The sequence below is a fragment of the Martes martes genome, assembly GCF_963455335.1.
Source record: "Martes martes genome assembly, chromosome: 8".
NCBI lineage: Eukaryota > Metazoa > Chordata > Mammalia > Carnivora > Mustelidae > Martes > Martes martes.
Genome location: NC_137895.1, coordinates 131,038,276 through 131,282,068, shown reverse-complemented (window position 1 = coordinate 131,282,068; position 243,793 = coordinate 131,038,276). Strand labels below are relative to the sequence as shown.

Here is a 243,793-nt window from a genome sequence, read left to right as displayed (position 1 = left end):
CAAGTGTTTAACCCAGCTCTCAGAATCCGGGTGTCTAGAAAAACAGACTCAGAAACTTTGTCTTTCCGTAGTTCTTTCCGTCTCTGAGACATTTTAAGAATAAAAGTGAACATTGCATTTAAGCAGTTGGAAGCATGCCTGGTTTCTTATCAGCCTGTGGCAGCAGGGGCACTCCCTCAGAGCAAACCTGTTCTGGTCCTCCCACTACCCACAATTTACAGCCTACTGCATCACAGGCACGGTGTATGGGGTTGACACGCTTTTTGGAGACCTTAAAAACATTTTTTTTTTTTTTTGAGTCATGAGCAAACTTTTAACTCAAAATTGCAAAAGATACTGAAAAATCTAGATGCAGATACATCATTAAAATAATTTGAAAGCAATTTCTAGATCTTCTTACTTCCTTTGAGTTCTCAATTAGAGATGCCCCCCAAATCGCACAGCCAGCAGCATTTAAGTGACCTCTTTATAGTGAAATAAATCCCGAAGTAAAATGATAAATATTCCTTCTGACTCAGTTTCGCGGCGAAAACAGAAAAAAGAACACTGAAGTCCAGTGGGGATGAATGACCGTGTTTGGTGTGCTAACAGGTCCCCAATATGAGCATCTGCCCAGGGCCTCCCGGGGGCGGGGACTCCACCGGCTCGGCAAGGGCCTCGCACTCAGGGCTGTCCACGCTTTCCAGGCGGGAGACGCCGTCATCGGAGCCAAGGGAGCCAGGTTTCCGGGGGTCCTTCCTGGCCTTTGACCTGCTTTGGCGGAGCGCCAGTTCCGCGGGAGACCTGCTGGCCTGCAGGCCGCGCCGGGCCACGAAGATCCCCTCCTGCCGGGAGCAACTGCACCGAGGCTGTGGCCGGCCGCCCCGTTATCCTTCAAAGAGGAAGAACCCGCTCCCGCCGCCCCACCAGGATCGCGTCCCCGACCGGCTTGGGCACTGGACCCGGCAGCCCGGCTCCGGCCTCCACTTCCTCGGAGCGCGCCTTTCTCTGACGTCAGGTCCCGCCCCGGCCCCGCCCCGCGCCCGCCCTCCGCAGCTTGAGCGGCTTCGCCTGAGGCGGCCGTTGGGGAGGCGGCTGAGGCTGCTGAGGCGGCGGCGGTGACGGTGACGGGGGCTGCGGTGGCCGACCCTGCGGACGGCGGTCGGCTGTCTGTCTGTTCCGTCCCGGAGCGGCGGGCGATGGTGCGGCGGAGCGCGCGGACGCGGGCGGCGCGGCGGCGGGCATGAGGGAGGATGGAAGGGCAGGACGAGGTGTCGGTGCGGGAGCAGCACTTCCACAGCCAAGTGCGGGAGTCCACGGTGAGCCGGCCCGCACCCCGCCCCCCGCGTCCCCGCGTCCCCGCGCCCCCGCGTCCCCCGCGCCCGCCGCGGCCGAGCTGCCAGCCGCCCCCCGTGCCCGGCGCCACCGCCCTCCTGGCGCCCCGCGCCCCCGGCCCCGCCGCCCCCATCTCCCGGGCCCGGCCACGCCCCCCGCCCCCTCCCCCCTCCGCCCCGCGCCCCCCGCCTTCAGTGCCCGTTGTGCCCCAACCCCCCGCCCCGCGCCCGGTGCCCCCCCCCGCCCCGCGCCCCCCGCCCTCTGCGCCCGGTGCCGCCCCGCGATCCCCGCCCCCCGCCTTCCGTGCCCGGTGTCCCCTACCCCCCTGGCCCGCGCCCGGTTCCCCCCCTACCCCGCGTCCCCCCGCTCCCCTCCCCCCGCCCCGCGCCCCCTCGCGGAAGCTCAGGTGGGCGCAGTACCCGCGTGGGCCCCTGGGCGCTCTTCTCGTCGCGGGGGGCGGACGCCGGCCCGGCGGACCCGCGAGTGTGCGGTGCCCAGTGGCGGGCCCGGGAGCCGAGCGTGCGCAGCCCGCCCTCCGGCCCCGCTGGCGTTGGCTCAGGATCCTGCGGGTTGGGGGGCGCCCGGCGATGTGGGCCGCGCCCGCAGTGCTCGGGGGCCGCTCCCGGGAGCCGTCGCGCGGGGGGTGCCTGTTCCGACCAGCGCTCGGCCTCGGGCACCGGTGTGTGCGCCTTTCGTCCCGCAGCGCAGCGCGGTGTGCGCGTCTGTGTCCCCGTGGCCGCGCGGGGACCGTGTTACGTGCGTGCGTGCGTGTGTGTGCGCGTGTACTCGTCCCCTCTTCGGACCGACGGCTCCCGCGTTCGGCCCCGCGTTGGGCCCCGCGTTCAGCCGCAGCGCCGGGAGCCGGGGAAGAAGTTCTGCTGCGGAATCGCCGTCCTCGTGTGGCTCTCGGTCTCGGGGACTGAGAACCGCCTTGCCAGGCCCTGGCTTGGAGCGAAGCGCATTCCGCGAGCGACGGCCGTGCGACGGCGGCGCGGGGGCCCGGGCTTGGGGCCTGGGGCGCGCGTGTGCGCCCCTCGCGGGCCGGTGACGGGTTCCGAGCGCTCTGCCCCGGGCGCCGCCGCGGCTCCGTGCACCCCTTCGCAGGCTCAGCGCACCCCTTCGCAGGCTCAGCGCGTGCCGTGCTCTGGATTTCAGCCGCTGCAGGAAGCGCGTCCTCATACTTTTATTTTCTTACTTTGTTTTGCACAAAAAATTGTATATGCGCTTCCCTGATGATGAACGAATTGGGGTACCTTTTCCTATATCTATGGTCATTTGGGACGCTTTCGTGAAGCGTCTTCAAATCTTTCCCCATTTCAGATTAGTCCTGTAATCTCTTAAATACTGATTTGCAAGTTTTCTTTATGCTTTCCGAATATGGTAATTGCGTCAGGTATATGGTTTGGAGGTTTTTTTTTTTTTTCCATTTTGTGGATGCTTTAACACTCAACGACGTATCTTCTGATGAGAAATCCTTAATTTTCAGAGTTACTTTAACAGAAATTGTTTCATGGTCAGTCCTGGCTCTGTCCTGTTTAAGAACTCTTTGCCCGCTCCAAAATTGGGAGGACATTCTCTGTTTTCTCTAAATGCTTTACTGATTTGCTCTTCTCATTTCGATCTGCAGTTCATCTGGAATTTGTTTTTCGTGTATGTTTTGAGGTAGGAATCTTTATTTTTTCCCCCCACCTGGATGTCCAGTCCCTTTAGCACCATTTACGACCTTTGTCATGACTTAGGTAACTATAATTGTGGGGGTTAATTTTGTAATCCACGCTGTTCCATTGATCTGTTTGCTTTTTGCCTTACTTTTTGATTAATTACGGAGTCTGTCATTTGGATTGAGAAGGGGACTTGCGTTGTAGTAGCCACGAGCTTTATTACCTTTGCTACTCTGGAAACAGCCTAGTTTTGGTGCTCATTTCAAAGTGCCTTAGTTCTGCCACTTGTCACCCCAGCTTTCTCCGAACCAGCACCTCTAGGTGGTGAATGCATCCTCTGCAGAAGCTGTACAGATGCGAACAAGCCCACTGGGTTTCCGGTCTTTGGCATTTTTTTCTCAGATTATTCAGAGGGAATATAAATACTTGAGTTTTCTCTAAGACGTGCTGCCAATACTTTTATTTAGCGATTTTTTGGTTTTGCCCTGTAATGCTGTAAGTTTTACGCTTTTTTCTGATACAACATTCATAGCATGTGATTAACATTTTTAAGTGTACAGTTCATTGGCTTTAAGTGCATTCACATCTTGTGCAACCATCCCCACTGCCCATCTCTAGAACTTTGCTGTCCTTCCAAACTGAAACGGCCCTCATGAGTCATTGACTTACCATTCCTTTCTCCGTCCAGCTCTTGGCAACCACCTTTGCACTTTTGTCTCTGTGCATCTGGCTCATGCAGGTATCTCATGTAAGTGGAGTCACACAGTATTTGTCCTTTCGTGTCTGGCTTATTGCATAAGGCTTTCAAGTTGCATGCATCTTGTAGCACGTGTCAGAATTTTTTTCCTTTTTAACGTTAGATGACATTCACTCGTATTGACATAGGACGTTTTGTTTATCCATTCATTCATCACTGGACATTTGGGTTGTTTCCTGGCCTTTGTAAATAGTGCTGCTATGAACATGGGTGTACAAATACCTCTTCAAGACCTTGCTTTCAGTTCTTTTAGATATATGCATACCCAGAGGTGGAATTGGTGGGACCACATAAAAAAAATGCTATGTTTAATGTTTTGGGGAGCTGCCATGCTGTTTTCTGTAGTGGCTGTGCTTTTTCACAGTCCCACTGGTGGTGCTCCAGGATTCCAGTTTCTCCACCAACACATGTTGTTTTCTGTTGTTTTAAAATACAATAGTTATTCTAATGGGTGTGCAGAGGTATCTTATTGTGGCTTTTATTTGCATCTCCCTGATGATTAGTGCTGTTGAGCACTATTTTATGTGCTTCCTGGCCATTTACATTTGTATATCTTCTTTGGAGAAATATCTGTTGAGTCCTTTGCCTGTTTTGAATTGGGTGGTTTTGTTGTTGACTTTCAGGAGTTCTCTATATATTCTGGATATTAATCCCTTATTAAATGTCAGATTTGCAAATATTTTCTCCCATTCTGTGTGTTGCCTTTTTATTCTATTGATAATGTTCTTTGATGTACAAAAGTTGTTAATTTTGATGAGGTTCATTTTATGCATTTTTTTCTTATTTTGCCTGTGCTTTTAGTGTTATATTCAAGAGATCATCACCATGGGGCCCCTGGGTGGCTCAGTCGGTTAAGTGACTGCCTTTGGCTTGAGTCATGATCCCAGAGTTCTGGGATCGAGCCCTGCATCAGGCTCCCTGCTCGGCGGGGAGTCTGCTTCTCCCTCTCCCTCTGCCTGCTGCTCTGCCTACTTGTACTCTCCATCTGGCAAATAAATTAAAAAAAAAAAAAAAAAGAGATCATCACCAAATTCAGTTTCATGAAGATGTCTTGCTATGTTTTCTTAGAGCGTTAGAGTTTTAACTCTTACATTTTGGGTCTTTGATCCATTTTGGGTTAATTTTTGTGTATTCTGTGGTGTTTAACTTATAAATACTCATGTAATAATTCTGTTTTGTCTTAAGTATTATGAATATTTATGAATTCTCTGGTCAATTATTTCAGTGATTATGTAGCTAAAATCTGTTAACCAGGTGGTAATGATCTTTTTTCTTTCCTTCTTTTGCTGGTCGCTTTTTCCTTTTTCTTTTGAACTTCAGATTCACAGAATTGGATTAATTATAATCCTGGTTTCATACACAAATTTTTCATTGTTTCATGTGTGATCTGCTTTTGATTAACCTGTTTTTAAATAGTATGCACCCACGAACTATTACCCAGGATACCAAAACATTGACTCTAGCTTATTAAATACCCAGCAGGAGAAGTGAAATGTGGACTGTAATTTATATGTCCTTGTTCATTATCCCTGCCATAGCTGCGCAGGACCGCTTGTCTTTTGGTCCGTCTATTCTTTTTTTTTTTTTTTTTTAAAGTAGGCTCCACACCTAGCGGGCTTGAGCTCAGAACCCTGAGATCAAAGCCGGAGTTGAGATCAAGAGCTGGTTGCTTAACTGACTGAGCCACCCAGGCACCCCTGTACTCTATTCTTTGAGTGCATTTACTTAGATGGTATCTTCCAAGTGGTTTTCTTATGTTGATACTACTTTCACTGATACAGCTATTACTCTAAAATGGTCACAGATCAATACATAACAGTACCCCCCAAAATCCTCGTAATACCTTCACTAAATTAATAATAAATCACATTTATTGAGTGCTCACCAGGGATCTCATTTGAGTCCCATAACAAGCACATGAAGTAGGTATTTTGCAGCATGTAGCCAACGTGGCATAGTCAGCATGTGGTGGAACGAGAGTTTGAATCCGGGCAGGCTGATTTCACAGCCTGTACTATATTTATAGTCCTATAAAATTTAAACCTCCACTGTAACAGGGTTATGTGGGATCCAGCTAGGTTGGTTACATAAAATGCTTGTTGTAAGGCTAATGAAAGGACCAGGGAGAACCTATGAAACTAGCTGGCCAGGAATGTTGGGGTCTAGCTGCACAATTTAAATTCTTCCTTATTCTGGCTGTAGCATTGTTGGGAACAGTTCTGGGGTTCACTGGAACTTTTACAACAGTGGAGATTTTAGGATCCCTAATCTACATGGCTTCCTTTGGGCCAAATAGAGTGGGGATATAATGGAGATGCCAGGAATCATCCTCTCTACTTCTTCCGTAGGTGAGTTTACCTGCCTTTTTGTACCAGGGTCTTGCCTTCATCTCCATGGCTCTCTCCATGTGCTGCAGATAAAAACTTTAGCCCTTCCCTCTTGAGAATAGAGGTTGGGCAGAAGATGGGAGCCAATGATCAATCTTGTATCTAATTTTGAAATGCAGTGTCTGGAGGTCTGTAGTCTTTTCTGAGCTTTGTCACTGTTTTCCAGCCAAAGACCATAGGAATATACTTGTAGTTGGCCAAGTTAGGTTGATTGCATGTTGCAGTAAGGGAAAATGCGTACCACCGGGAACTGTGGGGTGTTTCAATAAGAAGACATTTGAAAGGAGCTTTTAAAAATAGGATTTGGGCTTGTGTTGGGTGATTTGGAAAGAATTTAAGGAGATGGGGCTGTGATCTGTATTGGATGCTGTTAGGAAGCAGAGATAATTCTATGATTGAGTATCTTAATCTGATATAGAAGGAAAGAAAATTGGGTGGGGTGAAGTTGAAACTAATTGGAAATGAAGCAAGTCATTCATATAAGCCATGGTGGGGAGATATTTGGTCATTTTTTTAAAAAAAGATTTTATTTATTTATTTGCACCCCTGAAGCGCTCCTGAAGCTGTTGATTTTCAAGAGGAGAATCATCAAGACCTAGCTGTGAGGGGCGCCTGGGTGGCTCAGTGGGTTGAGCCTCTGCCTTCGGTTTGGGTCGTGGTCTCGGGGTCCTGGGATCGAGCCCCACGTCGGGCTCTCTGCACGGTGGGGAGCCTGTTTCCTCCCTCTCTCTCTGCCTGCCTCTCTGCCTACTTGTGGTCTCTGTCTGTCAAATAAATAAATAAAATCTTAAGAAAAAAAAAAAAAAAGACCTAGCTGTGAGTGCCTCACTCTGTTTGTAGTGACAGGAAAAGCCTAGCTTGGTAGCAGCAGGCCAGCTTCCAGATGTCAGGGGCTGCTTTTCTCTTTCTCAGTGTGGTCCATAAAGTCTTGTACGGTATAGTATGGTATAGAATGGTGTAGTAGAGGCAAATACAATAGCTGACATATATTGATTTTATAACATAGGTGAGCAAAAAGGAATGGGATAGCGGTATAAAGGATGCTTTGTATTTGATTTTGCCAAACTGGGTTCAATGAACTTCCCCTGGTAGGTGGTACAGTAGCCCACAAAGATGTTCACGTGGTACTCTCTGGAACCCTGTATGTCATACATGGCAGAAGGGACTTTGCAGATGTGATTAAGTTAAGGGAGAGATTGTCCTAGATTATCTGGGTGAGTGCAGTGTAATCACAAGCGTCCCTATAAGAGGGAGGTGGGAGAGTCAGAGTCAGAGAAAGAGATGTGACAACGAGCAGGGGGTAGTGTGAAGCACCTTGAAGATAAGGAAAGTGAATAGCCTCCAGAAGCTGGAAAATTCAAGGGAACGGATTCTCCCTAGAGTCCATAGAAGGAATTAGTCTTGCTGACATCTTGGTTTTAGCCCAGTGATACCCATGTTAGGTCTGTGACCTTTAGAACCATGAGGTAGTAAATTTGTGTTAAGCACTGAGTTGCAGAATTGGTTGCAGCAGCCACTCAGAATCCTTCATCAGGAAGGAGGCTTTGACCTTCATTGTTCCCCTTGTGACTCTACCTCACTTCTCTCTAGTTTTGTACTTGGGGTTGAAGGAGACTGAGGAATTTCTAATTGCATGCAAAATTTTTTTCTTTCTTTTTATTCTTTCTGTCTTAAGTAATAGAAGTACATTTCCTGAGAGGTATAAACATTTCAAAGAATGCCATATCATTTCAGCACGATTTCTCGTGTTAGTTTTCCTTTTGTTTCCAAGCTAATTTATACAGTAGGATAGACTATATATTCTCTGAGAGCTCCATGCTTTTGTTTTATTCTGCACGGTATTTGTAGAAGGTAATTGTAGATATTTACTCATGATGATAAGGTTTTGAAGATTACATATAAATATAGTAGTATAGGTTAATTTTCTGAAAACCTTGGTGGTAAGATAATTCAAAGAACATAAAGCATTAAAAGAAAAAACACACGAGGCGATAAAGTTCAGAATTTATCTTTGAAACCCTTGTAAATGTTCTAATACTTGAGATGAAATGATTCAGAAAGGACACACAATAAAGACAATAAATTCTAATTTTACGTATCTCTTGTGTGTTAGAATTTTCAGAATCCCCTTCCCTAGAATTTCATTGGGATCCTTGTAATGCGTTTTGGATTGTTTTGAATAATATGCATTATGAGAAGTATTTCCTCTGTCTCTTTTTCCATCCAGGTGGCTTTCTGATTTTTGGCTCAGAGTTGTTGACTCCTGGGACCAGCTCCTGACTCTCATTCCACTGGCACAGAAGAACTTGTGTGCTGGAGGTGGGAGATGGTTTGGGTGCCTTTTCCCGGTCGCTGGGTGTAGAACCCTAGCTCTGTCTGTGATGACTCTGCGTCAGAGCACTTGTTCTCTTTTATGTTCCTGTTTTCCTTCTGTCCCCACGAATGGTAGTGGGGTACCTTCTGCAGCTCAGATTTGCCTTCCCAAGGTGACGTTGTAGAAACTATTTCTCTGTCGTCCCACTTTACTTGTCTTTGCGTTGCTGACCCATCTCCACCAGGAGTGACTTGAAATTCAGGGATGCCAGAATTTTTTGTTTTTTAAAAAGCTTTGTAGAATTAAATTTGCATGAACTTCAAATTGTGTGAGGGGAACTTGAAGTTGGAGAGGGAATATAATATCATTTTCTTTTCTTTGTTGATGTTTTTGTGGTAGGACTGGTGATAAAACTTGTGTTTCAGTTGTGTAGGCCGTGGATTCTCTAGATAGAATTGTTAAAGTATTCTGATATTTAATTATATCAGTTTTTCACATGCCTTCTTTGGGGCTTAGGCATCAGGAACATTCCACATACCTTTTACTAAATTAATTTTTTTTTTTTTTTTTTAGAGAGAAAGGGAGAGAGTGTGTGTGGGGGAAGGGCAGAGGCAGAGGGAGAGAAAGAATCTTAAGCAGGATGCCAGCACAGAGCCTGATACAGGACTCGATCTCATGACCCTGAGATCATGACCTGAGACAAGACCAAGAGTCAGACGCTTAACTGAGCCACTTAGGTGCCCCCCACATACTCTTTAATGTACATCTTTTGGCCTTACGAAGTCATTCATCTGACATTAATTTGAGCACCGTAACTAAATATGGAATTTGACAAAAAGTTGACCAACTAGGACTGCAAGCAGGGTTGTTTCACTAGCATACTAATTCATGATTCTGTAGTGATTCTTTGGGATTGATGTATGAGTTTGTTGATATTGCATATTGGAATATCAGATGTATTATTGAGGCCTATACTGTTGTTATTCATAGTATAATATTTTCCTTCAAAACCCCAAATTTTAACTATTTTATTGAGAGCCTGAGCTTTTCCTTATTACACAGCAGTGCTGAAAGCTGAACAAGGAGGTACGTTTGTTGGGTTTGGATTGGGGCAGTGTAGGTTCCAGTCATATCTTCACTATTTACTAGCTGTGTGACATTGGGAAAGTACCTTAGTCTCTTTGGAACCTTCATTTTCTTGTCTATGAAAATAAGGTAAGCACCTTATTATTTTTGGTGCAGTTGTAAATTGGACTGTTTTCTTAATCTCTTGTTGCTGTTTCATTATTAGTGTATAGAATAATGCAGTATTAGTTTTATGAGACTGACGTGCTGCCTACTGCACTAAGGAGGTAGGTGCAGTATTTATTTATTTATTTAAAATTAACATATAATGTATTATTAACCCCAGGGTTACAGGTCTGTGAATCGCCAGGTTTACACACTTCATAGCACTCACCATCGCACACACCCTCCCCAGTGTCCATAACCCAGCCACCCTCTCCCTACCCTCCTCCCCCCGGCAACCCTTAGTTTGTTTTGTGAGATTAAGAGTCTCTTATGGTTTGTCTCCCTCCCAATCCCATTTTGTTTCATTTATTCCTTTCCTATCCCCCAAACCCCCGACGTTGCCTCTCAACTTTCTCATATAAGGGAGATCATATGATAATTGTCTTTCTCTGATTGACTTATTTCGCTCAGCATAATACCCTCTAGTTCTATCCACATCATCGCAAATGGCAAGATTTCATTTCTTTTGATGGCTGCATAGTGTTCCATTGTATATATATACCACATCTTCTTTATCCATTCATCTGTCAGTGGACATCTAGGTTCCTTCCATAATTTGGCTATCGTGGACATGGCAGGTGCAGTAGAGTTTTAAAAGCGAATGTAAGAATATTGAACCCATGTGCAATCACTGAAATTATGCAATTTATATTTAGCAGTACATATATGTATATATATTTTGTTCTCACCAGAACAGTGGAAATGCTGCACAAAAACTCAACTGTTTTTTTAAAAATTTTATTGAGATGTGATTCACATATCATATAATTCACCCAATTCAGTGGCTTTTAGTATATTTAAGAGTTGTGTAGCCATCACCACAATCTAATCCTAGAATATTTTTATTTATCTCCAGGAGAAACCCTATGCACATTAGCAGTCATTCCCCATTTCCCCCGAATTCTCTTCCCTTCAGTCCTTGGCAACAGCTAATCTACTTTCTGTATGGATTTGCCCATTCTGGGTATTTCATATAAAGTGAATCACGCAATGTGTGTTTTTTTGGGGTGTCTAGCTTCATTCCGTTAGCATGATGTTTTCAGGATTCATCTGCATCGTAGCATGCATCAATACTTCATTCTTTTTTGTGGCCAAATAATATTTCATTGTATGGATGTGCCACATTATGTTTATTCATTCTTTAGTTGATGGACCTTTAGGTTTTTTCCCACTTTTTGGCTCTTATGAAAAATGCTGCTGTGAACATTGATGTACAAGTTTTTGCTGTGGATGTATGTTTTCATTTTTCTTGGATGGAATTGCTGCATTGTTTGATACCTCTGTGTTTAATATTTTGAGGAACTGTCAACTGTTTTCCAAAGTTGGAGCACCATTTCACACTTCTATCTACAAACATTTCAATTTTTCTGCATCCTCTTTAACACTTGTTATAAACTGCCATTTTAATTTTTTAAAAAATATTTTATTTATTTATTTGGCATAGAGAGGGAGAGAGCACAAGCAGGTGGGGTGGCAGGCAAAGGGAGAGGGAGGCAGAGGGAGAGGGAGAAGAAGTAGGCTCCTGCTGAGCAGAGAGCCCAACATGGGGCTTGACTCCAGGACCCTGGGATCATGCATGACCTGAGCCGAAGGCAGACACTTAAATGACTGAGCCACCCAGGCACCCCCCCCTTTTTTTTTTTAAGATTTCATTTATTTATTTGACAGAGAGACAGAGGGGGACTACAAGCAGGGGGAGTGGGAGAGGAAGAAGCAGGCTTCCCACCGAGCAGGGATCCCGGGACCCTGGGATAACAACCTGAGCCCAAGGCAGATGCTTAACAACTTAGCCACCCAGGCGAGCCCCCCTTGATTTTTAATTACAGTCATCCTAGTGAGTATGAAGTGTTATCTCATTGTGTAAGTGTGTGTTTTAAAGTTTTATTTAAGTAATCTCTACACCCCATGTGGGGCTCGAACTCACAACCCCAAGATCAAGAGTCGCTCTCTCTTCTGACTGAGACAACCACCCACCCCTCATTGTGGTCTTGATTTGCACTTCCCTAATGACTAAGGATGTTGAACATCTTCACATCTGTTTATCTGTGTATCTTCTTTGGCAGAATGTCTATTCAGCTTTGTCCTTTTTCAGATTGGGTACTTTTTTGTTCTTCTTACTGAGTTGTAAGAAATCCTCATATATTTTGGACATCATGCCCTTATCAAACATATGACTTGCATATATTTTCTTCTATTTTGTGGGTCATCTTTTCACTTTCTTGATTGCACAACAATAGTTTTTTAATCTTGTTCAAATACAATTCACCTATAAATTTTTTTAATCACTTTTGTATTTAAGTCATATTTTAGAAAGCCTTGCCAATCAAAGGTCATAAAGACTCTTGTCCTTTTTTCCAAAAATTTTACAATTTTAGCTGTCACATTTATATGTGTGATTCACTTTGAGTTAATTCTTGTGTATGGTAAAGAAAGGGGCATATCTATTTTGGTGAGCTGTCTCTTTAGATCTCTAGCTCACTTTTTAATTGGGTTGTTTTTTGAGTTTTAAGAGTTCCTTCTGTATTTTGGGTTCAACTTCTTTAACTGGCTATGTGTTTTGTACAAATTTCCACCAGCCTGTGGCTTGTCTTATCTTAACCAGTGTCTTTCACAGGGCAGAAGTTTTTAATTATAATCCTGTCCAATTTATTATTATTATTTTTTTATAAACTATGCTTTTCGAGTTGTATCTGAAGAGTCATTGTCAAACCCAGGATCACCGGCATTTCTTGCAGTTTCATGTTTTACATTTAAGACTGATCTATTTTGAGTTAGTTTTCATGAAAGTTATAGGGTCTGTGTCTAGATTAATTTTCTTTATATATATATTTTAAATAAATTCAGTTAGCAAACATATATAGTATATCATAATTTTAGATGTAATTTTCCATAGTTCATCAGTTATGTATAACACAGTGCTCATCACATCACATGCCTTCCTTAATGCCCGTCACCCAGTCACCCCATCCCCCCACTCACCTCCCCTCCTGCAACCCTCAGTTTGTTTCCTATAGTTAAGAGTCTCTCATAGTTTTTCTCCTTCTCTGATGACTTCTCATTCAGTTTTCCCTTCTTTCCCTGTGATCCTTGATGGTGTTTCTTATGTCCCGCATGTGAATGAAACCATATGACAATTGCCTTTCTCTGATTGATTTATTTCTCAGTATAATACCCTCCAGTTCCACCCATGTAGATGTAAATGTTAAGTATTCATCCTAATGGCTAATATTCCTTTGTATGTATATATATCTTATCTATCTATCTATCTATCTAATATCTTCTTTATCCCTTCATCTGTCAGTGGACATCTCCGTTCTTTCCATAGTTTGGCTATTATGGACATTGCTCCTATAAACACTGGGGTGCAGGTGCCCCTTCGGATCACTACGTTTGTATCTTTAGGGTAAATGCCCAGTAGTGCAATTGCTGGGTCGTAGGATAGCTCTATTTGCAGCTTTTTGAAGAGTCTCTACACTGTTTTCCAAAGTGGCTGTACCAGCTGGCATTTCCACCAACAGAGTAGGAGCGTTTCCCTTTCTCTGCATCCTTACCAACATTTGTTGTTTCCTGACTTGTTAATTTTAGCGATTCTGCTGGTGTGAGGTGGTATCTCATTGTGGTTTTGGTATGTATTTCCTGAGTGTATATGCCGAGTGATTTGGAGCATTTTTTCATGTGTCTGTTGGCCATTTGGATGTCTTCTTTGCAGAAATGTCTGTTCATGTCTTCTGCCCATTTCTTGATTGGATTATTTGTCTTTTGGCTGTTGAGTTTGATAAGTTCTTTATAGATTTTGGATACTAGTCTTTTATCTGATATGTCGTTTGCAAATATCTTCTCCCATTCTGTTGGTTTTTTGGTTTTGTCGACTCTTTCCTTTGCTGTGCAGAAGCCTTTTATCTTGATGAAGTCCCAATAGTTCATTTTTGCCTTTGTTTCCCTTGCCTTTGAAGACATGTCCAGCAAGAATTTGCTGCAGCCGAGGTTGAAGAGGTTGCTGCCTGTGTTCTCCTCCAGGATTTTGATGGATCCCTGTCTCACAGTTAGGTCTTTTATCCATTTGAGTCTATTTTTGTGTATGGTTTAAAGAAATGGTACAGTTTCATTCTTCTGCAGTGGCTGTGAAATTTCCTCAACACCATTTATTGAAGAGTCTTTGGATATTCTTTCCTACTTTGTCAAAGATTAGTTGACCATAGAGTTGAAGGTTCTTTTCTGGGTTCTTTATTCTGTTCCATTGATCTGTGTGTCTGTTTTTGTGCCAGTACCATACTGTCTTGATGATGACAGCTTTGTAATAGAGCTTGAAGTCTGGAATTGTGAAGCCACCAGGTTTTGTTTCTTTTTCAACATTCCTTTAGCTTTTCAGGTCTTTTCGGTTTCCATACAAATCTTAGGAATATTTGTTCCGGTTCTGTGAAAAAGGTTGATGGTATCTTGATAGGGATTGCATTGCTCTGGGTAGTGTAAACATTTTGACGATATTTGTTTTTCCAATCCATGAGCATGGAATGTTTTTTCATTTCTTTGTGTCTTCCTCAACTTCTTTCATGAGTGTTCTATAGTTTTCTGAATACAGATCCTTTGCCTCTTCAGTTAGGTTTTTTTCCTAGGTATCTTATGGTTTTTGGTGCAATTGTAAATGGGATAGACTTCTTAATTTCTCTTTCTTCTGTCTCATTGTTAGTGTATACAAATGGAACTAATTTCTGTGCCTTGATTTTATATCCTGCCAACTCTGCTTAATTCTTATATGAGTTCTAGCAAGTTGGAGTGGAGTCTTTTGGATTTTCCATGTAGAATATCATCTGCAAAGAGTGGGAGTTTGATTTCTTCTTTGCCTATTTGGATGCCTTTGATTTCTTTTGTTGTCTGGTTGCTGAGGGTAGGACTTCCAGTACTATGTTGAACAGCAGTGGTGAGAGTGGACATTCCTACCGTGTTACTGACTTAGAGGAAAAGCTCTCAGTTTTTCCCCACTGAGAATGATATTCGCTGTGGGTTTTTATGATGTTGATGTATGTTCCCTCTATCCCTACACTGAAGAGTTTTAATCAAGAAAGGATGCTGTACTTTGTCAAATGCTTTTTTTGCATTTTGCATACTCTCTTGAGAGTATCATATGGTTCTTGTCCTTTTTATTTATGTAGTCTATCACATTGATTGATTTGTGGATGTTGAACCACCCTTGCAGCCCAGGAATAAATCCCACTTGGTCATGGTGAATAATCCTTTTAATGTACTATTGGATCCTATTGGCTAGTATTTTGGTGAAAATATTTGCATCCATGTTCATCAGGGATATTGGTCTGTAATTCTCCTTTTTGGTGGGGTCTTTGTCTGGTTTTTGGATCAAGGTAATTGTGGCCTCATAGAAAGAGTTTGAAAGTTTTCATTCCATTTCTATTTTTGAAATAGCTTCAGAAGAATAGGTATTAATTCTTCTGTAAATTGTTTGGTAGAATTCCCCTGGGAAGCCATCTGGCCCTGGCCTTTTGTTTGTTGGGAGATTTTTGATCACTGCTTCAATTTCCTTGCTGGTTATGGATCTGTTCAGGTTTTCTATTTCTTCCTGGTTCAGTTTTGGTAGTTTACATGTATCTAGGAATGCATCCATTTCCTCCAGATCGCCTATTTTGTTGGCATATAGTTGCTCATAATATGTTCTTATAATTGTTTATATTTCTTCGGTGTTGGTTGTGATTTCTCGTCTTTCATTCATGATTTTATGTATTTGTGTCCTTTCTCTTTTCTTTCTGATAAGTCTGGCCAGGGGTTTATCAATCTTATTCATTCTTTAAAAGAACTAGCTCTAGTTTCATTGATCTGTTCTATTGTTCTTTTGGTTTCTAGTTCATTGATTTCTACTCGAATCTTTATTATTTCTCGCCTCCTGCTTGGTTTAGGCTTTATTTGCTGTTCTTTCTCCAGCTCCTTTAGGTGTAAGAGTCACTTGTGTGTTTGAGACTTTTCTAATTTTTTGAGAAAGGCTTGTATTGTTATGTACTTCCCTCTTAGGACTGCCTTGGCTGAATCCCAAAGTTTTTGAACAGTTGTGTTTTCATTTTCATTTGTTTCCATAAATTTTTAAAATTCTTTAATTTCCTGGTTGCCCCATTCATTGGTAGGATGCTCTTTAACCTCCATGTATTTCAGTTCTTTCCAAATTTCCTCTTGTGAATGAGTTCAAGTTTCATAACATTGTGATCTGAAAATATGCAGGGGATAATCCCAGTCTTTTTGTACTGGTTGAGACCTGATTTGTATCCCAGTACGTGATCTATTCTGGAGAAGGTTCCATGTGCACTTGAAAAGAATGTGTATTCTGTTGCTTTATGATGGAATGCTCTGTATATATCTGTGAAGTCCATTTGGTCTAGGGTGTCATTCAAAGCCCTTGTTTCCACGTTGGTCTTCTGCTCAGATGATCTGTGCATTGCTGTGAGTGGGCTGTTGAAGTGTCCCCTACTATTACTGTATTATTATCAGTGTGTTTCTTTAATTTGGTTATGAATTGGTTTATATCATTGGCTGCTCCCAAATTAGGCACATGAAAATATTTATAATCATTAGATCTTCTTGTTGGATAGACCCTTTATTATGATAATAATGTCCCTCTTCATTCCTTACTACAGTTTTGGTTTAAAATGTAATTTGTCTAATGTGAGGATTGCTACCCCAGCTTTCTTTTGAGGTCCATTGGCATGATGAATGGTTCTCCACCTCCTTACTTTCAATGTGGAGGTGTCTTTAGGTCTACAATGAGTCTCTTGTAGACAGCATATGGATGGGTCTTGCCCTTTTTTTTTTTTTTTTAAATCCATTCTGATGCCCTGTGTCTTTTGATTGGAGCATTTAGCCCATTTACATTCAGAGTCAGTATAGAAAGATGAATTTAGTGCCACTGTATTACCTGTAAAGTTTCTGTTTCTGTAGATTGTTTCTGTTTCTTTCTGATCTGTGTTACGTGTGGGCTCTCTCTTTGCGTACAGGATCCCCTTTAATATTTCTTGCAGGGCTGGTTTAGTGGTCCCAAATACTTTTAATTTCTGTTTGTACTGGAAACTCTTTATCTCTCCTTCCATTCTGAATGACAGCCTTGCTGAATAAAGTATTCTTGGCTGCATAGTTTTCTCATTTAGTACCCTGAATATATCATGTCAGCCCTTTCTGGCTTGCCAGATCTCTGTGGGTAGGTCTGCTGCCAGCCTAATGTTTCTACCCCTGTAGGTTAAGATCCCCTTGACTTGAGCTGCTTTCAGGATTTTTCTTTTTATCTCTGAAATTTGCAAGCTTCACTATTATGTTGGGATGTTTTTTTTTTTTATTGATTTTTGAGAGTGGTCCAGTCTACCTCGTGGACTTGAATGCCTGTTTCCTTCCCCAGATTAGAGAATTTCTCAGCTATGATTTGCTCAAATATACCTTCTGTCCCTTTCTCTCTTTTTTCTTCTTCAGGGACACCAATAATTCTAATATTGTTTCACTTTATGGTATTGCTGGCCTTCCCCCCCACTGATACTTGCTCTCTCACTCTCAAATAAATAAAATCTTTTTTTATTTTAAGATTTTATTTATTTATTTGACAGAGAGAGAGACACAGTGAGAGAGGGAACACAAGCATGGGGAGTGGGAGAGGGAAGAGCAGGCTTCCCACCAAGAAGGGAGCCTGATGTGGGGCTCAATCCCAGGACCCTGGGATCATGACCTGAGCCAAAGGCAGACGCTTAATGACTGAGCCACCCAGGCATCCCTAAATAAAATCTTAAAAAAACATATCAACCACAACCCAAGTGAAATACACATTAGAGAAATCTGAGGAGGTCGGAAACCAAAAAAGAAAAGAAAAAGAAAAAGTGGGGGAAAAGAATATAATCTCCCAGGTGGACAAAACAGGGTGATCTTCTTGGTCCTGGGGGTATTTGGTCTGTTAGAAAGCACTAACTCCCAAAGTTGTAAAGAAAGCATAGCTTATATCTGTACAAAAATAAAATTGAATACAGTGAAGGGAAGCCAAAAATGAAGACTATATCTATAAAATGCTAATGTAAAAGTGAAAGTTTAAAAAAGACTTAAAAACAGAGTTGATAAAAATCAGAAGCTAGTTGAAAAGGAAAAAAGAAAAAAGAAAAGGAAATTTTAAATGGAAAGAAAAGAATCATGAAAAACCCCACGAATTGAGAGTTTTGCAGTTCTGTGTGTTCAGTAAACTTGGTATTCGCCTGCTGTTCCTGCTGGTCTTCTGGGGGAGGGGCCTGCTGCACTGACTCTCAAGTGTCTTTGCTTGGGCGAAGTTTGTTTCGCACTACCCCTTGCCAGGGGACTTGAGCTCAGTGTAAGCTGCTTGGGGTTGTTCTATGTGACTTCAGTTCCCTGAAGGCTTTGTGCGCTACTTCAGAGGATGAAGATAAAAATGGCCCTACCCTGATCTCCAGCCCTGGAACTGAAAGACTGTGGCCCCTCTCTTCAGTAAACCCTCAGGGAGAAGCGATCTTCACTTTTGTGTGTGCCAAACTCTGCAGACTCCCGCAGTGCCCACCCACACCGCTGCTCCCCAGGGGAAGGGGAAGGCAGAAGGTCACTGTGTTTCTGCCCTTTGCAGGGCGTCTATACAGAGAGTGGTCTCCTGATTATACCAGGGTTCATGACAAACCAAGCTGAGAACCCATTCCTGGGCTCACTGGCTGTAGCTGATTTCCCTGCTCCAATGCTTGGGAACTCTGCCGGCTCAGGCACCCTGTTCTTTCTGTGACCTGTGACCTGAGACCACCCTGTCCCACCTAGGATTCTCCCCCACTTTGCCACCTGAGCACTTTTCAGGCAGGGGCATCTCTCACTGGAGAAGACTTCTAAAAGTTCAGATTTTGTGCTCCATAGCTATATCACTTTCCTGTAGCTGGCTTATGCTAAATAAGATGGAAATTAATGACAATTACTTAAATATTTGTTAAAAAACCAAGAGGAAGCATTATACTAAATGTGGAAACTGAAAAGCCTTTTCCATTATCAAGAGAAAAAAGATATGTTTGCTCCTATTAGCATTGGACATTATTTTCAGGATTCTGGGGAATTCAGAAGGCTAAGAAAATTAATATTGATTATAATTATTAGAAAAGAAGGTGATCTCTTTTAAATAGTGATATGATTGCATAACTAGAAAAACCACGAGATTCTGAAATTATGAGTGTGTTTGGTAAACTGACTAGAAACAATTTAACTATATCTAAGTGAAGAGCTTTTCTCTATACTAGCAATCACCAGCCACAAGTCAGAATAGTAAAAATACTTTATTCACATTAGCAACAAAAACTGTGAAACAGAACTAAACATGAAAGGAATAAAGACTATATGCAGAAAACCATAAAAATCTTATGAAGGGTATGCAACATGATCTGACAAATGAAAGGATAGTCCACATTTCTGGAGGGAAAGACAAGCAAATATCATGCAAATGTTAACTCTTCCAAAATTATCTATTTAATGCAGTTGCATTTAGAGTCAGAGTTTTATTTGGAATTGAATAAAAATGATCTTAAAATTTATATGGAAGATTGTTTAAAATTTTGCCTCCCCCCCCAAAAAAAAACCCCAAATCTGAGACCAGCCTAGGAAATTATGAAAAATGAAACTCCTAGAGAGAGGTTTGCCCAGAGAGCAATTAAGCTATCTAATCATTATTATTAAAAATTCATGTTGTTGTTATAGGAGTTGTCAAAGAGAACAAAGAAACATAACGGAGAGTAAGAACCATGTCCTAGCGTACTCGGGAATTCAGTCTACAGCAACAGCAGTTATTGACAGTGGGAAAAGATGGTTGATTTAATAAATTGTTTTGGCCTAATCACTCACCATTTAGGAACAAAATGTGAACTTGAGCTCCCATGTCATACATAAGAAATAAGTATAAGTTCCAGGGGTGCCTGGGTGGCTCAGTGGGTTAAAGCCTCTGCCTTCAGCTCAGGTCATGACCCCAGGGTCCCGGGATTGAGCAGGATCGAGCCAGCATCGGGCTCTCTGCTCGGCAGCAAGCCTGCTTCCCCCCCCCCCCCACTCTCTGCCTGCCTCTCTGCCTACTTGTGATCTCTCTCTGTCAAATAAATAAATAAAATCTTAAAAAAAAAAAAAGAAAGAAGTTCCAGGTGGATTAGAGACTTACATGTAAAAATAATTTTTTAGGAGAACTAGCCTATACTTCCGATTACACATGTTGTGGAATATTTTGGAGCCAGTAAGAATGGAAAGCTACACACCAGACTGTTCTTCCTGCTGGCTACCTGAGGAGATGATAAAGTTGTCAGAGAGGGAGAGTGTGTAATAAAAGTATGATTATAAGCCAGAAATAATAGAGAAAAATTAAAAGAAATTGCTATATAAAACCAATACATATATAATCTGACTAAAATTATTTAAGCTATGTAGATATACAAAGAAAGAGGTACTTGTTTCAGAGTAGTGGAGTTTTATATTTTTACCTTCTTCCTTATACTCCTTTGAATACATTCAAGTTTTTTAAAGATTTTATTTTTAGGTAATCTCTGTACCCAATGTGGGGCCTGAACTTACAACCCTGAGATCAAGAGTTGCATGGTCTACCCACTGAGCCAGCCAAGTGCCCCTGAATACATTGAAATTTTCATAAGGATTTTTATTTATATAATTGGGAAAAAATAATACTATTTTCAATATGAACAAAATAAAATGGATTCTAATAACCATGCTGGAAAGCAATATGATGGAGTATTTATACACTATGATTTAATAATCTTGTTCCTGGCAATTTATATTGCAGTTATTTCAAAACGGTGGCTTGTAGCATTAAAATTTTCGTTGTCTCATTATCTTAAACCATGAAAAACTAAAGAGAACCATTCATCTATTGTTAGAGAATTAGGTTTTGTTTTTTTTTTTTTTTTTTACTAATGATGATGTTAATAATATCAATAATGTAATAACAGCCACTAGAGAATTTAAGAACAGGAAACATCTGTTGGCCTACACCTTTGTGAATAAACTGGTAAAACAAGAAGTAAAGATTTAAATCCTTAGAGGGTTACCCAAGAGTATAGCAAAGAGTAATACTATAATAAATGCCAGAGGAGGAAGTGGAAGACAGGTAGTAGTGGTAATAGTCATTGTATTGGCATAAATCCTCAGTATCAGAAAGCTAGTAGGTAAATTCTGAACTTTTGTACTGGGTAGTCAGTATATATTGTTGGTAAACTGAAACATTTCCTAGTACTGTGGAAATGACTTAGAAAAACAACATTGCTTATGGAGGAAGGTTGAATGGGAGTCTTTTAAAAAATTATTTATTTTTGATAGAGTTTGTGTGAGCAGGGGGAGGGGCGGAGGGAGAGGGAGAGAGAATGTCAAGCAGACTCCCTGCTGAAGGTAGAGCCTGACGTGGGGCTCGATCTCACAACCCCAAGATCATGACCTGAGCCAAAACTGAAGAGTTAGCCACTTAAGCGACTGAGACACCCAGGCACCCCTGGGAGTCTTTCCTTGAGGTCCGAGTATCACATGCATGTGTATCTCTGACACAATGATGTTTAAGTCATTCCTTAGAGATTTAGCTACCATTCTTTCACTTGAAAATTTACATTATTTGAAAAAATTAACACCAAATAATACAATTTTTACATTATTTCGTTTTTCCACATTTAGTATACATTTTCTTTGACCAGTGGTTCTCAACTGGGTTCCTCCAGAAAACATGTAGCAATATAACAACTTGGGGGTTTGGATTATGTGTTGGCATCTAGTGGGTAGAAGACCAAGATAATACTAAACTCCTACAATGCGAGAGCCCCACAGCAGTAAGGAATTATATGGCCTAGAATGTTCAAAGTGCCAGGGTGGAAGAACTCTCTCTTAGACTAACTGCCATGAAATACATAAGATAAGCACAGAAATAATTACATATATGACACAATTTGAATAGCCTCTTATAAGTAATGCTTATTTTCTTTCTTTCTTTTTTAAAAGATTTTATTTATTTATCTGAGTGAAAGAGAGTTGGTGACAGGCATAGCAAGAGAGGGCACAAGTGTGGTGGAGAGGGAGTACTAGGCTCCCTGCTGATCAAGGAGACTGATGTGGGGCTTGATCCCAGGACCCTGAGATCATGACCTGAGCTGAAGGCAGAGTGCTTAATGGACTGAACCACCCAAGTGCCCTAGTAATGCTTATTTTCTATTGTAAGTTGCCATAGTAGGAAATGCTTATATTAATTTAATTGGTACATTGTAATAACTAAATTCCTTTCTCTTCAAAAAAAATTAGGAGGCACCTTAAGAGATTAAAGGATAGATCATTCCAAACTACTTAGTATTAAAATGGGAAAGAAAGTACTTTCTATTATGATCTCACACCTTGTGTGTGTTTTTTTTTTAAGGATTGAAATAATTTTTTACTCTGTCAACCAAAAACTTATTGAAATAAAAGTAAAAAGTTATTTAAAATAAAAGTAAAACAGAGTAAGTTAGAGAGAAGCCCTGCCATAACTCATTTGGATTAAATGCGTATCTCAGGAAGATCCCAAGGAGGTGTCAAATGATGAATCCAAGAGCGTTTCCCACAGGGAATAAAGTATTTTTAAAATAGTATTTTACATCATATACACCGTACACAAAAAATGATTTCCAAGTAAATCAAAGACCTAAAGGTAAGAGATAAAATCATAAAACATACAGGTGACTTCTGGTTTCCAGTCCAACTTGAAAAGAGCTTGGAAGTCGTCATTCCCAATGTCCAGTAGTGAGAAAAGCTGAGGAATTGGAAAATCAGCAGCTCTTCTCAGATTCGTCAGAGAATTGAGATCATAAGGCACATTGTTGCCTTGAAAACTGGAAAGAGAGGTGGATACCTGGAATCAGCTTGCCCAGAACAGAAGCCTATAGAGCAGGGGCCTGCTGAGTAGCTAGTACTGGTAGGAACACTTCATCTGTAATTCATTAATGGGTGGAGGCGTAGTGTAGACTAGCCAGAGAGTTTGACCCTCCAGAGGTCCAGGCTTCTTATGGGGTGCTCCCACACTTTTTGATGAGTTTTACTTCTAGGAGTTCTATTAGGTTCTCTGGTTAAAAAAGAAAAATATCCCCTAGTGCTTCTGGCAGGGGAGAGGGGAAGTAACCATTCTGAAAAATAACCAGAGCATTTTGTTCACCTTGACAAAAGGCCTTCTCTCAAGGGAAATTGTTTTTACCAGAACCACCCCTTTCTACCACATCAGTCAGGCTTCTGTATAATAACAGGGGATTACAGCTAAAACTGCAAAGCTCAGATTCTCTTTTTTTATTATTATTATCTTTTATTATGTTAGTCACCATACAGTAGGTCATTAATTTTGATGTAGTGTTCCACGATTCATTGTTTACATATCCCACCCAGAGCTCCATGGAGTATGTGCCCTCCTTAATACCCATCACTGGGCCAATCCCCACCCACCTCCCCTCTAAAATCTGCAGTTTGTTTCTCTGAGTCCACAGTCTCTCATGGTTCGTCTGCCCCTCTCAATCCCCCCTTCATTTTTCCCTTCCTTCTCCTCCCCTATGCTATTCCTTATGTTCCACAAATAAGTGAAACCATATGATAATGGACTTTATCTGCTTGACTTACTGCATTCAGCATAATCTCTTCTAGTCCCATCCATGTTGATGCAAAAGTTGGGTATTCATCCTTTCTGATGGCTGAGTAATACTCCATTGTATATATGGACACCATCTTTATCCATTCATCTGTTGAAGGGCATCTTGGCTCTTTCCACAGTTTGGCTGTTGTGCTGCTATGAACATTGGGGTGCATATGGCCCTACTCTTCACTACATCTGTATCTTTGGGGTAAATATCCTGTAGTGCAATTGCTAGGTCATAGGGTAGCTCTATTTTTAATTTTGTGAGGAATCTCCACACTGTTTTCCAAAGTGGCTGTACCAACCTGTATTCCCACCAACAGTGTAAGAGGGTTCCCCTTTCTCCACATCCTCTCCAACACTTGTTGTTTCCTGGCCTGTTAATTTTGGCCATTCTAACTGGTGTAAAGTAGTATCTCAGTGTGGTTTTGATTTGAATTTCGCTGATGTCTAATGATGATGAACACTTTTTCATGTGTCTGTTAGCCATTTGCATGTCTTCTTTGGAGAAGTGTCTGCTCATGTCTTCTGCCCATTTTTTTGACTTGATTATTTCTGTTTTTTGGGTGTTGAGTTTGAGAAGTTCCTTATAGATCTTGAATATCAGCCCTTTGTAGTGTCATTTTTTAAAAAAGATCTTATTTATTTATTTGACAGACAGAGATCGTAAGTAGGCAGAGAGACAGGCAGAGAGAGAGGGGGAAGCAGACTCCCCGCTGAGCAGAGAGCCCGATGTGGGGCTTGATCTCAGGACCCTGAGATCATGAGCTGAGCCGAAGGCAGAGGCTTAACCCGATGAGCCACCCAGGCACCCCTATAATGTCATTTGCAAATGACATTCTGTGGGTTGCCAGTTTGTTTTGTTGACTGTTTTCTTTGCTGTGCAGAAGCTTTTCATCTTGATGAAGTCCCCAAAGTTCATTTTCGCTTTTGTTTCCTTTGCCTTTGGAGACGTGTCTTGAAAGGTGTTGCTGTGGCCGATGTCGAAGGGGTACTGCCTCTGTCCTCCTCTAGGATTTTGATGGATTCCTGTCTCACATTGAGGTCTTTCATTCATTTTGAGTTTATCTTGGTGTATGGTGTAAGAGAATGGTCAAATTTCATTCTTCTGTATATAGTTGTCCAATTTTCCCAGCACCATTTATTGAAGAGACTGTCTTTACTGGCAGACACACAAACCAATGGAACAGAGTAGAGAGCCCAGATACGGACCCTCAACTCTTCGGTCAAATAATCTTTGACAAAGCAGGAAAGATATCCAATGGAAAAAAGACAGTCTCTTCAGACTGTCTTTAAGGGGGAAATCTCTACAGAAAACCAGACAGCAGGGGAGATAAAACCAAGCACACTGGAGGACATTCTAGCCTCTGACTCATACAGCTCCATCAAACAGTAAACAGCCTAGCTCACAGCCAGGTTAAACACAAACCTCACTCAAGTCCTGTTTACCCCAGTTCTTTTACCCTATCTATAATGTCTGACTTTTTTTTTAAAGATATTATTTATTTATTTGACAGAGAGAGAAAGTACAAGCATAGGGAGCGGCAGAGGGAGAGGGAGAAGCAGGCTCCCTGCAGAGCCAGGAGCCCGACGTGGGGCTCGATCCCAGGACCCTGGGATCATGACCTGAGCTGAAGGCAAATGCTTAAGTGACTGTGCCACCCAGGTGCCCCTATAATGTCTGACTTTTAGCAAAAAAATTTAAAAACAAACTAATAGGCAAAAAATACACTTGGAAGAGACAAAGCAAACATCAGAAGCAAATTTAGGTATGAGAGAGACTTGAGGATTATAAAGGCCAGATTTGAAATAGCTAATTAATATGCCCAGGGCAGTAATGGAAATAGTGCACAACATGCAAAAATGGATGGATTATGTAAGCAAAGAGATGGAAACTTTAAGAAAGAACCAAGGAATGGTAGAAATCAAATAAAGTGTAATAGAAACATAATCTGAGTAGGTCTGTATCTTTTAAAGAAATTGAATCAGCAATTGACCCTCCAAACAGTCCTAGATGGTTTCACTGGTGAATTCTACCAAATGTTTAAGGAAGACGCGATACCAGTTCTCTGTAATCTCTAACAGAAAATAGAAGCAGAGGGAATACTTCTAGCTTATTCTAGGAGGCTAGCATTACCTTAATACTAAAATTGGACAAAAGCATTGCAATAAAGGAAAACTACAGACCAGTATCTCTTGGGAGCATAAATGCACAGTTCTGCAAGAAAATATTAGCAAACTAAATCCAACAGCATATCAAAAGAATTATTATACACCATGACCAAGTGGGATTTATTCCAAGTATGCAAGGCTGGTTCTACATTCAAAAATCACTTAGTGTAAACCATCACATCAGGAGACTCAAGAAGAAATAGCATATTATGGTCCTATTAATATCCTATCCAGAGAGAGCATTTGACAAAATCCAACACCCATTTATGATAAAAGTTCTCAATAAACCAAGAATAGAGGGGAACTTCCTCAGCTTGATAAAGAACATCCACACAATATCTACAGTTAACATCATAATAATGAAGAAACCAAAAGCTCTCCGACTAAGATCAGAAAGAAGGGAAGGATGTCCTCTCTTACCATTGCTTTTTAACAATGCAGTGGAAATCCTAGCTGATGCAGTGAGAAAAAAAGGAACTGATAGGTGTACAAATTGGGAAGAGAAAAAGCAAACTGTGTTCATTCTTAGATGACATGATAGTCTAGGTAGAAAATCCCAGAAAGTCAATAATAATAAAACTCCTGGGACTAATAAGACATTAAGATATAGCGTTAATATACAAAAGTCTGTTGCTGTCCTGTATACCAAGATAAAAAATTGGAATTTGAAATTAAAAATATACCATTAACATTAGCACAAAAAAAAATTCTTGTATATAGAGCTAACAAAACATGTACATGACCTATATGAGGAAAACTGTACTCTGATTTAAAAAAATCAAAGAAGATCTGAATTAGTGGAGAGCTGTTCCTCTCCTGGAAGGAAGACTTAATATCGTTCAGATGTCAGTACTTAACTGGTTATTGTGTGGATAAACTTGGTAGGAAACAGTTGTAAAGCAGTTTCATTTTCTCCCACTGCTGCTTGCAAGGATCCTTTGCTGGATCTCTGTTCCTTTCCCTTGGTTCATCTCACAGCTTTATGGTCACTCTCACATACTGAAAAATCAAGTCCAGTCTAATTTAAACTTCTGTCTTTCATCCTATTCAAAGTATCTTCCCCTTGCCCTGATTGGGCCTGATGGAGGTTAAGGAACCAGCAGTGGGAAGGAGTGTAATTTACTCAGTTTATTTTAAAATTATTTATCTAGGCACTCAGGCAGATTCAAGAGATGTATAAGATATTTCCTGTTTGTAGTAGTACCTTTAATGTGCCTAAACTATATAGAATAAAAAGTTTAGGAGACAAATTTTATTTACATGAAACATTTAATGGCAGTCAGCGGTTGTGCTGAAATATTGTGAACTAGGAGTATTGTGGGGGTTCATAAAGGGGGGCTTTGTGGGTAGAATAGTTGTGCTTGGGATGTAGAACATAAAGGACAAAGAATGAGTGGCAGGTGGCTCTGATGCCAGCTTCTCTCAAATAAAGCTGTCTTTTCTTTACGTTCTGCCGGAGTCTGGGTCTCAGAAGGGATTTAGAGAACTTTTGGCTGGTGACGTACAATGTAAGAATATACAGAATCTCAAAAATCTCACTAATAAAGTGTAACGTAGATGACATTACAGAATTTGACACTTACTTTGATGATCTTGAAAAATAGACTATTTACTCCTTGTTAAAGTTCTCTGTGAGTTGTTTGCCGGGAAATACTGTTTTACCTTTATTGAAGCACAAACTGATGGACACAGGGCAATATATGATGATGGTGCTAATAACAGAGAGGTAGATATCAGCTTGTGTTTCAAAATCACGTTAATGGTTCTGGAGGTAGTGTTGCTGATTTTGTTTTCTTATCTCTTTGAAAGGTGGTTTGTTGCAGTTATAAACAAACAGTGAACATAAGCAAATGTATCTGGAAGGTAGGTTTTCAGCTGCTAGCAACAAAATACTCAATGTGTTTCTAATCAAATAAGGTTTTATTTTTCTTGTAGAAAGTCTAGAAGAATGATGCTATAGCATGTGTGAACCTTGAAAACATGCTAAGAGAAAAAAGCCAGACACAAAAAGGCACATGCTGTGTCTTCATTTTATATGAAATACCTGGAATAGGCAAATGGCAGAAAGCAGATTAGTAGCTGTGAGGGGCTGGGGTGGCAGGATGTGGATTTGTAGGGGTACGTAGCATTGAGTATGAGAAACCCATTTATTTACTAGAGCAATCTTATTACTTCTAAAAAATTCACATTTATTATGTATTATGTACATAATATATGTACATAATATGTACATATGTATTATGTATTTGGTTATTACTTTTTCTTTCATGGTGAGTGAAGACTCCCAACCAAAGTAGTGGTTGACATTTTCCCTTGCATATTCAGGGTTTTTTCTTTTTTTTGTTTTAGAGTTTTATTTATTTATTTGACAGAGAGAGCAAGAAAGCACAAGCAGGCAGAGCAGCAGAGGTAGAGGGAGAAGCAGGCTCCCCACTGAGCAGGGAGCCCGATGTGGGGCTCAATCCCAGGACCCTAGGATCAAGACCTGAGCTGAAGGCAGTCACTTAACCAACGGAGCCACCCAGGCGCCCCACATATTCAGTTTTAAAAAATTATTTTGGTATTGTGGTTTTGGTACATGAGGATTCTTTCTTCACTGTGGATTATACTGTTGTTCATAAAGTGTCCTATTTTGTCTTCACACCTTTAAAAAAAAATGATGGGTTCTTTGTTAGCATCTGCCTGGTTTGTCTGTTTATCCTTTTGTTTTCAATCTTTTTGAGTCACTTTTTAAAAATTTCATTTTTTAAAAAAGATATTTATCTATTTATTTGACAGGGAGAGAGAGAGAGAGACAGGGAGAGAGGGAACACAAGCCGAGGGAGTGGTAGAGGGAGAAGCAGGCTTCCCACTGAGCAGAGAGCCAGATGTGGGGCTCGATCCCAGGACCCTGAGCTGAAGGCAGATGCTTAAGGACTGAGCCACCCAGGCACCCCTCATTTCATTTTCTTTAAAAGATTTTATTTGAGAGAAAGAGGGAGAGTGAGAGCAAGAGAGAGAGCACAAATAAGAGGGAGGGGGAGAAGAAAGGGAGAAACAGGCTTCCTGCTGGGCAGGCAGCCCAATGCTGGACTCCATCCCGGGAGTCTAGGATCATGACCTGAGCTGAAGGCAGATGCCCAGGTGCCCAAGTTACTTTATTTTAGATATGTCTGTATCTGTGAGAGTTTTCTTTTAATAATTTGTCTTATTTACAATTTTGCTTTTAATGTTTCATCTTTAATCTGTTATGATTTTCACAGTATTGGTCTTTTCCTGTCTTTTACCACATAGTCTGGATTTTTCTTTGTTTTATTGTTGTTTTCCTGGCTCTTAGGATAACTTGAAGGATTTTAATTTTATTTTAATGGTTAGCTTGTAATGTTGAAGGATACTTAACATCTCTATTTTTTGATTTAGTGACCTTAAAATAAAGCAGTGTCTGTTGGCTTTCAGCTGTGGTATGAGATTTTTGGCTCAAATATAATTTCCTCATTTCTCTGCCAAGATTTTGTCAGAAATGTGTTCATGGTAGCAGTCCTTGAGCCTGTTTGCACCCATGACTCTTTTATGAAACTCCTTCCTCTGGTTACCCTAAAATAGTTGAAACCCATCAGCCTTGAATGAAAAGCTAGGTAGTACCATTTGATTATAATGCACCAGTTTGAATTTACGTTCATATCTTGTACCTGGAATTTAAGAATTTTAGCCTTTAACAATGTATTTTAAAAGTATTATTAGATTACTTGTGACTGGGTAATTCAACTCTCAAATGCCTAGCCTTTTTTTTAATTAAAAAAATTTTAATTGAAGTATAGTTAACATGCAATGTTATCTTAGTTTTCAGTATACAACGCATTGATTCAGCAATTCTATACATTACACAGTGCTCATCACAATAAATGCAGTCCCCATTTGTCACCATACAACATTATTACAGTATTATTGACTGTATTTCCCATGCTGTACTTTTCATCTCAGTGACTTACTTATTTTATAACTGGAAGTTTGTACCTCTTAATCCCCTTTATCTATTTACCCATCCTCCCACCCACTTTCCCTCTGGCAACCACCAGTTTATTTTCTGTCTTTAAGAGTCCATTTTGTTTGGTTGTTTGCTTTTCATTTTTTTTTTTTTTTTAGATTCCGCATGTAAGTGAAATCATATGGTATTTTGTCTTTCTTTGTCTGACTTAACTTCACTTAGCATACCGTTTAGGTCCATCTATGTTGTTGCAAATGGCGAGATATCATTCTTTTTTATGGCTGAGTAATATTCTAATATATATATGCATTAGATATATATGGATATGTGTTATATATTATATATATATTATTATATTATATATTTTATATATATATGAATAAGTCACATATTCTTTATCAATTCATCCTTTGGTGGACACTTGGATTGTCTCCATATCTTGGCTAATGTAAAAAATGCTGCAATACACATATAGTACATACATCTTTTCAAATTAATGTTTTTGTTTTCTTTGGGTAAATACCCAGTAGTGGAAATATTGGATCATATGGTATTTCTATTTTTAATTTTTTGAGGAACATCCATATTGTTTCACAAAGTGACTGCACCAATTTATATTCCCACTAACAGTGCACAGCGTTTCCCTTTCTCCACATCCTTACCAACATCTGTTATTTTTTGTTTTTGATACTAACCATCTGACTTGTGTGAGGTGGTATTTATTTGTTTGTTTGTTTTTGGTGTGAGGTGATTTTGATTTGCGTTTCCCTGATGTTGAGCATCTTTTCACATAGGCTCCATATATGTCTTTTTTGGAAAAATGTCTATTCAGGTCCTCTGTCCATTTTTAAATTGGATTGTTGTTTTTTTGGTGTTGAGTTGTGTAAGTTCTTTATATATTTTGGATATTAACCCCTTTTCAGATATATCTGGATACATATATATATATATATATATATATATATATATGTGTGTGTGTGTATGTATGTGTGTGTGTATATATATATATATACACACACATTTATGTATATCCATCTCACCTGCAACTATCTTCTTCCAGTCATTAAGTTGACTGTTTTGTGGATTGTTTTCCTTGCTGTGCAAAAGCTTTTTGTTTTGGTGCAGTCCCAATAGTTTATGTTTGCTTTTGTTGCTGTTGCCTCAGGAGGCATATCTGCAAGTATGTTGCTAAGGTTGATTTCCAAATGGTTACTGGCTCTGTTTTCTTCTGGAGTTTTAGGATTTCAGGTCTCATATTTAGGTCTTTGATCTATTTTGAATTTATTTTTGTGTATGTTGTACAAAAAGGGTCCAGTTTCATTCTCTTGCATGTAGCTGTCCAGTTTTCCCAGCACCATTTATTAAAAGACTGTCTTTCTCCATTGTATCTTCTTACCCCCTTTGTTATAGATTAATTAACCACATAGATATGGGTTTATTTCTGATCCTTCTCTCCTGTTCCATTGACCTGTGTGTCTTGTTTTTGTACCAGTACCATACTATTTTGATTACTTTAGCTTTGTAGTATTTTTAAGTCTGGGATTGTGATGCCTCCAGTTTTGTTCTTCTTTCTCAGGATTACTCTGGTTATTCAAGGTCTTTTGTGATTCCATGCAAATTTTAGGATTATTTGTTCTAGTTCTGGGGAAAATGCTATTGGTATTTTGGTAGGGATTGCAGTGCATCTGTAGATAGCTTTAGTATGGAGATTTTAATAATATTCTTCCAGTCCATGAGCATGTTTTATCTTTCTATCTGTTTGTGTCATCTTGATTTCATGAATGTCTTACAGTTTTCAAAATATGGGTCTTTCACCTCCCTGATAAGTTTGTTCCTAGATATTTTATTATTTTTGGTGCAATTGTAAATAGGATTGTTACTTTCATTTCTCTTTCTGCTACTTTGTTATCAGTGTATAGAAATGCAACAGTTTTCTGCATATTAATTTTGTATCCTGCAACTTCACCAAATTCAGTATCAGTTCTAATGGTTTTTTGGTGGAGTCTTTAGGGTTTTCTATATATTGTATCATGTCATCTGCAAACAGTAACAATTTTACTTCTTCATTAGCAGGTTTTTTGGTGGTGGTTGTTGTTTTGTTTTGTTTTTTAAATGTAGGCTCCATGCCTAGTGTAGAATCCAGTGCAGGGCTTGCACTCATGACCTCGAGATCAAGACCTGATCTAAGATCAAGAGTCGGACACTTAATCGAGTGAGCCACCCAGGCACTCCACTTCCTTAGCAATATATGCCTTTTATTTCTTTTTTCTTGCTTGATTGCTACAGCTAGGACTTCCAGTACTTTGTTGCATAAAGTGGTGAGAGTGAACATCCTTCCTTTGTTCCTGATCATAGAGGAAGTTTTCAGTTTTACATCATTGAGTATGATGTTAACTGTAGATTTTTCATATATGACCTTTATTGTGTTGAGGTATATTCCCTCTAAACTCACTTTGTTGAGTGTTTTTTTCATGGATGGATGTTGTCAGTTGCTTTTTCTGCATATATGAAATGATCATATTGTTTTTATTCTTCCCCTTGTTAGTATGGTATATCACATTGATTGGTTTGTGAATATTGAACCATGTTTGAATCCCTGGAATAAATCTTGCTTGATTGTGGTGACTGATTTTTTTTAATGTATTGTTGTGTTGGGTTTGCTAGTATTTTGTTGAGGAGTCTTTGCCTCTGTGTTCAGCAGATATATCTGCGGTGTTTTTGTCTGATTTTGATATCAGGGTAATGCTGGTCTTGTAGAATGAGTTTGGAAGCTTTTCTCCATCTTCTATCTTTTTGGAATAGTTTGAGGAGAATAGGTATTAACTGTTCTTTAAACGTTTGGTAGAATTCACCTGTGAGGCCATTAGGTACTGGACTTTTGTTTGTTGCTAGTTTTTCATTACCCGTTCAATTTTATTACTTGAAATTGGTCTGTTCAAATCTTCTGTTTCTTCCTGTTTCAGTTTTGGAAGAGTGTGTGTTTCTAGGATAGCCACTCTCGATTAGCATACTGACTAAAGCCATGTGGCCCCTGAATTTTCAGGACTGAAATTCATGTGGCTGAATTTTCTGCTCTCTGGTTTAGCTGGCACAGAGGATGTGCAACTGGTATTGTTTCTCCTTGTGAGGTTTGGGAACCTTGCTCTTCCTCCCTGACCAGGGGAGAAAGTTCATCCTTTTTAGATGAGAGCCTATTCCTCTCCCTTTTTCTCAGCTGTATCTTACTCACCGTTAGTGGTGAGGAGTTGTAATGAATTTCTCCTTTTTTTCTTTTTAAGATTTTATTCATTTATTAGAGATAGTGAGAGAGATAGAGAGAGAGAGAGCACAAGCAGGGGGAGCGGCAGAGAGAGAGGAAGAAGCAGACTCCCTGCAGAGCAGGGAGCCCAGTGCAGGGCTAGATGCCAGGACCCTGGGATCATGACCTGAGCCAAAGGCAGACCCTTAACCGACTAAGCCACCCAGGTGCCCGACTTTCTCCTTTTTGGTTAGGAATGTCCTTTTATTCCCACCAGATATAGGGACAATAAGAGGCATTATGGCAGTTTGCTTTTATTTCCCTCATCCCTGTGGGTTGCTGTCTGTTGAAGGTGCACTCATTTAGGGGAGGAGCATTGGCTCCTAGTCCCATCTTTGGAACTAGAAAAATAGTCTAACCCATTCTGTGAGTTTTGTTTCAATCTGTTATAGTTGTATTTTTATTTTCCTAATGGGTGGCTTTTATATTTAAATTAGTAATATTTATGTTTTTATAATTGTTAGCCTTACTTCCATTGTTTTTTTTTTTAATTAAAGATTGTATTTACTTATTTGACAGACAGAGATCACAAGTAGGCAGAGAGGCAGGCAAAGAGAGAGAGGGGGAAGCGGGCTCCCCGCTGAGCAGAGAGCCCGATGCGGGGCTCAATCCCAGGACCCTGGGACCACGACCTGAGCCGAAGGCAGAGGCTTTAACCCACTGAGCCACCCAGGTGCCCCCTTACTTCCATTCTTAAATGAATTACTTTCCATTAGTCTTTTCATTTTATACCATGCATTTTGGTTTCTTAATTGCCTTTTGTTCATTACCTCTCATGTCTTCTCATCTTCTGCTTCTGCATGAACTTTCTGGAATTTCTGACACTTTTGTTCTCTAACTTAAATACTAAGTTTAAAGATCTGTAAACATTCTTTAATCATAACTTTTTCTTCTTCCACATTCCTTGGTCTTCTGTTGCAGTTTTATTGGGAGCCTCAGTTGATAGACAACTCTACTTACCCATCACTCTGTACTTAGTTTCTTTTTTTCCCCCCTCACTCTACTTAGGATTTATGGCCATTCATTTCACTCACTTTTTTTTCTTTAAGATTTTATTTATGTTTTAGAGAGAGAGAGAGTGAGAGAGCACAAGCACAAGCGGGGTGGAGCAAGGGCAGAGGGAGAGGGAGAAGCAGACTCCTTTCTGAGCAGGGAGCCTGACACCAGGCTCGATCCCAGGGGATTACATCCTGAGCCAAAGGGAAATGCCCAATTGACTGAGCCACCCAGGTGCCCTTAACTTACTTCTGCTAATACCCTAATCCAGTGGTTTTCAGACTGTGGTCCAAGGATTTCTGGGGGTTGATGGTTAAAACCCTGGGAGCAGATTAGGTTACCTGTGAAGAGCTTGTGGATTGAGGATAGAGTTCTGGCTCAGCCCTGAAATCATAGGGAAGAATAATAGTGTGGTGTGTTTTGTTTTGTTTTTGTTTGTTTTAGAAGAATAATGTTTAAAGGGTATCAGGAAGAGGGAAGCTAGTGATCGAGACTGGGTGCATAATCAGAGGAGGAGGATGGTTGCTGATATAGGGGGGACTGCTCAGAGATCAGGTGAAACCGGGGGAGTGGAATTCAGCTGCTAGGTCTTGACGGATCACTGCGGGAGCACTTGGGTTGGGCAGCGGACCTGAAGGCAGATCTGTGATTGGAGGAGTGAGTGAGTGGTACCCTGCGCAAGTCTGCAAGTACAGGCTGTCCAGGGGAGGAGAGAAGAGGGTAGTTGTTGGAATCCTCAAACCTCTGCTTGTTTTATCTGCAGCTTCCCCGGCATCTAAGAGCCAGGATGTCATGTTGCAGAGCGGCAGGGGGCCTCTTGCCTGGCTCAGAGGCTCAGCTTGGGCACGCCTGGAGCTGGGACTTCCATTTCGTCTTGCTGTGGCTCTCATTTTCCTTTTATTCTCTACTCCATTTATGGTGTCATCCTCCTGTGAATTCTGTCTCCACTCTCCACATGTAACTCTATTCGAGGAACTTCCATCAGGAGGGAATATTTTTGTGCTTTTACCACCCATCTGCTTACCTACCTGCAGTGGAACTCAAATGTTCTGTCCTCTTCTGCTTTGGCTCCTCCTCCTTCTGACTAGGGATACATTTATCTCTAGCTCCTTACCTTGAATACATTGCTTTAGCACTTCTCCTTTTTCTTTCTTGCATTAGTAATTTTTCTTTCTACCTGATTATTATTGCAATTATGTGTGACTTTTCTCATCTTAAAAAAAAATCCCCTTCGTAGTTCCCCTCACATTTCTTTTGCTTTCCTTTCCTATAAAATTCCTGGAAAGAACTGTCGATGTACATTTTATTTTCAATTCTTCTTCTGTCTTAATTTACTTCAGTCAGGGTTTTATGTTCACTGCTTCAGAAAAACAGCTCTTGTCAAGGTCACTGATGACCTCCATGTTGCTAAATCCAGTTGTCAATTCTCAGCGCTCATCTTACTTGGCCTGTCAGCAGCATTTGACACGGCTGATAATTCCCTTTTCTTACATGAACTTTCTTCATTTGGCTTTCGGGACATCACAGTCTCTTGCTTGCCTCCTACCTGCTGACTGCTGCTTCTCAGTTAGCGCTTCCTGATTCCTTCTGTTAAGTTGACTTCTAAATATTTGAGAGGTTTGAGGCTTGGTTCTCAGACTTCTCTGGATGTAATCACTCCCTAGGATGGAAATCTTATCTGGTCTTAGGGCCTTAAATACCTATCTGATTACGTCCCCCCTGGTCCTCACCTTAGAAAAAAAGATCTAGCCAGGCTCTTTTCCTTGGATTGTACAGATTTTTATATCCACCAGTTTATCTGCCCTCTCTACCTCAGTGAATAAGAGGTATTTCATGTTCAGCGGTGTACCCTGTACTTTTTATCTCCCAAGCAAAATAACTACTCATAATCTTTCCTGCCTGAGAAAATGGCCACTTTCTCTTTCCAGTTTTATAGGCCAAGCCTTATCCCTGCAAACCCTGTCAGGTCTGTTTTCATACCCAGAACTTGATAATTTTTGATATTTCTGCTACACAGGGCCAAGTGACCTCTCTTCTGGATGATTGCAGTACCCTCCTGGCTGGTCTGTCTGCTGCAGTCTGTGTCCCTTCTAAGTTACTTTCCACATTGTACCTACAGTGAGCCTTTTGCCCTCTGTCAGATCCTGTCACCCGTCTGCTCAGAGTCCCACCGTGCATTCTTACCTCACTCAGCGTAAAAAGGAACTCTTCACTGTTTGTGAGAACTGACACATAGTTCAAACTCCTGTGAGACCTCGTCTCTTCTCCCCTCTCGCTGTTTGAACACACCAGAGCTTTTCCTGTCTCAGACCCTTGGTGTGACTGTTCTCTGTGCACTGAGTATCCTCCCTCCGGATTTCTGCATGTCTTTCTCTTTCTTCTCCCACAAGTCCTTCTTCAGATACCACCGTAGTAGTGAGGTGTGCCCCCTCCCCTGCTCGTACTTCCTGTTCCCTTAGTCGTGCACCGGTCGTCACCTGCCTCGTCGTCGCCTGCTTATTGATCCACGGTTTTCTTAGTGGAATGTAAACTCAGTGAGTACAAGAGCTTTGTTTTGTTCACTGTTGTGTGCTCAGTTCTGAAAAGAGTGCCTGGTGTACAGGAAGCTCATGACAAGTAATTGTTGAATGAATCGAATTTCAGGTAGCTTCTGTCATAAATATTAATTCCTTTGGTCCTTCGATCCCTCTGACTTTAACCCTGTAAGTCGCCGAGTTCCGGCCAGTTGCCCTCTTTCCAGTGTTCTTGCAGCCCTACTCAGACGTCACCATTCCCTTGTACACAGTCTCCCCTGACCCTTAACATCTTCCTAGAAGACCCCCTCTGTTCACATTTCTTCACCGGTGATTGGTTTCCTTTTTGATCCATTTTCCCTACTCCAAAGGATTTTGGGAGAAAGTAGGGATGGTGTTAATATTCTCTTATCCATCTGGAGTTCTTAATGGGCTCCCAGCAGCAGGCCAATTTGATGCTTTTGACTCTTGGCTCCTTTTTGTTTTTGTTTTTTAAGATTTTATTTACTTATTTGACACAGACAGTGAGAGAGTGAATACAACCAGGGGAAGTGGGAGAGGGAGAAGCAGGCTTCTGCTGAGCGGGGAGCCTGATGCGGGCTAGATCCCAGAACTCCGGGATCATGACCTGAGCTGAAGGCAGACACTTAATGACCAAGCCACCCAGGTGCCCTCTTGGCTCCTTTTTGGTCACTGTCCTTATTGTCAGTTGTCACTTTCCCACTCCACTTGCATTGGAAGAATTGTGATATCATGAGACTCATGGTCTTCCTCTTCATTGTCCGTTTGTCATTTTGTGGATGACATTGTATAGTGCCGGTTCACACCCAGATCCAAGGTCATTTTCAGTCATGTGGACAACAGTCCTCCTTCAGAAATCCATGCGTAGGGGTGCTCCCTAGACTACCATCACTTGGAATTTTTTCATTTGAGGGTATTTTTACTTTGATCCATAGCCCTAGTAAGACTATTTCTAGCACACTTGGTCTTGGACTGTAATGAGATCTATCCTTGACCCATCCTCTTTTGCCTGTCATCCCCATAAAATTAGATGGAATTTAATTTGAATTTAATATTAAAATTAAGTTTCTCATTCAACTGCTGTTTTTTTGATATGTGGTGTATTTATTGAATAATTATTCCCCCCTACATTGATTTGTGATGCCTCCTGTATGTAGAACTAACTTATATAATTTTTTGTATGATAGAATGTTTCATTTATCTGTCAAGTTTTGGTGCCATCACACTCTTTAATTGTTATTGAAGTTTTATAGTATGTTCGATATTTGGAAGGGATAGTAGCGTCTCATTGACTTTAGTTTTCAGAATTGTTGGTGTTGGTCTGGCTCTTTACACTTCCAAAATATCTAAAAATTTTTACTTTTTAATAGATCAAATCATTCTTGCCTATAAATACCAAAGGTGTATCTTCTATAATTTTAAAAAAGATATGCAACAAATGTAAGTGAATTGTTCATTTTATTTTTCAGATATGTTTCCTTCTTTTTGCCGTTCTCTACATTGTTTCCTATTTCATCATCAGAAGATACAAGAGAAAATCAGGCAAGTAGAAACACTGTAGTTAAAACTTAGATCATCATGCCAGGTGGTCTGTGATGTATGGGCTTCATACTGTGCCAGTATGGAGTGTATATATTCAGTATGGCCATGATTGAAGGACACAATAGCTTGGTACAGAGAGTAAACAGTAACCTTCAGGAATCTGACTGCTTGCAGGGTCATCATTCTCTTAGACCTGAACCCTTGTTTACCATTGTTCTAATGTCCAAGAGTCGTGTGGGGCTGCTCAGTATCTGGGAAGTTCTAGAGTTTATAAGGATATATGTGTTCTTGTGACTGGCTCTGAGTTTGAACAGCATACTTTCCATCCTTACTCTGACTACTAGACTATCTTTTCTTTCTCTAAAGTGATATAGAATTTAGAATCTCCATGATACCATTTAGTATCAATTGAGGATTCAATTTTATATTTTTCTTTTTATTATTTCATAAGTAATCTGTATACCAGAGGGACTACTAAATCTTTATTCCTTTTTTATTAAAAATTATTATTATTTTAAAAAGATTTTATTAATTTGAGAGAGAGAGAGAGAGAGAGAGAGACAGAAAGAACACAAGCAGGGGAAGAGGCAGAGGGAGAAATAGACTCCCCCTGAGCCAGGAGCCAAAAGCGGGGCTCAATCCCAGGACCTGGAGACCATGACCTGAGCTGAAGGCGAATGCCAACCATCTGAGCCACCCAGGCACCCTATTATTATTACTTTTGAAGATTTTATTTATTTTGAAGATTTATTATTTTTGAAGATTTTATTTTATTCTATTCACTGTATGACAGTGAATAAAATCTTCATATATGTGAGCATGTGCATGAGTGGGGGGAGGTGCAGAGGGAGAGGGACAAAGAGATTCTCTGCTGAGCAGGGAGCCTGGTGTGGGGCTTGATCCCAGGACCCTGGGATCATGACCTGAGCCGAAGGCAGGTGCTTGACTGACTGAATCACCCAGGCGTCCAATCCCTTCTTCTTTTTCTTTTTTTTTTTAAATGAACTTTGTGCTAATTAAGTCAGTTTTTTGTGCCATGGTTTTGTAAGGATCTGAACAATGGCCTTACTGCCTTCTGTTAAATCTCAGCTCTTTTCTAGAAATCACAGGATTTTCTGCCTGTGGTGCTGCGCTTGCAGTAGGTACCATGTGAATACTTAAGGATTCCATATAATAGGAACTCTTCATGTTATAATAATAAAAAACTTGTTGGACTTTTGAAAGCAATTAGGAAATAGTACTTGCTCTAGTGTTTTAGTTTGGCTCTATGATTACACTAAAATACTTTTTGGAATCTATAATCTTTCAAAAATTTGAAGACCTGCAGATTCAACACAGTATCTTAGCTGTTTTTACACATGTTTTGGCATCAGGTTTTAATGATTAGAGACACAGAAGCAGGGGGAGAAAGAGAATTAATGAATATAAATCCATCATTTTAGGGGAAATTAGGGTATGATGAGCAGGAAAATTGGAGATGAGAGGATTGAGATGGTTTTTAAATATTTATTTATTTTGAGAGTGTGTGAGCATGTATGGGGGGCAGAGACAGAAGGGGAGAGAGAGTCCCAAGCAGACTCCCCTGACCCTTTGGCTGAGCATAGAGCCTGACTCAGGCCTGCTCCATGACCCTGAGACCGTGACCCTAGTGGAAGTCAAGAGCTGGATACCCAACAGACTGAGCTACGGGGACAACCCATTAGATGATTTTTAAAGTAATGGCAGCAGGGAGGGGTGATGAATACCTTGGATTTAGTAGAATTTAGGGAGAAGAACTGAAATTCATATGGAGCTATTAAAACATTCTTAAGTAGTTGATGGTTCATTGGGGGTATGCACAACAGTATAAAAATTAATTGTGACTGTCCTTTTGGTTGTAAAGCTATTTTGGCAGCCTGTAATTAAGAATGGAGATTGGAGTCAGAGAATGGCTCAAATGCACCATCGACATGGAAGCAGGTAGACTCTCATAATTACAGAGACCTAGAGAGAGAGAGCCTTTGAGGACAACCCCAGTTAGGTATTGAGGAGAAGGAGGGGTCAGGGGGTGTTGTGCAATATTCTTGTAATTGGATCACACTTTCTTTAGCTGGTAATTTATGTGGGAGGACAAAGAAAAGGCTAGCAGCCACGAGAGAGAGGGAGGTGAGTGAGCATTGGAGCAGAGGGCATCTGCTACTTGTAAAAGACATAAAACTTGGTACTTTCCTTCTGTAGATTGAACAATAATTATGAAGTATTGAGGCAGTGGTATCTAAATGGTTTAGACTGGTCCAAGAGCGTCTTTCTTATTACCAGTAATAATGACAGACTCAAAAATTGTAGAAAAGTACATGAGTTTTAAGATTCCGACTAATGATTTTATAATAAAGATTTTTGTTGGATATTATCAATTAAAAATTTTCATTCATTAGCAATTATAATTTTACTTATATTGTATGACAGTAAACTTGATAGTGGTCCTAAGGTTTTACTAAGTTTTATTTTCTTGCGCAATAAATATTTGGAAAATCTCAGTTTACATATGTTAGTTTTGTTAATCAGGATTTTGGTTAATCACAACACTCTTCTCTACCTACATTCTGTCATATGAAATTTAATAGGATTTAAATTTGGATCCATGCTGAAATAAATACAGTGCTTTTTGAAAATCAGTTCTTTTCAGTAATTCTTTAAGTTTCTATTTTTGTTTATATTTTCTAATAAATTAATGAAACATTTTGTTGAAGAATAAAAAAACTAATACCGTAACCATTTTTACAGATGAACAAGAAGATGAGGATGCCATAGTCAACAGGATTTCGTATGTATTTTAAAATTCATTTTTTCTGTTTCTAATTTCGATGTCATAAATTCTTCAAATTTAATTTGTACCTTTGGGCATAAATGTGGGAAACAGTCACCTTTCTTATTGATATTAACCCTATCTTTAGAAACATATAAATATACGGTTGACTCTTAAACACCGTGAGAGTTAGGGACGCTGGCCCTGTGCAGTTGGAAATTGTGTATAATATTTAACTTCCCCAAAACTTAACTACTAATAGCCTACTATTGACTGGAAGTCTTACTGATAACATAAACAGTTGATTAACACATATTTTATATGTTATGTGTATTATATACTGCATTCCTACAATACAGTAGCTAGAGAAAAGAAAATCTTACTAAAATCATAAGGGAGAGAAAATACATTTACAGTACTGTAATTTTTTTAAAAAATGATTTTATTTATTTATTTGACAGAGAGAAACACAGCAGAAGAGGGAGCACAAACAGGGGGAGTGGGAAAGAGAGAAGCAGGCTTCCTCTTCTGCCAAACAGGGAGCCCAATGTGGGGTTTGATCCTAGGACCCTATAGTACTGTATTATATTTAGGGGTGCCTGGGTGGCTCAGTTGGTTAAGCGTCTGCTCTTGGCTCAGGTCATGATCCCTTGGTCCTGGGATGGAGTCCCACATCGGACTCCCTGCTCAGCTGGCAACCTGCTTTTCCCTCTGTTGCTCCCCCTGCTTGTTCATGCTCTCTCTCTTTCTGTCAAATAAGTAAAAATCTTTAATTAAAAAAAAAGTAGCTAGAGAAAAGAAGATCATAAGGGAGAGAAAGTCCGTTTACAGTACTACATATATTTTTAAAAAGATTTTACTTATTTGATAGAGATACAGCGAAAGAGGGAATACAAGCAGGGGGAGTGAGGGAGGGAGAAGCAGGCTTCCTGCCAAGCTGGGAGCCTGATGTGGGGCTCAAGCTGGGAGCCTGATGTGGGTCTTGATCCTAGGACCCTGGGATCATGACCTTAAGCCGAAGGCAGACACTTCCTGACGGAGCCACCCAGGTGCCTCTATAATACTCTATTATATTTAATTTAAAAAATTCACTTATAAGCGGACCTGTGCATTTCTAAGCCATATTGTTCAAGGATCAACTGTACATGGAAAAATGAGGATTGATTGTCTCCTGTTAAAATTTGCTTCTTTGAGGAGCTGAAAATTTTACCTTCAGAGGTTTTAGCCAGGAAGTGGGCTTCTGGTGGGAAAGTTGCTGGGCCATAAGAAAGAAAACTCTGGGTTGTTTAATGGTCTCCTGAGAAGACTGTGACAGTCTTGGAATAAGGAACAGACATCTGTTGTAGCAGCTGAGCATCTACCTGCTGTGAGCAGGTGGACGGTCTGATGATTCTTTAGGTTCCCTATAGCTCTTTTTCTGCTTATTTATGCTGATATATGATTGTTCTGCCCTTTAAATTTTTTGAGGTGTCAAACTGGATGGGAAGCAATAAGTTTCTTTTTATCAGATTTTGCTTGACTAAAATTTGAAATCACACAGATACAACTACATTGGAGAGATTCTTATGCCAGGATTCTTTTTTATCGATACTTTGAAATTTATTTGGCATAGTCCTGAATTTATAGAAAAGTTAGAAATACAACAAAAAAAGAGCCTTTCTGCCCCAGAACTGTTTGAGAATTTGCCAACCTGGTTCTCCATTTCCTCAGGATACTTTTGTATATAATGCCTACAAACAGTGTGTCCTCCTGTGTATCTACCATACAACCATCAAAATAATGAAATTGAGGCTGTACCACTCATGCCCCATTCAGATTTACCAGTTGTCCCAGTCATGTCCTTTGTTGCGAAAGGACCCCATTAAGAATCACAGGCTGCGGGATGCCTGGGTGGCTCAGTTGGGTAAGCGGCTGCCTTCGGCTCAGGTCACGACCCAGGGTCTTGGGATCGAGTCCCACATCGGGCTCCTTGCTCGGCAGGGAGCCTGCGTCTCCCTCTGCCTCTGCCTGCCTCTCTGTCTGCCTGTGCTCGCTCTCTCTGACAAATGAATAAATAAAATCTTAAAAAAAAAAAAAAGAATCACACGCTGCTTGTAGTTGTTGGGTCCCTTTCGTTGCCTTCAGACTGAAACCCTTCTTCAGTGTTTTCTTGACTTCCCTGTCCTTGATGCTTCTGAAGACTGCAGGCCGGTTGTTCGGATTTGTGTCTTCATGCTTGGTATCAGATTATTCATTTTGTGCCTGGGGTGGGGCGGAGGTGAGGAAAGGGAGAAAGGCTGCCTGCACTTAACGCACACATACACAAATACTCTCACGTACTCTTACTCAGCCGTAAAAAGGAATAAGGTACTACAACGTGCAGGAACCTCAGAAACATCATGCTAAGTGGAAGAAGCCAGACCCGAAAGGTCGTTGAGTGTGTGATTCCATTTATGAGAAATAAACTAGTAAAGGTAAATCCATCCATGTCATATTGATGGTTACCAGGGACCAAGGGGAGGGCAGAATGGGGAACAACTCCTTAGTGAATACAAGGTTTTATTTTGGGGTGATGAAATGTTCTGGAACTAGAAAGTGGTGGTGTTTGCACAACACTGTGACTACACTAAATACCACTAGATTGTTCACTTTGAAATGGTTAATTTTATGTTATGTGAATTTCACTTAAATAAAAAAAATACTTTCAACTGAGAAGTGACTTGAATAGGGCTGATTTGATTCATAACTGAACAGTGAATTTAAATGGACCTTGCTTTACTAGGTTTGGTCATTTAAATTATTTTAAATGCCCTGGGGAAAACATCTGTAACTTTATATTGTGAATTCTTCTTGCTTTGTGGATTTAAAACTTAGGCCTATTACTTTATTTAAATTTATAGGATTAGGGGTTATAGTTTTATTTCAGACCATGACATTTATGAAAATTCTTCAGTGATTTATCATTTTTCTCTGCCTAATTTCCTGGTCTAGATAATTCACTTACCTCAAAAAGCTTCAGCAAATCACACACTGAATAAAGGGCAGATATAATTCCTTCCCAGTGAAATCCTCTAGGGATGAAGTAAGTACCTGTGAGATGTGTGCCACTCTCCTCTCTGTTTGGTCTGCGCTCCACTCTTGGTGGTACATTTCCATACATGCATTTGTGGATCAGTCACTTACGAACAGACCAGAACACAGCACTTAGGCTTTACCCTGCAATGCATTCTGTGAAATGGTGGCTGTGCCTCGTTTCCTTCTGAGGAGGCTCAGGAGCCCTGACCTCCCCTTCTGCTTTCACCAGTTCTGCTGCCATCGCTGTTGCGGTGGGTCTGAGGGCTTTGGGTTCTCCTGGCGGGTGGTTCCTGCATCCCGTGGGTGGAGGCAGGCAGCTGGGGGAGCACTGACATTAAAGATGGGAGAGGGAGGAGGGGTGAGGGCACCTAGGAGAATCAGGACTAGTCTGTTCCCTTCCACCGCCTCCCAGTGACCCTTCCGGCTTTCACTGCTTTTTCCCCCCCTTGTGTGATAGAATGAGTGAGAATGGAAGAGGAAGGCAGATCTGGATTCAAACTCTGAACTCAAGATTAAGTTCAGGTCCGAAGAGATTGAGAAACAAACATTTGTTTTCTCTTTGTGTGAAGGAGAGCTGCCACTTACTCTGTCATGCTGTTGTGTGGATTAAGTTGCATCTGCAGAGTAATCCGGACTTGGTGCTGGGGCATTGTACGTGGGACTTCGGGGTTGCCTCTCTTCTCTCCACCATCTTTCCTTCCCTTGCCCCCTCCACCGAAGAGGAGGAAGCGGAGGAGAGTCCTGCTAACCGGGAGAAGAAAGGGAAAGGGCTTGACAGGTTCTTAAGTGCAGTGGTTGGCAGCACTCCGGGGTCTCCACAGCTGGCTCAGCACCCATGGCAAAATGGAAGGCCTGTTCCTCGGCCTCCTCACCTCCCGTTAGCCCTGCGCTTGCTTTCTCCTTTGCTCCTCTGTTCTGCTCTTCGCCTGTACCTGCTTGTGCCTCCAGATGAACTTTGCAACCAAAAACTACATTTTCTGCGAGCTACTGTTGGCTAGTTAGTTGATTTGAGAATGAAATCGGAATGCCTAACTGGTGAGACTTTTACGAGCCTTTGCAGGTGAGAGGAGGGTTTCCATTGCAGGAGGTGGTCCTAGCATGACGTATCAGAGCCCCGGGGGGGTGACCTGGTGTGGGCTCTCAGGGTCTGAGAGGAGGGAGGGAATTTTCCCTGCAGAGGGAAATCCCGGCGTGGAGTGTGAGCTTGGGGGTGATGAGGGGCACCCGCACGTGTTTAGGGGTGCTCTGTCACAGGGTGTCAGAGGTTGGGGAGGGCACCCATACAGGATGACAGAGCCCAAGTAGGCTGGTGTCCCTGGAGGGATGGCCTGGCATGGGTATCAGAAGTCAGTGGGGAGGGAGGTAGGGCAGTCCAGAATGGGGAGTCACCTAAGCAGGAGGGTGGCTCTGGATAGGGTAGGAGTGTCAGATCATTTCCAGGGGATTGGTCCATTGAAGGTGATGGGGGCCATTTGCAGTTACAGGAAGGGGAGAAAAATGAAGATGAACAGGGTTGTTGCATTGCGGTTGGACTTGCCAGTGGACGATCAGTGCGGCCTCATGGTTTTTGACACAAAGTTATCGCAGCAGATCTCGATGTAAAGGCGGGTGTAGGTAACTGTGTATATGTACCTGTATGCATAATGCGCACTTACAGTCCTTGCCCTGTCCGTTGGGAGCGTGACACCCCAGCGGCAGGGAGTATATTCAGCACCAGATCGGTATTTCTAAATACAATTTCCCACTAATAGGGACCCAGGCTCCTTGGGGGAGAAGCTGACTGCAGGGTAGGGGAGGGGAAGTTCCAGGCTCATTCTGTGCGTGTGGTACTGCCGGAGTGCAAGGAAGTGCCCCAAGAATGATGGGTACATGTCAAAAAGACCCAGAAGCCTCCGAGGGCTTTCACACCAATCAGGGACAATCTCAGTGTCCGGAGAATGATTGTAGTGGACCCTACACAGAATAAAATAGAACAATCTTGAGTCCAAACTGATAGGAATCCGTAGATGAATAATCTTTCTTGGCAAGGAACAGGCTATTTTCCCTAGTTTCAAACTTAGCTTCCCACAAAATACTTATTATTTAAAGGGGAAAAGAGTGATGTTAGAGTCAGAGAGCCCTGGCAGACACCATCCTGACCAGTGGTCATCGGAACGTGACCAGCAATGGGGCAGACAAGGTCTAGGCCACCTGGTAGCCTGCAGAGAGAAGTGTGAAGCATTGCTTCTGTGATGCTCCTGCCTTGTGGACGTGATGGACGAAGCTGGGCCAAAGCTGAGTTCCTGTTTCCCCGTCAGCCTGCCCCAGCTGCGGCCTTCTCCACCACAGGCAGTGCCCGCTCTGCCGTTCCAGTTCTCAGGCTAAAACTCAGATCGGCCTTGAGTCCTCTCTGCCCCCGCCCTCAGGCAGTCCTGTGGGTTCTGTCCTCAGAATCTGCTCCGTTTCAGAAGGTGACGTTTGTGAAACGGTGCTTTAATCCGAGGGGCACTTCAGTAGGTCTGTAAGCCATGGCCACTACTGCCCTATTTCGACTTGACTCAGGGCCTTACCTTAGGGACCCCTTGCCAGCGTTGACCTGCACTGCTCCGGCCTTCTGTGAGTAGCTGTCACCCTAGGTGCCCACGGGCAGTGCGAGAGGGTGACAGCATCTTGTCCGAACATCCTGAGCCCAGTCATGGTACCTGGAATACATACAGTAGGTTCTGGAAGTGTTTTGTTGAGAGTTGGCGTCGTTGTTATGGTGACCATACATTCAGGCTTTTCTGGATCGTTGATTTCAAATACTTTACCTATTTGTCCTCATAAGCTCAGTTTTTTGTCAGATTACAGGACCCAGTTTTTGATTTGGAAACTATGGTTGATCTTCTTGCTGGTTGTGTGGTGAGTGTCATGTGAGCTGAGAAGAGAGGGATTGACTACTGAGAGGAATGTGGAGAGTGGTGGTTCGCAGGGCAAATGACATAAAGGGGACCCTAGGGACAGAGCTGACTGTGCCCTGGAGCACAGAGCGATGAAACGCATTGAGGTTTGGTGTACAAGAAGACTGGGTACGTGGCACTGTATGTGGGAGTCTGTCGTGGCGAGAGGAGCCTTGCACCCATACTGGAACAGCTGTGCAGGACCTGGAATGGTGAGCTTGTGGGTTTGATCCTGTTTTTAGCATTGGAAGGCAGAAATGGTAGTGGTTGGGGTAAGTTCCTCACTTGACTTGCAAGGACAAAACCAGAGAAACGTGCTTCAGGCCACTGGCTGGTAGTTGCCAGAGTTGGCGGTGGACCGGGGTAGACATTGTTCCTAGTGCTTTTCCCAGGAAACGTGCCCACTCAGCTTCTAAGCCTTCTTCTGTGTCTGATTTGAGTTGTATTTTTGGTATGTATGATATGGTCTACATTTGAACTTTATCAATGATTTACTGAACAGAGAGGTTTCATGGTTGTTTTGGCTTTTAAGTAGGAAAACACTTCTTTTGGTTGCCACAAGATGGCATTGGTCTCAAAGTTACTCTAGTGGATGTTTATTTCCAGCGTTTAGTATGCATTTTTTCCTTATGTCTTCTTACATTTATTTTCACGTTGTTCCTATATTGACTTTAATGGAATGGATATTAAATTAAGGTTCCATCTATAATGTTGGTGAGGTTTTCTTTTCCTTTCCCTTTTAGTCTTAAAAAATTTTTTTTAAAAAAATCTTTAAAAAATTAGATAAAAAATTTTTGAACATTGCAGACATGTATAAGTGAGAGTGTGAAAGCCCACTCTCCTGTGGCATTGTTATATATTATGCTAGTTTTTTTTTTTTTGGTACCTCTGTTTTCCTGTGTATATAAATGCATTTTTTGGGGGGGTGTGTGTGTGTGTGTAAGCATGTATTCTATTTATTGTCCATGCTTTCTCAGTTTTTGTTTTTTTACTTAATTTATTTTTGACATCTTTCTGTATTAGTATTTATTAGCAGTATCTTATTTTTAAAAATGACAAGGCAGTGTTTTAAATAGTTTAATAGTAGAATATTTAATAGTTAGATACTGTTAGCTAGTCTAATTTATTTTACCTTTACCTCTTTTAAGAGGTAGCTGACCAATGGCTTTGCTGAGTTTTTTTCCTTGAAATAACCATTTTGAATTGGTTTTTCATATTGTTTTCACAAGTATTTTTTTTCACCTGAATCAGTTTTTGCATTGCTGTTAGGATGTATTTGCCAGTTGTTAATGAAATGCAATTGTGGAATAAATATTTAAATTTAAAAGAGGAGAGAAACTATGGCTTATTCTTTGTAAAATGTGCAAAGTACTTTGTCTTCTGTATGTGATTCTTCTAGGGCCTGCTCGTTCGAGTTACTGACCTTTTTCACAGAGTGAGGAGTTTTGGAGTATACCTAATTGAACTTGTAGTATCATACATATAACATTTGTCTCCCAACTATACGTATTTAATGAAAATCTTATGTAACTCTTTTGGATTAAAAGATTTAAGAGTTTTTGTCCTTTTTGAATTCCTACTGTATTCCTTGCTTTTTCCAGTTGCTGGTGACAATGATCTCTTCCAGGTTGTTCTTGAGCACGTTCACCCTGGCAGTTTCAGCTGGGGCTGTTCTGCTTTTACCCTTTTCAATAATCAGCAATGAAATCCTGCTTTCTTTTCCTCAAAACTACTACATTCAAGTGGCTAAATGGCTCCCTGATTCATGGTCAGTATATATTGCTTAATAATGAATGTTTTCATGTTTTTCTGCACTGTATTTTTAGATTTGCCTTTTCTTAATTTCCTTCATAATTTGCATCTTCCTCCATGAGTCCTTCATAAAATCAGAAAACCAGATTTTACTTACTATTCCTGTTCTTAGTTGTGACAGCCTTTTCTGTTTTACTTAATCAAGAACCAGTCTTTATACTTAATAATGATTTTGATAAGTAAGTTCTCATGTAAATATGTATCAAGAGAATTTTGGTTTATCTGGATATGTCAAAAGAACTCAACCTCCATTTAAGACCTAAAAACACTAGCCGTAGTTTTCTACTTCATTTATTTTCTCTTAGTTACTTTTTTCATTTAAGAATGTGTAATTGAAGGGGGAAAAAACTCTTTTGTTAAGTATGAACTTTAAAATTAATGTGGTTAAAAAAGTGACTTACTTGCTGTGGGCAACATGGTATATTGCTTGGAGGCCAAGTAGACCTGCATTCCAATCTTGACTCTACCATTTTCTAGAAATTTTTGATGAAGTAGGACATTTTAATTTTAATTTATAAAATATAAGATCTAATACATAGATCTTTTTTATATGTTTCATTTCCTCCCCCCTTTTATTCTTATTGAATTATGATTTCTTTATATGCGAAACATCAGCTTTTTATTAGATTTTTGTAAATATGTCCTGGTTATTTTTCTTTTTAACTTTATTTGCTTTCTTGATTGACAAAATTATTAACATTTGTATTTTGCCCAGTGTGCAGTCTTTTTTCTTCCTTTGGTTTTTCTAATTGTTCTGTGTTTAGAGGATCCTTTCCCTTCCTGAGATGTGACAAATAATCCCTTCCCCTCCCTCATTTTCTAAAGATGACTTTGTGCATAACTCTTTATCTGGAATTTATATAGATGGCTACCTTTTCTCTCACTCCTTTGTGTTTAAAGAAATGCTATGTTTGCTGTAGAATATTTGGAAAACAATATACAGTGAAGAAAATTAATGTTACCCAGAACCCTACAACTCACAGAGCTATTGGGAATACTGTGGCCTGTAGCCTTCAGTAAGGTGTATTCCTGTGGATACATAACCAGATGGAAACCTTCATGGACTCACTGATAATTTGTATTTTCCTAAATCAGCATATAAGGGGGAGGTTTCCATGCCATTAACTACTTTTCTGTGCAATTTACAGTAGTGCCTGAAGCTGTTATAAGCATGGATTGTTCCCGTTTTTTTTTAACTAAAAAAGCTACATCTTTACAAATAAATATTTGTCCTTAGGATAAATTTCTGCAGTTTACTTTCCAGGTAAGCACACTTCAAAAGTTTTGAGAAGATATTTCCTGATTCCAAAAAGCTGTGTGAATTCCACTAGTGGTTTCACTTTCAGGGGTGGGATGGGGGAGGGGCTCGTCTTCCCAGAATGCATCTTCATCAACTGTGGGCGGTACTTAAAACGTGCCAATTCAAGGGGTGCCTGGGTGGCACAGCCAGTTAAGTGTCCGAGTCTTGGTTTCTGCTCAGGTCATGGTTTCAGGGTCATGAGCTTGAGCATCGGGTTCCATGCTCGGTGCGATCTACTTGGATTCTCTCTCTCTGCCCCACCCCCAAACAAATCTTTAAAACAATCATTCCAATTCAAAAACGTGAAACATTTCTCCTTGTAAATGTACATTTCTTTAATTACTAGTATGGTAGACATTTACAACATTTACAAAACATACTCGGAGGTCATTCATAGTTTTTTTTTTTTTTTTTAAAGGTTTTATTCATTTATTTGACAGAGAGACACACAGCGAGAGGGGGAACAGAAACAGGGGGAAGTGGAGAGGGAGAAGCAGGCTCCCCGCTGAGCAGGGAGCCCGAAGCGGGGCTTGATCCCGGGAACCTGGAATCATGACCTGAGCCGAAGGCAAACACTTAATGTCTGAGCCGCCATAGTTACTTTTTTAGTAAACTGCCTGCCTGTGTTTCCTTTGCCCATTTTTACAGTGTTTTTTCCCCCTTTTTCTTTTTTTAAATTACATTTTTAATTCTTGTTTGTTAACATACAGTATGATATTAGTTTCAGGTGTACGATATAGTGATTCAGCACTCCGTACACCACCCCGTGCTCATCACGATAAGTGTACTTCTTCATCCCCATCACCTATCTCACTCATCCCCCAACCACTCCTTCCCTTCTGGTAACCACCAGTTTGTTCTCTATAGTTAAGAGTCTGTTTCCTGTGTTTCCTGGTTTGCCCCTCACCTCTTGTTCGCTTGTGCATTTGTTTTGTTTCTTAAATTCCACGTATGAGTGAAATCATAGGATCTTTGTCTTTCTCTGAGTGACTTATTTCTCCTAGCATTATATTCTCACTCCATCCATGTTGTTGCAGATGGCAAGATTTCATTCCTTTTTACACCTGCTTTTTTTTTTTTTTTAAGTAATCAGTTGTTTATCAGGTTAATTGCAGACACTTTCCTCCCGTATGTCCTTTAATACTGCTTAAACTGTTTATTGACATGAAAAATTTTAACATTTTAGTTTAATCATATATTTGAATTTGGCCTTTGTGGTTTCCATTGTGCTTGAAAGTAGAAACAAATGGAGTCATGATGCTCTGAAGACCAAGTGAATTCAGCAACATTAGAACTAATTATTAAATGAATAACTTAATAATGACTTAATTTTTTGCTTAGCAATTGAAAAAAACTCAAATAAGCAAACTGAAATTGATAGAAAAAATAAATCTTCTACTGAAAAGTCCGCTGTTACTATGAAAGGCAGGAAACAACCTGGAAAGTAAAGGCTATGAATGTTTTGGTGAGTTATTTTTAGATGACTTGTTATTTGTTATTAAAAATATGTGAATAATATATAATTTAGAAAACGTTTTTTACATGTGTTGTCTAAAATGTTTGAGGAGGACTGTTTGGCATGGTTCCGCTTGGCCCTACCTTTCTGTAAAGCTGTAGGTACTATGGCACAGATGTTTTGCAGGGTTGGGCTCCAGGTGTTTTTACCAGCAGTGCAGGTGATTTCAAGCTGGGCTAACCGGTATGACAGGTCAGCTGGCCTTTGTTTCCAGTTTCACTGAGTAGAAATTGCGTGCTATACTTAATGACCTTCACATACTCTAAATCAAGGTCATTTCTTTTATTCTATTTATGGACTGGAAGTAAGAGCTACTAACACATGACATGCCATATATTTGGAGGCCTTAACTCTGGAAGTAAATATATTTGTTTTATTGGTAGTCTTTCTCATGATGATGTAAAGTGTGCATGTAAGCTCGAATATTTTGTTTATAAATTAGGGCTTAGAGCAATGATTCCCACATAGTTGATTGCCTAATAAATGTGTTGAATGAAAATGTAATAAGCAATAATTTTGAACTCCAGTAAACCACATCCTCTGAAAGTCGGGGAACTAGAGGAAGAACCTTCTAGATGATGTCACTGCTTCTAAATGTACTCTTGGGAATAGGTTTCAGGAGGCCTGGGGTGCAAGCCTCGGAAATTTTCCTTGAGGGTTTTATGACCCCTGGCTTTGTTTCTGTTAAATCTTTGGTATGTCTGTATCCTTTGCTGCATGTAGTGAATTTCATGAATCTTTAAATTCATCTTTCTCTTCTAAATTCATAGCTTTCTTTAACCTTGTCAATGACATTCGAGGGAGTGATTATTAGTCCCTAAGATTGTCTTGGGTTGAAGATTTTTCAGCCTTAGACATGCTTGCTTCTTGGCTTTTAAAAAATCATTAATGGGCTCAAATTATGGTGATACTAAGACATGCCCTGAGTCATGTCCTGTTTTCTAGACACACTCTTCCTCACCTCCATTGTGGAGGAGCAGTCCAGGTTCCACTTGGTGGTCAGGACTCCCTTCCTTGCTGGTTGAGAGGCTGGAGGACCACAGAGTGCTGGGCAGCAGTCTGAGCTTCCAGGTCCGTGGAATCACTGTTGTGTCTCCTGGTGGATGTGTTCCTCCCTTTGGAGCTAGAACCTCTAGCCTAGCAGCACTAGTTTCTAAGGTTATAGGAATAGGAGGCAGAAGGTTTGCTAGGGGTCAGTAGGGATACTAGTCAGTGCTACCACTTGCATTTCTGCCCCTTGATTCCTGGGCCTGTGAACCCTGGCTATGGGAGAAATGCCACCATGTATTGAACACAGATTCAGGGTAAATACAACTTCTTGAGTACCTTTCTTCAGCCCTGCGAGGTATTACCTCCTAGCTAGTACCATAACTGAGTCTTCAAAAGGGCATTCTGTTGAACCAGCTGCTTCAGGACGGCGGGAAACATGCATGGCCAGTGAATTCCAAGGGCATGGGCCCATTGTTGTTCTGCTGTGAGGTATTTCCTAGATCAGAAGCACTCCTGTGATGATGGTGGACAAGGCATTCTGAAAGTCCGCAGATAGTAGTTTTGGCAGCAGCTCACCTTGCGTTCAAGGTGAATCTGTACCCAGAGTAAGTGGCTGTTCCAGTGAGGACAAAATGTTGCCCTCTGCATGATGGGAGTGGCCCATTTCACTGAACCCACCACCAGGTAGCTGGCTAATCTCCCCTGGGAGTGGTGCCATAGTGAGGTCTCAGTGTTGGTTTTTGCTGCGGGCAATTAGGCACGCAGTGGTAACCATAGCCAGATGAGTCCGATGAGTAGAGGTGCACATAGCTGAGCCCATGCCTAATCTCCACCCTGCCATCATGACCACTTTGTTTATGAGCTCATTGGACCAGGACAGGGGTGCTGGGGAAAGAGGCTGACTGGTGTCCTGTCCACTTGATTATTAAACTCCTCCTTTGCCAGTGTCCTCTTTTGACGAGCAGTCACATGGGACATGTATATCTTCACATTTTTTTCCCCATTCAGAGAGTTCTGTCTGTATACCTCTGCCCCAAATTCCCTTGCTACCAGTTTTCTAGTCATTTCTTCCTGACCATCTGGCACATCACTGTACACAATGCATGAATTTATAATCCCATGTCTGGCCATTTCTCCTCCCAAGCAAAGTGAACGGCCAGGAGCCTCGGGAGGATTTCCCTTCACTGCTGTCCTTCCGGGATGTTTCAGGGGGGCCCTAGTGCTGCGGTGTCCACTCTGGGTGCTGTTGTGCAGAACCATCTGTAAACCAGGCTGGAGTCTTCCCTCTGTCAGCTGACTGTAAGGAACTCCCTATGAGGCCCCAGGTGCAAGTTGGGGGAGAGAAGTAGTAGAGTAGGAGTGGGGACCATGGGCATTTGGGCCACTTGTTCATGTGACTTACTCGTACCTTCAGGGCCTGCTTGGGCTTGATCACGTCCGTACCACTTCTGTTGGATGGTGGAGTGCTGCTGCACATCCGGTGTTATGACTCGGTGGGTCAGATGACAAATACCCTGTTCACGATGGGCAGCTCCAGTCACGTGGTAACTTGGTGGCTCATGATGAAGTGTTCAGTCTCTTTGAAGGCCCAGTAACAGGGCAAGATCTGTTTCTTAAAAGAGACTGGTTATCTGTTATCTTCCTGTATGTCCCAGAGGGGCAGGGGCTGTAGTGCTGTAGGGCTTTGCTCTAAAGTCCTAAGGGCCTGTGCCGTGATCTGTCTCTAGTGCCTGCCAAAGGCTCCAACCAGCATCCCTGTCTGCCATGGACACTTAAGGCACCAGTGGATTTGTGGACCCGGTGGCCTGAGGAGGGGAGCAGCTTGCACAGCAGCCTATACTTGTCGCAGAACCTTCTTTTGTTCTGGACCCCACCGTACACTGGCAGCTCTGGGCGTCACTCGGTAAATGAGCTGGAGTAACACATCCAGAGGGGTCGGTGAGGAATATGTTACCTCCAAAATCCCAAGAAGCCCGTGGACAGTTGTTCCTCTCTTGGTTGTAGGAGGAGCCCGATTCAACAGCTCATCCTTCTCCTGAGAGCTCTCCATGTGCTCCACACCACTAGACCCCTAGAACTTTGACTGACGTAGAAGGCCCCTGAATTATTCTTGGATTGATTCTCCACCTCTGACATGAAAATGTCTTACCCATAAGCCTGGATACTTGCTACTTCTCACTCACTAGATCCGGTCAGCACAATGTCATCATTAGAATAGGCCCCTGTGACATTTTGGGGAAGGGAAGGGCCATCAGAATTCCTGCACATTAAATCGTGACACAGGTCTGAAGGGTGGGAGGGCCCTGAGGGAAAACAGTGAGGGCGCTTTGCTGGCCTTGCAGCTGCGAGTAAACTTGCGGTGGGTCTTAGGGACAGAGATGGAGACAGAGGCCAGGAGTCACACACCAGGTACCAGTGTGTTAATTTACTCAAGCATTGAAACCACATCTGGAACAGCAGCTGGAACAACAGCAACAGTGGGGGGTCACCATCGAGTGAGGCTTATGGTAATCAACTGTCATTGTCCTAAGGTCTGTTCTGGGGATGTGGGAGTCACCACTTTTGTGTCTTTCTAACCCTTGATGGTGGCACTAATCTCTGCATTTCTTTCGGGGATGTGGCATGACTTTTGGTTTACTATTTTCCTAGTTAGAGGCAATTCTGGAGGCTTCCACTTGGTGTTTCCCACTGTAGGAGCCCTTACTACACAGGTCAGGGCACCAGAGTGGGAATTCTGTCAGTAGGAATTCTGTCAGGAATTCTATTCCTTGTGCATTCCGGCACTGGGCATGTGACCATAGACCGGGTTTGCAGACCCACTGGGACATCTGTGAGACCTGAGCTAATATTCCATTGACCGGCTGACCTCCATAAGCCCTTCCTCTGACTGGTGGGCCACAGTGGTGTTTTGGGTCTCCTAGATTTAGTGTCAGGTCACAGCCAGTGTTTAGTAGTCTCTGGAAAGTCTGAGGGTTTCCTTTACCCCAGTGCAGTTATATCATCCACATTAGTCAGTCATTTAACATTTTGTAAAACTTAGCAGATTTTCTTGAGTTGTTATTTGTCTTCTTGGTTAAGCCTTTTGTGAATTTATGCCAAATTCTTTGAGGTCTCAGAATATGTCTGAAATTATCTTTATCATTGCTCCAGTACTTTCACACTGAAATTGTCCAGTAAAGATTCATCGTTCAGTGAATAAAAGTTATTTATTGTGTCATTAGCAATACCTTGGTTAAAAAAAGAACTTAATTTGAAAAGAAATAGAATGACTTACCTATAAAATTGTCAGTATGGATGGTTTTGATCGCTTGTGCCTTAGTGTAAATCACATGGATTAGGCCAATATGAGTGTTGATAATGCTTTAGTGTGTTTAAAAATATTTAGTTTGAATTAAATACAGTGTCTGGATTTTGGGCACATGAATTTAAGAGGTTACATGTTAACCAAATTACGGTAGATGGCCACTTCACTTCTGTGGGCCAGAATTGAGTAATGTAAATAAATAAAATATTACTCTTAGTTCTAAATCTGTATCATGTAACAAGATGTATCTCTGTCTACAGTGAGAAAATTATTAAAACAGCTTGAAAAATGTGATGTACAAAAGTGATATCAGAGCTGGAATGAGGCAAAATGGTAATCCTGTGATTATGGGCAGTTTTAGCCCAGTGTCTGTCAGCCAGACGCAGTTGAGCTGTGTCCCATTGCTCCTTAGTGTGGGTATGACATGGCCAGCAACTATAGTTATTCTAGGATGGTACAAAGAGAGCAGAGATGACAAATTCAAATGGTAACTAAAATTTGTATTGTCACTTTTATTGTTAAAATTGGAAAAGGGTGAAAAATGGACAGAAAAAAAAGAAAGCATCAATTTGTATTCACTTTCTTTGTATCTTGTTAAAAACTTAGAAAAATACGAAATCAGTGAGTTCCACAGGTTGAAAAACTGATACACAGGGGATTTTCTTCTCTGGGTGATAGACATGTCTTGGAATGAGATGGTGACTTGTGAATGCACTAAATGCATTGAATTATTCCCTTTCAGTGGTAATTTCACGTTATGTGAGATTAAAGTTAAAAACTAAACAGGAATAAATCTTTGGAGGGTAGGAGAATAATGGTGTTCAGTTGTACCCTTAAATGGTCAGGAAATCGTTCTTCAGTTCTTTAAGGTATCCCCCCACTGGGGGTCAATTTTTGCTAAGCTGTCAATACTTACTTATGAAACAGACAGAGACACCTATTTATAACATGATTGCCTAGTTGACATTTAGTTGTTAAGAGATAGCCACCATGATCTGTGTGGGCTTCTAAGTCCATGCAACATTTGGGTCATTTTCAAGGCTGCCTGGTTTTTGCTTTCTAACAAGCTTTCTGCTTCTTTGCGTGTATGCGCGTGGCTTAGCAACCATGGGTATGTGGGTGGCTCGAACCAGCTTCAGTTTCTACTGCCTGCCTCGGGTAAACCTGGAGTTTATGTGGAGTGCTTATCCCATCCAGATGGCTCTCTGACCTCTCAGAGCTTACAGTTAAATACCTTGCTACTCTTGTTTCCCCTAAACAGCATCGCAACCTCAGGCTAGAGAACTCTGTGTGCTTAGCATGGAGGCCACCTCTTTGACTTACTCTGCCTCAGGTCAGGCAAGTCCCTTCTCTAAGTGACAAGTTTCTGGCATGGGAAGTGAGAGCACAGCACAGACTCACACAGCTCTAACCAAACTTCAGTAATCTTCATGAATAAACCCTTCTTAGTTTGTTGTAGGTCTTCAGAGTCTTTAAAATAATATTATCCAGCTTTATAGCCTCGGGGCGGTGAGCCGAGTGGGGGCCCCGCCGCTCTGCCCCGTCAGAGCGGCGCGCCGCTGCACTGAGATTTGAGAGGCTTGGGCCTCGCACATGCACTTTGGGCACCTTTAGTCGCTGGCCCTTTATGCGCAGGTGCAGCCACGCGGGTTTCAGAGGTGCGCAAGCGCATTTGTGCTTGGCGTCATGGTTACGGTTGTTAGGTGCTCCAAGATTCCAAACCGTTGTGGGGTCGGTTTGGCTTATCTCTAGCACTGGTGCTGGTGTGTAGAAGCGGTGAAAAGCCCAGTGGAAGGTGAAGTGTTGGTGAAGCCTCTAGGCTTTGCAATGAAGAAGTTTTTTGGTTTCAGGACTGGGAAGGTTGGTTCATCCATGACCTTTCGCAGGGAAGTGATGAATGACTTGAGGGCCCCAGTTGTTAAGAAGGGAGAATTCAACGAGTCCCAGCGGGTGTATAACATCCGAATGAAAGATCTCAAAGAGATCCACAGAGTTGCCGTCATGAACAACATATTGAAAATGCAGCGGTTGCTACTGCTTGGGAAAGACGTGAATAAAAGAGACAAGAAAAAACGGTAATAGAGCTGTAAGGGCCTGCTTAGCCAGAGGGAGTCATTTTGTGAACTTAGATTGACCCTGCCCCTCCCAGAGGAACTTACTTGCAAAGCCCAGTTACAAGGGCGGGTCAGGCCAGGTGAAGACATCCAATCAGTGGGGTGTGCATATATCTACTAGGGTAAATTGAAATTCAGTTGGCCACTCATGTGTAACCTAGCAGTTTTCTCTGTGTGTTGCAGACCTATTGCAATCTCACTGGTCACCTGTGTATAGCCCGGCTAATCTACCTCTATAAAAGTTAGTCTGTTATTTTTAATGGACATCTTTTTATACGATAATGTTATAAAAAAAGATCTATTCCCATAATAGATCAACTTCTGGGCTACAAATTCTTTCGATAAAATCCAATATATAATTTATATCTGTGTCCACTTTGTATGTATGTTATTTACTGACTGGCTGTCGAAAGAAATTTTGAATTGGGAAGATGGTTCTGTTTGTGATTAGGAAGATATATTTCTGAAAATGTGTACTCTTCTTGTATTTATCGACATTCCATAAAGCAAATAAAATCATCATGGTTTAAAGAATTTTGGGTTGCACCTGCTCTCTTTTATCATTGTGATGACATTAAGAAAATTTTTGGAATCACTATAGTGTACACCTGAAAGTAATATAACACTGCATGTTAACTGGAATTAAAATAAAAACTTAAATTTTTATAAGCAGACAAATTTACCCTTCCAGATATCAAAATGTATCTTAAATTTCCACAATTTACACGGTTACTAATAGCTGAAAGGACAGATGAATGAATGGGGCAGAGTAGAAAATGCCAAACACCCAAATATGGTGACATTTCATATTAGTAGGAAAAGGTGAATCATTCGTAAGTGGTGGAGAAATATCTGTTATTTATTTTTTATAATAGTATTGAATACTAATATTGATTATTGGTAATTCTTGATTTTCATATGATCTATAAATCTAAATATCTAATAAAATGAAGAAAATAATTTCATTTTTATTTAATATAATGTATATAAAATCTATCATATATAAATATATGATATATTTATGTATAAGATATATAAAATATTTATTATTTAATATATAAAAATATATAAAATACATAATCTATAAAAATAAAACTGGTCCTGTCTATTTGAATCCTGAGCTTCCTTTGGCTTAAATTTCTTGAAAATCAGAATTACTTAAAAAGAATTCTTCATTATTTTAGCCCTCTTTTCCCATAATGCTTTCAAGAACTAAAATGTATTTAAATGCCAACCATGTGACTAGAACTGCAGTAGAACTGTTGTATGTATATACCATTATTTCAGTTAACGTAAGGCACATTGATTGTGTGATGCCCCACCATTTTATATACCAATAAGAAATCTTAAAAAATTCTGCCAATTATAGTTGTAAGACATTTTGAATTATAAATTGCATCCCAATGTCAGAGATACTAAAAGGTGACAAAATGAGCCTCCTAGAATCATTGATATATAGTATTCCTGTGAATATTTAAAACATATCTGAGAAGTAGGCATAATTGTATCACTTTACCTAATAGGAGAGTTGTCTTTGTACAGTAGTAGCAATAGTAATAGTTATAATAATAATATGTAACAAACTTTGCATAGATCCTCATTTAAGCATGGTGACGAGGTCTTGTGAGATAACTATTCTTTATTTTATTTTTATTAGTTTTTAGTAATCTCTATAGCCAACACGGGGCTTGAATGCATGACCCTTGAGATCAAGAGTTACATGACCTTCAAACTGAGCAGGGCAGGGGACACGAGATAACTATTTTCATGTCCATTTTGTTGAGGAGGAAATTGAGGATAAGGCTGAGTAATAACTATTAAGTGACAGAGTTAAGTAGGATTTAAACCCAGGTTGAGCTGAATCCTGAGGTCACGCTCTACCTAGTCAGATAGCCCGCTCTTTTACTAGCATGGTGACTAATCACTAATACATATTGTACTTTCGTCAAAAGAAAACTAAATCTTTGTTTTTGAGTCAAAGGAATAAGATGCTATTTAACGTTTACAATTACATGAATTAACTGCATGTTTTGAAGTAGTGCACTATAATTTCCTAAAACGTTCTTTCACTTTCCTAGGACTCCTCTCCATCTGGCCTGTACCATTGGCCATGCCGACATGGTGACTCTTCTTGTACAGAGGAAATGCCAGCTTAATCTCTGTGATAAAGAATGTAGGACTCCTCTAATGAAGGTGTGTGATAACAGCTGTGTCTGCCTGAGATGGGTTTGATTGAATTACGTAGAATGAAACTTTATTGCATTTAAATGTAACTAATTGGTGAAAACTGTGGCATGCTTGCTTTAAATTCCCAGAACTTACACTCTGTTTCTTGGGATACTACTGACAGGCTATACAATACCAGGAAGAGACATGTGTAACTATTCTCTTAGAACACGGTGCTAATCCACACCTTACAGATAACTTTGGCAATACTGCCCTCCACTATGCTGTTGCTGGTGACAACATGTCAATAGTAGAGAAGCTGATTTTATACCATGCAAATATTGAAGCAAGAAACAAGGTACGTCAACTTCATTGATAAAGTATTTGAAATTTTAAAACATACATGTAAATTTTTTTAGCGACAAAACATTTATTTACGTATTTATTTATATATGTAATAAATAATAAATACTGAATTCGATATATCAAGTCCTATCACCACGGAAACAACTCCAAAGCCAGGGCAGGGAGAACTAGAGATCGACGATGCGCACAGAAAGGGCAGAGTTCTGTTTCCCAGCCACTCTTCCACCCCAGAAGGAGAATCTTCCCATTAGTGCTTGGGAGTGGATGGTGGGCTCAGAGCCCACAAAGGATTGAGGGCCTGGAGGGGAGTGAGGTGATGATGGAGGCTGAGTGCTGTGCAGGGGCTTAGGAAATGGGTGCTGCTGGGAATGGGTGGGAGACCATGACCCAGTGGGGTAACTTGAGTGAGTGCAAGTGGGAGGAGAAAGCAGCAGGTTGCAGGCCCTGGCCACTCCAGGCCCCAAGGTTCTGAAGATGAGAGCAGGGGGATCGGGTCATGACATCCTACAGGGGCGTCTACTTGCGCTCATAGCCACTCTGCCTGCCATGTACCGCAATGGGGTCTCCCATTTCACAGAGTAGTTCCTGCTCAGCATTGTGTAGGTCCTCGGGGGGGTATAGCTGTGCATGGGGAGTAGTGGAGGACCGTGCTCACTATTCCACTTGTTATTTCTTTGACGTGCGTCACCTCCTACCACTGCCCTTAAGGAAGCACTGTTGGTTGACATAAATAGGGTCAATTTTTCATATGTAGAAGCTCGAGCATTCCCTGAATGAAAATATTTTGAAATAACTTAATTGTCTAAGATTTCCCTTTATTTTTATTTTTTAATTTTTTTTTCTTGAGCGTACTTTTTGGAAATACATTTTTGTAGGAACTGTAAAGAAAGAAAGCAGGAAGAAAGCACATATACAGACTTGTAAGAAGAGAAGCATGTTCTTCACATAGCAAGAATTTTTATGCCTCGGCTTCTAACCCAAGGAGCACTTCTGAGTAATTTTACATGGAATATGCTTTATTCTGCTCTAAGACCATGATCTTGTTATAGAGATAGAGAAGTGATCTATGTCTCTATGATTCAGTTGATATTAACACTAATCTTTGATACATTTTCATTCTTAAATGCAGCAATTATCTACAATTGCTTATAGTTACTAAGATTTAGTTGACCCAAGTGTTGGTTTTCTTCAAGTTTTGAAAGAGGCCGGCTCTGGCTAACAGTGCTGTAAACTGTCAAGTCAGTTATTCGAAGTTTTAAGATTTCACTTTAATGAAGTTTAAAAAAAAAAAAAGATTTTATGTATTTGAGAGAGAGCGTGAGAGACAACACACATGAGTAGGGAGGAAGGGCAGAGGGAGAGGGAAAAGTAGGGGAGCCTGATGCAGGGCTGGATCCCAGGACCCCGAGAGCACGGCCTGAGCCGAAGGCAGACGCTTAACTGGCCGATCCACCCAGATGCCCCAGAGCTGCTCTTTTAATTCAGAGTGCATCTCCTCAGTGACCCATTTGGAGCAAGAGTGCTTTATGTTGACATCTGGGATCCTGATACCATTGATAGAAGAGAATCAAGCATGTTGGTATAACCTGGAGAAAACCTTCACCTTTATTGGAAAGCTCTCGACACTGTATCCCTGAAACTCTAATTTCTCAAATGTTAATGTTTGCCATGAAAAGTATTGTCAAATGGGGATAAGCAAATTTAAACCGATTTCTTTTGTGCGAGAGATATAGTGCAGTTCTGTAATATTTCTCAAACATAGAGGATCATTGACTCTTTCTATTGAGGCACAATCCTCACCTTCCAGCAAAGTGTGTGTTCTTTGGGATATAATTTGAGAAACACTACTCCAGAGATAATCATTTAGGCTGTTAACTCAGTAAAAATACTTTAAACTTTTACAGCTATGTCTTAGAGTTTGGAGATATAGAGATAAAAAATAGTCCCTTCCCTCAGAAAGCTCTTGGTTTCGATGGGGTGCAATAAAATAATTGGAGTATACAGTGCTAAATGCTGTGATAGAAGCCGAGATTCTTGGAACCAGCCAATGTTTGAAGTAAGATTTGGAGAATGACTACAGTTAATCTGTTGAAGAGGTGGAAGAGGGCTCTTTAACTTAATTTGTTTTATTTTTTTCAAAAATATTTATTAAGTTGAGAGAGTGAGAGTGGGAGAGAGAGCATGAGCAGAGGTGTGGGGCAGAGGGAGAAGGAGAAGCTGACTCCCCACGGAGCAGGGAGCCTGACATGGGGCTGCATCCCAGGGCACTGGGCTCATGACCTGAGCTGAAGGCAGAAGCTCAGACTGAGCCACCCAGACCCCCTGAGGCGGGCTGTTGTAAAGAGAAGGAGCAGCTGGTGAAAGCAGGGGGGTGAGGGAGGGTCGGGGGGTGGGGAGGATGGGGGGATGGGGAGGATGGGGGGGTTAGAGTACTTATATATGTGTTTAAGTTTAGAGGATCCTTTATAGGTTTTAAAATTCAGTATGGAAATATGTAACTTTGTAAATTATAAATTGTAAATGATAAATTGTTTTTACACTTTTACAGTTGGAACTCACACCTTTTTTACTTGCTGTAAATGAAAACAAACACCAAATGGTGGAATTGTTAATTGGAAAAAAAGCAGATGTACATGTGGTTGATAAGTCGAAAAGGTACAGTAGTTGTCTTTTTTTAAACCTTATATTGTTCTAGGATGGTAACAGTTAAGTCAGACTAACTTAATAAGAAGAGGATTAATTTATAATTATATAGTGAAAAATGTCGACATGTCATCAGTTAGGCAGAAAGCAGTTATTCTGATGGGGCAATATGAAGAACAGTATACGGCAGAATTTATATTCCTTCATATCATTAACTGATGTGATTTGCAATCTTTTTTTTTCTGCCATATGATTTTATGTTAGCTAAATGGGTTTCATATTAGTTTTATTATAAAGTGTGGACTCCTTTTATTTTATGACACAATACTGAACTTCTTACCCTTTTATAGTATTTTTTGGAAACTTCTACTTCATATATATTTTCTTTAAAAGATGCATATTAAACATAAATAGGAGTTGTTTTATCTTTTGAATGACTCCTTGCTTTAAATTGCCTTTTTTTTTTTTTAAGAATACTGATGTTAGATGATCCCTAAGTGATTATTAATTAGTATTACCAGATAGTGTGGGCTTATCATCCTTTTTCGTGTTCAGTATATTTTTTGTTTTGTTTTGTTTTGTTTTCGTTGGTAAGGGTAGAAGGATGAAAGATAACTTTAATTGAATAGATTTTTCTTTTAGTGAGGACAAATCATAGGTTGGTGATAAAGAGAAAAGAGATGGACTTTAGATAGACACAAGACTAGGTTTAATTCCTTTCCTACTTGCTGGGTATGTGACTTTGGAAACATTACTTATCATCACCAGATACATTCTCTCATATGAAAAGGAGGATAATATATCCTTCAAGCGTTGTTGTGTGTAAATAATATCTTACATATATAGTATTTAATTTAGTGCCTAACACATGCTTATCTTAGTATCATTAACTGCAACTATGACTCTTGTTACTGTTAGTGTGAATACTGTTATTTTAAGCCTGCAAATAGCTTTTTTGTTTTTTTTTATTTTTTTATTTTTAAAGATTTTATTATTTTTTGAGAGAGAGAGAGCATGAGCAGGGGAAGGGGTTAGAGCAGGGAGCCATATGTGGGGCTCAGTTCCAGGACCCTAAGTTCATGACTGAGCTGAAGGCAGACGCTTAAATGACTGAGCCACCCAGGCACCCCTGCAAATTACTTTTTATACAGACCTGTCCTCTAGAAGGCATGGAGGTACACTGAATCAGCTTAAGGAAGAAATGGGGAATTCTTTTTTAAAAGAATTTAGCATAGTTTCTTGTTCATCAAGTGACTTTAAATTAGCAACTTCTACTCTCATACCCAGGGGGGACAAGAGGCTTCTTTTTTGTCCTTTAATTTTAGCCATGGAGGTAATTTACAAAGATAAACACTTGAACGTGTTAATGGTCAATTCTGGACCGACAGGCAAGATATTAATCTGGTAAAGTATATGAAATTTGCTGTTTAGATAACTCTGAGTTCCTAAGGGTGAAGTTATGTCTCTGTTATTTTAGAACAGCCCTCATGCTTGCTGCAACTCTTAAATCTCCAGATGTAGTCAGGCTTCTTCTTCAGCAAGGTGTTAATACCTCTTCTCAAGATGAATGTGGATGGATGGCAGAAGACTATGCTGATTTTTGTGGATTTTATGTGTAAGTGTGTACATTAAAATGTTAGTTATCACTAAACTGAAGTTTAAAATAGTTTAACTCTTAGTTCTTATGTAGTGGTTGAGAGTTCGTAGTTTGATTTGGGCAATGTTGGGATGGCAGTGAGTTAGCCCCCATCATTTGCCAGAAACCAAGACAAAGGCTAGACCAGTTAGCAATAACAATGGGTGCAGGATTCTTTATCTCAGGACTATTGAGACCTTTGTCTTTAGGGATCTTAACTGTATCTGTTTCATTCCAAGGATAACTCTTATGCATGGCGTACAAAGAACATTACATTTGTGTGTTTTTTTTTTTCCTTCCTGCCTCCATCCCTCCCTCCCTCTCTTCCTCTCTTCCTCTCTTCCTTTCTTTGTAGATTTTATTTATTTATTTCAGAGAGGGACAGGGTAGAGACAGAGGAAGAAGCAGATTCCCTGCTGAGCAGGGAGCCTGATGTGGGGCTCAACCCCAGTCCCCCAAGACTGTGACCTGAGCTGAATGCAGATGCTTAACCAAATGCCAAGTGAGCCACCTAGGTGCCCCAACATCCAACATCTTTTTTTTTTTTTTTTTTCCTAACTAGTTACTTGGGTCTTGAGATTTTCAGTTTAGTAGAAAACCCTATACTTTCCCTTGAGGGTTATCTCTTATACTTTCCCCCTTGAATTTTCCAGGAACCTAAGGAGTTCCCTAAGACCAAAGAGACCATCCTCTTTCGCAAGTCATTTGGAGGGAAAAAAGGACATTCTTGTCATTCCCTTGTTTCCTTTGATTCTGTTGCTGCAACATTGCTGTGTGTAGTACCTTGGTGACTCTGTTAAGCGACTGTCTTTGGCTCAGGTCATGATCCTGGAGTCCCAGGATCGAGTCCCCCAACTGGCTCCCTGCTCAGTAGGGAGTCTGCTTCTCCCTCTGACCCTCCCCGCTCTCATGTTTTCTCCCTCCCTCTCTCATTCTCTCACTCAAATAAATAAATAAATATCTTTAAAAAAAGAAAGAAAACTAAAGATTTTATTTTTTGAGAGCGAGAGTGAGAGCATGAGCAGGGGAAGGGGTTAGAGCAGGGAGCCAGACATGGGGCTCAATTCTAGGACCCCAAGATCATGACTGAGCTGAAGGCAGATGCTTAAATGACTGAGCCACCCAGGCACCCCTGCAAATAACTTTTTGTGCAGACCTGTCCTCTAGAAGGCAATGGTATTTTTCTGCAGTTTGGTTATGGTTATGATTGACCTTTGCTCCCAGGATGCCCTTGCTGATCCGCATTCCTCAGTCTTCGTGGTGACCCACGATGAGACTTCAAAGTTACAACATTTTTTAGTTTGCGACATATGCTTGTATGCTCAGCTGCTATTCCACGGCACCAGCACCCTGTTCTGGCCGCTGGGCCCCCTGGATTTAGCCACACACACCCTTCCCTTCGCACTCAAAAGCCTTACATGAAGCCCATATGTTAGCGCAGACCTTCATAATGAAGTACCGCTTGAGGATTTTGCTTTTCTATCCTGCTAGCAGATGGCAGTTGGGACCCTTCTAAGCTGTTAGAGAGGTTCAAGTAATGCTACAGGAAGAGCCTGGACTTTCCTTTCTCCTTTGTTTCTAGGCCTATATCTCAAGCCTGCTTTAAATCCTGAGGAGCGCCTTTTCTTATGGGCTGATGAAAGGTCTCATACAGCCCTTCCCAGAGTGGTGGGTGTCCCCTTTCCCGAGAGGCCATGTTTTGGGTCTAATATTTCATGAAATCCTCTTAACAACCTTGTGAAATAAGGCAGTAAGATGCCTGTTTTATAGAGGAAGACTTGGAGCCAGAGAGAAGTGGCTCGTCCAAGAGCAAATAGCTGTGGTTACAGAGTTAGGACCACTGAGTTCAAGACACGTTCCGTTATGGCAAGCTAATACTACTAATTGCTAAGTTACTACTTTATGACTGGTTCACCTTCCTTTGAAGTATATGGGGTAATTTAAGGTTTGATATTAGCTCTGATATTATTCGAAATACTCTTATGAATTGATATATTTGGTAAATGTTTTTCATATCAGTATTAAAATAGTAACATTGTTTATCACCCCTTTTTATATGTAGCAATCGCCAAATAATTGCCCAACATAGAGAAGAAAGATTTAAAAATTTTTCGCCAAATAACAATCCAGGTAAGACTTTTCAGAGTGAAGTACTTTTGGTGGTCACATAGATGAAGGCAGAGTAAGGAAGTTTTGATTATGAAAGAGCAGTGGGGGGAAAAAAAAAACCCCAATGTGTAAATTGCATAAGCTCACTTTCTTGCTTTCTTCCTTTCTTTCTCTTTCTCTCTCTCTCTCTCTCTCTCGATTTTATTTATTTATTTGACAGAGAGAGAGAGAGAGAGCACAGGCAGAGGGACAGGGAGAAGCAGGTTTCCCACTGAGCAGGGAGCCCAATGTTGGACTCAGTCCCAGGGTCCAGGGATCTTGACCTGAGCTGAAGGCAGATGCTTACCCAACTGAGCCACCCAGGGGCCTCTATTTTTTTTTTCTTTCTTAATTTCTTTCTTAATAGTCTAGTATTCAGAATTATTTAAGACTTTAAATACTGTCATGAACAATAGGAACAAATCCATGAGAGAGACCGGACTCCAGGAAACAAACTGAGGGTTATGGAAGGATGGAGTGGGGGAATGGGGGAACCGGGTGATGAGTATTAAGGAGGGCACGTGTCGTGATGAGCACTGGGTGTTATATGCAGCTAATTAATCATTGAACACTACATCAGAAACTTACGATGTAGTATGTGCTGGCTAACTGAACATAATTAAAAAAAAAAAAGGTACCTCAGTGTGAACAACAACGAAAAAGGAAGTTAATTGTAGGTAATTTAACATATGAGACATTATTGTCTGAAAAGAAATTCATTATTTTAGTCATGACCCCTAAAATCCCTTATATCTTTGTGTAAATAAGAGAGAGATTTTTAAGTTAGTATGTTTTATGTTTCCTTTATAAGCATATTAAAACAACTTGAACTTGTTATGAAAATGGATCTTTTAGTTTTTACAAGTGGATTACATTTAGTAAGTATTATTACATATTGATTTGTCTCATTAAAAAAGGAGCTATCCTCAAAACTGGGAACTCTATAATACCTTCCTGGTACCATAAACAAATGGCAAGCAATAAGAACTGGAAAACTTAGCTAGTATGCAGCAATACCAGTGAGACTGTTTTTTTTTTCTTTAAAGGTGACTGTCCGTGGTACAGAAATCAGAAAAGAAATGCCTTGAGAATCATAGGTGGTTTTATATATTGTTGTATCAATAAGATATCATTAACAACTTCATTTCTCATTAGTTAAAGAGAATGAGATATGTTGACTTTATTAGAACAATGTTTTCTTCTGTTCGTTGCATAATTGTCATGATACTGTAATTTTGTTAGAACACGACACTCTGTTGCCATTAGTAAAAAGATTATCATAATAAAAATTCAAATGGGGCAACTCTGAGGCTCAACAGATTATAACAAAAGCAGAAAAATGGTTCACAATAACAAAAATGCTACCACTGCTCCCTAGATGTGGCACCTAGTGCATTGTACAATCTGACATGTATGAAGGAACCTTTAACTTAGTAGACTTTTATCAAAGAAAATCTGTAGGTTGGTTTGGTTTTGCAATTTACTCATTTTCATTTGTTCACTTAGCAAATAACTATCAAGTGTCTTTTAGCCACTAAGTGTTACTCTGACATAGAATACAAACATTCAAAAAACACAATCCCTTCCCTCCGGGAGTTTGTTATTATCATTGTCATTCTTATTATTTACTCTGTTTTTACTACTCTATTTTTATTATTTACTCTACTTTATTCCGTGCTTACTATGTGCCAGAGTCCCCTAGTGCTTATAATTATCATTGTTATGTTTTTATTGGTACTTAATATGTAAGCCGATAGTGACAAGTTAGAGTTTTAGAAGAGTGGGTAGAATTTAAGGTAAGTATGCAGACCGAGTATTAAGTTTGCCAGGTAAAGAGGCAGAAGAACCATGTTTGGCAGGAGAAACGTCCATCAAGATGACATGTTTTGCACAGGGAACAGCAGTGCAGATGCTCAGATGTACGAGTGAACTTGGGAGCACTTACGAGCAGTTCAATTTTGCTGGTACAAAAAGTGTGCTATGGGAATGGTTGGAATGAGTGAATACTTAGCTAAGGCAAGCTAATGAAAGTTTTTCAGTACCATGGAAAGGTGTAGCTCTTAGGTTGTAGACTTTGGCAAATTTATCAGGTCGAATGCTTTTAGCTGCGAATAACAGGTGACTTATAATAGTGACTAAAACGGGGCCACCTGGGTGGCTTAGTCAGTTATGCATTGACTCTTAGTTTTAGCTCAGGTCACAGTCTCATGGGTCATGAGATCAAGCCCCACATCCCACTGGGCTCCGTGCTCAGCATGGAGTCTGCTTGACGATTCTCCTCCTCTGCCATTCCTCCCGTTCGTGTACTCTCTCTTGCATGCGTGCACTCTCTCTCAAATCAATAAATCTAAAGAAAGCAAACCAAACAAAACAGTGACTAAAACAGGAGGAACCAGAATAGTTTTGATGGTTCAGTGATGTCACCAGGATTCCAGTTGTCTCTTTTTAGCTTTGAGGTTGGCGGTATTTTATATTTCCTTTCCTGATTGGCTAATTAGCAACAGTTCGAGGCATATTCTCACATGACAATATTCAATGACTGGAAGGACTGTTTTTCTTTATATGTTCCTTTTTTTTTTTTTAAAGATTTTATTTATTTATTTGACACAGAAGACAGACAGAGAGGGAATACAAGCAGGGGGAAGCGGCAGAGGGAGAAGCAGGCCTCTTGCTGAGCAGGGAGCCTGACGTGGGGCTGGATCCCAGGACCCTCGAATCATGACCCAAGCTGAAGGCTGAGGCTTAACAACCGAGCCACCCAGCCACCCCTATATGTTTCTTTAAATAGGAAGAAAACTCAGAAGCTTGCAGTAAATTTACTGTAACATCTTATAAGCTAGGTTATATCACGTGCTTGTTCCTAAACCAGCCGCTGGTAAATCAGGTACTGTGATTAGCTTAGAATAATCATTTCTCCTTTTGAAGCTGGGGTAAGGCCACCTTCTTCGTCTTTGGGACAATAAATATCCAAATAAAGTTGTGGTTCTCCAGCAAGAATGAAGACTCTGGCATGGTTATTGGGGAGGGAGCCAGCAGTACTTGATGCAGGGATTCACTGGAGAATGTGAAGCAGAAGGGTAACAAGATTAGATTTGAATTAGGGCCTTCTGGTTGTGGCACAAAATAGGGATCACCAAGCTTTTTCTCTAAAGGGCCAGATAGTGAATATTTTAGGCCCTGTGGTTTCTCAACTACAACTACCATTATAGTGTGAAAGCAGCCATAGCAATACGTAGGTGAATAGCAAAAACCAACCATCTGGTCCTGTAAATAAAGTTTTATGGGAGCACAGTCACATGTGACTGGTCCGACTTGGCCTGTGGCCATAGTTTGGTCACCCCTCATGTGGAGGATAGATTGGGAAAAAACCATGTAAAGAGACTGGAAGATAAAGGACCCTTCTATTTCCTTAGTCTAGTATCAGTCCATTATGAAATGTTCACTCCTCTATACTGAAAAAGTCAGGAGGCCCAACTAATCAATTTACAATGTTGTTCTTTTTCTAGGCCTTATGTCTTTCTCATTTTTTTAATTTAAGACTTTTTATAAGATTTTATTTATTTGCGAGAGAGCACAAGTGGGGCCGAAGGGCAGAGGGAGAGGGAGAAGGAGACTCCCCATTGAGCAGGGAGCCTGATACGGGGCTTAATCCCAGGACTCTGAGACCATGACTTGAGGTGAAGGCAGATGCTTAACTGACTGAGTCACCCAGGTGCCCCCTTTCTCTTTTGTTTTGCTTAAAAAAATTTTATTCATTTAAGAAATAACAATATTAGTTGGTGGCTTTTTTTTCCTTCTGGAAGTCATCAGTTAAGAGCTCATGTTTGTGTAGGGCAGTGGCAGGGGAAATATAAAGCAGAGATAGAAAAGAGATATAGTTAATACAGTTTCATGATTATTAAATGTAGAAAGGGGAGAGAGGGGGATGCCTGGGTGGCTCAGCCATTTAGTGGCTGCCTTCAGCTCACGTCATGATCCCAGGGTCCTGGGATAAAGCCCCGCATTGGGCTCCCTGCTCCATGGGAAGCCTGCTTCTCCCTCTTCCACTCCTTCTGCTTGTGTTCCCTCTCTCACTGTGTCTCTCCCTGTCAAATAAAAAAATCTTTAAAAAAAGGGGTGCCTGGGTGGCTCAGTGGGTTAAGTATCTGCCTTCAGCTCAGGTCATAATCCCAGGGTCCTGGGATCGAGCCCCGCATTGGGCTCTCTGCTCAGCAGGGAGCCTGCTTCCCCCTCTCTCTCTGCCTTCCTCTCTGCCTACTTGTGATCTCTCTGTTAAAGAAAGAAAGAAAGAAAGAAGGAAAGAAATCTTTAAAAAAAAGAAGTGCACATTGTGAGGGGCGCGTGGGTGGCTCAGTGGGTTAAGCCTCTGCCTTGGGCTCGGGTCATGACCTCAGGATCCTGGGATTGAGCCGCGCATCCGGCTCTCTGCTCCGCAGGGAGCCTGCTTCCCCCTCTCTCTCTGCCTGCCTCTCTGCCTACTTGTGATCTCTCTCTGTCAAAGAGATAAATACAATCTTTCAAAAATAATGAACATTGTGGGCAGCAGGTCTGGGATCCTCCATTCTGACCTGTCAGGTGATGCAAATGTCAATGGTCCGTTGGTCATGTGCTCCATTGCCAGGGTGGAGACTTCCACGTAGAGACACCTGGAAAGGCCACTGGATACTTCAAGACACCACAGGATCAAGGAAAACATTATTTTCTTTTTGTTTGTAAGCATGTTTTCGGCTAGACGGGAGAAAGGAGATGCAGAAAGAGAGGTTATAGATGTAAGATACTAGTGCTAACTAAAAAGGAAAGAAGTGGTGGAGATAATCCCTAATAAAAAGGGTGTAAACGCAAAACAATCAAGACTATAGATCCACAAATAGGTCTTTTTTTAGGATTTCTTTTTTTCTTTATTTGTTTCAGGGAGCAAGATTGAGAGAGACAGAGAATGATCAGGGGGAGGGGCAAAGGCAGAGGGAGAGGTTCCTCAAACAGGCTCACTTCTGTGCCTGGAGCCTCCATGCAGGGTTCCGTCTGAAGACTCTGTCCTCGTGACCTGAGTCGAAATCAAGAGCCAGATGCTCAATCCGCCGTTCCATCCGGGTGCTCCCAGAAATTACTTTTTGAAGGGGCATAGCGAAGGGAACAAGGGAAAAGGGAAAGGCACGTTAGCTGAGAAGTCTTGGAGTTGAGAAGGAAACTCCAGAGAATTCACTTTAGATGGCTCGAGGGTATTTGCACTCGAACCACATATCCATCCTCCTCAGGGCTTTTGGACATCAAAGATACAGGTTACGTCGGTCTTCATTACTCAAGTGAGATACGGAAGCTATGGCTTTCTTTTTTTTTTAAGATAGGTAATTTTTTGATACGATAGCTGTTTCCAAAAACCCTTGAAAGACTGACATGATCTACCAAATCAAACTACTTTTGGAAACTATAGAAATACAGGATTGGTTCCCTAAATATTAAAATTTTTATTATCAGTAAGTGTGACACTAATTCTGAAATACATATTTTTTATTTTAATAAATAGAATTTTTTTAAAATTTTAATAAACTTATAATGTATTTTTATCCCTAGGAGGTACAGGTCTGTGAATCGCTACGTTTACACATTTCACAGCAGTCATCATAGCACATACCCTCCCCAATATCCATATCCCCCGTAGAATCTTTTTTTAAAAAGATTTTGGAGATTGTAATTTCTTTTAGGCTGTTTTTAGCATTCACTTGAGAGTGGGTGGCAGTATTATATTTAGAAGTTTGTGCCCAGCTAAGGATACTAGGTTGATGTCTAAAGATTGCTTATTGAAAACAAAGTTTCTTAACTTTATTTTTATAGCTTTAAATTCACAAGTATTGGTCCAATTATATTCAATGTAACTAGAAAATGCAGCTTCCCAAACCAAATATTAAAATATTTCCTATATTCTCTATGACTTTATTTTAGAGTTGTCTTTCCCAGCATTAATGGGAATCATTGAGAATTTAGTATATAGTATCATCTTCTCAACTATGTATGCATAGTCTATGTTCTTGTTTTATTATTTTTATTTTATTTTTTTAGAGAGCAAGAAAGTGGGGAGGGAGGGAGGTAAGGCAGAATGAGAGGGAGGGAGAGAACCCCAAGCAGCAGGCTTCACGCTTAGCACGGGGTCTGAAGTGGGGCTGGATCTCACGACCCTGAGATCATGACCTGAGATGAAATCAACAGCCAGACACTTACTTCACTGAGCCACCCAGATGCCCCTTATTATTATTATTATTATTATTATTATTATTATTTGAAGATTTTATTTATTTGAGAGAGATTGAGAGAAAAAGTGGGAGGAGGGGCAGAGGGAGAAGCAGACTCCCCACTGACCTGGGAGCCCGATGGAGGACTCCATCCCAGGATCCAGTCATGACCTGAGCTGAAAGCAGCCGCTTAACTGACTGAGCCACCCAGGTGCCCCCCTTCATTAATTTTGATGAATAGGTGGAATATTGGTTTTAAGGAGTACTACACCGTTTAAAAATAACATTCTCCTGATATACTCAGTCTACTGATTAACCATATCTAATGTGTGCTCTACTTAATGTACCAGTTAACTAAGGGCCTTTCATCAGTCATATGATCAGGTCGGTACTAATAAATTGTACAGTATTTTTTTCACCCCTGTAGTTTTATGTTCTTTCTTTACTTGTAGAATTAACACTATAGTTTCAAAAGATTTTCAATTATCTCCTAGAGTAGTGAACGCAGACAATAAATTCAAAGTTACTTACCTATACAAGTGACTTGTTCCTGTTACTTCCTCATGAGCTTGGTAGATCCAAGAAGCAGGACTTTTAAAACAAAGCACCCACAGGCTTCTGTAACATAGGAAGATATGGAACAGAAAAATTATAAAATAAATACATTCAACTTAAAACAGTTCATGTAGAATAATTCCCACTTGATGCCTTTTATAAAGTAACGAGCAAAATTGGTTGCTAGGGACCCAAGATTGTGTATTTACTCATTTAATATAGATTTATTCTGTACTGGCCCTGATAATTTTATATCCTCAATATTTCTAGAACCATTCTGTCGGTTCAGGTGTGCTTCATCTTTATTTTGCATCAGTGCCTTCTCATTCATCTCCCATCTTTTATTACAATGCCCCTCAGATTCATCCCTCTCCACAGCATTTAGAGTGATGTGTCTCGAATGCAAATATGACTGTGAACCATTGTTGAAAATATGTTTGTGTCCAGGTATCTTAAAATTACATATAAGGCTTTCATAATTTTGAGTTCTGCTAAGCTCTCTAACCCTTTCTACTGTCTGCCCTTTTCTCTGGCATCTGAACTGCTTTTGATGTCTTCCTCTTTGATTCCTGTATTTTAGACAGATATTTACCCTGTTGTGTGTTTCTCTCCCTTGTCTTACTGCGCCCTCTAACCCCTTTGACTCTGGCTGACCTCAGTGTTGCTGTCTCAGTTCAGGCATTATCTCTACAAAAACCATTCCTGACACCTTTTATCTACATGCTGCTTTAAACCTGGGTGCCTAGCACTTACTGGGAACTCAGTAAATAATTACTGAGTAGAATAAAGACTGTTTACACAGAGATGATTTAAGAGATTGTCCCATACAGGGCCCCTGGGGGGCTCAGTCGGTTGAGTGTCCAACTCTTGATTTTGGCTCAGGTCAAGCCCCAAGTGGGGTTCAGTGCTGGGCGTGGAGCCTGGTCAAAATTCTCTCTCCCTCTTCTCCTTCCCCCCGTCTCTCTCTTAAAAAAAGAGAAAGAGAGAGATTGTCCCATACAGTCTAGTAACAAAAGGAATATGTACACATAAAGAAGTAACTTACAGTTCGGGTGGTGAAGATGCACTAGAAAAATCTCTATGGTACTAACGTAGCCCCAAAGAAAGAGATCTATTTATCTAGGGAAGGGTAGCCTTAATCAAGGATGACTTTGTGTAGCAGTCTGTGTCCTAGAAGATGTGAAGAAATTTGTCAAGAAGTAGAGGAAAACATTTTAGGAATGTTTACATTCATCAGGGAAATACACCCATAGGAAGGTTGTACACTGATAAAGGCATAAAAAATACTAGTAATTTTGGAAACCATGAATAATGTTGTAGTTGAAGCTTAGGGTGACGTTTAAGAGGTACTGTAACAAGGTAAAGAATAGTCTGTTGTGATTTTATATCTTTCTGCTGCATTTTAAAAATTTGTTTCTGATTGTTTTGTTCATTGGTGTTAGGTGGGTGAATTTGTGAATGATTCTTTGAGATGTTTGTATGCCTTTAACCTAGTGACATTTAGTATTTCCCAAATGGTTTGTTGAAGTTTTTGATAATGAAAAGTATTTCTTAAAGTAAATATCCAGCTAAAGATTAAGTTTAATTTAAACTCTTAATTGATAAGATGTTGTTTTCTATTTTTATGAAGGTTATAGCTTTTATCTAACCAGTCTAATTTGTCTATTTTAATAAAATATATAGATTTTTCAGCAGAACTAGACTTAGAAATGACAACAGAAAAAGAGGAAGAAAGTCTTAATGAAAGTGAAAATAAACACCTGCAGGTATATACAAATTTAAACTTAAATTTCCAATTTTATATTGTTTTTCCTGCTTTAAGAATGTAACGTAGCTCAAATGAAATTATCTTCTGAACAAAATGTATTGAAGTTGATCGATTATAATTTAGTATTTAGTTTTTGTAAAATTTTACAAGTTACCATATTTAAAATATTGTTAGAATTTATAGTAGCTTGTAGTTAAACTTCATCCTTGGAATTGGACCAAAAAAATTCCTGAATATTGTTTGCTTCTTCCATTTTTGTAAGTTTTTACATGCTAAAAAGTTGACATCAAATACTGAACCATATGTTTAAGCAGTTGAAATTAAGTGCAGTATAACAATTATGACTATTGACTTAGATTCATGTAGAAGGAGTGGTTCTTAATGTGCAGTTCTCAGTGGTTCAAAACGTGCAGTTCTGTATTGTCAGTCACTAATGCCAAGATTAAAGATTTATTTTGTCTTGTGATCTCTGTGTAGTTGACTTCAGAGAGTAGGATCATAAAATGAACACAATTGCCTATTGTAGAATCAAACCTTCCAGGATGGGACCTTTGTATTTGGGTAATAAACAGGAACGTTTTCAGTTATTTCATTTCCATATAGGGAATCTGTAAATATTATTCGCATTTTTCTTATCCACTCTCAGTGGACGTTACAATAGCTGGATACAGGCAGATAATTTATAGTGATGTATAACACTATCATAGTATATAATTTGAATTAAAATTTAGGAATTTATTTTTCTTTCTGATTGATGTTTATTGATTTTGGCTCCTAATAATAAGTTTGTCTATTCTCTAGTTATTAATCTTTAAAAAAATTCTCAAATGCACTATTGGGGTCACTGTTTAAGGTATGGTAAGATAAAATGGTTTTAAGTTTATAACATTGAAAATCATCTAATTCATTTTTTGGTAGATGTGACATGTAATGAATTGTTTAGTTTAAAAAAACTGACAAAGTTAAGTTTATGGATTTGTGTTTTTCTTCTGTCTCAGGCTAGGGCAAGTTATTTTCGCTTCTTAGTTACAATCCAGTGACTTGGGAGCAGCTTAACATAGATTAAGACATTTAACAGTTAAATTTTAATTATTTTCTAATTTTTTCTTTGTCCATACTTGATTACTTAAGGATAAAGTTATTTTACAAACATGTATGCCAACAGAAAGGACATCTGAAAATGAAACACAGCAATTTAACTTTTATATCTGTCAAAAATGGCTCAAGAACCAGGAATGAATAAGGAATGTGATAGAGAGGATGATAGATTTTTATATTCAGAACATCCCTCTGTTCAAAAGTGTGAGGACATGTGGACCAAACAAGACAAATTAGAGTGGAAAAATAAGTTAAAACTCATCACCAGAGAGTTAAAGCAGAAGTTTGGTGAAATTTGTGGAAAAAAAAAAATTACTGCTTATCCTAAGGAAGATTCACTACATGGTCACTTTAAAGAAGGAGCAAACTTAATGGAAATACCTTCTAATTTGACAAATGATAGACTTGATTGTGAGAAAAAAGATGCATTTGCATCTTTGAACAGAAAGAGTCTAGACTTGAAAATGTCGTTCTTTCTCATTCATCCTCAGATCATAGTTGCCAGTCATCTTCTGATCTTTCCTTAAGTGAAAATAAATCAGACTCTGAAAATGATAACAAATCAGACTTTGAGCATATTTTTAACAAAAATGACAGTTTTGATAGTGACATAGAAAATAAAAAAGTAAGGAACCCAGGGGTTACGTTTGAAGGGAAAGAAGACCAGGAGTTTGACATGCAAATGGCAAAAAGTATAAACCAAACTAGTTATTTTAAAGATTTTATTTACTTGTCAGAGAGAGAGAGAGAGAGAGAGAGAGAGAGACAGCATGTGCACACAAGCAGGGGGAAGTCCTGGCAGAAGCAGCAGGCCTGAACTCTGTCCCAGGACTCTGGGATCATGACCTGAGCCCAAGGCAGATACTTAGCCAACAAGGTATCCACGTGTCCCAATTCCTCTCTTTTTATTGACACAGAAATGAAGCAGAATTTATAAAAATTGCAGTTACTTGTAATGATAAGCACAAAATATTTTTATCAATTAAAATTAGGACAAACTAAGAGTCAAATGATATAATTAATGAAAAAAGTTCTGGGATGCCTGGGTGGCTCAGTTGGTTAGGAGCCTGCCTTTGGCTTGGGTCATGATCCCAGGGTCCTGGGATGGGGTCCTGCATTGGGCTCCCTGCTCAGGAGGGAGCCTGCTTCTCCCATTGCTGGCACCTCCTCCTGCTTGTGCGCTCTCTCTCTCTGATGAATAAATAAATAAATAAAATCTTTAAACATGTATAATTAATGAAAAAAGTTCATTTTAATGAATAAACTAGTAACGATTATCCTTCTTATCAAACTTCCATTAAAGATTGAAGAAACGGAGAAGCACCAAAATGATGAAATGGCAGTATTAGAAAGCGTATATGCTTCTGCTGCTGCTGGACTAATGCATCAAAGAGGGAGTGGAAAAACTGATAACAACCTATGTCCTATTATGGAAAATGAAGAATCTGATGGGTAAGCCTATAGCAATGCTTAAATAGTAGGTAATTATTATTTTCCTATAAAACAAATTCTAGTTGGAGCTAACATTCATGATTAACAAATTTTATGTTTTTTAGTAAGGCTATTTCATCTTGGGTGCTAATCAGAAAAATTTAAATAATGAGATACCATTTTTTGCTATCATAGTGATACATATTTTATTAAAAAATTAACAACCAAAGTTAGCAAATGTGAAGAAAAGGGCATTCTTATACACTGTTGTTAAATAAAATTGGTAAAGCCCTTCCGAAGGGTGATTTAGCAGTGTGTTTCAAAAATTTTATATATTCTGACCTCTTATCCCAAGAACTTCATTGCTAGGACTAGATCCTATAGGAAAACATGACTTGTGTAAACACACACACACACACACACACACACATTCTAAGGACATTTATTATACATTTATATATATATATAAAATATGACATATGTTAAGGATATTTATTATAGCATTATTTTCATATAAAAAGTTGGAGATAGTCTAAGTATCTGTCAATAGGGAAGTAAACTTTCACCCCTGTAAAACAATGTAGTACGCGACTGTTTGAAAAAATGAGTTTAGGTCTACAAGGTACTGATTGTTTAACAAAGTATATTTAAAGTTTTTGGTTTGATGTCATGTTTTATGCAAATTTTAGAATACTTTTATTTACTTATTTATTTTTCTACCCCAGCATTTCTTTTTCTTTTTCTTTTTTTTTTAATTACGCTATGGTAGTCACCATACAGTACATCATTAGTTTTTGATGTAGTGTTCTGTGATTCGTTGTTTGTGTATAACACCCAGTGCTCCATGCAATACATGCCCTACTTAATACCCATCATTGGGCTCACTCAACTCCCCCACCCCATTCCCCTTTAAAACCCTCAGTTTGATTCCCAGAGTCCATAGTGTCTCATGGTTCATCTCCCCCTCTTATTTTCCCCCCTTCATTTTTCCCTTCCTTCTAATTCCTCCATGCTATTCCTTATGTTCCACAAATAAGTGAAACCATGTCGTAATTGTCTTTCTCTGCTTGACTTATTTCCCTCAGCATAATCTCCTTCAGTTCCATCACGTTGATGCAGATGTTGGTATTCATCCTTTTTGATGGCTGAGGAATATTCCATTGTATATATGGACCGTATCTTCTTTATCCATTCATCTGTTGAAGGTTACCTCTGCTCCTTCCACAGTTTGGCTATTGTAGACATTGCTGCTATGAACATTGGGATGCATATGGCCCTTCTTTTCACTACATCTGTATCTTTGGGGTAAATACCCAGTAATGCAATTGCTGGGTCTTAGGGTAGCTCTGTTTTTATATATATATATATATATATATATATATATATATACACATATATGTGTGTGTGTATATATGTATATATATATTTACATTATATATATTATATATATATTATATATATATATTTAGATTTTTATTTATTTATTTGACAGAGAGAGATCCCAAGTAGGCAGAGAGGCAGGCAGAGAGAGAGAGGAGGAAGCAGGCTCCCTGCCGAGCAGGGAGCCCGATGCAGGACTTGATCCCAGGACCCTGAGATCATGACCTGAGCCGAAGGCAGAGGACCAACCCACTGAGCCACCCAGGCGCCCTGTTTTTAACTTTTTGAGGAACCTCCACACTATTTTCCAAAGCAGCTGCACCAACTTGCATTCCCAACAGTGTAACAGGTTTCCTCTTTCTCACATTCTCTCCAACATTTGTTGTTTCCTGTCCTGTTAATTTTGGGCATTCTAACTGGTGTAAGTTGGTATCTCAATGTAGTTTTGATTTGAATTTCCCGATGGCTAATGATGATGAACATTTTTTCATGTGTCCGTTAGCCATTTGTATGTCTTCTTTGGAGAAGTGTCTGTTCATGTCTTCTGCCCACTTTTTAATATAATTTTTTTATTTTTTATTAACATATAATGTATTATTAGCCCCAGGGGTACAGGTCTGTGAATCACCAGGTTTACACACTTCATAGTACTCACTATAGCATATACCTTCCCCAATGTCCATAACCCAACCACCCTCTCCCTACCCCTCTCCCCCCAGCAACCATCACTTTGTTTTGTGAGATTAAGAGTCTCTTATGGTTTGTCTCGCTCCCGATCCCATCTTGTTTCATTTATTTCTTTCCTACCCCCCAAGTCCCCCATGTTGCCTCTCAACTTCCTCATATCAGGGAGATCATATGATTGTTGTCTTTCTCTGATTGACTTATTTCACTCAGCATAATACCCTCTAGTTCTATCCATGTCATCACAAATGGCAAGATTTCATTTCTTTTGATGGCTGCATACTATTCCATTATATATATATATATATATATATATATATATATATATACACACACACATATATATATGTATATGTATATATATGTATATATGTGTGTGTGTGTGTGTGTGTATACCCCGCATCATCTTTATCCATTCATCTGTTGATGGACATCGAGGTTCTTTCCATTGTTTGGCTATTGTGGACATTGCTGCTATAAACATTCAGGTGCCCATGCCCCTTCGGATCACTACATATGTATCTTTAGGGTAAATACCCCGTAGTGCGATTGCTGGGTCATAAGGTAGCTCTATTTTCCACTTTTTTGAGGAATCTCCATGCTGCTTTCCAGAGTGGTTGCACCAGCTTGCATTCCCACCAACAGTGTAGGAGGGTTCCCCTCTCTTCGCATCCTCGCCAGGATTTGTCATTTCCTGACTTGTTAATTTTAGCCATTCTGACTGGTGTGAGGTGGTATCTCATTGTGGTTTTGATCTGTATTTCCCTGATGCTGAGTGATGTGGAGCACTTTTTCATGTGTCTGTTGTTCTGCACATTTTTTGACTTGATTATTTGTTTTTTGGGTGTGAAGTTTGGGAAGTACTTTATAGATCTTGGATACCAGCCTCTTGGATATAAAGTACTTTATAGATCTTGGATACCAGCCTTTTATCTGTAGTGTCAGTTGCGAATATGTTCTCCCATTCCGTGGGTTGTCTCTTTGTTTTGTTGACTGTTTCCTTTGCTGTGCAGAAGCTTTTTATCTTGAGGAAATCCCAAAAGTTCATTTTCACTTTTGTTTCCCTTGCCTTTGGAGACATGTCTTGAAAGAAGTTGCTGTGGCTGATGTCGAAGAGGTTACTACCTATGTGCTGCTCTAGGATTTTGATGGATTCCTGTCTCACATTGAGGTCTTTCATCCATTTAGAATTTATCTTTGTGTATGGTGTAGGAGAATGGTCGAGTTTTGTGAAAAATGGAATACTTTTAAAATCTGCTGTGTTGCAAAAGGAAGTTACCTGCTATACTGGCACTCTTATTACCAACAAAATTGCTAGTCACTAGGTTTTGGTTTTGGTTCCTAATGCATGAGTGCTCAAATGTTGGACCCTCAAATTGATCTGAGTATTACCAAGAGATTTCATATAGCAACTTGTCCCATGTTCTATACAAACATTTGATTTGATCCCTGTGCTATAAACCAAGATGTTGCTAATGCGTTGAATCTTCTTCTTAAGGTACCATGCACGCGTGCTATTATCCTTCCTTTTTTACAAAAATTAATTTATTTTATTTTTAATTTTTTAATTTATTATTATTTTTTAAATAAACATATAATGTATTTTTATCCCCAGGAGTACATGTCTGTGAATTGCCAGATTTACACACTTCACCGCACTCACCATAGCACATACCCTCCCCAAGGTCCATAACCCCACCCCCCTCTCCCTCCCCCCACCCCAGCATATTATCCTTCCTTTTTAAAGAGAATCTATTTCTACATGCGCCTCACCAAAATTTTCAATAGTGACTTCATATTATAGAATTTATGAGAATTCAGTTTACAAAATAGGAATATTTTCTACATTCTAAACCCCTTGTACTTTCCTTACAGAATTTTAATATGACTAATGATTTTGGATAGTAGAAGATATCCTAGAGTTAGATGATTTTTATCAAGCATGAAATACTGCTGTTGGAACTTAGAGTTTTTCTGTGGTCTTTCTAAGCATGAGAAAAATGATAATCAGTTTATATAATATTATATATCTAGGAAATTTTTAAAGAGTCTTTTGCTTGTATAATTTCCTGAATTATTTAATGCTTTGGTTTGGCTTTTTAAAAAGATTTTATTTGTTTATATTAGAGAGAGAGTGGGGGGTGAGGTGCAGTGGTGGGGAGAGGGACAAGCGGGCTTGGCACTGAGAGTAGAGCCCTGTGCAGGGCTTGATCCCACAACCCTGAGATCATGGCCTGAGCCAAAACCAAGAGTCGAAGACTTAACTGGCTAAGCCACTCAGGCGTCCCCTTGGTCAGGCACATAAAAAAAAAAATTAGTGCTACATGTATTTAATTTAAAAAATTTCAAAATATTACAAAAATACTACATCATCTTTGTGTAAGGATTGAACTAAACAAGAAAATTGAGTCATCTGTGACTGTGGCTTCCACTTTGCTATGAAATCCTTAAAAGAACCACGTACACTCAGTGATCCTTACTTCCCTCCCATTCACTCTTGAATTCTTACTAGTAATTTTCACTCCCATTACTCCAAAATTGATTTTCAAAGGTTACCACTGATTTTCATTTTAATAAATCTAGACATAATTTCTTAGATCTCTCCTTTTTTAACCTATCAGCAATATTTGACCCATTGGAAAACTCTCTTCTCCAAAATTCTGTCTTCATGTAGCTTTCAGAATATCACTCACTCACCTGGTTTCCCCCTGCCTTTCTAGTCTGTACATCTCAGCCTGATTTGCTTCTTTCTCCTCATTCTCCTGATTCTCCTTCCAGGAATCAGTCCTTGATTTTCCTTGTCTTGACTTTTACTATCTTTTTTTTTTTTTTAATTTACTTATTTGTTAGAGAGAGAGCGAGCGAGCACAGGCAGACAGAGTGGCAGGCAGAGGCAGAGGGAGAAGCAGGCTCCCCGCGGAGCAAGGAGCCCGATGTGGGACTCGATCCCAGGACGCTGGGATCATGACCCAAGCCGAAGGCAGCTGCCCAACCAACTGAGCCACCCAGGCGTCCCATTGACTTTTACTATCTTGTATATTCTAATGATCCTCAAGTTTGTATCTCCAGCCCACATCTCTCTGTGGAATTCCAGACTTACATATAAAACCACCTATTTGATATTTTGGGGGATAGTTATTGGGTATTGCAAACTTAACATGCCCAAAATTGAACTACTGATATTCTTTCTTATACCTGCCTTTCTTATCTTTCCTAATTAAGTTAATGACAATTCTAGTTGCTCTGCCAAAAAACTTGGTATCATCTTTGACTCCTGTCTTTTTCTTTTTCATACATGCCCCATCTAATCTGTCAGCCAATCTTGTCAGGTCTTCCTTCAAAATATAATCAGAAGCCAAACACATCCTCCATGACCAAGCCACTGTCATCTGTTGTCTGTATCGGTGTAATAATTAACTAATTGGTCTTCTTGTTTGTTCGTTCTTTTGCCTTTTCTTTTCCCATTAATTCTAAACACAGTGGATCTTTTAAAACATAAGTCAGAGTATGTCTTCCTCTGCTCAAACCCCAGTTGCCTCCCATTTCGCTCAGAGTATGTGCCGAAGTTCTTTCTAACACCTACAAGGCCTTGTGTGATCTATTCATCTCAGGTCTCTCCCTATTGCTTACTACCTCTCCTTGATTTGAACTCCTATTTTCTGTCCTTTTCACTCTGCTGAGGTACACTGAATGTTTCACTTTTTTTTTTTTTTTTCTCACTATAAACACTTTGAGCTTACCTCTCTACTTCCTGTTGACTCTGTCTGGAGTGCTTTTCCCATCAATAATACTCTTATGGCTTGCTTGCTCCTTGCTCCTTCCTTTTTTTTTTTTAATTTAATTTTTGCTTAAAAATTAATTAAATTAATTTAATTAAATTAATTAAAATTTTCGGGGTGCCTGGGTGGCTCAGTGGGTTGAGTCTCTGCCTTCAGCTCAGGTCATGATGCGGGGGTCCTGGGATCAAGCCCTGCATCGGGCTCTCTGCTCGGTGGGGGGCCTGCTCCGCCGCCCCCCACCCCCGCCCCGCTGCCTGCCTCTCTGCCTACTTGTCATCTCTCTCTCTGTCAAATAAATAAATAAAATCTTAAAAAAAATTAAGGCCTTTCTCGGTTATCCCGATTTCTTGGTTATCCTATATTTTGGGAAATATCCTGATTTCTTGGTTATTCTATAGCACATCAAAATTTGATTTCTCTGCTTTAGTTTTTCTCCTCTACTACTGGCTATTTTGCCTGTGTAGTTTATTGTTTTTTGTGTTTACTTCACTCATGAATAGGATTTTTATCTGTTCATTGCCATGTTCTCAGTGCCTAGAAAATGTTCTAGCATATATAGTTCTATTCAATAAATGTTTATTGAGTGAATGGGGTTTAACCTGCATGTATTGTTTTTAACATAATGCTGATTCTCACTTAAACAAAAGGAAAGTTTGACATGGGTCCCTTCTGACAATTTAACTTGTCAGTTGTATGCATTTTTTTTTTAATTTTTTGGGGGCCCAATATTGTGGTTACTTGCTACTTATTCTTTTACTGGTATTTATGTTAGCTTTAATTATAGTAAAATGGATCAAAGGAATCACAAACTTCATTTATATTTTATTAGGGAAAATGAAATATGATTGTAAATTATTATAAGATTTTAACAATTCTTGCAAAAGGATTATGGGCCCTCAATATGTAAACTAAGAAGATGAAGCTGGAATTTATTGCCTACTAGTAAGAGAGAACTATGCTGGTCAGTCTTTTCTGACAGAGCCGTCTGCTATTCTTATATAGGGTTTTGGGAAGAGTAGAGTTTAAGGTTTGGGGGGCTTTCAGAGAATTAAGTGGTTTGTCATCATCTGAAACACCATGGTAATTTGGGTGAGACTGTTGGTTGGTTGGTTGGCACTCGAGGCATGTGTATTGGAGTGATTTTGTTCCATATTGGCTTTCTTTTAGAAAGGAGGAGCTGACATTGCCTGATTGGTGAGTGAGGCCAGTAGGCATTGATCAATTACACGCATTTAAAACTGCATATGGTGGCTTCTTGTTACTATGGCTTCCTATTCCTATTTGGGTTCCCCCCACCCTAAGTTTGAGGCGACTTTAACTAGATTTTTTCTATTTAAAAGTTGCTTCTATCAACTGTGTTCAAAATGAAAGCTATTTCATATTCTGTAATTATAGATTTATTTTTGAAATTTAGGTCGAGAGAGATTGTTCAATAATTGCTTTCAGGAAGATCCTTCTTTTTTGGATGTTAAATTTTAACTAGAATAGTTATCTGTTTAACAGTTTTAAAACAGTAATTGCTAGCTTTGTTTTTGTTTTCAGTGCTCTGAGGGGCTCATGTTCAATTCCTAAATTAATCATCTCTTGTGGGAAATTTAGTCTTTTTGTGAGTTTAGGTAGCTATATGCTAATAATATTCTCTTGCATGCATTTAGTCCATGAAAAAGTAATTATAATTTTGTATTAGTAAATCTAGCTTTTTATGTTAGGATTAAATAGTAAGGTAAAAGTATACAAAAGTTACCAAATCATTTTCTTTAAGAAAATTAAGAAGAAATTATTTGTGTGAGAGAGAGTATGAGCAGGAGGGAGGGACAAAGGGAGAGGGCGAAGCTCAGCGGGGAGCCTGATTTGGGGTTCGATCCCAGGACCTGGAGATCATGACCTGAGCTGAAGGCAGACCTTATCCGACTGAGCCATCCAGGCACCCTCAAATAATTTTATTTTCAAACAAAATTAATCAGATTATTGCTATTTTTGACATGTGAGTATTGTTGAATTTTGTCCAGATTTTTTGAGGTATAATTGACAGATAACTGTGTAGGTGTAAGGTATACCTGTATTACTTTAATACTCTTTTATATTGTCAAATGATAATAGTGTTAATAACTCTATCACCTCGCATAATTATCATTTCTTTTTTAGCAACTCTTTTAGTAACTTTCAAATATGTAACAGTATTATTAACTGTAATCACCATTCTGTACATTAGACCCTCAGATCTTACTAATCTTGTAATGGGAAGTTTGTACCCTTTAGCCAATATCTATCCATTTCCCTCAGCCTCCTACCCCTGGCAACCACAAGTCTATAAATGTGTTTTTTTCAAGATTCCGTGTGTAAGATTATAGAGTATTTGTCTTTTTGGATGACTTCCTTCACTTAGCTTAATTCCCTCAAGGTTCATTCATGCTGTCGCAGATGGCAGGGTTTCCCTCTTTTTTTTGTGGCTAAAAATATTCCATTGTAAATATATACCACATTTTTTTAATTAAATTTTTTATTTATTTTCAGCGTAACAGTATTCATTGTTTTTTCACCACACCCAGTGCTCCATGCAATCTGTGCCCTCCCTAATACCCACCACCTGGTTCCCCCAACCTCACACCCCCCTGCCCGTTTAAAACCCTCAGGTTGTTTTTCAGAGTCCATAGTCTCTCATGGTTCACCTCCCCTTCCAATTTCCCTCAACTCCCTTCTCCTATATATATATACACCACATTTTTAAATCCGTGGATCCCCTGATGGGCATGTAGGTTGTTTCCATGTCTTGGCTGTTGTAAATAATGCTGCAGTAAACATAGAGGCGCAGGTACTTCTTTGAGATACTGATTCATTTCTGTCAGAATGTTCCCAGAAATAGGATTACTGGATATTCTGATAGTTCTATTTTTAGTTTCTTGAGGAACCTCCACACTGTTTTGCATAGTGGCTGTACCAGTTTACAGTCCTGTGACAGTGTGTAAGGATTCCCTTTTCTGTACATCTTTGCCAGTGGTATCTCTTCCCTTTTTGTTGTAAGCCATTTTATTAGGTGTGAGGTGATCGATATATCATTATGGTTTTGATCTGCATTTCCCTGATGAATAGTGATGTCGAGCCCATTTTTTGGTCCTGTTGGCCATTTGAATATCTTCTGAGGAGAGCTGTCTATTAAGATGCCTTGCCCAGTTTTTAATTGTATTTGGTTTTTTGCTGTTGAATTTTATGAATTTCTTATATACTTTACATATTAACCTTTTTTCAGATAGTGTGGTTTGCACATATTTTCATCCATTCTGTAGGTTGCTTTTTCATTATGTTACTTGTTTCTGCTTTGTTTTTTAGATAAATTCAACTTAGTTAACATATATTGTATTACTAGTTTCAGGGGTAGACTTTAGTGATTCATCACCTGCATGTAACACCCAGTGCTCATCACAAGTGCCCTCCCTAATGCCCACCGCACAGTTAGACCATCTTCCCGTCACCTCCCCTCCAGCAACCCTGTTTGTTTCCTCTAGTTAAGAGTCCCTTATGGTTTGCTTCCATCTCTGTTTTTATCTTATTTTTTCCTTTCCTTCCCCTATATATTCAACGTAAATGGAACTAGAGTGTTGCTCGTTTCTTTTGCCGTGCAGAAACATTGCTTGTTCCACCGATTCTGCTTTTGTTGCTTGTACTTTTGATGTCACATCCAAAATCATTGCCAACATCAATGTCAGGGAGCTTTCCCCCGTTTTCTTGTAGGAGTTTTATGGTTTAAGGTTATATATTTAAGTCTTTAATCCAGTTTGGGTTAATTTTTGTGAGTGGTGTAAGTTAGGGGTCCGGTTTCATTCTCTGCATGTGAATATCCAGTTTTCTCAGGATCATTTATTGAAGAGATTATCTTTTCTTCCTTGAGTGTGCTCAGCTCCCTTATCAAATTTTAGTTGACTGTATCCATGGGTTTATTGTCCGGTTCTTGATTCTGTTTCTTTGCGTTTTGTGTTTTTTTTTGTTGTTGTTTTGTTTTTATGAATGGTCATCCTATTTTGATTATTGTACCTTTGTAACAGTTCGAAAACAGGAAGTGTGATGCTTCCAGCTTTGTTCTTTCCTGGACTGATTTGCTTATTTGGGGTGTTTTTTGTTCTATATAAATTTAAGTATTCTTTTTCCTATTTCTCTGAAAAATGTCACTGGAATTTTGACAGGGATTGCATTGAATCTACAGATGGCTTTGAGTCACGTGGATATTTAATGTTGATTTCTCTAATCCATGAATAATGAGATATCTTCCTATTTGTGTGTCTGATGTTTCTTTTATCAAAGTCTCATAGATTTTAGTGTACATATCTTTCACCTCCTTGGTTAAGTTTATTCCTAAGTATTTTGTTCTTTTTGATGCTTTTGTGAATGGTATTTTTAAATTTCTTTTTCAGATTTTTTTGGTTAATGTATAGAAATGTAACAGATTTGTATATGTGGATATTGTATCCTTCATCTTTGCTAGTTCTAACAGCTTTTTGGTGGTGTCTTCAGGATTTTCTATATGTAAGATCATATCCTCTGCAGACAAAGACAGTTTGATTTCTTCTTTTCTGATCTGGATGCCTTTCATTTCTTTATCTAGTCTGATGTTTAATACGAGTGGTAAGGTGGGCGCCTTTGTCTTATTCTTGAACTTAGAGGAAAAACTTTCAGTGTTTTGCCACTGAGTATGATGTTAGCTGTGGGTTTTTCATATGTGGTCTTAGTTATGTTCAGGTATGATACTTTGGTACCCACTTTTTTGAGAGTGTTTATCATGAAAAGATGTTGAATTTTGTCAAATGCTTTTTCTGCACATATTGAGATGATCATGTAATTTTTTTCCCATTCTGTTAATGTGTATCAAACTTACTGATTTGATTTGATTGATTTCTATAGGATAATTTTGCTCAATAAAGTATTCTTGGTTGGCAGTTCTTTTCTCTCAGCATTTTTTTTTTTAAACTTTTATTTATTTGACACAGAGAGAGGGGGAAGCAGGCTCCCTACTGAGCAGACAGCCTGATGTGGGGCTCAATCCCAGGACCCTGAGATCATGACCTGAGCTGAAGGCAGAGGCTCAGCCCATTGAGCCACTCAGGTGCCCTTCCAACTCTTTATTAAACTTCTCATTTTGTTCATCTAGTATTTTTCTCATTTTATTGAACTTTTTTTTGTTTTGTTTTGTTTTTTAAGATTTTGTTTGTTTATTTATTTATTTTAGAGAGAGCACGTGTGTGAGCCGGGCAAGTAGCAGAGGGGGAGCGACATGCAGACTCCACACTGAGCATAAGGCTGATGCTGGGCTGGATCTCGTGACCTTGCGATCATGAAACAAAATCAAAGGTCAGGTGCTTAACAGACTGAGCCACCCAGGCACCCCTGAATTGGCTTTTTGTGTTTTCTTGTAGCTCACTGAGTTTACTTAAAACTGCTATTTTGAATTCTTTTTTGGATAAACTACTGATCTTCATGTGTTTGAAATCAATTACTGGAAGATTATTGTGATCATTTTGTGGTATCATATTTCCTTGACTTTTTATATTCTTTGAAGTTTTACATTGCTGTCTTTGCATTTGAAGTAGCCTTTAATGACTACCTTTCCAGTGTATCCAAACCTGATTTTGTTTTGTTTTGTTTTGTTTTTGCTCTGGTGGTGTGCTGGAACTTTACTGTAGGAAATCTAGTTTTTCTAAAAAAGCTCTTTTTTCAATGGGTGATTATCTAAGTGTTTTCCAGGGGCTCCCAGATGTGGTTGAGGGGAAGGGGCTGGAGCCAGTCTATGGGCTATTGCTGGGTCCATAGCTGGGACTGTAGTGAGTGTGCCTGTTATCTGATGCATGGGTAGGCAAGAGTTTTCCTACGTCCCTTGGTTTATGGTGCTTGGTTCCACAGCTCCTACAAAGAGGTCCACAGCTGCTTTGTCACCACAAAGACATTGTATTGTAGTTGTATATTGATCAGTCTTTGAAGCAAGGGATGTGTATTTGCTTATATATGGTTGGACTTCATAACTGTTCTGTGAACTAATAAATGAATTGAAATGGGTAGCAGAATTTTACAAAAAATTGGGTTTTTTTTAATTCTTGACCAGTGAAATTATTAGAAAACATTGGCTTTTTAAATCTTTAAAAAAAATTTTTAAAAGATTTTTTTAAATTAAATTTAATTTTTTCCCAGTGCTCCAATATTCATTGTTGATGGACCACACCCAGTGCTCCATGCAATATGTGCCCTCCTTAATACCCACCACCAGGCTCAACCAACCCCCCACCCCCACCCCTCCAAAACCCTCAGTTTGTTTCTCAGAGTCCACCACTCTCGTGGTTTGTCTCCCCCTCCGATTTCCTCCAACTCACTTTTCCTCTCCATCTCCCAATGTGCTCCATGTTATTACTTGCTCCACAAGTAAGTGAAACCATATGATAATTGACTCTCTCTGCTTGACTTATTTCACTCAGCATAATCTCCTCCAGTCCCGTCCATGTTGATACAAAAGTTGGGTATTCACCCTTTCTGATGGAGGCATAATATTCCATTGTATATATGGACCATATCTTCTTTATCCATTCGTCTGTTGAAGGGCATCTTGGCTCTTTCCACAGTTTGGGGATTGTGGCCGTTGCTGCTATGAACATTGGGGTACAGATGGCCCTTCTTTTCACTACATCTGTATCTTTGGGGTAAATACCCAGTAGTGCAATTGCAGGGTCAGAGGGAAGCTCTATTTTTAATTTCTTGAGGAATCTCCACACTGTTCTCCAAAGTGGCTGCACCAACTTGCATTCCCACCAACAGTGTAAGAGAGTTCCCCTTTCTCCACATCTTCTCCAACACTTGTTGTTTACTGTCTTGTTGATTTTGGCCATTCTAACTGGTATAAGGTGGTATCTCAATGTGGTTTTGGTTTGAATCTCCCTGATGGCTACCGAAGATGAACATTTTTTCATGTGTCCATTAGCCATTTGTATGTCTTCTTTGGAGAAGTGTCTGTTCATGTCTCTGCCCATTTTTTGATGTGATTTTCTGTTTTGTGTGTGTTAAGTTTGAGGAGTTCTTTATAGATCTTGGATATCAGCCTTTTGTCTGTAGTGTCATTTGCGAATATCTTCTCCCATTCCATGGGTTGTCTCTTTGTTTTGTTGACTGTTTCCTTTGCTGTGCAGAAGCTTTTTATCTTGAGGAAGTCCCAAAAAGTTCATTTTCACTTTTGATTCCTTTGCCTTTGGAGACATGTCTTGAAAGAAGTTGCTGTGGCCGATGTCGAAGAGGTTACTGCCTATGTTCTCCTCTAGGATTTTGATAGATTCCTGCCTTACATTGAGGTCTTTTATCCATTTCGAGTTTATCTTTGTGTATGGTATAAGAGAATGGTTGAGTATTTATTTGAGAGAGAGGGATAGAGAGTAAGAAAGAGCATGAGAAGGGAGAAGACCACTGAGCCAAAGGAAGTGGCTTAACCAACTGAGCCACCCAGGCTCCCGAAAACATTAGCTTTTTAATGGATGTTTTAAATGGATTTTTAAAAAATAGTGCTCCTGCTTTGGATATAAAAGAAGTAAGGAAAGGGGATAAAGAAAAACAAACATCAAAAGAATCTGTGATTACATCAAGGTTTGAGAAAGCCCCTTCTCTAACTTCTCATCCTCTACAAATGAATGATGACAACACTTCAAGTGGAATGGATCAGGATGAAGGAAGGTAAAATCTACAAATTCTTTATTTCCTTCTGAAGGAATTTTAACAGTGATTACTTTTTATGGAAATGAAATGCTGTAGCGTAGGTACAAGTGAAGACAAGAAATACTCAAGTATATCAGACACACTGCTTGAAAGGTTAAGATGAGGACAAGTGACTTTGACAAGGAGCAGTTTCAACAGTCACCATGGAAGCTGGACTGTAATGAATAAGTATAAAGAACTCCTTAAAGAATTTTTACAGGGAAAGGTAATAGAGAAATGGATGATATGAAAAAGAATGTGGAGTTCAAAAGAATTTTCTTTATTTTTTAATTTTAAGATGGGAGCTTTTAGAATACCTTTGTATGCTCCCGGAAATGATCCAATGGAGATAGGCATGGCTATTTTCTTTAATTTTTTTCACATTTCCAAATGTTAGAAAGCTTATTGATTGTATTACATTCTTTTAAAGATGATATAGTAATTGTCCTTAGTACTCCTATTCATGTAGTTTTGTGTCAAGAAATTGTTTATTCAGAATTGGTTCCACCGTGGAGTATTCTCATATAATTGAATATGCAGATACTATCATTCATTCACTTAAAACTATATATATAATAGTAAATATACAAACCTTAGGCCATTCTGAATAGAACTAATCATTCCTTGATAATTTTTTTAGATTTTATTTATTTATTTGACAAACAGAGATCACAAGTAGGCAGAGAGGCAGGCAGAGAGAGAGACGAAGGGAAGCAGGCTCCCTGCTGAGCAGAGAGCCCGTTGTGGGGCTTGATCCCGGACCCTGGGGTCATGACCTGAGCTGAAGGCAGAGGCTTTAACCCACTGGGCCACCCAGGCGTCCCCATTCCTTGATAATTTCAGATATTCAGTGCCTTTGACAGTATCATGAATAGCTATGGTTTTATTAGGGACTTTGAATTATCTGGTTATATTTACTTAATATTTGTTTAGATTCTGGGGGAAGGGGAAAGATTTTATTTATAATTGAAAAAAAAACTATCAATCTATCATAGATTATTACTTTTGGTTTATAAAGTTCTAAATTACAAAGCTGAAGATTCCTGTACCAACAGTGTCATTGACACCTACATAGTATACTCAATAAGTGTCTGTTTGTGAATAAACAGTTGAATGAATAAATGAATGTGCATTGATCAACTTATTTAGAAGAAGCAAATCTTGAGTTGTTTGAAAGTAGATTTTCAATATTGCCTACATATGAAGTTTTTTATTTAAAAAATGGTTAAGATTCATGAATTATTATTTACAATTATAGCTAAAAATGAAATACGCATAGATTCATTTGCTATCAGATTACTTAAAAACACTTAAATATTACTTTCACCATATACTGTAAAACACGTGTTTTGAAGGCACATTTCCTGGATTTGAGTTCTGGGTCTACTCCTGACCACCTGTACCAGCTTTGGGAAGTTACTTTTTTCTGTGCCTCATTTTCTTCCTGTGTAAAATACCCAATATAATTACCTACGTTTATAAGATTGTTGTGAGGCTTAAAATACCCTTAAAACATGTGAAGTTTTCATAATAATGCATAGTATTTACACAGTAGATCCTCAAAACACTAATATCATGATTATCAAAAAAGGGTTTCTTTCATATAAGAACTTAACTTGCACTTTCCAAATAGTTTTTAGAACCAGTAAAAGCTTGTTTTTATTGAAAATGATGACAAAAAATGTGGTATGTTTCTTCATGTCAAATAATGCAAGTAACGTTATGATTTTCCTTTGCTTTTTGTCAGTTTGATCTAAATTTAATGCTTTGTTAACATGATTCATAATATAGTTTAGATATGATTTAGATATTCTTTGTATGTTAAGTATTTAATGTTTGCCTGAAAAGAATTGATTTTTTTTTAGATCTGCAAAGGAAACATCTAGTGACAAGGAAAAGGTAAATATATACATATAATTTTTTTCATTTATTTTTAAATTTTTATTTTATTACGTTATTTTGATAAATAATGTTTATCAGAAATATTATTCCATGATAAAAAATTACTTTAGGAAAGGCATAGTGAATAAAGAGAAAATCTGCCTTTGTTGTACAGACATATACGTTGAAAAAGTTGTTCAGAAACACTAGTTATTGATAAAGGTCATTTTGATAAAAATCAGTCCTTTCGAAAGTACCTTTTTTTTACTCTTGTAAAAAGATACGGGTATTTATCATCTCTCTACACTTAGTATATTTTATCAACATTTAGGGGACATTTTGAAGTAGTATTATTTATTTGTAGGTCAAAAAGCAAATTGATTCTATGGATGACTTTGATGACTTAACTCCGTCATCTGAAACAATTTCGGAGGGTTTCCGCATGCCTTGCTCTAATTATATGATTTGCATGTCGCTAATTGAACAACATGGCATGGATTGTAAAGGTAAGACCCTTGTGTAAATATGAAGCCTTTGTATGTACATTCCTATAGTAATATGTGCACTTCTTGTCTAGTGCTGTACCATACAACACTGATGTGTTATAGAGCTACTCATCTCAGAAATACGTTTTATATGAAAATAGAGAAATGTTGAATACTCTTAGCCAAAGAGCTGTAATTTCCACTATGTTTTTCGTCATAGGAATGGCACACCTGATGTGTGTTAACTCTCCTCTTCTGTGCCTTCACCCAAGGTCAGGTCAGGTTACCACTACATTTGTCCTAGAATACTGAAACGACCCAGGACTGTTTTCCCTGGCATTCCACTTCCCAGAATCTTGGTCTACACTGCAACCATAGTCACCATATATTTTTAAAAATTTATCTTTCATCACGTGACCCCCTTGCTTAAAGCTTAGTTATTACGTCTCATCGTTCTGGGGTGAAAAACCACAGTTCTCAGCTTCATCTTGGATTGTTTCATATTCTTCTGTCCGTGTCTCAGCCACTGTTTTAGATATTTTTTCTTATAATAGAGGTTTTTTCCCCTCAACAGCTTAAGTTAGGGCAACTGCACATTATGAAGTGTATAATTTGATAGTTTTGACATATGTATATGCATATGAAACCTTAACTGTAATTCAGGCAGGTAATAACCCTTAAGTCTCGTGTCTCTTTGTATTCCCTCATTATGAAACTGCCGAATGGTTTTTTAAAGTAGTTGCACCATTTCCAATTCCCACTAGCAATGTGTAAGAGTTCTGATTTCTCCCTATATATTCATGAACACTTAGTATTGTCAGTTTTTTAAGTCTTAGATGTTCCGATGGGTCTGTAGTATATGTATCATTATGGTTTTAATATACATTTCCCTAATAACTTATAATGTTGAGCATATCTTCGTGGGCTTATTTGCCATCTGTATATCTTCTTTGAACTGTCCAAATCCTTTGTCATTTTAAAAATTAGGTTTTCTTGGGGCACCTGGGTGGCTCAGTGGGTTAAAGCCTCTGCCTTCGGCTCAGGTCATGATACCAGGGTCCTGGGATCGAGCCCCGATATCGGGCTCTCTGCTCAGCGGGGAACCTGCTTCCTCCTCTCTCTCTGCCTGCCTCTCTGCCTACTTGTGATCTCTGTCTGTCAAACAAATAAATAAAACCTTTAAAAAAATTAGGTTTTCTTACCTGTTGAGTTTTGAGAATTCTTTGTATATTCTAGATATAGTTCCTTTATCACCTGTATTTTTTTTTTGCAAAGATTTTCTCCCAGTCTGTGACTTTTCATTCTCTCAGCAGTATCTTTTGAAGAGCAGTTTTTCTTTTTGATGAAGTCCAGTTTATACCTTTGTTCTTTTATAGATTTTTGCTTTTGGTGTTCCTATCTGAGAAATCTTTGCCTAGCACAAGGTCAGAGGTTTTCTCTCACGCTTTCTTTTAGAAGTTTTGCAGTTGAATAACAAAGTTTTATAGTTTTAGGTCTTACATTTAGATCTGTGATCCATGAGATCCAGTTTGTGTCCTTTTTTTTTTTTTTAAAGATTTTATTTGTTTATTTATTTATTTGACAGAGAGGGAGAGCGTGAGCAGGGGGAATGGCAGGCTGAGGGAGAGAGAGAAGCAGGCTCCCTGCTGAGCAGAGAGCTGGACACAGGACTCGGTCCCAGGACCCGAGATCATGACCTGAGCCAAAGGCAGCCACTTAACTGACTGAGCCATGCAGGCACTCCCATTTTGAGTTCTTTTTTATTTATGATACAGGGTATGGATCCAGGTTCATTCTTGAACTTGGTAAGTTTACTTATTAGTTTTAGTAGCTTTTTAAAAAATTCTGTCAGATTTTTCTACATAACCAAAGTTTATCAAACTTTTTTTAACTACTATTTTACTAATTTCTTCAGGTGAAGCCAAAGGTCATCAGTTTGAGACTTTTCTTCTTTTTTAGTATATACATTCAGTGCTATAAATGTTCATGTGAGTGCTGCTACTGCAGGATTCCAGAAATTATTAGGTGTTATATGTTCATTCCCATTCAGTTCAGAATATTTTCTAATTTCTTTTTTCCTTACTTCTTTGACCCAGGGGTTATTTAAAGATTTTATTTATTTGAGAGAGAGAGATAGAGAGTGAGAGAGAGAGAGCGAGAGCGAGCGAGTCTTAGAGCAGACTCCCCTCTAAGCAGGGAGCCCAGTGTGGGGCTTGATCCCAGGACCCTGAGATCATGACCTGAGCCGAAGGCAGACACTTAACCAACTGAGCCACCCAGGCGCTCTGACCCAGGGTTTATTTAGATGGGCGTTAATTAGTTTGCAAATATTTGAGTATTCTCCAGAGATATTTTTATTCTTGATTTCTAATTTGATTTCTTTGTGGTCACAAAACACACTCTTATGACTTCAGTTCTTTTGACTTACTCCTTTTATTAGAATTTATTTTATGACCCAGAATATAGTCTCTTTTGGTAAGTGTTCCACGGATGCTTGAGAAGAACGGTAGTGTTCAAGTCTACGATGTCCTTGCTGATTTTCTGCCTACTGAACTCTCAGACTATAATTGTGAATTTGCTTGTTTCTCTGAAGTTCTGTCAATTTTTACTTTATGTATTTTGAACCTATTAATAGATGCATAAACATTTAGGTTTATTATGCTTCCTTTAGTTGACCCTTTTATCATTATTAAATGAACTTATTTATTGCTGCTAATGTTTTTGCTTTGAAATCTATTTTGTCTGGTATTAATGTAACCGCTCAGGCTCAGCCTTCTTTTGTCAAGTGTTAGTGTGGTCTATCATATTTCTGGCCTCTTAACACATTTGTAGTTTTTACATTTAAAGTGCATTTTTTTTTATAGGTGGCAGATAGCTGGGTCTTCCTTTTTTATCCATTTTGACAGTCTGCCTTTTCATTGAGACTTTTAGACCATTTTCATTTACTGTGATTATTGATGTAGTTGATTTGAATCTGTCATCATGTTGTTTGACTTCAATTTGTCCTTTCCGATCTTCATTCCATTCTCTTCTTTTTCTGATTTCTTTTGGATTAAGCAAGTAATTTTTATGATTTAGTTTTATTTATGTGTTTATGTGTATGTATGTATTTCGCTTACTAGCTGTAACTCTTTAGTTTTGCTATTTTGGTGATTAGGGCCTAAAGTATATGACGTAAGCATCATAGTCCTCCATCTAGTAATGTTATAACACATCATATGTCATTTAAGAAAATTATAAAGGTTTACTTTCTTTTCTTCACTCCTAGCCAGATCCTTCTGGATCTGTGGGTTTATAGTTTTCATTAAGTTTAGAAAGGTTTTGGCCATTTTTTCTTTTCTTTTTTTGAAGATTTTATTCATTTATTTGAGAGAGAGAAGGAGAGAGAGAGAGAGAGAGAGAGTGCAAGCACAAGCCAGGGGGGAGGGGCAGAAGGAGAGGGAGAAGCAGATTCCCCTCTAATTGGGGAGTCCAACACTGGGCTTGATCCTAGGACCCTGAGATCGTGAGATCATGAGATCATGACCTGAGCTGAAGGCAGACGCCCACTGACGAATCCACTCAGGTGCCCCCCTCATTTTTTCTTCGAATATTTTTTTCTAGTTCCTTTCCTCTGCCTCTTTGGGAAATTGTATATTAGCTTCTCACAGTTTTCAGATGTCAAATTTCAGTCTTTTATTTTGAGCTGTCTCATATGTGTTTATTGGAAAATCCAGTGTGTTTTTCATGTGTGATATAATTTACATCTCTGTAAGTGCTATTTAGTTTTTAAAAAATAGCTTCTATGCCTCCACTTACCTTTTTATGCTTTCTTTGGAGTTCTAGCTAAGTTAGTGACAAACAGTTTGATCCTTTCCCGTCCTGCTCTTATGAATTGTTAGGTGAATCCAGAGTAGTGTTCAGCCTAGAGCTCATAATTCCCCACTGCTGAGGCACGACCTACTTACGCTATTCATTGTGCTGCGGGTTATGAGTTTTTCCAGCATGGCTAATGGGGATAGATACTGCCCCTGGTGCCGTGTGAGCACCAGGCAGGGTTTCCTCTGCTCTTTCCAGATGGATCTTTCCCCTGGTCACAGGAGATTTCCTTACGTGCATGCATTGGTTATTACTCTTCTGTTCCCCGTGGTTCGTTCATTCTTCTGCTTTCTCCTCGCCAGTGCTTTGACCGCTGATCTCATCTGTCTTGGTTTCACCGGACTCAGTTTCATCACCTCAACTCAGGGAGTCTGGTGGAGTCTATCTCAGTTTTTTCACCTGTGTCATGGCCTGGAAATTGTGCCAAGGCAGTGAGTTCCAGTATGTGTTAGGCTAACTTCTTGTGTTTTCAGGCATCATTGTCCTTCATTGCCTGAATTCCTTTTTCTTGAAAGTGATTTTAAAGTGTATTTTACCTGTTTTTGTTTGGCTTTTTTCAGGTAGGAAGGTAAATCAGTACGTGTTACTCCATCTTGGCCAGAAGCAGATTGCAATAGAACTTTGGCACATGCTGTAGACTGTCTTTAATGCTCTCCTTCCTCCTTTGCTCACGTGTTTCCTGCTCCTCCTTCATTTCTCAGAATAGTTATCTCTTTCTCAGGGAAATCTTCCCTTCCTACCGTAGATCAAGTTATGTTATGTGATCCTAGAACTCTTTTATTATAGGAACTCTCTGAATTCCTAATTGTTTTCTCCTTCCCTAGACTTTAAGCTAAATACAAGCCAGAGATCTGCAGAGCTTAGTGTAATATCTTTTGCTTTTTAAAAAATTTTATTTATTTGAGAGACAGAGTGCATAAGCGGGGGGAGGGGCAGGGGCAGGGAGAGAAGCAGACTCCCCACTGAGTAGGGAGCCCAGTGGAGAGTTTGATCCCAGGACCCTGAGATCATGACCTGAGCTGAAGGCAGATGCTTAACCAACTGAGACACCCAGGCATCCCAGTAATATATTTCATATTGAAATCCTTCAATATATATTTGTTTAATGTATGAATGAATGAATGTGAAAGCATACAGTCCTTTATATGCAAAAGTACTCATATATTTTATTCTTTTTCTTTTTTAATATTTAATTAATTTATTTGAGAGTGAGCATGACTAGGGGTGTGGGAAAGAACAGAGGGGTAGGGAGGAAGGGTGGAAAGAATCTCAAGCAGACTCCATGCTGAGTGGAGCCCGATGCAGGGCTCAATCCAACGACTCTGGGATTATGTCTGACCTGAGCTGAAACCAAGAGTTAGGTGCTTAACCAGCTGAGCCACCCAGGTGCCCTCTATATTTTATTTGTTTTTGTTTATTCTCTGATGTAGATCCTGTCAGTTTATTGAAAATCCAGGAGGCGGTTCTTTCATATGAAAGATTAATAGAACTTAAAAAATATCACTGTGGACAACTTAAAAGAGAAAATAAAAAAATGGAAAATAAGGCTAATGAACTACAAAAGGAGCTATTAGAAACAAAAGAAATGATATCGAAGTTAGAGCTTCAAAAAGTGGAATGGAAGCAAGAACTCTACCGTTTGAGGTATGATATCTTGGTTTTAAGGAAATACTTGAACTATTTACTTTTTTTTTTTTTTTTTTTTTTTAAGATAGGCTCCACGCCCAATATATGTGGGGCTTGAACTCACAGCCATGAGATCAAGAGTCACATGCTCTATCAGTTGAGCCAGCCAGGCACCCCTTGAATTATTTACTTTTATACTACAGATGTGTAGAAGTTTTAAAATTGCTAACTTACCTTCTGGGATTTTATAGGGAAGAAAACTTCTTTTGTATTGTGAAGTATGAGATTCTTCAAAATAATACAGCAAGTTCTTAACAGCTTTTAATAATTTAATGAATATTCCAAATATAATTTTAATGATCATATAGAAATCCACCATGTGGAAACCTCATTATTTAACAAATTGAATTTTGGGTTTTTTTACCCCCATTTTTCTATACTTTAATTAATGCTGTAAGCAATGTTTTTTTATATAAATCTGTTTATACATTTCTGGTTACTTGGAATAAATTCTTCAATGTACTATTGTTTACTTAAAGTATAAAAATTTTTAAAAAAGTTCTTTCATCCTATTTTTAAATTGGACCCATCAACAGGGTATAAAATGGCCATTTTTCTCGAGACAGAAAACATTTTTAAAATTAGTTTTTTTAAAACTAATTTTAGTGTGACTAAAAAGTAAAATGGAAAATGACTACTGCTATGTTTTTTCAGCATCTCTCTTATATGTTGATAAAATTAATTCAAAAGCCTATGCTGCAAGCACATATTACTCTTTATTGTTTACTTAATATAGATCCTGTGTTGTTATAAAAGGGGTTTTTAAATGATTTATTAAATGGATAGTAGGGGAAACAAATAATACATTATATGTTAATAAAAAAAAAAAACAACTGATAAGGGGTACCTGGATGGCTCAGTTGGTTACGTGTCTGCCTTTGGCTCAGGTCATGATCCCAGGGTGCTGGGATTGAGTCCCCCATTGGGTTTCTTGCTCAGCGGGGAGCCTGCTTTTCCTTCTCCCTCTGCCTGCTACTCCACCTTTTTGTGCTCTCTCTATCAAATAAATAAATAAAATCTTTAAAAACATGAAATGAATAATAATCAATAAGGTAAATTGAGAGTATTGCAGAAGAAGAAACATAAAAATTATAGGGCAACAAATATTCGACTCCCTAGCCTGGTCCTGGATCACAGTAATCTGCAGGTGTATGTTGTGTAAATGCATCTGCAGATACTGTCTTACACGGCTGTACCTGTGATGTTTCATAAAGTAGCAATTTACTTGTAGTGAATTATAACTTTTTTATAAACAGCAACTTCTCTTTTTTAAATAGTAACTAAATTATCTCTTCTAATGGAGGAGTAATTATGACTATGTGGAAAAAACAATAATTTTCCATTCTTTCTTGAATAATTTCAAAATTCCTTTCCCTACAATGTCTCCCACAGTTATTACTGACTAAAACTTAGTACTAAGCAGCACAATGCTTTTTCATTGCTTCTTTTCAACTATATATATCTTTTGGAAGAGATTGAAGTGAGAAATTAAAAACACGAGCCCTAGAAAGGAAAAAAAAATTGAGAATGTAGAAATTTCATTTGGATAAAAAAACAGCATATGTGGAAGCAGATCATAACATGAGCTTTTTATTGCTTACAAAACAAATTTTAAAATAAGCACATTTATTTGCAGATTTACTTTAAAACAAGAAAACAAGAACAGAGCAATTGCTGAAATGTTATATGAAAAGATTCGGGAGCAACTAACAAGAAAAGAAGAGCAGTATAAGAAAGAAGTTGAAATGAAACAAGAACTTGAACTTAATCTTAGAGCACTAGATATGGAACTGAGGACTGTAAGAAATAATTTCAATCAGGTAAGTCTTTGATAAAAATTTCATATTTCCATCACTATTATTTATAATACCCTTTGATTTAATGTATATTACTTAGGTATAAAGTAGATAAAAATTTAGTTTTATACTAATAGGAACTATGATATTTATAGCTAAGATCATTAATTTATTGGAATTCTTGGCTTCTCATATAAACGCTATGTCTATTTTCTGAATGAAGTGATGGAGGGTAAATTGAGATAAATATGCATGTTGGCTTTTTTTTTTAAGATTTTATTTATTTTTAGAGAGAGAGCATGAGTAGGGGAATGTGTAGAGGGGGAGGGAAAGGGAGGGATAAGAATCTCAAGCAACTCTGAGTGCAGAGCCTGACTCAGGGTTGATCTTAAAACCTTGAGATCATGACCTGAGCTGAAACCAAGACTAGGACACTTAACCAACTGAGCTACCCAGGCACCCCAGTTTTGGATTTTTTATATTAAAGTACAGGCTAAATCACCTTGAGACTATGATGGAATTAGTTAAATGCTTTGTGAAGAAATTTTATTTCACATACTGGATCTACCTGTATTTTTACTCTATGACAAATATAGCTGTCATTTAAATTAAAATTTGAGTTATTCGTGTAGGATAAAAATCCTTGTATTTAAAAAGGCTACTTCTTTTGAACTTTTTTTTTTAAGTTCTCTTAAGCTTTTGACTTTTTTTTTTAATGGTGTCATCCAAAATTCTAATGAAAATATGTCTTTAGGTTGTGGAAGAACGGTATGATACTGAGAAACAACTTTGTCGAAAACAGGATGTCAGAATATTACGAGATGGAATTCTAAACAATCACCTTTGCAAACAAAAAGAGATAGAAATGGATAACAAAATGAGTTCTGGGGTATTTTCTTTAGTTATTTTGAAGTACACGTGTGTATGTATTTGTATGTATATATATTTTATTTCCTGAAATTATTGTTTTTTCTCCGTGTGTGTGTGTACATATACATATATATATATTTCTCCATGTGTATATATATGTATACATATATATGTATATATATGTGTGTTTGTATATATATATATTTTCTCCATGTATATATGTATATATATTTTAAAAGCCAACACTCCAAGCATAGAGGATTTTTAAAGCATGCATATTTTGAAATTGAGATTCAATTAAGTGGGTTTACTTGACAGTTAGCTCCAGATTTCCCTAATGAACTGAATAAAAAGTACAGTATCTCAGTACTTCTTATACATACATACATAAGTATAAGTATATATTTATAAGTATATGTGTATATATACATACATATATACTTTTATACATTTATACATTTATGCAAGCTATACATGGTAGCTTTTTATACATTTTAGGTTGGCATAATTTTATTCTTATTTATATAAATTTGAATTTTTAGTCTGAAATCATGTATTCTTATGACCTTTTAATCTTTTGAAGGCCCTTACTTTTCATTAAATCATAATTTGGGACGACTGTAATGAGCTTTAGCAAAACTATATTTGATTTAATCTTCCCACTGCTATTTATAATTTTTTAAGCAATTTTACAAATAATTTGCTCATTTCAAAGCTCAATTACTATCATTTGGGCATAAGTTTGTCCAACACAAAGAGAATTGTATCTCTGTAATTTATTAATTGGGCATTGCATCTCCATTTTCAGATTAATGAGGGGTGGCAGGATTCTTGTGTAGCAGGAATGGAGGTCAGGGAGAGAGGTGAAAGCCAGTCATCTAGGGTCTTGAAGGCCATTAGAATGACTTCACTTATGTTCTGAGATAGTTATCTGTTAAAAGGATTTGAGCAGAGGATTGAACCTGTGAGGAACTCCGACATTAATTGAAGCCTCTAATAAAAAAGAGGGAAAACATTTCATACTGTAGAATTTACCAAAGTTAGTTCCACCTATATAGCCATTTCTTTCTGAGACTTCAGTAGATTGGGAAGCTTTGGGAAAATTCATCCACAAGGAATGGATAGTGGGGCTGAATTAATTATCTAAGTACCATAATACTGACTAGGCAGGATAACATCTTTTTGTGTCTTTAACCAAATTCATTAAACAGCCATAATGTGTACATGTTAGGAAAAGGAGATGAATTGACGTTTGTAGTGAAATTTTCCAAGTACATAGGTTAAAGTTATATATTGTTAACGTAATTTAATAGTAAGATGATTTATAAAACCAGTAACAGAAATGTCTTATTAGGTAGTTGTGAGAAAACTTCAAGAAGAACTGGCCGATACCCTAAAAAAACTATCTATGTCAGAGTCTTCACTGGACGTGACATCACGTTGTCGTATGAATTTAGAAGATGAGGTACAGGACTTAAAGAAAAAACTGGCTCAGAGTAGGAATCAGGTATGTATGAAATGTAACATGTCAAGTTAATCTGTAGTTGGTTAAATAATATGAAGTGTTTTAGGATGCTTATTTCCATGGACCACTTTCTTCTGTATTTTCGTTACAATTAATTTAGTACAATTTTAGTATCTTCACAATGTATTTATTTCTTAAACTTTGACTGTCATTCTGTTATTTGTGTTATACATTTTTTTCTTATAGTAGTTACCCTTGAAAGTTGAAACTTACACATCATTCCTCACAGAAATTGGGACTTTTTCCCTACTAAATAATTTTTTTTAAAGACTTATTTATTTATTTGTGGTCTGGTGGGGGGGTTGGAAAGGCAGAGGGAGACGGAGAGAATTTCAAGCAGACCCCTGCCCAGCAAGAGCCCCATGCTGGCTTGATTCCATGACCATAAGGTCATGACCTGAGCTAAAATCCTGAGTTGGCTGCTTAACCAACTGAGCCACCCAGGTGCGCTAAACAATGTTTTTTAATGATATCTCTGTTACCATGATGAGCTAAACCATGTAAAAGCAGAAGATAATGTTTAATAGAATGTTTCAGAAAATTATCTTATTTTTCATCTTTACTTTTTTGAATGGATACAGAATCTGTACTGATTTCAGGGTAACTTGTACAGAAAAGTGATTTCACAAACCAGTTGAACTTAGGCATTTCCTTCATTTTCTTTTCCTTTTCAATATATAATAAATGCACAGAAATATTTAAATCATGTATGCTATATACACCCAAAAGAGAGAATTAAGAAAATTATCTATGTCTTGCCATTGGATTTTTTTAAAGCTTTATTGAGATAGAATACACATTCCATACATTTCACATATTTAATATGTGTAGTTCAATGTTTCTGAGTATATTGATAGAGTTGTGCAACCATTATTGCCATCAACTAAAACATTTTAATAACCCTGAAAAGAAACCCGTAATCCTTGCCCCCAGGCGCAACCACCAGTCTACTTCCTGCTTCTATAGAGTTGCCCATTCTGAATATTTCATATATAGGGAATCACACAATGTGTGGTCCTTTGTGACTAGCTTCCTTCGCTTAATGTTTTTGGGGTTCATCTGTGTCATAGCATATATCAGTGCTCCATTCCTTATTATCAAACAGTACTCCATTGTGGGCTAAAACCCTTGTTCATTCATCATTTGATGCACCTTTGGGTTGTTTCCACTTTTTGGCCATTGATAATGCTGCTGTGAACGTTCATTTAGTTACTGTCTGGACATCTCATGTTATTTCCCTGCTATCACATTTTATCCTCTCAGTTAATTGGGTTGATTTCACCATCTCTCAGTCTTTTTTTTTAAATTAACATATAATGCATTATTTCTTTCAGGGGTACAGGTCTGTGATTCATCAGTCTTACACAACTCACAGCACTCAGCATAGCATATACCCTCCCCAATGTTCATCACCCAGGCACTCCATCCCTTGCACCTCCCTCCCCTCCAGCAACCCTGTTTGTTTCCTGAGATTAAGAGTTTGTCTCCCTCCCTGGTCCCATCTTGTTTCATTTTTTCCTTCCCTACTCCCCAAACCCCCCACATTGCCTCTCAACTTGCTCATATCAGAGAGCTCATATCATAATTGTCTTTCTCTGATTGACTTATTTCGCTCAGCATAATACCCTCCCTTTAGTTCCATCCACATCATTGCAAATGGCAAGATTTCATTTCTTTTGATGGCTGCATAGTATTCCATAGTGTATATATACCACATATTCTTTATCCATTCATCTGTTGATGGACATCTAGGTTCTTTCCATCATTTGGCTATTGTAGACATTGCTGTTATAAACCTTTGGATGCATGTGCCCCTTTGGATACCTACATTGGTATCTTTAGGGTAAATACTCAGTAGTGTGGTTGCTGGTCATAGGGTAGCTCTATTTTCAATTTCTTGAGGAACCTCCATGCTGTTTTCCAGAGTGGCTGCACCAGCTGACATTCCCACCATTCCCACCATTCCCACCAGTGTAGGGGGGTTCCCCTTTCTTCGCATCCTTGCCAACACCTGATGTTTCCTGACTTGTTAATTTTAGCCATTCTGACTAGTAGGAGATGGTATCTCAGTGTAGTTTTGATTTGTATGTCCTTGATGCCAAGTGATGTTGAGCACTTTTTCATCTGTCTGTTGGCCATTTGGGTGTCTTCTTTGCAGGAATGTCTGTTCATGTCCTCTGCCCGTTTCCTGATTGGATTATTTGTTCTTTGGGTGTTGAGTATGATAAGTTCTTTATAGGTTTTGGATACTAGCCCTTTATCTGATATGCCATTTGCAAATATCTTCTCCCATTCTGTCAGTTGTCTTTTGGTTGTGTTGACTGTTTCCTTTGCTGTGCAAAGAGCTTTTGCTCTTCATGAAGTCCCAATAGCTCATTTTTGCCCTTGCTCCCCTTGCTTTGGGGGATGTTTCTAGGAAGAAGTTGTTGTGGCTGAGGTCAAAGAGGTTGCCGTCTGTGTTCTCCTCAAGGATTTTGATGGATTCCTTTCTCACATTGAGGTCTTTCATCCATTTGGAGTCTATTTTTGTGTGTGGTATAAGAAGATGGTCCAGTTGCATTCTTCTGCTTGGGGTTGTTCAATTTTCCTGACACTATTTGTTGAAGAGACTGTCTTTTTTCCATTGGACATTCTTTCTTGCTTTGTCGAAGATTAGTTGACCATAGACTTGAGGGTCCATTTCTGGGCTCTCTATTCTGTTTCATTGATCTATGTGTCTGTTTTTGTGCCAGTACTACACTGTCTTGATGATGACAGCTTTGTCATAGAGCTTGAAGTCTGGAATTGTGATGCCTTCGGCATCAAGCCCTGCATTAGGCTCCCTGCTCAGCAGAGGGCCTACTTCTCCCTCTTCCTTTGCAGCTCCCCCTGCTTGTGTTCTCTCTGTCAAATAAACAAATAAAATGTTAAAAATACCCACAAAAACTTAATTATGTTGAGCATCTCATCTTTTTATGTGTGTTATTATCCATTTCTATATCTTCCTTAAAGACTGAATCAATTATTTTGCCCACTTCTTTATTGGATTGTCTTTTCAATATTGTAAGAGTTATTTGCATATTCTAAATACAGATCCCTTATCAGATATAAGATTTTCAAATCTTTTCTCTTATTCAGTAGCTTGACTTTTCACTTTATTGATGGTGACGTTTGAAGCAAAGACGTTTTTAATTTTGATGAAATATACTTAATCTTTTTTTGTCTTTTGGTGTCATATATAAGAAACTGTTGCCAAATCCAGTCACAAATGATACACCTATGTTTTTTTCTAAGTTTTTTTTTTATAGTTTTAGCTCTTAAGTTTTGAGTTAATTTTGTATATATGCTATGAGGTAGAGGGTTAATTTTATTACTTTGCATGCGGACATCCATTTGTCCTAGTACCATTTGTTAAAAAGACTATTCTTATTCCATTTAATTGTTTTATACCCTCGTTGTACGTCAGTTCACCATAATGTAGCAATTTCTTTTTAGATTGTCAATTCTAATACATTGATCTATATGTCTATCCTTATGTCACTGTCCAATCAAATTTTATGAGACATGTTCCCTAGTCGTCTTGCAAATTACCACTCACTTATGTAATAATAAAAAGTCACTGTAGGAGAACTTAACTTTACTCCTGTAGACATTTTTTGCTTCTTAAAAAGGAGACTTTTACCAACTTATGCCTTGCTGACTCCATGATCCAACGAGAAGTTAGGCTCAAAAAGCTAGAGTCCTGTTTCTTTTCTCCATTCATATCTTTAGTCTCTCACTCAGTGCCTCGCATATCCATTTTCATCAAATCTTGGTTGTGAGATCTGCTATCTACTATTTACTTCATTACGTTTTATGAACTTGTTATAAAGTGTAGACTCATCCATAAATTTCACCATGTAGGAAGGAAAAGATGAACTCTGGGCCTTCAGCTTTCCTGTTTTGAAATCTTGCTAATCCAGAATTGCAACTCACAAGTAGATACTCTTTTGACCTGGTTCTTGTGTATAACACTGGTATTGATCCTGTTCTTGGCACAGATCCTACATTCTCAGAAAACACAGGTGTCTTTATCTGTCTTCTTTTAGTTTAAATAGAACAATATGTACTTTAATAGCTCAATACGTAATAAATGGAATAAATATTTATTACATTATTTCCAGAATACAGCTATAAATTATCAGGTTTTATTTAAAGGAGTTATCAGAGACAAATAGTAGATAATCAGTTTAAATTCCAAAAAAAAATTCAAAGCCTGTTTGTATGATATAGGAAAGCTTTGTGGCACAACATAAAGATGAGATGGTCTTACTTACCTCCCCACATAAACAAGCTTCGAGTAAAATAAAGGAGAAGTTATATTCAATTTAAATAATGCCAAAGGATAGTACATTTCGTTTTCTACTGAAAAGATTAAAAATGATTCCATAATGTTCTCTTTATTTCCTCACTGATGAAAGCAGAATAAAGATTGAGTATTAGATTGGTTAAAAAATACTCAAATCTGCCTATTTCTTTTAGAATTTCAGTTAATGGAGATCAGGTAAAAGGTCAAATTTTGGTTATTAAACTATTTCTAGTTTTTCAGATATTATACTTCAAATCATATTGTCTCTCTGCTCGCGAGTTTTTCTTTTCCCCTAGCTTGTGGGGAAATTCTGGAAATTCTGGAAAGGTGTTCCTGCCAGTTGTAATAATTTGTAATTGAAGGGAATCTTATAAAAATATCTTAAGAGAAAGGAAGAAGGTGGCAGAGTAAGAGGAGCCTAGTTTCAACTAATCCCTGAAGACTAACAGAACAAAGTCCACTATTAGAGAGAAGAGGCCACATCAAAGAAGGTAGGAAGTACAGAGATGTGGTTTAGGAGAGAAACAGATCCTGGCGGCTGCAGAGGAGGGGAGTCATGGTCATGGAGAAGGGCAGGAGCAAGACACGGGTCTGCACAAAGAGAACGTTTCCCTGTAGCCACTGACTACACAGGAAAGTGAGAGGAGTATAATGTCATGAGTTCTTACAACTAAGGGGACTTAAAACCTGGAATTCTAAAAGTCACTGGGTTTGGCTGGGATAGAGCCTGTAGGGCACTGTGCTGCTCTTGGAGAGAAGGCAGGCAAACCACCTGGGAACATACAGCATGGAAACAGTGATCTGAACAGTGTCTGGGGCATACAGTAGGGAAATTACTCAGTCTTCTCAGAGCATTTCCCTGAGAGGCAGTGTTCACAGAGACCCCTCTCTAGGAACAAAGGAACCAGCTTGTACCATTTCCCTCCAGTGCCCCTCAGCACAAGCACAGAGCCATCTGTGGGACACAGTGCAGCTCTGACACTGGCTGCCTAATCTGCTTACACCGAGCACCATCCCCTTGCACTCCAGTGGAACTGCCCTGCTCAATCATTCTTGCCTCAGTTCCACCACAGCAGGCCTTTCCCCCAGAAAATCAGCACAAGCCCCTGCCCACACCACATCTGACCAGATTCGGGAGGGCCTCAGTTCCAGTGGAGGTGGTGACAGGTCTCATTTCACAAGCACACCAGAGCACACCTAGTTAAAAGTTGCTACCTTCAGGCCAGGTACTAAACACTGCCCACAGCAGTGAGGGAGAGCCTCTGCAGATGTCTGGCCTGAAGGACAGAGCAGCCAGAACACAACAGCAGAGTGCATGCAGCACACACTAGAGATACTCCCCTAAGCACGAGACCCTGGGCACTACATGACGTCTTTTTTCATAAGTCCATTACTTTCGGGAGCAGATGATGTAACTGGCTTTTTTAACACAGAGAAGCTGGTAGAGACTTAGATAAAATGAGAAAACAGAGGAATTTATCTCAAACAAAAGAACAGGATAAGGCCATGGGTCCAGAGATTGAAGTGAGACAGATGTAAATATCATGCCTGATGGAGGATTTAAAGCAGTGATCATAGGGATACTCACTGGACTTGAGAAAAGAACGGACAACATCAGTGAGACCCTTACAACAGAGATAAAAGAGCTAAAAAAGAATCAGAGATGAAGAGTGGAATAAATGAGATAAGAAACACACCTAATGCAATGAACAGCAGGCTGGAAAAAACAGAGGAACAAATTAACAACTTAGAAGTCAAAGTAATGGAAAGCAATGAAGCCAAAGAAGGGAGAGAAAGAAGAATTATGCAAAATGAGACCAGACCTAGGGAATTCAGTGACTCCATCAAATATAATAACATTCATGTTATAGGAGTCCCAGTAGAAGAAGAGAGGAAAAAAGGTGTAAGAAAAGTTGTTTCTAGAAATAATAGCAGAAAACTTCCCTAATCTAGGGAAGGCAAAAGACATCAAGATCCAGGAGACACAGAAAACTATCAAAATCAACAATAGTAGGCCAACACCAAGACCTATTGGAATTGAATTTGCAAAATATACTGATCAAGAAAACATCTTAAAAACAGGAAAGGAAGTCAGTAACTTCCAGGGGAAACCCCTTAAGGCTAGCAGGAACTTTTTCAGCAGAAACTTTGCAAGCCAGAAGGGAGTGGTATTATCTATTCAACGTGGTGAATGAGAAAAATCTGTAGCCAAGAATACTCTATCCAACAAGCCTATTACTCAGCATAGGAGAGATAGAGTTTCCCAGATTAAAAACTAAATGAGTTTGTGACTACTAAACTAGCCCCACAGGAAATATTAAAGGGGACCCTTTGAGTGGAAAGAAGAGACCAAATGTGACAGTATAAGGGCAGGAAGCACAAAAGTAGCAAAAATGAACATTTATATAAAAAATAAGTTAAGGAACTCAGGAAAAAAGGATATAAAATATAATACCTTACCTAAAGCATGAGGAGAAGAGAAAAGAAAGGGCTCAAACTTAAAGACCAGCAGCTTAATATAGACTGCTATATGCAGAAGAGGTTATATACAAATTATATATCAAAAACCACTAATAGTGGTGCCTGGGTGGCTTAGTTGGTTAAGCATCTGACTTGATCTCAGCTCAGGTCATAATCTCAGGGTTGTGAGATTGAGCCCTGCACTGCACTCTATTCCAGCCATGGAGTCTGCTTAAGATTCCTTTCCCTCTCCCCACTCCACTCATGCCATCTCTAAAAAGAAAACAAAACCACTGATAAACACTCAAAGAGGAGAAAGAAATCCAAATATATCACTAAAGAAAACCAGTAAAACATCGAAGACACAAAAAATGGTCAGAGAAAATCTCTAGAAACAACCACAAAGCAAGTAGTAAAATGAGAAATACATATCTATCAATAATTACTTTGGATATAAATGGGGTAAGTGCTCTAATCAAAAGACATAGGATGTCAGAGTGGATTAAAAAAAAAGAAGAAGAAGAAGGAAAAACAAGACCCATGTATAAGCCGCTTGCAAGAGTTTTCTTTTTGTCATAAGGACACCTGCAGATTGGAAGTCAGGGGATGGAAAAAACATGTATCTTGCAAGTGAATATCAAAAGAAAGCCAGAATAGTAATACTTATGTTGGACAAAATAGAGTCTGAAAGAACGACTATAGTAAGAGACAAGAGCACTATATCATAATAAAGAGGACAGTCTGACAGGAAGAAGAACTATCTATTGTAAATATTTATGCACCCAACATGGGATCACCCAAGTACATAAAACAATTAATGACTAAAATAAAAGGACTAATTGATAATAATACAATAATACTAGGGCCCTTTAATTTTATTATATATGTTTTAAATGAAATTCATTGCTTTTATTCCTAATTGCAAAAGTATCCATGAAGACAATGTACAATTTGGATATTTTAGGAAGGAATAGAAATAATCAATAGTTTATTCTTCTAATCCAAGAGCATGGAATGGTCTTCCATCTTCTTGTGTCTTCTTCAGTTTCTTTAATGAGTGTTCTGTAGTTCCTCGAGTACAGATCCTTTACCTCTTTGGTTAGGTTTATTCCCAGGTATCTTATTGTTCTTGGTGCTATAGTAAATGGAATCGATTCTCTAATTTCCCTTTCTGTATTTTCATTGCTAATGTATAAGAAAGCCACTGATTTCTGTACATTCACTTTGTATCCTGCCACGTTACTGAATTGCTGTATGAGTTCTAGTAGTTTGGGGGTGGAGTCTTTTGGGTTTTCCATATAAAGAATCATGTCATCTGTGAAGAGAGGGAGTTTGACTTTTTCCTTGCCAATTCGGATACCTTTTATTTCTCTTTGTTGTCTGATTGCTGTTGCTAGGACTTCTAATACTATGTTGAACAAGAGTGGTGAGAGTGGGCATCCTTGTCGTGTTCCTGATCTCAACGGGAAGGCTGCAAGCTTTTTCCCATTGAGGATGATATTTGCTGTGGGTCTTTCATAGATAGATTTTATGAAGAAGAATAAACATTGTTAAAATGTCTATACTGCCTAGAGCAGTCTATACTTTTAATGCCATTCCGATCAAAATTCCACCGGTATTTTTCAAAGAGCTGGAGCAAATAATCCTAAAATTTGTATGGAATCAGAAGAGACCCCGAATCGCTAAGGAAATGTTGAAAAACAAAAATAAAACTGGCGGCATCACGTTACCTGATTTCAAGCTTTACTACAAAGCTGTGATCACCAAGACAGCATGGTACTGGCATAAAAACAGACATATAGACCAGTGGAACAGAGTAGAGAGCCCAGATATGGACCCTCAAGTCTATGGTCAAATAATCTTTGACAAAACAGGAAAAAATATCCAGTGGAGAAAAGATAGTCTCTTCAATAAATGGTGCTGGGAAAACTGGACAGCTATATGTAGAAGAATGAAACTCGGCCATTCTCTTACACCGTACACAAAGATAAACTCGAAATGGATAAAAGACCTCAATGTAAGACAGGAACCCATCAGAATCCTAGAGGAGAACATAGGCAGTAACCTCTTTGATATCAGCCACAGCAACTTCTTTCAAGATATGTCTCCAAAGGTGAAGGAAACAAAAACAAAACTGAACTTTGGGGACTTCATCAAGATCAAAAGCTTCTGCACAGCAAAGGAAACAGTCAACAAAACAAAGAGGCAACCCGCGGAATGGGAGAAGATATTTGCAAATGACAGTACAGACAAAAGGTTGATATCCAGGATCTATAAAGAACTCCTCAAACTCAACACACACAAAACAGACAATCATATCAAAAAATGGGCAGAAGACATGAACAGACACTTCTCTAATGAAGACATACAAATGGCTATCAGACACATGAAAAAATGTTCATCATCACTAGCCATCAGGGAGATCCAAATTAAAACCACATTGAGATACCACCTTACACCAGTTAGAATGGCCAAAATTAGCAAGACAGGAAACAACATGTGTTGGAGAGGATGTGGAGAAAGGGGAACCCTGTTACACTGTTGGTGGGAATGCAAATTGGTGCAGCCACTTTGGAGAACAGTGTGGAGATTCCTCAAGAAATTAAAAATAGAGCTTCCCTCTGACCCTGCAATTGCACTACTGGGTATTTACCCCAAAGATACAGATGTAGTGAAAAGAAGGGCCATCTGTACCCCAATGTTTATAGCAGCAATGGCCACGGTCGCCAAACTGTGGAAAGAACCAAGATGCCCTTCAACGGATGAATGGATAACGAAGATGTGGTCCATATACACTATGGAGTATTATGCCTCCATTAGAAAGGATGAATACCCAACTTTTGTAGCAACATGGACGGGACTGGAAGAGATTATGCTGAGTGAAATAAGTCAAGCAGAGAGAGTCAAGTATCATATGGTTTCACTTATTTGTGGAGCATAACAAATAACATGGAGGAAAAGGGGAGATGGAGAGGAGAAGGGAGTTGAGGGAAATTGGAAGGGGAGGTGAACTATGAGAGACTATGGACTCTGAAAAACAACCTGAGGGTTTTGAAGGGGCGGGGGGTGGGAGGTTGGGGGAACCAGGTGGTGGATATTAAGGAGGGCACGGATTGCATGGAGCACTGGGTGTGGTGAAAAAACAATGAATAGAGTTACGCTGAAAAGAAATAAAAAATTAAAAAAAAATGTGTAAAAAAAGAAATAAAAAAGGAAGCAAGAAAAAAAATCAATAGCTAGGCACTTTAACACACCACTTATATCAGTGGACAGATCAGAAAGTCAACAAGGAAACAGTGGCTTTATATGATGCACTGGACTGGGTGGACTAAGGAGATATATTCAAAATATTCCATCCTTAAACAACAGAATACACATTCTGGAACATTCTGTAGAATAGATCACATATTAGGCCACAAAACAAGTCTTTCTTTTTAAATTTAATTTTATTTTTTTTCAGTGTTCCCAAATTCATTGTTTATGCACCACACCCAGTGCTCCATGTAATACATGCCCTCCATAATACCCACAAAACCGGTCTTAATAAATACAAGAAGATTGAAGTCATACCATGCACCTTTTCTGATCATAATACTATTAAATTAGAAGTCAGCCACAGGAAACAATGTGAAAGACCACAAATACATGTTGGTTAAGTAACATTCTACTAAACAATGAATGGAGCAACAAGGAAATAAAAGAATAAATTTTAAAAAAATACATGGAAGCAAATGAAAATGAAAACACAATTGCCCAAACTTTTGAGATACAGTAAATATGGTTCTAAGAGGGAAGTATATAGCAATACAGGCCTACCTCAAGAAATCAGAAAAATCTACAACAACCTTACCTTCACCTAAAGAAGCTAGAAAAAGAACAACAAATGAAGCCTAAAGTCAGCAGAAGGAAGGAGATAATAAAAATTAGAGCAGTAGTAGTAGTAGGTGGCTCAGTTGGTTAAGCAGCAGACTCTTGATTTCAGCTCAGGTCATGATCTCAGAGTCCTGAGATTGAGCCCTGCTTCTGGCTCTGTGCTCAGTGGGGAGTCTACTTGAGGGTTCTCTCACTCCCTCTCCATTTGATCCTCTCCCCACTTTCTCTCTCTCTCAAATAAATTTTTTTTAAAAATTAGAGCAGAAGTAAACACTATAGAAACTTAAAAAAGACAAAAATAGGAGAGATCAATGAAACCAGGAGCTGGTTTTTTAAAAAAAATTAATAAAACCAATAAGGCTTTAGCCAGAGTTATCAGAAAGAAGAGAAGAAGGACCCAAATAATATCACAGATGAGAGAGGAGAAATAACAACCAACACCACAGAAATGCAGACAATTATGAAAGAATATTATAAACAACTATATGCCAACAATTTGGACAATGTAGAAGAAATGGATAAATTCCTAGAAACATATAAATGACCAGCACTGAAACAAGAATAGAAAATTTGAACAGACTGAAAACCAGTGAAGAAATTGAATCATTAATCAAAAAACTATGAACAAACACAAGTCCGGGACCAGAGGCAAATTCTACCGAGCATTTAAAGGAAGAGTTAGTACCCATTCTCAAACTATTCCAAAAAACAGAAAAGGAAGGAAAAACTCCAAATTCATTCTATGAGGCCAGTATTACGCTGATACCAAAATGAGACAAAGACACCACAAAAAGAACTCTAAGCCAGTATCTTTGGTGAGCATGGATGCAAAAATCCTCAACAAAATACTCGCAAACTGAATCCAACAGTACATTAAAAAAAATCATCACCATGATCAAATGGGATTTATTCCTAGGTTATGGGGGTGTTTTAATATCAGCAAATCAATCATTGTGATACACCAAATTAATAAAAGGAGAAGAATCATCTGATCATTTCAAAAGATGTAGAAAAACATTTGAGGGGCACCTGGGTGGCTCAGTGGGTTAAATCCTCTGCCTTTGGCTCAGGTCATGATTCCGGTGTCCTGGGATCTAGCCCCGCATTGGGCTCCGTGCTGTGCTCAGAGGGGAGCCTGCTTCCCCCTCTCTCTCTCTGCCTGCCTCTCTGCCTACTTGTGATCTCTGTCCGTCAAATAAATAAATAAAATGTTTTAAAAAAAGCATTTGACAAAGTGCAACATCCATTCATGATAAAAATCCTCAACAAAGTAGGTTTAGAAGGAACATACTTCAACATAATAAAGGTCATATATAAAAAATGCACAGGTAATGACATTCTAAATGGGGGAAAACAAAGAAAAACTTCTTAGATCTTGCTTCTAGTTATGGGCTTCTTCTCATTAGCACTGTTTGTCATTATTAAATTAATCTTAGGGGCACCTGGGTGGCTCAGATGGTTTGTCTGCCTTTAGCTCAGGTCATGATCTCCAGGCCCTGGGATTGAGTCCCATGTTAGGCTCCCAGCTCAGCAGGGAGTCTGCTTCTCCCTCTCCCTCTGCCTCTCCCCCTGCTTGTGCTCTGTCTCTCCGTATCTCTCCCAAATGAATAAATTTTAAAAAATTTAAAACAATTAATCTTAACATTTACTACTTCCCACTTTAATGGAGACCAATTTCTACTATATAAATTATGTATTTTATTAACTCTTTTGGTCATCCATTTTTCTGTTTGTTTTTTCTTAACAAACTCCCCAAAGTTTAGTGGCTTAAATAAATAACATTTATTTTGTTCACAAATCTACTGTTAGGAAAAGTGTGGCCAGGACAGCTTGTTCTCTTCCCCTAGCTTCAGGTGGGGCAGCTGAAAGTCTTGGGGCTGGAACTGTTTGAAGATTTGTTCACTCACATCTGGTGGTGTTGATGCTGGCTGTTGCCTAGGGCTATAGTTGGGGCAGGCAGCCAAAACACTTACACTGGCACACTAGCCTCTTTGTGGCCTGAACTTTCTTACAAGATGGGGGGCTCAATTCCAAGGAAGCTGCCTGAGCTGCAGAGCAAGGCAGAAGCTCTGTTGTCTTTTGTAATCTAGCCTTGGAATACACAGAGCATCACATTCACCATATTCTGTTAGGAGAAAGTCACGAAGGTAGGCCCATGGTCTTTTTTTTTAATGGAATGAATATTTAAAAACCTATGGACACATTTAAAAAGCAGCATGATTTACCCACTGGCCACAATTTTTTTGTATTCCTCCCACATGAAAAATACACTCACCTTCCCCCCATACCTCCCACAAATCTCAGTTCTCCTGGCATTGGGTTTAAGCTTGAGTCCAAGATCTTACCATCTTAATCAGGTACAGCAGGGATAAGGTACCTGAAGTATAGTCCCTTGAGTGCAAGTCCTCTCCATCTGAGCACTTGGGAATTAAGGAAGGCAGTTCTCTACCACTCCAAATGGAACACTCTGGTAACCTGCTCAGGACTCTCCCATTGAAAGAAAATGGGAGGCACACTAGTCCACAGCAGTTTTGAAACACACCCTGAAGCATGCTGTCAGTTCTTCAGTTAGGACTTAGTCCTAACCATGGGAATGCTTCTCCATGGCTGTTTGCTTTACTCTTGGAGCTCTTGGTTCTGTCCTTTTCATAAGGAATGACCTGTGTTTGTAGCTTCTTTCTCAGCTTGCTTCCTCCTGGTGGGACTTCTAAGACTCAAAGGCCTATTTTTAGTTTGTACTATCTTGGTCTCTTTTAGTCCAAGCTCGCAAACAGTGTTTTTGCTACTGTAATTATCTTAGTTTTTTGAATTTTCCGTGAATATGATTGGATTTCATGCCATTAGAAAAGCCATTCTCCCGGGTCTTTTTGAGATAAGCTTTTCACCTCAGGTTTCCTGTGCAGCTCTCATTTGACAATGCGTTTCAAATTCTCCTACTCTTAAGATCCTTAAAGAAATTTGAGGCACACCTTAAATCCTTCTCAAGTCTTAATAAAGGGTTTATAGTTTTGGCTTCATCCATAGGCCATGTCTTCCTGGATTTGCTTTTAACCCAGAAACCATCTCTTTCTTTTAGCGTTATTTGACAATACAGCATGTGGAGAGGCTGTAAATGAGGAACAGATAGATGAACCCAGTAAGTCCTGGTTCCTTCATATTGAATAGTCTTTCTTTAGCTTATCTCTCCTATCAGTTTTACTTTCAAGTGGTTTGTGGCACGAGTTCCTTTCCCTCTAGTGTCGTTTTCTTCCCTTGTCTAGAAGCCTTTGCTGTAAGCCTCTTCAGGGGCCATCAGGTTTCCACTAACAGTCTCTTGGAAGCCCTTTTGGTTTTCATTCTTACTCTTCTCCACTTCGCACTCTTACTCTTCTTTCAGGTTCCACCCACCTCCTGGTTCGAAGAAGGTTTAGTTTTAGTTTTTTGGTTTTTTTTTTTTAATGGCAGCACCCCATTTTAATATCAGTATCTGTGCCAGTTATTTATTGCTGTATAATAAACCATCTCAAAACCTAGTGGCTCAAAACAGCATTTATCTTGTTCACAAATCTTTGGACAAGGCTGAGGAAGGCCAACTCATTTCTTCTTCATTTGGCCTCACCTGGGGTGACTGGAAGCTGGGAACTAGAATCATCTAAAACCTTGTTCCTGCACATGTTTGGCTGTTGAGGCTGGCTTTTGGCTAGGTTGTTAGCTAGGGCAGTCTCAGCTGGAATATTTGCATGAAGACTCACTAGGTAGCCTGGGCTTTCCCACAACAGCTGGATTCTAAGGGTGAGGTTTCCTAGAAGAAGAAAGTCAGATGGAAGCTATATCACATTTTCTAACCTAGCCTTAAGAATCACACAGCAGGGGCGCCTGGGTGGTTCAGTGGGTTAAAGCCTCTGCCTTCGGCTCAGTCATGATCCCAGGGTCCTGGGATCGAGCTCCGCATCGGGCTCTCTGCTCAACAGGGAGCCTGCTTCCTCCTCTCTCTCTGCCTGCCTCTCTGCCTACTTGTGATCTCTGTCTGTCAAATGAATAAATAAAATCTTTAAAAAAAAAAAAAAAAGAATCACACAGCAGTTCTGCCATATTCTGTTCACTAGGAACCAGTTACTAAGGCTAGCGCACATTAGGGGGAGGGATTGTCATGGGAGAAGTGTCAATTTATAAAACCACCACATCCACTCACCTTGTCTTTCCAATCATATCTAAAGGAAAGGAGGTCTTCCCAACTGGAAGAAAGTTTTTTGGTTGAAACTGAAACTCCAGCAAGTTTTTTGGCTGTTTTCATTGCTTAGTATATTCTCTTATTTTGTGGGAAGTAACAAAGGACTATAACACTGTCGAGTTAAGGAATTTTTTTTTTTTTTGTCGAAAAATATATGGATCATCTCACTAAATTTTTTTCCCCACTAATTTTTTTTTACTGAGAGATGTGCTTTCTTAACCTTGTGAATCATTTCTCCTCAGAATGCAATTCAAATTAGCATAAAACATTTGTAATTCAGAAAAAGGCTGATGGCATTAGAATCAGTATTTATAGATTCATTAATTAGAGTCTTATTTTCAAAGTCTTATTTTGGTAAGCATTTATTGGCTCAGACCTACATAAGTCTATATGGTATTCCTAAAACTTCTTTAAAAATTATGGAGTACGAGGGCACCTGGGTGGCTCAGTTAAGTGCCTTTGGCTTGGGTCGTGATCCTGGGATGCTGGCATTGAGCCCCCTGCTAGGCTTCCTGATCAGTGGGGAGTCTGTTTCTCCCTCTCCCTGCTCTTGTGCTCTCGCCGCTCTCTTGCTCTCTCTCCCTCTCAAATAAATAAATAAAATCCTTAAAAAAATTATGGAGTGTTAACGTGAGGGAAGGGTTCAGACACTTTCTATTAAGACGTGACTTACAGTTATTTTATGGAGGAAAAATCTGAAACAATCATAGAAAAATAAAAATATAAGAATCAAATACAAATGTGTGGCAAAGAGGATGACAGCAGAGATTGATTTTAGCAACTCCTAGTGGTTTTAATTTTGTTCTTGATTTTCTGAGTTATTTGAGGTTCCACATTCCAAGACTGTACAATATAGATAACATTTTGTTGAAAATGAACTTATTTTAAAATTTGAGCACCTGGCTGGAGCAGCAGTAACATATGTGACTCTTGATCTTGGGGTTGTGAGTTCAAGCCCCACGTTTGGTGCAGAGATTTAAAATCTTTAAAAAAATATTTGGCGCCTTAGTTTTGCATTAGACTCGTTTCACTCTACATCTAAACTGTATTATTTTATTAATGCAGGTTGATGATCTTACAGCAAAACTGGAAACTATGTCTTCAAAAAACCAGGTTCTTACTCAGAAATTATCATCTATGAAAGAAATACAGATGAAATGTGAAAACCTAGAGAAGAATAAAAAGAAGTTGGAACAACAAGTAGTAAACCTCAGAAGTTGGGTGGAAGTCAACGTGGTAGAATACAGTAAAATAGAACGATATAAACAGGAGCTTGAAGAAAGGACAAGATTGACCCTAGCAGAAAAATTAAAAGAAGTCAATCTCTTTTTAGAGGTTAATTTATTTGTCTATAAAATGCTTTAATTCATTTCACTGCAAATTACATTTTAGTTATATCCAGTGTAGAGTTTTCCTCTACTTCCTTTATAGCAATTTGGTAAATTAATGGAAGCATTTGTTCCTTCCCTTTCAAAATTTCAGTTTTCATCATTATTCACACTAAATTGATCTTTCAGAATGATTCACAGTAGAAAGTTATTTTATTTTTTAAGACCAGTTAGTATAAAATAAGGCTATTGAGAGGAAAAGAAAAAATTGTGCTTTAAAAATTTTTACCATGGAGTACCTGGGTGGCTCATTCGGTTGCTTGTTTGGGCTCCATTCTGGGCATGTCTACATAAAAGAAATGGTACCATGTTTGGATTATTCTTTTTTTTATATTAAGTATCTAATTTATTTATTTGGAAAGCACGAGTGGGGGATGGACAGGTAGAGAGAAAATTCCAGGCATACTTCATGCTGAGTACGACACGGGGCTTTATCCCAGGACCCTGATATCACTATCTGAGCAGAAACCAAGAGTCAGGCACTCAGATGACTGAGTCAGCCGGGCACCCCATGTACCTCAATTATTCTTAAGTTGTATTGTTCACTTTTTAAAAATTTAAATGATTTTATTATTCTTTGAGTTATCAGATTGCATGAGTTCTCATGTAAGAATGAACATTATTCACATTTAATTCAGCTTCACATTAATGATAAATATTTTACATTTCAGCTTTTTTTTCACTTTAAAAATTGCTCTCTGAATCATTGACACAAAACTAAAAGAAAGAAATCTACTGTAATAACCCAGATTGTAACAATTTTAAAACTATGCTTTTAATTTGCTTTAGACACAAGTAGCATTTCAAGAAAGCTTAGCACAATTAAGAGAAAATAATAATGCTTCAGTAAGAAGTCAAATGGAACTCAGAATTAAAGAGCTGGAATTTGAATTATCCAAAATGAAAACTTGTCAAGATGTTACTAAAACAGAATTGGACAGATACAAGCACCTCTACCTAGAAGAAGTAAAACATCGAATGTCATCGACAAATGAACTGAACAAGTAAGTTAAAACAATCATGGAAAGTAGAGTTAGCTTATGAATTTGCCTCTAAACCATAATTTTTTTGGAGCCACGTTCATGAGAACAGTAGTAAGTGAAAGCCAACTAGATACTATAATTTTGAAAAATGATGTTTGTAAATGAACTTACTGTTGAAATGTTAGTCCAAGACAGTTTGCATTTCTCTCATTTTTGGTTTTAAATGATTTTTTTTTTCCCTTGAGTATTTTCAGTTAATCTGATCTTCTAGTCTTTAAACTAATTGTCTGAAGGTTTATAATTTAGACAGCATATTATTATAAAATTGTCAGAATTACCCTAAATGGAAATGAGTTTATTAATATTTATTTATTAATGTTAGTTTATTTTTGGAAGAGTGCATCTTTAACCCAAAAGGTCCAGACGGAAAGGGCAGATTCCACCTCCAGTACCCTGGTATCTGTGTTATAACCTAATTGCCTCTGGAGCTGTTTCAGTTCTTTCTGATCACAACTCTGCCATCTACTTCTCCCCTAGCAGTTGTTCGTCTAAATTATTCCTCAGTGCCAAATGCCCAATTTCTCTGAGGTAATGTGTGAAGTGTGCAAGAGTGGTGAAAGCCAATGCTTGAAAAATGTCTTTGAGGGATGTTTTTTTATTTTTATTTTCCTTTAGAGATTTTACATATTTATTTGACAGAGAGAGCAAGTGAGCACAAGCAGAGGGGAGCAGCAGGCAGAGGGTGAGGGAGAAGCAGGCTTCCCGCTGAGCAGGGAGCCCAGTGTGGGGCTCAATTCCAGGACTCTGGGGTCCTGACCTGAGCTGAAGGCAGATGGTTAACTGACTGAGCCACCCAGACCCCCCAGGATGGTTTATTTTTGCAGCTCTAAACTGGTTTACTAAATATAAGTATGTGTCATGGCATCCCCAAGAATCTTTGAAGTACAACCATTCCAGAAGGCAGCGGGTATTACCTGTTAAGCCATGGACATCACTGATAGCCATTTCTCTCCCTCCTTAATTTGAATTACTTGTTAGTTAGGAACCCTAGAAATATATGTACTTCTTGAGAACAGTTTTAAACCTATAATTATACATAGTAGGTCTGCTCTGTCACATTTACCATGTTAAAACACTATTTAATGGCACATTCTGTTTACTATTATGGAAACTTAAAGAAATGCAAGTAACGTAGGACTGATTGGGGAGAGATGAAATACTAAGCACTGTGTTTTGTAATCTGAACAGGACTAGTGAGAGGCTGGCAGAGACCAGTACCAAACTTCTGGTGGAGAAGCAGCAGAAGCAACCTTTGCTTGACACTATTAATATGAGGCCAGCCCTAGATCTGCCTTATGGTAGAAATGTTAATCATAACAGTTCACTATTCAATAGAAATGTTGCTCTAAGAGAAGACGTGGTGATTCATACCTCAAACTCACGGCGTTCAAGTAATGACATCGGGCCTTTCTTGACCAAGGTTAGTTATATTATCTTTCCTTTTTTTCCTTGGGTTTCAGATTTCTGATATAATTTTGTTTTTAATTTGGTAAAATTCTGAGTTGTTTAGCTAACCAATACATACTAAGTAAAAGTCATAATTATTTGTGCTAATAAAGAAATGAGACAGGGGCACCTGGGTGGCTCAGTGGGTTAAAGCCTCTGCCTTCAGCTCAGGTCATGATCCCAGAGTCCTGGGATCGAGCCCCACATCAGGCTCTCTGCTCAGCGGGGAGCCTGCTTCCTCCTTTCTCTCTGCCTGCCTCTCTGCTTACTTGTGATCTCCCTCTCTCTCAAATAAATAAATAAAATCTTAAAAAAAAAAAAAGAAAAAGAAATGAGGCAAAAATTTTGACTTTTTTTCTTAGTTCCTGGAGCTCTTACTTTCAAGAGATACCTATTAGTACCTTTATTTGATAAATATAACAAAACTGACATATTTTATTATTTTTTCAAGATTTTATTTATTTTAGAGAGAGAGTGTACAAGAGGGGGAAAGAGTGTGAGACTCTGAAGCAGACTTCCTGCTGAGTGTGGAACCCTACATGGGGCCCAGTCTCACACCCCTAAGATCAGAACCTGAGCCGAAAACAAGAGTCAGACACTTGACTGAGTTACCCAGGTACCCCAAAATGGACACATTTTAAATTTCTTGAAAACCAACATCTAAATTCAATTTTAGAAAGTAAATATTATTGCTCACTAATGAAATCTATACTTAGATGTTTTGACTAATTTCCTGTTTGGCAATGGTTCATAACAATTGATATTACCCATTTTTCCCACCCCTATGTATAAATGAACAACAAGAATCCAAACACTTAATCACATATGGATATTTATTACTTAAAAGAATCCATGATAAGTCCTTTTTATGATTTAAATAAACTTGTAATGCTAAAGAGATTAATTTTTCTTTTTAAGTTGTAATTGTTGTCATTTTCTCACCTGAGAGTACATCCTTAATTGTTATCTTACTTGGAGCATTTTTTAAAACTTATAACACTTCTATTTCAATTTTTACAAAATGTCTTGCTGAGCAATTGTAGAGCATTTTCTAAATCGCTAAATCAAGCAAATACAGGATTCTTTTTTTTTAGAGAGAGAGAGAGAGAGAGAGGGTGAGAGAGAGTGTGTGCAAGCCGGCGGTGGGGGGTGAGGTGCAGAGGGTAAGCAGGCTCCATACTCAGTACAGAGCCTGATGCAGGGCTCAGTCTCAACAATTCTGAGATCATGACCTGAACCAAAGTCAAGATCAGATCCTTAACTGACTGAGCCACCCAGGTGCCCCACAATTGGAATTTTTCAAATGAAGTTCACGTATATCTACCGTGCCATCACTTGAATGATTGATGACTAAGATGGTCTTTAAGTAGCAGCTGGTTTCCATTGTGTATCATTGTTATTAAAATATCCATTTCAATCAATGTACATAGGTTTATGGTTTTGAAAGTATATTCATGGTTTTACTAAGGTAGACAAAGGTAGCATAGGCTCATGATAAATGAGGCCTCAATCTTGTTCTTTTATTTGGTTTCCTTATTGTCTTGCTCTCTTCCCTTCTAATTTGAGGACTTTCTTTAGTGTTATGCTTGGTTGCCTTTCTTTTTCTTTTTTGTATATTATAGATTTTTGTGATCACAATGAAGTTCATATATAACATCCCATGCATATAGAAGTCTATTTTAAGTTGATGGTTACTTAAGTTTAAACACATTTTAAAAACACCACATTTTTCCACCCACCTTGTTTTATGTATTTGATGTCTTAGTTTACATCTTTTTATTTTGTGTATCCCTGAACTAATTACTGTAGATATAATTGTTGTTACTACTTTTGTCTTTTAACATTCATACTGGCTTTATAAAAGTGCTTGATCTATTACTTTTATTGTATGTTTGCTTTTACCAATAAAACTCTTTCTTTCATAATTTTCTTATTTCTAGTTATGGCCTTTTCTTTCTTTCTTCTTTCTTTCTTTCTATCTATTTTGGAGAGCAAGCGAGAGAGAACACAGATGGGAGGGGAGGGCCACAGAGAGAGGGAGAAGCAGACTCCCTGAGCATGGGGCCTGGTGTGGGGCTTGATCCTAGGAGGTCCCTTAATTAACCTGTCCTCATTTAAAAAATTCATTTATCTTTTTGTTTTTTGTCTTGGATGATTTCTGCTACCCTGTCGATCACTGATCTGTTCGTCTGCAGCTTTTAATCTGCTGTTGAGTCCCTCTCGTGTATTTCTCATTTTAGTTATTGTATTTTTCAGCTCTGATTCGTTCTTCTTTATATTTTCTCTTTGTTGAAGTTCTCACTGAATCCATGCATTCTTCTCCCAAGTTTGCTGAGTGTTTTTATGACCAGTACTTTGAACTCTTTATCAGATAGATCACTTATCTCTGTTTCATTTAGTTATTGTTCTGAAGTGTCGTATTGTTCTTTCATTTGGAACATATTCCTCTATCTCCTCATTTTGTCTGACTTCCTGAGTTTATTTCTGCAATTGTTCTTTTCAACTTTTTCCCTCTTTAAGGTATGTTGCTTTGAACAATGAATGTTAGGTATCAAGTCAAGGAAGAAGAAACCCTTTCTAAGTATTGTCTGATCATTTTTCTTGTTGGAACTGTGGTGGAGTAGGTGGCAGATGACATTGCTCTTCTTTTTCTGAGTTGAGGACACAGGAGTCAGGCAGTTGGAGATAAGCCTAGTGACTTTAATACATACTAGCAAATTGGAGGATGTGGCTTAGGTATGTAGCCACAGCAAACTTCCTAATGCTTTATTCCAAATTAGGCACTTCCACACACAGTTGTAAATGGAAGGAAGAGGTGTTTGATGCCCAACCCACAAAGATGAAAGCAGACCTCAATTCATGTTACTATGGCAGGCATAGCTTTTCAAAGAAGAGATCTGGAAGCACATAGGCACTGCTGAGTGCCTTCTCCCAAATTCACCCACTAGGTAAATCTCCTTTCCTGTCACGAAGATGGTAGAGAAATGTTCTCACATGGAAATGAAGATTTACCTGTAATTTCTGAGTGAATTTAATTTATAATTAAAGTTAATCGTGTCTTTTGTACATATGAACTAATGGAGAGGCTAGATGGCAAAGAGAAATCTGTTCAGTGTTTTAAATTTTGCTATAAATAACTCACAACATAGGTAACTCATTTGTTGATTGATTTTGATAAACCAAGTTTTATTTGAAGGAAATGAATAATTCTTTCAAGGAAGAATTTCCTCAGGGTCAGGTTCTTTGGTTCAACTAACGATTTTCTCCTTCAAGTTCCCTGTCCCTTCAAGTTAAAAAAAAAAATTGTGCTTATAAATTGAGTATATTGACTGTTACTAATAGGAGTTAAGATAACTTCTCTTCCTTTATTTTTGTTCATGACTATAAAAATTTATAGTTTAGTTAGAAAGCTGTTTTCTGCCTAATGCCTTAACTTTATTGAGCCACATGACAAAGTTTTATGTATTCATTTCCTCTGAGTTCTAGTTAAAAATGCATGTATTTTTCCTGAATATGAGGAAGTAACTGGCATAAAACTCTAGGCTCAGTAAGACCTAAAACACATTCCTGGCCTGCAACTAGGTGATTTTTTGACCTCAGGCAAACTACAATCTCTCAGAGGCCTTTTTGTCTCTTATGTAAAATTAGGGACTTTGACTAAGTTAGTGACTTTTATACCTCTGGGGAAATATTTTTTTTCCAAAGAATAGAAATTAACTTTTTTTTTAAAATTAAACTGTATTATATAAGACAGAGACAAGTAGAGCTGTTTAGCTAAAAGAGAGATGAGACTACACCTGTAGACTTCCTTGTCCCTCAATCCTGCTGTGTCCCAGTGGAACCTTAGATTTCTATGAGCCATAGTTTGAAAACTAACAGTTATGAGAAAATCCTTCTAGTTAATAATTCTTTGAATTAAAATTTGCTGATACCTTGCACATTGCTTTTCTGTGTATAATTTTCTTACCCTCCTAATTTTTTGATAAATGGAAAAGTATAAATAAAATTGCAAATGCGTTCTCCTTATTAGTGGACGTCAAGCTATTTCTACCATCTAAACACAGTTCTCACCTGGAAATAAAGGTCACAGAAATAAATATTTAGGAAAAGTTTTGGGAAGATAGTAACATTACATTGGTAATTCCTTAAGTCATGTCATATAAAAAAGTGTTTTATATTTTACATAGTATTTATTAATGGTATTATAAAATTGCTTCAACAAAAGTTTCTCCCATCAAGTGGTATTGAGTTATTAGTTTTATAAGGCTGCCTAGTAATGTTGTCAGATTATTAATTTTATAAGGCCTGAATATAATGTTATTGTCAAAAAGTGTTATGATCCCTCAAAAAATTAAAAATAGAAATGCAGTACCATGTGCCATTCAGTAATTACACTACTGGGTATTTATCCAAAGAAAATGAAAACACTAATTTGAAAAGTTATATGCACCCCTATGTTTTTTGAAACATTGTTTACAATAACCAAAGTATGGAAGCAACCTCAGTGTCCATCAATAGATGAATAGATAAAGAAGATGTGTGATACATATACAATGAAATATTTATTCAGCTATAAAAAAGAATGGGATCTTGCCATTTGTGACAACATTGATAGACCTAGTATTATGCTAAGTGAAATAACGCAGAGAAAGGCATATACCATATGATTTCACTTCTGCATGGAATCTAAAAAACTAAACTACTAATAGCCTACTGGTGACTGGAAGGCTTACTGATAACATAAATAGTTCATTAACACAGGTTTTGTACATTACATGTATTACATACTATATTCTCACAATAAAGCTAGAGAAAAAAATGTTAATGAGAAAAACACAAGAGAAAATACACTAAAGTACGGTATCAAAAAAAGTGCATGTGTAAGTAGAGTAGACCTGCATCATTCAAACCCACGTTGGTCAAGGGTCAGCTGTATATTACAAATATTCCCATCTAGAATTTTCTTACTTAGACCTTTCTCATGAAAGGTATCCTCTCACTGAATGCTCAAAATGGGGTCTAATGTAGGGTACTGAGGGTTGCCTGGGTGGCTTAGTTAGGTAAGTGACTGCCTTCAGCTTAGCTCATGATTCCTGGGTCCTGGGATAGAGCCCCACTTCAGGCTGTCTGCTAAGTGGGGAGTCTGCTACTTCCTCCGTCTCTGCCTCTTCCCCCACCCATGCTCTCTATTTCTCATTCTGTCTCAAATAAATAAGTCAATAAAATTGCTGGTATAAACGTTGGGGTTCAGGTGCCCCTTTGGATCAATATATTTATATCTTTGGGGTAAATCCATAGTAGTGCAATTGCCGGGTCGTTGGGTAGCTCTATTTTCAGCTCTTTGAGGAACCACCCTACTGTTTTCCAGAGTGGCTGCACCAGCTTACATTCCCACCAACAGTGTAAGAGGGTTCTGCTTTCTCTGCATGCCTGACAACATCTGTTGTTTCCTGACTGGTTCATTCTAGCCATTCTGACAGGTGTGAGGTGATATCTCATTGTGCTTTTGTATTTATTTCCCTGATGCCAAGTGATGTTGAGCATTTTTTTCACGTCTGTTGCCCATTTGTGTGTCTTTTTTGGAGAAATGTCTGTTCATTTCTTCTACCCATTTCTTGACTGGATTGTTTGTTCTTTGGGCGTTGAGTTTGATAAGTTCTTTATAGATTTTGGATACTAGCCCCTTATCTGATATGTCAATTGCAAATACCATTTTCCATTCTGTAGGTCATCTTTCAGTGTTGTCAGTTGCTTTCGTTGCTATGCAAAACCTCTTTATCTTGATGAAGTCTTTATTTCCCTTGCCTTTGGAGACGTGTCTAGCAAGAAGTTGTTTTGGCCAAAGTCAGAGAGAATACAACCTGTGTTCTGTTCTAGGATTTTGATGGGTTCCTGTCTCACATGTAGGTCTTATATCCATTTTGAATTTTATTTTTGTGTGCGGTGTAAGAAGATGGTCCAGTTTAATTCTTCTTGCTTGTGGCTGTCCAGTTTTCCCAACACCATTTATTGGAATGACTATCTTTTGTTCCATTGGACATTCTTTCCTGCTTTGTCCCAGATTAGTTGACCATAGCGTTGAGGGTCCATTTCTGGGCTCTCTATTCTGTTCCATGGATCTCTGTGTGTGTTTTTGTGCCAATACCATACTGTCTTGATGATGAGAGCTTTGTCATAGAGCTTGAAGTCCAGAATTGTGATGCCACCAGCTTTGGTTTTCTTTTTCAACATTCCTTTGGCTATTTGAGGTCTTTCCTGGTTCCATACAAATCTTAGGATTATTTGTACCAGCTCTGAAAAAATGTTGATGGTATTTTGATAGGGATTGTGTTGAATGTATAGATTGCTCTGGGAAGCATAGACATTTTAACTGTATTTGTTCTTCCAATCCATGAGCATGGAAGGTTTTTCCATTTATTTGGGTCTTCCTCAGTTTCTCTCATAAGTGTTCTATAGTTTTCAGAGTGCTGATCCCTTGCCTCTTTGGTTGGGTTTATTCCTAGGTATCTTAATGGTTTTTGATGCAATTGTAAATGGGTTTGACTCCTTAATTTCTCTTTCTTCTATCTCATTGTTGGTGTATACAGATGCAACTGATTTCTGTGCATTGGTTTTATATCCTGCCACTTTGCTGAATTCCTGTAGGACTTCTAACAATTTTAGGGTGGAGTCTTTTGGGTTTTCCACGTAGAGTATCACATCATCTGCAAAGAGTGAGAGTTTGACTTCTTGCTAATTTAGATGCCTTTATATCTTTTTGTTGTCTGATTGCTGAGGCTAGGACTTCTAGTACTATGTTGAGCAACAGTGGTGGGAGTAGCTATCCCTGCCGTGTTCCTGACCCAGGGGGTAAAGCTTTCAGTTTTTCCCCATTGAAAATGATACTCACTGTGGGCTTTTATGATATTGAGGTATGTTCCCTCTATCCCTCCACCATGGAGAGTGTTAATCAAGAAGGGATGTTGTACTTTGTCAGATGGTTTTTCTGCATCTATTGAGAGTATCATATGGTTCTTGTCCTTTCTTTTATTAACGTATTGTGTCACACTGATTGATTTGCAGATGTTAAACCTCCCTTGCAGACCAGGAATAAATCCCACGTGGTCATGGTGAATAATCCTTTTAATGTACTGTTGGATCCTGTTGGCTAGTGTCTTGGTGAGAATTTTTGCATCTGTAGTCATCAGCAGTATTGTCTGTAATTCTCCTTTTGTGGAGTCTTTGTCTGGTTTTGGGATCAAGGTAATGCTGGCCTCATAGAGAGAGTTTGGAAGTTTTCCGTCCATTTTTATTTTTGGAGACAGCTTCAGAAGAATAGATGTTAATTCCTTTTTTCAATGTTTGGTCGAACTCTCCAGGGAAGCCATCTGGCCCTGGAGTTTTCTTTGTTGGGAGATTTTTGATGACTGCTTCAGTTTCCTTGCTGGTTATGGGTCTGTTCAAGTTTTTCTGTTACCATTTCTTCCAGGTTGCCTAATTTGTTGGCAAATAGCTGTTCATTATACATTCTTAAAATTGTTTGTGTTTCCTTGGTGTTGGTTGTGATCTCTCTTCTTTCATTCATGATTTTATTAATTTGGATCCTTTCTCTTTTCTTTTTGCAAAGTCTGGCCGGGGGTTTATCGATCCTATTCCTTCTTTCAAAGAGCCAGCTCCTAGTTTTGTTGCTGTGTTCTACTGTACTTTCGGTTTCTATTTCATTGATTTCTGCTCTGGTCATTATTAATTCTCTTCTCCTGCTGGATTTAGGCTTTCTTTGCTGTTGTTTCTCCAGGTCCTTTAGGGGGAAGGTTAGGTGGTGTATTTAGGACCTTTCTTGTTTCTTGAGAAAGGCTTGTATTGCTCTATACTTCCCTCTTCGGGACTGCCTTGGCTGCATCCCAAAGATTTTGAAGGGTTGTGTTTTCATTTTCCTTTGTTTCCATGAATTCTTTTACTTGCTTGTTAATTTCCTGGTTGGCCCATTCATTCTTTAGTCGGATGCTCTTTAGCCTCCGTGTATTTGAGTTCTTCCCAAATTTCCTCTTGTGATCGAGTTCAAGTTTGAAGGGACTGTGGTCTGGAAATACGGAGGGAATGATCCCAAACTTTTGGTACCGGTTGAGACCTGCTTTGTGACCCAGTATGTGATCTCTTCTGGAGAAAGTTCCATGTGCCCTGGAGAAGAATATGTATTCTGCGGCTTTGGGATAGAGTGCTCTGAATACATCTGTGAAGTCCATCTGGTCCAGTGTGTCATTCAAAGCCCTTGTGTCCTTGTTGATCTTCTGCTTAGATGACCTGTCCATTGCAGTGAGTGAAGTGTAAAAGTCCCCTACTATTTATTGTATCATGCTCGATGTGTTTCATTAATTTTGTTATTAGTTGGCTTATGTAATTGGCTGCTCCCATGTTAGAGGCATAAACCTTGACAATTGTTAGATCTTCTTTTTGGAGAGACCCTTTAATTATGACAGTGTCTTTCCAAATCTCTTACGACGGCCTTTGGCTCAAAATCTAATTTGTCTGATAGAAGGATTGCCACCCTGGTTTTCTTTTGATGTCCATTAGCATGGTAAATGGTTTTTCCACCCCCTCACTTTCAATCTGGAGGTGTCCTTGGGTCTAAAACGAGTCTCTTGCAGATAGCATATTGATGGGTCTTGCTTTTTTATCCAATGATACCCTATGTCTTTTGCTTGGGGAATGTGGCCCATTGCCTTTCAGGGTAACTATCGAAAGATATGAATCGAGTGCCATTGTATTACCTGTAATGTCATTGTTTCTGTATATTGTCTCGGTTCCTTTCTAGTCTATCTCACTTTGGGGCTCTCTCTTTGCTTAAAGGATCCCCTTTAGTATTTCTTGCAGGGCTGGTTTGGTGGTCACAATTTTTTTAGTTTCTGTTTGTCCTGGAAATTCTTTATCTCCCCTTCTATTTTGAATGACAGCCTTGCTGAATAAAGTATTCCTGGCTGCATATTGTTCTGGTTTAGCACCCTGACTGTACCATGCCAGTCCTTTCTGGCATGTCCTGAGCTGCTTTCTGGATTTTTCTCTTTGTCTCTGAAATTTGCAAGCTTCACTACTATATGTCGAGGTGTTGGCCTATTCTTATTGATGTTGAAGGGGGTTCTCTCTGCCTCTTGGATTTGAATGCCTTTTTCCTTCCCCGGATTACAGAGGTTCTCTGCTATAATTTCTCAGATATACCTTCTGCCACACCTCCTTTCCTCCTCTTCTGGGATTCCAGTTATTCTAATATTGTTTTGCTTTATGGTATCACTTATGTCTTGAATTCTCCCCTCGTGATCCAATAATTGTTTATCTCTCTTTTTTCTCAACTTCTTTATTCTCCATCATTTTGTCTTCTATGTCACTACTTCTCCTTTCTGTGTCATTTAGTCTAGCAGTTAGAGCCTCCAATTTCTAAAATTTGAAATAGTTAATATTTATTAGTTAATTACAGCTCAGTAAGTCTGTAAAAGATAAGTAGTGTTTTATTTCACCATTACCCATTATGTACGTGATGAATTTTTTAAAATTTCTATTCAATTAGCTGATACATGATATATCAGTTTCAGATATAGTGTTCAGTTAACCATCAGTTGTATATAATACCCAGTGCTCTACACATCACGTGCCCTCCTTCATGCCCATCACCCAATTACCCCACCCCATCCCACCTCCTCTTCAGCAAACATCTGTTTTTTTCCTATAGTTAAGAGTCTCTCGTGATTTGTCTCCCTCTTTGATTTCTTCTATTTAATGTTCCCTCCCTTCCCTTATGATTCTATACACTGTTTCTTACGTTCCCCATATGTATGAAACAATATGATAATTGTCTTTCTATGATTGACTTATTTATCTCAGTATAGTGCCCTCTGTTTCCATCCACATCAGTGTAAATGGTAAGAGTTCATCCTTTTTGATGGCTTCATAATATTCTATTGTATTTATATATACACCACATCTTCTTTATCCATTCATCTGTTGATGGACATTTGGGGTCTTTCCACAGTTTGGCTATTGTGGAGATTGCTTCTATAAACATTGGTGTCCAGGTGCCCCTTCAGATCAGTATGTTTGCATCTTTGGGGTAAATACCTTGCAGTAGAATTCCTAGGTCATATTTTTAACTTCTTGAGGAACCTCCAAACTGTTTCCGGAGGTAGAGCCTCCATTTTTTTTTTATTGCATCTCCTTAATAACCTTTTGATTTCAACTTGGTAATATTTTTGTTCTTTTATTTCTGCGGAAAGGGATTCTCCAGTGTCTTTTGTGCTTTGTTCAAGCCCAGCTAGTATTTTCATAGTTGTTATTCCAAACTCTAATTCTGCCATCTTACTTATATCCATACTGATTAGGTCCCTGCCAGTCAGTAGTACCTCCTGTTCTCTTATTTCAGGTGAGTTTTTCCATCTAGTCATTCTGTCTAGAGAAGAATAGAAAATGAGAGAACAAAATACTAAAATAACAAAAACAACCCCAGAGAAATATAATCTTAAACCGATGAGAAGAGACCAGAAACCAAAATAAATAAATAAATAAAAGAAAAATTTAAAAAGAGAGAGAATATAATCGGACAGGTGTTGAGAACAGAGCAATACACTAGATTCTGGGTATATTTTGGTCTGTTTGCTGGAGGGAACTACATCCCAAAATTGTAAAGAAAGAAGAAAATAACGTTAAACACTATGAAAGGATAGAATGTAACTATAAAAATTGAAATTAAAAAAGTTTAAAAAACCTGAGATGATAAAATGAGAAATTGGTTGAAATGGAAAAAGAAAAAGAAAATTAAACTTGAAAGGTTAAGGAGCCATGAGTCCTATATAGTATTTTCCCCCAGCACTAGAGTTTTTCAGTTCTCTGTGATTGGTTAAACTTGATTCTAGGGGGAAGTTGCTGCTGATTTTCTGGAGGAGGGGCCTGTTGAGCTTGAGCTGATTCTCAGAGGTATTTGCCCTGGTGGTATTGCACTGCCCTTGCGAGGGGGCCAGGCTAAGTAAGGGCTTCCAGATCCCTCTTTGTGGCTTTTGCAGTGCTTGAGAGGATTAGAATGAAAATGTGAGCCTCCCAGTGTCCAGCCCAGAGCTGAAAGCGGGCACCCTCCACTCTTCAGTGTGCCCTCACAGCAAAGCTGTCAATCACTCTTGTCTCCCTGGTTTCTGTATGCACTCTGTATACGCCCAGCCTTTGAGCATTTTTATTTCAGCCATGCAACCCCCTTTGGAGTTTCCAAACTTTGCAGTCTCCTGTGGCATGCATTCATGCCGCTCCTCCAGGGGGAGGGAGGGAGGTTTTGCCCTGGATTTTCTGTGTGTTGGGCCCCTGCTCTAAGAGCCGTTACCCAATGGGATGGGGTTTGTGGTTAATGGCAACACTGAGCTGAAAGCCCCCTCCTCTGCTCTTTGATTGCAGCTGGCTTCCCTGCTGAAACACCTGGGAACTCTCCCATACTCAGGCACCCCATTCTTTCTGTGACCTCGGGGATCCTGAGATCTGGCAGTTCTACCTAGGATTCCGACCTACTTCTCCACCTGAGTGCTTTTCAAGCAGGGATGTCCCTCACCAGATTGGACTTATAAAAGTTCCAGTTTGCACGCCACTGCTATATCACTTTCTGATAAGCGGTTTATGCCCCCCACCCCACCAAGAGTTTATCTTCCCATATATCATCTTGGATTCATTTCTCCACGCCACACCTCCTACCTTGCAGAACGTGGTCACTTTTCTATTTGTAGAATTATAACAGTTCTTTTCTTAGATCTCAGGTTGAGTTCACAGGTGTTCAGAATGATTTGAAACCTCTAGCTGAATTCCAGGGACTGGACAAAACTATGGTCCCCTATGGCTCTGCCATATTCCTCTTCTTCCAGAAATTTTGTATATTTAATAGACCAATATTAATTGTACTTTTTATCAGATTTATCTAAATAGCATTACATGTATTTCTTCTGTTACCTAAGATTAAAATAAGTAGGGATTTATTTTATTTATGTGATTATCTTTCTATTTAAGCAATCCCTAACTTACTTTTATTCCTAATAGTGGTTTTATATGAAATTTTTTAAATTAATTTCTTTTCAGTGTAACAGAATTCATTGTCTATGCACCACACCCAGTGCTCCATGCAATTTGTGCCCTCCATAATACCCACCACCTGGGTCCCCCAACCTCCCACCCCCCGCCCCTTCAAAACCATCAGATTGTTTTTCAGAGTCTGTAGTCTCTCATGGTTCATCTCCACTTCCAATTTCCCTCAACTCCCTTCTTCTCTTGAGAGTCAATTATCATATGGTTTCACTTATTTGTGGAGCATAACAACATGGAGGACATAATAGTGTTATTTTAAGTTCACACTTCATAAGCTATATATGATTCCTACAATAATGTCTCTTGTTTAACTTGAACATTATAAATAATATTTTACTTATTTCAGATGCAGCAGGAGTTGGAAAAAAATATAGCTAGAGAAGTAGAGGAAGGTATGTTGCCAAATTTCTGAATTAAGATGGTCATTGATTTCTGAAATAGACTATGAATGGTAAATGGCATTGCTTTCCATTGTTTGGATAATAGGTAGTATGTTAAAATTTTTAATATATATCTAATAAAATGTAAAATATAAACATAATGAGAAATATACTTATTCCTCATTTAGTCATTGTGTTTCAGACTTTAAAAAAGAAAATCTCCAAATGCCTATTTATCTGTTATTTCAAGCTGTAATCTTCCTTCACTTCTGCCATCCCTTTGGAACTGTCAACCTGAATATGTGGGCTTTCTCAAATCCTTGTTTCTGCTAATGATATGCCCCCCCCCAAAAAAAACAGTCTTGTCTTAGGTAATACTTAGTTAAGCAATTATAGTTCAAATAGCTGTCACTTGACAGGTGACATTTAAATCTTCAGTCATTGATTTTCTCATTGATTTACCTTTTGCCCTTGGGTAAAATTCCAAGCTCCGTACATGGAATAAAAACACCCAAATCAGTTTGGTTCTAGCCAGATTTTTCAAACTTTCTCTATCACTAACATTTACCCTACTCTGCTGCTTTGCTCTCGCACCTCTTCAGCGTCGACTACTTGCAATTCCACAAGTGTTGTTCCTCACTCTCTGTGTATGTTCTTTGTATATGCGTCTTCCCTCTACCTGGCACACTTCTTCCCTGTCCTTCAGGTATCAACTTACATATACCCTCCACCAAAAAGCAGACAATATTGATAGAAAACTAGCATTTTCCTTCTGTGTTCTTATGTTCAACTCTGAAAGTTGCCTGTTTGATTTTTCAGTCTGTCGTATATGATTGTTCATGGGTGGGCTCTGTTATCATCTTGTAATGAGGAAAACAGAAGCTCTGATATTTATCCACAATAGCAATTACCTCAGTGGGCAACCATGAGCAAAATGCATTTAAAAGTAATCTTGTATTTTATATTGTAGTTGTATTAGATATTTTTCGTTCTTCATAACACTCATAAGGCTTCAACTTTGTTTTTTTACTAACTTTTAGTTAAGAATGAAGTATTGTAGATAAAGACTAATTTTTTTTCCTTTTCAGCTGCTGCTGAATTTGAATCACACTCATCTGTTGGGGCCACCTCTTTAGAATCTACTTTTGAAAGACATTCAAATTAGGATGATGTACTGAAATCATACAGAGATTACTCACAGTTTCTGAAGAAAAAGTATAGCATCTGAAAGATAAATAGTAAAAATTTATTTACTGGATGTTTATACAACATTTTAATTGTTTCCTATTAAATGGATGATATGTAAAAATCTTTATTAAAGGAATATATTTTTGGATCATGTGTGTAATGAACGTTTATATAATATTTTAAGCTATGTTTCTTGGCAGCTAATTAACTTTTAAGCAGATTTTTTATGTGGAAATCAGCATTATGGGTTTTACATGCTCCAGGCTGCCCAAATACCAGCTTTCTAAACAGCACCCAACCAACCAAGTTTTCATGAACACTTCAGTTATGTTAATTGATAACTTTTTGGTATTTCCCAATTTTTATTACTACATATGAACCTAGAGATTTAGACAGACATTATTTTGATATATTGCTGCTAAGTTTATTGTCAATGTTTGCATGTATTCTAATTTTTATAGTGCCATAAAACCTATGTATGATTTTAGTTTTAAATACTGATTCTGGGGCGCCTGGGTGGCGCAGTGGGTTGGGCCCCTGCCTTCAGCTCAGATCATGGTTTCATGATCCTGGGATCGAGTCCCACATCAGGGTCTCTGCTCAGCGGGGAGCCTGCTTCCATCTCTCTCTCCATCTACCTCTCTGCCTACTTGTGATCTCTCTCTCTCTGTCAAATAGATAAATAAAATCTTTTCAAAAAATAAAATAAATGGATAAATAAATAAATAGTGATTCATAGCTCTTCCCTCATGGTGAAATAAGATTTGCCTAAGGCTTTTCACCTTTTCTGTTTATTTTTTATTTACTTTTTGAGAACAGTCTTAACATTAGAAGAAAAAAAAGAACTTTTACCCCAGAACCATTTGCAAGACAATTGTTAAATTATGCCTGATTCTCATAGCATTTATATCCTACAAGTCAGTACATTCCACATAACTACGGTACAACCTTGACAATCAGACAATTAATTCTAATACAGTTGACCTTTAAATAATGCAGGGGTTAAGGGCACTGACCCTTTGCAGTCAAAAATATGTGAATAACTTTTGACTCCCCAAGAGTACTGTTGACCAGAAAACTTACTTGTACAAAAACAGTTAATTAACCTGTGTACTATATTTTTACGATAAAGTAAGCTAGAGAGAAGAAAATGTTATTAAAATCATAAGGAAGAGGGGGCACCTGAGTGGCTCTGTGGGTTAAAGCCTCTGCCTTTGACTCAGGTGATGATTCCAGGGTCCTGGGATCGAGCCCCACATTGGGCTCTCTGCTCAGCAAGGAGCCCGCTTCCTCCTCTCTCTCTCTGCCTGCCTCTCTGCCTACTTGTGATCTCTCTCTCGCTCTCTGTCAAATAAATAAGTAAATAAATAAAAATCTTTTAAAAAATCATAAGGGGGGTGCCTGGGTGGCTCAGTGGGTTAAACCTCTGCCTTCAGCTTAGGTCATGATCTCAGGGTCCTGGGATCGAGCCCCACATCGGGCTCTCTGCTCAGTGGGGAGCCTGCTTCTCCCTCTCTCTCTGCCTGCCTCTCTGCCTACTTGTGATCTATCAAATAGATAAATAAAATCTTTAAAAAAAATCATAAGGAAGAGAAAATACACTTGTAGTACTGTCATGCATTTATTGAAAAAATCTTCATATAACTGCACCCATTCAAACCATGTCAACTATACATTCTTTTTATTTTTTTAAGATTTCATTTATTTATTTGACAGAGAGACAGTGAGAGCACAAGTAGGCAGAGTGGCAGGCAGAGAGAGATGGAGAAGCAAGCTCCTTGCTGAAAACAGACACTGATACAGAACACCATCCCAGGACCCTGGGATCATGACGTGAGCCCAAGGCAGCTGCTTAACCGACTGAGCCACCTAAGCACACTATACGTTCTATCATTTAATCATTTAGTCCTCATGCTCTTTTTAAGTTTTGTCACTTGTCTGTAATATCCTTTACAGCAAGAAAGTTCCTGTTCAGAGCCATGTATTTAATTCAGATGTTGCGTCTCTTAGTCTCTTTCAGTTTTGAACAGTTCCTTAGTCAGTCTTTCCCGGATTTTCATGACTTTTAATCTTTTGAATAGTTAATTCCAGTAATGTAGAATGTCTTTCAGTGCAGGTTTTTCTTATGTTTCCTTATGATAAAATTCAGATCAGGGATGCCTGGGTGGTTCAGGTCAATATCCCAGGGTTCTGGGATTGAATCTCGCATTGGGCTCCGAGCTCATTGGAGAGCCTGTTCTCCCTCTGCCTGCTGCTCCCCCTGCTTGTGTTTTCTCTCTCCTAATACTGAGTTTTCCCAAACACAATTTTAATTGATTAACTCTCAATGTTTACAAAATTTCCTATAAAGGTCTTGTGGATATTTTTTAGATTTATTCCCAGTTATTTGATACTTTTGATCCTACTATAAATATTATTTTAAAAAATCAATTTCATTTCCTGTTGCTAGGTTATAGAAATAAAATTATTTTGCATATGGAGCTTAGATTCACCTATCTTGCTAAACTATTTTATTATATTGTTTCTCCCAGTTCTGGAGGCTGGGAAGTCCAAATTCCAGGCACTGACAGATTCAGTGTCCAGTGAGGGCCTGCTTCCTGGTTCATAGAGGGTGGTCTTCCTCCTGTTTCTTCGTACTACACAGGGCCATGGGAGCTCTCTCAGGACTCCTTTGTGAGGGCACTAATCCCATTCATGAGGGTTCAACCTTCATGAGTAATCACTTCCCAAAGTCTCCATCTCCAAATAGAATTACATTGAACACTAGGATTTAACATACTAATTTGGGAGCCGGGGGGACAGAAATGTTCAGTCTATAGCAAGGCTGTTCCTTGTTCTTTGCCAGGTAGACCTCTCCACTGTGGCTTTTTACTTCACGAGGCCAATAAGAATTTCCCTGCAGAGAGGTCTCAGTCGTCTTTTAAGGATTTCACCTGCTTCAATCAGGCTTACATAGAATAATCTCTTTTTGATTAACTCGAAATGAACAATTAATTATACCTGCAAGGGTCCTTTACAGTTGCCATGTTCTAATGACTAGAGTCAAGTCACAGATCTTGGCTACACTTAAGGGAAAAGGATTATAAAAGGTGAGAACACCAAAGAGCATTTATTATAGGGTCACCTAGGGTCTTTATTTTACAATTATATTAACAGATCTCTTATACTACTAGTTTTCTAAGTTTTATCATGGATGAATGTTGAATGAATGAATGTTTATTTTGCATATATTGAGATAATTTTTTTAATTTGTCAGTGTGGTGAATTACATTATGTGCTCATGTTAAGCCAATCTTGCATTTCTCAGGTAAACTGAATTAAGTTGTGATTTCATTCATTTGTTTCATACATTGCTACTATTGATATGCTAATATCATAGTGAGGATTTTCTTCTGTCTATGGATAATGTTAATACAAGGGATATTGAATACGTTTAACTCAATTTACTTGGCTTCAAACTTATGTGTATTGTTGCTTTGTGTTTTCTGTCTTGTATCTTTAAAAAATAATCGACATTTTTATAACTTTCATATCATGCTCTCAATATGCATTTAAATTGAACTATATATTTAACTTTTTTCCTCTCTTCTTACATCTCAGAATTTCTATTTGGGATTATTTTTCTTTTGTTTGTTTATGTACACACTTTAAAATTTTCATGAGTGAGAACTGCCAGGTAATAAACCTCTATTTTAAATGTCTTTATTGGGCACCTGGATGGCTCAGTGGATTAAATGTCTGGCTTTGGCTCAGGTCATGATCCCAGGGTCCTGGGATCAAACCCCACTTCAGGCTCACTGCTCAGCCTGGAGTCTTCTTTCACTCTGTCTACCCCTACCCACCACTTGTGTTCCCTCTTTCTCTCCTCTTCTCTGACTCTCTTACAAATGAATAAAAAATTTTTAAAAGTAAGTAAATGTCTTTATTTCCTATTACTCTTGATATACATTTTCACTGCACAGAGAGTCCTAGGTGAATAGTTATTTTCATTGATCATACAGAAAATGTCATTCCACTGTCCTTTGTCTTTCATAAATGCTCTTTAGAAATCAGGTGACTACCTGTTTCTCCCTTGAATATAATCTGTTCCCCACTCTGCTCCTTTTCCCCACAATTTTTGGTTACTTTAAAGATTTTAGTCATGGGGGGGGGACACCTTTTTTGTTTGTGTTTGTTTACTGCAGGTATACTCGTATGTGTCTAGATTTGGATGTCTTATTATTTATCTTAATAATGTTCCATAATTAGATTGCATTTACAACAGCTCCAAAAACCACGATATACCTAGGAATAAACCTAACCAAAGAGGCAAAGGATCTGTACTCCAGAAACTACAGAACACTTATGAAAGAAATTGAGGAGATGAAATCACATCCCATACTCATGGATTGGAAGAATAAACATCCTTAAAATGTCTATGCTGCCCAGAGCACAATTTACACTTTCGATACAATCCCTATCAAAATACCATAGACATTTTTCCCAGAGCTAACACAAATAATTCTAAAACCTGTGTGGAACCAGAAAAGACCCCAAATAACCAAAGGAATGTTGAAAAAGAAAACCGAAACTGAGGCATCACAATGCCTGACTTCAAGCTATATTACAAAGCCATAGTCATCAAGACAGTATCGTATTGGCACAAAAACAGACACACAGATCAATGGAACAGAATAGAGAGCCCAGAAATGGACTCTACATTCCACTAATCTTCGACAAAGCAAGAAAGAACATCCAATGGAAAAAAGGTAGTTTCTTCAATAAATGTTGCTTGGAAAACTCTACAACCACATGCAGAAGAATGAAACTAGACCACTATCTTACACCATACACAAAGATAAAATGGATGAAAGACCTCAACATGAGAGGAAGCCATCAAAATCCTAGAGGAGAACATAGGCAGTAACCTCTTTGACACTGGCCACAACTTCTTTCAAGATGCCTCCTTAAAGGTAGAGGAAACAGAAGCAAAATGAACTTTTGGGACTTCCATCAATCTAAGTTTTTACACAGCAAAGGAAACAGTCAACAAAACTAAGAGGCGATCCACAGACTAGGAGAAGATATTTGCAAATGACATTTTGGATAAAGGGCTGATATCCTAGATCTATAAAGAACTTCTCAAATTCAACACCCAAAAAACAAACAATCCAGTCAAGAAATGGGCAGAAGACATGAACAGACACGTCTGCAAAGAAGACATCCACATGGCTAACAGACACATGAAAAAATATTCAACTTCACTAGCCATCAGGGAAATTCAAATCAAAACCACAATGAGATGCCACCTTACACCGGTTAGAATGGCCAGAATTAACAATATAGGAAACAAGTGTTGGTGAGGCTGTGGAGAAAGGGGTATCCTCTTGTGCTGTTGGTGGAAATGCAAGCTGGTACAGCCACTCTGGAAAACAGTGTGGAGTTTCCTCAAGACGTTAAAAGTAGAGCTACCCTATGACCCAGAAATTGCACTATTAGGTCTTTACCCCAAAGATAAGGATGTAGTAAAAAGAAGGAGCACAGCACCCCGATGTTCATAGCTGCAATGTCCATAAGAGCCAAACAGTGGAAGGAACCGAGATGCCCTTCAAGAGATGAATGGATAAAGATGATGTGGTTTATATATACAATGGAATATTACTCAGCCATCAGAAAGGATGAATACCCACCATTGCATTGACATGGATGGAGCTGGAGGGGATTGTGCTAAGTGAAATCAGTCAGGCAGAGAAAGACAATTACCATATGGTTTCACTCATATGTGGAACATAAAGAATAGAGTTGAGGTCCACAGGGAATGGAGGGAAAATGGAATGGGATGAAATCAGAGAGGGAGACAAACCATGAGAGACTCTGGACTCCAGGAAACAAACAAGGGAGTAACTGGGTGTTGGGTATTAAGGCGGGCACGTGTTGGGATGAGCACTGGGTGTTATATGCAACTACTAAATCATTGACCACTACAACAAAAACTTATGATGTACTATATCCTGTCTAACTACATAATAAATTTCACTTGGCTTCTATGATTTGGTATCTCAAAACATATTCAGGCTTTCTTATCTAAACTTCATATCTCTTAACCTCTTTTTCTTGTTTCCATGGTTGTTTTTTGGTCTCTCTCCTTATATTTTCAATTATTTCTTCTCTTTTCCTAGTTAATTGTCACCTCTGCCATATCCAGTCTGCTGTCTGACCTAGCCATAGGAATTTAAATTGGGGTAATTGCATTTTTAAATACATTTTCTTTGGGTCTTTAAAAAATGTATTAAAATAATTAGTTTTTCATTATTTGAGAATATGGTTTTTTTTATTCATTAACTGAGGGTTTTCTTTTTTTTTAAGATTTTATATATTTATTTGACAGAGAGAGACACAGTGAGAGAGGGAACACAAGCAGGGGGAGTGGGAGAAGGAGAAGCGGGCTTCCCACAGAGTGAGGAGCCCGATGCGGGACTTGATCCCAGGACCCTGGGATCATGACCTGAGCTGAAGGCAGATGCTCAATGACTGAGCCACCCAGGCGCCCGAGGATCTGCTTTTAAAAAGAAATAAAGGTTAAGGCTAGGGACCACTAATCAGACAATGGGAATGACTACATTTTTGTTCTTTTTAAAAAAATGTTTAGCTGTAAAATGTACAATGTGAAAGCCAGACAGACACCCCACTAAAAAGGAGAACTACAGGCCAGTGTCTCTGATGAACATGACTAGCAAATCAAATTGAATAATACATTAAAAGAAGTATTCACCGTGATCGAGTGGGTTTTATTCCTATGTTGCAGGAGTGGTTCAATATTCACAAATCAATGTGATACACCACATTAATAAAAGGATAAGAACCATATGATCCTCTAAATGGAGGCAGAAAAAACACTTGAGAAAATACAGCATCTGTTCTTTTTTTTTTTTTTTTAAAGATTTTATTTATTTGACAGAGAGAGAACACAAGTAGGCAGAGAGGCAGGCAGAGAGAAAGAGAGGAGGAAGCAGGCTCCCTGCCTAGCAGAGAGCCCGATGCGGGACTCGATCCCAGGACCCTGAAATCATGACCTCATGATTTCATGAAATCATGAGCAGAAGGCAGAGGCTTAACCCACTGAGCCACCCAGGCGTCCCTACAGCATCTGTTCTTGATAAAAACCCACAATGAAGTAGAGATAGATGGAACCTACCACAATGTCATAAAAGTTGTATAAGAAAAACCCACAGGTAATATCATCCTGAACTGGGAAAAACTGAGAGCTTTCCCCCTATGGTCAGGAACAAGATGGATATCCACTCTCACCATTACTATTACTGTTACTATTTAACATAGTACTGGCAGTCTTAGCCTCAGCAATCAGACAACAAAAAGAAATAAAATGCATCCAAATTGTCAAGGAAGAAATCAAGCTTTCACTCTTTGCAGATGACATGATACTCTATGTAGAAAACCTGAAAGGCTGCACCAAAAACATTGTTAGAACTAACACATGAATTCAGCAAAGTCATAGGACATAAAATCAATATACATAAATCTGTTGTATTTCTATACACCAATAATGAAGCAGCAGAAAAAGAAATCAAGGAACTGATACCACTTGCAATTGCATAAAATGTAATTAGATACTTAGGAATGAACCTAAACAAAGAGGTAAAAGGTCTGTATTCAGAAAACTACAGAACACTTATGAAAGAAATTGAAGAAGACAAAAAGAATTGGAAAAACATTCCATGCTCGTGGATTGGAACAAATGTTGTTAAAATATCTATGCTACTAAAGCAACCTACACATTTAACCCAATTCCTATCAAAATACCACCGGTGTTTTTCACAGAACTAGAACAAACAATCCTAAAATGCATATGAAACCACAAAAGACCTTGAGTAGCCAAAGCACTCCTGAACAAGGAAAAGCAAAGCTGGAGGCATTGTGATCCTAGATATCAAGCTATATTACAGAACTGTAGTCATCAAGACCGTATCCTACTGGCACAAAAACAGATATGTAGATAATTGGAACAGAAGAGAAAACCCGGAAATGAATCCACAACTACGTGGTCAACTAAGCTTTAATAATGCAGGAAAGAATATCCAATGGATATTCAACAAATGGTTTGGAAAAACTGGATAACATAATGCAGAAGAATGAAACTGGAGCACTTTCGTACACCGTACATAAGAGTTAATTCAAAATGGTTGAAGGACTGAAATGTGAAATAGGAAACCATCAAACTCCTGGAGGAGAACATAGGCAGGAACCTCTTCGATCTTGACAAGAGCAGCTTCTTACTAGACGCATCACCAGAGGCAAGGTAAACAAAACCAAAAATGAACTATTGGGACTTCATCAAGATAAGAAGCTTGTGCACAGTGAAGGAAACAACAAAAGTAAAAGGCAGTCTATGGAATGGGAGAAGATATTTGCAAATGGCATATCTGATAAAGGGTTAGTATCCAGAATCTATAAGGAACTTACCAAAGTCAACACCCAGAAAACAAATAATCCAGTTAAGAAATGGGAGGAAGATATGAATAGACACCTTTACAAAGAAGACATCCGGATGGCTAACAGACACATGAAAAGATATTCAACATCATTCATCATCAGGGAAATGCAAATCAAAACCACAATGAGATACCACCTCATGCCTGCCAGAATGGCTAAAATTAACAATGGACAAAATAACAGGTGTTGGCAAGGATGTGGAGAAAGAGGAACCCCCTTGCACTTTTGGTGGGAATGAAAACTGGTGCAGCTACTCTGGAAACCAGTATGGAGTTTCCTCAGAAAGTTAAAAATAGAACTACCCTATGATCCAGCAATTGTACTACTTGTTATTTACCCAAAGATACAAAACTACAGATTCAAAGAGGTATAGTTCCCCTGATGTTTATAGCAGCTTTATCAACAATAGGCAAACTATGGAAAGAGCCCAAATGTCCATCGACTGATGAATGGATAAAGAAGATGTAGTATATATGTACAATGGAATATTACTCAGCCATTAAAAAGAATAAAATCTTACCTTTTGCACGGATGTGGATGGAACTAGAGTGTATTATGCTCAGCAAAATAAGTCAGTCAGAAAAAGACAAATACCAGATCATTTCACTCATATGTGGAATTTAGGAAACAAAACAGATGAACATATGGGAGGGGAAAGAAGAGAGGGAACCAAACCATAAGAGACTCTTTTTTTTTTTTTTTTAAGATTTTATTTCTTTCTTTGGGAGAGAGAGACAGAACATGAGCAGGGGGGAGAAGGGAGAGGGACAAGGAGAAGCAGGCTCCCCCCTGGGCAGGGAGCCCAATGTGGGGCTCCATCCCAGGACCCTGAGATCATGATTGGAGCTGAAGGCAGTTGCTTAAACGACAGCCACCCAGGTGCACCTCGAACCATAAGAGACTCTTAACTATAAAGAACAAACACAGTGGTGATGGAGGGAGGTGCGTAGGGGATGGGCTAGATGGATGGTGGGTATTAAAGAGAGCACTTGTTGTGATGAGCACTGGGTGTTTTATGTAAGTGATAAATCACCGAATTCTACTCCTGAAATCAATATTGCACTGCATGTTAACTAACTAGAATTCAAAAAAAAAAAAAAAAACCTCTAAAAAAAAGTGTGCAGTGTGACGGGTTGATATATGTATACATTGTGAAAGGATTCTCAAAATCTAGTTAGTTAATGCATTCTGCCCCCCACATATTTATTTATTTATTTAGTGAGAACAGTGGTTTTAGTTTCTTAGCAAATTTCAATTATACAACACAGAATTATCAACTATAGTCACCATGTTACACATTAGATCTTCAAACCATATTCATGCTATAACTAAAAGCTTATGTCCTTCTCTCAACCTCTACACATTTTCCCCACTCTCTAGCCTCTGAAACCACCATTCTGCTCTGTTTATATGAGTTCAACTTAAAAAAAAAAAACTTTTGTAGATTCCACATATACATGGTAACATGCAGTATTTATCTTTCTCTTGCTTGCTTTATTTAGCATAATGCCTTCTGAGTCCGTTCGTGTTCTTGCAAATGGTAGGATTTCCTTACTTCAAAGGCTAATTTACATATATAAATGTGTGTGTGTATATATACACACACATATATATGTGTATATATATGTGTATATATATATATACATATATATGTGTATATATATACACACACACACATATATATATTTTTTATTTTTATTTTTATTTTTATTTTTTTTTTTACTTTATCCACTCATCCATCAATGAAAACTGGCTTTTCCTGTACCTTGGCTGTTGTGAACACTGCTGGGAGCATAGGAGGATAGATATCTTTTTGAGATAATTTCATTTTCTTTGGATACATATACCAGATGTGGGATTCATGGATCCTATGGTAGTTCTATTTTTAACTTCTTGAGGAACTTCCGTACGGTTTTCAGTGGTACCTGTACCAGTTTACATTCTCACCAAGAGTATATTAGGGTTCCTTTCCTCCACATTCTCAGCAGCATTTGGTACTTCTTGGGTGTTTTTTTTTTTTTTTTTCATTTGGTACTAGACATTCTAAGAAGTATAAAGTTATTTCTCACTATAGTTTTGATTTCGTTGCTCTGGTGATAAGTGATGTTGAACACATTTTCATGGATGTGTTTTTATGTCTTGGAAAAATGTTCAGGTCTTTTGACCATATTTCAATTAGGTTATCTAGCTATCTATTGAATTGCATGAGTTCCTTGTATATTTTAGATATTAATGACTTATTGATTATGGTTTGGAAATATGTTTTCCCCATTTCATAGGTTGCCTTTAAAAAAAAATGTAATCACCCAGTGCTCATCACAAGGGCCCTCTTAAATTCCCATCACTGATTTCACCCATCTCCCCACCCACCTCCCATCTGGAAACCATCAGTTTCTTTACTCTAGTTAAGAGTCTGTTTCTTGGTTTGTCTGTCTCTCTTTTTTCCCCTCTTTGTTCATTTGTTTTATTTCTTAAGTCCAAATATGAGTAAAATCATATGGTATTTGTCTTTCTCTGACTGACTTATTTCACTTAGCTTTATGCTCTAGTTTTTTTGGTTTTGTTTTGTTTTACATATGATGTATTATTTGCTTCAGGGGTACAGGTCTGTGAATCATCAGTCTTACGTGATTCACAGCACTCACCATAGCACATGCCCTCCCCAATGTCCATAACCAAGCTACCCTATCCCTCCCCTCCATCCACCAGCAACCCTCAGTTTGTTTCCTGAGACTAAGAGTCTCTTATGGTTTGTCTCCCTCCCAATCCCATCTTGTTTTCTTTTTTTCCCTTCCACCATGACCCCCTGCCCTGCCTCTCAAATTCCTCATATCAGATAGATCATATAATAATTGTCTTTCTCTGGTGGGCTAATTTTGCTTAACATAATACTCTCTAGTTCCATCTGCATCATCATAAATGGCAGGATTTTGGGCTTTTGATGGTTGCATAATATTCCAGTGTATATACCTCATCTTCTTTATCCATTCATCTGTTGATGGACATCTAGTCTCTTCCTGTAGTTTGGCTATTTTGGATATTGCTGCTATAAACATTTGGGTGCATGTGCCCCTTCAGATCACTGCACTTATACCTTTAGGGTAAATACCCAGTAGTGTGATTGCTGGGTCATAGGATAGCTCTATTTTCAACTTTTTGAGGAACCTCCCTGCTGTTTTCCAGAGTGGTTGCACCAGCTCGCATTCCCACCAACAGTGTAGGAGGGTTCTCCTTTCTCCACATCCTCGCCGACAGCTGTCATTTCTTGACTCATTAATTTTAGCCATTCTGACTGGTGTGAGGTGGTATCTCATTGTGGTTTTGATTTGTATTTCCCTGATGCTGAGCGATTAAAAAAAAAGAATTGATAAGATAAGTTGGTTGAAAAAAAAAAAAAGAGGAAAGAATGTGAGCAGGCTGGAGACGGAAACAAAGCCATGCACAGGATTTAAGGTATATTTTGATCTGTTAGAAGAAACTGTATCCCAGAAGAAAGAAAAGCCTATATGTATACAAAAAGTAAGGTTAAATACAATGAAGGGATAGACTATAACAATGAAAATTTAAAAAAATTTTTTTAAAGGTATTGATAAGTTAAAATAGTTTTAAAAGTTTAAAATAGGAAAGAGGAAAAATTTTAAAAACCGAATAAGAAAAAAATAAAATTAAAAATATTTAACTTTGAAAGACTAAAGAATCATGGGGGGAAAGCCATGAATTCTACGTGTTGCATTCCTTAGCTCTGGAGTTCTGCAGTTCTCACTGATCTGTTAATGTGGCCTCGGCTGGATGTTCTTGCTGATCTTCTGGGGGAGGGGCCTGTGTGATTCTCAAATGTCTTTGCCCGAGGCGGAATTGCACTGCCTTTGCCAGGGGCCAGGCTGAGTAATCTGCACAGTTTTGTTCTCGGGAGATTTTGTTCCCTGAATGCTTTCTGTAGAGCTTTGGAGGACGGGAATAATGATGCCGGTCTCCCAATCTCTGGCTGGAGGAGCCAAGAGCTCAGGGCCCCACTCCTCAGTGCGCCCTGAGAGAAAAGCGTCAATCTCTCCCGTCTCCCTGGTCTCTGGCCACACTCCAAGTTCACCCAGCCTGTGTCTGAGTGTTTCTATCTCTGGTGCAGGGCCCTGTTTGGAGTCTCCAAGCCCAGCAGATTCCTGCCATCCTGTTCCTCCCCGAAGAGGAAGGTGAATCTCCCCGGATCAGCCACTTGTGTGGTCCCTGCTCTTTGAGATCACGGTTGAAGGTAACCCCGAGCTGAGAGCCCCTCCTCGGCTCCATCTCTGCTGCCATCTTCCCTGCTCTGAAACCTGGGAGCTCTGCCACACTCAGACACCCCTGGTCTTTCTGTAACCACACTGTTCCCGCGAGGGCTCTAACCCCTGCTTAGCCTCTGCAGTGAGGTCCTTCAGTTGAGCCAACATCTAAAAGTTCTGATTTTGTGCTCTGTTGCTCCATGGCTTGCTGGGAGCCAGCCCCTTCCCCCACAGTCTATCTTCCTGTATATCGCCTCGGATTCACTTCTCTATACATCCTACCTTCCAGAAAGTGGTTGCTCTTCTGTTCCTAGAATTGTTGCTCTTCTCTTCGATCTCCTGTTGAGTTTGTAGGTGTTCAGAATGGTTTGATAACTATCTAGCTGAACTCCTGGGACCCGATGATAATTAGGTCTCCTCCTCCTCTGCCATCTTGCTCCTTCTCCCTCTATACACCCTTATACTCTCTAGTTTTAACCATGTTTGTTCTTTTTTTATGGCTGAAAAATATTCCATTGTATATATACCACATGTTCTTTATCCATTTTTCTCTCAATGGTCACTTGGGTTGCTTCCATATCTTGGCTGTTGTTAAGTAATTCTGCAGTAAATATAGGGGTGCATGGATCCCTTTGAATTAGTGTTTTTGTAATCTTTGGTTAGGAACTCAGTAGTGCAAAACCAAAAACAAGAACAACCCCCACCCCCCCCCCAAAAAAACCCCAGTAGCGCAATTACTAGATTGTCGGGTATTTCTATTTTTAACTTTTTTAGGAACTTCCATAGTGTTTTCCACAGTGGCTGTACCAGTTTGCATTCCCACCACCAACATTGCAAGAGTTCCTTTTTTTCCCACATCCTCACCACTCCTGATATCTGGTGTTTTTTTATTTTAGCCATTCTGACACGTATGAGGTGATATCTTATTGTAGTTTTGATTTGCATATGATAATGATATATGATAATGAGCATCTTTTCAAATGTGTGTGTTGACCATCTGTAAGTCTTCTTTGGAAAAATGTCTGTGCCTTCTGCACATTTTAAAATTGGATTATTCATTTTGTGTGTGTTCAGCTTTGTAAGTTCTTTATAGATTTTGGATTCTAACCCTTTATTAGGTATGTCAACCCTTTATCAGGTGTGTTATTTGTAAATTTCTCCTATTCCATAGTTTGCCATTTAGTTTTGTTGATTGTTTCTGTCACTGCACAGATGCTTTTTATTTTGATGTAGTCCCCATAGTTTATTTTTGCTTTTGTTTCCCTTGCTTCAGGGACCTATCTAGAAAAAAACGTTGCTATAGCCAATGCCAGAAGAATTATTGTCTTTGCTCTTTTCTATGATTTTTGTGGGTTTGGGCCTCACATTTAGGTCTTTAATCCATTTTGAATTTGAATTTATTTTTGTGTATTTTGAAAGAAAGTAGTCTAATTTCATTCTTTTGCATGTTGCTGTCAGTTTTCCCAACACCATTTGTTGAAAGGACCTTTCCCCATTGGATATTCTTTCCTGATTTGTGAGAGATAATTTAATTGCCCATACAATTGTGGGTTTATTTCTGTGTTTTCTACTCTGTTCAGCTGATCTCTGTGTTTAATTTTGTGCCAGTACCATACTGTTTGGATTACTACAGCTTTGTAATATAACTTGCATTTCAGAATTGTGATGCCTCCAGATTTGCTTTTCTTTTTCAAGATTGCTTTAGCTCTTTGAGGTCTTTTGTGATCCCATACGAATTTTAAACCTGTTTGTTCTGGTTCTGTGAAAAATACTATTGTTTTTTTTTTATAGGATTGTGTTAAATGTGTAGATTGTCTTGGGTATCAAAGTCCTTTTAACAATATTTGTTCTTCCAATCCATGAGCATGGAATGTATTTCCATTTCTTTGTGTCTTCTTCAGTTTCTTCCATCAGTTTTTTATAGTTTTCAGAGTACAGAACTTTCATCTCTTTGGTTTATTTCTAGGTATCTTATTATTTTCATTGCAGTTGTAAATGGGATTGTTTTTTTAATTTCTCTTTCTGTTGCTTCATATTTGGTGTATAGAAATACAACAGATTTTTGTGCATTAATTCTGTATCCTGCAACTTTACTGAATTTGTTTATCAGTGCTAGCAGTTTTGTGGGGAGTCTTTTTGGTTTTCTATATATAGTATCATGTCATCTCCAAATAGTGAATGTTTTACTTCTCCCTTACCAATTTGGATACCTTTTATATGTTTCTGTTGTCTGATTGCTGTAGATAGAACTTCCATGAATATGTGGAATAAAGGTGGTGAGTGGACATCCTTGTCTTGTTTCATAGCTTGCCTTTTGCTTTTGTTGTGGTTTTCTCTGCTGTATAGAGCTCTTTCTTTTTTAATTTTTTAGAAAAGATTTTATTTTTAAGTAATCTCTACGCCCAAAATGGGGCTCAAATCTACAACCCCAAGATCAAGAGTTGCATGCTCTACTGACCAAGCCAGCAAGGCACCCTTGCACAGAGTTTTTTAGTGTGACGCCGTCCCATATGTATATTTTTCATTTGTTGCCTTTGCTTCTGGTATCCAAAAAAAAAAAAAAAAGGTCATTGCTAAGACATTAAAGAGCTTACCTCTAATATTTTCTTCCAAGAATTTTGTTGTTTCAGGTCTTACCTTCAAGTCCTCAATACTTTTTGAGTTGATTTTTGTGAATGATGAAATGAGTCTAGTTTCATTCTTTTGCATATGGATATCCAGTTTTCCCAGTATCATTTATTGAAGAGACATTTTTCCCTATTGTATATTCTTGATGTTTTGTCAAAAGTTAGTTGACTCTAAGTGTATGGGTTTATTTCTGGGATCTCTTTTCTGTTCCATTTAAATGCCTGTTTTTATGACAATACTGCACTGTGTGATTACTATAGCTCTATTACTACACATAGTTTAAAATCAGAAAGTATGATGTCTCCAGCTTTGTTCTTTCTCAAGATTGCTTTGGCTATTCACAATCTTTTCACCTCCTTAGTTAAATATATTTCTAAGTATTTTATTGTGCTGGATGTTATTGTAAGTGGGATTTTTAATTTCCTTTTCAGATCATTTGTTGTTATTGTATAGAAACACTACTGATATCAGTATGTTGATATTGTATCCTGCAACTTTCCTGAATTTGTTAGTTACATCTAACAGTTTTTTTGGTGGAATGTTTAGGATTTTCTATATATAAAATCATGTCATCTGCAAATAGACAGAACTTACTTTTTCCTTTCTGATTCAGAAAACTTTTTGTTTTGTTTTGTTTTTTCTTGCCTGATTGCACTGAGTCAGTGTGGTGAGAGTGGGGATCCTTGTCTTGTTGTTGATCTTAGAGGAAAAGCTGTCAAGCTTTCCTCATTGAGTATGATATATGGGTGCTTATTCCATATGGCTTTTATTATTATGTTGAGGTATGTTTCTTTATCTAATTTGTTGAGGGTATTTATCAGGAATGGATGTTGAATTCTGTCAATTGCTTTTTATGCATCTACTGAGATTATCATGTGATTTTTATCTTTTATTCTATTAAAGATGTTATTTATTACCCATTCTTATTATTATTAGGTTTTTTTATTGATTTGTGTGTATTAAACCATCCCTGTATCACAAGGATGAGTCCTGCCTGATCATAGTGTATGGTACTTTTATTGCGATTTGAATTTGGTTTGCTAATATTTAGTGAGAATTTTTCATCTATGTTCAGAGAGGATATTGGTCTGTGGTTTTTTGGTTTCGTTGTTTTGTTTTTCCTTGTAGTGTTCTTATCTGGCTTTGGTATCAGGACAATGCTGGCCATGTAAAATGAATTTGGGAGTATTCCTTCCTCTTCAATTTTTTGGACGAGTTTGATAAGGATTGTTGTTAATGCTTCTTTAATCTTTAGTAGAATTCAACGAATATAATTATCTGGTCCTGGTCTTCTTGTCATTGAGAGGTTTTTGATTAATGATTCAATGTCTTTACTCATTATTGGTCTGTTAATATTTTCTGTTTCTTCATGATTCAGTCTTTATAGGTTATATGTTTCTACAAATTTATATATTTCTTTTTGGTTTCCAATTATTGCCATATAATGGTTCACAGTAATCTTTTATGATATTTGTATAGTTGTGGTGTCAGTTATGTCTCCTTTTTCATTTCTGATTTTATTTAATTGTTTTTTTCTGGTTGAGCAGAGTTAACACAATGTTCCATTAGTTTCAGGTGTACAATATAGTCATTCAATTTCTCTATACGTTATGCTATACTCACCACAAATGTAGCTACCATGGTTTTTTTTTAAACCACTTAAAAAAGAAAAGATTATTTATTTATTTGAGAGAGAGAGAGAGCACAAGCCAGGAGGGAGGGGCAGAGGGAGAGAGGGAAGGAAACTCCCTGCTGAGTAAGGGAGCCCAGTGCAGGTCTCAATCCCAGGACATTGAGATCATGATCTGAGGCGAAGACAGATGCTTAACTGATCGAGTCACCTTGGTGCCCCTGTAACTTCCATGTTTCACTATACAATACTATTACAATAACATTGACTATAGTCCCTATGTTGTGGCTTTTATTTCCATGACTGATTTGTTCCATAGCTAGAAGTCTATATCTTCCACTCCCCTTCATACGTTTTCGCCCATCCCTTCACTCCTACTCCCCTGGCAGCCATCAGGTTATCCTCTGTATTTATAGGTCTGATTCTGCATTTGGTCTGTTTATTCATTTGAGTTTATTAGATTCCACATTTGTCTTTCTCAGTATGACTTAATTCACTGTGCATAATACCATCCAGGTCCATCCATTTTGTTGCATATGGCAGGATCTCAGCCTTTTTAAGGCTGCATAAAATTCCATTTTCTGTCTTCCTCCCTCCCTTCCTTCCTTCCTCTCTTCTTTCCTCTCTCCCTCCCTCCCTCTCTTTCTTTCTTCCTTTTTTCTTTCATTCTACTTTTCTTGTCTTGTCTTGTCTTTTTTCTTCCTTCCTTCCTTCCTATTATGTTGTGTTAGTCACCATACAGTACATCATTAGTTTTTGATGTAGTGTTCCTTGATTCATTGTTTGTGTATAACACCCAGTGTCCTCCTTAATACCCATCACCATCCCCCCACCCCCCTCTCCTCTAAAACCCTCAGTTTGTTCCATTTACTACTTCTTCCTTATCCATTTGTTTATTGATAGAAATTTAGGATGCTTTCATATCTTGGCTATTGTCAATAGTGCTGCAATAAATGTAGGGATGTATATGTCTTTTCAAAATTAGCATTTTCGTTTTCTTGGGTAAATTGTAGAGGAATTATTGGGTCATATGGTATTTTTATTTTTAATTTTTGGTGGAACCTCCATATTGTTTTCCACGGTGTCTGTACCAATGTGCACTCTCACCAACACTACCCAAGAATTCCTTTTTCTTCACATCCTTTCCAACACTTGTTATTTCTTGTGTTTTTGATTGTCGCAATTCTGACAAGTATAAAATGATATGTCATTGTCATTTTGATTTGCATTTCCCTGATGATGGGTGATGTTGAGCATCTTTTCATGGTCTTTGGTCATCTGTATGTCTTCTTTGAAAAAGTCCTTTTCAGGTGTTTTACCCATTTTTTAAACTGGAATTTTTTTTAAGTGTTGAGTCATGGAAGTTCTTTATGTATTTTAGATATTAACCCTTTATTGGATATGTCTCTTGGAAATATCTTCCCTTATTCTGTTAGTTGTTTTCTTGTTTTGTTTATGGTTTACTTTGCTGTGCAAAAGCTCTTTATTTTGACGAAGTCCCAATAGTTTATTTTTGCTTTTGTTTCCCTTGCCCTAGGGGACATATCTAAAACAGATCTTAAAAAATGTTGATATGACTGATATCAGAGAAATTACTGCCTGTGTTCTTTTCTAGGATTTTTATGGTTTCAGGTCTCATATCTAGGACTTTAAGTCATTCTGAGTTTATTTTTGTGTATGGTTTTAGAAAGTGGTCCATTTTTATTCTTTTATATAGCTCTCCTGTTTCCCTATATCGTTTATTAAAGAGGCTGTCTTTTCCCCATTTTGTAGTCTTGCCTCCTTTGTCATAGATTAAGTGACTAATGAGTATAGGTCTATTTCAGAGTTCTCTTCTGTTCCACTGATCTGTGTGTCTATTTTTGTGACAGTACCATAATGTTTTGATTATGGAAATCTGGAATGGTGATATCTCCAGCTTTGTTTTTCTTTCTCAAGATTGCTATGTCTATTTGAGGTATTTTGAGACCAAGAAAAAAAGAGAAAGGACCCAAATAAACAAAAACAGAAATGGAAGAAGAGAAGTAACAATAGATACCACAGAAATAGAAAGTATTATAAGAGAATACTGTGAAAAATTATATGCCAACAAATTGGACAACGTAGAAGAAATGGATAAAATCCTAGGAACATATAATCTTCCAAAACTGAATGAGGAGGAAATAGAAAATCATTTCTGATTTTATTTATTTGAGTCTTCTTCTCTTTCAGTCTTAGTGTAGCCAAAGTTTTGTTTAGTTTTTTATTTTTATTTTTATTTATTTGACAGAGAGAGGTCATAAGCAGGCAGAGAGGCAGGCAGAGAGCTGGGCGGGGGGAGCAGGCTCCTTGCTGAGCAGAGAGCCCGATGCAGGGCTCGATCCCAGGACCCTGGGCTCATGATCTGAGTAGAAGGCAGAGGCTTAACCCACTGAGACACCCAGGCACCCCTGGTTTAGTTTTGTTAATCTTCTCTATTATTTTTCTGGTCTCTGTTTTATTATTTTTGCTCTGGTATTTATTATTGCCCATTTTACCCCAAAATTTATTCATTTGTTGATTTTCTGTCTGGGTGGTTTATCTACTATGGAAAATAGGGTATTAAAGTCTTCCAATCTTATGGTTTTGTCTGTTTCTCTCTTCAGACTTTTTTTTAAAGATTTATTTATTTTAGAGAGGGAGCATGGGGTGGGGGCAACGGCAGAGGGGACAGGGTGTCTTTTTTTTTTTTAATAAACATATAATGTATTATTAGCCCCAGGGGTACAGGTCTGTGAATCTCCAGGTTTACACACTTCACAGCACTCACCATAGCACGTACCCTTCCCAATGTCCATAACCCCATCACCCTCTCCCTACCCCTCTCCCCCCAACCCCCCTCAGTTTGTTTTGTGACATTAAGAGTCTCTTATGGTTTGTCTCCCTCCAGATCCCATCTTGTTTCATTTATTCTTTTCCTACTCCCCAAACCCCTTATGTTGCGACTCCACTTCTTCATATCAGGGAGATCATATGATAATTGTCTTTCTCCCATTGATTTATTTCGCTAAGTATAATACCCTCTAGTTCCATGCACGTCATCGCAAATGGCAAGATTTCATTTCTTTTGATGGCTGCATGGTATTCCATTGTGTATATATACCACATCTTCTTTATCCATTCATCTGTTGATGGACATCTAGGTTCTTTCCATCATTTGGGTATTGTGGATATTGCTGCTATAAACATTTGGGTGCATGTGTCCCTTCTGATCACTACGTTTTATCATGTGGGTAAATACCCAGTAGTGCAATTGCTGGGTTGTAAGGTAGTTCTATTTTCAACTTTTTTAGGAACCTCCATACTGTTTTCCAGAGTGGTTGCAACAGCTTGCATTCCCACCAACAGTGTAGGAGGGTTCCCCTTTCTCCGCATCCTCACCAGCATCTGTCATTTCCTGACTTGCTAATTTTAGCCATTCTGACTGGTGCGAGGTGGTATCTCATTGTGGTTTTGATTTGTATTTTCCTGATGTTGAGTGATGTGGAGCACTTTTTCATGTGTCTGTTGGCCATCTGTATGTCTTCTTTGCAGAAATGTATGTTCATGTCCTCTGCCCATTTCTTGATTGGATTATTTGTTCTTTGGGTGTTGAGTTTGCTAAGCTCTTTATAGATTTTGAATACTAGCCCTTTATCTGATATGTCCTTTGCAAATAATTTCTCCCATTCTGTAAGTTGTCTTTTGGTTTTGTTTACTCTTTCCTTTGCTGTGCAAAAGCTTTTGATATTGATGAAGTCCCAATAGTTCATTTTTGCCTTTGCTTCCCTTGCCTTTGGTGATGTTCCTAGGAACAAGTTGCTGTGGCTGAGGTTGAAGACGTCAATGCCTGTGTTCTCCTCAAGGATTTTGATGTATTCCTTTCTCACATTGAGGTCCGTCATCCATTTCGAGTCTATTTTCGTGTGTGGTGTAAAGAAGTGTTACAGTTTCATTTTTCTGCATGTGGCTGTCCAATTTTCCCAACACCGTTTGTTGAAGAGGCTGTCTTTTTTCCATGGGACATTCTTTCCTGCTTTGTCGAAGATTAGTTGACCATAGAATTGAGGGTCTTTTTCTGGACCCTCTATTCTGTTCCATTGATCTATGTGTCTGTTTTTGTGCCAGTACCATACTGTCTTGATGATGACAGCTTTGTAATAGAGCTTGAAGTCTGGAATTGTGATGTCACCAACTTTGGCTTTCTTTTTCAATATTCCTTTGGCTCTTTGAGGTCTTTTCTAGTTCCATATAAATTTTAGGATTATTTGTTCCATTTCTTTAAAAAAATGGATGGGATTTTGATGGGGATTGTATTAAATGTGTAGATTACTTTAGCATAGACATTTCACAATATTTATTCTTCCAATCCATGAGTATGAAATATTTTTCCATTTTTTTGTGTCTTCCTCAATTTCTTTCATGCCTACTTTATAGTTTTCTGAGTATAGATTCTTCGTCTCTTTGGTTAGGTTTATCCCTAGGTATCTTATGGTTTGGGGTTTAATTGTAAGTGTGATTGACTCCTTAATTTCTCTTTCTTCTGTCTTGTTGTTGGTGTAAAGAAGTGCAACTGATTTCTGTGCATTGATTTTATATCCTGACACTTTCCTGAATTCCTATACAAGTTCTCGCAGATTTGGAGTGGAGTCTTTTGGGTTTTCCACATATAGTATCATATCATCTGCCAAGAGTGATAGTTTGACTTCTTTGCCGATTTGGATGCCTTTAATTTCTTTCTGTTATCTGATTGCTGAGGCTAGGACTTCTAGTACTATGTTGAATAGCAGTGGTGATAATGGACATCCCTGCCATGTTCCTGACCTTAGCGGAAACGCTCTCACTTTTTCTCCTTTGAGAATGATATTTGCTGTGGGTTTTTCATAGATGTCTTTAATGATACTGTAGTATGTACCATCTACCCCTACACTTTGAAAAGTTGTGATCAGGAAGGGATGCTGTGCTTTGTCAAATGCTTTTTCAGCATCTATTGAGAGTATCATATGGTTCTTGTTCTTTCTTTTATTAATGTATTGTATCACATTGATTGATTTGTGGATATTGAACCACCCTTGCAGCCCTGGAATAAATCGCACTTGATCGTGGTGAATAATCCTTTTAATGTACTGTTGGATCCTTTTGGCTAGTATTTTGGTGAGAATTTTTGCATCTATGTTCTTCAAGGACTTGGGTCCGTAATTCTCTTTTTTGATGGGTTCCTTGTCTGGTTTTGGGATCAAGGTGATGCTGGCCTCATAAAATGAGTGTGGAAGTTTTCCTTCCATTTCTATTTTTTGGAACAGTTTCCGGAGAATAGGAATTAATTCTTCTTTAAATGTTTGGTAGAATTCCCCTGGGAAGCCATTTGGCCCTGGGCTTTTCTTTGTTTGGAGATTTTTGATGGCTGTTTCAATCTCCTTACTGGTTATGGGTCTGTTCAGGTTTTCTATTTCTTCCTGTTTTATTTTTGTTTTTCAACATTTCCTTAGCAATTCGGGGTCTCTTCTGATTCCATACAAATTTTAGGATTATTTGCTCCAGCTCTTTGAAAAATACCAGTGGAATTTTGATTGTAATGGCATTAAAAGTATAGATTGCTCTAGGCAGTATAGACATTTTGACAATGTTTATTCTTCCGATCCAAGACATGGAGTGGTCTTCCATCTTTTTGTGTCTTCTTCAATTTCTTTCATGAGTGTTCTGTAGTTCCTTGAGTACAGATCTTTTACCTCTTTGGTTAGGTTTATTCCCAGGTATCTTATGGTTCTTGGTGCTATACTAAATGGAATTGATTCTCTAATTTCCCTTTCTGTATTTTCATTGTTAGTGTATAAGAAAGCCAATGATTTCTGTACATTGACTTTGTATCCTGCCACGTTACCGAATTGCTCTATGAGTTCTAGTAGTTTGGGGGTGGAGTCTTTTGTGTTTTCCATATAAAGAATCATGGTTCAGTTGTGGTTGTTTATATGTCTCTAGGAATGCATCCACTTCTTCCAGATTGTCAAATATGTGGGCATAGAGTTGCTCATAATATGTTCTTTTTTTTAAATTTTTTTATTTTAATAAACATATAATGTATTTTTATCCCCAGGGGTACAGGTCTGTGAATTGCCAGGTTTACACATTTCACAGCACTCTCATAATATGTTCTTTTTTTTTTTTATTTTAATAAACATATAATGTATTTTTATCCCCAGGGGTACAGGTCTGTGAATCGTCTGGTTTACACATTTCACAGCACTCATCATAGCACATACCCTCCCCAATGTCCATTTCCCCACCACCCTCTCCCATCCCCCTTCCCCCCCGCAACCCTCAGTCTGTTTCTTGAGATTGAGTCTTTTATGGTTTGTCTCCCTCCCAATCCCATCTTTTCATTTTTTCTTTTCCTACCTCCCCCCAAACCCCCCCACCTTGCATCTCCACTTCCTCATATCAAAGAGATCATATGATAGTTATATTTCTCCGATTGACTTATTTCGCTAAGCATGATACCCTCTAGTTCCATCCACGTCGTCGCAAATGGCAAGATTTCATGTCTTTTGATGGCTGCATAGTATTCCATTGTGTATATATACCACATCTTCTTTATCCATTCATCTGTTGATGGACATCTAGGCGCTTTCCACAGTTTGGCTATTGTGGACATTGCTGCTATAAACATTCGGGTGCACGTGCCCCTTCGGAGCACCACGTTTGTATCTTTAGGATATATACCCAGGAGTGCAATTGCTGGGTCGTAGGGTAGCTCTATTTTCAGTTTTTTGAGGAACCTCCACACTGTTTTCCAGAGTGGTTGCACCAGCTTGCATTCCCACCAACAGTGTAGGAGGGTTCCCCTCTCTCCGCATCCTCGCCAGCATCTGTCATTTCTTGACTTGTTAATTTTAGCCATTCTGACTGGTGTGAGGTGGTATCTCATTGTGGTTTTGATTTGTATTTCCCTGATGCCGAGTGATGTGGAGCATTTTTTCATGTGTCTGTTGGCCATCTGGATGTCTTCCTTGCAGAAATGTCTGTTCATGTCTTCTGCCCATTTCTTGACTGGATTATTTGTTCTTTGGGTATTGAGTTTGATAAGCTCTTTATAGATTCTGGATACGAGCCCTTTATCTGATATGTCGTTTGCAAATATCTTCTCCCATTCTGTCAGTTGTCTTTTGGTTTTGTTAACTGTTTCCTTTGCTGTGCAAAAGCTTTTGATCTTGATGAAATCCCAATAGTTCATTTTTGCCCTTGCTTCTGTCGCCTTTGGCGATGTTCCTAGGAAGAAGTTGCTGCGGTGGAGGTCAAAGAGGTTGCTGCCTGCATTCTCCTCAAGGATTTTGATAGATTCCTTTCGCACATTGAGGTCCTTCATCCACTTTGAGTCTATTTTCGTGTGTGGTGTAAGGAAATAGTCCAATTTCATTTTTCTGCATGTGGCTGTCCAATTTTCCCAGCACCATTTGTTGAAGAGGCTGTCTTTTTTCCATTGGATATTCTTTCCTGCTTTGTCGAAGATTAGTTGACCATAGAGTTGAGGGTCTATTTCTGGGCTCTCTATTCTGTTCCATTGGTCTATATGTCTGTTTTTGTGCCAGTACCATACTGTCTTGATGATGACAGCTTTGTAATAGAGCTTGAAGTCTGGCATAATATGTTCTTATAATTGTTTGTATTTCTTTGCTGTTGGTTGTGATCTCTCCTCTTTCATTCATTATTTTATTTATTTGGGTCCTTTCTATTTTCTTTTTGATAAGTCTGTCCAGGGGTTTATCAATCTTATTTATTCTTTCATAGAACCAGCTCCTAGTTTCGTTGATTTGTTCTATTGTTTTTTAGTTTCTATTTCATTGATTTCTGCTCTGATCTTTATGATTTCTCTTCTCCTGCTGGGTTTAGGTTTTCTTTGTTGTTCTAACTCCAGCTCCTTTAGGTGTAGGGTTAGGTTGTGTATCTGAGACCTTTCTTGTTTCTTGAGAAAGGCTGTATCACTATATATTTTCCTCTCAGGACTGCCTTTGCTGTGTCCCACAGATTTTGAACTGTTGTATTTTCATTATCATTTGTTTCCTCGAATTTTTCAATTCTTCTTTATTTCCTTGTTGACTCATTCATTCTTTAGAAGGATACTGTTTAGTCTCCATGTATTTGCGTTCTTTCCAAATTTCCTCTTGTGATTGAATTTTAGCTTAAGAGCATTGTGGTATGAAAATGTGCAGGGAATGATCCCAATCTTTTGATCCTGGTTGAGACCTGATTTATGAACCAGGATGTGATCCATTCTGGAGAATGTTCCATGTGCACTAGAGAAGAATGTGTATTCTGTTGCTTTGGGATGGAATGTTCTGAATATAGCTGGTCCAGTGTGTCATTTAAGGCCTTGATTTCCTTGTTGATCTTTTGCTTAGATGATCTGTCCATTTCAGTGAGGGGGTGGGTGTAAAAATTTCCTATTATTATTGTATTATTGTCATTGTGTTTCTTTGATTTTATTATTAATTGGTTTACATAGTTGGCTGCTCCCATGTTAAGGGCATAGGTATTTAAAATTGTTAGATCTTCTTGTTGGACAGACCCTTTGAGCATAATATAGTGTCCTTCCTCATCTCTTATTATCAGTTTTGGCTTACAATCTAATTGATCTGATATAAGGATTGCCACCCCAGCTTTGTTTTGATGTCCATTAGTATGGTAAGTTGTTTTCCACCCAGGACAGGGAGTCTTAAGCAGACTCTGCATTGTGTGCAGAACGTGATGCAGGGCTCCATCTCATGACCCTGATCATGACCTAAGCCAAATCCCAAATCTGGATGCTCTACCAACTCTGCCAGCCAGGCGCCCCTCTCTTCAGATGTAGTAGTATTTGCTTAATATATTTCGGTGCTCTCGTGTTGGATGCATATATGTATTTATGATTGTTGTATCTTCTTGATCAGTTCACTCTTGCATCATTCTATAATAGCCTTCTTTGTCTTTTGTTACTATTTTTGGCTTAAATTCTCTTTTGTCTAATGTAAGTAAAGCTGCTCCTGTTCTCTTTTGGTTTCCACTTGCATGGAATATCTTTTTCCATCCATTCAATTTTAGCCTATGTGTATTAAAACTGAGGTGAGTCTTTTGTAGGAAGCATATATGTGGGTCTTATATATTTTATCTGTTCACCCACTCTGTGTTTTTTTCCTGGGAGAAATCAGTGCATTTTCATTTACAGTAATTATTGATAGGTAAAGATTTACTTATGCCATCTCATTGTTTCCTAGCTGTTTTATAGTTCCCTTATACCTTTCTTCCTCTTTGACTGCCTTCTGTTCTGAATTGATGATTTTCTGTAGTGGTATGCTTTGATTCTCTTCCATGTATCATTTGTGAATCTATTGTAGGTTTCTGCTTTTTGGTTACCATGAGGTTTACATGAAACATCTTATATGTATAGCGGTCTATTTCATACTGATAACAATTAAACTTGAATCACATGAAAACTCTACCCTTTTACTCCCTTTTATATGTTTATATTATAAATATAAATACATATAAATATACAATATATTTTATATTATATACTATATATGTTATATAGTATATATATATTATATTATATACTACCTTTTTATATTGTTGATGTCACAGTTTACTTCTGTTTGTATTGTGTATCCATTAATAAATCATTGTAGCTGTAGTTTTTTATTTTATTTTACTTTATTTCAGTGTTCCAAAATTCATTGTCTATGCACCATACCCAGTGCTCCAGGCGATAAGTAGCTGTAGTTATTTTTAAAAACTTTTGTCCTTTAACTGTTAAACTAGAGTTAAATGGTTAACATACCAGTGTTGTGTATTTTCATGTGTTTTCATGTTTCTAATTATCATCCTTTCACTTCAGTTTCAAGTATTCCTTTCAGCATTTCTTGGAATGCAGTTCTAGTGGTAGTGAGCTCCATCACCTTCCTTTTTTGGGGGAAAGTCTTCATTTTGCCTTCCTTTCTGAAGGCAACTTTGCCAGGTTAAATATTCTTCGTTGGCAGTTTCTTTCTCACAGGATTTTGAATATACCATTCCATTCTCTCCTGGCCTGCAAGGTCCCTGCTCAGAAATCTGCTGTAGCCTTATGGGGCTTACCTTGTATGAGAGAGTTTTTTTCTTTTGTTGCTTTTGAAATTCTTTCTTTGTCTTTGATTTAGTGAGTTACATTATAATGCATCTTGTAGAAGATTATTTTGGGTTGAAATTTTGTGGTGACATATTACCTTCATTAACTTGGATCTCCAAATCTCTCCCCCAAGTTTGGGAAGTTCTCAGCCATTATTTCTTTATTTCTTTCTTTTTTTTTTTTAAAGATTTTATTTATTTATTTGACAGAAAGAGAGATCACAAGCAGACAGAGAGGTAGGCAGAGAGAGAGAGTGGGGAGCAGGCTTCCCGCTGAGCAGAGAGCCCGATGCGGGGCTCGATCCCAGGACCCTGAGACCATGACCTGAGCCGAAGGCAGAGGCTTTAACCCACTGAGCCACCCAGGTGCCCCTCAGCCATTATTTCTTTAACTAACCTCTTTATCACATTTTTCTCTCCTCCTTCTGGGACTCCAGTGATCCTTACATTGTTTTTTGTTTTGTTTTGTTTTGTTTTGATGGTGCCCCATAATTTTCATAAGTTTTCTTTATTCTTTTTCATTCTTTTTCCTTCTTGCTCCCCTATTTGGATAATTTCAGTTAATCTCTCTTTTATGTCACTGATTCCTTATTCTGCTTTGTCGAGTCTGATATTGAAGCTCTCTATTGAACTATTCAGTTACTGTATTCTTCAGGTCCAAAATTTCTGTTTGCTGTTTTTATTTTTTATTTTTTTAAAGATTTTTATTTGTTTATTTGACAGACAGATCACAAGTAGGGAGAGAGGCAGGCAGAGAGAGAGAGATTGGAGGAGGCAGGCTCCCTGCTGAACAGAGAGCCCAATGCAGGGCTTGATCCCAGGACCCTGGGATCATGACCTGAGCCGAAGGCAGAGGCTTTAACCACTGATCCACCCAGGCACCCCTGTTTGGTGTTTTTAAAAAATGTTTTCTCTTGGTTGAACTTTTCATTTTTCTCTTGTATTGTCTTCCTGATTTTGTTAAGTTGTTTATATGTGTTTTTTTTTTTAAATAGTTTCCTGAACATCTTTAGAACAACTGTTTTGCACTATTTGTTGAGCAATTCTTGAATTTCCATTTCTTTGGGGCCAGTTCCTGGAGGTTTACTCTATTCCTTTGGTGAGTCATCTTTCCCTAATTCTTTGTGATTCCAATAGCCTTTTGTAGGTCTGTGCATTTGAAGTAGTCACCTGAACTTTATGGCCTGACTTGGGTAATATAAGACTTTGACCTCAAAGTGGGGGCATGCTGGGCACCAAGTGTGGGGTGTGAGTGGCATGGTTCTCTTTGGCTAAGGCCACTAGGGTCCACAGCATTGACAACATTGTTGTCCTTGATAAGCATTCAAGGGGTCCATAGTGGCTTCAATGGCAGTTGGGGTCCTCAGTGACACTTCCAGGTACAATGGCTAGGGCCCAGGCATGTAGTGATGGTGGCCAGAGCTCGTGGTGGCATACTTGGCTGCAGAGTCCAGCTGCAGGTGCCTGTGTCGTGTCATGTGTCAGTTGGGCACATCATGCAGTGGTGGGGTCATGGAAGGCAGCAAAGGACAGGCCCAGCTACAGGCTCACTGGCATGCACTACTGTGGCTGTTGGGTATTGCCATGGGTTCACAGTAGTGTAAACTGTTGGCAGGATTCAAACCTGGGATGTGTGGGTGCACAGCTGGTGGGGCTAATGACAGAATACAGGGCCTAATCCAGGCCCACAAGCAATTACAGAATCCCTGGCTGTTGGTGTGCTCCCCTATGTCGCCACAGTCTTACTCCAAGGCCTACACACTTCACCAGAGGCCAGTGACAATTTTCAGGCTTACCAGGCTTGCAGCGTGCAAGTGCACAGCTAGATGGGTAGCCCCAAGTGCACCCATGGGGGTGGGGTCAGCGTTGGGGGTTTAGACTGGCATCTTACACCTGGGGAAAAACAGAGGCTTGAGCTGGCTGCTGGTGCAGTTCCCAGGCTCTTTTTGCAGCCAGAGAGGGGAATTAGAGGGAAGAGACTCAGACAACGGGTGTCAGCAAATGCCAATACCTGAAAGCTGGTGAAAACTGCAGGTTTTCACCTTAGTGAAATTTAGTGAAACTTACTTCCATGGAGGCTTAGTTGGCGATTGATTTCTTCACTGGCAAAACCTGCTGGGCTTCACTGCAGGGGTCCTGCTACATGGCTGCTATTAGTAGCTATTTTGTTTCCTTTTGTTCCTAACCATCTCTGCATATCTCACTTTTGTTGGTCTCTGGGTAGGGTAATCCTGAATTGGGGCCTTTGTGCAGTATCCCGAAAGCCTGGAGAAGCTGGTCCCTCACTCTGCTTTTCCTTTTCTGGTAAGTGGAACTCCTTCTGGCTGGGGACTCTTGGCACTGAGCAGTGCCAGCTTGAGGGGTGAGATGATGTAGGCAAAATGAAACGTTCTTCTTTTCTAGTGCAATTATTCTCAAGTTTTTTTGTTTCACTGTGTTGCTAAGGTTTCTTAAGAGGACTCCTGAGCTCTTCCAGAGCCGTTTTTGTTCATGGAGAGCTTTCTGATTATTGATCTTTGTGAAGGGATGGAGGTGTCCCTACATCGTTGTTTTGGTGATGTCACTCCCACCTTTCCCAGATTTTTAAATGCACTCCAAAATTTGTGAATCATTGTCCAAGATAGTAAAAGAGGGAGAAGTCAAGTACCATGTTTTATTGATCCCGGGTCAGCACAGTTCCTTATATTGACAGTCATTAAAAATTCATATTATTTACTTATCATCACTGTTACCCTTAGAATTAATTTGGGAAATAAAAGATATAACATTTTTATTATTTTCTTTACCAAGCTCTAGAAGGCCGTACCACCGTCTGGGGAGTCATCAGTGCCATCGCTGTCAACCAAAGTCAGCTACTCTCATCACCAGACCATCTCAGAAGAGCAGGAAAGGCCCCTGCAGAGCATCTATTTGACTCATGTTGACCCAATAAGAGTACAGTACAAGACTCACAGCATGGAAATGTCTGCTGGAGATCCCACTAAAGTGGAGACCTTGGCAAACACCATTGGAAGAAATAAGCAACAGGGGACTCCTGCTCTGAAGGTTGGTCAGTGAAAGGCAGCAGTGGCCACACTGAATCTTCAGGGGGAATAGTAGGCCTCATTAAGCTACACTATGTAGAGAGCCTTCCATAGTTGCACTATTTAGACAGTGTAAACAGCATAAACACTAAGAGGTTGAATCTGTCCATTCCAGCAAGCCTGGAGGCTTGTAAAAGAGTCCCAAGAATTTATCAGGGGAGCTAGGGTTAACAATTTTGGATTTGGAGGGAATCAATGTTCATGTTGTCATTAGACGTTTGAAGCAGTAATCCCAGAATCTTAGGAGGCTAAATGAACCATTTCTACAGGCTGCCGGTTCCAGGAAGTCCCTACAGCTCCCAATGGAAGACATGGCTTATTATCTGGGGCAAAGAATTTGGATGCATCCTTAATTGGCCGTACTTTTATGAAGGTTTGAAAACAACTCCAATAGGTTATCTAAAATATTGGTTTGATCAAAAGAATCTTAAGACTTATTTAAAAAGTCTTCAGTTGTAGCACAAAAGTAAAAGGGGAAAGTGCCAAGATCTGAGGTAACAAAGAAATAGAAAAAAAATCAAATATATGGATATATAGTAGAAGATGAAATTGTAAACTAGGTCATACAGGGTGCTTTGTAGACTATCTTTAAAAATGTGTGTTTAAAGTATGATAGGACGTCACTGAAAGATTTTTTTTTTAAGATTTTATTTATTTATTTGAAAGAGAGAGAGAGAGAGTGAGAGCACAAGCAGAGAGGTGAGGGAGAAGCAGGGAGCCAGTGGTGGGGCTCCATCCCAGGACCCTGGGATCATGACCTGAGCCAAAGGCAGATGCTTAATTGACTGAGCCACCCAGTTGCCTGTCATTGAAAGATTTTAAGCAATAAAGTAACCTTATCTGAATTGATATTTTCAAACTTCGCCTTATGGAATATAAGGAGGCCAGAATGTAAATTGAAAGACCCTTTAGAAGACAATTGGAATTTTCCAGGGAAGGTATGTTGATAGCTGAGTCAACTAGTCAGGGCTAGATTGGACTGGGAGGCCCAGGAAACTCCTAGGTTTTGGCTTGAATAGCTGAGTATGTAATGGTATCATTTGCTGAGATGGTGACGAATAGAAAGGAACATATTGAAATGAGAAAGGGAGAGAGAAAGGGAATGTTCCATTAGGGACATAGGAATTTTGAAATGCTCGATAGACAGCCAGTTGGGGGTGTGGAGTAGACAGTTTGGTCCATGAGACTGGAACTTGGATGAAAGTCTGACCCGGAAATATAAGTCAGTGTCTGTATATGGTCTTCCAAGCTATGTAACTAGATGAAGTCACTTGCAGAGAGTTTGTATAGGGAAGAGGACCAGAAGTGAGCCCTGAAGCCCTGAAGCCCTGAAGCCCTGAAACATTCATTGTTTCAGCAGTGGGGAAGCCAGCCAAGGAGCCAGGGAGAAATTGTCCAAAAGGGAGGAGGAAACCAGGACTATGTGGTGACAGAAAGACAGTGGGGTCAATATTAAATACAGCTGAGGGCAAGAAAGTCCCCATTGAATCTGGTAACCAAGAGGGCAAAAGCAGTTTCCGTGGCTTGGTGCGGAAAGCTGAGGAGGGACAGGGAGATGAGGAAGAAGAGACAGTACGGTTGGAGGCAGGCCCGTGCCGCTCTCCTCTCCTTCAGGACCCTTGCAGAAGAGGGAGGGCTGGTTTACCCATACAGTGGAGGGAAGGGAATTTCAAATTATTACCTCAACTGCTTTTCTTACTAGGTGATGGGGAGATGACTCACTTTTTTTTTAAATCCATACATTGATAAACATTGGATGGGGCTGTGTATGTGTGTATACGGCATGTTGTTCATCATGCTGAGTTTGATTCAGTATGATTAAATTTTTTTTAAAGATTTATTTATTTATTTATTTGACAGAGATCACAAGTAGGCAGAGAGGCAGGCAGAGAGAGAAGGAGAGGAGAAAGCAGGCTCCCCACTGAGCAGAGAGCCTGACTCGGGGCTTGATCCCAGGTCCCTGGGATCATGACCTGAGCCAAAGGCAGAGGCTTTAACCCACTGAGCCACCCAGGCACCCCTGATCAAATATTCTTTTAACTTTAAAATGTATCTTTATAGACTTCACCATGACAGTAAACATCTGTTTAGTGCCTGCTGAGATTTCTTCTCGTTCAGCTACTGTTCTAAATTGAAAATGATCATAGCCCCATCTTGTGGACTTGTTTAGCTAGTGAAAGTAAAACTGTGTCTTGTCCTCTGTTCTCTAGGACTCTCTGGAAGACAGTCAAGGCTTTTGTGAGCTTACTGGCTATCTGGTAAATGAAGACAAATCCAAACATTTGGTCACTTTGCTTTATTTTTGTTTTGCTTATAATTTCAGAGATTCTATGTTAAACCCCATACCTTTATGGGAGAAATAGAGGCTCCTGGGCTAGCGGTGATACAACTGTGAGATCCAGACTCATTCCAATGTCAGGAGGCTGTAGCAGTTTCTAGGAAGTGTCAGAATTCTAATCATCCCTTGGCTTCTGGAGGTGAAAGCAGGAAGTGTGGCCCTTCCACGACACAGAGGCAGTTAGGGAATTTTCTCATTGTGTAAATAATTGAAACTTTTATAGAAAAATTTTGGAGATTAAAATTAGAAAATAAAATCATTCACCATCCAATCACTTGAAGACACTTGTTGTTACCATTTTTGTATATTCTGTTTTGGAGCGTAGGATTTTGATGCTTATTTTTAAAGCCATTGAGATCATTATACAGAGAGAGCTTTGTGTTTGGTTAAGGTTTGAGGGCTTTGAGGTTATGTAGGAAGTTACAGATAATCTATCCATTTCTGTTTGTGAATCAGGAACACAATGATATTCAGACTGGTTTCTCTAGAGCCTGGATTCATATCCTTAGGAGTTTGCAGTGGCCTATTTTGTGCAGTGAGATTGTAATAATTTTTTTCTTTCTAACTTTTCATGGCCCCTGGCAAACACTTAAAGTCTTAGGCAACGTGAGATTTTGACTTTGGTGAGTCACTGTGATTTATGGCCACTCTGACCATAGGGAAGTGATTGTTTTAAATGTTGGTCTTGAACTAATGGTGGGTGGTCATGGTGCCTAGCAGAGGCTGGCTTTAGAATTTGAATTACAACAGTTTATTTTGAATGACACTGGTATTTAATAGCTTTACAGGGTCTCACTGCCTGCAGACAGGGGGCCATCAGGACCTCAGTAACAAGTGCATCTGAGGCAAGGATTCACTCAAAGGGACAAGAGCATCTTGATTGGGGATAATTATTTGTGCTTTTACAATTTGATTTTCAACCAGGTCTGCAGGCCAAGAATTTAATGCAGCTAATTCATGTGTGTGAGCTTGATAACTAGCTTGCAAGTAAAGGGCTTGTGCAGGCGTGGGTTGGCTGCTCTCTTTCTATGCTTTTTTTTTTTAATTGTATTTGCTAAGATTTTATTTATTTGACAGAGGGAGAGCACAAGCAGGTGGAGCAGCAGGCAGAGGGGAAGGGAGGGGGAGAAGCTGGCTCTCAGCTGAGCAGGGACTCAATCCCAGGACCCCGGGATCCTGACCTGAGCCAAAGGCAAATGCATAACCGACTTACTCACACGTGCACCCCTTTTAATTCTGTTTGAACTGAATTCAGAGCCAAGGGAGGAATCTATGGAGGGACTAAGCCATGGATATGCATGGTTTATAAAAGCCTTTAAGATTCATTCCCCACTTTGACGTCCAGAGCCTGTAACATCTCAAACCCTAGGATGTGGGGTCTCCAGTAGAAATGACACAGGGATTTGTCCCACAAGGCCTCTAGAGGCGCACTTCACCAAAAGCCCCTTTATTTCAGGAACTTGCTGAAACTGGTTCTCCTGCTGAAATAGTTCTGGGGATGAACATTCCCTGGGAAGCTGGATTCACAGACCTAAGATGTTCCACAGCAAGGGGCAGTCTCTATTGTGGCTCTGGACCAAAAACACCGGTTCCTGGGAGAGGGTGCAGGCCCTGTCACCATGTGGGAGCCCACACCGACGCAGAAAGATGGCCCTCAAGGGGAAGTGGAAACTGAACGGGAAGAGCTGCTTCTTAGGGTCTGATGCCAACTGCTTCCCTTGCCAGTTTAAAGGGAAAAAGAGAGAGGGGCGGGGGAATATCTCAAATGACAATCCCTGAGAAAAGAAATGAGTGACTCCCAGCCCCTACCACATCCTCGTCCCACAAAAGTGGTAAATCTCATAGTATCAAATTTAACCTCTTTTGAGATATTCTCCCAAGGGTTTTAAAAATTGAGATATAAAAGGACTCGTTTACAAAAACCAGGCTCTGAACTATAGAGAGCGGTTACCAGAGATGGTTACCAGAGGGGAGACGGGTGGGGGGATGGGTGAAATAGGTGAAGGGGATTAAGAGTGCACTTATAAAATAAAAAAAAAGAAAGAAAAGAAAGAGTGCACTTATCATGAGCACTGAGTAATGTATAGAAGTGTTGAATCACTATCTTATACACCTGCAACAAATTTAACACTATGTTAAGTACCCTGGAATTAAAATTTAAAAAAATAAAATGATTGAAATTAAAAATGACTGAGCCACCCAGGCACCCTGATTAAAAATGAATGAATGAATGAATGAATGAATAAATAAATATATAAATAAAATTCTTGGTTTAAAAATGTACATATCAGTAATTTTTAGTATATTAACTATCACTATTGCCAGTTTACCATTAACTAAAACCAGTAACAAATTCCAAAATATTTCCATCACACCAAAAAGAAACCCCACATCTATTAGCAGTCAGTCACATTTCTCTCCACCCCACCATCTGGTAATCACTAATCTACTTTTTATCTCTACAGATTTGCCGATTCTGGATAGTTCATATAAATGGAATCACACATTGTGTAGCCTTTGTGACTGACTTCTTTCACTTCAGCATAATGTTTTCAAGGCTCATCCATATCGTGGCATGTAGCAACTCCCATTAGTTTTTAGCAGAATAATTTTTCATTGCATAGATGAGCCACATTTGTTTATCCATTCATCAGTTGATGGCATTGGATTGTTTACATTTATTTTTAGACATTTATTTATTTATTTGAGAAAGAGAGAGACAGCAGTGGGGAGGGGCAGAGGGCGAGGGGGAAGGAGAGAAGCAGACTCCCTGCTGAGCGCTTAGCCTAGCCGACCTCAGGGTAGTGAGCCTGAGACCAGGACCTTAGCTGAAAGCAAGAGTTGGGTACTCAGCTGAGCCACCCAGGCACACCTGGATTGTTTGCATTTTTTTTTTTTTTGGCTGTTATGCATAATGTTATGAACATTCTTTTTTTTTTCTCCAAAGATTTCATTTATTTATTTGAGAGAGAGAGAACGAATGAGAGAGAGAGAGAGAGCATGAGAGGAAAGAGGTCAGTGGAGAAGCAGACTCCCCACTGAGCAGTGAGCCCGATGTGGGACTCAATCCTGGGGTTCCAGGATCATGACCTGAGCCGAATGCAGTTGCCCAACAAACTGAGCTACCCAGGTGCCCTGCTATGGACATTCTTGTGCAATCCTAATTGGTTTTGGGGGTCATAATCATGGGCCCCAGACAAGCAACATAGGTTGACTAGTAAAGTTGAAAGAAATATTTTTCAGATACTTTTGAGTTTCTGTTATGACTTTTGACAACACTAAGTGCTGAGATTTGGAGCATAATTATGTTTGGGTTAACTATTCTAAGATTTGGGAATTATTTTATTTTTGTTAATGTGTAGGTGTGAAAAACAATTGCTGTGTAATTTTATAAGCTTTAGATCCTTCATAGTGAGGCTGCTGAGCTGTGTGGCAAGCAAACAGACACAAAATCTGAGGTCCTGAACTGCAGCCACTCTAGAGAAAGACAGTCCAGGCTGCAGCTGCTTAAAGAATGAAGACATGGAAAATTCATTTAACTGAAATTGAGCAAATGAGCAGTTGAAGAGAATGATTATTTAGACTTTAAACTGAAATTGGGGACTTTAATTTCTTGGATTCGTAATGCACAGGGACAGCAGAATTTTTCCACACTTTAGCCCTTTGGGACTTCAACTAAAAGATTTTGAATTTTAATTTTAAAAAATTTTTATCTTTTAATTATATCAATGCAAAATTAACAATGGGAGGGGTTTCTTATTGAATTTAGGAGTATCACGGTATATTGATATATGATTTTTGGAAGATTTTAATTTAATTTGGAAGATTTGATTTCATTTTAATGTTTTAGTGTTGTTATTTAACCTCATTGCACAAACTCTGAGATGCTATGTTGGGCGATATAGCTGGGCAAAATTTGGAATAGGAAATAGAACAAAAGTGAATGTTCATCTTTAAATTCGGAATGGCCACTGAGATCATTCAATTAATATACCATTCTGTCCCATTTCAGAGCCTAGAGCAAAATCTAATTCTATTAGCAGTAAGAAAGGTCCTAGAAAGTCCCAGAGAGATCCACAAATGAGTATGGAAGGGCCATTATTTTCTTATAACAAATATTTTCTTCACTAATAAATGCATATTAGTTCTATGCTAATAATGCCTCATGGACTGATTTTCAGAAGACATCTAAAAAAAAAATCAGAGACCTACATTTAGAACAAAATTTTTAAAAAACACAGCAAAGTTAACTCTTCTATTCAAAGGTAAAGAAAAAATACAAGGAATGATGATTGTATTATCACTTACTCTTCCATCTGGGAGATGGAAAATTTCTTTGCTGTAGACTTTTTAAGCAGTTAGATGACAGAGACGTTCAAATGTGAAAAAAAAAAAATAGTTCTGGATTTTCCTCTCTTAGCTCAATCACTGCTACTTCCAGTGCCAGGAGTGTACAAATGGTGATTGCACTTTGGCCTTTCAGTTTTTTCTCCTTGGGCCAGAGTGGAAGATAAATTTGGCTGTTCTTCCAAGTGTGGACCTTGAGCCCTTTCCTGCCAGCATGGGAAAGAGGCTGGAAACCAGCTGTGCCCTTTCTGCCCCTGACCTGTCAGCACGGTGGGTTTTCCAGAATTTTCCCACTTGCTGCTACTTTGCATACTCTTCTCTGGAAAGGGAGTCACTTTTCCATTCCTGGCATTATATCTTAATTTGGTGCAAGGTTGTGGTATAAGATTGGACCTTTTGTTTGTTTGTTTGTTTCATCATGAAAGACCTGTTCCTTACTGTTTTTATTTTTTAAGTTCATGTCATTCACTTTCAAGAGTGATTTCAAAAGGGATTTCAAGAAGGGCGCCTGGGTGGCTCAGCTGGTTAAGCATCTGACTCTTGATTTCGGCTCAGGTGAACATCGCATGGGTTGTGATCTCATGAGTTGTGGAATGGGGCCCCATGTCAGGCTCCACGCTCAGTGGGAAGTCTGCTTGAGATTCTCTCTCTCCTTCCCTCTCCTTCTGCCCCTCCTCCTGCTTGCATGCACGCTCTCTCTCTCTCTCTCTCTATTTATTATTAAATAAATAAATCTTTAAAGAAAGAGAGAGATTTCAAAAATTTGTGCGTATATGGCCATTTTATCCTGTCTTTAGAACATTTAAAAATGTTTCAGTGTCTCCTTTAAAAAAAGTCTGGCATATTTGTTTAGTTAATGTACGGACACCATGCAAGGTTCTGAAGCAAAATGTCATATACATTAAAATCCATCTCTGGAATTTTGAAGTTAGAGAAAAATTCTGCAAAATATCCCATCTAGCCATCTAATTCTAGTAGTGTTCTGAAGCTCACCTACTTTTTTTTTTCTTTTTCAAAGATGATTAAATATGATTAAATATGATTAAATATTACACAGTCAGAATTTCACATTCTACCTGGCATATGGTGAGTGTTCAACAAATGTTGACTTTAATGTTACTACTCAGCCACTTGTGATCATCACACAACGATTTTACCCTATGCTTACGTAATACCTTTTTACTCTCCTTCTCTCTTCCCTCCCTGGCTCTTTCATTCTTCACTTTTTTTCTTTTCTTCTTGCTCTGGTCAGCTCCACAATCATCCTCTAAGTCTGCTGCTATTTCTATTCTCATTGTTCCTATCAATAACTCCCATCAGGCAAATAGTGCAAATTTGTGTGTTTACTTTAAAAAAACGATTCTATTTATTTATTTGAGAGAGAGAAAGAGAGCACAGGAGTGGTGGGAGTTGGGCCGAGGGAGAGGGAGAAGCAGGCAGGCTCCTGGTTGAGCAGGGAGCCCAACGTGGGGCTAGATCCTAGGACCCTGAGATCATGACCTGAGCTAAAGGCAGATGCTTAACTAACTGAGCCACACAGGCTCTCCTGTATATTTACTTTCTAGTCCTATGAAGTACAAATGCGTTTCTTCTTTTTTTTTTTTTTTAAGATTTTATTTATTTATTTATTCATTCATTCATTTATTTGACTGAGAGAGACAGCAAGAGCAGGAACACAAGCAGGCGAAGTGGGAGAGGGAGAAGCAGGCTTCCCAAAGAGCAGGGAGCCCGAAGAGGGGCTCCATCCTGGGACCCTGGATCCATGACCTGAGCCAAAGGCAGATGCTTAATGACTGAGCCACCTAGGCACCCACAAACATGTTTTTTATTGAGGTATATTATTAAATTTAAACATAAACTATTTAAATTACTGTATCAACTTATACTAGGAGGTCCTATATGTTAGTATAAATGCAGACCACGCAAATATTATTGCTTATGGGGATATCCCTTTAGTCTTCATGGACAGATGTGAAGTACCAGAATGCCTTTACTATGCAGAAGGCCTGCTTCTGCTTGGCACCATTTTGTATTCAAAGTAAGGATGCTTGTTAGTTAGCTCATGGCATTTTCCTTTAGTCTATAAGATGTGGGGCATTTGGGATGACATTTTAGCTCATGCTCATCTTTTTTTTTTTTTTTTTTAATTTTAATAAACATATAATGTATTTTTATCCCCAGGGGTACAGGTCTGTGAATCGTCTGGTTTACACATTTCACAGCACTCATCATAGCCCATACCCTCCCCAATGTCCATTTCCCCACCACCCTCTCCCCTCCCCCTTCCCCCCCGCAACCCTCAGTCTGTTTCTTGAGATTGAGTCTTTTATGGTTTGTCTCCCTCCCAATCCCATCTTTTCATTTTTTCTTTTCCTACCTCCCCCCAAACCCCCCCCACCTTGCATCTCCCCTTCCTCATATCAATGAGATCATATGATAGTTATATTTCTCCGATTGACTTATTTCACTAAGCATGATACCCTCTAGTTCCATCCACGTCGTCGCAAATGGCAAGATTTCATGTCTTTTGATGGCTGCATAGTATTCCATTGTGTATATATACCACATCTTCTTTATCCATTCATCTGTTGATGGACATCTAGGCGCTTTCCACGCTCATGGATTGGAAGAACAAATATTGTGAAAATGTCTATTCTACCTAAAGCAATCTACACATTTAATGCAATCCCTATCAAAATCCCATCCATTTTTTTTAAAGAAATAGAACAAATAATCCTAAAATTTATATGGAACCAGAAAAGACCTCGAATAGCCAAAGGAATATTGAAAAAGAAAGCCAAAGTCGGTGGCATCACAATTCCAGACTTCAAGCTCTATTACAAAGCTGTCATCATCAAGACAGTATGGTACTGGCACAAAAACAGACATATAGATCAATGGAACAGAATAGAGAGCCCAGAAATAGACCCTCAACTGTATGGTCAACTAATCTTCGACAAAGCAGGAAAGAATATCCAATGGAAAAAAGACAGCCTCTTCAACAAATGGTGCTGGGAAAATTGGACAGCCACATGCAGAAAAATGAAATTGGACTATTTCCTTACACCACACACGAAAATAGACTCAAAGTGGATGAAGGACCTCAATGTGCGAAAGGAATCTATCAAAATCCTTGAGGACAATGCAGGCAGCAACCTCTTTGACCTCAACCGCAGCAACTTCTTCCTAGGAACATCGCCAAAGGCAACAGAAGCAAGGGCAAAAATGAACTATTGGGATTTCATCAAGATCAAAAGCTTTTGCACAGCAAAGGAAACAGTGAACAAAACCAAAAGACAACTGACAGAATGGGAGAAGATATTTGCAAACGACATATCAGATAAAGGGCTCGTATCCAAAATCTATAAAGAGCTTATCAAACTCAATACCCAAAGAACAAATAATCCAGTCAAGAAATGGGCAGAGGACATGAACAGACATTTCTGCAAGGAAGACATCCAGATGGCCAACAGACACATGAAAAAATGCTCCACATCACTCAGCATCAGGGAAATACAAATCAAAACCACAATGAGATACCACCTCACACCAGTCAGAATGGCTAAAATTAACAAGTCAAGAAATGACAGATGCTGGCGAGGATGCGGAGAGAGGGGAACCCTCCTACACTGTTGGTGGGAATGCAAACTGGTGCAACCACTCTGGAAAACAGTGTGGAGGTTCCTCAAAAAACTGAAAATAGAGCTACCCTACGACCCAGCAATTGCACTACTGGGTATATATCCTAAAGATACAAACGTGGTGCTCCGAAGGGGCACGTGCACCCGAATGTTTATAGCAGCAATGTCCACAATAGCCAAACTGTGGAAAGCTCATGCTCATCTTATTTCTTTGGTCAATCCAGACATTTCTGGGAAGAAGGGTTTTAACACTTCTTATGGCATTATGTTTTCTGGAAGTCAACCAATACTTTCATGGACTCTTAAAAAATCCAGTCATATGTTGTTTCCAGTGCTTGGAATCATCTCTCGAAGACATTTGCTGATTACCATGTTAATGCCTAAAAAATGTTTTAGAGCTCTTTTCCATGAATGCTTTACCTTAGCATTCAGAATTAAGATCTATCTCTGATTCAAAAATCAAAGTATAATCACACATGAATTATTACACACATGTTAACTTCTCGTGCTCCATGCAATCTTTTAAAAAAAGGTAAAATGCTTTAAATAGAGGTTTATATTCCAGGTCATTTTAACAACACAGATAACCACAAAAAAAGAAAGTACAAGGCTCTCACAGTTACACCATTCTGAGATAACCTATGTTGAAATAGCTTTTCAGTTTTCTTTCCCTATACCCAGGGTGAAGAGAGCTATATTGGCCAGGGTTTGTCCTGGGGAGAGCGCTGTCTGGGTCTGGAAGGAACATCCTGATGTTTTGGTCAGCAAAGGCCACAAAAGAAAAGCTCAGATAAAAAGCCCAGTTTCCTGAATGTCCCTCTAAGGACAGACATTTGAGTGGCTTTGGGGTCATCTTGTGCTTTGAGTTGTGATGAGTGGAGAACGCAGGTTGAGGATCAGGGCTGGGCTCAAGCTGAACCCCTCTATATAAAAGAGGGGAGAGGATTTTGAGTTTTATTTTTGGGGGGGCAAGTTGATAAGCTAGAGGGAGGAAAAGGGGATCAAGAGAGAGGTGGATAGGACACAAGGGACAGGGAGATAAGAATAACTCCTGCGGTTGGCAGGGTCGGTTAGGGTCCCCTAATAATGGGTCCGTGATCAAAGGAGCGAGACTGATAAAAAGCAAAGGTCAAGCAAAGCTTTATTTCATGCCAAGCATCGAGAATCAAACTGACTGGTCAGGGCTGTCTCTCTCAAGAGGCTATGACGACAAGGACGAGGATGAGGACGACAACGACGACGACGACCCCAACGATGACAACGACTTCAATGATGCTCCCCAACGACGCTGCTCCCCACGACTACCCTGATGAATACGCTACCCCAGCCTCACAGACTAACTTTTATAGAGGTGGTTGAGCCTGGCTTGTACACAGGTGGCCAATGAGATTGCAACACACAGGGAAAACTGCACAGTCATGCTCCATCGGCAACACGGGTGGCCAATTGAATTCCAATTCACCGTAGTAAATATATGCGCGCCCCACTGATTGGATGTCTCCATCCGGCCTGGCCCGCCCTTGTATCTGGGCTTTGCAAGTAAGTTCCTCTGGCTAACCAGGCCCTCACAGGTCAAAGAAGAACATCTTAACTTGTTTAATATGGAATATGTGAGATATGTAAGCCTCTTCCGGGAGGGTTCAAAAATGTCAGGAAATTCTTCAACACTTGCTTATGTCAGGAGTGATAGATTCTGACCCTTCAGACACAGAAGTTCTTGCTACTGGACTGCACTATTTGAAAGGCCCTGCTTCCAGTTTATTGAGGGAAGCCCAAGTTAACTAGCATAAAAACATTCACTAATGGGCTGACCACATAGTGGCACTCAGTCAGTGCTAAATCATCTTTCCCCATTTCTTCCTCCTAAATTATAGTATATTGTATTCAGTATATTGTATGTTGTGTATAGTATATTGTGCATATAAAATATAGAGTATATTGTATATAGTATATTGTATATTGTGTTTTTTAATCTAAAGTGAAGAAGCAGAATTGGTCTCTGGCCACTGTTTTATTTGTCACCCTTTCATCAATGTTGACTGATGTGGTAAGCTTGAATGGCAAGAGCCCAAACAGACTGCGTATTACTGCAGAGTGAATTTCAAATCTTGCAAAAGAGGTGGGATTTCATGACAGTGTTGAAATAGATACTGGAGAACAGCTCAGAACATCTGCAAAGTCATTGACAAATGAGGATCTGGCCGCACTGGGACAGTCAACCATAGGAGAGACACTCAGCAAGAATGATGCCCCATGCCGGGGCAGAGTGTGAGTTTACTATCGAAGGATTAGGGGAGGCCCTTGGGGAAGTGGGTGAAGATGATAATGGAACAAAACGTGACCCGGTTTATACATTCATTGTGAAACTCAGTGCCACCAAAGATGTCATTGATCTACTCAGGGTTCACTTTGTTCCTTCTAAGAATTGGTGCACGGATATGATTTTAACCTGCATTATGTGAAATGTTGGACAAACTTGTTTTGGACTTGGTTAGTTTGGTTTTTCAAGATAAAGCTTAAGTTGAATCGTAGTTTTGATCTAGTTACCATAATGATTCTAGTTTATGATAGAAAATCTAAAACAGAAACATAGATAACTCTTTAATAAACTCCTATGTACCTGTTACCAAGTTTGAACAATTGTTAACTCCTGGTCAATTTTTTTTAAAAAAGGCTTTTATTGAATAAAAACAAAAATATATAGATATAGAAGAGTGCAACGTCACTCAAAGCACAGCTTGTAAATTCTCTCAAACTTAAAACTCAAGTCCGCAAGGAGATCGAAGATACAAGGTCACCAGGCCCCGGGAGTCTCCCTTCCACCCACTACTCCTCCCCCAAGTAGTGACCATCCTGACTTTTAACACCATAGACCAGCTGTGCACAGCCTGTCTTCTCCAAAATAGGTAAATAAAATAAAATAACAATAATCCCATAATCACATTTTTAAAATTAGCCATAACAGCTGAACGTCAACAGATCTCCTGAATGTGTACACTTCTCTGTCTCCTAAGTTCAAAATTTTGCAGGGTGTTCGAATCACCATCTAAATAAAAAGGTTTCTTAACTTCTTTTAATCTGCACGTTCCCTCTCTCTCCCTCTGTCTGCCCCCTTCCCCTTCCCACCACCTCATCCTTCTCTTCTCTCTCTCATGATAATTTCTGCTGTTGTTGCAGAGACTGGACATTTGTTGTGCAGAATTCCTCACGGGCTGATTTTCATCACCGCTATGGTGATGTGTATAACGTCTTTATTTGTCTCATGTATATTCTGTAAATTGGTGGTTAGGTCCAGAATTTCGATCAGATTCAGGTTTGATATTTTGGTGAGAATGCCTCACAGATGGAGTGAGACCCTTCGAAGCCCATCTTTCTGGTTGGCTCTTGTGAGCCATAGTCATCGCTCAGATCCATCAAAGTCCTCATGGATTTGGAACACGAAGGTGTGCGGTCATGGCTTCTTTGTGTCTTAGACTCAATACTTCTAGAAACTTCCCTCACCATCCCTATCTGACTACCTCAAGGGACAGTTTATATAAGGAATACAGGATAAATACTCAGTGATTTCCCTTTATTCATAGTTAAATAAAAGTGAGTAGCTTCCCTAGAATCCTCAAGAAGTGGCTACTGATTTTTTTTCTTTTTCTTTTTCTTTTTTTTCCATTTTAAGTAATCTCTTGTCATGCTTTAGTACATTTTTACTAGGACAGTTTGATCTCACGTTTAAGTGGCCTCAAGTGGAATGGACCTACCCCGCCACACTCTCCCCCAAGTTATCAGATAATGCAGCACCTAATGCTGTTTATGTAATAAGGCATCTGAATGGGGAGACAGTGCCTCTGATATTAAATGTGAGAACTCACCATCCCTCTCTGTGAAGACAACAGGAGCAAAATCCATGCAGGAGTCTTTTTGTTTAAGAAAGAGACATCAGACTGTACCTCTTACTAAGGCAGACCTTAGACCCAAAGCGCCCCTTGCTCGAGAGACTTGTTAAGGTGGCCCGGTGGCTTGCCACACACGGCTCAGTGTGAGCAAGGGACCACAGAAGGGAAGAATTCCAGAGCTGTTAGCAGCTCTGTCGAATCTCTGTCTTTTCAGTAAGAAATTATGTCAGAGTGTACACAGCGTGTCATGCAAAATGTATTCAGGTAGCGAAACTCGATTCAAAATAAGTCTGGGAAAAGTCTAGCTGACTGCCGTGCGACAAGCTCAGGCCCCAAGTGTGAGTCTAGGCTGAGAACAAATTGGCCCATCTGGCACGTCCCCCACCCCCGCCCCCAACCTGGGCATCCCCTTCAGCTTCTGGTTGGCAGGGGTGTTCGGGTTAGTGGGCTTTTTCCTTAGCAAGAGTTTCCCCAGGGGGAACTGGCTTTGGGGAACTCGTGCAGCTGGAGGGCTGTGAAGCGATGTTTCTGAAGTCATCATCAATCTGCCCCTTTGGATCCCAAAGGCAGGTTTCCCTTCCTGCCCTGCAAAGAGAGAGACGATGAGGGCGTGTTGGTCGAAGAGAGTTCATTTTAAAGAATGCTATGATTTCCTGGGCGCCAACAGTATGCTTTTATCTTATTTAATGTACTTGTTCCCCAAACACCATGATGGTGTGCACTCTGATCCCCTTTTTGTAGATAAAGAAAATGAGGCTTAGAGAGGTCTAGTGCTTGTTTAGATTAGGTGGCTGGTCAGAACCTAGCAGAGCTTCTCATCTAGGTCTCGAGGACTTCTGGGCCCAAGTGGGCACTGATCCCCCTGCTCCCAGCCCACTGCTGGGCATTCTGGAGCACCTGTGCCCTGCTAGCCCCCCATGAAGCATCGGGGACCCTCTTGGAGGATTAGCTCCTCGACCCTGCAGGCTTCCTCTTGACCCGCTGCTGCCCCTGGCCCCATGCTGCGGGATCCATTCTCCTCTGCCTTAATACCGTAGCTTCCTCTTGGCCTCTTGATTCTCTCTAGAGTTTCTTTACAAGGCACAGGCAGGGGGAACCTTTGGAATGCAAGTCAGATCACTGCCCAAGGGCCCAACTCACCGGGCAAAATAAAAAATCCTTACGTGATGCCAGGTGGATCTCACCTTCTAGGATCTCTTTCCGGGTCTGTCTCCGCCGCGCCCCTCCCCAAGCTCCTGGCTGCTCTCTGAGGATGCCAGGCGCGGGCCTGCTGTTCCGCAGGGCCGCTGAAGGGGCCGGTGTCTTCCAGGCTGCAGGGAGGCCTTCTCAGACCCCTGACTAAAATTGCAGCACCTCTTGCTCCACCCCCCCCCCCGCAGCGTTCTCTAGTCCCCTCCCCCAGTTTTGTTTTGCCCAAAGCACTAGTACCTTCTTCCCCATCCATAATTTGCATTTTTTTTAGTTTTTAAAATTTTTTTAAATTTTATTTATTTATTTGACAGACAGAGATCACAAGTAGGCAGAAAGGCAGGCAGAGAGAGAGGAGGAAGCGGGCTCCGCGCTGAGCAGAGTGCCCAATGCGGGGCTCGATCCCAGGATTCTGGGATCATGACCTGAGCTGAAGGCAGAGGCTTAACCCACTGAGTCACCCAGGCGCCCCCATAATTTGCATTTTTATTTTGTTTTTCTGTTATAATTTATAATTATAATTTAAATTATAATTTATAAGTATAAATTATAGTTATAGTTATAATTAAATATATAATTATATATTAATGTTATTAATTATATATTAATATATTAATTAAATATAGTTACAGTTATAATTTAAAGCCCTGGGGGCCGGAATTTGGTCTGTTTCGTTCCCTGCTTTGTCTCAGTGTCTAGAATAGTGCCTCAGAGCACACGAAGGGTGGTTGGTAAGACTCCTCTCAGAGCTGCAGACGCAGGCTTCCGGTTGTTTGCTGCCTCTGTGCCTTGGAGACGGGCCTAACCCACAGGCGGCCACCTGGGGATCCCCGTCTCTGGTCACTTCGGGGTGACTGTGGTCAGGACCGGATATCTGCATTATCTCTTCCTACCAGGAGGTGGCAGTGTGCTCACTCGGCCGAGGCTATCTGCACTTAGGCTTCCCTGATTCACCCTGCCGGCCTCTGGTGTGGTACCAAGTGACGTAGGGGAGCTAAGGTCCCCGCACCTAGCCCAGGACTGCCCCTGCTGCGACGGAGAGAGAGAAGTCTCTGTCACTCTAGCCCTGGATGACTTGTCAAAAGTCCAAAGGAAAAGCCGTATTCTCTCTCTCTTTTATCCCCCCTGCTGTAGTCCACAAATTGGTAAGAAGGCTTCACCGCAGACTCTGATATGTGGCTGAATTTACATTGAGATCACCTGTAAGAAATCCTTGGCGGGTACTTTCATTTACCTTAGGCTGTTTCTTCCTTGTGATTATTTGAATATCTCCTCCTCCCTCCAATTCCCGGACACCTCTATGCCCGTTGCTTCCCGAGCTAAAGGGAGTAACTTTTTCTCACGTGGCAGACAATTTTGAGAAATCGAAATTTCCTTTTGGACTTTTAATTTTTCAATTTCTATTTTTAAAAAACATTCAAAAGTAAGAACGCAGTTCATGTGCCTTTTAAAAGGAATAAATGTTAAAATTTTAAAAAATGTTTGGCACTGGGACACATTTAATAATCATGCAAAAAGTATTAAAGATAAAATAGCAGGAAAATTCTAGAAACATTTATTGGGCAGTTCCTGTGTCAGCACTATGGTAGGTTTGGGAAAATGAAAAAAAATCAATAAGATGAGGTTACCACTTTCAAGGAACTTAATACCTAATGAGAGTCAAAGACAGTTGCACAACAAATTATAATACCAAACAGAATAAAATAAATGCTAAACAATAAGGTAAAGATACACATGGAGTATACCATGTCACCAAGGTAGACAATATTCTGGGTCATAGAAACTCTGCACTCAAATTGAAAAAATAACCTTAAATATGTCACAGCAAACTGATAATTGAATCTCAAAAGACTTTACATCACTTAAGAAATTTGGTATGAATACAGTGGCAAAATTAAAACCAGAAAAATTAGGACCCAAATATATATGATTTAATAAAGCTTTATGAACACATATTCATAAAAAATAATGAAATGATATCAGCAAAGTTACTAAGGAATGTAAATTCAGGAGGAAGTAATTTTGCTCAGCTAAATCAGGGAGGACTTCATGGAAGAGGTGATTTTTTTAAAAAAAAAGTCATGCCTTAAAAGACAAGGAGGACTTTGATAGGCTAAAAAAGGGAAAGAAGTGTATCCCAAATTAAGACACTGGCATATGAGAAGCACAAGAATGTGATCATGTCATGATCCTGTGTGGCCGGGGCATAGGGCTGTGTTCAGGTAGATGGTGTGGGTCTGGGAATGTCCAACTCCATTTTTATAGGTCAGGACAAAGCACAAGGCCTGCCTCATGGCAGAGACTTAATAATCACTTATTGAGGGAAGGCAGGCAGATTGGCAGAAAGAAGAGAATGAAGAAAGAATGAAGGAAGAAGAAAAAACAAAGGAAACAAAGAAGGCCAGCTTGGGGAAGGTGTGGTAAGTAGATGCCCAACGTGGCTGATGAGTGCCAAAAGGAAGCAAATCATGAAGTGAGACAGAAGTGGCCCCTTTTCTGCTTTTCAGCCTGCTGCTGCCCATTTTTATTGGAACAATAAAAAGAAAATGAGAGGGGTGCCTGGGTGGCTCAGTTGGTTAAGTGGCTGCCTTTGGCTCAGGTCATGATCCCAGCGTCCTAGGAGGCATCCTAGGATCGAGCCCCATGCCGGGCTCTCTGCTCAGCGGAGAGTCTGCTTTTCCCTTTGCCTGCTGCTCCCCCTGCTGGTGCTCTCTCTCTTGCTTCTCTCAAGTGAATAAATAAAAAAAACTCTTAAAAAAAAAAAAGAAAAGAAAATATTATCCCTTCTTCCCCTACCTGCTGACCATCTGAAAATAGCAATTTTTTTTTTTTATTTGTCAGAGAGAGAGAGGAGCGAGAGTGAGCACAAGTAGACAGAGTGGCAGGCAGAGGCAGAGGGAGAAGCAGGCTCCCTGCCGAGCAAGGAGCCCGATGTGGGACTCGATCCCAGGATGCTGGGATCATGACCTGAGCCGAAGGCAGCTGCTTAACCAACTGAGCCACACAGGCGTCCCAATAGCAATTATTTTTAAAAAAATCTTGAAAGTAACTACACCCACAATCCTCCCCTTGAGTGCTGTAAAGCGTTCAGATTTCACCGCGTGTTCCGTTCTTCCTCTATCTCATGGGCTTTGTCGAATTTTTACATTAATTGTTGTATCATTCGTGTAATTTATATATTTTTAAAATTTAGGATACATCTCCTTTGCTTAATACAGCTTCATTGACATATTATTCCACCTCACATGGTTTTAAATGTGCATTTTAAATGGTTTTTAGTATATTCCCTGAGTTGTGCCACTGTCACTGCAATCAATTTTAGAAAATTTCACTGCTCCACAAGAAACCCTGGATGTATTAGTGGTCACTCCCTTGTCCCCCTGGCTCCCCCAGGTCCAGGTGACCACTGCTCTACTTTCTGTCTCTCTCTATTTGCCTATTCTGGGCATTTCATGCAAATGGAGTCATATGCTATGTGGCCTTTCGTGCTCGGTTTCTTTTACTTGGAATAAATGTGTATGCCTCATCCACATTGGAGCTTGGGATGGGTCCTTCATGCCTGTTTATTGTTGAGTGATATTTCATTGCATGGACAGACCGCATTTTATCGTCCATTCATCAGTTGATGGACATTTGGGGTCATCACACTTTTTGGCTGATATGAATAATGCCTTTCTGAATATTTGTGCACCCATTTTTTTTGTGTTGTCCTTCCTCTTGGGTAGTACCTTGCAGAGTAGTTTCTGGGTCACACAGGAGCTCTGTTTCACCTGTTTTCCAAAGCAGCTGCACCATTTTCGTCCCTCCCAGCAGCGGAGGAAGGGCCCACTCTCTCCCTATCTTTGCCAACATGTTATTTATCTATTTTTTTTAAGATTTTATTTATTTATTTGAGACAGAAAGACTGTGGGGGGGAGAGAGAGAGAGCAAGAGAGAGAGAGCACAAGCAGGGCAGAAGAAGAGGGAGAAACAGATTCTTAGATGAACAGGGAGCCTGATGCAGGGCTAGATCCCAGAACCCCAGGATCATGACTGGTGCCAAAGGCAGACACGTAACCCACGGAGCCACCTAGGCGTCCCGTGTTATTTATCTTTTGATTCCAGTCATCCCAGCAGTGTGAAATTGTACTTCCCTGTAGTTTTGATTTGTGTTTTCCTGATGGCTACTGATGTCAAGTATCTTTTTATGTGTTTTTGGCCATCTGTTTACCTTCTTTGGAGAAACGTCTGTTCAGTCTGTTCATTTTTCATTATGGTTATCTTTTTTCATTAGGGTTATCTTTTTTTGGTAATTGAGTAATTTGGTAATTGAGTCCTAAGAGTTCTTGATGTGTGCTGGATAGAAGTCCCCTAATAGATGTAGGATTTGCAACTATTTTCTCCCATTTTCTGGGTTATCCTAGTGCTTTCTTGATGGTGTTCCTTGAAGCACAAAAGTTTTTAATTTTGACAAAGGCTAGTTTACTTTTTTCTTTGGTGTAATACCTTAGAAATCCCTGTTTAACACAAGGTCATGAAGACTGACAGCTATGTTTCCTCTTGAGAGTCTTATTGTTCTAGCTCTTATATCTAGGCCTATCATTCAGTTTGACTTAATTTTGGGTACAGTTTAAGGAAGGAGTATGATTTCATTTGTGCATATGTTTGTATGTGTGAATGACCAGTTGTCCAAGCACTATTTGTTAAAAAGACTGTGTCTTCCCCATGGAATTGTGTTGGCACTTTTTTTGGAAAACGAGTTGACCGTAGATCTAGGAGTTTATTTCTGGGCTCTCGATTCTATTCCATTGATCTCTATATCTGTCCTTATTCCAGTACTGCACTGTAACTTTCTGGTTCATTTCGAAATTGGGTAGTGTAAGTGTGAGTCTTCCAAGTCTGCTCTGCTTTTTCAAAATTGTTTTGGCTATTTTGAGTTCCTTCTGTTTCCATATTAAAATTGTTTTGTTACTTTCTGTAAAAAAGAAATAAAAGGCATTTGGAGATGGCACTGAATGTATACATGAATTTGGGCAGTATTGCCGTCTGAATGATCTTGTCTTCCAATCCATGAACATGGAATGTCTTTCCACTTATGTAAGTTGTCTTTAATTTCTTTCAATGATATTTTGTAGTTTTTAGAGTGTAAGTTTTTTAACTTCTTTTGTTAGATTCATTCCTAAATATTTTATTCTTTCCAGCTATCGTAAATAGAAATTGTTTTTAATAGATTTTATATTTAGAGTAGTTTTAGGTTCACAGAAAAGTTGAGCAGAAAGTAGAGAGGGTCCTAATAATTTCACACTCCTCCACATGCACAGCCGCCCCCACGAACAACATTTTACATCAGAATGGTATATTTGTTATGATCTATGAACCTACATCAACACACCATAATTATCCAAAGTCCAGTTTATATTAGGATTCACTCTTGTACATAGGGTAGGTTTGTACAGATGTTCAATGACATGTATTTCTTATTATAGTATCATGCAGAGTATTTTCACTGCCTCCCAAATCCTCTGTGTTCTGCTTACGCGTTCCCCCATGCCCCAGCCACAACTCCTGGCAAGCACAGGTATTTTTACTGTCTTCACAGTTTTTCCTTTTCCAGAATGTCATAGAATTGGGATCATACAGTACGCAGCTCTTATAGATTAGCTTCTTCCATTTGGTAATATGCATTTAAATTTCCTCTCTGTCTTTTCAGGGCTTGATAATTTACTTCTTTTTACTGCTAAAAATTATTCTATTTTGTGGATATATTACAGTTTATTTATTCATTCAGCAACTGAAGGACTTCATGATTTCTTCCAAGTTTTAGAAATTACGAATAAAGATGGTATAAATATCCATGTGAAGGTTTTTGTGCGGACATAAGTTTTCAACTCCTCTAGATAAATACCAAGAAGTGCAATTGCTGGATTTTATGGTTAAAGTATGTTTAATTTTGTAAGAAATCATCTGTCTTCCAAAGCATCTGTACCATTTTGCATTCCTACCAGCAATGAATGATAGTTACTGTTGTTCTGTATCTTTGTCAACATCTTGTGTTGTCAGTGTTCTCAGTTTTGGCTCTTCTAATAAGTATGTAGTAGTATCTCATTGTTATTGTAATTTGCAATTTCGTGATGACATATGGTGTTGAACTCTTTTCATATACTTTATCATGTCTTTTGCAGATATTTTTGTCCCAGTCTGTGGATTGTCTTTTTATTCTCTTGACAGTGTCTTTCTTAGAGAAGAGGTTTTTAATTTTGATGGGGTCCGTCTTATGAATGATTTCTTTCATGGACTAGGTCTTTGCTGTTGTAACTAAAGAGTCATCACCATACTGAAGGCCATCCAGATTTTTTCCCAGTGTTATAATTGTGCCTTTTACATTTAGGACTATGATCCATTTGAGTTAATTTTTGTGAAAGGTGTAAGGATGTGACACAGATCTAGATTCTTTTTTCTTTTTTTTTTTTGCATTGAATGTCCAATTGTTTCAGCATCATTTGTTGAAAAAACTACCCTTACTCCATTGTATTGCCTTTACTCCTTTGTCAAAGAACAGTTGACTATAGTTATGTGGGTCTATTTCTGTGTTCTCTTTTCTGTTCCATTGATCTATTTTTCTATTCTTTCACTGTCTTGATTATTGTAGCTTTATGGTAAGTCTTGAACTCAGGTAGTGGCAGTCTTCCAACTTTTTTCTCCTTCAATATTGTGGCTATTCTGAATCTTTTGCCTGTCCATATAAAGTTTAGAATAAGTTCATCAATATCCACAACATAACTCACTGAGATTTTGACTGAGATGGCACTGACTTCATAAATCAAGTTGGGAAAAATAGACATCTTGACAATGTTGAGCTTTCTTGTTCATGAACATAGAATATCTCTCCATTTATTTATTCTTTGACATCTTTAATCAGAGTTTTCTAGTTTTTCTTATATAGATTTTGTATGTATTGTTAGATTTATATCTAATTAATTTCATTTTTAGGATACTAATGTAAATGGTATTATTTTTATTTTCAAATTCCATTTGCTTGTTGTTGATATACAGGAAAGCAACTGACTTTTATATATTAATCTTGTGCCTTATAACCTTGCTATAATTATTTATTAGTTTCAGAAGTTTTTTGGTTATTGATTCTTCTGTATTTTCTACAAAATAAAGTTTTGTCATGTCATCTACCAACAAAGTTTTGTTTCCTCCTGCTGAACCTGCATATTATTTTATTTTTCTTTTTTATCTTATTACATTACCTTGGACTTCCAGTATGATGTTGGAAAGGAGTGGTAAGGGACATCTTTTCTTTGTTTCTGATGGAGTTACTTTTTTAAGTTTCATTTTTTTCGGATTGTTCATTGCAAATGTAGAGAAATAAAATTGATTTCTGCATCTTAATCTTGCACCCTGACTATTCCATTTTTTATGCAGCCATTTTAATGGTTGCACACAAGTCCATCAAACAATATTCCATAATTTCCTTAATCTTCTCCAGCTGTTAGGTTTATATGTTGTTTACAAGTTCTTCATGATTATAAATGGACTCCTGCTGGAAATATCTTCATGCATTCAACTCTTTTCTTTGCAATGATTTCTTTTTTTTTTTTTTTTAAGATTTTATTTATTTATTTGACAGAGAGAGATCACAAATAGGCAGAGAGAGAGAGGTGAGGAAGCAGGCTCCTCGCCGAGCAGAGAGCCCGATGTGAGGCTCGATCCCAGGACCTTGAGATCATGACCTGAGCTGAAGGCAGAGGCTTAACCCACTGAGCCACCCAGGTGCCCCTGCAATGATTTCTTTAGACTCAATTTTACAGATATGGGTCAAAGGGAATGAATATTTTGTGTGGGTCAATATTTTTACTGAAAAAAATTGTCTTTTAATGGAGTGTATAAAGCCTGGAGCTGATGCATACATGTACTCCTTACCTACAGCTTCTTGATCATCCCATGATAACTTATCCAGTCTACCACAGAAAAGTTGCTTTGCGATGTAAGCAAAATGGACTCAAGTTAGAAAGAATGGATGGCAGTTAGGCATGCTGTCTTGTGTTGAGTCACTGACTCTTCAACTTCTGCCAGTGATTCTCTTATGAACGTGCACAAGGGTAGTTACTGGGTAAGGAAGGTGGCCGTAACACAGTGGGAATCACCGTTGCTACCACAATAGCTAGAAGCACGTCCTACTGATGGTAGGTTGTATCATTCTGCTTAGGCAAAGAAAATCATCATCATCATCATCATCACCATCACCACAATAGGTGCCATTTGTCCCATGCTCACTGTGTGCAGGACACTGTGTCATGGTCTTAATATCACCTTTAGTTCTCACAACTCTATGAGGTAGATGGTATTAATATATCTATTTTATAGATGAATTAGCTGAATCTTTAAGAGATTAAATAACTCTTCAAGCCCTCCCCAGGAATAAGTATTGAAGCTAAGAGTTGAATGCAGGTTTGTTTGGCCAGGGTCCATGCACTAAAGCGTTCCATTCTATTGCCTCATCATTACACATATGAGGAACGAACACCCTGCAGTTTGCTGAGATAATAGTTTTGTTTTTTGTGTGTGTTTTTTTAAAGATTTTATTTATTTATTTGACAGAGAGAGAGATCACAAGTAAGCAGAGAGGCAGGCAGAGAGAGAGGAAGGGAAGCAGGCTCCCTGCTGAGCAGATAGCCCGATTCGGGGCTCGATCCCAGGACCCTGGGATCATGACCTGAGCCGAAGGCAGAGGCTTTAACCCACTGAGCCACCCAGGCACCCCTGCTGAGATAATAGTTTTAAAGAAACACCACCATGGTAAATTATTTACTTCAGCTGAAAAATGGTTATAGAGAAATCATGGCCCTTTAATAAGATGTTTTCTTCCCAGATAAATAGCTTTGGACCAGGAGGTAAAATAATTCATCATCCAAGTAAGTTTTAAGGAGATTGGCCAGGTCTGGCCAGTGGCCCCCTCTGGCCACTTGAGTTGGCCTTTCTGTGCATGGGGCCTCCACATGTTTGCCACAAACATACCCCTGAACCTTTGTCTTGGTCATGTTATCTCTCTGCACAGATGTGGAAATGCCAATTTCTGGTAAGCTTCTGAACTTCCTTCTTTGGATTTAAGATGTGGACATAAGAAGACTGTGCAGAAAGTTCACGCAAGTAACACTGGAAATAATGTTTCTAAAAATGGGGTTCTGGAAAATTTAGTATTACAACCGTCACTGTGATGGCCAGAAGAAAGACACAGACCCTTAGTGGTGGAGGTACCAGCCATGAATTATAAATACAAAAAGCTGAAGAGAACCACCAAGATTGGCTTCCAAGGAAGGAAACGATTTCCATGTTGTTTCAATGTGTCAAATAAACAGAGACCTTTCAAAATGGCACATGCCGTTATAGAGAAGTGGGCCTAGCCATGACCTTGAGGAAATGGAGGAACCAGATTCTGCTCTCAGAGTGATTTCACAGCTTTACTTTCTCAGGCACAGGAAGAAGTTACTGATGTCCTTTTAGCTACCAGCCTTACCTAGGCACTGTGGGAGGATACAAAAGTAATCAGACATAGACTTAATGTCACATTGTACTCTTACGGAACTTTGGATCCATCTGGGAAGATGCATAAGCATATACAAAGAGTAATTCAGTTACTTAGAGTGGTGTAGTTGGTATGCTCAGATTTCAGAGGAGGGATGCTCCTGCAACACGAAAGGAATAGAGGCTTCTTCATGGATAAGGAGCAGCACTGCTTGGGGAGAAACAGAGGTGGCACTGGGTGCCACTGGACCCGACTCTAGGGCCAGTTGTGCTGCGCGAACCATTTAAACCTCTAGCCTTCAGTTTCTTCACCTACAATGTAGGGAGGATGGCCTCCCTAAGGTTTGTTTTCTTCCTCAACTTCTATAAAGTAAGATTCACTTAAAAGTAGCTTCTGTTTATTGAGCACTTCCTGGATCCAGCCCATATATTCTTCAACGATGGAATAACCAAACGATGTAGCTCCAATTATTATCACCATTTTATGAAGGAGGAAATTGAAGCTCTAGGGAGGCAGCACAGACATAAAGGGGCGGTGAGCAGCAACACCACTGTGGTGGGCTCAGGGACAGAAAGCAGACCTTGCTGGCTGGAGCAAAAGGTTTGCACACTGATCTGGGTCAATACGCATCTAGCTCACCTTCCAGTTCCTCAAAGGAAACCTGTCTACTGTCTCCATACCTTACACCAGAAACATCAGAAATTTAGTTTCCTATACAAGGGGAAAAGCCTACCTCCACTGGTGAATGATGCATGAATTACTTAAAGGAAGATCATTCATTAGGGTAGTCCCCCGTTATCTGTGCAGGATACTTTCTAAGACCCCAGGAGATGCCTGAAACCAAGGATAATACCAAAGCTCCCATTCATGTGTTCTTTTGTATACATACACACCTGTAATAAAGCTCAATTTATAAATTAGTCAAGGTGAGCTATTAACAATAACTGATAATAAAATAGAGTAATTATAAGAATATCCTGAAATGAAAGTTAGGTGATCATAGTCTCTCTCTTTCAAAATATCTTATCGTCTTACACTCACCCTTCTCAGCATGAAGTGAGCTGATAAAATGCCTATGTGATGAGAGGAAGTGAGGTGAAGAGTGTAGTGTCAGGCTACTAGTGACCTTCCCATCATCCCTCAGGAGAAGGATCATCTGCTTCCGACCAAAGTTGACCATGGAGAACTGAAACAGCAGAAAGGGAAACCGTGAATGGGGGGAACTCCCTACTATACTGATGAACTTCTTCAATTTTCAGAATGACAGCAAACTATCTCCCCCAAAAGGTTGGAAGCATCTTTCATTCAGAGATGGAGTTAAGATGAAGTATCACTTGACGTCAGCTGTTAGATGCTGGTCTTATGAGAACCTTCTGGTCACTCAGAGAAACCCTCCCAATTAAATAGAAAAACCACTTTGCTGGGTTACGGCCAAGCTGTAATGGGGAGCAGAGCTGCTGAGGCTTGAATCTGGTTGTGGAATTGAGCCCAGGGTGGGGTAGGGATGCTGTGGGTGCTCTGCTGCCTCCAAACTTCCTAGCATGAGACCCTTGGTGTGTGAGACACAACCTCTTCTGTCCTGTGGTGGGAAGTACAGATGTGTTTCTCTTAGCCCAACTATGAGATGGTCATTTCTTTTTAAAAAGTCTATTTTGATCACAGCAATACATGCACATAATTAAAAAGCCAACTCGTATTCAAACATTGAAACCTCTGAATTTATTTTCTGCTTTTTCCTTATTGATTCATACATTTTAGACATTATGCATTGTTCTGACTTCGAGTTGTGATGGTTGGGGATTTGAGTCATTTTTCTATTCCCTTCTATTCTCCACATAGTTATATCACAATTTTTGTTTAAATCAACATGCTGATTTTTTTCAAAAATTTAAATAAGTTAAAGCTGATCTCTGGATAGCTGAGTAATTCCCTCTGATTATGTCAAGTTAAGTCATTCAATATCTGTTCATTTTGACCTACGAAAATGGCAATTTCGTATGAGTCAAGCTAACCTTTTATGTAATTTTTGTTTTTCTTGGAGTTAATAATTGACTCAGTTAAAAAAAATTGCATGTGTTTCTTTGCCTCCTTGGTTAAGTCTTACAGTACACTTGAGCAACTCTATAAAATGCTTCTCAAAAACAGTTTCTACCTGGTCAATCCTCTCAAATAGTCAATCCTTTCAAATATTCCGATCCTCTGTACACATCCATCCTGGAGCCCTCCAAAGCTCTTTGGGAATTCCCTGCCTTATTTCCTGGACTGGATTCCTTATCTCCTGAATGCCACCGTCTTCCTCTTTCTTGGCGTAGTCTCTCATCACCGTAGAGCACGTACTGGGGTAATGTTTTATCTCGGACTGCCATAATAAAATGCCATAGACTGGGTGGCTTAAACAACAAACATTCATTTCTCATAATTCTGGAAGTTGGAAATCCCAGATCAAGGTGCTAGCAGATTTGGTTCTCGGCGAGGGCCCTCTTCTTGATTGTCTATGGCCGCCTTCTTACTGTGTCCTCACATAGGAGTTAGGGAGAGAGACAGAGAAAAAGCACAGGAGAGAGGGCACTCTGGTCTTACACTAATCCCATTCTGGACACTCCATCCTCAGGATCTCATCTAAACCTAATCACCTCCCAAAGGTCTCACCTCTAAGTACTAGCACCCTGGGGAGTTACGGCTTCAAAGATGCATTTTGGATGTTGGACACAAACGTCCAATTCATAATAGCTAGCTACTTTAAAAAGGGTAAATTTTGAGCTTTTACATGTCTGAAAAGGTCTTCATATTTAATTCACAGTTCTGCTGAGTTTAGAATTCTATATTGAAAAGTTTTTGTTTGTTTGTTTGTTTGTTTGTTTGTTTTTTCCTCAGAAGTTTGAAGGCGTTGCTTAGAATCTAACTTCCAGAGTTTGGCTGTTAAAAAATCTGATGCCATTCAGATTTCTGGTTTGCATATAACTTTTTTTTTTTTCCTCTCTCTGAAACCTTTTAAAGATCTTTTCTATGTTCCTTGGGTCCAGTTTTCATGTGACTGTTGGTAGCTTGGAAAAAGTGATGGGCCTCTTTAGGTCAACACAGATATCTGAAACTCTCAAGGCAGATTGTGAAGGAAGATGCAGAGAACTGAGCAAGTTAGAGGGGTCTGTTTCTCTGTCAGACCTGTCCCTCAGCAGCACCAGGAGACTAATTTAGCAGGGTGACAGGGGATAACCTCCAGGGAGCACCAATACTATTGACATGCGTAGAGGGGGATGTGGGCCAGAGTTGGTGGTAGGAGATGCTGTCACAGAATTAGAGTCTCCAATAACACTAGGGAAAAAGGATACAGGAGCAGAGGCCAAGTGCAGCACCTAACTGTCAGAAGCAGGTGAGTCTATTTGCTTTAACGGGTAGAAAGTTCAAGAAGGTAGCCAGGGAGTCCTGAATTAAAGATCTATGGAGACAGTAAGAGAAATTGGTGTTCCCAGGGGAAAGGGAGAGGGGTAGCCAGCAAAGGTATTGATTTATATGCATAATATACAATATGTAATATAGGATTATAATATATGATATATATAAATAAATATATATAAACATATACACACATTGTAAGTACATATACAATTTATACAAACACCCACACATGATTATCACCATTACTCACCTAATGGAGTTTTATTTATGTTGAGAAGAAATAAGAGAATTCAATTTTAGCCAGAAAGATTTCAGAACTGCAAAGATTTATTCTTCTTTATCTTTTCTTGATAAAATAGTGGACAGTAAACAATAATAGATGCCGTTTAAGCACATAAATATGTATGTACAATATTTTATAAATTAATTCATGCGAGATTTGCTTTTTGTAGGTGAAGGGGAGGAAATTTAGCTGGAGAACAACAAAAGGAACTTGTGTTTTATCTATGGTATTGTTATTTTATTTTACTTTTTTTTTTTATAAAAAAGAAAGATTGAAATATCAACAATTTAACCGTAGTCAGTTCTGGGTAAATAAGCTTAAGGATGTCTATTAAATGATCATTTTGGTTTTTCTGGTGTTTTCTGGATTTCTCAAAGTTACAAATACGGAGTGTTTAAAAGAAACAAAAGAGACCAAGGTATTAATTCTGGAAAACAAGTGATGGCTCTGTGATCGAGAGGAACCATGAGGACAACCAGGAAAATCATCCGCTATGGACTGAATGGAGTCTTACCAAAATTCACGTGTTGAAACCTAATCCCCAGGGTGATGGTTTCTAGATGTGGGCCCCTGGGAGGTGGTTAAGTTATGCGCATGAAACTCTCCTAAGTGAGATTAGTGCCCTTAAGAAAGAGACCTCAGAGAGTTCCCCTGTCCCTTCTGCCATGTGAGGACAAAGAGAAGAGGGCCATTTATGAGCAAGTGATTCTCCTTCCAAATCTGCTCGTGCCTTGATCTTGGATTTGCCAGCCTCCATAACTGGGAGGAATAAGTCTCTGTTGTTGTAAACCCAGTTTCCGGTATTCTGTTACAGCAATCTGAAGAGACTAAGATAGCACCCCAGGAGTATTTATTTTCTACCAACTCTTTCCATGTACATGGAGCAGAAGCTGTGGAAAACAGCTCTGATGAAGACTTTTGTACACATGAGGACAGAAGTGGTGGTGGAGGGGATAACGATATTTGTCTCCTTGGCCTTTCCAGATGGATGGAAATTTATCTCTTTTGTGTTTTACTCTTTCACATTTCACTTGACAAGCATTAAAACACACACACACACACACACACACACACAACTCTGTTAATGTAATTCACTTTTCTGAAATTTGTTTCTATTTTCCAGAATTTTACCAAAAGGAGCACAGTGATCCAGGTTAAGTGTACTTACGAAATGAGATTCAAAAGAAATATGAAGATGTTTTTCTTACCCCCTCAAGGACCCTTCCCTTTGTAATGTGGAGTCACTGGCATTTTTCAAAGGACAGGGATGGTGCTAGGGGGTACAAGTGACACTGCAGTGTGGGAGGGATGCCAAGAGCACCCGTCAGGTCGCAGCTCTGTTTTAGGACCTTGAGCAAGTCACTTAGCCTCTGGGTTTAGTTTGCTCATATGTAAAATAGTAGATAACAATAACTTGATCGCTGAATTGTTGTGAAAAATAGTGTCAAGTGAGATCATACTTGGGCAAGTATTTTGGAAATGACAGAATTACCCAAATGACAAGTAATTTTAGCTCATCCCACCCTATTGCAACTTCCTTGGGAATCAACATTCAACCAGCAAGAGTTTCAGGGGAAGAGATCCTCTGTTTAATTTGATTTTCTGCCCTTTTTGAAAGTTTAGTTTAAAAGTCCTTATGGAGAGTGGCTCAGTGTGTTAAAGCCTCTGCCTTCAGCTCAGGTCGTGATCCCGGGTCCTGGAATCAAGCCCCGCATCGGGCTCTCTGCTCTGCAGGGAGCCTGCTTCCTCCTCTCTCTCTGCCTGCCTCTCTGCCTACTTGTGATCTCTGTCAAATAATTAAATAAAATCTTAAAAAAAAAATAGAAATCCATTAAAAAAAAAAAGTCCTTATGGAGAGCCACCTGGGTGGCTGAGTTGGTTGAATGTCCCATTCTTGATTTAGGCTCAGGTCATGGATCTCAGGGTGGTAAGATCAAGCTCTGTGCTCAGCATGGGGTCTGCTTGACTTTCTCTCTTGCTCTTTCTCTCTGAAATAAACACATATTTTTTTTATAATGTTCTTATTGATGTACCCTTTCTTATAGACTTTTCTAAGCTTCTTATTGTCTCTTACTTGCTTCATCAGTGTCTACTGTTTTAAACAACCTTCCTTCTGAGTTAAGGTGGTGTCTGCCTGTTTCTCTTCTATAATGTTACTAATTAAAAAGCAGCTTATGTGGAGATCTTTGAGACCATATCAATACCCTGGTCCTATCAGACCTTCACGCGCTACCTTCAGCATTTAGTGTTAGTGCACTTCTGATTTCCTCATCCCTGCTCCATTCATTGGTTGGCACTCTAAGGTAAGGAAGAGCTTTCCCTTTTCCCCATTAACTTCTTTGTTCATTTATTCATATTATCAATATGAACAAATGGGGTGTATATAATGGGTCATATATTACTATCGTTCCTTACTTTGATGTTCAAATTGTCCCCACTTTGGCCAGTGGCAGTGTTTTAAGGATACCCAGGATGGCTTTAGGCAGATATGGTAAAACATCACACACAAAAATGACTGTCATACAGGAAGATATTTTTTATATGCACAGATGCCTAGAAACAAGAGGCATAGCATGCTACACAGGTTCACATGGGGAAGCACCAGGGTCAGTCAGGAGGCAGAGGAAGTGAGGGGAATATGTGGGGCCTTTATTGTAGTTTCCATAGGATAGAATGGGTGAAGAAGGGTAGGCAGGCTTAAGATTGGCTAGTTTGAATAATTTCAGCAGGTCCTGGGGCAAAGAGGCTGTCCCTAGTTATTTAATACTTGGTCCTGTGGTAATTAGGACAGGGGAAGAATGATCTCCAGTCTGGCAGCCCAATAGAGGAAGAGGTTAGGGTCTGGGCTCCGGAATGCTTGGTTTGCATGCGAAAAGATGAGTCAAGGACTATCTTTAGGGATTAACTAACCCCCCCAGAGGGACAGTCCCTCCAGGGTCAGAAAGGCCCCGATGTCAAATCATCAAATATAGAAACTAGGAAATAGGGTTACTATAGGAAGCCCCAAACTAGTTCCTATATCCTTTTAATATATTGGCATCATTCTTTGAGTTTTCCTTACTTCCTGGTGCAAGGAGTTTGCCCTGGTTTATATCTAATGATTCCTTTTGTCTGGCATAGGAAATCGGAATTATTTTAATTTTCAAAAGATTTCAAAACCAAATAAATCAAATAAAATTAAACTCACACCTCTTAGGCACCTTAAGGATTTCTGAATTCTGGACCAAGAGCATTGATATCATCTGGGAGTTTGGTAGAAATGCAGAATCTCATGCCCACCACCAGACCTGTGGAATCAGAATACACATCTTTTTTTTTTTAATAAAGATTTTTCTTTATTTTTTTGACAGACAGAGATCACAAGTAGGCAGAGAGGCAGGCAGAGAGAGAGGAGGAAGCAGGCTCCCCACCATGATGCTGGGCTTGATCCCAGGACCCTGAGATCATGACCTGAGCCAAAGGCAGAGGCTTTAACCCACTGAGCCACCCAGGCACCACCAGAATCCACATCTGAACATGATCTTAGGTGATATCGAGTTACATTAAAGTTTGAGAAACCCAGTTCTAATAGACCAACCTGGTGCTGCTGATGTGAAAGGGGAATGAATGTGGCTTGAGTATATACAAGGTGCTTGAGTGTTTTGTTTTCTTGAAATAAATTTCTATGGAACCAAATAAAATCTTGTTCATGAAGGCATGTGGGGTTAGGATGACATATAATTACTACAGGAGAAAAATGTATCTTTTTCTGAAAATGCCTCAATGTTCTGTGAATGTAAGTGGTTCTGGAAAATACAACAGAGTATTTAGCTAGTGTGTGTGAGTTTAGTCATTAGTGTTGATATGCTGGTACAGAAATGACTTTAGGTTTCCAAGCATTTTTAGGGTTGTTGGGAAGGAAGAATTTCCTCTACTCTGCAAGGTTCTTTTAGCTGGACTAAGAATCAAATTGATATGAGACAGATTAACAGGAGAAAATCAGATTTAATAGTGAACGTACAGAGGATCAACACAGACGTGGAAATTCTAAGGACAGTGAGGCAACGTGTTTATATGAGCTGAGGAGAGGGGTAGGGTCTGAGAATACAAAGGGGAGATGGACCATTAGCAAGAAGGTGAGAGGAGATGTTTGGCAAACAAAGCTTGCCTTCCTATGTAGATAAGTTTCTTAGGCAAAGAGGAATCTCTGCTAATAGCTCTCTTCCTGGTGGTACCAGCAGGCAGTTGAGGAGGAGGTAAAGAGCTTTTCCTGAATCTGATAGGTCTTGATTGCTTTTAATTCAAAATAATGTTCAGGTCAAAGTGGCCCTTCTTGGGGCTGCCTGCCCTTGGGCTCTATAGCACCAAGATTGGATTTGGGAATGGGCAAAAGGGAAGTACAAAGGAGGTTCTCAGACGAGCTTCCTCTAGCCTTGGATGTCTCTGATCTGCCTTACCATTTTGGCCTTCATGATGGCGTTCTTTTCCTTGCATGTTCGAACATATGACAGCCATTTCTGTGATTAGGGGTGCAAATCTTACCTTCCATGTTTCCAAGATGGTTTCCCTAGAAGCTTAGTCTGGCACCTTCTCCTAAAACATTGATACCCACCCGCAAGGAGGCTCCAGCAAAATCCCTGTCAAGATGCTGAGAGCTGCAGTTACTGATTGGCCAGTGTAGGTGCCACTCCACGGGTGCCCTCAGAAAGGGTAACCAGATGGCACTCCTCCCAGGACGAGCATCAGAGTTTCACTGCTTACACCTCTCTGCCTATCCAGGTGGGGAGGGCTATTCACAGTGAAGCCAAACTGGGCAGGGAGGGGATTGTGAATGATGTGGTAATGTGAGGAAGGACTTAAACTATATACATGTTAGGGACAGATTTATTCCTGTGAACTAGAGCTGGAAACCTTGCAGCATTCATGCCTGGGACACCGAAGTGCAGTAAGTGTGTGAGAACCAATGATGTCTGCAAATTCTGTAGGATGACTAGAAACCCAAGGAGGAGTGGGGTGAGATGCAGAACATCTGGTGTGTGTGTGTGTGTGTGTGTGTGTGTGTGCACGCACGCACGTGCACGCTGGGGAGGGGGGAGGTTGTTCTAGTATCAGTGATAGAGAGAAATTCAGAATAAAAACTTGTAGACTTAAGAGGACCTTAGAGATCCAGTCCCCACATTTTACAGATGAGGAAACTGAGGCCCATAGATTTTTTAAAATTTAAATTCGATTAGCCAAGATATAGTACATCATTAGTTTTAGATGTAGAGTTCAATAACTTGTTAGGTGCATATAACACCTAGTGCTCATAATATCACATGTCCTCCTTAAATGCCCATTCCCCAGTTGCCCCATCCCCCCACCCACATCCCCTCAGCAACCCTCAGTTTGTTTCCTATAGTTAAGAGTCTCTCATGATTTGTCTCCCTCTCTGATTTTTTCCCGGTTTCCCTCCCTTCCCCTATGATCCTCTACATTGTTTCTTGTATTCCACATACAGTAAAACCATATGACAATTGTCTTTCTCTGATTGACTTATTTCACTCAGCATATATACCCTCTAGTTCCATCCACATTGTCGCAAATGGCAAGATTTTGGGGGGTTTTTGATGGCTGCATAGTATTCCATTATATATCAATGTCTATATATTTATATCTGTATCTATATACCACATCTTCTTTATCCATTCCTCTGTTGATGAACATCTGGGCCCTTTCCCTAGTTTGGCTATTGTGGACATTCCTGCTATAAACCCTGGGGTACAGGTGGCACTTCACGCTGCTACACTTGAATCATAGGGGTAAATACCTGGTAGAGCAATTTCTGGGTTGTGGGGTAGTTCTATTTTTAACTTCTTGAGAAACCTCCATACTGTTCTCCAGAGTGGGTAAACCAGTCTGCATTCCCACCAACAGCGTAAGAGGATTCCCCCAGAGTCCCACAGATTTTAAACAAAATATCCGCAGGGACACAGCCAGTTCCTGGAGAGCAGATCTTTTTACTCAAGGACACTGAGACCTAGTCACGTGACTTCTCTGTTCTTAGCTCTCCCTCGGCATATTCCCTTTTTCTTCTGGTAAGAAGAACTTGAGTAGGCAGCCTTCTTGACAAAAAGAAAAAGAACTATTCAATGCAACACAATAATCAAGTTTCCAAAACTCCCTTTTCCTCACAGGTGGAGTTTTAGAACTAGCTTACTCTTATGACTTCTTCAACTATTTACATTTCATTTCTCCTAGTAAGAAACCTGTGGTTTCAGATATCATGTGATGGACATTAACGATGAATTTCTTTTAGTTGTATGTCAGTTTTGGTGTCTACCAGCTGTCTTCCTCCTACTGAGTCTGGTACCAAATGTTGAGGCAAGCTGGACATTTCCCTTTTCTAACAAGCAATGGCTTAAGTTCAGAATCAGTCATCTAGTAGATTCGCCATAAGCTTGGCATCTTAGCAACCATATAGAGCCTGTGTTTTGAGTTCTGTGTAGATGCGAACAGTCAGGAGAGGAATTTTGGTCAAAGATAAAAAGACCCTCTTTCTGAGTAAAATGATATCTTCAGGCACTGAGTTTCTGGTTCTCTAATGAAAGGATGAGGAAATATGATAAACAGAAAAGACTCCATAGCCGTGCAGGAAATTAGAGAAAATTCCACCTGTGTATTAGTAACTCAGTTTCCTTTCTTGAGAAACAGCAGTGTCCTTGGGAAATTTTATCAGAATCCTGTCATCCAAAGGAACGATGACTGAGTGACAGAAGGGCATTGAGTCATACAACAAATGCCTATTAACACTTACTCTGTACCAGGCATGGTCCTAATAGTGAATGAAGGAGACGAAAACTGCTTCCCTTATTGAACTTGCGTTCTAGTCGGGGAGAGAAACGGATGAAAGAGTGTCAGAGGAGGCCTCACTGAACAAAATCAGAACTTATGGGAGTGACCCCGGGGCTATCTGGAGGAGGAATGTTCCAGCAAGCAAAGGCTCTCAGGCGGGAACGGGGGCAGCATTGAGTGTGGACAGAAGAGTGGGTGAAGGGAAGAGGGAGGGAGAGCCAGGGGGTAGGTGTTCGGGATTCATGAAGACAGAAAGAAGGGGGGCCTTCTCCCTAAAGTCTGCATCACGGTGCAGGTGTGGACGTAGAAATCAGAAATGCCTGAACCTTCAGGATGCTTCCGGCAGCCTCCCCAAATTTAATGGACATTTCCTTGTACCCAAGGATGACCGGCCCTACTCAGGACAGGGTGCGGGAATAAAAGTAGGATGGTACAAAGGACTGAGTATTTTGATCCCCCCAAATTCATTGTTAAAATCCTCATCCCCAATGCAGTGATATTGAGATGTGGGGCCTTTGTGAGGTGACTGGGTCAGGAGCAGGGAGCCCTCATGAATGGGACCCGCACTCTCGTGAAAGAGACCCCAGAGAGCTCTTTCCCTGGTCTACCACGTGAGGACGCGGAGAGAAGACGGCATCTGTGATCCAGGAAGCCCGTTCTCCCCGGGCACTGAGCCTGCCCGTGCTCCGGTCTCGAACTTCCTAGCTTCCAGGACTGTGAGAAAGAAATGTGCATGGTTTAGACCAGCTGGATTACGGTCCTCTTGTTACAGCAGCCCAAACAGACTAAGACAGATTGCATTCCTCGGGCCACGGCCCGGCCACATGTCTGAAGGCCTGAGGCGGTGGCCGCGGACGCAGGAAACCCCTTCACTGTTCCTAGCTCGCGTCAACAGACAGACGTGTCTAAAGTCAAATCGTCGTGGCTCTTAATCCAGAGCTTTATGATGAATGAGGCCATCAGGCCAAGACAGTGGGTGTGCTCATCAGGCAGCCTGGTCCTTGGGGAGCCTTGTGAGTGATTAACTCTTGGAACCTTCTCGTTTGTCTTCACTGAGATCTCTTTTAACAATCAGGTCACCCAACCCGGGTAGAATGTGTATGAGTCAGAAAGGCCCTGTGTCTCTCACCACCAACGAAGTACACCAGCTCTGCAAAAACATCTTCAAAATGTTTCAGGCGACAGACGTTCCATCTCACCAACTCCAAGGTTCCGGTTTGCCCCCCACCCTCCCCGCTGGGGGCTGCCGGCCCCCCTTCCTGCTCTCTGCCTTCGCCTGCTGCCCTCAAAGACCCCTGCAGCGGGGGCGGGGCTGGTTTCTGCCGGTGTGTGACTTCCCACTGCCACCCAGGAGAAAAGAAACAGGGCCTGGGAGACAGTTTGCACCATATCCACTGAATCTGTTCTCACCCGTGGACTTTCCACGAAACCTCTGCTTATTTTTCTTTTAGTTTCCCTGTCCTCAGGCAAGTACCGCTTTCATGACTAAGGCCCATTAGCCTGGGTTACTGCTCACCGTAATGTGTCTTGGTGGAACACGGAACAAAACAAAGATTCCTTTCATGCTCTCCTCCCCCATTCTTCCTCTGCTAGCTGCTTCCCTCTTCCCTTGGCTCTGAGTGAGAAGAGGCTAAGAGAGACGCTTGGAAGGTTCTTCCGGATTCATTCACCTGGTGATCAGAAATGGAAACTTCTGGGCGAACCAGTGTAATCGTGATAGGTCCTGAAACTATCTGAATCCCCAGGGACCCCTGCCTCCCTGGGGAGCGGTAAGAGGCCGGGTCAGATTGGAGCAAGGAGTCTGTCACCTGAGCTAAAGGGGGAACGGAAGCCAGAGGGAGGCAAGCCAGCTTAAAGTTTTGGGGGTGTACGCAGACACATCCATTGCGAGAATCTTGTCTCATTGGTCACATCCGGGGGTTGGTCCTGGGAACTGGAGTATTTGGGCTTGAGTGTTGGCTGAAGAATATCACTGTCCCACTCCTTGAGGGGATTCGACCAAGTGTGTAGGGTTGGTGATTAAAGGACATGAGGCAGGAGAGATGCAGACACCAGCCTGGGGAGCACAGGGTCTGGTGCTATAGATCCGGGCTCCTTAGCTATGTGGGGAGGTGATTTGGTCCCTGGGGACATCTGGCAATGTCTGGAGACATTTTTCATTGTCACATGTGGGAGGGGGTTGCCATCAGCTTTGAATAAGTAGAGATGCTCTCGAACATCCTAAAATGGGCAGGACAGTAAGTTCACCACCAGGAGAGTGCTCAGCCCCTCTAGGGACTAATTCAAGGTTGAGAGGACCCTGACTATTGCTAGCAGAGGTGAAAATGCTTCCTCCTGCATTTTTTCCTTAACTCTCACATTACTGTCACACTCAACACTCTGATACCACCCGGTGTTTTTTTTTTTTTTTTCCCCCACTCCAAGCAATTCTGTAACACGAGTTGAGTGTCCCACAGTTTAAATCAGTTCTGACACTATCCACCCAGACACAGGGTAAGACCCCACAGGGTGAGGGCTCAGTCCTACAGGACTCTCCTGTCTGCCCACTTCAGAGACCCATCACAGATCCAGGGGGTCCCCTGTGCGGCTGACTGACTGGCTATGGGTTGGAGGTTCCCACACACCCTTCCTGGAGTTTGGTGAATTTGCTAGAATGGCTCAAAGAACTCAGGGAAGCGGTTTACTGACATTCACCTGTTTATGATGAAAGGATATGGTTAAGGATACAGATGAAAGTCCAGACAGAAGAGATGCATAGGGTAAGGTGTGTGGGAAAGGGTGAGAGCTTCCATGTCCTGGCCAGACACATTGTTCTTCCAGCTTCCAGAAGCTCTCTGAACCCTGTACTTTGGGGATTTTATGGAGGCTTCATCACCTAGGCATGATTGATGATGAGCTCCATTTCCAGCCCCTCTCCCCTTTCTGGAAAATGGGAGGGGGTGTGGGGCCAAAAGTTCTAAGCTTCCAAACATGGTTTGGATTTTCTGGTGAGCAGCTCCCATCCAGGGGCCCATCAAGAGTCACCTCATTAGAACAAAAGGCACCGCTACCACCCAGGGAATCACAAGGGATTTAGAAGTCCTATATCAGGGTGCCTGGGTGGCTCAGTGGGTTAAGCCGCTGCCTTTGGCTCGGGTCATGATCTCAGAGTCCTGGGATCGAGTCCCGCGTCGGGCTCTCTGCTCATCAGGGATCCTGCTTCCCTCTCACTCTCTCTGCCTGCCTTTTTGCCTACTTGTGATCTCTTTCTATCAAATAAATAAATAAAATCTTTTAAAAAAATTAAAAAAAAATTCCTATGTCAGGAATCGGGGTCAAAGACCAAATAGTAGAACTAAAAATGCTCTGGGTGTTCTTATCACTTAGGACATTACTAGGGTTTTAGGAATCCTGTGCTAGGACCCGGTGCGGGGGCCGGGGGATAGCAAAGTCCAATATACACATATATTTTATATTATTTCACAAGAGGGTATACAAGCCATGTCATAAATATTGCACACAAGCCTTACACCTGTAGGTCACAAGACCCTTGGCTTCGAGAAAACCTGAAAGTCAAAGACTTTCATCTCTTCTCACAACCCTGGGTTCTACCTTCAAGAGATCAAGATTCGCGGATAGCATTACTGCCCAGTACACTGTTTCTTGGTGATACCCCACCCCATAACTGCTCAGGGTGACTCTGAGTTCTCAGGAAATGTAGGGGCTGCAGACCATAGCTCTGATCTGGACCGCTTCTCCTGCCATCTTCCTGATACAGCAGCCTGGAGAGAACAATGCTCTGGGGGTCAAGAGCAAGTTCATTGCTTCTCTGGCCTGGACTTGTCCACCTGGAACATGAGATGGTCCCACAGGTGACCTCTAAGCTCCTGTTAACTCTGATTCTGTGACCAGTTATGGTTCCTGGGGAGCCCAGAGGCTTAATGCAAGCATTATCTTGGAATCAGAAGGGTGGTATGCCTCCCTCTGTTTCTTTCACTTTAAAATGGGATGACCCTGGACTATGACCATCAGTGTAGAAAGACATATTTACATTTTTTAAAAAATATAATATTTTTTTTAAAAAAAGATTTCATTTATTTCTTTGACAGACAGAGATTACAAGTAGGCAGAGAAACAGGCAGAGAGAGAGGAAGGGAAGCAGGCTCCCTGCTGAGCAGAGAGCCCAATGTGGGGCTCGATCCCAGGACCCTGGGATCATGACCTGAGCCAAAGGCAGAGGCTTTAACCCACTGAGCCACCCAGGCGCCCCTATTTACATCTTCTTAACTCTAAATATTTTCTTAACTCCTAACAGTCAGAGGGAGGGGCATGCTCTGTCCTGGGGATCAAAGAATAGCCAGCCCCCCACAGCTGGCCACACTCTGAGCCACGTTCTCCCACCACCTCTCCTTCTCCATGGCCTTCCTGACTTTCCTCTCACCTCTCACTTGGAGTGCGGGAAGGGTGGGGGGGGGGGGCATCAGGACTAGGGCAGCCAGATGAAACAGGGTCTGATGAAATTGGAAATTCAAATAAAGAGCATATCGTTTTTTCAGTTATAAGTATGTCCCAAATCCTGTGTGGTTCAGTATAAGTATATCCCCACCATTACAGAGTTATCTGCTAAGCTTGACAGCTGCCGTGGGGAGGGGAATGGAAAGGAGTGAATGGGGAAGTGAGCACCGTGCTGGGACTGTCCCCGGGCAGCGTGGAACTCCGCCGCAGGCTGCCCAGTGGTCTTTCCCTCTCTAGTAGAGGTGGTGGGAGACAGAGGACTGGCTTCCCTAAAGGCCTGCTGCTGGAAGGAAAGACAGTTTAGGTGAGCGGGGGACTCTAGGGGGTTCCCCTGGGGCCCAGTGGGGAACATCGTACATCTGGACCTCGCTCAAAGCTGGTTGCTGTGAAGAACCCAGGCCTGACACCCGGGGTGCATTGAGAGAGTCCCTGCAGCTGCTGGGACCCTCTGAGCGAAGGGCTGTGCCCAAAGTTTATTTTTAAATCCCCAGAATGCTGCAGCTGTGACCTGACCGAATGGATGGGTGGATCGCACAGCCCTCTGCTTGGAGCCTATGGGATCGAACCCCTGCAACGTGGACTGGCACAGGGACACCATGTTGGTGGTGCCCAGTGTAAGGACCTATTTAGCCAGAGCGACTCCATCTTGGTTAAAAAGCCATTTTGTTGTTTGTGCAGTAAAACTTAAACTGACCCTGCCCGCCCCCCCGCCCCCCCGAGGAACTTACTTAGAAGCAAGTCTGGGAAACCAGTAAAATATGGTCGGCTAGTTCCTAATAACAGAGCCCAGAATACAAGGCCAGGTCGGCCAGTTCCTGATAACAGAGCCCAGAATACAAGGACGAGTCAGACCAGGTGGAGACATCCAATCAGTAGAAGTACACATACTGTCTCCCTAACCACCAAAAAATGTAAACCCCGCCTTTTGGGTGCCAAATTTGAGCGCTAGTTCTGACCAGAATGATAGGTTAGTTCAAACAGCTACTATAGAGTAAATTGTAATTCAATTGGCCACCTGCATGGGGCCTAACATGACTATGCAACTTTCTATGTATGTTACAATCTCATTGGCCACTTGTGTGGCCAGACTTTTACTCTATGAAAGTTAGCCTGTGAGACTGGGGGTGTCGCTCTCTTCAGAGGTGGCCCTGGCCGGTCAGTCTGACTTCTAAGGCTTGGCATAGAATAAAGCTTTGCATAACTTTCACTTTGTCTCAGTCTCATTCCCCTGGCCAATCATTCTGACTTCTAATGCTTGACATAAAATAAAGCTTTAAATAACTTTCACCTTGTCTCAGTCTCTTCATTTGATAATGGACCTAACACCCAGACCATTAAATTTCAATAGTTCTGCCCCAGTTATTAGGAAAACCCAGCCATTCCCCCACCAGGCGGAAGGAAGAGAAGGAACTAGATATTTACTGATTAGCTAATGGCCAAGCAACATGTGTAGTTGCTGACACATATTTCATACAAGCCTTGCAACACCTCTAATAGGTGTGTATTCTAATACTCAGGTTACAAACGCAGAAAGCACAGCTCTGAGAGGCAAGGTAGCTTGCTTCCTCTCACACCGCTGTTTGAATCTACTGTCTGTCTTAAATCACGGCTGAGCATTAACAAGAAGGTGCTAAGGATGAAGGGAAAGAAGCAAGAGACTTCGGTCCAATCTGCTCTGGAAACCTGATGAAAAGGACAGGGGGACAGGGGACAGTTGGTTTTGGCCTGGCTTAAAAATGGCTCTGCCCGGGGGCACCTGGGTGGCTCAGTGGGTTAAGCCTCTGCTTTAGGCTCAGGTCATGGTCCCAGGGTCCTGGGATGGAGCCCTGCATCAGGCTCTCTGCTCAGTGGGGAGCCTGCTTCCCCCTACCCACCTGCCTTTCTGCCTACTTGTGATCTCTCTGTCTGTGTCAAATAAATAAAATCTTAAAAAAAAAAAAAAAAAAAAAAAAAAAGAATGGCTCTGCCCAGAGGTTCAGAGTAGACCAGGTGATTTCTGGGGTCCGTTCCAACCCTGTGAATTTACCAAAGAGCCTTATTTTTTTTTAGAAAAGAATTTTCAATAATAAACACTTTGGATGGTCAAGCACACTTTTTTTTTTCCTCTTTGAACAGCGTATCAGTCAAATTTTAAGCAGGCACACTGCCAGGAAGAAATTCATCCATATAAGCTGGAAGTTGGTCCTTTGGATAGTTGGCCCTATGTTTGCCAGATCCCATGACTGCCATTGGGTTGCCTCGGTTTTGGCTGTCCTTGGATGGGAGGTCTGCCTCCTTCTCTTTGGATGTTGGTTCCAAGAGCCATTTGGCCTTAGGGCCTTGTCACCACCAAGTGTCATCACCTGCACTCCAGGAGTCTGGGGAGGTAGATGTGGGTGGTGGGGGCTGGGCGGCAAGCTGGCGCTCACGCCCTCTGCATCTGAGCATCCTGGGACCCATCCTTGCGCATCTGCAGCCCCATTTAAGGACCCGTGGCACACAGACCCCTCATCGCAGTGAACACAGTCCACTCAGCTCCTGGGGAACCCCTACTCTGTCTGTGTCTTAAGGGCACAGTGTCCGGAGCAGCCACAGAACAAGGAAGGAGACCGACTCCAACAGGTTCTCCCACACAGGGATGGATGGAGGAAATATCACAGATCTTATTTCAGATACTAGTTCTGAAGGGTTACAGATGGGGAGGCAAGGCGGAAAGATCCATAAGAAGGCTGCATTAAAACCCACCAGAAAACGCAAATCAAGTTGCAAAAACTGAGTTGCGTATGGTTTTCAGGAGTATCTTCCGGGAATTTTAGAGTTTAGAGGAACTTTCAGAGTCACCTAGCGGAAGGGCATTTATTGCATAAAGTGATGCCTAAATATTGGCAATGTAACTGTGAAGTATCAAAAATGTATCCCGAGTAAGCTCTGTATTTCCTCCGGTTTTAGAGTTCTAGTAGATTTGAATGGGATTTCTCCTCAAGAACTGGTTATGTATTATGAGCCAGAATTCCCTGTTCTATTTTTTTCTACGCATTTTACCTGTTTGCTCTTATGATGCCGTGTTTTAAAAAATGATACTGGCTTTTGTAGCTTGAGTCCCGCCTTTATTCGTTTCTACAGGTCTCCCCCATTAGATGGGAGAATTTTCTCTTTCCTTTCCTTGACTGCCATCTAGAGGGCAGACCCGGTAACTACACGCATCGGGCTTTCTACGATCGGTAGGAGACAAAGGAGGGATGCGATGCAAGGGAAGTTAAGTCGCCAATTCATCCTTCCTCGCTTTACTTTCTAAAGAATGCTCATCCATATCTGTGTCCTCCCACATATTTCGACCCTGAGGCTGAAACATCGAAGCGGTCCTTCTACACTCTCCTTTGGCTTCCCTCACGTTCGCGGAGGGGCGCAGCTGGTAGTTTTCAATAAACCATCTGTGGGCAGCCCCCTGCGCGGGAACTTTATTGAATTCATTAACTGAAATAAAATAAAGCCATTCAGCTCCCTGGGAAGCAGCCTGGCCTCAGGGCCCCACGCTGTAGTAGTTGGAGTGGCTTCAGCAGCTGGCCTCCCCGGGGCTCTCCCGTGAAGGACGAGGAGGCTGTCCCCAGAGGATCCAGGACACTCGTAGCTGCAGGGGACCAGGGAGATGGTCTAGTAAGGGACTCTCCGCCTGGGAAACGGATTTACTGTGGCCAACGTTGCCTAAAATTGCAACCAGTTGGGGGCTGATCTTTCCAAGTCCGGGGGGGCGGGGGGAAGTAAGTTGCTGAGTAAGCATTTCTCAAGTCAAAGTTTCCTTTCATGTAATTTTCCTAAACCGTTGTATCTCCTGCCCTCTCTCACTAAATGGACAGCAAATGACTGTAGAGTAAGTCTCTGGGGACAGATGAGCTGGGATCAGCTGCTGCTCCTTCCCCTCCTCCAACGACCATGTCTGAGAAAACATACACAGTCGATAAGTCTAATAAGACTATAGAATTGAGGCTTCTCCTTTCTTTCTTTCTCTCTTTCTTTTTTCTATCTGCTGAAAATCCACTTTTTAAAAATTTCTTATGCTAACGCTAAATTTCTCAGAAATGCATGACATTCTGAGACGTTCCTACCATGATGGGAGGAGATGTGCCCAGCCTCGGAGCCGTTCCTAGAAGAGCTGGACCAGGAGGGCTCTGCTCCCGTCACTCTCCGCCCAGCATTCTCCTTCCTTCGGCGCCTGTGCTGCGTCTGAGACCCAAGGCCTGCTCTTCTCCGTGAAAGGGCATCCACAGAAACAGTTTCCTTTGGTTGGGAGATACCGCTTCTGGAAGGCCCATGCCAAGTCGTGGGTGGTGCAGCTGCCGTCCAAGCACTCGGCCCCCCCCATTCTGGGGTTAGCGGGGTAGAGGCTTCTCACACAGAGCCTGCCCCCTGAAAGGGGTTTGGAGCACCAGAGCTGCTTGGGCAGATGGGTGTGGTGGACACAAGGAATTGGGATGTCCAGGGCTCAGGTCCCGGGGAGGATGGCGAAGTGCCTACCTGCGGGAGAGGTGGTTTCTGAGCGGGAAGGCAGAGACTAGCTTGTTCCTCACTGAGGACCTCTGACCTCTGCATTGCTGAATGCAGTGCCCAGCACTGAGTCTCCAGCTTATGAACCTCAGTGGCATTTTTGGCCCCGTGGCTGCCTCCCTCCCCCTTCCTGTGCTAACTTCACCACTTCCAGTCCCCCCCCCAGTTCCCCTGACCAGGAGGGGGTTCCCTGCTTCCCGTCCCAGTGACCTGGGCCTCTTGCCTGCCTTATACTCACTGACCCTCACTCCCTGGGGGCTCATCTTGTCCCTTGTCTTTAGAGGCCACCAAACATGACAACGTTCAGATGTCTTTCTGCAGCCGCAGCCCCAGCCTCTCTCCCGAACGGCGCATATGTACCGTGGTCCTTGAGCAACACGGTTTGAATGTGTTTGAAGGGCTCCCCTTACACGTGGATTGTTTTCCCCCAGTCCAGTGCTGGGCTGTAAATGTGTTTTCTCTGCCTTACGATTTTCTTCATAACAGGTTCTTTCCTCTGCCTTACTTTATTGTAAGAATACAGTTGTAGAATACACATAGCATACAAAATATGTGTTTTTAAAAAAGATTTTATTTATTTATTTAAGAGAGAGAGAACACAGAGAGGGAGAGAGAGAAGCAAATTCCCCACTGAGCAGGGAGCCCAATGCGGGACTTGATCTCAGGGCCCTGGGATCATGACCTGAGCCGTAGGAAGATGCTTAACTGACGGAGACACCCAGGTGCCCCAACATACAACATACGTATTCATCAGCTGTTTATGTTGTCTGGAAGGCTTCTGGTCAATAGTGGGCTGTTATTCTGTTTGGGGGCAGTCAAAAGTTATATGTGAATTTTTGGCTGCCAGTGGGGATGGGTGTCCCTATCCCCCATGCTGTTCAAGGGTCAACTGTACATCCAAATCCTAGCTGAGAGCTTCGTTTGAATGTCTCCAAATTTCCCCCAGTTCTGCTCTATCTGCGGCTTTCCCCCGGCCTAGGCACCTCTCTTTGTCCAGTTTCTTGGGCGGAAAATCCTTGACTCCTCTTTTTCTTACCTCTCATGTCAAATCCATCAGGAAACCCTGCAGGCTCTGCCTTCACACTATGCTCAGAATGAGACACGACTCCCCCCCTTTCTGCCGCTCCCACAGCTACAGCAGCCCCCGCAAGGCCTGGATCACTGCAGTGCCTTCCAGCTGACCGGCTTACACCCCCGTTGCCCCCCGAGGTTTCTCTCCCAAACTGCAGCCAGAATGATCCTTTAAAAATGCCTCACACTGTGTTCCATGTCTGCTGAGAACACTGTGAACGGCTGCCCCCTCTTTATGTAGTGTAAAATCCAGCCACTTACCCCAGTGCTCTAGTCTGGGTCCCTGGGACGTGGATGCTAAGGGGGGGATTATTCGACCCAAGCATTCAGTAGAGGATCGAATAAGAGAAAATTGGGAAGGAGCACTGGAGGCGGCGAGAGCTGTCAGACTGCGAAGCCAGTCTGACCCCAGGCAAGACCGAGATGGGGGGAAAATCAGGGGGGCAGTCCCCAGGCCTCCATCCGGCTTCAGGAAAGCTGGGCGTGCGCTGGAAAAGTGCCTCGTCCTAGCTCTCTTGCACTCCATCCATCACTAGCTGGGGGCGGCCTTGGGAGGAGAGGCCCTGGGACCCCATGGCCTGGGTTTCCCACCAAGCAGCTTGGCCTTACTCACTGGCCGTTCCCATAGCAGAGTTTGTCAGGTTGCCACGGGTGGCTTACAAGGCCCGGAGACCCTGTCCCATCTCTCTGACTCTCAGTCCTAAGCCATAGCCCCTCCCTGTCCAGGCCTCTTCCTCTCACATTAAGACGAGTGATGGGCCCCCACTCCAGACATTTTCTCTGCTTTGATTGCTTTTCTGTGCATGTTCGTTTGGCCGGTCTCCCTCCGCTCCCTCCCTCGGGTCTGCCCAAGTCTGCCTTCTCAGTGAGGCCTACCCTGACCCCATGTTTAATATTTCAGTCTGCGTCTCCCCCACCTGCATTCCTAATGCCACTTCACCTGGGTTTCCTGCTCCTGTTTTCAGCTATGCAGCTTTAATGATTATTAGTTAATTATTGATATAATTATTTCTATAATTTATTGATATAATTATGTCTATAATTTATTGATACAAATATTTCTACAATTTATTGATATAATTATTGATATAATAATTTAATTATTCGATTCTTATAATATGCTGTGGGACCTGCTTGTCTATTACATTTACTTTAATGCTCTGTTATCCCTCCCCTGGAACATGAGCTGTGTGCTGCATGGCATCGCAATCTTGGTTTTGTGTGTTAATATAATCCAAGGAACTAGAGCAGTGTGGGAGATACTTCATACATACTTGTCGAATGATACATGTTGGTTTTATTTGACCCTTTTTAAATATATATGTGTGTGTGTGTGTGTGTGTGTGTGTGTGTGTGTGTGTATGTACTCTCTATTCTCTATTAGTTCTGATATTCTCTATCAGTCCCCTCTCATTTCTGTTGAGGCTCAACCAGCTGCCCCGCACTGCAGAGACGTGTCCCCCACCTCCACCGTGTGCTTCATGGGGGAGTGGGGGCAGCCTCCAAGATGGCGCCCCATGGTCGCTGCCTCCTGGCGTTTGTGCACTTGTAGCCCTCTCCCACTCTCAGGGTAGGTGGGTGTGGCCAACAGAATAGAGCAGAAGTGACGGTATGTCATCTCCAAGGTTCTGCTACAAAAAAATTTTGGCTTCGGCCCTCCTGCCCCCTGGATCACTTCCTCTGGGGGGAGTCAGTTGCCTTGTGGTCAAGTCATTCAAGCAGCCTCTGGTGACGCTCAGGAGGTGGGGAACAGAGGCCTTGCACCCACACCTGTGTGAGGGAGCCACCTTGGAAGCAGCCCCCACAGCCCCCGTCGAGCCCTCAGAGGACTGCAGCTCCGGCTGTCACCTGCCTCCAGAGAGACCCAAACCAGCCCTTCCTAGCTAAGCCACTCTCAGATTCCTAGCCCTCAGAAGATGTGCAATATTGTAAATGTCTATGGTTTTAAACTGCTGAGTTTTGGGTCATTTGTTAGGCGGCAATAGATAATGAATACAGAGGACAATATTATTATTACTCTTCACTCAGTTTTAGAGAAGATGAACCCGAAGCTCCCAGAAACTTAGCTTGCCTGAGGTCGTGCGGCTTGGAGGGGACAGGGCAGGATTCCGCACTCCAGAGGGGCCACAAACCACTTCAAGTTCTACATCTTCTGTGTGTAGAGGTAGTGGGGGAATAGCTTATGTGTGTTAATTTCATCAGGAAGAAGAGGCTCATCCCCACCGACCAGAGAGTGGGTCATTAGGGAACAGGACCTCCAGAACAGCCGAACGACAAAACCACACTCTTGGTTTGATCTGAAGCCATCTCCTTTGGGTCAGAGCGCTCAGCTGTACCTCTCTTTAAAATGACCTCAGGCAAAAAGAATTCAGAAGCTGTCGGCCCCAGTGAGCCCCTACCTCTACCCATTTGTCATAAAGCCAACGTCGCATTTCTTTCAACTTGGACGGACTTTCCATCCAGGTTTGTTGCTGTGTTTGCTTGCGGTAACCAAGGATTTAAAGTCTCAGTGATGCAATCTTTCCTGTTGCCACTCTCATTTTTAAAAACGCCTGTGTATGGCAAAGCAATTAAGTCATTTGGTTTCAGCTTCTGATTTTGCTTCTCTGCCCCCAACGTCTTTGAGACATTTGTTCAGTGGAGTTAAAAGGAAGGCTCACCTCGATCACCTTGTTAATAACAGCGCCATGAACTTCCCTTTGTTGGGCTTTATCTGTATGCTGGGAGTCAAGGTAACATTTCATTGAAGGAGACTGAGTGCAATTTCCCTCCTGCCTCCCCAGCAGGCTGGGCTCAGCTGGAGGCCACTGTACCATGGCAACTTCCATTTCAATGACATTATTTCTAATAAGTGACAGCCCAAGGGTTTATGGGGTGTTTCTGGCCTGGAGCAGGGTAAGCAGCAGGAGCTGGGGGCAGGGCTATTTCCTGTCTCCTCTACCCAGTGGTTTCTGCTTCACCATCAAAGATCACAAGAGTATTTGATGTCGGTTCTTGGAACGGCAGTTGGTTAATTAAAATCACTGAGTGTTTGAACAAATTGAAGGCAAGCGGCCCTTCGTTGGCAGGTCGGTGGTGTCAGAGAGGCGGAAAGCAGCCCCCAGAGGCGCGCAGACACAGGAAGTTTGGGGGAATGGAGGAAACAGACAGCCATCGTTCATCTTTTCCTTCTAGTCAAACCTCCCAACTTCCCCAAGAACGCATCCCTCCACCTGAAAGACCGACTGTGGAAACGAGATCGCCGGTTTGATCTCAGCTCTCTCTGCTTCCCCACCGCAAGGCAGCCTGGTGGGGAGGGGGAAGGAGGAAAGTAAGGCTTCTGAACGATCTTTGAAAGAGGCAATTATTAACACTACTCAAGACACTTCAAGATTATCCCCAGGTAGATGTGCTCATGCCATTTGAGATGGAGGAACATGGTCATCAAATCAAATTTTGTCTCTTTGAAAGACTTGTGTTCTGGAGCTCTGGTGCTCTCTAAAGGACTGTAGGCTGCCAGGTCTAGAATGAACCGGGAGGAACCAGTTCTCTGGGCACCTGTTAGGTCATGGGCGGGTAATGGAGGCTGCTCTCTGCTTGTCTGTGTCACTCCATTCAAAGGCCTTTATTAAGTGTCTGAGGGACTCAGAATAGCTCTTCAAGATGCCAGGTGCAGGGGATACCGGAAGTGTTTGGAAAGATGTTTGGGATGTCTTCGCATCAAGGCCATGAGCTTACCACTTCTCTTCTGTTGCTGGAGCACAGAACAGGCCTGTCAAGGGCTCCATGGACACAAGTTTTATGACATTCACAAATGAGAAAATCGTAGCCTTCTGTTGAGTGCTCTGTGTCTCGTGAGGATGATAGTCAGAACATTCCTTACTAGAATGGGCCTATGAACATGGCCTGAGCCTTCATGGAAGTCATCTGAACACGTTTCCTGCAATTTGCAAGATGTCTGTATAGACTAGTTACCGAATTTTCTGTATGCCTGAACACCTTTGCATGCATACAAATTACTCTATTACAATCCGCTAGGAAGGCCAATTACAAATGATTGGTAAGTTCAAGGCTTAACTGTGTGTTTGGAACAGGACTCTGCCAGGATCTCATCACCCCGGGCTCAAGGATGGAAAGATTGACAAGCTCCATCGGAAGACCACAATGCCACATAGCAGGTGGATGGTGAATTTGGGGGGCCACTAATTCGTGTACGGAAGGAAGACACATGTCATTTACACAGTCAACTGCGCTCTAGTGAATGACTATTTTGAACAGGTTTCTTTGCACTCTATGAACTGAGTTCATTAGCAGAGATAAGATCCAACCCCCCCCACCCCCCCCCGGCCCCAGTTGCCATCTGACCTCTCCCCATCCACACTCTTGAAGAACAGCCTATGTTAGCACCTCTCCCCTCCTATCCCTAAGCACCTGTCAAGGGGCTTCTTCCTGTTCCAAATCCAGGGGGCATGTTTCTGCCTTCTCAGGGACACTCACTCTGCCTCTTCATGTCTCTGTCTTCCCTGACATTCCACGGTCCTGCTTCCAACCGCCATCTCTGAACTTTCCTTCTGACTTTCCTTCTGACCCTGACACCCTTTTTTCCTGCCGGCACACCCACATTCCACAGCAGCCGGTCCTGTTCATGCTTCTTCTCATAGAGCACGTGTTTTGTGCCCCTGATGAACTATGAACCAGGTGTAAAGTTTCCCCAATAAAACCGAAGCTCTGGTTGTCACTCCCGCTTCAGTCTGAATACCCAACTGCTTGTTGGACGACTCTACCTGGAAGCACTAAAGAAAGGTCCAGTCGCCATGTTCAAGGTGGGATTCATGGTAGCGACGGGCACCCTGTCTCATTCATCATTGACTCTCCAGCATCTCACCTAGAGCCCCCACTCTGTAATTTTTTGTTGGCTGAATGAGAATCTTCCTCAGAAGGCAGGGTGGGCCAGAAATCTTTGGAAACTCCAAGAGTAGGTAAAAGTTCCAAAGTGATGCAAGGAATGTGGCTTGTAATGTTTATCAGAAATGGGCTTCCTGATGTATTCCAATAAAACGCCAGGTCTCTGACAAGGAATGCTTCCTGTAGACCTTGTTCTCTAGCACCACCTAGTGGCCATCCTGAGTTGGCCAGACCACTTTCCTCTTAACTAAAAATGACAACTAAATTAAAGATCAGCACTGTAATAGAACCTGCCAAACATGTTGCATAAATCGCCTTATTTTATCTCCACAAGAAGATGAATAGTATCCTCCCCACTTTATAGGTTAGCAAACTGAACCTTATATATTTTAAGGAACTTGCCTGAGTTCACACGACTACGTCTCCAACGCTAAGCCTTCGCCACTCGGCTATAGAATTTAGCACATTTTTCCGATTGTTGTATTCATCTTTTATTTTAGCTCATCTGTCGAAGAACATGAGGAGTCAATTTATGGGGCTCCTAGACTATGTAAGAGACATCCCCTATTTCACCCATCCCCCATCCAACAACCCCCTCTGGTAACCATCATTTTGTTTTCTATAGTTTGGAGTCAGTTTCCTGGTTTGCTGTGCCTCTCTCTTTTTCCCCTTTGTTCACTTGCTTTGTTTCTTAAATTCCACATATGAGTAAAATCATATGATATTTGTCTTTCTTTGATTTATTTCACTTAGCATTATACTCTGTAGCTTCATCCATGTATTTGCAAGTGGCAAAATTTCATTCCTTTTTTATGGATGAAATATACATATCTTGGCTATTGTCAAGAATACTGCTGTAAACACAGGGGTGCATGTGTCCCTTTGAATTAGTGTTTCTGTATCCTTTGGGTAAATAACCAGTAGTGCAATTGCTGGATTATAGGGTAGTTCCAACAATGGCTTGTGGCAACGGTGCACAAGGTTTCCATTTTCTCCACATCCTCACCAACACCTGTTGTTTCTTGTGTTATTGATTTTAGCCATTCTGACAGGTATGAAGTTATATCTCATTGCAGTTTTGATTTGCATTTCCCGGATGGTGAGGGATGTTGAGCATCCGTTCATGTGTCCATTGGCCATTCGTATGTCTTCTTTGGAAAAATGTCTGTTCATGTCTTCTGCCGATTTTAAAACTGCATTGTTTATTTTTTGGGTGTTGAGTTTTATAAGTTCTTTATATATTTTGGATTCTAACCCATTATCAGATATGTCATTTGCAAATAACTTCTCCCATTCCCTAGGATGCCTTTTAGTTTTGTTGACTGTTTCCTTTGCGTGCAGAAGCTTTTTATCTTGATGTGGTCCCAGTAGTTGATTTTTGCTTTTGTTTCCCTTGCCTCAGGAGACATACCTAGGAAGAAGTTGCTACAGCCCATGTTACAGAAATTACTGTCTGTGTTCTCTTCTAGGATTTTTATGATTTCAGGTGCCACATTAAGGACTTTAATCCATTTTGAATTTATTTTTGTGTAAGGTGTAAGAAAGTGGTCCAGTTTCATTCTTTTGCGTGTGGCTGTCCAGTTTTCCCAGCACCATTGTAGAAGAGACTGTCTTTTTCCCACTGGATATTCTTTCCAGCTTTGTCAAAGATTGCTTGACCATTTGGTTGTGGGTTTATTTCTGGGTTTTCTATTCTGTTCCATTGATCTATGTGTGTATTTTTGTGCCACTAAAATACCATTTTGATCACTACAGCTTTGTAATATAACTTGAAATCCAGAATTGTGATGCCTCCAGCTTTGGCTTTCTTTTTCAAGATCGCTTTGGCTATTTGGGGCCTTATGTGGTTTCACACAAATTTTAGAAGTGTTTTTTCTAGTTCTGTGATAAATGTTGTTGGTATTTTGATAGGGATTACATTAAATGTGTAGATTACTTAGGGTGGTACAGACATTTTAACAATATTTGTTTTTCTAATCAATGTGCATGGAATGCCTTTCCATTTCTTTGCCTCATCTTGAATTTCTTTTGTCAGTGTTTTATAATTTTCCGAGCACAAGTGTTTCGCTTCTTTGGTTAGGTTTATTCCTAAGTATCTTATTATTTTTGGTGCAATTGTAAATGGGATTGTTTTCTCGATTTCTCTTTTTGCGGCTGCATTATTGGTGTATAGAAAAACAACAGATTTCTATACATTGATTTGTCTCCTGCGACTTTACTGAATTCACTTATCAGTTCTAGTAGTTTTTTGGTGGAGCCTTTCAGGTCTTCTATATATAGCATCTTGTCATTTGCAAAGAGTAAGAGTTTTACTTCTTCCTTACTGATTTGGATGTCTTTTTAAGTGGTAAGAATAGACATCCTTGTCTTGTTCCTGACCTTAGGGGAAAAGCTCTCAACTTTTTCCCATTAAGGATGATGTTAGCTGTGGGTTTTTCATATATGGCCTTTATTATGTTGAGGTATGTTCCCTCTAAACCTACTTTGTTGAGGGTTTTTATCATGAATGGATGTTGTATTTTATCAAGTGCTTCTTCTGCTTCTATTGAAATGATCATATGGTTCTTTTCTCTTATTGATGGGGATGTATCACGTTGATTAATTTGTGAATATGGAGCCAAACTTGCAACCTAGGAATAAATCCCACTTGGTCATGGTGAATGATTTTTTTAATGTATTGTTTGGTTCAGTTTGATAGCATTTTGTTGAGGATTTTTGCATCTATGTTCATCAGAGATATTGGCCTGCAGTTCTCTTTTTTTGTGCAGTCTTTATCTGGTTTTGGTATCAGGATAATGTTGGCCTCATAGAATGAATTTGAAAGTTTTCCTTTCTCTTCTACTTTTTGGAATAGTTTGAGAAGAATAGGTATTAACTCATCTTTAAATGTTTGATAGAATTCACATGTCAAGCCACCTGGTCCTGGACTTCTGCATGTTGGGAGTTTTTCGATTACTCATTCAATTCCTTTGCTGGTCATCAGTCTGTTCAAATTTTCTATTTCTTCCTGTTTAGGTTTTGGTGGCTTATATGTTTCCAGTAATTTATCCATTTCTTCTAGGTTGTTCAGTTGTATTAGTTTTCCATAATAGTCTATTATAACTGTTTGTATTTCTGTGGTGTTAGTTTTTTTTCTCCCCTCTCATCTGTGACTTTATTTATTTGAGAAGTTTTATTTTTTCTTGATTAAGTCTGGCTAGAGGTTTACCAGTTTTAGTGACTTTTTTCCCCAAGTAACCAGGTCCTGGTTTCATTAATCTGTTATGTTTTTGTTGTTGTTGTTTTTGTTTTTTAGTTTTTATATCATTTATTTATACTCCAATCTCTCTTCCTTCCTTCCTTCTGTTGGTACTAGGTTTTTGTATATCCTTTTTCTCATTCCTTTAAGTTAGGTTAGGTTGTTGATTTGGGATTTTTTTGCTTCTTGAGGTTGGCCCAAATGGCTTAAACTTCCCTCTTAGAAAAGCTTTTGCTGCATCCCAAAGGTTTTGAGCCATTGTGTTTCATTTTCATTTGTTGCCATGTACTTTTTAATTTCTTTGTTTAGTAACATGTTATTTAACCTCCATGTATTTGTCTTTCCAGATTTTTCCTTGTGGTTGATTTCTAGTTTCATAGCATTGTGGCCAGAAAAGATGCATGGTATGACTTCAATCTTTTTAAATTTGTTGAGGCTTGTTTTGTAACCTAATATGTGATCTATTCTGAAAAATGTTCCACATGTACTTGAAAAGAATTTGTAATCTGCTGTTTTAGGCTAGAATGTTCTGAATATATATGTTAAATACATCTGGCCCAGTGTATCATTCAGAGCTGTTGTTTCCTTCTTTATTTTCTGTTTGGATGATCTGTCCATTGATGTGTGGGGTGTTAAAGTCCCCTACTATTGTTCTATGACTGTCAATCAGTTCCTTTATGTTTGTTTTTAATTGTTTTATGTATCTGGGTCCTCCCACATTGGGTACATAAATATTTACAATAGTTTTATGGTTTTATTGGATTGTCCCCTTTATGATTATATAGTGCTTTTCTTTGTTTCTTGTTGCAGTCTTTGTTTTAAAGTCTATTTGTCTATATAAGTATTGCCACCCTGGCTTCTTTTGACATCCATTTGCTTGATAAAAATGTTTCTCCGTCCTCTCACTTTCAATCTGCAGGTGTCTTTAGGTTTAAAAGGAGTCTCTTGTAAACAGCAGATAAATGGCTCTTGCTTTTATTATTCATTCTGTGATCCTATGTCTTTTAATTGGAGTATTTAGTCCATTTACATTCAAAGTAATTATTGATAAGTATGTATTTATTGCCATTTTATTCTTGTTTTGTGGTTGTTTCTGAAGATTTTCTTTGATTCTTTCTTGCCTTTCTTTCATGGGTTGGTGGTTTTCTTTAGTGATATATTTGGATTTCTTTCTCTTTACTCTTTGCATATTTATTAGTGGTTTTTGATTTATAGTTGCCATTAGGTTTGTATATAATCTCTTCTGCATATAGCAGTCTATGTTAAGTTGATGTCCATTTAAGTTTAAACTTATTTTTTTCGTCATTTAACCCAATGGTTTAGGAATATGGTGTCATATTTTATACACTTTTATTTTGTGAGTTCTTCGACCGATATTTTACAAAAATACTTATTTTTACTGTTTTTGTGTCTCCTACTTTCATACTGTCACTTTTAGTGTTTCCTTTCCACTCAAAGAGTCCTCTTTAATATTTATTGCAAGGCTAGTTTAGTATTCACAAACTCCTTCAGTTTTTGTTTTTCTGGGAAACTATTTGTCTCTCCTTCTATTCTGAATGATAGCCTAGCTGGATGGAGTATTCTTGGCTGCAAATTTCTTCCATACAGTACTTTGAATGCCACTCCCTTCTGGCTTGGAAAGTTTCTGCTGAAAAATCCCCTGATAGCCTCATGGGGTTTCCCCTGTATGTACCTCTCTTATTTTTGTCTTGCTGCTATAAACTTTTTTTTCTGTTATCACTATATTTGCCATTGTAATTGTAATGTGTGTGGGTGTGGATCTGCTTTTGTTGAATTTTGGGGGGTGGTTCTCTGTGCCTCCTGGATCTGGATGTCTGATCCACATTAGGGAAATTTTCAGCTATCATTTCTTCAAATAAATTTTCTGCTCCCCTTTCTCTCTCTTCTTCTTCAGGGACTCCTATAATGCAAATGTTATTACATTTGATGGAGTCACTAAGTTCCATAAGTCTCTTCTCACTTTGGATCATTCTTTTTTCTCTCTTTTGTTCAGTTTGATTACTTTGCATTACTGTTTCTAGATCATTAATTTGTTCTTCTTTTTATCCAGCCTGTTGTTAATTCCATCCAGCATGTTTCTCATTTTGTTTATTTAACCATTTATGTCTGCTGTATTATTCTGTACTCTGTGTTAAGGGTCTCACTCATGTCTTCCACTCTTTCCTCAAGTCCATTGAGTATCTCTATGGACATTACTTTAAATTCTCTATCAGGCATGTTACCTATATCTATTTCATTTAGATCTCTGACTGTGGCCTTGTTTCATTCCTTCATTTGGAACAAATACCTCTATTTTCTCATTTTGTCTAAGTCTCTGTGTCTGTTGCTTTGTATTAGGAAAGTCATCTACTTCTCTTGTTCCTGAGAGCAATGGCCTTATGAAGAAGAATTCCTGGGTCAGGAGATGTGGCAGTGGCAGGGGTTTCCGCCATTCTTCTGGGGGAGGAGACCCACCACACTGGCCTGAGGCAATAGAGGCGGGAAGTGTGGTTCCACCAGATCATGGGGGAGGGGCTTAGGTAAGCAAGTTAAGTAGTGACTGTACTGCACTGGTTCTCGCGGGTGGCCGTGTGCTCATGCTGAGGGACAGGGGAAGGAAATGGTTCTTGCCAGTTCCTTTGTTCCTGGAAGGGTTTCTCTATTAAAGCTGTCTTTCTGGGATGTGCTCTGAGAAGAGCAGATAACCTCTCCACTGTATGTCCCAGTCACTCCAGATTTCTGTCCCCATGCTGTATGTCTGCAGGCTGTTTGTTCTGCCTTCTCTCCAAGATCAGCCCCAATGTCTCTGGGCTTTCCCTAAGCCAAGCCCACTGACTTAAAACTCCAGGCTTTAAGCCCCACTGGTTGCAAGAACACAAAATTCAGCCCCTCTTGCATTCCAAGCCAATTGTTATGGAGATTTGTCTTCTGCTTGTGGGCTCTCCTGGTGCTATTCTGTCTGTCACCCTTCTCCATGATGTAGCTCTCTCCCTACTGCAGCAACCATGTTCTGTTTCTATCCCAAATCACCTCTCAGCACTTCATACCTTCTTTAATGTTGCCTCTTCTGTGCCTTTAGCTGTGGAGTTTGGTCTGCCAGTCTTTGGATCAATTTTGGGAGTGTTTAGGATGATTTGATAGTCATCTTGTTGTATTTGTGGGATGAGGAGAGCCTCAGGTCTTCCTAATCTGCTGCCATCTTACCTCAATCTCACTTATTTTCCCTTTGTGATCTTTCTGGATTCAGAATTCCATAATCCAAAGAAATTATTCACAGTAGAGATTGGCTGGGGGAATGTGGTTTTCAGTACTTACCCACGGTGATCTACTTTTAAAACTTGTATTGAATATGGGTGCAAAGCAACATCACTACTTAGCTTCTGTCCCAGACACTGAACTTAGCTTTGGTAGGTCTGTGGGCCCAGTTCTTCTGTTGAATTATTTGGTGCATGACTACTTGGTTCTGACTTGACATCCATGCATTCATACCACGGGGTTAGGATTTCATGCAAATAGCCTGATCCCCTCCTGAGTGCCCAGGGCTATAAGCTAGGTAATGCTTCATTAGTGACCTCTGGATGATTCTTCTGTGCTATGCTTACATTTGCTTTTCTATTATAGGTATCAAGCAAGGCAGTTTCATATAAGGTTTCCACTTTTTAAAAACGCTGTATGGAAGAAAAACCTAAAAGAGATAAAGGGTGTCTTCGGTGGAAGTTTTCCTTCATAATAGGGTCAATGTACAAGATTTTAAATGAAGAAACCTCCCCTAGATTTTTGGTCAATGTGTGATTCAGTGAAACAAAACTTTGGATGTAAATTTTAACTTTTTGCTCTGATAAGTTTCAAAAAGCATGTGCTTCAAGAGATCAATGTTTCCATTCTCATATTGGTTAACATAGCATCGTGTTGTGATCTCCCCCCCTGCCATTTAACAAGTTTATGCTATACATCCTTTGTGGTTTTTTCCTAATACTCACTGCTAGCACCCACCTCTGTGATATAATTTCCATGGGGCCAATATTTATACATAATTTAAATTTGTCTACTCTGATAAATGGACATATTCTGAGTAGAATCATTTTACCTTCTTACATCCATCTCACTTGCTGTCAGCAGCTGGATTCTACAGCTTCCAATGGCAACAACATACCTAAACTGTCACACTGTAAACCTCTGGTTCCCTGAGAATCATCTCTGGGGCCTGTGTCCTTGTGTAGCTTTTAATTGGAAAGAGAACCTGGGGAGACATAAAAATGAGTTCAGATTTTCCTTGTGTAACTAGGTGAAGATCTGTTTTGTTTTCTTTTAAGTAGGCAACACACTCAGCATGGGACCCAGTGCGGGGTCCGGAAGCCACGACCCTGAGATTAAGACCTGAGCTGAGATCAAGAGTCAGACACCCCACAGACTGAGCCACTCAGGCGCCCCTGTTTTGCTTTGTTTTTGTAGTTATCTTGAAAAGATCATGTATGAATGATAAAGATAGAAATAATGAGCTAGAAATTCAAAGGGGATTTTGATGTTTCAATAATAAATATTCTTCACTGTAAGGATTAGATGAGAGAATATTGTTCTGGACTGAATTGTCTCCCTCGCTACTCCCTCAGTTTTGTCAGTTGAAACCCTAACCCTCAATGTGACTGTGTTTGGAGTTGGGGCCTTTGTGAGTTAGGGTTAGATGAGGTCATGAGGGTAGGAGCCCTGGGTGATGGGCCCGGTGGCCTTATAAGAAGAGGAAGAGAGAGAGATCACTCTCTTTTTTTGCTAGGTGAGGACCCAGTGAGAAGGTCACCCTCTGCAGGCCAAGAAGAAGACCCTCACTAGGAACTGAATCAACCAGCACCTTGATCTTGGACTGCCCAGGCTCTAGAACCATGAAAAACAAGTGTCTGTTGTTTCAGCCACTCCATCTGTAGCATTTCATTAGAGCAGCCCAAGCAGACTAATGCAAATATGATTAAGAAAAGAGCTACTGGCTACTTTTATCCAGTGATTTTAAACACATAAGAAAAACACCACATTTTGGATTTTTAAAAGATAGTCTGATTTTTCCCCCCTTGTGTTCTTATGGTAAGGCATGAACATGTCTTGCATTTCTACCGAGCCTTAGATCAGTTCAATAGAAACCCTTCATCATACCTGTGCAAACACAAAGTTATACTCTGTCAATACAGCTGGACATATTATAAGACAACAAATATGTAAGCACCACGAGGTCAAAACTGTTTGGTCACCCCTGAATCTCTAGCGCCCCAAGTAATGCACAGAAACAGTACTCAAAACAAGTTGCAGAACGAGTGGGGTGAGAGAGTGAACGCCCTTGGCATGTCCTGGGGTCAGGATCTGGCTCTTCCGTGGAATAAGGAGCTGTGTGACCGTGGGCAAGGTAATGAATTTCATTTAGCTTCAATTTCCTCCTCAAAATGGGCATCCTACCACCCGCATCGCAAGGTTGTTGTAAAGACTCAAGACAGTAAGTACAAAGTCCTTAGCGTGAGCCCACGTGCTCACGAGAGCCTCAGTTCCACTGCGGCTCTAGTTTCAAGGAAAGGATAGTTGGAAGTGCCCTTTCATGGAAGGGGCCAGGTTTGATTACGACTCTACAGAAACAAAGAGAAATAGAGAGATGGAATGACGTCTTCCGTACACCATTACAGAAAGCGGTAGTATGTATATGCAATACAGTATAATATATATACAACAGGGTCCAAAAATAGTGTTAAAAACAAAACAATACAACCCATCACAATGGGCGTGCACATAAACCCACGATTTCTGAGTGCGCTGACATGCTGTTAGCAGGCGCTTGCCTCTGGCTAAGGGAGGGGTAAAACAGGAGGGGGACTGGAGACCTTTAGTCCGATTCTCCATGTCGTATGAGTTGTACTCGTAAGAATGCGCACGGCTTACTTTTGTATGACAGCGTAAAAGAACAGCTTGCAGAAGGAAGAGATAGACTTCGAGTAGTTAGGAGCGGGGCGGGGATGCCAAGGGAGAGGCGTAAGTTAAGGATCTGCACGTCATTTGTTCATTTACATTAGTAAGCCTGCTTTTGAACACAGAGATCAGAAATGGTTTCCAGATTCCCACTCCTCTCCTCCCAACATCAGGTCAAGGGAGTTTCCCAAACTCTTCTTTTCTAGACTGGAAGCTTAAGTAGAGAGAAATTTTATATCCTGAGACATCTCACTCGATTTGGACCCTTACCTCGAATACTCGTTTATAAAACAGAAACAAGTCGATTGCTTGCATATATGGTTGCCTTCTTTCCTTGACCAACCCCCCCCCCACCCCGACTCTCCCCTCGGTCATTTAATCATGGGGGTGGAAGAAAAGAACAGTGTCCTTTTACTGTGAACGTCAGAGGCAGGACACAAAAAGCACGATATCCGGGGCACCTGGGTGGCTCAGTGGGTTAAAGCCTCTGCCTTCGGCTCAGGTCATGATCCCAGGGTCCTGGGATCGAGCCCCGCATCGGGCTCTCTGCTCAGCGAGGAGCCTGCTTCCTCCTCTCTCTCTGCCTGCCTCTCTGCCTACTTGTGATCTCTCTGTCAAATAAATAAATAAAAATCTTTAAAAAAAAAAAAAAAGGCATGATATCCTTGGTCCTGTCAAGAGACGCTACAATTTTCTGAAAGGGTTCTTACAGAAGCCCAGAGATTGTCCTGTGTGACTCTGCTACCTTTTCTCTGCAAATCTTGGCATCATTAGCTCCCTCACCCATAAAGCTTGCAGGGAAGTTGGGTAGAGCCACATAGCAATTAACCCCGGGCCTGATCAGCATTAAGAAGGGATGGAACCCAGATCTGGTAATGGTTGGTAAATGGGCTCTGTTTCCCCTCTTTGCCTGATGCTCTTCCACCAAATAGGGACAAGGTCACATTCTGCTGCCGGAGTCTAATCCTTTTAACATTGGTTAATTCCCGCCCCCCCCCCCTTTTGTGTTCTCAAGGCTGTGTATTCCATGAAAGCATTCCCCTGGTAATGATCTGTCATCATTAGTAATAATAACATGTAACATGAGTCAGAGCTGGCCTCCGGCAGTGATAGGAGAGCAGAGCCCCGGCCTGGGAGGGTTGAATCAAGACTATGATGTGAATGTAATGCTCTTTCTGGAATATATACATCTCCAGGGACCCAGGGGGTGTACGGAGAGTAGAAGAGCTTATTTTATTGGAATGTCAATCTGTTTCATTTTTTATCACACTCGGCGTTTCTCTGAGCTCATTTCCTGCACGAAGTGCGGAGCTGTGATTTATGTGGACGAAGGGCTCCCGAACACCGGCTTGCACGGCTCACACGGCCGGCCGCGCTGAAGCACGACTCGCCTGCCCGAGCTCCGCGTGTTAGGTTTGGCACCGAAGCCGCAAACATTTGCATGACGTGGAAAGAAAATGTTTTTGCTCTTTCAGAAGAGGTGTAAATCCTCGGTGTGATCTGGTTTCCCTAGGAAATGTTCATCTAAGTGAGTTTTCTGGTAGCGCCCTCTCCCTAGCTGAGCCGGTTAACTCTCCCAGAGGGCAGCTGTGCGTCTCCCCGTCACTGCTCAAAGCACAGTTTCTGAAGAAGAAAATGATGGGTTTCAGAGATGACTCATCAACGAGAGAATGTGTACCTGGCAGGCCTCTGGAGACAGTGGCTCTCACCTTCCCTGCGTCCCTCTGTGCTTCCAGCGGCCAGACCTTTCTCACTTCCAAAGGGCCTCCAAAGACGGCAAGTGCAATGTCATAAATGCGCGCTCCACTTTTTTTTTTTTTTTTAGAGAACAAAACTTGACCCTCGAGCCTCCTTCTCTGCATTATTGTCTTCTCCCAGGATCTACCCCTGCTAGGAGCCACCATGGATGCAGCATTTGATCTGAGAAGGTTCGTGGCACGTGCGATCTTGGTTAATGCTCACCATCCCTGCTGAAGGTTGCCCTCTTTTCTTTCATTCCAGACAGGGAAGCCGAGTCTTGCAGAGGCGAAGTATCTTGCCCACGCTCACATGGGTGACCAAAGGCTATAATGTTCTGGTCATTCGGCTCTGTCTGGTTCCAAAGGGCTTGCTCTCAACCTTGATCTCAGATGTCCCACAGAACTGGTGCGGACAGCCCTCGTTTGTCAAGACACTCGTGAGAGGAGAAGCAAATGGGTTCACAAAACACAAGACCGGGAACAAGGACACTCAGTGACCAGTCCGGGCTCTCCACCAGGAGAACCAGTAAAAATAATGATATTTTTATTATAGCTAGTAATACTCGGGTGCTTACCGTGTCCCAGGCGCTGTTGAAGTACTTTGCAGGGATTACCACATTCATTTGCACAGCAGCCCCCTGAGGTAGGTATTGGTGTCAGTCTCTTTCCCCAGATCAAGGAACTGGAGTGCACAGAGCAAAACACTTTCCCAAGGTCAAGGGCAGCAGCCAGTGGCAAGTCACAGCCAATCTCTCTTTTTCCTTATTTTTCCGTGGAAGAGCTTTTGCTAGATAATTTTTCAAGTGTCTTTCAGCTCTTTCGAATATACTGACTTATTCTTTGCTTTGTTATGTCAAACTGCTTTTTCCTCCCTTGAATTAATATGTCTTTTCATGTCGTTTGTGTTAAGATACACTTTATAAGATCACGGCTTCTAACTGCGCTGGCACAGCGTCTGAAATCGGGGAGGTGCAGGTCACGTGAACTTGTTGTTAGACATGGGTCGTGGCAGATATGAACAGCAAGGGAGGTAAAAATGCCAAAGTTTCAAGTTTCTCTCTGGCATTTATTTATTTATTTTAATTAAGCCTGCTAATACATATGCAAGATTGACAAAATCAAACTTGTTTTGTTTTGTTTTGTTTTAACTTTTTGCTATTTGGAAGAAGAAGATACACAGAAAGTAAACAAACAAACAAACAAACAACCAAAAAAGGCCAAACAACAACAACGAACTCCTAAAACCCAGGAAAGAAGATGAAACCAGAACAAGGGTGTGACATTTGAAGCAAATGTTCTGAGGCTTATAGTTACATTTTTTTCTTAAAATTTTTTTTATAAAAACTTTTTTTTCTTTATTTTTGTCTCTTAAATTTCTTATTCTTTTTCTCCTTTTAGCTCCTTTTCAGGGCTGGGGTACGAAGAAGGGCGGACAAGAGATATCAAATGAAAGAGTGCACTAAATTGAATGGAGATTGTCAAAAGGGTGGCGCCACCGGGCACTATGGAGGGAAGTATGGTGTGCACAGCCGTCTCGCACTTGCAGTTGGCTGAGGTGGTGCTGGCCCCTGTGGGGGCTGCCGTGCAGCCTTGGCTTTGGTGTGACCGCCACTTCCTGTGTAGTCATGTTTGGTGAAGCCAGAGTGCCTTCAACTCCTCTGCTTATTTTGTTATTTCTTTGTTGAGTTTCCATTTGTCTATGTCTGTAAACCCTTGACCTGGTGGAAGAAAAAAAGAAAAAGAAAATAAGACACTGGGGGTTTCTTTTTGGGGGCACATTCAAAATCACCCTTATGGTCAGTTTTCAACCACGGTCAACAAAGCATCTCATGTTCATCAAGATTTTTAATTATGTGTACTGATTTGTAAATTTCCTTCCCTCCCTTCCTTCCTTCCTTCCTTCTTTCTCTTATGTGTGCATCTCTTAAGTCCAGGATTTCACTGTGTTGAGAACTGTTTTTAGTTTAGGGTGTTTCATTGGATTGATTTTCATAATCCTCAAATTTCCTTATAACGTCATGATTTGAAGATTTCTTTGGAATATTTTACCAAATTTCTGACTTCCCAGTGACTATTTCTGACAGGAGCTGGAGGAGAAAAACGGAAAATAGTCAGTATACCTACTAACTTTAAGGGTTTACATAGGTTGATACTCCAGGCATCGATAAAGAACTGAATGGAGTTTAAATGGAAATTAAATGATGGGTGGTTGATTTGAGTCATTAATTCAATCTGACAAACTTTACTGGTGTCGGAATCTGTGTTCACCATTCACCCTGTTAAAAATAGCAGACTCTAATCACACTAACACCACTACACCAGCTTGACCAATTTTTTTCCCCTTAAGTCCCAGCTCCCATATTTGCATCTGATTGACCTAGGGCTAGTATTAAAGGTTAATCGTGCCCAAGAGTAGTCAGTGCAATGAGAACGGCCCTAGCAAGTCTTCCCCGTGGAATTAATGGTCCCATAGGTACTGTTGTAATTGTTGAGTCCAGGGCACAGGAGCTCAGGAATGACAAAGAATGTCATATATCCTGTAAATGGCTGCGCCACAATGGACCTTGAGCCCTTGCCCGAAGGCTTAAAGAGCTTCCAGTTCCTTCTGAAGCTTGTTCAGATGCTTTTATGTGTGTGCTCTGAAATACATCACCTATCTTATTTCTGGCCTTCTATTAAACTGACACAGTGCTCCTTCAGCAGCCACTGGCCCTCAGGAGATGACTGAGCCTTCCCACACTGTGGACTCATCACTGCGACCCATTCTGTCCTGGTGGTGGTGGTGGGGAGGCTATTCTTTCCTTAACATGAAGAGATTTGGGAGTGAGGGAAGAAATTTTTTTAATATTTTTAATAAAAATATCGTTATTATTACTGGTTCTCCTGGTGGAGAGCCCGGACTGGACTCTGGTGTCCTTGTTCCTGGTCTTGTGTTTTGTGAACCGGTTTGCTTTTCCTCTGTGAGTGTCTTGACAAATGAGGGGTGACTTCCATGCATCCCAAACAGGGAGGATAGCGGACCTTATCTCCCACCCATACTCACCACTTTTTCAAGGCTTATAAACTTGAGTCACAGGAGAAAACCCCTAAGAGGAAAGTGGGCTCCGACTGACACCTCTCCTTTCCCTTGTAGTCTCCTGAGTGGACCTGATAGAGGGGAAGTTGGCTAGAATTGAACCTGGGCCATTCATTTCCAAGGCAAGGGTTCATGACTGGGGAGCACACGAGCCCCTGGATGTTTCCAGATCTAGTTCAACCTGATGCAAGGATGGTTATCTATGTGTACTATTTGAGGGCCACTGGGAAAACCAATGCCTCATATTTTCCCACCCCAACAAACTGGTGTTCTCTCTCTCTCTCTCTCCCTCACGTACACACACATACTTCACACACACACACACACACACACACTCTCTCTCTCTCTCTCTCTCTCTCCCTCTCTCTCCCTCTCTCTTTTTCTCTCTCCATTGTAAAGACACAGAGGCAGTATGGCATAATGATTGGGGTTGAAGGTTTTAACTCAGGAAGCCTATGTTTGATTTTTACTTTACTACTAGATCTATGTGACCTTGGGCAAGCTACTTAACTTCTCTGTGCCCTACTGTCTTCATCTGAATTTGGTGTTACTAATTAGATCTACATTTGGTAGAGACAATGCTATGGGCTCACCAAAACCCACCAATACTTCCTATTCCTTCTTCCAGGGCACAGAGAGACTTCATCTCTCACTCCACTTAGAGATGGGCAGGGCCATATGGCTAGTTCTGGACCAGCAGGTGGAGTCACTTTGGGCTGACAAGGTAAGCTCCTTTCCAATTCTCTCTGCTCCTCTATTTCTCTGCTGTAGCCACTGAAGAGATATTGAGATTATCAGAACACACTGGATCACTGAGTCACTACATGGAGGGAAGTTGCTCTGGTGTGGTGCCTGCACAGCAACAGATTTTGTGTGAAAAAGAAATGAATTCTTGTTACATGAAACCACTGAGATGGGAGGTTACTTGTTACCGCAGCAGGGACTACCTTATACTGAGTCACACATTACCCCATAGTGTTATTGCTCAGTCTCCTCTCTGCCTTCTTGACATGGAGCCTCTCCTTCTAGCTTAGAATTTGCTTTATTGTCATAATACCTTTAGATGTCCACTCTCCCACTGTGAGTTGCTGGAGGATAGAATCTATGTATTGCTACTTAGGTAGGTCCTTCCAGATCTGGCAGGAAGCCTGACATAAGTATAAGCTCAAACAAATGTTTGCTGAAGGAATCAACAGAAGTCCTCCTCCCATGAAAGGAGCATAAAACCTTTAGTCCTGACCATCTGAATACGAAATGAGTCTATCTGTCCTTCCTTCTCCCTTCCTCCTTCTCATTCTTCTTTTTACACACTCATGAGTGTCTTTTATGTGTCAGGCACACTGTATTAGATTTGGAAGACGGGCAGCCAAAGACACAATGTCTACTTTTCAGAAGCTGATAGTTTAGTGGGGAAGACAGACAAGCAAACAATTAATATGATGTGGTCTGAAACAGGGAGGGCACTGTAGGAGTGGGTGAAGGGCACAAAATATCCAGGCTGAAGGAGCAGAGGTGTCCAAGCAGGGTTGATGATGAAATGAGACAAAGAAGGGACTCAAGGGGTGAAGTAAATGTAGCCCCATGAGAAAAGCATAGTCTGCTATTCCAGCTAAGGGGAACAGCATGTGCAAAGGCACAAGGCAAAAGCAAAGAGCGCTTTAAAGACTGCAAATGTTTGGAGGTAGTTGTAACAGTGATAGATGTAAGAGAAGGGCAAGGAATAAAGCAGGCAAGTAATTCCTCAGCAGCTTCCGTCGTCATGGGAGAGAGTTCGGTTTTTTAATCCCAAAGATGGAGATTCTCAGCAGGTAAGGTGCCTTCTGTGATCTGCATTTGAGAAAGTTCCTTTGCCAACAGAGTGGAGGAGACTAGTCAGGAGGCCCCACAAGAGTACAGGGAAGAACTAAAGCAGAGGCATGTGAATGAGAAGAAAAGCATTGATCTGAGAAATGCCAGGAGAGGGGATTCACGGGTCATGGAGAAGACAGAGGGAAAGGTGGAATCTTAGATGATTGCCAGGTTTCTCACTTGGGTAGTATCTTGCACCATGAGTGATGTAGAGATACAGAGGACCAGTGGATACAGGTGTGGTCTCTGTGGGCTGTAATCTTGAGTTCAGTTTCAGGCTTTCAACAAGAAGTCCAGAGGAACATGAAGACATGAGGGAACTGGAGACATTTGCCATGAAATGAAGGGGGGAGAAGCCCCCCAAAGTGAGCAGTGCACATTGTCTTGTGTCGGCCATGTTCTCATAGGTATCCCTTGCAACTGGAAGTTGTGAACTGTGCCCTTCCTGGGAATGCCTTCCCTAGATCTCCTTAAAGAAACTCCATTTTACAAATATATTATTTTAGAGAGCTTAACTGCAAAATGCATTTAAGAGTGAATATCAGTCATTTTTTTTTTCTTCTTAATCCAAAACCAGGAAAGAAGAAATGAAGTTGCGTTCATTATTTTTTCTGGTCAGTGGCTTTTTTTTTTTTTTAAAGATTTTATTTATTTATTTGACAGACAGAGATCACAAGTACGCAGAGAGGGAGACAGAGAGAGGAGGAAGCAGGCCCCCTGCTGAGCAGAGAGCCAGATGCGGGGCTCCATCCCAGGACCCCAGGATCATGACCTGAGCTGAAGGCAGAGGCTTTAACCCACTGAGCCACCCAGGTGCCCCTGGTCAGTGGCTTTTAACACACTTGTGAAAACCACACACTGTGGAAAAACGATTTGCTTTTCTAGACAGGGACAGCTCACTAAAATCAAATAGTCGGAATACTCTGTCCACCCTGAGATTTTTATTTATTTTCATTTTTTAATTATTTTATTTTATTTTTATTTTCCTCTTACAAGGAAGATTATAAATATTAACGTTAATATTTAGCTTCCATAATTGGATGAATTCCAGCATAAATTTTTATGTGTGTGAGTAACCAGCCCATTTATTTGTTTCTAGCCTATGGGATTTTAAAGCCACCATGTGCCTTTTGCTCTGGGTAAAATGTAGTTTGTATGTCAAGTTCAGAACACACAGGGACATAGAGATTACTTTTACTCCAGAGTGATTATTGTCCGACAGCACATATTTGGTATACCTCTCCCCTCAGCTTCAGACTGTAGAAACCTGCCATGGCTCACTCTGAGCACTTCTTAACTCTGACTTAAGAGACCTTGGTAGCTTTGTGCCTCCTGTTCCTGATGTGGCGTCAAGTGAGCGCTCAACTGAACATTCAACAAGCTTTGCTTCTCTTTCCAATTTTCGCTCTTGCCCCAACCACCAGTCAGCTCATGTCTTCAATCTTTTGTTCAAGTCGCCCTAAAATGATTTTGAAAGTACATATCTGCTGGGCCACTTTTAATTTGGTATCTAAAATTTTTCATCATAAACATAAGTAGTTATAAAAGGTGTAAATCTCCAGTCTATTATGAACTTGGGCATTGGAAAATAAGCCCCTTATAGTTCTCTTTAAATAAAACCAGTAGAATCTGAATATATAGCTATTTGATGCTTAACAGCATTCATTAAAAAATACATGGCCAAGTTCTTTAGGAGTGGGTATTTTATTTGAAATCATATTTGTATCTCATTTTCTTCCCCAAATATTACCCTAATGTATTTTTTTTGCTGAAAAGTTCCTTACTGGTGACTCTCTCATACTTCTCTAACCAAATAACATGAATACCAAGTGAAAATCCAAAAACACTTTCATTCCTTTCTTCAATAGCTATCATATAGATACTATTAGCGAGCGGTTTATGAAAATAGCATATATATTTTTATAGATAATTATTAAGCTTATTATAAATAATTATGTTTTATAATTTATAAAAATTTATAACTTTTAATAAATAATAAAATATAAAAATAAAATAAATAATATAATATAAATATAATATATAATATGATATATTATAAATAAAAAATAAAAATTCACAAATTCATAAATTCATAAAATTTATGAATGAATGATCAAATGATTGTTATGAATATTATAAATATATTTTTATAATTATAAATATACACTATGAATATAATTATAAACAATTATTTAAAAACGTGAAAGCAAACACATTGGAACCACATCTCAATGAGATGAGAGGGAAGGCAATGGGTTTGTCACCTAGATTCACAAGAGGTTCCCCCCACCGCTGTGTTTTATGGCTGCATTTTCACATGTTAGGGAAATGCGTGTCCAGTGGAATATGGAGTGGGAAAAGCACGTTAGTGAAATGAGGGAAGAGTAAGTGTGAAAGGCAAGATGAAAGAGGAGAACCAGGAAAATGCAGTTTCTCTTCGGGGCAGTTTTAGGAAAGGGCAGGTGTGGGAGTTGAGAATCTGCAAAGGGATTCACGCTGTCCTCGAGTAGCTGCACAGATCCAGTTCTAGATTCCTGCCCTCCAGAACTGCTACACCACAGCCAGTATGTCTCTTTGGCCATTATTTTTCCAGGGAAATCTTTCTTTTGAAAGGCATACTTTCAAATACTTTGGGATGTACTGAACATCCAGGTTTGGTGAGCATGGGTAGCTATCTTTCCTAAAAATTAATTTACAAATGCATTTTCTATTCAACAGTCATATGCACACAGTGACTCTGATTATTTGTTGAATGAGTACCTATTTTGCATCAGTTACCCCAACAGAGCTCTGGATTCAGCCCTGGGGTAGGGGCAGGGATGCAGACAAGTCCGGAGGATTCTGTCCTCACTCTGGTCTTGGTGTAGCAAAAGTCTTTGCTGGACGAATTGACTGGAAAAATTACGCCAGTTTTACCTGGTGTATTTTAAATTGTGTTAGTTTATGTCGCTCTACCACCACTCCACTTCAAAGGAAAAGACAGGCAAAATAATAAATGTGAAATTATTTTTTAATTTTCTTTTTTAACTGAAGTATAATTAATACACAGTACTATATTCGTTTCAGGTGTATAATATAATGATTCAACATTTCTATACACTATTCAGTGCCCAGCAAGGGACATGTACTCTGGATCCCCTTTCTCTATTTCACCCATCCTCTACCTGACTCCCCTGTGGCAACCACCAATTTATTCCCCGTACTTAAGAGGCTGGTTTTTGTTTCTCTATTTCTTTCTGTTTGCTTGTTTGGTTTCTTAACTTCCACATGAGAGAAATCATATGGCATTTGTCACAGGATCTCATTCCTTTTTAATGGCTGAGTAATATTCCATCATGCGTAGCTACCACATAGTTTTTATCCATTCATCTATCGATGGACATTTGGGTTCCTTCCATAACTTGCCTATTGAAAATAATGCCACAACAAATGTAAGGGTGCATGTAATTTTTTTTTTTTATGTTCAGTTAGCCACTGTATAGCACATAATTGTTTTTGATGAAGTGTTCATGATTCATTAGATAAGTATAACAGTACTCACCACAGCACATCCCCTTCTCAATACCCATCTCCCTGTTACCCCCTCCCCCTCCCCTCCTACCCTCTGAGACTCTCAGATTTTTTCCTGGTCTCTCATTGTTTCCCACTCTCTCATGGTTCATCTCCCTCTCTGATTTCTCCCCCTTCAGATTTCCCTCCTTTCCCCTATGGTCCTCTGTGCTATTGCTTATGTTCCACAGATGAGTGAAGCCATACAATCATTGTCTTTTTCTGTTTGACTTACTTCGCTTTACATAATCCCCTCCAGTTCCAACCATGTTGATGCAAATGGTGGGTATTCGTCCTTTCTGATGGCTTAGTAATATTCCATTGTATATATGGACCACATCTTCTTTATCCATTCATCTGTTGAAGGGTCTCTCACCTCCTTCCACATTTTGGCTATTGTGGACATTGCTGCTATGAACATTGGGGTGCAGGTGCCCCTTCTTTTCACTACATCTGTATCTTTGGAGTAAATATCTAGTAATGCAATTGCTGGCTCATAGGGTAGCTCTGTTCTTAACATCTTGAGGAACCTCCATACTGTTTTCCAGAGTGCTGTACCAGCTTGCATTCCCACCTACAGTGTAAGAGGGTTCCCCTTTCTCCACATCCTCACCAACATTTGTTTTTTCCTGTTTTGTTAGTTTTTGTCATTCTAACTGGTGTAAGGTGGTGTCTCATTGTGGTTTTGATTTGTATTTCCCTGATGCCGAGTGATGTGGAGCATTTTTTCATGTGTCTGTTAGCCATTTGTATGTCTTCTTTGGGGAAATGTCTATTCATATCTTCTTCCCATTTTTTGACTAGGTTATTAGTTCTTTGAGTGTTGAGTTTGAGAAGTTTTTTTTATAGATCTTGGATATCAGCCCTTTATCTGTAATGTCATTTGCAAATATTCTCTTATTCCATGGGCTGCCTCTTAGTTTTGTTGACTGTTTCCTTTGTTGTTGCAGAAGCTTTTCATCTTGAGGAAGTCCCAAAAGTTCATTTTTGCTTTTGTTTCACTTGCCTTTGGACACATGTCTTGAAAGAAGTTACTGTGGCTGATGTCGAAGAGGTTATGCCTATGTTCTCTAGGATTTTGATGGATTCCTTTCTCTCATTGAGGTCTTTTAACCATTTTGAGTTTATCTTGGCATGTATCTTTTCAAATTAGTATTTTGTTTTGTTTTTGTTTGGGGCAAATAGACAGAAGTGTAATTACTGGCTTATGTGGTAATTCTATTTTTAACTTTTTAAGGAACTTCCATACTGTTTCCATAGTGGCTGCATCAGTTGCATTCCCACAAACAGTACATGAGTGTTCCATTTTTTCCACATCCTCGCCAACACTTGTTATTTCTTGTGTATTTTATTTCAGCCATTTTGACAGATGTAAGGTGATATTATTTCATTGTGTTTTTGATTTTCCAAATGTGAAACTATTAATAAGAGATTTACATAGGCTATTATCTAAGGCCACTGGCTTATAGTCAAATAAAGACTCATTTTGGATATAATTATTATAAATCATAAAAAATATTATGCAGACACTCTACAGATTGAATATATTAACAGCTTTTAAAAGCTACCCTGTCAGTTCTTCTTTTTTAATCTGTGTTTTTAAAAACTTCCATGGGGTGCTTGGGTGCCTCAGTAGGTTAGGTTTCTGTCTTTTGACTTAGGCTCAGGTCATGATCTCAGGGATGTGAATAGAGCCCCTATTTGGGCTTTGCACGCAGTGCAAAGTCTGCTTGAGATTCTCTCTCTTGCTGTCCTTCTCCACCTCCCCCTACATGTGCTCATGCTCTCTCTCTTTTTCTCTTACTAAAATAAATTAATTAATCTTTTTTAAAAATCTGCCCTTCCCTCCCTTTATAATTATGACAATTTTTATTTTTTTCCTGAAAATCTCATTGGCCTTTAAAGTGGTTAATAGTAACTACTTGTCTGCCAAATATGAGCCATTTATTTGCGTTTGCTATCAGAATACTAAAAAGTTGGGATGTATAATCCAAGATGCAATTTTCTAGTTATATTAAGGTTGCCTAGTCTAAAAGGCAAACCTCACTATCATTCTTGCTTTTCTACCCTTCAGAGTGAAAAGCATTTTTCCAGCAGCCCTCTTTGCTACTCAAGTTCACTCAAAATAATCATGAATTAACAGAACATGGTTTCAAGGTCAATTGATCCATCATCTAGGTTTTGGCATGAAAGTCTCTTTTCTTTCATTTCTTGGCAGAATCAAAGAGCTGGAAAAGATTCAGAGAGAGTGGAGGAGAGGGCGAGAGAGAGAGAGAGAGAGAGAGAGATGATAGTGGCATAAGACTTAAGTTGGGAATGTCAGGGTTTTCAACTAACGTACGCATTTTGGCTGTGGCTGTATTATATTTTCTCCCACTGGGGAAAATTATCTTGAAGTAGAGTTGTGTGGTTTGGCACATGTGATTTGTTACAAGTCTGAAATTAAACATACCTGATGTGTTTAGTTCCAAATTGGAATCCCCCAAAATGTTGAAAATACAAGAATGCCAAGTAGCTTGTAGGATTAAGCAAAGATTCAGCGGCATAATTAGACTTTGGCCTCTTCTATTCTTTTTTGGACTGTGCTGGACTGGGAATATTAAAGTATTTTTGCTACTTTTGTTTTTTAATCTTTACAGTGTGAGTAATGGTTCTCCAGGGCCTTGGTGGGATTCCTGCCACTTTGCTCATAGCTGCGACTCAAAGGAAGACTGTACATTTCTCTTGTCTGTCTGCGATAAGATTTTCACAGGCCAGAGTGCAATCTAGTGGAAAAAAAAATCTCTAACCTGAGTTTTGGAAGCCAGGATCCTCAGTTCTGTATCCAATAATCTAGCTTACCTTGGGCAAGTCACTTTACACCTCTGGTCCTCAACATCTTCATCTTTAAAATGAGGGGATTGGGCCTTGTGGGATCACTGAGGGCCATTAACTTTGGAGACTCTTTGGGGGTGTCCCAAAAAAAGAAAGGCAAAGTATATGGTTTGTTTTCAGAGGTGAAATAACTCTTTCTAAAATTTCAGTATAGATTTACACAGCTTTGATATCATTATAAATGCTGCTAACATGTTTTGTGCATTGCCGGAAGAAGAGTTAAGTCCATGATTTATAACGGACAATTGACATCTCAATACAGGGTATTTGTTTGTGGGGTTGCTATAACCAAGTACCACCAATTGGGTGACTTAAAAAGCTGAAATTTATTGTCTCACACCTCCAGAAGCTGGAAGTCTGAGATCGAGGTCTCAGTAGTGTTGTTCCCTTCTGTGGGCTGTGAGAGAGAATATATTTCATGCCTCTCTCTAACTTTCTAGTAGTTTCTGGCAATCTTTAGTGTTTGTTGGCTTGTAGAGTTGTCACCCCTCTTTCACTGGTGTTTTCCCTCTGCGTGTGCGTGTATGTGTGTGTGCTCAAACTCCCCCCCTTATTAGTTAATTAATTAATTTTTAAAAGATTTTAAATTTATTTATATGACAGACAGAGATCACAAGTAGGCAGAGAGGCAGGCAGAGGGGTGAGGGGAAGCAGGCTCACTGCTGAGCAGAGAGCCCAATGTGGGGCTTGATCCCAGGACCCTGAGATCATGACCTGAGCCAAAGGCAGAGGCTTAACCCACTGAGCCACACAGGCACCCCTAAACTTTCCCCCTTTTATAAGGACACCAGTCATACTGGATTGAAACCCATCCTATTCCAGTATGGTCAAACCTTAACTAATACACCTGTAACAACCCTACTTTCAAATAAAGCCACATTCTGAAGTACTGGAAGCTAGAACTTTAACTTATGAATTTGGTGGTTGGTGGGCGGGGGGTACAGTTTAACCCATAACAATTGAAAACCTGAGGTCCCAGATATGACAAGATGTTTAAGCCCCTGGGACCACACTTTGTGCACCATTTTGCAATGGGCTTCCATGGTTGGCTCAGGAGTATTCTTTTCATCCCTCAATCGCCCTTGATTCATAACTGCAAACACGAGTCAGAGTTTGGAGTCTCCCCTTCCCCTTCTCCAACCAGGCATTCTTCCAGAAAGGACAAAAGAAGCTCAAGGAATCACTTATCAGCTCAGTCACCCACATAACATCCAACCCACCATCTCTGCCACCTTTGCCTCAAATGCATTACCTCCAGTTGGAATCGAAGATCCCTCTGCGAACACATTTAACTATCAAAACATAAAAAGACACCTGTGTGCCTAGAATTTAAGGAGGACATAGAACAAGCCCCTGCTCTTAATGAGGTTATGGTCTAGTTGGGGAGACCAGAGTTACAGGTTTTAAAAAAAATTAACAAGGCAATGTGTAGTCATAGACTCTTAGCTGGAAAACTTGGCATTTTCCCCAACCCAAGAATGAAACTGTAGCACGAGCCTTCTGCCGTGAAATTTCCAGGTAACATTTCTGAGCTTTTCTCAGTTTCAGTGCAGTTTCATAGCAGCAGAAGGAGTTGGCTTTCTTTGGGGCACCATATTTTTCCTATTATTCTTATTTAGTGCATTAGTAATGCAAACCTCATGCCATCTCCCGTGCGTGTGCACATGACCAAACTGTCTGGAGCTGGTACGAGGTGTATTTCTCCAACTCTTACATCATTATAGAAAACACATTCACAGCAGATTTTGAGCACACTTTAGGTCTTAAGCTGGACATTACGACTCTGCAGAGTTGATCATATATATACGTCTTTATTGTGGGAATATCAAGAAGAACTGTTGTTTGCTTATAACTTTTTTTAAAAATTTATTTATTTGACAGACAGAGATCACAAGTAAGGAGAGAGGCAGGCAGAGAGAGAGGAAGGGAAGCAGGCTCCCTGCTGAGCAGAGAGCCCCATGTGGCGCTCGATCCCAGGACCCTGAGATCATGACCTGAGCTGAAGGCAGAGGCTTTAACTCACTGAGCCACCCAGGCGCCCCTGCTTATAACTTTTTATTGAAGTATAATATGTATCTGGAAAAGTGCATGTATCATAAGCTCAACGTATATGTGCAAATTTGAACACATTTGTGAAACCAGAATCCAGAATAAGTAACCAAATACTCTTCGGGGTCATCGTCCAAACACTCCTCCCAAAAGGGTGACCATTATCCTACCTGATTGTACCTGTTTTATACATGGAGTCAGGGTAGATAATTCTTTACTGAAATTTTAGTTGTCTTGGTGGGGCAGAGCAGAACCTAATGGTGGCTTCAATCTGTATTTCCTTGATGACTAATGAAGTAAAACATGTTTAAATTTTTTTTTTTGAAATATGTATTTATTTATTTATTTGAGAGAGGGGGCAGAGATAGGTGGAGAGAGAGAGAGAGAGAGAGAGAATCTCAAGCAAACAGACTCCCCACTGAGCATGGACTTATGAGATCATGGTCTGAGCCAAAGCCAAGAGTAGTACGCTCAACCGACTAAGCCACCCGGGTGCCCTGACCTTCTTTTTATATGTTCACCAGCCACTTGGACATTCTTACTTAGGAAGTGTCTTTTCGAGTTGTCCATTTTTTTACTGGCTATCTTTTACAAAATTGATTTTTAGGAGAGTTTCATATATTTTTAGTATGAATACTTTGTCAGGTATGTATCTATCTATCTATCTATCTATATAGATAGATAGATATATCTATATATATATAGATATATATATAGATAGATAGATCTATATACATATAGATATATATATATTGTTAGTATCTTCTCTAATCTGTGGGTTGCCCCTTTGACTCTCTTAATGGTGTCTTTTGAAAGACCAAAGTTCTTGGTTTTAATACAATCCAATTCACTGCACTTTTTCTTTATGCATAATGTTTTCATGTCCTATTTAAGTAGTCTTTATCAATTCCAAGTTCATAAAGATGCTTCCTTGGGGGCGCCTGGGTGGCTCAGTGGGTTAAAGCCTCTGTCTTCAGCTCATGTCATGATCCCAGGGTCCTGGGATCCAGTGCCGCATCGGGCTCTGCTCGGCAGGGAGCCTGCCTGCCCCCCTCTCTCTGCCTGCCTCTCTGCCTACTTGTGATTTCTGTCTGTCAAATAAATTTAAAAAATTAATTAATTAATTTAAAAAAAAAAGATGCCTTCTTATGTTTTTCTCTTTTATTTTTGTACCCCTCACCTTACATCTACCATCCATCTGGAATTCATTTTCATGTGTGTATGATGTTGTGTCAAGATACATTCTTTCCCCTAAGAATATCTAACTGATCCAGCATCATTATTTATTTTTGGATATTTTTTCAATGAAATGGTAGTATCACCTTTGTCAGAATCAGGGAATCATATTAGGAGCTGGTGTGTCTCTGAACTCCAAATTTGTCAACTCACTGTTGTAATTTCTATTGCTTTAAAACAATGTTTGTTACCTCATGGTTTAAGTGCTCCAGGTCGTTTTTTTCCTTCAAGATGTGGGTTTTTTTTTTTTTTTAAAACAAAAAACAATGTTTGGATTTCATGGGGTCTATTGCATACATAGTGTTACTGTGTGACATCTAAAATGATGAAGTTGAATTGAATGTAGGCTCTGGGTGGACAGCTAGACTTGTATTACTGGTGAACCGAAATGCTTTCCCTCATAGATCCCTTACATTATGGTCATTGGATTTATGCTTCTTCAGAATCACCCAGCACCCACGCCATAGCCCTTTAGGATTGCCTGTGAAGAGTGCTGGTAGGCATGAAAGCTATGGGTGCTGAGATTTGTACATGTCAGGGACTCAGATTGGTGGTATCACTACCAGCAAGATCTACGAAGGTGTAGACCTTTTCTTTTTTTTTTGAGTAGAAAATATTTTTATTTAAAAAATATTTTTTTCTCTTTTTAAACTGAGATTTTTTTTAAATTTTTTTATTTTAATAAACATATAATGTATTTTTATCCCCAGGGGTACAGGTCTGTGAATCGTCAGGTTTACACATTTCACAGCACTCATCATAGCCCATACCCTCCCCAATGTCCATTTCCCCACCACCATCTCCTGTCCCATAGACCAAACGGTGATTCCATGTGCACCCTGCCCTCTTCTGATTGGCTGCAGGTAGAACCTATAAACACCCTGAAAAGGCAAAAAAAAAAAAAAAAAAAAAAAAAAGCAACCCCTGCCTGAGGCCCTGTGAAACAAATAATGAGACCAGGGTCTAAGAGGACCCCTGAGGGCTGGCGGTAATGATGTCTGGGCACAGGTGGACCAGGCCTGGGTGCACACTCTACTCTCCTCTGGCTGAGTTTCTTTCTGGAAATGTCCCGTGATGAATTTCCCAGCTGTCTTTTCACTTAAGTAGATTCCTCAAACACAAATAATTCCTTGGCTGGAAAAAAGTCACTTGGTGGGCCTGTGAGCAGAGGGCTGAAAGATATATCAGCACAGAGCTGCTCCAAAAGACCAGCAAGGTCCTACTAATGGGAATGTGGAAATCACAAGGTTGCCTTTGGACTTCTTGGTCTGAACAAGGCCTTCCTTTTGCCCTACAGAGGGTATATATATATTTTTTTCTGGGGTCAATTAAATTACTCTCTCTTCATCCTGCAGGAAACCCCCAGATGCTTCATTGTATTTGATTCTTGGCTTGCGGCTTGATTGCTGGCCTCCACGAGGAATGCAAGTTATGTGAGCACCAGGACCTTATGCCACACAATTCCTATTGTGAAAGGAACAAACAAATGAATGAGGGAATGAATGAACGAATGAATGAAGTGCCAGACTAACGAGTACCTAGGGAGGGAGAACAGTGGAACAAATAATGGAAGAATGATATTGAAGCTATTATGGAACATTTTCTGTAACCAGAGAACCCAAAGGAGATAGTCTCAGCCGAGGAGAACCTATAGCTGTAAGCAAAAGTTTTGTGGAAATGGGTGCTGGATGGTTTGCTCCTTTATACTGTTAGAATAATCTCAGACTCCAGGAAGTGTAGGTTTGGTAGGGATATGGGGCTGTTTGGAGAAGGTAGAGCACCTTTACTCTTTGTTTTAGCCTACCTGTAATGCTTGCCTTGACCGTTGTTTTTGAGATCTCCCTAAATTCTTCTATCTTGTAGCATTTCTGGCTGGAAATAGAAAGTTCCTTTTGTCAACCTAAGA

The 243,793-nt window shown here is 40.0% G+C and overlaps 1 protein-coding gene across 6 annotated transcripts; it reads left to right on the top strand.

The window, feature by feature from the left end:
• The first annotated feature begins 302 nt into the window (after positions 1–302).
• LOC308347275 (ankyrin repeat domain-containing protein 26-like) lies at positions 303–136,227 on the top strand. 6 transcript variants are annotated; one of them, XM_080810520.1, is made up of 22 exons: positions 303–1,298; positions 37,790–37,862; positions 40,626–40,665; positions 59,734–59,848; positions 60,006–60,179; positions 62,736–62,842; positions 64,308–64,445; positions 66,529–66,596; positions 75,080–75,162; positions 77,566–77,714; positions 91,145–91,231; positions 93,118–93,151; positions 93,498–93,639; positions 98,907–99,120; positions 100,799–100,982; positions 101,713–101,847; positions 103,183–103,335; positions 119,289–119,558; positions 120,401–120,615; positions 121,843–122,074; positions 134,525–134,570; positions 135,647–136,227. In XM_080810520.1, the coding sequence occupies exons 1-22, from the start codon at positions 1,233–1,235 to the stop codon at positions 135,721–135,723; spliced, it is 2,802 nt and encodes a 933-aa protein (XP_080666646.1). In that variant the 5' UTR covers positions 303–1,232; the 3' UTR covers positions 135,724–136,227. The 6 variants fall into 6 exon arrangements, with proteins under 6 accessions (XP_080666646.1, XP_080666649.1, XP_080666644.1 ...); XM_080810523.1 differs by having other exon boundaries at positions 91,064–91,231; positions 119,289–119,336; XM_080810518.1 differs by having other exon boundaries at positions 91,064–91,231.
• Positions 136,228–243,793: the final 107,566 nt, after the last annotated feature.

Bases quoted from the DNA above. Each gene is read 5' to 3' on its own strand.
- LOC308347275 (XM_080810518.1), top strand. From the start codon at position 1,233: ATGGAAGGGCAGGACGAGGTGTCGGTGCGGGAGCAGCACTTCCACAGC. The intron at 1,299-37,789 runs GTGAGCCGGCCC...TTTATTTTTCAG, and splicing joins GCCAAGTGCGGGAGTCCACG to ATATGTTTCCTTCTTTTTGC. The intron at 103,336-119,288 runs GTATGTATGAAA...TTATTAATGCAG, and splicing joins TGGCTCAGAGTAGGAATCAG to GTTGATGATCTTACAGCAAA.